General features: G+C 46.0%; 1 protein-coding gene and 1 pseudogene across 2 annotated transcripts; one reads left to right on the plus strand and one right to left on the minus strand.

Moving 5' to 3' along the window:
- Positions 1-8,127: 8,127 nt before the first annotated feature.
- LOC147708682 (solute carrier family 60 member 1-like) lies at positions 8,128-226,918 on the minus strand. Of its 2 annotated transcripts, XR_015296654.1 has the most exons (5): positions 226,401-226,831; positions 94,244-94,412; positions 46,933-47,049; positions 9,196-11,108; positions 8,128-8,655 (listed from the first exon to the last, which is right to left on the minus strand). XR_015296654.1 is itself a non-coding variant. In XM_086927336.1 (4 exons), exons 1-4 carry the CDS (start codon positions 226,614-226,616, stop codon positions 9,907-9,909), a joined length of 1,704 nt encoding a protein of 567 aa, XP_086783462.1. In that variant the 5' UTR covers positions 226,617-226,918; the 3' UTR covers positions 8,128-9,906. The 2 variants fall into 2 exon arrangements, 1 of the variants encoding a protein (XP_086783462.1); XM_086927336.1 differs by having other exon boundaries at positions 8,128-11,108; positions 226,401-226,918.
- A 52,111-nt stretch (positions 226,919-279,029) lies between these two features.
- LOC147708683 (uncharacterized) lies at positions 279,030-279,862 on the plus strand (annotated as a pseudogene).
- The last annotated feature ends 8,496 nt before the right edge of the window (positions 279,863-288,358 follow it).

Genomic DNA, 288,358 nt, shown 5'->3' on the forward strand with positions numbered 1-288,358 from the left:
ATACCTGATTGTGAAGAGCGGAAGGGGGTGGTGGGCAAGGAGTGTATTGGACTGGTAACCCGATTGAACTGTTGAATATGTTACAAACATTTATATGTTACAGAATGTGTAGTAAGAAGATGTAGCTGTATTAACGAACATTGCCTATTGTGATGCTGTATATTGAGACTGACAAATGTTTAATAAAAAGAACTTTAAAAAGAAAAAAAGCTGTGGATTCACCAGCAGCCGCAGGCTCCTACACTACTCATGTCATAGCCCAAAGGCTGACCAGGAAAGTCATGTAAGCTACAGTATGCCTCCCTACTGCCCGAGATCAAGGAGCAATAAATCATGCGAAGTACTTATAATTGTGCCACAGACCCCCTGAGCAAACGTTGCGGACTCCCAGGGATCTGCGGACCACAGGTTAAGAACCTCTGCCATAAGGCACTGACTGGGTGTTCAATGTGGTAAATGAAAGATGCAGAGTCCACCTCGTCGCCAAGTTGTGGTAAATGAAAGATGAAGAGTCCACTTAGTAAGTTAAGATCCTTTATTGCAGGTTCCTTCCAGGTTAGATAGACAGGTTAAGATTGTAAGGAAAATCCCACCAGGAGCCAGCTGTTAGCAGCTCAGCCTGAGATGACCAACTGCCACAGTCAGTAAGAGAGAGACACTGAGCTAGAGGGACACCCAGGCATTCTATGATGTCACAGATAACATAGTACAGTATAGCCAGAGAAGAACAGTGAAGAGGACATTTACTACATTCAACGCCTCCCCCCAACTTATGAAGGAGTTTGTGTGGAAGCATCCAATGGGAGTGACCAGAATGAGCTTTGACTGCTCTTTTTGTAGCTGGTCACATTGCTCTGACGAGCAGAGTTGCAGGGAGTGCATGCTGAGTTTGACATGGGCTACCATTTCCAATGCTGTCCAAGAAGCCTCTACAATCCCCACAGCTGACAAGGTCTTGTTGGTCAGGCAATGACCCACTGCAAGGATGTTGGGTATTATCCTCTCTGGACTAGGGAATGCATTTGCCAAACTGCAATGCGGTATGAGCCCTGTGATCTGAATACTTCTGCATGGGACCAGAGAGGATTTGGGGTAATTCACTATGGACGGATGCTTGCCCAAAATCTCTAGTGCCCAGGTTGATGTGGGCTCTGCATTCTCTCGATGTGACTGGAACTGAGTACCATTGGAACTTTTGCTTTCAACGGAAGGCTGGTACCAGGGCTAGCCTATTTGCCAAGACCCAAAGCACAGACACCAACTTTATGTTCAAAGCATCCTTGAAAGGAGTCAAAGAAAAGTCCAGAGGGCAGCTTGGAGGTAAATTCTGCAGCTGAATCTCCACTGAATAAACAGGCAGGGCGTGGTATCACCTGCAGCTACTTCTGGTTTGAAGGATCAGACAAATCTGATGGATCCAGCGCGGAATTAACCTCCACGTGAGGAACAGCTAAGGGAGAATCTGCTGGTAGTTGAGTCCTTCAGAGACAGACTTTCAACAGTGGGGTAGACTCCTGCTAACACCGTATTGTCCAGCATAGCTGTTGGCTAAGTCTTGTCCCTGAAGGAAGGGGCTTGGGAGCAGGCAATGAAATCGCGTGTTTCGTATGGTGCACCAGCAGTGTCGGAGTGACCTACCTAAAGGACTAGTGTAGGTGGGCTTTCATGGAAGCTTGCCAAGTAGTAACCAGTGCTCCCAGGTACTTCTGCTCCAGAGGTATGGCACCGCGGCCAGGGTGACTGACTCCGGAATCTGGGGATCACGGTTCAATCCCCAGGGCCGGGGGCAGATTAGCCCAGTACCATGTGACTCTGGGCAATAGTTTGCTTAATCTTCCCGACGGCCCCCAGCGCCTAGAGACCCTAACGGGTGATGGTTCGCGCTTTACAAATGTGGATTATTACTATTATTATGATTATTATTTTTTTTTTAACAATTTAGTAAGCGCAACATATACCCGTAGGCGTCTTGGCGCTAAAAAGATTCCCTAAATATCTTTGGCGGCTCTTAGTGATGTTAGGTACATTATTGATCAAAGAGCCAAGTCTTTAGCCCCTTACGGAACTGAAGAAGTGAGGAGGACATCTTAATGTATTGTGGCAAAGTATTTCATAGTTTGGAAGCCGCCACTATAAAGCGGCGGTCTCCCCATGAAACTGTTTTAGCTCGAGGGACCACTAGTTGGTTCCGGCTGGCCGATCGAAGCTGTCTACCTGGTTTATAAGGTATCAGCTGATGTTTGAAAAAGGCTGGGCCTTGATCATGAAGTGCTTTGTAAATTATGCAGAGCGATTTAAATTTGATCCGATTTCGGATCGTTAGCCAATGGTATCTCCTGATGATATCAGATATCAGGGAGAACTTAGGGGTTTTAGAGAGCAGGCGAGCTGCTGCATTCAGTACAGATTGAAGCTTATTCGTTGTTCTAGCTTGGGCATTTAAAAACAGACCGTTACAATAATCAAGTGATGATAGCACTAAGGAGCTTATCAGTGTTTTCGCGGCGGTTGCAGGCAAATACGGAATGATTTTTCTAATCATCCTTAGTTTGTAGTGGGCTGTTGCCGCTATCTTGTTGGCGTGTGCCACAAAGTTTAAGTCCACATCAAAAATTACTCCCAGGTTCCTTACCTTGGGAACAGGGCACGGGGGGTCTCCCATGGCGGATGGCCACCAGGTTGTTGTCCACTCTGGTCAGAGGGGTCCAAAAATAAGGACTTCCGTCTTATCGGAGTTAAGCTTAAGGCAATTAGATGCCATACACTCCCTGATTGCAATCATTCCATGCCTGAAACTATCTGCAACCTTTGGTCCATTGTTTTTAAATGGACAAAACCAGTTGAGTGTCATCAGCGTAGGAGGTTACGCTCATCCCATCTTGCCTCTAGTGCTTTGAAGGCTGGCTGGCTGGTTGGTTGGGTGGGTGGGTGGCGTAGCATGGCATGTGTGTGTGTGTAAAAACTGGGAAACTTGCCTAATGGCACTCTCCTTCTCAACTTCAACCTACAGTGCACCAGAGGCAGGCTCAAATGCAGAGGAAGAGTCAGTACAAGGTCCAATCCCATCAGGTTGGGTCTGCAACATCTAACCCTCAAAGAAAGAGCTGGGCATGTCTGCATATTACTTGTCTCCAGACAAGAGAAAGACCTGGGCCCCAAGGCAGCAGAGTGAGCGTTAGATAGACTCCACCTCTCGATGCATGAGACCTGCTGTATTGAACCCCGAAGAAGAGAATGGCCCAGTCCTCCAGTGTAACAGCAGCTTGGGGTCTATGTACCAATATGAGGGTCCTGGCAGAGCCCATTGGGGCAACAGAGCCTCTGGAGTAGGGCATCCAGTTCTTGAAGAATCTTTTGCCTTATAGGTGTTTCACCTTTCCCTTGGATCATGACAATTGGCTAGAACAAGTGGTCAGCTACTGATAGATAAAACTATCAAGCAGGTACTTTCACCTTTCCGAGTTACATCAATTGCGTAGGGCCCATGAGGGTTACCTCCCCAAGGCATGGGGCAGGCAGGAAGGGTGTTCAGTGCCACACTCAGTGGCTGAGACCCAGTACCTATCGCCGCACTCTTCCTACTGGTGATAAAATTCAATATCTCTTTGCAGATGTGTTCCTTACTCTAATCCCAGATCTTGCTCGGTTAGCAAGTTAGGTGGTGCCAGACGAACTTCATACTAACAGCAGATTGAGTGAAGTTATGCACTGGATTACTAATCCTAAACCACAAGAAGCTGAGCGGTTATGTGGGTCAGCTACTACAACAGCCAACACAACAAAATGCTACGGCAAAAATGACAATATACCCGATTTGAAAAGAGGAGGAGAAGATGCAAGGCATAAAATTAACTGAAAAAGCCTAAAAAAAAGTAGATATACTTGCTTTCTGACAAGCCTATTCTCTCGCTGAATGTCCCCTTTGTTCCGTCACTTCTAATTATTTTTGCACAAAAGGAAGGAACTGTCCAGATGCTAGTTTCACAGAGATAATACATGCAAACCAATAGTCAGTTTCTATCATAGCATGAGAATGGTTCAAGCCTAAGACACAGGCCGATCCATCAAGGTACTGTTGAAGTAACAAAAATGTTTCAGTAAAATGGACAAAGGTTTTGAGGAATCATATTGGCTCAAAAGTGAAAAAATCTCACACATTAAAGACACTGACACAAAACACAGTAATTGAAGTAGAACAAGCCTCAGCTTCAGTTCTGCTTGGAATATTGGAGGAGCTAACCCCAAGTGCTCAAGTTGTAAATAAAAAGTGGAAGTAGAAGTACTAAAGCTAAGAGGAGAAGCTTGGAGATCACTCTAAAAAGGTCTCTAAGTTCCAGAATTGGCGCTTTTTTGAATATGGAAGACCATGATGATGGTTCCAACAACCTCAGGTTTAAGTTAACACTGTTTGAATATACCAGCACATTCACCTCTCACAGTGGACGGTGCTATAAGTATCGTCATTTATAACGGCTCTAGTAATGCTTTCATTAATGCAGCTAGAGGAGCTACAAGGAGTCACTAAATTACGAAGGGATCAATTATGACTTTGGCAGCCAAAGCCCTGGTCAGACCGCCCGTCAGATTAAGAGTTTCCTCCGGTCTGGTTTTTGGCGTTCCCACAGCTGGGTCTCTAAAAATGGGCACTGCAATGGTAACACCAAAAACAGTTTCTGCATGGTCTGGACTGAAAAGTCCATGCCATGCAGGAACTGGGATTACCAAACACCAAGGGCTTTGACTCTATTCAGTGAGGCAGAGTCCAATATACTAAACAACCAAAACAAGTGCCAGCACTGAAACCTAATGACCTGAATACTTTTATGAACAGACTAGAAACTTCAATTTTTAGTCATGTGGTTAAGTTAATCCATCAACATTTGCTTTTATTTTTCAATTTTTCAACACAAGAGTATACAAAAATTATTTATAAATATGTGCAATAAACATGAAAAACCGACGTTAGTGAACAAATCAAGGTGCTCAACAACAAAATACACACGCCCTCTTTCACAGTCACTCCCTCATTCACAACTAGATTCTCTTCACACAAACTCACAGTCAAAAACAACACACTTGGTCATGCAAAGAAAAAGTTGTGATGGGACCTACGTGAATCTATTAGCACAGTAATTCAATTAAACAATCAAACCCTAAACAGAGGCAGCATGAAACATAAATCACAAATTTGATCTGCCACTGTACAATTGAATTATATTATTCCTATCACAAACATTTGAACAAATGAAGCTGGCTATTAACGTAGGTCAAACCAAAACAACGTAAGGTCGACGCGTTTCAAACCGGACGCTTTTGTCCGGTTCTCATCAGGACCAACAGATAATCTGAAAAAAGGACACAAACAACTATTTTAGCATCAGACATGATTCTTAAAATTAACTGTCTTCACTGGCTCAAGAAGTGAATCACAACCGGAGATTATGGGTCTGCCCGGAGGATTTATCTCACTTTTGTGGACCTTGGGGAGGGCATAAAAAACCGGGACACGAGGGTGTTTATTCTGAAGAAAAAGTGATTCTTTGGGTCCCAGGAAGCCTTGCTCAAAACCCTGTTGGATCAAGTTGAACAGTTGACCTTGTAATTCCACTGTGGGATCTTTTGTAATTTTCCTGTAGCATTCCGTATCGCTTAATTGTCTCATCACTTCATTTTTGTATTTGTTCATTCCCCACAAAACTACTGCACCTCCCTTGTCTGCTTGTTTTATGACTAGCGACAAGTCATTCTTTAGGGAGAAGATGGCGTCCTTTTGTTCCTTTGACAAGTTGAAATGAGTGTATTGTTTTCTTGTCTCCATCTGAGAGATGGCTGATAAGTGTTTTTTCGAAGGTGATGACCTCTTTAGGGATTTTATTTCCAGGTGGACAGAAGGTAGATTTTTTCTTCAAACCAGTCACTTCTGTATCTGTGACACTTAATTGGTCTCTAAAGAATGTTTTAAGTCTAATTTTCCGGCAAAATTCCAACGCTTCAAGTTTCATTTTGACGAAGTCAGTCCTTTTTGATGGCACAAAAGAGAGTCCCTTTTCAAGGACCTGTTTTTCGGATGGCCATCTTTTTTCAACAGCTCAGCTCCACACCTCTTTGGAGGGAAGCCCATAGGTTGAAGGAGGCTAGGTGTTATTTGTAAAAAATGAAAGGATGTAGTATATGTAGTGTCTAACCATTACGGTGTCCTTATGAATTTTTTTTTTTTTTCTAGAATTACATATCAGATACGAGTTGAATGAACCTACTGTCGAAAATAAAGGTAGGAGGCTATTGTGTATGGCGGGCTGCCATGACAGTTAATTTTAAGAATGATGTCTGATGCTAAAATAGTTGTTTGTGTCCTCTTTTCAGTTTATCTGTTGGTCCTGATGAGAACCGGACAAAAGGGTCCGGTTTGAAACGCGTCGACCTAACGTTGTTTTGGTTTGACCTACGTTAATAGCCAGCTTCATTTGTTCAAATGTTTGTGATAGGAATAATATAATTCAATTGTACAGTGGCAGATCAAATTTGTGATTTATGTTTCGTGCTGCCTCTGTTTAGGGTTTGATTGTTTAATTGAATTACTGTGCTAATAGATTCACGTAGGTCCCATCACAATTTTAAACTTTTTCTTTGCACGACCAAGTGTATGTTGTGTTTGTCTCTGTGAGTTTGTGTGAAGAGAATCTAGTTGTGAATGAGGGAGTGACTGTGAAAGAGGGCGTGTGTATTTTGTTGTTGAGCACCTTGATTTGTTCACTAACGTCGGTTTTTCATGTTTATTGCGCATATTTATAAATAATTTTTGTATACTCTTGTGTTGAAAAATTGAAAAATAAAAGCAAATGTTGATGGATTAACTCAACCACATGACTAAAAATTGAAGTTTCTAGTCTGTTGATAAAAGTATTCAGGTCATTAGGTTTCAGTGCTGGCACTTGTTTTGGTTATGCAGGAACTGGGAAGCATGCACACAGGTGGTGCACAACATGTCCCCATTTGGAGGAGGCACAGGGGTACTGCATGGTCCCTTTTGTTTCCTCTCTGCTACAGTGTTGATAGAGGAGGACCCTCCATGACATCGCCAGCGGAGAGGAAACTCTTAATATGCATGGTGGGACTGCGGCGGTCCCGCCAAGAATATTGCAGCGTCCACACCACACAATACCCAGGAGCAGCAGTTCCATGAAGGCTGCGGCGGGGCTATGGTGATGCAACCGCTCTAGTCGTAATAGAGCAGCCGGGAGACCCCCACCGCCGCACCCCCATGAGTCCATGGATCACCAGACTCGTAATTGTGGCCTAAGTTACTTCCATAAGCCTAGACACAGAAAGATACCATAAGTAAGTGCACCAGTTATATTTGCAGTCCATGAAGTGAAAAAGTCCTTGGCACACAAACCACCAAGATATCCTCCCAGAGGAGTTGTGTGCTATACAAATACAATAACGTACACATCTATTATACATATCGGCTAACTTTTTAATATGGTCCAATACTGCCATCAAGGGGCTTGGTGACATCAGGCCTCGTGGTTTCTACGTCACCAGACCCTCGATATGGCAAGATAGGACCATATTAAATAGGTTGATCGTTACTTCTTTTTAATATTACAAGTTTATATTTGATAATTTTCTTGACAATGTGTTTTTCCCACCAAATTGCATCTAACAATGTGCAATAATTGTCATTTGAATATTTAGGTTTACTTTTCCTGAGTAAGCTGTTTATAAAACAATAGACATTGAGGAAGGTCTGAGGATGTATGCCATTCTTTGGTGTAGGATTACCCACAGATTTACGAATTAACTGCATTTCAAACATTATGTCAGATAATTTGCAAACATTGTAGATGTCATGAAAATGCTTGTCAGAAATGGCTGACAATAATAGTGCCAAAGACTATGCTAGATAATCTGCATTTTTTGCGGCATAATTAAAAAAAATTATTCAACATAATTTGGTCCTTGATATTACATATCCTAGTAGCTAGGACAATGAGGACGAAGTCCCTATTGCACAGGGAATCATTAAAGGTTTTGATACCACTGCACTTTTGCAATAAAATCATCCAAACGTATTCACATATGTATACAAACCTTTTAAAAAAACACAATGAAAGCTACAAACTCTTTCTTGCCCAGTCCCTTAAAAAAACCTTTACTTTCTTTTGAACGCAGTTTTAAAAAACAGTTTTACAGCAACTTTCAGTCTTATTTTTGCCTGATTAAAGGTGGCCATGCCTAAACCCATTTTATATTTCTGTTTCGTGATGCAAAACCAGCTACATAAAATGTTAAGTTACATGTGACATTATGCCAGAGACAATACTCTCAAACAACTTAAGCACGTGGTTCCTGACCCTGAACAAACTGATCCTGAACAAACACAGCCGGAATACTTTTTTGAAAGCATGGCATGCTGGGCAGCAAAATAACAACAGGTTACTGTGCTATGTATTTATGTTCTTCCCCTTAAAAAGTGTACAGGGTGAATCCACGTCAAATAAATCACAATTTACAATGACTATATCAAATGCAATCCACATGATGCCCAAATCAAAAAACGCAACATGAAAGCCATGTAAAAATCACACAAAATCAATATCCAGATTAACCCAAAATTGTGATGTAAGCATATGTTCGGGAACCCCCCCCCCCCTCCCCAAATATATGTGTATATATTCCAGTGTAAAGGTGCAGCTTGAGGTACAAAATCCAGTCCCACATGTCCTCTTTTGTCTCCGATTGTAGAGCCTGATATTGAGGATGGGAACGGAAAGGCCCTTGGTGTGAAATCAGTGCAAGCTTCCGTTCACCGCAATGGCAATGCATTCTAAAAGTGTGATTGAAAGAAAATGCAGATTCTGGAGGCATTCAGCCTGCTCCTCTCCGCGGATTGTCATGTGCAATGACAGCAAACTCTGATAACCTGCTGGCTTGCTATGTCGGTGAAATCACAACTTGTCTCATGCAAGACAGGGTGACCAAAAACAGATATATGTCCTGTTTTTGAGATACGGTCAGGTGAGCATGCACATTTATCACTGTGCTTAGTAGGCTCACGTTCACACCGGCTCTCTCATGACACCATGGACAGAGTTTTGCTTAAAAGGCGGTCTTTTGTGCTACCTGACTTAATTCAGGCTGCACAGCAGGTTTCAATGTAGGGGGAGGGGGGGGGGGGGGGGTGAAATCAACCCTTGCCGAGCCCAGAATCTCAAAGCTCCCCTTACAACACACCGCAGCATGGCAGAGAAAGTCTTTAATTTTCAAGCTACAGAGTTGTGTGTTTCTGTAGCAAGAAAATTAAAGACTTCCTTGGCCATGCTGTGATGTGTTCCATATGGCTGTCCAGATGTTTAAGTGTGTATGTATGCATATATAGGTGTATGCATATATATGAAACGCCATTGACATCGAAACAGGAGTAAATGTTGACACTGGTCAGTGGTGTCAACGTTTAGTCCTATTTCTATGTCAATTGCTGTCCGGGTTTTTTGTTCTGAAAATCTGGTCACCCTAATGCAGTGCAAAGGCCTCGTGTCGTGATGAAGACGTAGAGCCCCATGGCCTGAGACCAGACTGAAGAGCTGATCTCGAATTGAAAGACCTCCTAAAACTCAAGCAGATTCGACACATCCCTCATGTCAACGAATCAGGGTCAGATGTAGTGCAAAGTACACATTAAGTACAATCTGTAAAGCGGGGTGCCATCAATCTAGACGGAGACCCCGCCTCAGAATAACAGTTCCACGACTCAGGAAACTGGACAGCGCTGGTGGAAATAGGAGCTGATGGTACTCCACAGCTTCCTTCATACCTTCTTGAATCTGCCACAGTGAATCATTAGCTGCTGTGATGCAGTAGGCTCATTTGAAAAATACACAGCAAAGAGCATTCATCACACATCTAGTCATTTTTCTCTCTGTTGAGGAGCTCTTTCAGGGGGGAGTTGCCAGAAATCAAGGGAGACAATTTGACAGTCGAGTTCTTCACCACAGGCTGGCTTGCTGCTTTTACCAGGGACTCCACTGGGATAACCCGAGAAGTCTCTATCACTGAATTCTTGCTTGTGTCATTCATTTCTATCACCTCAAAGTCTACTTCATTCCAGTCTCGCGCATCGTCGTCGTCTTCGTGATGCCCTGGCCCCGACAGAAGCGCTTTCCTGTCCTCGCCGTCTCCCATGTGCTTTGCAGTCCTCTCAGGTGTGGTGGTTGCTATTTTGTATGCGACTGGGAATATAATAGATGAAATCACAGCACATCCCAATATTGTGTACATGAGTATGGGAAGTTCCTCAAATTTGCCTTGTAGAAATCCCACAGTGACAGGAATGCCCATCTCTCCCATGGATGCACCGATGACGAACAGAGAGGTCGATTTCCCGCCGATAGTGGTGTATTGCTTGGCCCAAGAAATGCCACTGGGGAAGGTGGCGGCCATGGAAGCACCATAAACTGCAGTGCCCGCCCAAAGCACGAAGAGGTTCTGACTGAAAAGCACCATAAGAAGGGAGGACGCCGTGCAGCCTATCACGCTGAGGAGAATCATTGTGCCGGGATACATACAAACTGCAAAAATGATAGCGATGCCTCGGACTGCAGCAAAGGCGCCCCAAAAGAGGGAATTTAGCCCTGCTGCTTTTGACTCCTCCATGTGGACGAAGGTAGTTGCATAAGTATATACATAAGAACCGTAGGCAACCTCTGCACCAACGTAGAATAAAAAGAAGAGGAACATAAGGAATATAAGAGGGTTGTGGTGCACTGCAGTTTGCTGCTCATCCTCTGATTCGTCCATTTTCTCACGTTTCTGGATACTTCTTAAAAATAAAATAAACAAAACCAAAGAAACCAACAAAATGTAAGTGCCGATTACAATGTAGGGCAACATGGCAATTGAGATTTCGAGCCCAAACAGCTCCATGTTTCCGTTGTGAATGAATCCACCTGTATTCTTGCTTTCACTCTCTTGCAAAGGTATCAGGTCCAGAGCCATCTTGGAAAGCAATGGGGAGACAACGGCACCCAAGGCAAAACTGAAGTGAAGGGCCTGAATATGGGGCCCAGAATTCTTGCCCCAGGCGTACAATATAACGACGTTTCCACCTGCCAAGAAAAAAAAACACTTGCCATTAGTATAACCACCAAGACAGGCACAAGAAAGCGATTCAAACAAATCATCATATTTTGTACCACAAATTGGCCTATTGTTTTTGGCGGCCAAAAGACACAAACACGTATCTCTTTACCTATCCACGGAGGAAGATTTGCAAGTGTGTATTTGCCAACATACTTTTTGCTTACTATTTAATTAGTCAGTAGAATAATGTTTACTAAATAGAACATAAGTATGAACTTGAAGTTACTTGCCCAAACAGAAACCTAGCAAGATAGAGAGTTTCAGGGCAGAGAGGTTGATGGTCAAGGTCAAGAGAAGGGGGTGGACCAAGACATATAGTTATTTTTAGAGCGGAAAGCGTCATCAGAAGGCAGCCTGCAGAGCATTTAATCTATTGAGATGTATATCCTCGTGTCCTTTTTAACCAAAACCTTTTCTTTGTGATTAAAATAGCATGAATATATCTGAATAGAATTCATACTCCATTGCAATGATAAATCTGCATCACACAGAATAGTTGTGCCACTTGGGCATTTATTACAAACATGCATATTCGTATATACTATTGTATCACTAAGTTTATGGTCCTTATTGAATACATTGATGGAAATAGTCCAGAAAAGATCTTAGCAAGAAAAGGCCTAAAGAAACAAATGTGAATCACGCTACTTAATTCTTAGTGAAGGGTATGATGCTCCTGTCGGGCAATACTTATTACACAGAATATAATCATCAAGTAAGGCTTCAGGTTTTTGGGATGACAGCCTTATGTAGATACTCTCCCATCTTAGTGCTTTCATGGCCAATATCTTACTCCATAGACGTGGCATGACATTTAAGTTTTGGAGTACTCCCATTCTGACATCAACATGACGTAAAAAGTTTATATAACTCAACTCAAAACACATGCCAGCTGTAGTGGGATTTCAGATCCCGCTACGTTGATAATAGTTGAAACCATAATATATGACCGAGCTTCTTTTGCAGTTGTTATTCTAGAAGTAATAAACATAGGACTTAATTTCTAGCAAATATATTTCATAACTCGACAGTTAAATTCACGTTTTAAATCTCTTTTCCACAACCACACAAAGGACAAACATTGTTTTAGATTTGGTCTGACAAATTCCCCTAAATGAGATCAGTAGCAGGCGTCCAGTCCACAATAAAAATTGAAACCTCCACATTTTATGATCATAGATCTTTCCGATATAATCTCGAGGTGTTTGTATCTTGCAGATTCACCCTTGTAAAAGGGCAATCTTTTGTTATGTGTACTGTCTGCTGAAAAACTTGCCTGCACAATCTTTTTCGTCCGAATCAATGTTACCACATTACGAGAACTCTAGCATAAAATATCACATAAGAACAAATGTACTTGTTTAAGAGCACGCGCAAAATTATGCAGGGATCTGAAAAGGACACCAGTGTTTTGTTTTAACTTCTCCGTCACTGGGGTGGGCAATAAATCATTTGTAATTATATGGAACATTTGGAACATCAAAAACCCACAAGAAGCAGTGGCTGAAATCATAGCTAACTGTCGAATGCTCCAAATCAACTGCTTCGGTTATTACAGATTTCACAACTGAGCTAAGTATTATAAATACTCAACATTTTAATTTATTAAAAAATATATTCATTTTGTAACATCCATGTACTCGGTTGTATATTGAATGAAATCTGAGCTGTAAATCTACAGCAAATGTAGGATGTGTGTTTTACCCAAAGTTTTGGAAAATGCCAGAGAGCTCCCACCATGAGAAAACACTTTTATAATTAATTGTTCTATGTGTGGATAATTAGACATATTTTGTCGTACCTAATAAACTTAACTGTGCATAAAGGCTTTCCAAGGACTTCCCACAAGAGTAGAACAAAAAGATACATTTCAGAGTCTTCAAAAAAGTCACGATTTTACTCTTTAATGTGTTTATCTTTAGAAAATTATGATCTGAAATATGACATTAGAGCGTCAAGTCCCCACTGGAGGCAGACTGCCATGATAGTTAAAACGATCACATCGTCATTGTGTGTGAATTGGCTTGTTATCCAATATGGGAGGACATTTACTTCAATTATTTTAAAGAAGAGAGAAGTCAGAAATTCAGAGAAAGCAATAAGGGCCAAGACCCACTCTTGCTTTGACACATAGGGTGTTTCAGATTTAGCTGTTAACACTTTTTCAGTCCCCATTAACACTTTGCACCAAGCGTCTGAATGCAGAGTTATCAATAGCTTCAGGAGACTATCAGACAGATTCATCAATCTCCCGTTTTGCGAGGCCCTAATAGCGAATTATAGCGATTCGATATTAAGGACTCGCAAAACGGGATTCATGTAGGATTAGCAAAATGTATTGCGATTCCTACTGATTCCTTATTTGCGATTAGCAAATTGCTAATCGCAAATAAGGAAAAACTCCTCATTCATTCCTATGGGCCAAAAGGCCCATAGGAATGAATGGGGAGTATTCCTTATTTGCGATTAGCAATGTGCTAATCGCAAATAAGATTGCGATTTGAAGGGTGCCAGGGGTGTCCAAAGGACACCCTGTAGCACCCCTCAAATGCACATCTGAACAGGTGTTGCGCACACACATGTCCAGAGGACATGTGTGTGTGTGTAACATGCAAAAGTAAAAAATGCACAAAAGTGCTTTTTACTCATTTCTCGCAATTTACCACGAAGTCAGATTTCGTGGTAAATTGCGACCAAATATTGCGAATTCGCAATTTCAATTAGGGTGATGAATTGCATTTAAGGAATCTCTATTAGAGATTCCTTAAATCCAATTCCTCGCAAATATGCGATTTCGCAAATAGCGATTTTTGCATTTGGGATGATGAATCCCAAATGCAAAAATCGCACTCACAAACGGCCAGATTCTCAGAATCTGGCCATTTGCGAGCGCAATTCAGGTTGATGAATATGGCTGTTAGTAGTATATTCAGTGCAGCCAGCTAGAATCACTACCAAATCCAAAATCCAATGAAGTAGAGAAATCTATGAATGCAACGAAAACTTGGTAATTGTGAGAGTGAATTGAAGCACAAGTTACTTACCTTCGGTAACGATATATCTGTAAGAAACAGTAGTTAGTATTAGATTCCTTACCTTCGAATATCCCCAGGCGTTGGACTGGATCCGGAAAATTTTGCGTAGCAGTACCCCTGCGTGTCGGTAGGCGTCGTCTGCGGCTCCGCGTCAGTCGTCGGCGCCGGGATGACATCTTCAGAGTACTTAGACGCGGCCCTCACGCGCTGACTTCAGTTCTTTACACAGGTTTTCCGCGCCAGAAACGCAGAGCCATGATAAAAACTAACACTGGTTCCATGAAAACGAGGGCCTTGAAAGTGGATGACCTTAACCCTAGATATCGGTTCGCAGAACGGGGAGGATGGGTGGGGCGGTAAGGATTCTAATACTAACTACTGTTTCTAACAGATATATCGTTACCGAAGGTAAGTAACTTATGCATATGAAAGAAACAGGTTAGTATTAGATTCCTTACCTTAGAATAGATACCCCAGCAATGCCAACCCCGGTGGTGGGTCTGCGAACCAATGATCACACCAGGAAGTCCTGGAGAACGGAACTGCAGAAAAAGCCATCTCTCCGGACTTGGCTGTCCAGGCAGTAGTGTCTTGCGAATGTGTGCAGCGAGGCCCACGTAGCTGCCCGACAAATGTCCTGAGTCCGGACTCCCCGACTCAGGGCATTAGTAGTCGCCGTGGCCCGAGTGGAATGGGCACGTAGCCCCACAGGAGGCTCCTTTCGAGCCAAAGAGTAACAAGCCTTGATGCACAAGAAGACCCATTGAGAAATGGTCCGTTTGTGCACCTCCCGTCCCTTCTTAGCGCCCACGTAACCAACAAAGAGTTGGTGATCCACCCGGAACTGGCGTGTGCGGTCCAGATAGGAGTAGTTTCTTACCTGTAACTCCAGTTCTGTAGTAGGGGTATCTCTGTTATAGTCATAATCTAGTGAATAGTCCAGCCCATGTGCGTGGACCCCGGAGCAATCAAAAATAATCTCTTAAGCGGTCTTCATTGCAGTCCTGCATAGACACTTAAGAGAAAATTAAATACAATAATGAAGCCTGTACCTACAAGGCTACACTGTCCAGTACTTCAGCTAGAAATGCCAAGGATATAACACCAACAACACATTTAATACAATTTGTCAAGTTTCACTCCTAGAGACACTTTTCTCCCCTCACCAAATCCTTGGAATGATAGAGAGGAAGGGATGGACAGACCAGCCTCCATAGGCTGCCATTATGTGTCTGGAAAAGGAATACCGTGCCTTTAAGGAACTCTCTAGAGACCCTCGGTATCCCAGCAAGCACAGCCCCTTCCTTTTACTTTCAGTTCTTTTTTTCGGCTCCTGCTAGCAGGACCCTGGAGCATTGAGCTCTCCCTTTTTGGGTGTTTTGTGTAATTTTTTGACACTTTTGAAGTGTTAAGAGCGTGTTCACTCGACGTATCTTTGCTTCTTCTTCACTTTACTGGAGTTTTAGGGTGGTTTTGTCAAATATGCCTGCCTTATTTGAGAAATGCCCAGAGTGTGCCAGGAAGACGGCAAGATCTGGTCCAGACAGGGTGTGTATCCTGTGTCTCCCTTCTTCTCATGTTCCTGGGACCTGTGAGATCTGCCTGCAGTTTTCCAGTAGTACCGAGAGAAGATCAGGCTCCAAGGACTGGAGCAAAGAAAGCAGCAAGGTCAAGGTGGGTCTGGGCAGGAAGGGGCTTCTTCCTCTGCCCGTGCTGTGGCCTCTGGGGGGCTCCCCAGTATGAAGAAGGCCAGAAAATGCCACCGTTCTCCGTCGGCGTCAATAGCTTCGACGTCGGCGTCAAGAGGAATGACCACGATTATGACTATACACAGGGGTCCCCTACTACAGAATGAGAGCGCACATTTTGGGTCCAGACGGTGGAGCCTCTCTTCCTCTTTCGCGGAATGCGGAGGCGGAAAGAAGGTGGGCAAAGTGATGGACTGCCCGATTTGGAAGGCTGTGACTACCTTGGGCTGGAAAGAGGGTTGCGTCCGCAACACAACTTTGTCCAGATGGACAGAAAGGAAAGTAGGTTGAGAAGAAAGAGCCTGGAGCTCACTTACTCCCCTGGCAGAGGTGATGGCAACCAGGAATGCAGTCTTAAGAGTAAGGAAACAAAGAGGACAGTTATGAAGAGGGAACATCCTTTACAACACAACTTTTACTCCGCACTACCATTACGACACAGCTATTACAACGCAAGTGGTTACAACGACTTGCGCTGGAGGGCGCTGTAGGATAGGGAATAATTTTCTATCAAACACCTTCCCTACTATCCACGGGGACTGGAGTTGGAATAGAAAATTAAACTATTCCACTATCCAGCGCCCCCCAACGCAAGTTGTTGTAACGACTTGCGTTGTAAAAACTGCGTTGTAATGGCATGCATTGTGATGTCATACATCCGTTATGAAGTGGTTCGAAGGGAGCGCACATTAGATAAGTCAGAACAAGGTTCAAGTCCCACTGAGGCATCACAAAAGGAGCAGGAGGGAATATATGAGTTATGCCCTATTTACACCTGGGGACTTGAACAAAGAGGGTGGGTCAGGGAGCCTTAAGAAGGCAGAAATGGCAGAGAGGTAGCCCTTTAGAGTGCCCAGAGTAGAGCCCTGCTGGGCAAGAGAAAGAAGAAAGAGGAGAACCTCTGAAAGAGGGGCAGAAAGGGGATCCACAGCCTTTGCTGTGCACCATGCCACAAATTTGTTCCACCTGCAGGCGTATACAGATTTTGTTGAGGGACGCATTGGCTGCCAGAATCACATTACAGACTTCAGGAGGCAAGTCAAATGGCCTCAACTGCCGCCGCTCAATCTCCACGCATGTAAGTGGAGACTGGACAGGTTCGGGTGGAGGACCGTCCCCTGCTGCTGCGACAGAAGGTCCTCCTGAAGAGGCAGACGAATCGGGGGATCGACAGACATGCTGAGTAGCTCGGGACACCAGTAACTTCGTGCCCAGTCCGGAGCCACAAGGATGACTTGGGCCCAGTCGCGTCTGATCTTCTTCAGCAATTTGGGCAGAAGTGGTATAGGCGGAAAGGAGTACAACAGACCGCAACTCCACTTGCAACGAAAAGCGTCTCCGAGCGAGTGCCGCCTTGGAAATTCCAACGCGCAGAACCAATGACACTGCGCGTTCTCTTCTGTGACGAATATATCTAACCAAGGCTTTTCCCTCTGCTGAAAGAGGCCTTGCGCCACGTCCGAGTTCAGACGCTATTCGAGATCCATCATGCACCGACACCTGCCAGGTGTTGAACCACCAGGGTCACGCCCTGATGTTCCAGCCACTGCCAGAGGCGCAGAGCCTCCTGGCATAGGGTCCACGACCCCACCCCGCCCTGTTTGTTGCAGTACCACATGGCAGTGGTGTTGTCTGTGAACACCTGCACTACACTCCCCTCGACAGAGGGGAGGAATGCCTTCAGTGCAAGCCGGATCGCCCGCAGATCCAGAAGGTTGATATGGAGCCGGGACTCCGCCAGAGACCAGAGGCCTCTGATCTCCGCCTCTCCCATGTGGCCCCCCAGCCTGGAGGGACGCGTCTGTCACAACTACGTGCTCCGGTTGGGGTAGGGAGAGGGATCTGCCGCTGACCCAATCGCGGTCCGTGAGCCACCACTGCAACTGTCTTGCAGTGCCCTCCCAGATCAAGACATGGTCGGACAAGTTGCCCTGATGCTGGGCCCACTGAAACTTCAGGTCCCACTGTAGAGCCCACAACCACCACCGGGCGTGATGCACCAGAAGGATGCAGGAGGCCATCAGCCCCAGAAGCCGCAGCGTCAACCTGACCGAGACTCGGTATAACGGCTGGAAGATCGGAATCAGAGCCTGAATATCCCGAACCCGCTGTTCAGGAGGATAAACCCGAAACTGCGCAGAGTCTAGAACCGCTCCGATGAAGAGGAGCTTCTGAGAGGGACAAAGGTGTGACTTCGGCACATTGATGGAGAACCCCAGCATGTGCAGGAGGTCGGCTGTAGTCTGGAGGTGGCCGACGACTGTCTGGGGCAAGCCCGCCTTTAACAACCAATCATCGAGGTAGGGGAAGACTGAAACCCCTAACCTGCGCAGATGAGCTGCGACCACTGCCATCACTTTCGTTAACACACGTGGGGCCCTGGTAAGGCCGAAGGGGAGCACAGTAAACTGAAAGTGCTTGTGGCCTACCGTGAACCGCAGGTAGCGCCGGTGGGCCGGCAGGACGGGGATGTGAAAATATACGTCCTGCAAGTCCAACGCTATCATCCAGTCTCCCGGGTCCAGGGCAGCTAAGACCTGAGCCAAAGTCAGCATCTTGAACTTCTCCTTACAGAGGAAGCCGTTGACGTTCCTTAGGTCCAAGATAGGGCGTAGACCCCCTTTGCCCTTCTTGGGAACCAGAAAGTAGTGGGAGTAACAACCAAATCCTACTTCTGGCCCAGGAACGCGCTTGAAGGCCCCCTTGGCCAAGAGGGCCGATACTTCCTCTTGCAGGAGTTGCAAGTGATCCCCCGACACGCGCTGGTACTGCGGTGGCATGGGTGGAGGGGTCGCCTCGAAGGGGAGGGAGTAGCCCCTTCGGACGATTTGCAGGACCCACCTGTCCGATGTGATGGTGCGCCAGTCGAGGAGGTGATGGCGAACCCTGCCCCCACTGGCGTTAAATGGGCCTGAAAGTTCAGACTAGGAAGGCTTAGAGGCGGATGCTGCGGGGGTGGATGTGGACTGGCCGCGCCGTAGTCCCTTGTTACCGCCGCGAAGGTAACCAAGTCCGCCACAGCGCTGAATGTTAGTCTGCGGCACGTGGCTGGCAGGACGTGTGGGAGCACCCCTTCCGTGGCCACGAAAGGAGTGCTGGGCAGAAGATTGGGGACGCGGGCCGACAGGCCCAAGGACTGGCCGTAGCCCTGGAGTCCTTGAAGCGTTCCAGCGCATGATCTGCCTTGCCACCAAAGAGGTGGCTGCCATCGAACGGTATGTCCATAAGGGTGTTTTGGAGATCGGCCGAAAAGTTGGCGGACCTCAGCAAGGCATGGTGGCGAACCGCCACAGACGTGGAAATCGCTCTTCCTAGCGAGTCCGTGGTATCCAGTCCACATCGTATGGAGTACCGCGCTGCGTCTCTTCCCTCCGCGAGGGCTTGAGCACGTTTCGCCCGGGCTCCCTCCGGGCACTTAGGCAGCACGGCCGCAACCGTATCCCACAAAGAGTGGGTGTAACAGCCCAAGAGGCACGCGGTGTTGACCGACCGCAACCCCAAACTAAGGGAGGAGGACATTTTCTTTCCAAACTGTTCATACCTCTTGGATTCCTGATCTGGTGGTGCCGTCGGGAATGCGGATTGGGAAGTAGAGGCCTGGATAACCAGGCTTTCAGGGGTGGGATGGGTGGACAAGAAGCTAGGGTTGCCCAGGGCTGGGCGGTGGCGCCTAGCGACGTTCCTATTTACAGGGGGACCTGTAGTGGGCCTGGACCAAGTGCCCAACAGGACGTCTGTGAGAGCCTCATTAAACGGCAGTAGGGGCTCTGGGGAGCTTACCTGCGGTTTAAGGACCTCTGTGAGGATGTTAGACCTCACTGTTGCGACGGGGAGCTCAAGAGCCAAGGCCTTGGCTGCCTTCATCAGCACCACACTATAAGCAGCCCCCTCCTCTGTAGCCACGGTAAGAGGGGAGACAAAACCAGTGTCTGGGGAGGTATCTAGGCCACTGGCTTCCCCTAGTTCCTGTGTCCAGTCCTGATATGACTGGCACTCACGTGCCAGGGGGTCCTCAGACCCTCCCCAGTCTCCCTCGTCGTTCATGTCCTGAAATTCAGGGATAAAGGATGGACCCAGATCCTCGAAGAATTCCTCTTTGGCTGGCGCCGAATGCGGCGTCGAGCGCCGACGCCTGATCCGGACCGAGGGGTGGACCTGGGACGTCGTCGTGCAGGGACGTCGTCGTGCGGGGACGACGCCAGGGAACACCCTAGGGGCCGACACCGGCGGGGTCGTAAGGTCGACCAGCGGCGACCCGGAATCGGATCTGGTGGGCCCTGAGGCGTCAGGACCAAAGTCACCGACGGCACCGGGGCCGAAGCACCCGGCCCGCTTGGGCTCCCAGTCGGGGCCGCTTGGCCCGAAGGCACCGGGGAACCTGACGGAGGAGAGATCGACCTCATGGCCATGGGGAAGGCGTCAATCTCCTCCGGCGTCGCGTTCTGCCCAGGGACCGGCGGGTATGGAGCAGGCCGAGACGCCTGCGGTTCCGCGTGGGTGGTGTCACCAGAACCCCCGGCCGCATCGTGCAACAGTGGGGGGAGTCAGAAGAGCGATGTCGCCTCTTCAACTTCTTGTGCCTCTTACCTGAGGACTTGGAGCCCGACGAGTGGTGTCGACTCGCCGAGCTGGGATGACTCCGGTCTGCGACCGGTCCCTCGACCTCCTTCCGGACCAGGACCTCAAGCAGCGCGGGGCCGACTGCCGGAGCTCGAGGTGCTTACAAGACTGCTCCCACCTAGCCTTCGACGTCAAGGCCCGACAGTCGGGGCACGACTTGTCATCGTGGTCGGGCCCCAGGCAATGTAGGCACCGGCGATGGGATCGGTAACCGACATCAGTCGGTTGCAGCCGGCACAGGGCTTGAACCCGGTCATCCCTACCGGCACCGACGGAGTCGTAGACTCGAAACGGATCCAAAAGGATCGAAAAAGTTTAGTGTAAAAGTGACTAAAGGATACCACTTTCTCCGGACTCGCGTGGAAAAAAGAAGCGCTGACGTCAGCGCGCTAGGGCGGCGTCTAAGTACTCTAACGACGTCATCCAAGCACCAACGACGCAGACGACGGACGCGGAGCCGCAGACGCCTACCGACGCGCCGGAGTACTGCAACGCAAAATTTTCCGGATCCAGTCTGACGCCTGGTGATATTCTAAGGTAAGGAATCTAATACTAACCTGTTTCTTTCAGATCTAACATACAGCGGACAACCACTATATTTTTCAACGTTCAACAATTTATGTCCAAAAGTGGTTTGTTCGGGTGAAATGATGTTCTAGTCCTGAACCCACAGTACAAGATGTTGTAAAATACACTTACTACATATTTTTTGCCTGCGGAGTGTAGTAAAACAATCAACTGATAGAGCTGTATGGAACTTTTTTTTTTATATGAATGTACCAAAACCATTACCCTTCCACACATGAATGTGAAAACAAACCTACCACACAACAAGATTAAACATAGCGACCAGGTATCCTGGAATTCTGGGGACTGTTCTGTTTTTTCTCGTCTCTGAAAACAATTTAAGATGATACTGGGTATATGTTGCATTCAGTTACTCGCTAGTGCTTCACCGTCAGTGTTTTCTAGGTTGGTGTGTGTGCTTTGAATTGAGTCATCGGTGCCCATTGTGCACTGCAACATTGTAGTCCTACGTTCATGTTTGTGGAATGTTCCAGTTTTTTGTTTGAAAAGTCTGGTCACCGTAATAAAAAAAAGGTAAGTGCAAATCCCGTCAAAAGGCAAAATTAATGTTGTAGACTGAAACTTGAATCTTATCCAGACTTGCTGTCCTAGAATATTGTGCTGTCTTTATGTAAGAAACTAAAAGTTCAGAAGCAAAAATGAAAAATAAACTTCGTATGACCGAATGTATTCGGTGCCTCAAATTTGACAGGAACATCCTTAACGGTTATAAAGAACAAGGGAAACCCAAAAGAGCAGTTGGTCAGGGACCTTGGGTGTTTAGACTGTTTAAAAAGACAATGGTCCCTAGACAGTATAGGTAATGTTAGGTATAAATATATAGCAAGAATCGGTTCTATATTGTCTGTCCAGCCGGACAGTGTTTAACAACAAGTATATTTGTATATTCAATAATCCATATAGTTTTAAGTGGGACACGGCCTGTGTCCAACTACCACAAAAAGACAAGTGTGACATACAGACGAGGTGTCGATTTAGGCAAGAAGAAAAAGTCTGCATAAGGATCACATTGGCAGACTGATAGTTCATGAGTACATTATTGTGACTTTATATATAGTATAGTCTGGCATATAGTGCAAGGTGTCGACGGCGTTTCGATCCTTATTAAAATGGTAGGATTATCTTCAGGACATTGAAATTCATGCTTTATGTACAATTCTAACATCATATCATAAAATCAAGCCCAACAGTGTGAGGGAAAACAACAATTATTCACACACACCAGGGCATAATTTTATTCACACTGCTTAAATCAACATCTCGTCTGTATGTCACCCTTGTCTTTTTGTGGTAGTTGGACACAGGCTGTGTCCCACTTGATACTACATGGAGTATTGACTACAAAAATATACTTGTTATATAACACTGTCCGGCTGGACAGACAATATAGAGCCGATTCTTGCTCTATATTTATTACGTAAAATTACCTATACTGTCTAGGGACCATGGTCTTTTTAAACAGGAACATCCTTAAAAGCATAAAAACAAAATTAAGAATCTGATCCACTCTTTTTAAGGAATGGAGAACATAATAGTTTTCCGATATCGTTCCTTTATCTAATGCGATGAGAAGTCAAACGTTGTACTATTCCCTTCTCTAGCCAAGTTTAGTAAAGAGACCTACAGCAAATCTTTTATAATTTAATGTTTTATACAATAATGTACTAATTTTCTTTCTTTATTCATTGATTTTACCGGCTATCAATGGCAAGATGTTTCTGTTGCGCAATCACATTGTAGCTTTCTGCCCAAGTACATTTTTTGCCTTTTCTTAAATCCTCGCCTAAAGAAATGTTAACAAAGAAAACCAACTCAGAGATAGTAGATTAAAAAGTCTGTTGTACAATGAAACTCTCATTAAGTACAGATTTATTTAATACACTAGAAAACATCTCATGCAGATTCCTCTTATTTGACCCCAATGAATGCTTCTTTTTCCAATTTAAACTTAGCTCCTCACCAGATCTTCTTCCAGGTTACATTCTAAACTTGTCACATGCCTGACCTTAAGGGTGTAGCTTAACACATTATTATCACTTATATCAGTAAACAAAACCTTCATTTTCATGAGAGAAAATGGTACAACCATAATTAGAGAAATATATATATATATATATGGTGGTCCGTTATCCCGCAACAGAGCACCCGATTGCGAGTGAAAGGGAGTTTAGAAGGAAAGTGAGCACAATATACTATATATATATATATATATATATATCAGAAAAGAATCTCCAAACCTCCACGACACAGCGGCGAATGAAGAGGCAGACCCCACGCTTTCCAGGCAAGATGTTTTAATCAGTTCTTGTGCCTTCCAAAATGCAACGTTTCGACTACTGGCGTCTTGTTCACACATATATATATATATATATATATATATATATATATATATATATATATATATATATATATATATATATATATATATATATATATATATATATATATATATATATATATACCTATCCTTGTGTTCTTACAGGCAGGTTGGAGGACGATGTGGTGTGTTTTCAGAACTGGCTCACCGCACGTCTGGAAACCTTGGCACCACCCCGCCAGGTTAGATCAGAACCGGCAAGAGTGTCGGCGCCGTGGTTCTCTGCTACATTGGCTGGCAAGAGAAGGCATTGCAAGAGGCTGGAGAGAATTTGGCGGAGGCAGTATGATATATCTGCTAAGCAGTCCTATAGAGAAGCAGTGAAGGAGTATCATAAGGAAATCATTGCAGAGAGAAAATCCTTTATAGCTAAAAGGATTGAGGAAGCAGATAACTCCTGCAAAGAGATCTTTAAGATTGTTAAAGATTTTATCTCTCCCTCCTGCTGCACTCCTACGTCTGTCTTCTCGGAACCATGGATCACGGAGCTTGCAGCATTCTTCACTACTAAAATCCGCACCATTCAGTCGGCCTTGCAAGGAGCCCATAACATCTCGGTTTCGGGATCCGGGGCTGACGGCTCTCTTAATCCCAGGGTACATTCATCTGTATCGGACACGTATACCCCGGGTCCTATTCTTGACTGCTTCCCTGCTTTAGAGCTTCAGGCCTCGCTTGACCTCTTATCCAACTTGAAATCTGGCTCTCCATCTGACCCTTGCCCTGCCAAGTATCTTGCGACTCTGGCACCTGCTCTCAACCCTATCATCAACCCTATTATCAACTTTTCCCTGAGTACGGGCAAAGTCCCCTCAACTTGGAAACAGGCCCTAGTCCTTCCCCTGTTAAAAAAACCAAATGTAGATGCCAAATTGCATTCCAACTATAGGCCAATCTCGTTGCTGCCCGCTTTGGCCAAATTAGCGGAAAAGCATGTACACACCACCTTAACCAACTATCTAGAGGTTAATTCCTTATTACATCAGTCACAGTCGGGGTTCAGATCTAACCTGAGTACTGAAACTGCACTACTCGAGGTGACCGAGGCTGTGAAGGAAACTCTGGACAGGGGTGGAAAGGCCTTGCTCATCATGCTAGATCTGTCGGCGGCCTTCGACACCGTCCCCCACGACCTTCTCCTTACAAGACTCTGGGAGATTGGCCTAAGGGGAACGGTGTTCGAATGGTTTCAATCTTTCTTGGCCGACCGCAGACAAACGATCTGGGCCCCCCCTTTCTCCGCCCCTATGCCGCAGCTCGAGGTGGGGGTTCCGCAGGGCTCCATACTCAGCCCCTCCCTTTTTAACATCTTCATGACACCATTGGCGGCACGTGTGGAGGAGCTAGGGGCCCAGATCGTATCCTATGCGGATGACACACAGCTCCTGTTCACGTGTGACAGGGGCTGTGACTTCGACGGGGCGGCCATCCGGAAGTGCCTGGAGTTTGTGTTTGATTGGTTCGGGAAAAGCGGCCTCAAATGCAACTCGGACAAATCCGAGATATTGTTTTTCGGCTGTCCTGCCGACCCGAGATGGAAGCTTTGGTGGCCTTCGGCCATGTTCCCCCCGGCCAGCGATTCTGTTACAGCAAAGAATCTGGGCATGTTGGTCGATAACACCCTCTCCTTCAAAGCCCAGGTAGCTGGCCTGACAGGGAAGTGCTTTGCCATCTTAAGGATGTTGAGAAAGTTTCTGCCGTACCTATCTTTGGAACATAAGAAGATAACGGTGCAGGCCCTGATAGGCTCTCGCCTAGACTATGCCAACATCCTTTACTTGGGTCTTCCTGAATATCTGCTGACCCGTCTGCAGATAGTCCAAAATTCAGCAGCCAGGGCAATCTTTGGCCTTACCAGAAGAGCCAGGGCGAGCAATCTCCTTGCCACTCTGCACTGGCTGCCGATTCGCAAGCGCATCTCATTTAAGACCTTAACTACAGCTTTTAAGGCGCTTCACAATCTCGGCGCTGGCTATTTGCAGAGAAGGGTCAATTTCTATCTTCCATCTAGACCCTTGAGGTCTGCTGCCCAGGCCTATGCCATGGTACCGGTAGTGAGACGTGTTCGCTGTGGAGGTCGCTCTTTTAGCTACCTTGCCCCCCATCTTTGGAACACTCTGCCCCTGATGCTGAGAACGTGCCCTAATTTGTCCGCCTTTAGAAAAGGACTTAAAACGTATCTCTTTGCTCTGTAAGTTGTTCCTTGGATTTCTAGTACCGTTTGGCTGTCTTGTTGGTTGCTGGTAGTTTGTGAAGAGGATCTATAGCGCCGGGACGCTCTTTGAGCAGCTGAGCGCTCTACAAAACACCCAGTAACATAACATAATATATATATATATATATATATATATATATATATATATATACACACACACACACACATATGGCCGCCATTTGGTGAGGCTCCCGCAGCCTGGACCATATATCCTGCATTCATCCTTATTAAATACTTAGCCATCTGGATGTAATGAGGCCTGCACGTGAAATAACCTGATCCCCAGCCTCGGTGAAGATTTGGGATCGATTCGATACCTACAGCCTGAGAACTGCTACGTGATAGATTCTCCCGGGAACAGCGCTGGAGCAGCGGGGAGTGCGGTGAGCGGCGTAATGCGGTAGGAGAGTCCGCGGCTTGCCACGAGGGAGGTAGGCCCCGTTGGCTGGAAGCGGACAACAGAGACTTGGAAACCGGTGTCCCTACACCGATCAGAGCAGCCCATGGGAACATACTGAAAGCGGACCACACGTGGGGGCTCCACATATGAGCGGAATATAGTAGTGTGGCCACTGAGGCAGCAGACAGCGCCTGGAGCTCCCGGTAACGGGAAAAACGGGTGCTGATAACGCATTTTTGGGGACATATCGGAGAGCGTAATGCGGCGCCCATATAGCAAGGAGATGTGCCGAATAGTGCGGACGCCCTCGAATACAACGGATTCGCGTTCTCGCAGCAGAGGGAGAAGACCATTGTGTTTCTTCCTCCTACCCACCGCTGCTTCCATTGTGTAGTACACATCGAGCTTGCGGACATAATTTCAGGATTCACTCCGAAAATCACAAAGGGAGAAGACCATCTCCTCTGCCTCCCACTCACCGCCGCTTCTGTCATGAAGCTAGCACCACGCTCCCAGACATCGATACCGAAGGAGTAAAACTCTACCTCTCACGAAGGTAGAATTGTGAACTTACAATTCAGAATTGCGACCCGTGCAGGCATTCGCAATCTAAATAGGCATCTAAAATTTAAAAAGTCCTGAGGATGATCCCGCCTAATTAGAAGCCTTAGGGATCGAAACGTTGACGCTTTTAAACAGTGTTGCATGGAACTGATTGTATATATTAATTTGTATACACTGTATGTTGAGACTTGCGGTATTGATCATTTTATCTCGCAAGCCAATAGTGGCTCCAAAGAAATTTCTTCTTGCCTGTTATACTTTTCTCTTTACTTATTTCTTTCTCATTCTATGGTTTTTTCCATGTTCTTGGGATAGGTACAGGATTGTGCCCTATCTAAAAGCTCTAAAGTGACCCCTTCCAGGTCAATTAATTCCTTGTTATCTCTAAAAATAAAATATTCCTCGCCCGGCTGGGCTTGGAAGCTAAAATATAGTGCTGATTGTGGTCTATATTTTTATTTACTTCTATATTGCGACTCCTTAGGACCCTTGTTCCTTGTAATATACTCGAATACATTGCTGCATAGCCCACGACAGACCTGAGCTTATCACTGTGGTCCCACGGGATGAAAATGTAGGCGAATTGCGGACACTCGGGAGTGGCAAGGCTGGACTGATTGTGATCTCCCACGTACATGGTATTGCATTGACTGGAGGCTTATACTGCAAGACACGAGGTGAGAGGTGATAAGCACTGCGACGTGTTTAATATCAGATTCAGAACCAGGTCGGACAGAAGGGGACGGCTATGGCAGTGGACACGACCTCTGTTGCTCCCAAACAATCCACTAGAGTGCTGGCATATATGGTCTCCTCTGACATTTGACCCTTGCTTGTTCTTGGTAGCACAGAGTGTACAAAGCGGGAGTGGAAGGCCCTGTTATAGGCGCATGGAGGTCCAGAAAGCTTGGGAGCACTGTTTGCAAGCCTGAAGTTGCAGTGGACATCCCCAGTATATTGACACAAGGACACCCTTGCTGACCGGCCCTTGAGCGTCAGAGGTAGACCGGAGATATCTCCTAATATTAGACAATATGGGGAAACTGGACACTCGCCAGTCGAAGATCACTTTTGAGGCGCCAAAAAAGGGTCTCAAACTTGCTGAGGCAGTAGCTGAATCGCATGGCGCAGAAATGGCGAGCGGCGGAGCGCCGTCTGCAGATCTAGATATGCGCCAAATATTGCAGGAAATGAGACAAGGATTCACCACTGTGGTAGATAAGGTGGATCGGATGTCTTCCAGAATGGACGCAATAGTGCACAAAGTGGATCAGCACAAGGAACCGCTAAATGAGCTGAAAGGAGTATTTTCGATACCGATGATGCCACTGCCAGTCATACGTCGCAACTGGCGAGGATGGACAACCTACTACAGGTAATTGCGGCAAAAAATGAGGATTTAGAAGTCTGTAGTAGGCGCAATAATATCCGCGTGACCAACATTCCGGAGTCCACAAACACAGGGCGTATGGAGGACTATATCGAAAAACTTCTTCTGACCGCAATTGGAGCGGAGGCCTTCTCTACGCAATTCATCGTTGAGCGTGCACACAGGTCTCTAGGCCCTCAACCAAAACTTTGACAGCCACCAAGACCCATAATTGCAAGACAGCTAAATTATCGCGACCGCGATGTAGCCCTGTGTGCTGCGCGCACGATGCAAAATTTAAATTACAAAGGTGTATCATTCTCGATTTTCCCGGACTTCACTCGACTAGTGCAAGAAGAGCGCCGCAAGTTTCTAGAGGTGGAAAAGAAACTGCGAGCAGCGCAGATTGATTATGCGCTACTTTATCCTGCGAGACTCCGCGTGACACACCAAGGCAAACAACGTTTTTTTACCAACCCGCAACAAGTGGAGGACTATCTCCGACAATGGAAGTGGACGCAGCGGGGGGCGAATGGTCGAGACCCGGCACAGCGTGACAACATGCAAGAAGAGGATGAGGACACTTTAATTTTCACGACCACAGCTGGGATTCTCACCCATGGCCAGCACATGTGATGCTGGTGCATCCCGAAGGAGCGGAGTGGCTGGGGACACTTTATAATGCACAGGATAAAGACGATTATAGTGATCCAGTGGTAACTTATTCCAGGCCCCACCGCCCAATCTCAGATAGTGCCCAGTGGTCGTATAGATTCCAGGGCTTGGGGAGGGACGGTGGCTGTGTGACTGTCTAATGCTGTCCTCCTATGGGTATACCCCTATGTTGAACTATATCATCGGGATAGCGATGGTATTTTTGGTTGGGGGGGATGGATGGGGGAGGGCAGAATATTCTGGAAAATTGGGGTTGCTTGGGGGGATGGGCGAGGGGAAAATGGAATGCTTGTGTATATCTCCTGAAAGCGTGATGGGAGGGATTGGGTGTTTGTTGTGGGGTTGGTTGGGAGATGATGGTTTCTATTGGTCAAAGTCATTGACGGGGGGAAATGGGCAGGGGAGGAAACTGTTGGCAAGTTGAGGGAGCCTCAGAGTGGGTGGGGGACGGAGGGTGCTGTTGCAAGTTGAACTGTTGGTGCTGGATGCACGAGAAAACTTATTGGGCAGTGATGGAAGCTGGTGGATGGAGATACCATTCCGGACATTGCGGTTGTATGTTGCACACATAATATGTCATCCTGATGAGTGAACACCCCACAAACACATTTACGATACTCTCCTGGAATATCAGGGGACTTAAGGATGCTTGAAAAGGTAGACCGGTATTGGCCTACTTAGATAGACATAAGGTAAACATGGTGTTGCAGTAGACGCATATGCCCCCTCAGACTAATTCCTCTTTTGCTGGCAAATGGGCGGGAGTCAGAGTTTCTCCTAATTATTTCTCATACGCTAGGGGCACTGCCATACTGATACACTGTACGGTTCCCTTCAGACTACTGGGGCAGCAGGTAGACAAGGCTGGACGCTATGTGATATTGTGGGGGAGATTGGGAGGTGATACAGTTACCATTGTCAACTGTTATGCTCCAAATACAGACGCTCCAGAGTTTTTCACACTACTATGGGGGAAGATATTGGATGTCGGCTCTAGGCATATCATCTGGGGAGGCGACTTCAAAGTGGCGGTGAAACCCACGTTAGATAGAGCGGATGGTCAGGCACAATATCATCCCAGGATGAGAGAGGCGTTACAGGGCATTGTGGAGGAGGGTGGCCTGGTGGACAGTTGGAGGCACATGCATCCCACTCTTCGGGAGGGTACACACTTCACCTCTTATACAGGTACATGGACGCGACTCGATTACTGTTTCTTATCCTGGGACCTAGCTCTCGGTGTCACTGAGGCCAGACATCTAGCCAGAACTCAGTCAGATTATTGTCCTGTATTAATCACACTGGCTATACCCGGATATGACCGCCCTAGGTGCACCTGGCGGCTTCAACCAACTGCCCTCCTAGATACAGTATTCCGCGAGGAACTGGGGGAAGACAAAGGACTTTTTTCCTCGTAATAAAGACGAGGTAGATAGCGTTGGGATGGTGTGGGAGGCCCTTACGGTCACAGTCCGAGGGTGGTGTATTGCCAAGAGCCTTGGGGTGCTCCGAGATATTCACCGCACCCTGCACAAATTAGAGGGAGAGTTAAGGGCTCTGGAGAGACAGAGGACGGGACGGGATGGAGGGATTGCACACCAACAATTTCGAACTAAATTGTCAGAATATGAGGAGGCGCAGAATGAAACAAAATTTAGAAGTAAATACTGGGTTGCCCACAAATATATAGTGAGGGAGAACGGCCAGGGAAAGCATTGTCTGAGGTGGTGCGGACTGACAGGGGCACCAACACCATACTAGAAATTATCGATCGGGGGAGGGAGGCCTGCAGGGACAATGACCGAATTTTGAATGCCCTTCAAACACACTATGCGCGCTTATTTACTACGCAATCCACGGGGGAAATAGATTTAGACTGCTTTTTAGGTGAGGTGGCATTGTGCTGGCTGAGTGATGTGCACAGAACATTTTTAAGTGCTCCGTTACAACTGGATGAAATTAAGGAAGCCATAATGTCCCTGGGAAATGGAAAGGCACCAGGTTTAGATGGGATTCCCGCTGAATTCTACAAATGTTATATCTACATTATGGCGCCAGTACTGAAGGAGGTGTTTGAAGACTCCCTTGAGGTGGGGCTACTGCCCCGGTCTATGCGCGAAGTGGTGATCACATCCCTGCTGAAGCCAGGCAAGAACCCTACACACTGACTCTCACAGGCCATTGTCGTTGATAAATTGTGACGCAAAAATCTTGGCCAAAGTATTGGCCACACGGCTATCACTCGCCGCAGTGTTTTTAGATGCCTCTAAGGCGTTTGATTCTGTGAAGTGGCGCTATCTTTTTACTGTTTTACGCAAAATGGGCTTTCCCTTAGTTTTTCTGGCATGGGTGCAATTGTTGTACACGGAGCCTATGGCGAAAGTACTTGCAAATGGACGCCTATCGGAGTCCCTCATGATTACTAGGGGCACCCGTCAGGGATGCCCCTATCCCCCCTACTATTTGCTATAGCGATTGAACCATTAGCATGTTGTACAAGACAGTTACATCAGGACAGCGCTTTCCGTTGCTTCCAGCTCCAGATATCCATTTCAATGTACGCTGATTATGTCACTATATATCACGGACCCTCAAAATAAATTAAATGCTCTGTTGCGCAAATTTGTTGTCTTTGGTAGACTATCCGGAGTCGCCATTAACTGGGGAAAGTCACAGTTCTTTCCGCTAACTCCGGCGGTGATTGAGTTTCCATTGGTCTTACCCCTGGAATGGTGCCACTCTGATTTGCGATATTTGCGATATTTGCGATATTTGGGGATTCAGATTTCTAGAGACAGGGGAGAGACATTGCGGCTCAATTATGGAACGGCCATTACGAAATTGATAGATACTGTCACGCAATGGATTGCTCTCTCTTTGTCGTTGGCTGGCAGAGTTTCCCTTATTAAAATAGTCATACTACCACGCTTCTTATATTACTTTCTTAACATCCCTTATTACCTAGGCGCTTTCTTCTTTAAGACTTTGAAATCTGAACTGATTTGATGGGGGGGGGGGGGGGGGGGGGGGGTTAGGACGACAACCAAGACTCAAATGGGCTGTTATGACACAACCATATGACAAGGGGGGCTTTGATATACCGGACTTTGAGGCATACTACCTTAGTGCGCAGGCCCATCATTTATATCACTGGGTTAAACCCACTCGATACAAGCCCCCGATTGCTGTCGAAGACTGGATCGCACACCCCATACCCCTAAATGGAATTATCTATGGGCCCGCTAGTGCTTTGGACACTCCCCTGACCACTGTATCCTGCACGATTGATGCCTGGCAGAGAATTTTGCGTAAAGTACAATCGCCACTGCTTTATGCGCCACAAATGCCTCTCACATATCATCCCAGAGTAGAACTGCTACGAGAAGTAGGATTTCAGAAAATGTGCCGCACACTTCGCATAACTTCATGGGGGGACTTATTTACTGGACTTGAATTTCGTACTCGAGAATGTCTCTTTGGTGACCATACCCCTAACCCCCTGGAAGTTTTTTACTTTATACGACTGAAGGAAAGTATGAGGGCTCTACTCCCAGAGTACCCGAAAAAAACTATCTACGTTGGCCCCCTAAATGCTGTATTGTGCAGCACTGATGGCACACACATGGTCTCACGCATATACGATAGTCTTCACACTCACACCCCGGAAGAGAAGGGCATGGCACAGGGAAACTGGAATGAGGATCTAGGCAGGGAGATAACTGATAAGCAATGGGAATATTGCTGTTGACTTACAGGGCATATAACGTCCAGTTGTCGCTTCAAAATCATACATTATACATTTCTACATAGAATCTATTACACCCCTGCGCGCAAATACAGGTTTCACCTAGCTGACACAGACTGTTGTGAACGATGTAGACAACCCGGGGCCGGCTTCCTACACTTGGCATGGGAATGCCCTCAAGTGGGGCTATATTGGGAACATGTGCACGACGCAAAAGAACAGATGCTAGAATCTAGGGTTCCTAAAGACCCACTGATATTGTTATTAGGCTACACAGCACAGATACCGAACAGCAGCAGGAAATTCTTGGATGTATCGTTATTTTTGGCCAAACGACGGCTTGCCTGTAGATGGGGGAGAGGTCGCGCCCCTAAATTTAAGGAGTGGGTTCAGGATATGGTATATTGCCAAGACCAGAGTAGGATCCATGCAGAAACTCAACCCATGACCTCTAGGCCCAAAGATATTTGGGGGCCACTACAGTCCTACTTGCTGCAACAAGTGGCAACGCTAGATGAGGTGGAGGAGACGGTCTGCATGAACTGCATGCAGCCTGCCTTCGCCAAAGAGGATCTGGACTCAGGGGGGCCCATGGAGAGGGCACTTGCTGCACCGCTGAACACTTTAATACCGCTGGAGCAGTTGTAGTTGTATGGCTTCAGAGTCAAGATGGTATTGCTTAGCCCAACAAAGGAAAAAAAAGGGGAGACTTATTCACTGCCCTCTAATGGGCAAGCAAATCTATCATGGCCCCAAGAACTCTAAACTCATTTTCTTGCAAGGTCTTTTTTTGTTGATCATAAATTTTACTCTCTCACACATGCACCCACAAATCCAGCCTGTGGGGGCCCCGGGGGACTCGCTCCTCACAGTGCTGCAGCACTATACATATTTTGTACTAATAGCTAAGGAGTTAAAAGGGGTAACTCTTAAGTACATCCTACTACTTGGCATTTCCTGGATGCGGCCACCAGTTAATGGAGAAGAACCCCAAACATGTTACAAAGAAGAAGGTGTGTAGGAAGCTGGCTATCTATACTACAATAAAAAGAGGTATAGTGTGCAGAGGGTCCAGTCGATCCCCAGAGGCTTTACAGAGGCTAAAGTAGATCATACTAATGCTCTCTTTTGTGCTAGTGTGGGCGAGCAGTTAGGCTTATCAGAGGGCAGTGTTAAATTTTTGTTGTACACACAGTGGCAATAGATAAGACTCACTCAATGAATAAATCAGAGACCAATTTATAAAAATAATACTTGGTTAGATTTATTTTTCAGAACCACAGAACTTCGTCTTAGGTAAATACATTTTGCAATAGAAATACATTTCAATATCAAAAGTGGACACTTAGTGCAGTTGTCAGACTTTGCAATGTTCACCTAAGGAAGGAAGAAAACATTCAGCACACATATAGATAACATTGACTTGCAAGACCATTCTTCATGAGTTAAGGTCAGTATTGGGCAAGGCTCAGTTTAGCACCATTAGTACACCGCCAGAGGCACAGGGGCAGCCAGGCAAAAATACAATGTCGGGCCCAATACAACTCAATGAACAATGGGGCAATCGAGCAGCAGCTTGGGGTGCCAGTCTCCGGGGGCTGAAGCAAGAACTGGGCATTGCCCAAAGTAGCACCAACACTACACCACCAGCAGCACAGAGGTTGCTGGGTGCAGGGTGCCAAAAAAGCATTGGGTGCCCAATGAAAAGCAATGGAGAAAGGCCAAATCGGAAACAGGCTGCAGGCTCAGTTGCGATGCTCAGGAAAGTAGAGACACCATTGGTCTTCTTCACCAAGGCTAAGGGCGGACGGGTGCAGGGTTGTCGGAGTCAACCCAAAATTAACTCGCACTGGGGAACCGCACCGGGACCAGTGGGTCACTTGGACTTGGGCCAGAGACATAGGGTGCAGAGGTAGAACCGGGAACAGGGTTTCGTGTTTTTTCAGCTCCCAGAGTCTTTGCTTGAAGATGGTTGGTTTTGAACAGGTCTACTGTTCTCAAGAGATCTTGATCTTTGTCGAAGGCAGGCAGTGCGCCCAAGGTTTTGGAGGTTGCTTGGCTGCAGGACGTCTTCTCTTGCCGCAGGTTCATCGGGGGCTGCAGACAGGCCGGTAGAGCTGGGGCCCAGTCAGTAGTTCTCTGCAGTCTTCTCTGCTTGTGTAACTCTGTAGTGTCCAGCTCTTCCCGGGTCATCAGGAACTGAAGTTCAAGTCTATGGATGCCACCTAAATAATGCATTTAGGGGTGTTACCAGAAAGTGACCGGTATTGGCAAATGGGCTCATTACCTGGGGTGTCTACACCCTCTATTTTGCCCGCCTCCTGTGGGAGTGGGACATAGACCTAGCCCTGATTGGATACGTCCCACAATCTCCAAGATGGTGGAGATGAAAAGTGTACTTCACCTCGCCTTCGGCACTGGAGAGCTAGAGTTGGCCAAAAGGGGCACACCTACTACTTTAGCTGAGTTTTCCCACCTGCACTCCTGCCAAATGTGGGTGAGGATAGAAAGGGTGCCTGCTTCTTCTAACAAGAGAGGCTGAGGTTGTGTTAAAATAGCGGCAAGGCCTTTTGAGTGCCCCGCCACAAATGGGTCTTTCTGACCAGGGAGAGGTGTGAACACTTCCATCCAGGAAAGGCATTGTTCTCGACCTCTGAGCGTGCAGGCACCCCATGAAGTCAGGACACTGTCTAGCTTAGGCCAGTCGGTGTCCACACTAAGGGTGGTTATGTTTCGGGGGACTCCTTTAAGGGGTCCCCTGTGTCCAATTTTTAATTAATATGACACTGGAATCAGTGTAGGTTGATTATGACGAGATGTTTGGTATCAAACATTGCATACTTCAGTTAAGTTATGATGGAGCTGGGGAACTCGTAAAGACTAGTGTCCAGCCCATAGGCTTACCATGGCTTCCCTGATCACTTACAATATCCAGGAATCGACAAGGATACTGCAGGGGCATATCTGCTTATGCAGATATGCCCTCACAGGAGCTATAGTGTACCCTGCCTTAGGGCTAAGGCCTGCTAGAGGGATGTCCTAGCTACAGCGCATGCAGTATCTTTGGGCATGGCACACAGGGATGTGTGCCATGTCACTCCTTCAGTTTTGTCTGCATCAAGACATGCAAACTGCAGTGGCAGTGTGCATGTGCTTGGCGAGGGGTCCCTTAGAGTAGCACAATTTGTGCTGTAGGCCTGAGGGACCCGCTTTAACCACAAGGCCCTTGGTACCAGAGGTACCTTTTATTAGAGACTTATATGTGAACTACAGTTGTGCCAACTGAGGAAACAATAGGGGAAGAACACTGGCACTGGGAACCTGGTTAGCAGGGACCCAGTACACTTCAGTCAACGTTGCATCAAAAACCATTCAAAAAGTTTGGCGGGGGGGGGGCACTACAACAGAAACCCAGTTTCCTACAGGGTGTGAGAGGATTGGCCTGCCAAGTACTAGAGGTACAGGAATTCACAGATCCCTCAGCTCCTGAATAGGCCTTAAGAACTGCGATCGCCTTTGTGAAGAAAGTGGCCATTTAAGTCCAGATGGGAGGACTGCAAACTAGTAGCGTGTGGACCTGCTGTGCAAATGAAGACTGGTATTAGGAAGTACAAGTCCTGCAAGTCGAAAGGCACCATCCAGTCTACAGCTCGGAGTGCCAGAAGAACCTGAACCAGCATCTTGAACTTTTCATTTCATAGGTAACAATTCAAGAGCCTGAGATCTAGGATTATTGGAAGACAAAGAACGCTGTCCATCTTGGGAACCAGCAAGTACATAGAGTAGTACCCTTGACCAATTTCCTGCTCTAGAACGAAGGCTCCATTCCTCCTGCTGCTAAATCAGCCGATTGTCTTTTAAGTCAAGGGGTAGGGATCAAATGAGAAGGAAGCCAGTGGGAGGTAGGACATACCCTCTTTCTAAAATATGAAAGACCCATTGGTCTAATATCACAGCCCTCCAGACTGGAGGACACCAGTCCTCTCACAGAATGCTCTTCGTGTTTCAAGGGGAAACTAAAACTGCCTTCCAGGTGCAGCTAAGAGGAGGAGAAGAGTTGGTGGGTCTGACAAATCCTACCTTTTCCTCTGACTCTGTACTGCCATAGCAGTGTTTTCTGTTTCTGAGAGTGCGAGAAGCCCATGGACTCGAGCCAGACATGGTGATGTAAGAGGAGCCCATGGCTCTCGCGACTGAGACAGCTGTAAATGTGCCATGATGAGTCTTGTCTATCAAGAACCATTACAAAACACTCTTTAAGGTGATCTGGTAAAGAGGTGACAACCACTGCTGCCATATGCCAAAAAGCAAGCATAGATCTGCCAAGGAGATGGGCCATGTCCAGGGAACGGACCGCCTAGTTTCTTAACAGAAACATTTTCCTACAAATTCTAACTTTTATGACTTTTTGTCAGGAAGGTGATCCAGGAAAGCTGCTGGATTTTCTTTTATTCGGGAAGATGCCTGCACCACTAGATTTCTGGAAAGGGCTGGACTGTCAGGAATAGTGGATCACCTGGAGTTGGCCTTAATCTCCTTGCCACCTTGTGGTTCACTCTTGAGGCTGAGGTGGGCCTCTCACGCACCTCTCACTGGTTCAATAGTGCCTCATTAAAAGGCAGTAAAGGTTCTACCGAAGGGAAGGTAGGTTGAAGAACTTCTGTGGGAAGTTTGATTTGGATTCAATGGTAGGAAGAGGTAATTCCAAAATGTCATCTGCCTTCCTAAAGACAATATGAAAAGAGGTCACTTCAATAGGGGTTAATGTCCAGTGAAGTGTCTAACCCACCAGTCCTTTGGATTAGGTGGTCTACAATGACTGAAGAATGGGATGGCAGCCTCATTGCAGTCACTGTGCCATACAACATCACTTCTGGCATCTTCTTGGGATCCGAATCTGACCCAATTAGGTTGTGCATGGTCTGCCAATAGTACTGGCTGGAGGAGGCATGTTCTGGTCTGTATCTTTCTCAGTACTTACTTTGAGCTGATGGTTTCCGGTGCTCCGCAACAGCACTTAATCATGAACGTCGGCGCTTATAGCACAAACTCGACCCAAAGGTACTGAAGCACGGACACAATTTTTGGTAGGCACGAGTTCTGTTTTAGGATGCGCTTACAGAAGAAATGACCTGGTGCAAGCTGCCTCCTGACGAGAGCCCCAGCACATTTTTTGTTTACAAATTAATCACTGATCTTTCTCCTTCCAAAATTCTCTAGGCCTCTTTTCTGGACCTCAGTAGGATTTCTGCAGAGCTCAGTGCTGACTGTACCTTAGATGACAGAAGTGGCAATGGCGTTGGTACCGATACCCACATTGGAAGAGATGCCAGACCCAGCCTCGCCACCAGCAAAGTACCTACTAGAGAGGCGTTCAGCACTACAATGAATGAGGATGGAACCAAAGGTGTTTATAATAGAACAAAGGTGAGCTGGTGTCATGGGAGGACCCACAGCCAGAACCCTAAGTGGAGCATCTAATGGTCCCATGGGGCTCTTTGGCGCACCAGAAGGAGCAATCCCCAAAATATCGCCATCAATGCATGGAGGCAAAGTGAACAATCTGCCCCCAGAACTAAGGACAGCTCTGTTCTAGAGCAAAAGGAAGCAGCAATGGGACCCGCAAAGGCCCTGCAATTAGCACTGGCAGCACTGCTGGGGAGTGGTTAGTCGGAAGAGATATTCATCCTCGAAGGACTACTCTACTGGAATCACAGTGGCTGAAGGAGTTTGCACTTGGATCTCCATCAGCGTTGAAGGGACCCAGCACCAGGTCTGTTATGGAAAGAGGATGATGTGGAATGTGAATGACGTTAAGGAGGACAAACGTTGAGGCCCATAAAAAATGTGGCCTTGTGTTCCTGAAATGGCTTTGGCGTTCATACTGGGGCACTGCCCCTAAGACTTCGAGTTGTGCCTTTAACTCTAGCAACAGAGGCAAACTTTGTGGGGGCCAGTGATAAACATGTGGCCATCACAATCACAATAAGGCTTAAACCCGGACTTCCTGGGAGGGGACATCACTGAGGCACTGAACTGAAATCATTTTAGAGAGAATTCTCTGCGTAGAAACACTGAGATTTGCGAGGACAGATGCATCTGATATGCATTTAAGGGTGCCGAAAAATAGGAAATTCAACGGATTCCCCGCTGATGGGTGTGTTATTGCTCAAGTGAAGTCACAGTGCAATTGTTTTTGGTTGATGAGAAGGAAACAGCCAGCATCCCCCAACCCCCAGCCCCCCCCCCCGCTCCCCCAGCAAAAGAGTGATATCAAAAGTCTTCAGATCAAGTCTTGCACCTAGGGACATTTAATAGGTGAGAAATTTGCAAGTAGAAGTATCCATCGGGAAAAAAAACCCTGCTTAAAGCAATGTTAAACAGCACTGCTGCAGCACAAAATTAGAGCATGTACTATGCTAAGCAGTGCTTAAAATAGACCTTACACACAAACCATGGAGAGAGTAAATGTGTGTATCCATTTTAAAGCTACTTCGAAGTACTTCAAGCCAAATGCAAGCAGAGGCACTGCAAGGACACTGGGCTATTCCTTAAGCAAACGTGGCGGTTTTTAAATTTTCACAGAGGGTGTGACGTCGAGCAACCAAAAAACAGACTCATGCCATTTGGATATCCACAGTGTTTTTAGTCTATTGCAAAACAAAATAAAACTATTTGTCCCTTCTGGACACTTCAGGCAATCCCAGCCTCAACCCCAACAAGGGTACTCACCTCAACTTTCTCTGTTACTTCTCACACCTTTTACAGATTACCAGTGCTGCACCAGACTCAGTCTGACAGGCCTGTTAAATCTGCTGAGCTGTGCAGTCGCAAGCTGCACAGAGCGCCACTTTCTCCTCCAATGCAGCCCTCCTACTCTAAAGGTAAATCATATTATAACTTCACTATTTTGTAAATTTTACACGTGTTAACACTGTCTGGGCATCGGTTGCACCTCTATAGTACTAGTTTAACACCAAAATGTATCAGTAAGCAACAGAAAGTTAACCAGTCACCCTTTGCAAAGGACCCTCTCCACTGCGCAGCCACACAGTTTGCTCCGTTTTTTAGTACTTTTTGAACCATTAGAGGTAGAATCATTTGTTTTTGTTGAAATCTGTAGATTATGCAGAAGATAAGGGATTGTGTCTATGTGCCAAATGCAGCAAATCTATAATTTTACAAAAGACGCCGAAGGCGCACAATTGCAGGATTCCAGTGGCCCTGCCCATAGAATTCAGGATGTTATGACTATTGTGGCAGAGCACACATCTCATCTGGGAAAGTATCAAGGCACTACCTAAGAGGGCGACGGAGTTCACAGAGTTTTCAGTCTAGGCAAAGAGCCACATTTTCAGTTTCATGCAGGATTCAAGAACAGAAGAGGTGGCTATGATGATGTAGGAGGAGGTCTTTCCAAGCCTAGGGCGTGAGTTACAAAAAGGTGCAGCTGCCAGCCTTGGCTCTACGGATACGAGGAGTGTAGACTAGCAGGTGCTTCTTGTGGGGGTATGGATATTGATGTGGCTGTTGCTAGGTTTGTGCAAAGCTTTGTACATGTGGGTGAGGAGCAATAAGAGTGCATGTTTGTGGACAGGGAGCCAGTGGATGCCTTTGAGGCATGAAGCGATGTGTGTGCGGGGAGGGAACCCGAGTTTGAGTCTGGTCACTGTGTTTTGTATGACCTGAAGTCTTCTGGTCAGTTGGGCAAAGGTGTCGACAGAGTGTGATGCCCGAAACCCAATATGCTGGTAATGAGGGCTGGGTTTGGCAGTTTTGTGTGTGTTTATTTAGAACCATCTAAAACTTTTTTTGAGGAGTTTTAGGGTGAAGTAACAGGATGAGGTGGCGAAGTTGGCCTGGCTGGTTATCGAGAGAGGTTTGTCCACTGCTATGCACAGGTTCTTGGTTTGACTGACCAGGCATGGTGTTGGCCATGAGAAACAGCCTGTGTTGAATTTCAGACATTTGGTCTTCATCCAGCTGGCAACTTAAGAGAAGCATTAAGTGAGGTTGGGCCAGGTTGGGGGATCCAACATTCTGGCATGATTTAGATGTTGCTGATCTTGTGGCTGAAATAGTGGGAGACCTGGGTACAGAGGTCCTCAAGATGGGATGATGGCTGTTGATCTGCAGTGGGTGAGGTAAAATACTTTACGATGGCGAAGATTTCTTTGGAATAGTTTGTGCTGTTTACGATGCCTTCCGTCACTGCTGCCCACTTGGTGGATTGATTTGGTGGTGGTAGAACCCGAGGACTTACTAGTATGTGCTGATGTGTGATGTCGGGTTGGGATGACGGACCTGACTGAACATGGGGTTGTTCTGACAGGAGCAGGAGCTTCATAAACTAAAACTGTATGGGCCAATTTAGCGCAATGAGGAGGATTCATCAGGGCTCTCACTTCATCTTCGTGAGAAACCTTGGGATCAATGGAAACTGGGGAAAAGCGTAAGCATAGATTCCTGACCATCGAATCTATAACGCTTCCCTCGATGATCCCTCCTGTTGATGCCAACTTGTGAAGAATTTGTTCTCCTTTGTTGCAAACAGGTCTAAGTTTGGCTTGGCCCAAATATGGAATAGGTTGTCCAGAATGTGTTGGTTGAGCTCCCACTTGTGGCAAGTGATACAGGTCCTGCTTAATGAGTCTGCAAGGATGCAGACTACTCCTGGGACATGCACTACTTTGAGGGTTAGATGATGTTGAAGAGCCCGGTTCCAGATTTCCTGTGCTTGATGAGACTGTGCTGGTGAGCGTGTGCATCCCTGCTTGTTGATGTAAAACATGCTGGTGGTATTGTCCTTACGAAGGAGCACCGATGACTGCGCTACCTTGGGGGAGGAAAGCTCTTAACCCCAGAGCGATGGCTTTCAGCTCCTGCAGAAGCGCAATTTTGTTTCCTTTAGATCCCATTTTTCGCTGATAGTTAGGTCTTGTATGTGAGCACCCCAACTTGCATCCGTTATGACATATTAAGGAATTTGTGTTAGAAACGATAGACCCTTGGAAGATTTGATATCTGTGCCCAACATAGCATGGGTCGTGCCATTGTTGGAGTGATCTCAATGATGTTTTCAAACGTGCCTTGGGCCTGCAGCCATTACTTATCCAATTCGTCTTGGAGTGGCTCATTATGTAGGCAACAGTTAGGAATGAGATGAATGCAAGAGGAAAGCATTCAGAGGACCGTTTTGTATATCCGGACAGAAACAGCGTTTTTTGTGGCCAATCTTTTCGCTAGTTGTCTAATTTGTATTTATCTGTCTTGCGATGCCAAAGGATTGTTCTGGACCATGTCCAAAAATGCTCTTAAGTGTTAGGTTTTTGTCAGATTCAAGTGAGATTTCTGGTCGTTGACTGCGAGACCTCATCTGTGGAATAGTGTTAGACAAGTTGTTGTGGTCTTTACTATTTGCTAATGTGTGTGCTCCTTTATCAGCAAATCGTCCAGGTATAGGAAGAACTGAACTCCAACCTGTCTGAGATAGGCTGCCACTGGAGCTAAGACTTTGGTGAAAATGTGCTGTACTGATTTTAGTCCGAGTAGACACTGTGAACTGGTAGTGGGTGCCAGCTGCCTTGAATCGCAGGAACTTCCGGTGCTTCGGGTGGATTGGTACATGGAAGTATGCGTCCAGAAGATCTAAGGCAGTCATGTGATCTCCTGGATTGGTTTTTTTATTAAGGAATTTGTTTAATATGTGGAGGTCTAGTATGGGGCGGGGGAAATCTTCTGACTTCTTTCGTATAAGGAATAAACTAGAGTAAAACACCATGCATCTCTGAGCTTTAGGGACAAATTCTATTGCTCCTTTCCTTATCATGGTGGATATCTGCAGGAGGAATTGTTTCAGGTATCGATGGGGTTGTTCCTTTGGCGGGGTGTTTGGTGGTGTTTTGATGAACTCAAGGGTATGATCCCAGGAGATCACATCGAGCACCCACCTGTCGAATGTTATTAGGGACCACTGGTGGAAATGATGTGAAATTCAACACGCCAGTGGGGTGGGCGAGTTTTGTGGGTTAGCTAGCATTATGCAGTGGTCACTGTTTTCTACTGTAATCCCTGCTTCAGGAAGAGAACTTTCCTCAGGTTGAGTTTTTATATGCTGCAGTTGGTGGTTTTCTGCAATTCTGTTGCTGCTGTGAATATGTTGACGGTACAGAGTCTGACCAGGCAGTATTTATTTCTGTAGGGTTGATAACCACCTCTATAGGAATAAGCTTCTCTCCCCTAGCTTCTCGAACAAACTGCTTCTGAAATTGAAGATTTCCCAGGGACTTGGTAGTATCAATAATCTATCTTGATGGACTGGAATGCCTCTTACAAATGCTTACCAAACAGTAATTGACCGTCAAAAGTTAAGTATAGATTTCACTTTGGACTTCTAGGTGGAAAGACCTAGCTTTTAGCCATCTTTTGCTATGTAGGACAGCCGCACCAGCAAGCTGTCTGAATCCTGTCACTAAGACATCAATAGCACAGTCTATTACCTCAGCTGATATTCTTTCTCCTTCTTGCAGTATCTTACGGGTTTCTATTTTGGCATCTTCAGGCAAGAGGTCAATATGTGTGGAGATCTGACCATATTTGGCATATGTAGCAGCCTAATGTTGCAAGGGAGTTGGCCGCCCTAACTGTTGTGGCTCCCATGGAAGTCAATCTCTTTCAGATATTAGCGAGCCCGAGACCAACCCTGTCCTGGGGTGCTGACATTGGAGTGAACGGATTCTTGGAGCAACCTCGGGCCACTTGGGATACAACTGAGCCTGGTTTTGGTTGGGCAATCAAAAATGTTGGAGTAATCAGGCGCTTTGTCGTTTTTGTCAAGCCTGGGAATGACTGCAGAAACTGTAGCCAGATTTTCATGATTTAAGGCCTTCTTGCCAAATAAAGGCAATGATAGGGATAGCCCGAACAGATTTCTTTGGTGGGCTTTTTAAAATCATAAAGGAAACAATCCACTTGTTTTGGTGAGTAGTGGAAGCTTAAACCTCTTGATGCCCTTTCCATAAAATTATGGAATCCGCCAATTCCTCCAGTGGGGAATCTGTTGGTCGTGGCACTTACCGGAAAGGATGGAGTTGGGATTAGATAGTTCTCCCATTCATTAGGGATTTAGTCAGTGTCTCTCGTTTCCCCTTCCTCTCTCTGTTCGTCCATGGAAGGTGGCTCATCAGCTGAAGGGTCAACTATGGTAGAAGCCACATGTGGAAGTGGGGTGGCAGGAGTAGTAACGAGTCTTGGGGGGTCGTAAAAGAGGAGTTTGAACCAGAGGAGATGGTATTGGCATTGGGGTCTGCGTTGATCGAGCTGTGCTCGCCGGTTTAGTGAACCTGCATTAGAGGTCCTGGAGCATATTTTCTAAGTTGCTCACTGGTAGAAATGGAGGTCTCACACAGTCAATAACAGGAGGTCAAAAGCAAAAAGACAGGAAAAAAACACGCCAAAGATGCCAGGTCTAACACTCACTAAAGACATAGGCATTTGAGCTGAGGGTTATTGTTGCTCATGTTGACCATTCGAGGAGTATTTCTCCTGGTATTAATCAGATTGTTCTCCAGCAGTATAATAACATTCATCATAATATTGCCCGTCACCTTCCTAGTCTTCCTGGCTATTGAGGTGAAGGTCCATTGGGCTATGAGCCACTCCAAAGGGGCCCTCTTCTTCAGAATCATAATCATCTAAAAGATGTGCTGGTGGAAGGGGAAAAACTTTACTCAGTGAAGTCTGGGCTGGTAGAATTTCAATTGGAGACCTATTTCTTGGAGTAACTGAGGACAAATGCAAAAATTATGTCTTCGGCGACGAGGTGGATTTCAAAAGTAATGACAGTATTGACGGTTCTTTCGTCAACTGTTCCCTCGTCGTCAAGTCTCTCATAGGTGTTTTGTCAGTCATCAGTGGTAGCCATATTGATGTGTACTTTGTCGACAGGTCCCTAGTCAACGGCTCCCGCGTTGACTTGTCCCTCATCGACAGTAACTTTGTTGATGGTAAGTCTCTCATTGCTGGGATTAAGGAATGGACTGCAAGCTACAGCAATTTTGCCGACGGGAAAGTCGTTAGCATCTGCTTAAGGATTCTCGCCGTTATAATAGTTGGGGACAACAACGATGATGAAATTATCATGGGCCTGCCAGCTGTAGTGAACGTTGACGCTGTGGTGGTCATCATATATGTCGCCGGCGTCATTGTTGCAGCAAAGTGACATTTGGAGACTGACATCTTTGAGAATGATTTTGAAGTCAACAGCAATGATTGCGTGGCCTTCTTAATAGGAGTCTTGAGGGAAAGTGAGGTAGGATCTAACCAATCGTTTCTAAGGAAATATTTCCCTTTTTTGAGGATGATGGACATTCCTCATGTGCTTTTAATTGTCCAGAAGAACTATTGTGGGTTTTTTCCATAGCTTTACGAGGTGATTATGAAGATACATTTTCACCAAATCTATCTCTTCTCTTGATGCCACAGTCTTTGAAGAGTCATTGCTATCATCTTCAGATACAGGGCATTACTTAGTATTAAGCTTCTGTAGCCATCGCAAAAGTTTACCTTCACTGTCCTTTAGCGTTTTCTGGGAAAAAGTGCAGCAAATGTTGCAATCTTTCACCTTGTGCTCTGGATGGAGGCAATATATGTTATATATGCATTCTTTATTTGGGTCATCAGAATGGAGCCTCTTTTTTCCACAAGCGTCACAAGCTCTGAAAAGTCCTTTTTCATATGGCTCTGACATGTTGTCCAATCAGAGAAACTATATATGTAAAAAGAATTCTGAAGAGATGTATTCTCAAGAATTGATACGAGGATTAGAACCTGAGCATTGCTCAGTGACCTAGCCTCTCTTGGGAGTGTTCTAGAGGGTGATGTTGCTTGAGAGGCTAAAGATTCAAGTTTATAGTCTGGTCCTTTTTTTAAAAAGGTCGCCTGATTGGCTAAAGTTTATAGTTTGGCCCTTTTTTAAAATGACTTAGATAGGCTATAGAACCAATGGTTCATTGTCATTTTGGCTGATTATAGTGATACCTATCGCTTTATTATTGTACTGTGGGACTCCCACTTCAACAAAGGGGAATGATTCAAGCATGTGAATCTATGAAATCTACAATACTGGAGAAATAACAAATCCTTGTTAGATGGCCAGCATGGTATTCAATGTCCATTTTAAACGAAAGAGCACACAAATTTTATTTCATGAGGAATGGGCATTTTTACATCTGCCACATGCATTATTTAACTATTATTCTAGTTTGTAATCAAAAGTTTTCAACCAAGCATTGGTAGTTTTTTTTCATCCTGATTTAGAGCCAGCCCATCATTCGTGATCCAGCTCCCCTACATTTCAATAATCTCATTTAGTTTAAGAAGGTCTTTGCTGTTTTACAAAAGTTATAATTGGTGTGTATGTAATAGGTGGCTAATCTGAAGTAGCATGGTAAAAGGATGATGGGGTATAACCCAACCTGAACAATTGCCTGTGGTTAGACAAATGGCAAGTATTCCTCCAATAACCCTTTGTGTGTTCTTGGGAATAAGACAATATAACAAAAAAAAAAGTACCACCAGCTCTTTAGCTGTCGGTAATTAAAGATTAACTATGTGCCAAGGATTGGTAGAAACTGTGTGATAAGTTGAAACTGTTGAAGGTAAAGAAAAACTTTACATAGGGTATAATTTCCTCAAAAACACTAGTTATCAAATTGCCGTATCCCACACTCTAAAGTGGGTTAAATTTTAGCCTATTTCCTACGGTGATAACATTTTATTAGCAAGTTAACCATATCAAATTGATTTAATACGGATGCACTTTACACAGGTGGATCCACACAACTGAGTCGTTTGTCCTCTGACTCACCCCAATTCAGAGCAATACCTTCTGTGTCGGTTCGGTTGTCACAGATGTGCAGTAAATCGTCACAAATTAACTTTTTTTATTACTAACAGAATCACTTGTTGCATTACTGCTACTATGCTGCGGTTGTGGCCTGAAAAAAACGAAATTTCTGCAAGTGGTTATAACATTTGCAGTCTGAGATCTTTCTTTATCTTCCGAAAGTTTCCATACACTTTAAACCCAAATAGTGGCCTGCAGCTTAAAGGCACATTAACGACAACTTTGTAAAGCATGCATGAAACAGCAGTACTGTATCCAGAGTGATGGTGCTATATCATCTGTCAGAGACTATATGGTGGAATGCCCATCTGCATCCAAGTCAGATTCAATAAATGTGATCGATGTTATAGGGGACAGCTTAGGACTCATGGATTGTTCAGTCAGAAGATTCATCAATACAGACATCTACATCGCTCCCCAGTATGTGCCTGGACGTTTCTTTGACTGTGGCTGCAGCTGTGGCTGTACTCAACACTGAGTGATACATTAAAGAGGGAGACTGAGATGCACATAAAGGTGAAAAGGAAGAAATAAGTTTGTTTGCCAACCTGTATCCAAGAATCCCATGGTCATCCCAATAACGGACATCATAGCCGTCAGTAGTAAAGCTTTTGTACACCATGGAATAACATAAAGACCAAGCGATGTTGTCAGCATTGCCAAACCTACAAGAAAACAAAATCAGTATGTATTAACACAAAAGCAATTCTACATGTTGGCAATTCTGCATAACATTCTTTAAGTGAACATTTTTGGGGGAATGTGCGGAGTCTAAATAGTACACGCCCGACACCCAGCATGTAGTCAAAATATGAATCTTTATTGATCACACAACCTGGCATCAATCCTTCCTAAGAGCCAGGAGCCAACTGACACTCATGAAACTCACAAATAAAAACTTTGCATGAATTGGAAGAAATTGCAGTCTTAGAAAACCAAACTTAAAAAAAATCTGCATATGTAAAATAGGGATAAACAGTTGCTAAATGTAAATGCAAGTACCTACTGTTGAAAAAATCATTTTGAAAAAGCCCAAACAACTGTAAAACTAGAAGGAAACCTAGATGAGAATAAGAATTGAGCAGCATTCTGGATTTAACCTCTGCCAACGATAGCGGCCTTGGGCTCCCCAAGACTTGAGAAAATATTTTCCTTATGCTACATATGTCGTCCACAATGTGAAGATGTTTGCAACAGGCATGATGGTTGATCTGAGATTGTTGCAGGATCGGAGATTGTTGCAGGAATTCTGCTTGTAAACTGAACTATGCCTGGGATCACAGAACGTCAGTATGTAGGGACTCAGTCACCATACATCAGTACCTAAGGGTCCATATCAGACGAGCTTATAGTGCCATACCCGTCTCTTAAACCTCCCAGAGTGACAGGTAAATTGGCACCCAGAACACATCACTCTAGCTCCTCCCAGGGAGCATTGGTAACAGATCTTCACCATTCGTTCTCTCCCTCGTGCATGTTCACAAACAAAAAAGAGACACGAGAAAAGTTTACAATATTTATTGAAACTATCAAGCTCCATCATAAAGCAACTGAGCTGCAATCAGGTATCATATACAACTTAACAGTGTAATTAGCATTACTAATAAAATGTATACAATGAACAGTCCTGTCATGGCGAAAGATATATCTGCCTAAGCCTGCCCACACTATGTGAGCACAGACTTGATACATCAGCGATCTCTGGAATTAGCACCGGTCCCATACCTAGCATTTGCCGCTAGCAGGACTGCATCTCAGATTGTGCAGTACTGATGCACTCGTCTTCTCTGCAAGAAATTCTCCTCTCAGTTTTCAAAACGGCAAGTCTCGGCTTATATAATAAGTGCCATGCTAGAACGCAGCAGCTGTGTTGCTCTGTTATGTTGTATGTTAGAATGTGTTAGTGACCAACCACAGAGAAAAGTAGAGCACAATGTTGTTCGACCTTGAACGAAATGTCAAGACCGAGTCCCAGGAAGAAGTACTGAATAACAGAAACATGTGCAGCTTATTTCTAGAAAACTATAGTGGCACAAAACAAACGTGCTGTCAGTAAAGCAAAGTGGCCTACAACAAGTGCAGTAAGGCTAACATGGGGGAGAACTGCAGTGGGCCCTAAAGGGAACTGATAAGATCCATCCTATATATATATATATATATATATATATATATATATATATATATATATATATATCACATTTTTTAAATCATTCAAGCAGTACACACACTATTTAACCCCTTCCATGCTGGTGACGAACCCCAGCCGTCATGCACTACGGTGCTCGTGTGCTGATGACGGCTGGGGTTCGTCATGGCCCGCCCGTGTTCGTCCGGCGGCCGCACACGGGGAAAATCGCGGCCGCACGGAAGGGGTTAAACTACAATTAATCTGTTTACGTATTTGATGGATCATAGGATTGTTACCTTACCATCACTTTATAGCCATCAAAGGTTTGTGAACTCAAACACCTTTCATAGACCTCTAACTGCAATATAGTACCTAGGTGATACACCAAGATATCACTTGTATATACTCTCTGGGTGATTAATATGCAGAGTTCCAGCCTGTGGGTTAACTAGGTAGGCTCAATCCTTTCTATATGGGGAGAGGAAGGTGTTCTTAAGCATTTATCAGGTGTGAAGTGAAAGCCCACTTCAAGAGAATAGTCTGTTTCCTCAGATGTGGGCTAAGTGCTAAGTCCAGGGGTAGATGGTTCTACTACAACACAAAAAGGTAAGGTAACTCAATTTGAAACCGGGCTTTTTCTCCTATTAAGGGAATTCAAGTCCAAGCCCTATTTGGACATTGCAGGAATACTGGTAGGACATGTGGGAAGACCAATCTTTTGGAAGAGGAAGCCTCACACACAGTTTGTGTCATGTGTCAGCTTCTTCAACCTCTCCCCACTCTGGTAGGACAGTGCCACCAGGGCAGACTCGTAAATAAAGATCTACTAAACAACTACCTGACCGAGGAGCTGGTATCCCCTAAAAGATAAGAAATAGTCCAAAATTGAAAATAATTGTTTTACAACGTAAGTGCTCCATTTCTGTGCATGTGCGTTTGCCTACTTATCCTGTTTCTTGGAGAGGCGTGCAGTGCTGTGTCACTTGTGCTCCCACACTGAGACAACGCTGTCTACGCATGCTAGCGTCAGGAATTTTAACATTTTTTTTCTATATCATTTTTACCTCTATAGGTGTAATTCACCTATGCTGTTCTGGGTAGGATTCACCCGGGTTTTTGGATTCGCCATATGTTGCATTTGGCGATTAGGCCACTCCACTAGGGATCCTTGGACTCGAAGAATGTCCAAGACCTATATAGTCTAACTATAGGGGGCAGAAACATGTTGACTTAGGGAAATGGTTTGAGCCATTACTCTCATTTGCCCTCTTGTTCTTTTTAGATATACCGAGGTCCTCAATATTAAAAGGTGATCTACTTGGGTCCCCCAAGGTATTTTATATTTATCTGGATCCTGACATTTGTCCGGTAGATCTTTATCTAAGAACTGCCTCCTTCGTTCGAGTCCATCAGGAGGTCGAGTCCGATGGTGGAGAGACGTTGCGGATGATGAAGCATGACACAAACTGCTTGCAAGTCCAATGCTACCATCCCGTCCCTCGAGTCCAAGCAGACAGGACTTGAGCGAGAGGCTGGGAAAGTTTGCACGCCGTGGTGTCTGGGCATGTAAAGACGCGGATGGAGTGGGGTTGGCGAGGGGCCATGGAAAAGGCCAAGAACCTGGCCATAGCTCTGCTATCCATGAAGCGCTCCACCGATGAATCCGCCTTGTCTCCAAAGAGGAGAGCCATCAAAAGGCATGTCCATAAGTGGCGCTTGGACATCCCTGGAAGAGCCAGTTTGTTCTCAGGCAGGTGTGGCGCCGTAAGGAAACTGACAAATACACCACTCTGCCTAGCATGTCGGTCATGTCCAGCCCACAACGAATCATGAACTTAGCTACATCTCTCCCATCAGCCAGAGCTTGAGAGTATGGCCCAGGACTCCTTCGGAACCATAGGCAGCACCTGCCCAACTAAATCCCACAAGCAAATGAGTAACAGTCCAAAAGGCAGATTGTGTTCACAGGCCACAGTGCCAGGCTGGTGGAAGAAAACATTTTCTGTCCGAAGGTGTCCAGCGTCCTGGATTTGCTATCCATTGGTGGTGGTAGGTCATCCATCAGGATTTACACAGGGGGTGGAGGCTTGGACCACCAAGTTCTCCAGTGCATGACGAAATTGGGGTCCTCTGGGGCAGGGAAGTTAACGGGCAATTGTCCTGTTCACAGGAGCCCCTGTGCAGGTTTGGACCAAGTCCCCAGTAGGACTGTCGTGAGGGATTTATTGAAGGGGAGAAGCAGTTCTGAGGTGGCCACTCCCGGTTAAAGCACCTCCGGCAAGACGCTCGTCTTGACTGTCAATTAGAGAAGGCTAAGGTCCAGGACCTCGGCTGTCCTTTTCACCACCAAAGCAGAAGAAGTCCCCCCTCCTCCGTAGCTACAGTAGGGGGAAGAGAGCATGCCAATATCTGGGGAGGTGTCCAGTCCGCCAGCCCCCGCAAATTCCTCACACCTGTCCATGTTGGGGTTTAGGCTGGTATTTTCAGGGTCCAGCGAACTCTCCCAATCCTCCCTGAGTTCTAGCCCTAATAGGGTGTGGGCCTCGGACTGGAAAGCATAGGGCCAATCTGTGCCGGACGACACCCCTCCGACTTCATGCCAGAGTCAGGGAAAAGAATGGGCATGGCGGCGCCGGGAGCATTGGCCTGGAGTATGGCACCGCGGAAAGTTGAGGTGGTACAATTCTCGGTGGTCCTGATCCATCCATGGATCCAGGGCGCCAGACTAGAGCAGGGGCAGAGCCGCCGACAAACAACCAGTGGGGGCTCCACCCGAAACCAGAGGGACAAAAGGCGCACCAGCGGGAATGGGTGGCCCAAATATGAGATGCAAGGTCTCAGTGCTCATGGAGGTGGGCGGGGTCGCTCCAGGTCCCGGAAACTCAGGGAGGCATTGAGGCAGCCCAGGCGCAGGGTCAATCGAGGAGCCAAGCTTCGAAAGACAATGCTCCCTCATCTCGTTGATGACTTAGATGGACGGGGTGATGTGGAAGAGCTCTTTGACTTTTAACTCTTATCGCGCTTGTGGGACTTCCCCGATGACTTGGAGTCAGGCCTTGAAAAATCTACTCACCCACTCGTTATGGTGAGAGATTTTATCAGGGCAAGCTATTTTTAGGGCCTACTGGCTATGACTTGGATTTTAGATCTAGTCTATCTTATGGCCAAATATGCAATTACTTTGAGCTTGAAGGCCACACTCCCATCTCCTCCTGGCATTGTACTGCTCAGAAGTGGGCCCAGGCAGAAAACATTGCATTACACCGAGAAGAACCTCCATAAACATCCAATTGCCAGAGAGTGGGACAACATTTGGAAATGCCATGGGATGATATTCTACACCCATAAGCATGCCACCCTGTCAGCTACCACCATAAATATTTATATCAGACTACTCATAATATTCTAGCTGAACTACTGAACATACAACTGAGAGCTATTGAGATGCGATTTAGTGTCATCACCTCCCTCACATTGCCCTGCAAGTCCATTGACTACAAACCCCTCCTAATATTATGGCAAGTGTTGGTTGTCCTCTTTCCATATATGTTCATAGTCTCCCTGCAAAATAGTCTATTACAACAGTTTGCCCCACTCATGCGGGACTTCAGGTGCTAAACACGACAACCGTTCTTGTTACTCCAATCAGGTCAACCACAGTTGTCTTGTTATCTCTTTCTATACTTGGTTGGATCAGAGTAAAGGTACACAGATATATCTCCACTGCTCAGATCTTCTATAGAACACGCCAATGTCTATAGCTTTGTATTGGTCAATGTCCGCTACGTGTTGTTTAATATAGAGAAATAACACGATCTGCTTCCACTAATGATTTTACAAGCAGAATATTGTCTCATATGTACTAAAAAATTCATAATAATTAGTTACAAAAATACCAATAACATAAACATAACATGTGTATTTGTAAAGCGCACGTTCACCACTACGGGTATCTTGGCGCTGAATAACAGATGTTTGTTGTTACCCAACTCAATGGTACTCATTTTATCGACCTCAGATGGATGAAAGGCTGAGTGGACCCGCCGGGATTCGAACCTGTGACCATGAGGTCGAACACAGGCCCCTGCAGTGGACGCATTAGTCCACTGAGCCACCAGACCCGGCTATACATTATGTAACTTCAAGGTATGTTATCATCAATCAATCAATCAGCATTTGTATAACACAGCACTGTCATCCCTAGGGGTATCTGGGTGCAGAAGGTGCTGTGCCTCGGCCGAAGAGCCAGGTCTTGAGCATCTTTCTGAAGTTTGCCAGGGAGGGTGCTGTTCGGACCAGGTCTCGGCGGAGAGGTAGGAGAAGGAGCGCCCCCACTGCGCCAGCAGTGGATGCGAGGGATGTGTGTGAAGGCAAGTGAGAAGGAGCGCATGTGTCTTGAGAGTAGGTGGAAGTTTAGCAGATGGTTGATGTAGGCCGGGCCTCGATTGTGTAGAGCTTTGTAGGCGAGCGTGGGGATCTTGAACTGGCATCACTTTTGGATGGGGATCCAGTGAAGGTTTCCGAGGTGGTGGTAATGTGGGTCAGTCTAGGATTAGTCTGCTAGCGGCATTGTGTATGGTATGTAGTCTTTTGGAGCTGGGAGGAGATGCCAGGGTAGAGGGCATTGCTATAACGGAGGCAGCTGGTGACAAGGGCCTGAGTGATGGTCTTTCTGGTGTTGACTCGGATCCATTTGAAAATTCTGTGGAGCATGCGAAGGGTGTGGAAGCAAGAGTAGGCGACTAATTTAACTAGTCTTCGTGGTCAGTTCGATGTAGAGGATGGATCCTAGGTCAAATGTGTGGTCTTTTGGTGTGGGTGTTGGTACGAGTTCCCCTGGCCACCAGCTGTAGTTTCAAATAGAAGTGTTCTTACAAAAATCAGTACTTTTGTCTTGTTGGAGTGGAGTTTGAGTCTGTTGACTCTCATACATTTGGCTATGTTGGTCATGGTGTTGCTGAGGTTGGTTTTGGCAGTGGAGGGGCCCTCGTTGAGCGAGAGGATAAGTTGAGTATCGCCAGCGTAGTAGATTATGTGGAGTTTGTGGGATCTGATGACAGCTGTGAGGTGGGTCATGTAGGTGTTAAACAGGGTGTGGCTGGGGGTTGATCCTTGAGGTACGTCGCATATGATGTCTTTGGGTTCGGAAGTGATGGGATGCAGCTGGACGATTGGTGTTTAACCTGTGAGGAAAGAGGTGATCCACCGGAGTAGTTTTTTAGTATGCCGATATTCTGGAGTCTGTCGATGAGGGTGTGGTGGAAGACAGTGCTGAAAGCAGCAGAGTGGCCGAGAAGGATCAGGGCCACAGTTTCTTCATGGTCAAGGAGATAGTAGTCTATGGCGGCGATCAGCGGTCTCAGTGCTGCAGTTGGCACGGAATCCTGATTGTGAGGTGTCTAGTAGGTGGTTTTGTTCCAGGTATTCGGTCAATAATTCAATAAATCAATTAATCAATCAGGAGTTTTACAGCGTGGCTACTCACCTGTGAGGGTCCCAATGCGCTGGGGAGGCCAGGGGGCTACTGATCCGTCTGGGCGTGGAGGTTCAGTCGAAGAGCCAGGTCTTGAGATTCTTCCTGAGTTGGGTCTGTGGCAGGGTTTACCGGAGGTGGAGGTGAGGGTGTTCCAGGTCATGGAGACGAGGTAGGAGAAGGGTCTTCCTCCGGTTCTGGTCTTGTGAATCTGCTGGCCGGTGGCCAGGGCAAATTGGGCGAAGCAAAGTTGTCTGGCGGGTACGTGGAATGATAGGCTGTGGTTCAGATATGGTGGTCCTGCATTGTGGAGAGTTTGTAGGCATGTTTGAGGAGCTTGAAGGCTATTCTCTTGTTGACTGGGAGCTAGTGAAGTTGTCGGAGGTGCTATGTGATGTGGTTGAGGCAGGGATGTCGAGGACCAGTCTGGCTGCGGCGTTTTGAACGTTCTGTAGTTTCCCAAAGATGTTTCTGGATGGCGACGGCATACAGTGGGTTGCAGTAGTCAAGTCTACTGGTTATGAGGGCATGGGTGATCGTCCTTCTGGATTCTGTTAAGATCCATCTGAGTTGTTGATTGAGGGCTTTCTCAAGTACTTTGGCGAGGTAGGGGAGATTGGAGGATAATGTTCGAGATCGTTGGGGGTCGGACAGAGGGTTTCTTTAGTAGAGGTCTGACCTTTGCGTGTTTTCATCGGTCCAGGAAGAACGCTGTTGAGATGGAGGTATCAGGGATGCTGCTGACAGGGCCGGACTGGGAAACAAAACCGTCCCCGGCAAAGTGCTCGGCCGGCCCCCTCTCAAGGGGTAGGGGGTTTGAAAGTGCCGCCAAGCTCTTTTACGGGCCGGGGGATTGCCCGGTGCCCGCTATAGCCAGTCCGGGCCTGGCTGCTGAGTTCCATGCTGATTGGGTTGGTTCTAAGCTTGAAAAGATGGTGGGGCAGGGGTCCATGGGTGCCCCGCCGTGGATGGAAGACTTGATAGCCGTGGTAGTCTAAGTGGTTAGTGGAGACCACGAGGTGTTAATTCGGCAGGTGTGTGTGCTGGTTGGTTGAGGTTGGGAGCTGTAGATTGAGAGTCGAAATATTTTTAGAAGGTGGCAATCTTGCTATGGAAGTAGCCTGCAAGGGTATCACAGAGATCTTGGGAAGGGTAGATGTGTTCTTTGTGGCTGCCGGGCTGGAAAATTCCTTGACTATTTTGAAGAGTTCCTACGTGTGGTTGACCGCAGTGTCGATGCAGGCTGTGATGGCTGTTTTCTAGGATTCCTTGATGCACAAGTGGTAGTTGCCGAGGGCTTCTTTGTTGGTCTAGTGGTAGGAGTTCCTTGTGGCACGCCAACGCTTAGCGAGGTGGTAGCCATTGCGCTTGATTGATCGGAGCCCCGTGGTTTTATTGGTGCTTGCTGGTTTTAACTGGAGATTTAATTGGTGCAGTTGTTGATCCATGCGGAGAAGTTCTGAAGGCTTGGCAATGTCTGAAGAGGCTTCAGGTTGGGTGGTACTCAGGGGCTTTATGCACTGTAACCCAGTTACCTTGCTCTAGCTGTGATTATAGGGGGCTGTGATGCTTGGTGATGGCGTGCAGTGCGTCCGAGATGGTGAAGTGAACAATGTCATGGTCAGTCCAAGTGAGTTCTGAGACATGGCTGAATTTGATTCTGTCGCTGGTGGTGGAGATGGCATTGAGTGTGTGTCAAGCTTTGGGCACGGGTTCAGTGATCAGTTGGATGAGGCCAATGTTGTTCATGTTCTCTAGGAGGGTGATTGAGTTAGCGTCGTAGAGGTCGTCGACGTGGAAAATGATATCACAGAGTAGGATGTAGTGGTAGGAGTTAATGGCTAAAAAGGTGATGAGGTTAGGGATGGAGTCACAGAAGGCATCTCAGGGTGGCAGGTTATCTGTATAAGAGGCTGCCCCTTATCGTGGTCTTGGAGTCTGTCTGTAGTTGGAAGTTGAGGTGTTCTATGAAGTATGTGGGGTCATTGTTGGTGATGGTGCTTTCAATGGTTTCCTTTAAGATGATGGCAATGCCCCCGCCAAGTTAGTCTGTGCAGTTTCAGTGTGTCATCTTGTAGCCATCAGGGGTTGCGGTGGCGATGTATGGGTCCAAGGAGAGGTTGAGCCATGTTTCGGAGATGAAGGCGATGTCAGGGAAGAGGGTGGTGGTGGTGTCCCAGGTTTCTGTGGTGTGTCTACAGAGCGATACAGCGTTGAGCAGGATATAGTGGAGCGGTTCCGGGTTGTATGTGGTCCTCTGAGCAGAAGTGGCATGGGGTCTGCTGCGGGGTGGCGGTCCTGTGTTGTATGAGATGTGGCACTGGAGGCAGGTGAAGGGTCCCCATGGGTGATCGTGGGGAGGAAGTGTAGGAGCGGTTGCTCTGGTGACCGGGGCCAAGAATCGGGAACTCCGTGGCAGTGTAGTGGCAGATGGTGGCAGGGCCTGAGGTCCTGGTGCTGGGCGCGGTCCAGGCATAGACAGCTGCAGACCGGCTTGCCTTTGACATGCCTTTGGCTAGCCGGCAGTGCGCCTGCTGAGAGAATACACATCAAAGGGGAAGAGCAGGAAAAGCAGTGCAAAAATGGTAAGCTGGTACGAGCCTAGGGCACAGGAAACCTTGGGGCTAAGCATAGGGCAGTACTGGACCCAGGCAGGCTGGTCAAGGCAGGCTGTCAAGAGAGGCTGGCTACAGGCAGGAGCAGCCTGACAGTTGTGGAGTGGACAGGCAGCGGGTAGAGCTGGTGGATGATCCCATGTTAAGAATCTTAATTTTTCGCCAACTGTGATTCTTAAATTCAGATGTTCATATATTAGAGCCTAAGGGCCCTTTCACAATGCGGTCAGTAACAGTTTCGACCGTCCGTCGGAACCTTCCGACTGCATTGTAATATTCCAGTCTGATTGCTTTCCAACCGCCTCATTACGCTGGATGGGTCGGAAAGGAGTCTGATCGGGCACTTCGAATGGTTTCTGATGGGCTCAAAGAGCCCGTCCGCCAGATGGAATGCGGCCAGTAAACCCAAAAGTTGGCTAGTTCCGCCCGCGGGATTACGATGTGGGTTTCAACAGCTGTTCCGTGCCGGCCTTTCCGACACAGAAAGGCTGTTGGAACTTGAAGGGCCCCCTTGGGTGCACGGCCTCCGGTTGGAGGCCGAGGGTGCTCCAATGGTGACACCCTGTTGATCTCTGCACCCAGAGGCAGGCACCTTGAGGTGACTACCACGAGGTGCAGGAATGAAGTGCACCTCCTATTTTACAATGGGAGCATGCATTCCAGTCTGAATACATGCTCCCATTGTAAAGCATAGGAATGCGACCGAACACTGTTCGGTCGCATCCTAATTAGTCGGTCCGGAACGCCGACCTGGTGTAGGTCCGTCCCATGATCGAGACGATGTCAGGCGGAGTTTCCTCTGCCCAACATTGTAATAGGGCCCCTAAGTGTTGGCTAACCTTAACAAATGAAAGAGGTATTAGAGTTGCCTCCAGCAAATGTTGAGGTGCTGGTGGAAGGGAAGCGGAGGTGAAACTGAAGAACTCACCTAACAGCAAAACATACCCAGGCATACTACTGACAGCACATAATGAGACCCTGAGCTGCAATCAAAATCTGGAAGTCACCTGGAAAGTCACACCCAGACTACCGCAAGTGCCACAATACTGTACTAATGGTGGTCTGTACGCTGTATTGATGTGAATAATGTAAGACCCCTATTCAAAAGTGGACATTTACTAACTCAATGTGAAGAAAGAATACAGATTTGGTAGTCAGCCACTAGTATTAGATTTTGCTATAAACTTAAAAAAATCTTTAAGTAAGGAAGGAGTATTTAAACAGCAAGTGTAATCTGATTTAAGAGTGTAAAAATAAGATGAAAATAAAAGTCTAACACTATTCAGGTCAACTGCACAGAGAAGAAATATAAAATAAATGTTGTACCTGCATATATAGCAACTTACAATTAATGACAAAGCCATGAATTAATGTTAAAAATATTTTAACCACATTACAGTTTTTTAACTACTTATCCAAGCAACAGTCCCTAGGAGTATTATATGTACCCATTACGTTTGAGTGGGACTATATAATACAACGAAAGACCGATGTCAAAGGCTTTTTTCCTGTTGTCTTCTTACAGGAGTGAAGGCCCAGATTATGTCATTAACATATATTTTTATTATCTGGCTGATTAGCAACTGAAATATTTCCAAGGGAATAAGGAACCAGGAGGCCTTTTTCCCTTTTTTTTTTTTTGAATAATTTTTATTATTGCAAGATACGACCAAAACCATTACACTTCCGTGCCATAATACAGTTCATGTTTTAACAAGGTTTTACCACTAATATCATTTTGAACAGTTAACGTAAATAAAAAGTAACAGTTATATGGTAAATGTGTGGGAACAAATCGAGAAAGATAAAGAAAAAAGAAAAAAAAAAAAAAAAAGAGAAAAAAAAAAAAAAGGACAAAGAAGATAGTCATTAAAGGCCTGTCCCCCCATCTTGCCCTTCAAAAAAGTGTTTCCAGATCTTTTCTCTTCTGATAAGAGCTTTTGGGCCTCTATGTTTGGCTAAGGAAAGTTCCATAGTTCTAATTTCGTGAACTAATGCGAGCCAATCTGCTACTCTAGGGGGTTCTTTAGATATCCATCCCCTAGCTATAGTTAGTCTTGCGCAAGCTAGCAGAATCGTTATGATATCCTTATATGGGGTGTTGGTATCTTGAATATCTAATAGAACCAGTTGTCCAGTAAGCTCCGGCATAGATATCTGGTTAGCTCTACAGTGGTCGGAGATATCGTTCCAAAAGATGGAAAATGCGGGGCAGGAAAATAGCATGTGTTCAACTCCCGCCGCGACTGTGTTACATTTGACACACATAGATTTGTCTGAAATCAAGTGTCCTTGGGTCCATCTAGATATTTTTTGTGGTGTATAGTACAGCTCAGTAGTTGTTCTGTATAGTTGCATTCTGAGATTAGAGGAGTGTACTATATCAGTTAAGTGGGTTAAAGAGTTTCTAATCTGGTTCGAGTTTATGTTTAAATTTAACCTACGAGACCATTTAGCAGCAATTTGAGCTGTGTTTCCTTCCTTGTCTTTAGTTAGCCATTGGTATCCTGCTTTTATCAACGACTTTGTTTTGTCAGAGTAGATACACACAAGAATGTCTGAGTGTTTCACTTCCGTTATTTTCATTTTGTTAAGAAAAAAGTCTCTCAATTGTCTATATCTAAAATGCATATCTTCTGTGAGCCCATTGGTAATTTTTAGGTTCTCGAAATCGGTCAGTCCATTAGTGCCATAGAGGTCTCCTAGTGTGGTTATTTCATGTCTGATCCATCGGCTCGCCGAACCATCAGAGAATACGCCCGGAAGAGCGGGGTTATTCCATAATCTAAGTTCAGCGTTAAAAAATGTGCTTTTACTAATAAGTAGAATTTTATCCCAGATTTTTATAGCATGCTTAGCCGTCTTGAATTTGACCCGCTTGAAGTAGTTTGGGTCGTGAACTCGTAGCAGAAATTGGTTTGAGTCGGCTCCTAGCATGTACTGATGAAAAAATAAAGAGGGGGTGTTTTTTAACAAGCTCCTTATTCGTGAAAAAAATGTAGCTAAAAAATAAAGATTAAAGTCTGGGAAAGAAAGACCCCCTTTAGAGATAGGTAATGTCAAGAATTTAATCGCCCTTCTTGCCTTTTTATAGCCCCATAGGAAACTGCTGCATATGCCGTCTAGTTTTTTAAAAAAAAGTTTATTTGGTTGCAGCGGAATAGCTCTACACAAATACAACAACTTGGGTAATATTTTCATCTTAATCAGATTAAGTCTCCCTATCAGACTAAGAGGTATTTTATGCCATTTTTTGAGGCTATCGGATGTTTCCTTTAAAAATGAATCATAGTTTATTTTCAAAATTTCCCCCACTTTGGCAGTAATTTTAATGCCTAAATAAACGGCTTCTTTACATGTGTTATAAATTTGTGATTCCGGGGTATAATTGAGTATGATTTGAGTTTTGTTTACATTCAATTTATACCCAGAAACTCTCCCAAATTTTTGTGCTTGGTTTATAATTTCTGGCATAGCTTTATTGACATCGGGTGTATAAATTGCTATGTCGTCAGCAAAAGCTGTTAGTTTAAGAGCTATATCTCCATGAAAAGCCGGCACAATATTGGTTTGATCGTTTAAAGCATTTAAAAAAGGTTCTAAAGACAGGGCAAAAAGTAAAGGAGATAGGGGGCAACCTTGTCTTGTGCCTCTTGCTATCTTGAAATTGGCGGAGTTTTTGCCTCCATAGCTTATCATAGCCTGAGGTTCTTCATACAAAGACTTAACCCACTCTAAGTAGGAGCCTGTAATGCCCATTTTACTTAATACTGCCCAGAGAAATTCCCACCCCACTCGGTCGAATGCTTTTTCCGCGTCTAGCAATATCATGCCGAGTGGGGTGTTAGTGGTTTCCGCAACATCAAAGGCTGTGATTGAAGTATTGACATGCAAAGTAGTATCTCTGCCTACCACAAAACCATGTTGTTGGGTGTTGACAATGTCCGGCATGTAAGAAGCTAATCGATTGGCTAGAATTTTCGCGAAAATTTTAACATCAGAATTGAGTAGAGATATGGGTCGGTACGAGCCGCACTCTGTTTCGGGTTTTCCCTTTTTCAAAAAAAAGATAATTTTGGCTATTTTCCATGAAGCAGGTGCTTGTTTAGAAAGAATGATTGAATTAATCACCTCTTGTAGTAGCGGAAGCAATTCCTGAGAGCAAAGTTTGTAAAACTCCATCGGTATACTATCCTCTCCTACCGCCTTCCCTAGGGGCAGGTGATCGATTGCTAGTTTAATATCCTCGAGTGTTACATTAGAGTTTAGGTGTTGAAGCGCTTCAGCATTTAAAGCCTGCGTTGGGGTTAGGTATTGAGCAAGATAATGTGAGATCTCTGTTTTATGTGGTATGTCATCTGGTGTATAGAGTTGTTGGTAAAATTTGACAAATTGGTTTAGTATTTGCTCCTCCCGTTCATACATTATCAGATCAGGTCCTATTATTTCTTTGATTTTGGTTTTAGCTTTTTTATCCGCGGTTTTATATGCCAATATCTTCCCGATTCGGTCGCCACCTTCATATTGGTCTAGCTTATATTTTTGTAGTTTAGAAATATATCCTTCCCTCAAGGTTTTTTTTAATCCTGCCTGTAATTCCGCCAATTTAACTCTAATCGTCTCCACGTTATTTTTTGAGTAAAGCGTTGCCTCAGCCAGTTGCTTTTCCAAATCCAGTAGTTTTGATGTTAGTTTTTTATTTTTCTTGTGATTTTCAGCATTAAGTCTAAATACATATTGTTGGACGAAGCCCCTAATGCTGCACTTACAGGTGTCCCATACAGTGTTTATGCTGGCCGAATTGATATTTAGTGTGATAAACTCCTGTATATGTTTTTTGACTAGTGTAGTAAATGTAGGATCGACAAGTAAGTGTCTCGGGAAAGTGAACTTACGTGGTTCTTTCGTATTTAGATCTTTGAATACAATCTCCAATAGCAATGGGTTGTGATCAGATGTAACTTTAGGGCATATTTCAATTTCACAGTTGTCTAGCACTTGATCAGAGGCCCACATCATATCAATTCTGGAGCAAGATCTATGTGGCGCAGAGTAGTAGGTAAATCCTGCCAACATAGGGTGTTTAGATCGCCATAGATCTCTGATGTTATTCAATCTTGCAAGTTCCAGGATTGATGCTCTAACTTTATGCATTCTTTTAAAGTTCTTTGGCCCCGTAGAGTCTATTTTATAATCCATAACACAATTGAAATCTCCGGCAAAAATAGTTTCGCCTTCCCATTCGAGTAGTTCAACACTTAGCTCTTCAAATACTTTGGGGCTATCGATATTTGGTCCATATATTACACATAATACCAATTTAACATTATCGTATTGCATCTGTGCTAATGCCCACCTGCCTCGAGTGTCAGAAGCCGTTTTAATGGTTTCTATTGGAGCTCCTCTTAGTTTTAGAATAGCTACCCCCCTTATAGTCTCATTTAGAGTTGAGCATACAACCAGTTCATAATTAAATTGTGATAATAACTTTCTATCCTGATATTTTATGTGGGTCTCTGACATCAAGACTATATTAGGTTTGTATAGTTTGATCTCTTCTTGCACCAAATTTCTTTTACTCTTACTGTTTAGGCCATCAACATTCCAACATAAAATTCTTAATTTAAGCATTTAACTATTATATTTTTGCTCATATACGTATTGTTCCCCTCTACCTTAATTTGTTTCACAATCGTTGAAATTTCCTTCCAACTACTCTTAACAAAAAAAATAAAAATAAAAAAAAAGTCGAATCTTGCAATCGCAGTTTTCCCCTTTATTTCAACCCACCACCCACGACACACGTTGCCACACCCACCCCTGAGGCAACCCCACCCCCTCCCTTGCTGAAGCCCGTCCCTTGGGGGGGAGCACCCCTCTAGCATTTGCTGCCGCTGTTTGGGGCAGCGTAGTGAGGGTGCATTCATGAGAGGCTGCTCCTGCCAAACCTAAGTTTAATCTATGTTATTTCTAAATTTGCTCCTATTTTGAAAAATAGAGAGAGAGAGAGGAGAGACAAAAAGGTAAAAGAGGGGAGAGGAAAGGAGAGAGAAAAGAAAAAGAGTGTAGAAAAAGGAATGAGGGGTCGAGAGCCTATGAATGAAGTGATAAAAAGTGTATAATGCATTCAAATAGAGTCCATCTGCACGTTAGATTCCAGTTCGAGTAAGTATATTTGAAAAGGCTCGTGATTTTTCTCCTCTCTCCCTCCCCCCCCCCAACCCTCCTCTCTCCCCCCCCCACCCCGTCTCCCACATCTCCTTGGGTTAGTTATCTTTCTCTCTCTCTTTTTAACTTCGTTTTTCTTTCTCCTAAAAGAGATTTTCTTGAAATTGTTCAACAAGTGATAGATATATGAAGAAGAAAATTTGGCCGTTCCGGATAGCGTCTCCTTTCATTAGTTCTCTTTCTCTTTTTGGCTTCTTTTTTCATTTTCCCGAGAGATTTTTTCCAGAGACTGTTCGGCTGAAGCTGTATCAGTAAAGAAGAAAGTTTGACCATTTCGGATAACCTTGAGGCGAGCAGGTTCCTGGAGATAGGCCTTTTTCCCAACGCATAGATGTAGCAAAATGTCTGATTCTACCTTTCCTAAGATGCACTAGAACATGGACTGCTAACACTCAAGAATAAGGCAACAGTGGTAAGCCATTGGAGGGTCTTTCATGAGACAGGCCCATTCTCTATGGTATCAAGGGACCAGAATGAGAATTTTACGAGCATGCAGAGCTTGTTGCGTAAAAGGAGTCTTGGTCTCAACTCTACATGGTTTGTTTTCACATCCACAGGTGAAACGTGTAAACTTAGTTCAATGCACCAGCACTGAATGTAAAAAAAACAGGTTATTGTTGCCCTGCAGAACCACAACCAGTTAATAAATGAGTGGTGGCAAGTCTTGTGGATTAGGGAGCAGTGGTAATCAAAGTGTTTGTTCATTAATGATTTACACATTCAAGATCACAAAAAATTGAATATATTTCTACATATTTATTTTTCAATAGTTATTTTAAAATGCTGGGATCTAGTGCACATAATATTGGTAACATCACAGAAGATAACAAAAAGCGGCTAAGCTTTTCAATAACAATGAAAACAGGAAATATAGTAACATCTGAATTTATAGCCCTTACACCCTCAAAGTGCTATCTCTAAGCACTATGCTAGCTCTAGCAAATGAATAAATAATAAGCCTTAGTTTCGGAGGTGGTATGTATACCTGGACAACATGTTTTGTTGTCTGTTTGGAATAGCTCGTTCGCTATTTCAAGCTAGGAGATTTTGACTATGCGAGAACACAATCCTGCACCTTGTGAAGGCAGAATGGAGTGCTTCACAGAGCCTCACAAAGTCTTTACGGAGGTTTCTAAGTTGAGATGGAATCTGGTGCTGTGCTCATCTGGATCGGTCTGTGACCAGGGTATATCTTGTACCTTATCTAAGACAGAATTTGCAATGTCATCTTCTGATTATTCATGAGGTAAGCATGGTCTCAAACTTAATGCTGCTTTTGTGCATTTAAGAATGCAGCAAATTCTTAAAACAGAGTATGATGTCTTATTTGGAGGAAAATATGTGATAGTTTTTGGAGTGATGTAAATAATTAATTTACTCTCTTAATTTCTATGCAGGTAAGTACTTAATCAATAATAACTCAATCGGAAAGAAGGAAAACAGAGTCCGTGGTGTAAGAGTTTCTAAGGGTTTTATTCCTCATAAAGGAATCAGGATATCATGTTCTGACCACCACACAGGATGTCAGAAGGGATAGATGAGCGCGCCGTCGTTTATTGACAATACATAGCTTATATACTTGATTTACATCATAATGTTCAATGTAAGAGGCGTAACATCTGAGAGAAGACAAGATAACAGTATACACGTGGTGCTAGTACATCATCAAGAGGCGTAAACTAGGCGTAACTAGGCGTGTGTGCTAGAAACGTCACTGATAGGTGACGCAAGTGGGTGGCACCAAGGGGTGGTGCTAACAGAATGTTGCAATGTCAGTGGAAACCGGAAAGCTTGGATGCGCGCGCAGCTGCATGACGTGTGATAGACGGGGTGCAGGGGACTTGACATTTACACTGGCGGAAAGAGACAGAAGTCTGGCATGTCAGATCAACTTGTGCTTCTATCATATCTGATATCTGATGTTTAGGAACTAAGCTATCTGGGCAGAAAGGTCTCTAGAGCAGAAGCTGTTCTATACTTGCTGTGAGTGCGTGTATAAGCGCCTGAGTGTCTGCATGAGAAGCGTGGGGGCATGGGGCCTTCCATGGAAGCATGGCAACAGAGGCTATGAATTACTTGCATAAAGACAGGTCGGCCCTTTAGCCCTGTAGCTGAGGAAGGATGTTTACTGAAGCTAACAGGCTGGAATGTATCTTCGGGGAGGAAAACAGATAACTCGAAGGTTATAGTCAATCTTGGCAGGCAGCAGGCTGAGCTGAGCACGGAGGGCCGCGCTAGAAGTAAGTCAGAGTTCACGGGTACGGGGGCTGCTTGGGCAGAGGCCCTCGCAGTCAGAAGCCAGAAAAGAGGCTCGGTGGCAGAGATTCAGGGCCTACTTTCAGCCAGGCTGAAAAACGTAGGAGTACACTTCAAAAAGACGTTGGCATAGCATACTTAGGAACGGACCATCAAACCCATTCATGGTGGGTCTGAAAGAGGACAAGTTAACGTTGGACGCAAATGTATTTGCGTCTTCATAGCTGGTACAGGAGGGAAGTTACATGCACTTTTAACTCGTACATGGAGTCGGTGGGGTACTCGCTAGGGAACACAACATGACCATAGAATTTATATTACCTCATTCCCTCCTTGTTCCCTACGGACCCTTCATGATATGTCGATCCTCATAAATCGATCGGTTTGTTCTTGTAACATTATATGTTCGTCGTTCTTTCTTTGACTGTTCGAGAGGCAACTGGAATGCTCAATGCAGGATGTGGCACACAGTCCACATATCGCTGGCCCACACTGCAGGCATAGGCAACAACTGAATACTATAACAAGGCCAATGCCTAGGAATGATAAGATCTTCCATCCCCAAGCTGTCAACGTAGTCCAGAACCAACCGGACCAAGTCCAGGTGCCTGGATTCTGATGTATCTGATTTGCAATTTTATGTAAACGGGTGATAGCTTGATAGACAGATGGTGCGTTTTGTGGAATGAAAACACAGCAACTTGACCCGATGACCTTACAAGCTCCACCTCTATCTGCCAAGATGACGTCAATCACAAGACGATTTTGAAGGACAACAGTCCGTATAGCAGACTGCTCCTCTGTTAAGTTACCTAGAGCGGAGGCAGTTTCGTTCACTACTGCTTCAAGTGTTCTCGTTAATCTGCGTATTAGTTTACTGTTTTGGACAGGTCCTAGGAAGAAAAAGAATCCTTTATTGAAATCAGTGTACTGTTCCCATGCCGTTTCTGTGTAGTCGACAAGGGGAATATCTCTTTTGGGTCTATTCGGTGCTAGATTCGTATTTCTATGGTAATCAGGAGGAGCTAGGAAAACAGGTGGCAGAAGGAAGGCAATGTAACAGGTACCATCCCAATCTGGAGGCAAACGTATGTATGCGGTATGACCACAAACAAAGTAGGAATGACTGATAGCTTTAAAGGACGATTTACCATGGTCACTGAACTCGACCACAGTAGTGCATTTACTATGACCTACGTGTACTGAACCTTTCTTGCTAACACATAATTCACCTGTGACTGGTAACACTAACATATGGGGCAGAACTGGAGCAGTTTCAGATTCAACAGTGAGGATCATAAGGCTAATTGTGTAATTACCTAATCCATATACTTCATTTTCTAGATCAGTTCCTATTCGAGTGGGAAGTCCCTCTTTATCCGGATAACAGACGTTGAGCAGGACTAAGTTCAAGTTTCCCCAAACCCAGCCCCCATCGAAAACAGCAATATCAGGATCTAAAGAATTTATTATTTTAAACCATGCTCCACAGGAGCCATTGTGAGTGAATGGGTACGGAAAGAGGGGCAGAGCTCCCTTGTAATTCTGGTAGGGAGGGAGTCGGCCACATATCCAACAGTCTGTAGCATTACTTGTCTGATGGGAATGGTGTAACATACTAATGAATGTATTGTTGCGCAGCGCAAGTCTGTAAGAGAGTTCATGTGCAGGAAGTTCACTAAAAGTGTGTTCAGCAGAGACATTGTAAGCAGATTGTTCACGCCTGAAAATAGGCCAGTACATAGGAAGCAGAATGCTGGCAATAATAATTAGAATACTCAGAATAAACATGATTATTAGTGTCACTATGCAGTGACTACGAAGTGATTTGCAATATGTTCTTCTCTTTTCCTCTCTCTCTCTAACTCGATCTAGGGGATACATGTCAGAAACTATTTAACCGATTCACCTAAGGGAGGACTTAAACAATTAAACTGTCTGACTTGCTAGATCGGAGCTTCATTCGGTAAAGTTCTTGAGGAGTCTTTTCTCTTTTAGGCACAGTAACGTCTTGTGCTTCGACACAGTCTTTGGTGGGGGTGGACGAGTCAGAGTCCTGTTTCAGTCCGTTTTTTAGTTCATTGCATAGTTTGATGTGACTCGTGTGGACCCACCCCTTTCTCCCCTCGATTTTCACGGCGGTCCTGGTGGTAAGCAGAACGGTCTTTGGAGACTTCCAGCGGGGCTCCAGCGGACTTTTCCGGTCGAAATTCCGGACGACTACCAGGTCACCTGGGCGGACCTCATGCGCCTTTACATCGGTGTTGTCAGGGAAGGCTGCGGCAACCTGTGAACGACATGATTGGAGTGCAGACATCAAGGAGGCAAGGTAATCTGTCAACATGTTACAATCAATATCAGTAATCTTTTTCGGAACGGGCGTCCCCCACATATTCGGTGGTCTGCCAAAGACCACTTCGTACGGAGATAGCCCTGATCTCGAGTGGGCGACCATCCTCATGTAGAATAGTGCCACGGGCAGGGCGACTATCCAGTCGACCCCTTTTTCCTGACAGATCTTGGCAAGACGGATTTTTAGTGTCTGATTATGCCTTTCTACAAGGCCAGCTGCTTCGGGATGTCGGACACAGTGGAACCTCCACTGATATCCTAGCAAGAGGGAAACTTGTCTCATCAGCTCGGACGAGAACGGCTGTCCGTTATCTGAATACACGACACGGGGCAAACCGTACCGTGGGAAGAATTCACGAACCAACTGTCTGGCAGTGGTCGGAGCAGTGTAGTCTGGGACTGGGTATGCTTCGGTCCAGCGGGACAGAGCACAAACAATTACAAGGACATACTTAAATCCTCTACAGCTATTCATCTGGATATAATCCATCTGGAGGACTTCAAAAGGGTGATCGGGAGGATGAAATCCACCTTGCTCAACAGGGACACTTTTACCTGGATTGAACTGACAACAGATCATGCAAGTACGCACTTTCTGTTTTGCTGCTGCTCGTAAGTGTTTGTTGTACCAGAGATTCTGTAAACTGTCTAACATGGCTTTCTCTCCAAGATGGGCAGGACTATGTGCTGTATTTATCATGACTTGAACCATTGAGTCGGGGAGAAACCATATAGATTTTCCCTTCGTCACCCAACCTTGATCTGTCTGAATCCCTCCTAGTTCGGTCCATTTCTTTATCTCCTCTGGAGTAGCATGTGTCTGGATATCAATTACATCTAGGGTGGGATCTCTAACTGCCATACACTGGGTCTGGACTATTGTCTTTGTCACATCAGTAGTCTGGGTGTAAGTCAATGCTGTATGTTTTGCTGTCTGGTCTGCCAGGTCGTTACCCTGAGAAACGGAATCTGTGACTTTAGTATGTGCCTTACACTTCATGACTGATATGCCCGAGGGCAAATGTATTGCTTCTAACAGTGCTTGAATAAGGGGGCCATGTTGTATCTTGGCCCCATGGGAAGTCAGAAAACCTCGTTCTTGCCAGAGGACTCCGAAGTCGTGTACAACTCCGAAGGCATAGCGGGAATCTGTGTATATGTTAACATTTCTGTTCTTGGCTAGAATACAAGCTCGGGTCAGAGCGATGAGCTCTGCTGCTTGAGCAGACAGGGTGTCAATACGATGTGTTTCTTTAATTTCAGTTTCAGTGGTCACGGCGTACGCGGCCACTAATTCTCCTGTACTTGTTCTCATGCATGAACCGTCCACATAAAGTGTCAGGTCTGGATTTGTCAATGGGACATCTGTTAAGTCTCGTCTAGGCTTAGTTACTGCATTAATTATTTCTATACAATCATGCGGAGCTGGATCTGTCATAACTGTAGGTAACAGTGTTGCGGGGTTCAGGATGCTGCAACGTCTGATTTCTATGTGTGGCTGGAATAGTGTTAATTCATAACCTGTCAGTCGTGCTATAGTTAAGTGTTGAGTCTGGGTTCTGTTTAACAAAACCTCTACAGAATGTGGTACTTGAACTGTTAACTGATGACCTAAAACAATTGAATCACTTTGTCTTATTGCTAACGCTGTTGCTGCTACTGACTTTAAGCACGCAGGGAGTGCTTGAGCTACTGAATCCAATGTACTAGAAAAATAAGCACAAGGCTTATGTGAACCTGCTTGGTCTTGAGTGAGGACAGACAACGCTGTGCCATCACGTTCTGTAACAAAAAGTGTAAACGGTTTGCTGTAACATGGTGTCGCTAAAACTGGTGCTTGGCATAAAACTTTCTTTAATTCTTCAAAAGCTTGTGTGTGTTCCTGAGTCCAAGGGAGGACAGTCGAAGTCGCTGCCTCCTGTGTCGTTAACTGGATGAGTGGTTTAGCTAGAAATGCATACTGGGGAATCCATTGTCTGCAGTACGAGGTGAGGCCTATGAAGGCCCGCACTTCCTTTTGTGTCTTGGGTTGCGGCATGTTCACAATTAACTGAATGCGATCGGGAGTGAGCTGTCTCCCCACTTTGGACAGCAAGTGACCCAAGTACACAACTTGCTGAACACAGAATTGTAGCTTCGAAGGAGACACCTTGTGTCCCTTGTCAGCCAGGAAATGTAAAACTGTCAGTGATGCTTTTTCACATTCGGGCTCACTTCGTGCGGTGATCAGCAGATCATCGACGTATTGTAGTAAAGCGGTGTTAACTGGCATTTGAATACAATCTAGTTGTCTTTTCAGTGCTTGACTATAGATGCTGGGGCTTTCTGTGAATCCTTGAGGTGCGCGCGAAAATTTGAAACTGCGTCCATTTAAACAGAATCCGAAGAGATATTGGCTCTCTGGATCAATAGGCACGCTGAAGAAGGCGTTCTTGAGATCAATTACAGTAAAGAACGTTGCTTCTGAATCAATAGCAGTCAAGAGAGATGATATATCGGGGACCACAGGATACTGTGGGACAATACATTTATTCAATTCTCGAAGATCAATCACCAGCCGATATACTGGCGGTGCATTGGGATCAGTACGTTTAAGAATCGGAATGATGGGTGAATTACAGATATTGGAGTCGGTCTCGACGACCACTCCTTGGGCAATGAGCTCTTCAATGATTTTCAGTAAAGCCGCTACAGCATCGGGTGGTAACTTATATTGTCTGATTCTGGGTAATACAACACCTGCCTTGAGGGTAACGCGGTATGGTGTAATGTGCATACATCCTACATCAGTTGGGCTTTTTGCCCACAAGTAATCAGGTACATTTTTCAATCTGACGTCAAACTCACGAAGGACGTAATGACCCTTGAAATCCCGCAGAAATAGTCTAACCCCCTCCGGGGAGCAGCATATTATAGCTCCTAGAGCTTTCAGTGTTTTAATTCCTAACAGATTTTCCGGACATGATTTTGTTAGTAACAGGTCTGTAACGCGTGATAATGGACCCACAGCCAGGGGAACTGGTTCTGAGACTTCATTTACAATCGGTTGTCCTGAAAAACCAAGGGAAACATTTTGTGAGCCTGAGAGGGGTGCCCCTGGAACTTCGTCATGACTTATTGTAGTGCGACTTGCCCCTGTGTCAATTAAAAACTTTCTATCTTTCCCCAATACTTGACTGTGTACATAAGGACCTTCTTGATCTACAGGAATCTCGATAAGAGGCAAGCCACCTTCCCTCTCTAGGCTGTTTCATGTATATCGGGAATATTCGGGGTAAGCTGACTGGGCATACTGGTACATCTGTTGCGAGACTTGCTGAGTTGCAGCAATGGGCTGTGGCTGTGGTACTGCTACGGTCTGTGCTGTCTGTGCAGATGCATGCATGGGCTGTGTATTCTGTGTAGACTGATGCTGGTTATGATCTTGTCTAGGCGGATGCGGTCTCTCTTTAGTTTTACCTGTCGCTATGTTATGTTTCAGAACTGCACATTCGTGTACGTAGTGACCTGGCTGCTTGCAATAATTGCATGTCCCTTTAACAGGAGCTGCAGCGTGACTTGTCTGGGTCGTACCTTTCCTGTGACTGTCGGATGGGACCGTCTGGGCTACTAACATTTTCATTTTCGTGTCTTTCATACGTTTCTGTTCCTGATCTTGTTCTTCCCTAATTCTATTCTGGTGATATTGTAACATTTGTAACATCTGGGATGGCGTATTTGCTTGCCATGTACTCTCGACTTTATACACTCTATTTTTAACTAACGGTAGGGAATTCTCGACTAACTTTGATACAAAAAGATGTGGGTACGACTCGCTACTTGGCTGGAGGCCACTATTGATAATAAAACATTTCTCGAATCTTGAATAAAAGTCGCTAGTATCTTCATCATGTTTCTGTTTACAGGACGAGATTGCATCCCAATCCTCCTTTCTAGTCGTCAATAATCTGGGCAGGACCTGTACTATTAAACCTGGTAATGCTTTAGTTTTGTCCCCAAGGCCTAACCCTGGAACCCGTTTCTTTTCTTCATCCTCTATTTCTGCCCAGGCAATCTTTGCGTCTCCCACCTCCCAGTCCTTTTCCTTTAATTTCTCGAATATACCCGTAGGCAATAATACTTTCAACATTTTCATGATATCATCATATGTGTAGTCCCCCATCAGTAACATGTCTTTGAGCTCTCTATGAAAACCTGCAGGGTCTTTATCATGGCACGGTACTAATTTCTTCATTTCTAACAGTTCTAATTTAGTTAGAGGCGTGTGTACATACACGCGTTTCAAAATTTTATCCTCACCCATAACAGGGTGCACTTCCCGTAAGGGGTTCTGACTTTCAATACCACCCCCGCACTGCATATGGTACATTTTCCTTTCTGGAGGTGGGGCGGGGACATATTCAGGACTTACAAAGGTGTCATATCTGCGTCGTTGTTCTAGAATTATTTGAACTAATTTAGTGCTTAAGCCTCTCCATCTATCCATCAGTAGTGCTTCTAGTGTCTCATGTAAGGGACCTGGATCGGAATAATGTTTTCTGTACTTAATGAGAAGGTGCTGAATCATATATATACCTGCTAATTTCTGTTCGTCGGGGGAGAGGTTCAGAAATGTCTGTGCTACGGTGTCATCATTATATATGTCTGCATTTTCGGCCCATGATACCGCTGATCGGGCTAATTCTTGTTCATCCATAGAATTGAGTACATGGTACCCAACTCGATCTCGAAGCCGTTTATCAGTTTCCTGGAACTGATGTTCAGCAGAATTCGGATTCGTTAAGGCAGAGAAGAAAACTCTCTTGCTTTCCGGACGGATACCCTTCCTAAGATAAGTTCCCTTACCTACATATGCTATAGTGCTTGTAGTCGGTTCTAGTTCTTCAGATTCTTCTTCCTCCTCGGAGGGAGCCTTTTCTTTCTCTTTCTCGTGTACTGCTATCACTGCTTTCTTAATCTTTTTATACATGGCCTCTATGCAATTTTGTCTGTCATGTTTTCCATCGGCTATATTTTGACCCCACTTGTTCAATGCATCTAATTCACTCTGCTCTGTTCCGGGCCTGTCTCGTTCTCTTATTAGACAATTTATGAAAAATCGTAGTATCAGTGCTTGCATGGTAACTTTCTGTTTCTCCAGGGCATCCTTAATACTGTCGGGGTCCTTTCCCGTTTGAACGAACTCATATATTCTATCTAGGTGCTCCTTCATTCCTGCATAACATAACAAACTATCAGTAGCAGATCTTAACCGTAAAGACGCTAATACCATTAAGTCGTCCTGTCCAGGTTCTGGATCATATCTACAAACTGACATATTTTCTTTTAGTGCATCAAGACGGGACGAATTAGAAGAACGGGGGGATCTGTACGTAAGAGGACTCTGCAGACCTCTGAGATTTAATCTGTGAGTCGGTGGCGGGGTCTGGAGACCCGCGGTCGCACCTTCTGAAGCGGAAGCTTGGGCATTATCTCTGTGTGTAGTCAGTATCTGAATTTGTCTTTTAGTGGGATCTGATTGAAGTGGTTTCGGTAGATCAGTTTTAGGTGAGGGAAGTGGCGGAGCTGGCGGAACGGAACTAGTCTTTTTCGGTGTCGGCTGAGAGTGATCTTGGGGGGCAGTACCACCCCCGGCCCTGTCAGTAGGCAGGGCACGAACAGGCAGATTGGTGTAAGCTGGCGCTACATCTTCGAGATATGAATTTAGGAATATGTCTTTAGTAGTCTTATGCATTACTTTAGTTGGAACTAATGGTGACGGCAAATTTTTCGGTATTTCTGAAATGGCGTCAGGGGTACCATCGGCCAAAAGATACATGTTGTTCACTTTGCCATTTAGGATACGATCTATTTGTTCTACTTTTACTCGAATTCCCTCAGTAACTAATTCGTTTTCTTGGGCCTTTTCTGATTCTTTAAGCCTGTCTTCTCTACGGAGTGCTCTATCAGCACGCTTACGTGATTCCTTACGCCAAAATTCTATGGCGTCTTTCTGAGATTGTCTAGCTTTCTTTTTCCGTAATATTTCTTCTACCTTTATGATGCACTCGGCATCCCATGTTCCGTTAACTGGCCATCGGTATCTTTCCTCTAGGTGCTTGGTATAATCTGTCCATAACTCTAGATACAAGATGGCGTCTATGCCATGCTTATTATACATGAAATTACCTGGAGTGTCCCTAGGGGGGATTGGAATCTCTTCCTCTAACATCCCTTTCCTAGTTCCTATCTGCTTTAATTTGTTAAAAAACGGCATTGTGCCTACTTGATACTGGAATGCTTGACCCTTAATACTTAATTAGCATGTAACTATTTAAACAAGAAAACACAATAATGCACAAAAACAATCACATTCATACCACGACATTAATCACATGAAACATTTAAAGACATAGCTAACTTCCCCCTACTCTGAATGTACCGCTCAACGATACAGATACACTGCTGTAACAGTGCAGAAATTCGGAATACTTTATATACTGCTAAACAGTACAGATACACTGCCTAAAAACAGTGCAGACCGGACTTGCGTACCCAAACCCGTCTAGATACGACCCAGCAATGGTACTCACCGGGAAGCACGGAAAACAGAAGGCCTCGGAAAACTCGACTGGACTCGACTCGGAACTTCGGAAAACTTCGGAAAACTTCGGAAAACTTCGGAAAACTGGTGGGCCTCTTCACACCTCGGACCTTGCTTCCTTCGGCTGGGCTCTGGTCGGGATCCTCCGCACTCCTCACCGCCTCGTCTGGGCACTGATCGCAGTCTTCGTCACCTCCGTGTGTCAGAGGGGGATGCAGGAAATCCTGCCAGTACACGTGTTGTCCGTCTAACTGATGGCAGGGGACACGGATTGCAACGCACCTTCCGGCGCGTGAGGTGGGGGAGGGGTCCCTGTTCGGGCGCCAAAATGATGTAAATAATTAATTTACTCTCTTAATTTCTATGCAGGTAAGTACTTAATCAATAATAACTCAATCGGAAAGAAGGAAAACAGAGTCCGTGGTGTAAGAGTTTCTAAGGGTTTTATTCCTCATAAAGGAATCAGGATATCATGTTCTGACCACCACACAGGATGTCAGAAGGGATAGATGAGCGCGCCGTCGTTTATTGACAATACATAGCTTATATACTTGATTTACATCATAATGTTCAATGTAAGAGGCGTAACATCTGAGAGAAGACAAGATAACAGTATACACGTGGTGCTAGTACATCATCAAGAGGCGTAAACTAGGCGTAACTAGGCGTGTGTGCTAGAAACGTCACTGATAGGTGACGCAAGTGGGTGGCACCAAGGGGTGGTGCTAACAGAATGTTGCAATGTCAGTGGAAACCGGAAAGCTTGGATGCGCGCGCAGCTGCATGACGTGTGATAGACGGGGTGCAGGGGACTTGACATTTACACTGGCGGAAAGAGACAGAAGTCTGGCATGTCAGATCAACTTGTGCTTCTATCATATCTGATATCTGATGTTTAGGAACTAAGCTATCTGGGCAGAAAGGTCTCTAGAGCAGAAGCTGTTCTATACTTGCTGTGAGTGCGTGTATAAGCGCCTGAGTGTCTGCATGAGAAGCGTGGGGGCATGGGGCCTTCCATGGAAGCATGGCAACAGAGGCTATGAATTACTTGCATAAAGACAGGTCGGCCCTTTAGCCCTGTAGCTGAGGAAGGATGTTTACTGAAGCTAACAGGCTGGAATGTATCTTCGGGGAGGAAAACAGATAACTCGAAGGTTATAGTCAATCTTGGCAGGCAGCAGGCTGAGCTGAGCACGGAGGGCCGCGCTAGAAGTAAGTCAGAGTTCACGGGTACGGGGGCTGCTTGGGCAGAGGCCCTCGCAGTCAGAAGCCAGAAAAGAGGCTCGGTGGCAGAGATTCAGGGCCTACTTTCAGCCAGGCTGAAAAACGTAGGAGTACACTTCAAAAAGACGTTGGCATAGCATACTTAGGAACGGACCATCAAACCCATTCATGGTGGGTCTGAAAGAGGACAAGTTAACGTTGGACGCAAATGTATTTGCGTCTTCATAGCTGGTACAGGAGGGAAGTTACATGCACTTTTAACTCGTACATGGAGTCGGTGGGGTACTCGCTAGGGAACACAACATGACCATAGAATTTATATTACCTCAGGAGATCTACTGTCAATTACTCCCGTAAAAGGACAACCAGTATTTAAAACACTTGTGCACGAAGACACCAGAAAGTCTTTGGGAGGTGTTGGAAATGTGAACATTTGGTCATATTTTGAATACAAAGAGCTCGTTACAAATATGCGACAGGCAAATGATGTTGATTATGGAACTATTCTTCAAGATATAAGAATTTGAGTACTGACAGAACACAGCAAACAAGCTTTGCAAAGTCGACTACTAACAAATTTGTTTCCAAATGAAAATATAGTTCCTGAAAAAATATATATGAAAATTGCAGAAAATAAATCTATAATTTGCTTAATGCCAACAGTGCGCAAGTGTTCTATATTCAATGAACAACTTTTGAAGCTAGAAAATAAACAAATAATAAAAACTGAAGCTATTGATAAAATAGAGCATGAAGAAATCACTATTATTTTAACGGAAAAATTGATACATTTGGATCCTTTAGAAAAATCTATATCTAAAACTGCTAGTTTAGAAAATAATTTATATGTATGTGTAAACTGTCAGGTAATTTTACGGTGTAATTTGGATGTGTAAAAAGGTTTAGAAAATGGAGCAATGGGTAAAGTTGATGATTTTGTTAATTATCAAAATAGAGATGGAATTGAATTTTTGAAAATCAAATTTGATCAGATTGAAGAAGTAAAACAAATTGGTTGTTCAGTTCGTTTTTTGCTAGTTAAAGATGTATATGTTTGCAGAAAACAGTTTCCTCTTTCTCTGGCATATGCAGCGACTATTCATAAATCTCAAGGTTAAAGTGTAGATAATGCTTTGGTAAACATTGGAAATACCGTGTTTAAAGAAGGTATGGCATATGTTGCTTTGTCCCGAGGCACAACTTTATCTGTATTTGATTGATTTTGATGAGAGAAAGATTAGTGCAGATGCAAACTGTGTAAAAGAGTATAATCGTTTAAGAAGATGAATAGCCTGTATTTGAAAAGCGTGTATTAGGTCGAAAAAGAAAATATGAGAATATCTGTAGTGAAGTTATAGAGAAGGAAAATAATAAAGATAATGTTGAGATTGCAAGCAAAATGAAAAAGGACACTATTGAAGAGATTGTTGGGTATCAGTTAGAAAATAGTTTAGGTATCAACTGCTATGCTAATGTAGTGGTCAATGTTATTTTGCTAGAAAGTTTGCAACGGCAAATTATGGAGAATCGTAATCTTTTAGATATATGTTGTGGTTCTACACAATTTATGCATAATATTCAACAAGATGCTCATGAACCTCTAATGTATATGCTTGCAGTATTGGAAAATGAAGGAATAGAACTTGAAAATCTTTTTGGCCTTCATTATAAATGGGAACATGAATGTGAAAATTGTATGTTTACATGTAGCACTAACATAGATACTGAAAGATTTATATATTTGACATTACCAGACTGTAAAACAGTGTCTTTCAATAAACTAGTTAAAGCAGCAAAACAAAACATGGAGTGTAGTCAATGCAAATCAGAAATGCTATCAACATTATTTATACAAAGATTTAGGCAATATATCATTTTAATGATACAACGCTGTACAGCTGATGGAAGAAAATTGGAAACTTTAATTAAACATTTTGTAGCAAGTCAACTATAAATATCCGGAAGAAATTTTGTAGCAGTAGCAATTACTTTCCATGATGGTCCTTCTACAACATCTGGACATTACACTGTCTATTTAAAATGCAATAAAGTATGGACATATTGTAATGATGCTCAATTGGTTTTTAAAAGTTTGCCTAACAAATTACCAAATTCCTACCGAATATTTTTTAAAATCAAAGTTTTAAGAACATAATTTGGCCTATTAGGAATATGTTAAAATGTATTAATATGATTACTATTGGACAATTTCAGTATAAAGGATTTCAGGAACACCATTTGGCCTAGAGGAAAGGTATGAATTTGAATTAAGGACTTTTTCTTGGACATTCTCACAGCATATATTTTTAAAGAACATCATTTAAAGTATTAGGAAATTAAAAAGAATTGTTCATTGAATTATTATTTCAGTTCTTTCATATTGTAGTAAGAAAATTCTCTTAGAAAGAAGCATTTTATATATATGTGTGATTTGTATTATATGGTATTGAGGATGTTGTTTTTATGGAATGTTGAGAAATAGTGGAGTATATTGAAATTGTTTTTCACACAGATTTTTTTTTAAACAATCTTATTGATTGTTTTTTATTTTTGCCTGCTGTTATGTGATGAGTAACATTAAAATCACTGTTTGTAGTGAAATTCAATATATTCTGAGAACAGCAAAAAAGGCAAACAAATTAATTTATATAATGTTAAAATTATGTTGTGTTATAAAGAGTATAATATATATTATAACTATATTTTTCTTCTCTTTCACAGATTAATTGTAAAGTACAAACTGTTCAGAAATTTGAATTATAAAAAACAAGCAAAAAATTAAGCATTTTTTGAAATATACTACTATCAAAGTAAGGTTAAGTAATGCAAACACGATCAATGCACTACTATGCAATCTAGGAATCCTCGTGTCTATCCCATGCACTTCTTCAATTACCCAACCAGCACTCTCTATGTATGGTATCAGTCTGCCAAAACCTAAGCACTTATAAATTCAACATGTATTCTCTTTACAACAGTGAAATTATTCTAGTAACTAGTCAAGTACCTAATGAATGATCTAATAAAAAAAACTAGTAAAGCTACAATATTCTGTGCGCTATGTAGACAGACCACTAATCAGCTACAAAGTATTGATACAGTCTTTTAAATACTCAGTTAGTTCCTATGCAGTCTAGGAAACCTTCTGTGTCTCCCATGCACGTCTCCATTCACCCATCCAGCACTGTGTATGTATCCTATCACTTTGCCAAAACCTAAGCACTTTTAAATTTAGTTTGCACTCCCTTTGCAGTACTTACATTACTCTAGTTATTAGTCATATACTTAGGGATTGGCCAAGCCAGTAACCCAAGTACAGGTGAATTTCTTTATATACTACTCATGTAGACCTTTCACATGCTACATACTATTAATACACTGTTCTAAATATTCAGTTAATACCTATGCAATGTTTGAATCTCCCATCCAGCACTATCTATGTATCATATATATTTACCAATACCTAAGCACTTCTACATTAAACATATACGGTCTTTGCAGGTCTGAAATTATTGTAGGAGTGTGTAGAAGAGTCTTGCCGGTGGCAGTGGCAGGCTCTATCCGCTCGCGCTGATTACTTAAACAGGGTCACACTACTGAAGCGCTGATCTATAGCGTTTTTTAACTTTAGCAAACAAGGCTAATTTTAATGGGTTTGTGTGCAATGTAAATTCTGTTTTTCACTCACTTTCCTGCCGACTCCCGCCCCGGTCCGCCGCGTCCATTTCTGGGCGTTTGTTTGCGGAGGGTGAGGAGGAGCCTAGCACTTCCGGGCTCGGGCGGATGGTCAGCGTTCTAGTTGCGCTGTAGGCGGACTGTACTTAACCTGCTGCCTCTTTCAGTCGCGCTGTGGAGAAGAGTCTTGCCGGTGGCAGTGGCAGGCTCTATCCGCTCGCGCTGATTACTTAAACAGGGTCACACTACTGAAGCGCTGATCTATAGCGTTTAACTTTAGCAAACAAGGCTAATTTTAATGTGTTTGTGTGCAATGTAAATTCTGTTTTTCACTCACTTTCCTGCCGACTCCCGCCCCGGTCCGCCGCGTCCATTTCTGGGCGTTTGTTTGCGGAGGGTGAGGAGGAGCCTAGCACTTCCGGGCTCGGGCGGATGGTCAGCGTTCTAGTTGCGCTGTAGGCGGACTGTACTTAACCTGCTGCCTCTTTCAGTCGCGCTGTGGAGAAGAGTCTTGCCGGTGGCAGTGGCAGGCTCTATCCGCTCGCGCTGATTACTTAAACAGGGTCACACTACTGAAGCGCTGATCTATAGCGTTTTTTAACTTTAGCAAACAAGGCTAATTTTAATGTGTTTGTGTGCAATGTAAATTCTGTTTTTCACTCACTTTCCTGCCGACTCCCGCCCCGGTCCGCCGCGTCCATTTCTGGGCGTTTGTTTGCGGAGGGTGAGGAGGAGCCTAGCACTTCCGGGCTCGGGCGGATGGTCAGCGTTCTAGTTGCGCTGTAGGCGGACTGTACTTAACCTGCTGCCTCTTTCAGTCGCGCTGTGGAGAAGAGTCTTGCCGGTGGCAGTGGCAGGCTCTATCCGCTCGCGCTGATTACTTAAACAGGGTCACACTACTGAAGCGCTGATTTATAGCGTTTTTTAACTTTAGCAAACAAGGCTAATTTTAATGTGTTTGTGTGCAATGTAAATTCTGTTTTTCACTCACTTTCCTGCCGACTCCCGCCCCGGTCCGCCGCGTCCATTTCTGGGCGTTTGTTTGCGGAGGGTGAGGAGGAGCCTAGCACTTCCGGGCTCGGGCGGATGGTCAGCGTTCTAGCTGCCCCTACAGCCTATAAATGTGCCTTGGGCAGCGACCGCGCAGCGGACGCGTGCAGCGGGCGCGCCGGAAGCGCGCCGAAGTCGAGCCAAAGTCAAGCCCGTCTGCGCCCGTCCGCGGCCGGACGGGGTGCGGGGCCACAAACCCTGGTCATCCACAGCCCCCTCTTTTACGGTATGATAAACAAACTCTGCTTAATCTCCGTCCTGCCCTCACCTCACCCTGCCTACACTCTATGAAGGCGCTATCTCTACAGAATTGCTCTATGTGCTATTTCACGCCTAGTACTAGCTCTTCCGAAATCCCCCACAAAAACGTGTTAAAAGCTGCACTTCTCAACTGCCGATCTCTCAGCAAACACTGCATCCAAATATATCATCTACTTGAGGACGAAGCACTTGAGATCTTACTACTAACTGAGACCTGGCTTGGTGAACACTCTGACCCTGACATCATCGAGGCGTTACCTCCAGGTTACTCCCTCGCCAGGCTCGATAGGCAGGATGGTAGGGGCGGAGGAATAGCCATTGCTGTTAGAGCCCCATTGGAATGCTCCCTATCTCCCCTGACTATTGATCACTGCGAAGCAGCTTCTTTCACTATCGCACTGGGTCCTAAACACTCCCTATCTGGCATTCTCTTATATAGACCCCCGGGCAGACTGTTTGACTTTACTGCTAGCCTAATAGAAACTACTGCACATCTCGCCTTAAGGAAATCTAGACTCCTGGTACTTGGCGACATGAATATACATTTCGACGACGTCGGGGACAAAGACGCCGCCTGCATAAAAGCAGAGCTACTCTCCTTGCAGTTAGTTCTTAAAAACCATGACCCTACCCACAGACAAGGTCACTTGCTAGACCCCGTATTTAGCAACTGGAATGGAGTAGAAGTGCTTCCTCCAATTCCCGTTCCCTGGTCTGACCATTATGTTATTCCTCTACATATATCAGTGCCTGAGACTGAAACTAAGAACGATAACATGCAGACCTACCAAAGTCGCAAGTGGAAAAACTTTAACCTAGACACTTTTATTGACAAGCTTGAAACGGCTGGACCTCCTAGAGGCTCTGACTGTGAGACCGCCTATACTTGCCTAAAAAATTGTGTCCTAACTGCCCTTGACGAGACCGCTCCTATTCGTAGGTCAGTGGCTAATAAGAAATTGAGGAAACCATCCCCATGGTTTACATCTGAACTGCAAGATGCTAAATCTGCCTGTAAAAGATTGGAACGCGAATGGCGTGTCAAATTCTGCCCCACAGCTAAAGACCACTATAAGAAAGAGCAAGCGAAATACTACAAACTTATCTGCTCTGCTAAAGCACTACATTACAAGACCCGTATTGATGAAGCAGAAAACTCCTCTAAGGAACTTTTTAAAATTTTTAAAGAAATCTCAGTGGTTAATAATGGGAGTAATGCCCACAATGATTCTGTTGAAACATGTAATTATATTGCCAAATACTTTGCCAGCAAAATCACTACAATCTATTCTAACTTCTCCACTGAGCTGCCATCGGGCTCTGACTTCACTGAGAATTTGGAGCTCATTCATGATAAGAATTGCCTTACCAGCTTTTCTGTTCCCCATACCACAATCTTAACTAGCATCTGCAAAAACATTAAATCAGGCTCGCCCCGCGACCCTGCCCCCCCCAAGATACTAGCAGCCAGCCTAAAGGTCCTAGAACGTCACTTCAGACACATCCTCCAACTCTCCTTCTCCACAGCTACCCTCCCTATGGAATGGAAGAAAGCCATTGTATTACCTATAAAGAAAAAACCTAACATCAGCCAAGACATCCTGGAGAACCTACGGCCCATATCGTTACTACCTTATCTGGCGAAGGTGGCCGAGAAAATAGCTAACAGCCAACTCATGGCACATCTTGAGTCTAACAATGCCTTCCACAACTCCCAATCAGGGTTTAGGTCAGGCTACTCCACCGAAACCGCCCTTCTGAGAGCGACCGAAACCCTGCGGGCAGGTGCAGATGAAGGACAGACAATGGCATTAATCATGCTGGACCTCAGTGCGGCGTTCGACACTGTGGCACATTCCATCTTGCTACAGTGTCTGAACAAAGCCGGGGTCACCCAGGAAGCATTGGGCTGGTTGAAAGCCTTCCTCACTAACCGCTGCTTCCAGGTTCAGAGAGGCACTTATCTCTCTGAAAGCATTTCTTTAGAACAGGGGGTTCCTCAGGGCTCGGCCCTGAGCCCTACCCTGTTCAACTTGTACATGGCCCCCTTGGCGGAAGTGGTTCAATCGTTCGGCATTGAATTAGTTTCATATGCCGACGATACCCAACTTCTCATCTCTCTATCCCAAGCTCATTCCATTTCTGCTAACAACTTTAAATCCTGCATGCAGGCGCTGGCAAGTTGGATGACCCAGCATTGCCTGAAGCTCAACGTCTCAAAAACAGAGGTTCTGGTAATTGGAGGTAGGGATACGAGCTGGACTAAGGAGTGGTGGCCGTCATGTTTGGGGCCGTTACCTACCCCCTGTAAAGCGGCCAAAAATCTGGGGATGTGGGTTGATCCCAAACTCTCCTATGACTGCCACGTGAACAAAGTGGTCGGAAAATGTTTTGGGGTCATGAAGACCCTAAACCGCACCCTTGATATCCTTCCTCTGGAAGCCAGGCGCACTATGACACAAGCTCTAGTGACCTCGAGAATAGACTACGGCAATGTGCTTCTGCTCGGAACTACGCAAAACAACATCAGGAGACTTAAAGTACTCCAAAATACAGCGGCACGCCTAGTCCTCAGACTCCCCAAGAGGGCACCATCCAAACCTGCTCTGGACACCCTTCACTGGCTACCTATAAAAAAGAGAGTTCTCTTTAAAGCACTCCTAATGTGCTATAGGATCATCTCCCAAAAAGCTCCCCCCTACATGAATGACCTGGCTATTCCCTATGAGCCCAACAGAACTCTTCGCTCTGGGGGAACGGGCCTGCTCAAAATTCCCCGTATCAGGAAAGCCAGAATGGGTGGCCGCTCCTTCCGGGTAATGGCCGCCAGGGAATGGAACGCACTCCGTATGGGTATCAGACTTGCGGACTCTGAGACCACTTTCAGGAAAAGCTTAAAAACCTATCTGTTTTCCCTGTAATACCCTCTATTGGCACTGACTTTTTCTCCACAGCGCGGGGACACGCCGTGATGGCATCACCATGCGCTTTACAAGCCCCTTTATTATTATTATTATTTGTTACTAGTCAAGTATCTACGGAATAGCATAATCAGAATAACTGGTACAGATTCAATATTCTGTGCACTATGTATGCAGAACTGCAATCAGCTACATAGCATTGATACAGACTTTTAAATGTTCAGTTAGTACCTATACAGTCTAGAACAGTAGTTCCCAAACTTGACTCCTGAGGACCCCCAGTAAGTCACTCCTGGAAGCCAGGGACCTCCCAGACATGTGTACTATTTAAATTTCAAAAATTAAAACATTAATTCGTGAAAATACACAAACAAGTGCACACCAAATAAATACTCCTAACAGCTAAAGATTTTATTATTTTATATTGAAAACAATTCTAAAATCTAAAGATTAATGGGTAGGTTGGTGCTGCACCTCGGCGACTAACATTTCAATGTTTGCTTTTATTTCGTGGTAGAAGACCCACTGAGCTAAACACATAAAATCGTTTTTTAAATGCATGGTACATTGCAGCAGGCATATTAAACCTCTACACTTCCTTAGAGGAGTCAAAGCTGCCACTAGAAAAACTATCACCTCTCTCCAGCAGATACATTAATCACTGGAGTTATCTTGACACTTTTATTGTTGCTTTGAAAACTGTTGATTAAACAAGGAACTTTGTAGTGCTTTTAAAACTGCTGCCTGGGGACCCCCTGGGAATGTGTCACAGCCCCCTAGGGGTCCATGGACCCCAGTTTGGGAACCACTGGTCTAGAAATCCTTCTTTTTATTCTACTCTGACTAACCAGGCCTAGAGCCAGTGGTATGCTAAAATACACTTAGAATACAGTAAACACACCTACATACACTAGGGAACACAATGCATTGGGGTACCCCTGTAATTAGCAGGACTTCCTCAGTAAGCCCCTTGTACATAATAGAGCAGGATGATTAAAACTAACAATTAAAACACAATGGGCTGCATTTGCGCACTGGTGAAGAAAGGGGGGAGCTTGCAGTGTTACGCTGCAGCACTTCCTTATAGTTCTGCACTTATACATTAACCATACACTAATAATACATTCTTTCAGTCAATTATGCTCTACAAATATATTCAACCAAACGTTCACACATTATCATACAAATATAGTTCTTTCTTTAACCAGAGAAGTTAGTTCTGAGAAGAACTTTTTTTTCTGTACAATTTTGTATTTTTTTGGGTGTTTTAAAAAAAAATGAAAAAAAACAGTAAACTTCAGGAATTATGTTGCATTCCCAAAAAACAAAGCAAACAAAAAACTAGCAACAATGGTTCCATTGCGCAGCACAAACTGCTTAGACAGGCTGTTCCCCAAAACAAATAAGTTTCTTGCACTTGACGCAGTGCTGTTCAAGAAAACCAAACTCAGGGCGTATGTCGGGTGGAGATGCAGCAGTTGATGTTCCTGAAGTACTAGGAACTGCAGGTGGAGGGTTCCTTTCCGCTCTTCTACACTCCTCACGAGCCAGACTTGCCGGATGAATAGTCTTCGGATGCTTATACATTGAAGCAGTGCCACATGGATACTTTTTTTCAGCACTACCTCTAGATAAGAATCGCTCACAAATCCAGCAGGTGACCTCTGTAGCATTTACTTTCTTCTGTCCTTCTGGAAAAGTGAAGAATTTCCATACAACTGTCTTTAGAAGACGTGGAGCTGTCCTGAAACTATGTTCTTTTTTTTGGGGGGGGGGGGGGGGGGGGGGGGGGGGGGACACCCCAAAAAATTGAGAAATTAGGGTTCTTCAAAGCACAGAGATGACTCTCCAAAGATGCTCAAAGAAAAATGATTGAAATGTGTGGGGTCCTTCAATAGTTACAATGGGAAATGTTATAAACCAATCAAATCTTTTTTTTCCAGGTCACATGGGATCCACGGACCGTGTGCACACACAGCACGCACCCTACACGGCTTCGCAAAATTGCATTTAAAAGTAATAGAAGCTTATTACAAGTAAAAATATATTAATTTTATGAATACCTTAGATGTCTTGCCCTAATATGTATATTAAAGACATATATACAGCATTTTAGACATTAAAAAAAAATTTGCTGGAGTCAGGCACCCACCGCGCCCAACACGTATATGACGTTACGCGGAACCCATAACCGCGCAAGCGTCGTGTACAGAAATGCGCATGTGTCGCGAATACCCGGTCGCATAGCAACTGCGCACATCTCTGAAAATACGCACCCATTGCACACCGTACGAGGATCCTTCACAACATTTCTAAAATGACAGCTAGAATCTGTGCACCGATCGTAAAGTGTGAGCAACTCTAAAAAAAAATAAAGAAAATTATATGAATATATTAAAATAAAAAAATACAACAAAAAAAATTTCTGTTTCAATATTTAAAAATGTTTATATTAAAAAAATAAAATGTTATTTAATAAATAAAATGTTTAAAAAACAATTAAAAAAGTGAAACAAATCATTATTAAAAAAATATAACTTATTACATTTAAAAATTATCATTTAAAAAACCTTAGAAATTTACTGAAAGAAACCATAGGTTTCAGGCCTGTTCTAGTTAGCTGGACATTTCACTCGTACAAAACCATCGAAATTTCTCCATTATAGTTAGTTCTGCTAAGTATAACTTGCACGCCCGCATTGCACTGCTGATGATGTCACATATTACATCATTCATGACATGTGAAATAAATAAAAAGTATATATATATATATATATATATATATATATATATATATATATATATATATATATATATATATATATATATATATATATATATATGATCAAGGCTCACCTAGAGCCGAAACGCGTCAGTCCGTCTCTAAGCGTGCAAAGCTGTGGAAGGACAGAATCTTTGGAGATATATATATATATATATATATATATATAAAAACACACACAAGATTGTTTGTTTGAAGATAAAGGGTTGCGACCTTGCTGGCAGCCCTCCACCGCTACGAGAAAGAGAGCTAGCGCGAACATAGTTGTGAATATATATATATATATATATATATATATATATATATATATATATAGTCCTAGCAGCATTAACACAACAAGGCTGCAATTGCCGATCCATGGCTATATTATTAAAACGATATGAATTGTATTGTTTGTAACCACACTGTTTTTATTAATTTTTTAAAAACATGTCGAAAACTTTGTCGTTAGGCCAGCATGTTAAACCGACTCTCGACAAAGGATATGCTTAGAAACAAAGTATTTACTGTTTAAAGATGGCGCCCATTTAAATGAAGGGTAGACATAGTCCGTTGTTGATTACCTTTGTGTGACATGGTTTTCCTTAAAAAATGGCCGCCAGTAACAAACATTTGTAAGCACGACACTGACGAAGGATGTAATCCGAAACGCGTTTGTCTAAATAAACTGCTGCTGAGCCAACGAAACCTCGTGAGTGCCATTCTTTTCCTTTGTAGAGAAGGGAATTTCGAGCCAAATATTTACCGCGGAACGCCACCGCGTATCGGCACCCGACCACGAAGTGCCCCGCTAATGGCGAAAGAAGGAGCAGGACATATATATATACATATATATATATATATATATATATATATATATATATATATATATATATACATACATACATATACACACATATATACACACATATATATATACATATATATATATATATATATATATATATATATATATATATATATTTTGCATCAGCTTCTCCTACGAGTACCGTAGATAAAGACACGGCACAGCAACAGATAGCTTTCTCCACTGTTTTATTTACAAACCATGTGCAAAGAAAAGTGCATCAAATGGACGGTCTACGCGTTTCGGCTTCCTGCCTTCAACTGTACCATAAAATCCCTTGGTCTAGACCTTATTGAAATACAGTGCTTTGTATAAGTACCCTCTACCATTTCCATGGTCATCTAGACCTTCAACCCTGCACAGTCTGTTCTCGGCTAGTACATACTCGTGGCCATTTTGTGAGTATTTACAATTATCGTGAAGTACGTTTGTAAACCATTTACCATAATCAAAATTAAGTATTTACAATCTCACAATTATCAACTTATTCTAATTGTGTTCTACATATAGTGAACTAATAACAATTTTCGTTCATTTCAGTAAAGTAATCATTTTATACTGTATAAAGGGGAGGTAACTTCCAATTTCATTGTTGTAATGAGTTTTTCCATTTTTCAACCAAAATGCAAACAAGAGTAAAAGTGAAAATAAAGGGGTTTCCTAAATGCATGTATAGCATTCCAAATTATGATCAATATTCCAATCTACTATTTACAATTATATACATTTTTAGGTCATTTTCCACCCTTAACTCATCTTGTTTGATTCTTAGGATGTATGAGAACATAATATCTGTGAAGTACTTCATCAAAAACCGTTCTCTATCCCTTTAGGTATCAATTGGTTGTTGATTCTTACTTCCCCCAATTATTTCTTATATTTAGAATGAGATTTTTCAAGATTAGATAAACTCATGGTGGTTTCAAGTATGTACTCTGTCCAACATCTCACATTTCATTATATACAAAACTCTATATTATATATATATATATATATATTCACAACTTTCTTCGCGCTAGCTCTCTTTCTCGTAGCGGTGGAGGGCTGCCGGCAAGGTCGCAACCCTTTATCTTCAAACAAACAATCTTGTAGTAGCAAAGATTGCGCTGAGCCCCAATTTCTTTATATAGCGTGCTTTATTCCATTTTCAGAGCTTTTGGCAAACAATGCCCGACGCGTTTCGGAACAGACAACAAGCAAACCGATGATAAACAAAGGGCAGACCACAGGCCACTGTTAACTGACAGATCAAGCTGTCTGTAGGTGAGGCCTAAACAGTTCATTGTAAATATTTAAGCTTTTACTGAGTAATTCTTTAGTGTTTTTAGCGATGGTGAATCAATTTTAGATTTTAAAACAATGGGGTGAATTCCATTGAGGTGCAAAAATAAGAAAAGTTCCACCTCGACAGGGGCATTTAAGCAAGACAACAGAACATCGATGTCCAAACTCTGGAGCTTGCACATAAATACACTTCAATCTATTTGGTCTCCACTTTTGACACTCTATTTAATAGAACTCAGAAGAATAACACATATATATTCACCATCCAACCCTTTTATCCAGGTAAAATATTCCTTAGGCACATAAGGGTGGGTCCCAAATTGATTTTCTTGTGACATTGACAAATGCTCCAAACATGGGAGGGTTAGGAGTACCTTGTTTTGCCCATTTTATCATAGGGAGGCTTGAAGTTGCCATCCTAGCCATCACTCTTTTCAATACTTACATAGAGCTGCTATTTTGAGCTTTTGATCAAGTTGGGATTTGGCTATCACCAATATGTGGATGATACAGAGCCATGTTTATAAATATCCACGAAATTGGGCATCCTTCAACTCTACTAAGGCCTTACACAGACACAAATATGAAAGTCTTAGAACTGCATGGGTCTACAGCATTGGAAATTAGAGTACCTGCGTATCCCTGCAACATGGGGTCTACACTCCAATCCCACCTCAGCTCTCTCTGGGCTCGAAACTGTCATCACCATCGCTGTGAGTGTTATATCCTTTGATTTCATGCTAGATGATTAACTTCATCTTCGAAATCATGGGGAAAAGGCAGTACAATTGATACATTCTAACTGGCAGTCTAAGCACTGGTCTCGTCCAGGTGAGACTAAGTGAATCTACTCATTCTAGCATTTCTAAACCTTGAATAGCTCACCTCAAGGCAACCATCCTTGATCAGTTCTCAGTGCTTTGATCACATTACTTTAGCCGGGTATCCCCTGCACGAATTTCCCATCAAGACTAGATGAATCTTAGCATTTGTGTGTACGTTACACACTATTCTATATAGTGGCTTGCAGCATTAGCTAGCTAAGAAGCTGATGGTCTCAGGCAGTCAATGTTGCCTCTCTAATACGACATTAATGTCATTGGAATCACAGGAACTTAACACACAAGACCTTGTCCCAATTCGTTTGTGGATGAGTTCTCAAAACGTGGAACTTTCTCCCACTGAGCTCCTTCTGATTTTATTTCAAATGCCTTTTAAAAAGGTCCTGAAATATCTTCCGTTCAATCGTAACTTCTCTACATTAGTGACCTTAACACCTGTACCAACACCACCTTTTATTTAATTACACAAAGGAGCTGGAGGAATTCCAGTGGATTGGCTCCCTGCTCTGAAATTACTCTTTTCAAGAGTTTGATCCAGTTCTCTTCCCTCCATGCTGCCTAATTCACTTAGAAGTGTGACTCAATGGTTAGATCGGCAGACCCTGATGCAGAGGTCTGGCCCAGGACCAGGGTTCAATTTCCGCCTCGGCGGGTCTTGGTCTCAATTTCCTCGGACCTGATAATTCTCGCTTCGGTGCCTAATCTAATCATGGGTACCACGCTACAACTCTTGGCAATAGCTTGCTTAATCTCCACAACGGCCCCAACAGCGCTGGGATGCTTGGCTTTGCCTCGGGGGTGCCCAGGAGTGGATATCTCACAGGGAAAAGCCAAGAAGGGTTCCACAGCGGTATGTGTACAGCGCCAGGACACCACAGCTGGGGTAGCAGTGCGCTATACAAGTACGATATTTCATTTCATTAGAATTTTTCTTATTTTAACGGTCAAATAATATTGACTCAAATTATATGCTCACCAATTGTTTATTTTGACATTTTTCATGTTTCACTTGGTCTGCATAATTGTACAATTGTCTATGTACAATTTATCCTCTGTACAATAAACTGAAGACGTATTCACACTTAACAAAATCTTTAAAAGAAATACATACATCTCCAGCAAATACAGAAAATCGATTTGAACCTCTTGAAAAACATATTTAACTTTTCTGATGCTGGCTATGAAAGCTAGTGACCAGCACACTGGATAGTTATGTGCTCCAACCCTAGATCTTTTGGACAAGTGTATAAAGTTCCTCGGAAAACACATTAACCAACCGTAGGAATTTACTGACGATTCTTCAATTAGTTCGAATCATACCTCTAAAAAGGTATCCAGACCAGTGTTATTTTCTTTTTTGCCTTCTTCTGTTCTGTAAAAGTGCACATCATTCCACACCACCGGCCTCCCAGACAATAACTTGAAACAGAGTGGCGTGAGCACCTGCATCAACATGGGCCTTTTGAATACTGCTATCTGCAGAGAACATTGTGACCCGACTCTTTCCGACTTCCATCTGCTCTTCCGTGACATGAAATCCTAACATATCATCTCCTTTTTCACATGTTGGGCTGTGTGGATACAAGCATCTGTACTTTGACATATCCAGTGCTGCCACATTACTTCAGAACTGTGTTTGGGAGGTGTTAATCGCCATTCTCGGACTGAAAAGTATTAGCAATGACAACCTGTGTTATGTCACCATTACCACTGAGCACAACACAAAGCTATAGGTCAATCTAAATGCTCATTGTAAATCGTCTGAAACTCAACTGAAATAAATGAGAGTTCCTTAAATCCAGCATAAACTTCTTTTGGGACGAATTCTATCCTTGGCAATTTGCACCTGAACACATGCACGTTGAAAATGTGTAGGCTGATAACCTTTCTTCCCCTGAAATATAAGTGTGAAGTATCCTAGGCATATTAGCCTACTGTGGGAGACTCCTCCATAGCATGATAACTCACAGGTCTCCTGCGTCTCATCCTTAAGTTGTCATCAGCATGGAGTTGGCAAGAGGAGCATGAGCAGGCCGGAGCAACAAAGATGTCCTCTCAGCAAACACCACTCTTGAATATAAAATCTAAACTAAAGAGAGCGAATTGGCTGTAGATGCCAGCACCACAGGTCATGGAGTGATCCTACAACAAACAAGGAAGGAAGCAGCTGCCATTTCATGGAAGTGTTGCTACTTCCATATGTATAAATAAACCATAAGGGCAGATCCTCCTCCTGGTTCACCTCTCACTTGCTGAACCTAAGAAAAGAGTGTAAAAGGCTAGGAAGAAAATGGTGCAAGTCACACGATGAGCAGGGTAAAAAGAACTAACTGCCTGGCCATTAGAAACTTTCATCTAGAAATTAAATCTGCCCAAGCATCTTACTTTAAATCCAAGATTAACAGGGCATCTAATTTGCCTCGGGAACTATTCTGAATTGTTAAATGTGTTATTATATTGAAATCAGATAGGTCTACTTCCAGAGCCCATGGTACCCCGCTGCAATGACCTGCACTGTTCTTTCAAAAGAAAATTAGCAATATCCATTCTGCTTTACATAGTACGAAAAGTACATCTGACCCTATCCCAGCGGGGATGAGGGTGGGCACCTCAATGACATGCCTAACAACCTTCCCGGTCATCATCTTTGAGCTACTCCCAAAGCTCTTTAATAAAGTGTAGTCCAGGTCTCCCCTTGACCCTGCAACCCCTCCCGCATATCCTCCTGCAAGGAGCAGAATGTATTTTTCCAGCTATGCTGGATCTTCTCAGCCTCTAACTAGCCAGTGGTTTCTCTTGTTCACACGCTGTGGAACTCTATGCCCATTAGCCTATGAATGATGGAAAATAAACTCAAGTTTAGGAAGCATTTAAAAGCAGGGTTCTACTTAGCTGAGTCCTTATCTTGAGAGGGGCCACTGAGAAGCAAAGGTGCCAATAAGGTTGTGGATGCTAGCACTAGAAAGCCTTCTGGTAGCCATGTGCTCTATACATCCTTATAGAATGGAAAAGAATAGTATCTGCACAGACATCTATTTCAACTCACCACTGGCTACCAGCCACTTTTCCATGTTTCAGTGGTCATCGATGAAACCACAGAAGGATAGAGAAATTAATGTAAGAGTTGCTGAATAACTCCTATCACGATATACAAGGTTGGCTCCCACTCACTAGTCTGCTGCCACGGCAGGAACTGCTGTCATAGCAGTTCCTATCAATGCAAGGGATGCCCACTGGACTGTCAGACATCTTGCAAATCAGAGGGTTGGTACTCCCTCGGGGAGTTGTAATCCTTTACCCTGGAAGCCCGACAGAGAAAATCTTGTTTGCGTAAGTATATAGCAGACCGTAAATATTTAAAGTAGGTTTTTCCCCGGTCAGAAGGGTTATTTTGAAATGTGTGCCTACATGTTTAAAAGCTGCAGCGGGCAGGCTACTTATGACAGCCTGAAGTCATGATCTCCTCGTTTGCTAATGGATGGCACAATATGTGCTGCTGTCCAAAGGTGAGAAAGCAAAAGACACACAGTTGATTGACGGAATGCAGAACAAATCAAAACATTCACCCCAGTCAAGAAATCTGGGTTAAATCCATCATTCTTTTCCTCACCATGCCACCCCTGCTTAGACCTGGCCATATGAAAATCTCGACCCTGTGCCTCATTGGAACAGTCCAGCCCGAACTGCCAAGCCAGGTCCTCCCTAGACTGGAAACAAGTATCCTAGGACCGGTTTCGGGGTTTCACCTCTCATCAGAAAGGATATGTTGAATCCAGTGACACAGTGAGCCAGGGACCCACGCCTGGGCATACCCAGCGCACTTAGGGCGAGAAAGCAAAAGACACACAGTTGATGGACAGAATGCAAAACAAATGAAAACATTCACCCCCAGTCAGGAGATCTGGGTCAAAACCATCATTCTTTTACTCACTATGCCACCCCAGTTTAGACCTGGCCAAATGCAAATCAGTCTTGACCCTGTGCCTCATTGGAATAGTCCAGTCCGAACTGCCAAACCAGGTACTCCCTCGACCGGAAACAATCATCCTAGGACCGGTTTCGGGATTTCACCCCTCATCTGCCAGGATAGCTTGAATCCAGTGGCACAGTGAGCCTGGGACAAACGTCTGGCATACCTGGCGCACTTGGGGCGGGAAAGCACAGGTGACATTTAATTGTTCATGTCATTGGTGTATTTCCTGCGCCACGTACTATGGCTCTACTGGAAAGTTAAATATGCTAGCTGGGGATTAGCCAAATCCCCATGTTTTAGGGATCAGAGCAGATACAGTGGAGACTGGACAGCAGTACTACCGAGTTAAAACATCTGCAGTATCAGTCCACAAAAAATAGGGGGGACCACACAAAAACAGGCATTTTCTCACATTTGTTTAAGCAGCCGTTGCAACTCTGCCCCATAATCTGCCTGTCTGCTGGCTATAGCGAAAGGCACCATGACGTCACAATTCAACTCTAAGTTGTTACCGTTGAGCAGCTACAGATGACCAATCATTTTACAACTAGACAGTAATAAGAAAGTTAGAGACGGGTTTTATGCATGTATTACAAGTTTCCAAGTATTATTTAGTTATTATTATTAAGAATCTGAATTTCTTCTCAGCATGCACAGCGCCCCCAACATTCCATTTTTGGGAAGATAACTAAAACTAACTTATTACGAGCCTTGCTTTCTCCCCCCACCTCTTTAATCCCCTTCTCTCTATGAAAGTACACCATCGTACACTTGCAGCATCCTATTATGACGCGCCTTTTCAATAGGTGTTTAGTGTTGACATTGCATTCATTCATTCATCATTTCCATACTTCACTTGCACTGGAAGTAGGGGCAAACACTGTATAGGCTATTTCCTTGTCGCATTTATGAGTGGCAAGATGCAATTAAGTTCTACAGTAGGTAGCATAAAAAAGAAATAAGCAAAGAAATCCTTGATAGACGTTCTTGTTTCTCTCAAACCCATTTCTCAAAACATAATCAGACAAACTCCTTTATAAAGTTTCAAAAGCGAACGTCAAGCTTGTGGGAGGGTATGATTAGATTTCAGGAATGGGATAGAGGGGCAATTATATTTTTTGGTTTGAATTTCAGAAGCATCAAGCAAATTTGGCCACTCAATGTATAAATATACCTGCACTCCAACATCGATAAGTAGTGGAAGTCTTTACCATCATTTCTAGCACAGCCATCATCATGCTAAAGACTAGAAAGATAACTGGCAATATACAATCCAAGCATAGGTGTGGATTATTTTGCACATGGATGCACAAGCAATAAATTACCACCCACAACATAACATATACAGTTTGTGGTAGCATTTACCTAGCAGAAGTTGCTGATTCATGCAATCAAAAAGAATCCCTCCAATCACCGAGCCGCCAAGATACCCCAATGACCGGCCAACGATAATGTAGGATATATTGGCCACATTGGAATTCACATTCTCAGACAATTGTTTAAAAGTGGGGCCCAATACAGCAATGGCCATTCCCTAGAAGAGAAAAAAAGCAGAACATTTTAAACAAAACAATTTAAAATCCTAGATCAATTACATTAAGCAGTATGTAATTCTATGTTAATACTGAAAACGTGTAAGGGAGAAATCGCATACACCTCTAAAAGCTGCTCAATACATTCTTAAGTAATGCAAGCATAAAATTGCCCTCTGCGGTAATTTACATGGAACAAATTGTGCATTCTATCTTGTAGCTGTTAAAATCTAACAGCCAGTAGCTTTTACTGGAAACTGTTAAACTTGAAATAGTGAGGCCAATACACACTTTTAGGTCTCACTTCTACACAGCGACCTCATGTTACCAGTGCACTACTACATGCAACATACACTTACAATACAACAAGAGTTGGCTTTTGGTCAGATGCATCCATCGTTTGCTGGCATTTTATAAGAGTATTTATAGAAACGATGATTCGTGCACAGCCTCGTATTTCAATTGAAATACCTGGAACAGTATTGTTTAAGGTAATTGTATTTACGGGTGCTACAAAGGTAACGCCTCATGTCCAGGGGGTTGTTCATCAAATGTTAACACGTGATTCCAGCAGAACAGTTGGTCCCATCCCCTAGTGGAGAAGTGTGGCTCAATGATTAGAGCGGCAGACCTGATGCAGAGGTCTAGCCCGGGACCAGGGTTCAATTCCCCGCCTCGGCGGGTCTTGGGCTAAAAATTCCAAGGACCTGATAATTCTCGCCTCGGTGCCTATTCCAATCATAGAGTCCCACTCTGCAACTCTGTGCAATAGCTTGCTTAATCTTCACAACGGCCCCCACAACGCTAAGGATGCCTGGCCTCTACCTTGGGGGTGCCCAGGAGTGGACGCCTCACAGGGAAAGACAGGATGGGTTCCACAGCGGTATTCGTACAAGCGCCTTGAGACTCTTGCGGGTGAGTAGTGCGCTATACAAGTATCAATTTACTTACTTACTTAGTGCACACCTTGTTCTTGGGTGTGATTCCAAGAGCTCCACAATAAATGTTATTCAAAACACTTTCAAGAAATTTTCGAATAAAGTTTTTATTGTTTCTGTCTTTTTCTTCTTTTGTCAAAATAAACTTCTATCATTGTGTTGTTTTCAAATAGTTGCAACATTTAGAATGCATCTGGCTTCAACTCCTCCTATGCATTTCGGGCATAGAGCCCTTCTTCAGGGAGCATCACTAAAGAAAAATGTATATATATGTATATAAGAATCAACAGTAAGACTATGTAACTCTAGTTCACTCTAATAGTGCATAACATAGTGATTCACTCGCGGTACATATTCACAGCAAACTTGTTACCTAAATAGTGCCCACAATTGTGATAGGTGAAGTGTGTTACATGCTTGTGCCAGCGCGAGCTCAAAATGAATAAAAATAAAAATCAGGGTGTTGAACTTACATGCCAGACTCGTGATTCTTAGGCATTCATGAGATATAATGAAACTGTGAACAAGTAAAGAACATGTTAGGCGGTTCTAGTTATTAATAACTATGCAACAAAGCTGCTCTGAATCTAGTATGCGTCCGGTGTAAGTACTTACATCTTAAGACACAGGGGTCTCTTAATTCTTCAGGTTTCAGAATCTGAGTAACTTTCCGGTTCGCCGCGTCTGCAAAGATTGATGTAAGGCTATCCTGTATAGATGTAATAACGGTCCTGATAGGACATCAGGCTCCTATCACGTGATGCTAAAACTAAACAACGGACTAGGATACTAACTGAGTGATTTCCTAGCGCAAAGTATAACAATAGACAAAAGACTTAGCACGCTCACGAAAGGGAAAAAATTAAAAAGAAATAATATGAATTAAAAGTAAGGAATAATATGAACAAGATGTATAAATGTACGGGCACAAGTAGTAAAGTAGTGTAAAGTATAAAGAGCATGTATGTTGACCTCATCTGCTATCAAACCAATCAGTTAAAACATAAGATGTTTGTAATTAAATACAGATTATACATTTATGAAAATGCCAAGTTACAGATAACATGCAAATTAAATTGGGTCGTTAAGCCTATGGGGCTTCCTAGAGTTCATTTTGAATATCCAAAAGTTCTCTCTTTGGAGCAAATATTTATTCATATCTGTCCCCTCTCGGTTTGTTGCGGTTTCCAATATGGTAAATTTCAATTGTGACACATTGTGGTGTTCTTCTGCGAAGTGTACTACCACCGTAGATTTCTGGTTAAGGGTCCGTATATTGGATTTATGTTCATTTATACGTATTTTAATTTTCCTTTCAGTTTTACCAATATATACTTTACCGCACGGACATTTCAAAAGGTATATAACATGGGTAGAGTCACATGTGGCATTTACTCTCAACTTAATGTTCTGACCTTTCATTGGGTGTGTTATGGTAGTGCCCTTTATGATATTATTGCAATTTCCACAATGCATACATGGACGAGTGCCTTTGTACGTTATGGATTCATCTGTCTTAGTTTTTAATATTTCACCCACATTTTTTGCTCTAGTGTAGGCAAACAGTTGAGGTCTATCAAACGATGTACTGAAATCAGACTCAAGTTCCAAGATCGACCAGTGTTTTTGAATAATCCGTTTTAACTGTTTACTTGAAGTAGAAAATTTAGATACTAGAACCATCCTGGTGTCATCCTTTTTCTTAGATTTGTTTGAGATCTGTTCTTTTCATCTTGTTAACTGATTATTTTGCCTTATTCGTTATACTTTGAGGATATTCTCTCTCCATAAACCTTTTAGCCATCTCTTCTATTCTTGATGTGGATTTCTCTGGGTTTGAGGTAATTCTCTTTACTCGCATCGTTTGAGAGGTTGGCAGATGTTGCTTAAGGGCCAGCTGGTGAAAACTGTTGTAGTGCAGTGTATTATTTTTGTCAGTGCTTTTCCTGTATATATCGGTCTATAGACCCTTGTCTGTTCATGTGATTTCCACGTCAAGAAAAGTAATCTTTAGATCAGAAGTCTCCCATGTCAGTTGGATGCGTTCATCTATACTGTTCAGATCCATTAATGCCTCTTCAAGTTTCTCTTTGGTGTTACTCCATATAATAAATATATCGTCAATGTATCTCACTATCATTTTAGTGTTCAGTTGCCAGTTGGGTTTGTTCAAAATGTTCTCCTCCTCATATGCCTTCATAAAGATATTCGCATATATGGGTACTGCTGAATTGCCCATGGAGGTACCTACGAGTTGCTGGTACCACTCCTGTTTATATTTGAAATAGCTCTGATATAGTGTAAATATCATAAGTTCCATCAAAAATATTTGCATCGGAGGATCCAGGTTAGTCGCAAGTATAGCTTGTTCCATTCCTTCAATGCCGGAGGCGTGTGGAATTGATGTGTATAACAACTTCACATCAGCCGTGCATAACACTAGGTGTTCTTCTGGCTTCACTGTTATAGTTTGAAGTTTGTTCAGAAAGTCTGTGGTATCCTTGATGTAGGTGTGCATTTCCTTCACTGTCGGTTGTATATATTTATCCAAAAATTGGCCTATTGGCTCATGAAGACTCCCTTTCGTTGAGACAATGGGTCTCAATGGTGGATCTCTCAAGTTTTTATGCACTTTGGGTGTCATATAGAAGTTTGGACTTCTAGGATGGTTTTTAAACAAGAACTGTTTGGTCTTTTCGTTAATAACGCCATTCTCATAAGCGGTCTGAACGATCTTTGAGAATTTTCATGTAGTCATTGGTAGGATTTTTGCCAAGTTTGAGGTAGGTACTGGAATCAAATATATGTTCTTCCACCTTGTCTTCATACATGCTCAAATTCATAATAACTAGTCCTCCTCCTTTGTCTGCTTTGACACAGATTATTTGGTCATTGTTCCCCAATTTTTTTTTAAATTCCTCGCTCTCTCTGTGATATTTTTCTTGCATTTCTTGTTGCAATTCCTTTTATGCAAATCCTGTTTCACCAACTTTTCAAATAAGTCTAGTGTTTTGTGACTTACAGGGGCTTGGTACGTACTTTTAAGTCTTAGTCCCATGAGTTCATCTTCTTCTTGTATTTCTTGTCTAGGTATCACATTGTCAAAAAAATGCCTCAATCGTAATTTTCTCATAAATTAAAAAAAACTAATCTCCAATTCTAGTATGTTGGTGTGTGTAGTAGGGACAAAAGATGTCCCTTTTTGTAATAGAACCAGTTCTTGATTAGACAAATTATAGTCAGAGATATTAATCACTAATTGATTAGTGTTTTCTTTTTCAATTTCCCCGCAATACTCCTTGTGTCGGTCCTTATTTTTCTTTTTCCCCTCCTGGGTCTCCTGTCGGTTGGTCTCCTAATTCTAAAAAAGGCATAATAGTTGGGATTGTTGCAATAGAGGTTGATGGTTGATCTTTATCAAGTGTTGCTGGGGCTCTGAGCTGTGGTAAGGTTTTCCCAGTATGTTGTCTGCTTGAAAGATCACTACCAGATGATGACGTATCTGTATGACTAGTATAACCGTGATTCCTTCGTCTTTGGGCATACATGTCAACCCATGTATAAACCTCTCCCAGCTTGTAGTCCAGGGTATCCCTTGAACTTCCTGATCTTTCTTACAATTGAAATACGAGGCTGTGCACGAATCATCGTTTCTATAAATACTACTTACATCCGTCCAAGAATTCAGTAGAACGCCATTTTTAAATTTGATAATCCAGATACATAAACATGCAATACGAAGAGACCAGAAAGTTACTCAGATTTCGAAAACTGAAGATTTAGGAGACCCCAGTGTCTTAAGATGTAAGTACTTACACCGGACGCATACTAGATTCAGAGCAGCTTCGTTGCGTAGTTATTAATAACTAGAACCGCCTACCATGTTCTTCACTCTTTTTTGTTCAGTTTCATTATATCTCATGAATGCCTAAGAATCACGAGTCTGGCATGTAAGTTCAACACCCCGATTTTTATTTTTATTCATTATGAGTTCGCGCTGGCACAAGCATGTAACACACTTCACCTATCACAATTGTGGGCACTATTTAGGTTACAAGTTTGCTGTGAATATGTACCACGAGTGAATCACTACATTATGCACTATTAGTGTGAACTAGAGTTACATAGTCTTACTGTTGATTCTTATATACATTTTTCTTTAGTGATGCTCCCTGAAGAAGGGCTCTATGCCCGAAATGCATAGGAGGAGTTGAAGCCAGATGCATTCTAAATGTTGCAACTATGTGAAAACAACACAATGATAGAAGTTTATTTTGACAAAAGAAGAAAAAGACAAACAATAAAAACTTTATTTGAACATTTCTTGAATGTGTTTTGAATAACATTTATTGTGGAACTCTTGGAATTACACCCAAGAACAAGAAGGTGTGCACAAAGGGATGGGACCAACTGTTCTGTTGGAATCACGTGTTAACATTTTATAAGAGTAGACATTAGTTGGTTGGGTTTTAAGTAGTACCCGGTTATGACCTCTACACTGGATTCCAACAACCACTCTCTGTGTATGTACACCCCTGCGGTATGTAACCCTGCTGCTCTCCTACTTTTGGCTTCGCCAGTGCTTGGTGATTTTCACCACAAGCATTAGCAAAGTCAATAATGTCATTTCGCCATCAAGACTGGGGGAAAAAATTTTGAAGGTGGCCACCGAACATGTATATACTGCAACCTTCTTGTAACTTGAAAAAAACCAATAAAAACCTTTACAGGACTGTTGTCCTGTATGCCTGCATGTAGTCGGTGGCCCCATGCAGGAAAAAAAGAGCACATTATACTAAAGGCAAGACGAGACTTGTTGACTTTACAAACGCTTGGTGATCTTCTGCCGCACAGTATGTCTTGACCACTGTGCCTCTTCCCTACATTAGATTCAATAAGTAGACTATCTCAATCTCATTATACCGGTCAATGTGAGTAGAGAGTGCTTAGCACTGTAGGCAAGTTACCTTTGGCAGCGCTCTTTCTAGTGGCTACTCTAACTGCAGATTCCTCACCTCTGGAATTTCCCACAGGAGACATATTTAATACGGACATTCCTGAAAGCAAATGCTCCTACACTCCAATAGGTAGCTCCATGGCGACCTCACGTTGTACCAGGGAATGACGAAAACAGAGCTGTATTAAGAAGAAACCCAGTCTATTGAAGTCAGTTTTCCTTCAATCTCTTCTGCAACCTCAGGTGTGGATAGACCATGACAGCCTTAGGGGTGATAGTGCGCAATATCCACCATAGGACCTTTTTAGAATCTTCACAGAATGAGGGCAGGCAAGTGGTGAGGAATCTGCGGGTCGATAAAGTATTCACCACCAGAAAGGGCACTATGAATGGTAAGAACCTTGTTCTTTTGACGGATACTTATAACCACAGATTCCTCACCTCTTTCTTTTATTCAGTTTTTTCGTTTTCCCCATGAAACACAGATGACCAGTTCACTGCATAATGTGCATGAAAGTCTCACTTTAACACAGGATTACAATCACAATACACCGTTATATAGTGTGTCCCGGTTCGGCAAGTGCAGATGAGGCCTAGTGTCCGACTCATGGGAGTCACTCCAGGAGGAGGGATGATCTTGTGTGCCTTGAAGCAGTTCAAGTCATTTGGAAGCAATCCCACCATTTCCCCATCAGTGTTTAGTTGCAGCCTCTGTTATTGTAAACTAACTTCTCTGCCACCGTGCAGTGATCCATCCCCGAATCCATTCCAATATGGGAGGGGCGATTTGGGACAACCGGTGATGAGCCACGTCTCATTTGCCCACTAAGTGACCAGGACAATCTGTATCTGGTCTCCCTTGCTACCATCACATTCTTTGGCGTTTCATCCACTGAAACACCCCCAATTTCACTAAGGAGCTTGTTAAGTTGTGTCCAGCATGTGTGCAAGATGAGGCCTGCATTTACGTGTGAAAGGAATCTCCAGTCACTAAGGCTTGCGCTCGCTGTAGTTGAAACAGTTTCAACTACAGCGAGTGCAAGCCTTAGTGACTGGAGATTCCTTTCACACGTATATGCTGATTTATACAGGCACCGCCAGACACGCACGGTGTGACAGGCTTTTGCGCCACAACCAGAATTTTTTTTGAGTTGGATTATCCTTTAACCTATAATAAATTGCGAGTGCACAGGGATACAAAAACATTGTTGAAATCAAGATGAGGCATGCCCATATTATGTGTATGAATGAGATAGGTGTCTGGCCGCATCGTGTGCAATCAGGGTATTGGGATCTTTCCATGTGGTATAATCTGAGAGTAATATACTCTGTGAAAGAATTTGAATTGTACACGCCCCAGTCAGGCAGCGATTGCTAATTCCTGTACAGCCCTCTTTGCATCTTGCCAGTCGTCAACAGTTAGTTCTCCAATGCCAATTATCCATTTGGACTGGAGCCTTTGGACCTGTCCACTTGGATCGTTGTTGATTAGCTATCAGTATACACTGGAAATGCCCTTGTTTTCAATCATTGTCATGGTCAATATGGCTTTAAGGGGGTGGAAGTCTAGCAGGGGAGTCAGTCTGAGCTCGTAGGTGTCTAAGGTGCGTCACAGCCACAAAAATTGGAAACATTGGGATTCGTGCAGGTCATATTGAGTGGTTAAGTCTATGACCCAGTGTTGGAAGCCCTTGAGCCCGCTAACATCTGGGATCCAGGTGCCAGCCCATGGGCAGGCTCTCAAATTAATTTTTGATTCAACGGTATTGCCCACAGGACCCTGTACCAACTGGTTTGCGTAATTTTGGTGGGGTGAGGGAGGGGGGGGGGGGGAGGGGGGGAGGTCAGTTGGGCCCTTGCTGTATTGATGGGCCAGGACTCCTAGACCCTCCAGTGCACTCAGCTCGAGCTATAAGGCCAGATTGTTTCGAAGTGAGTCTTTGGTGGGAAGCAGCAGGGCTGCCCAATCGAGTTGTAGTTCAGGAATGCCTAGCCCTCCTTCACATGCTGATTGTACACATTTTATTAACGGCTATCGTGGAAGAGTGAACGCGGGGGGCATTCCATAAATAAGAAGAAAGGGTGTGTAGTCAGTAAGGATTGTGTTGTAATATATATAGTATTTGGGGAAAGGAGATCTTTTTGAAGGGACACCTCTGCTCAATATGGAAAGCGGCAGTTTGCCCCAGGCCTCGGTGCGGGCTTTTAGTTTAGCCAATAGGGGTGTTATGTTCAGATTCCAGCTTTCTTCGGGGTTTTGGGAGATGTAAATTCTCAGATACTTAAAATGGCCCCGGCTTCAGCTGTAAAGCAGCTGGGATTAAGGGTGGGAAGCAAGCTGCATCAGTGAGGGGAACGATTCTTGATTTGTCCCAATTTACCCTCAGACTTGAAGCTGCACCATAGATCTGCATTAGTCGTGAGATAGAGCTTTGCGGTTTCTGTACGTACAGTAGGCGTCAGCACAGAGCATGATTCTATCCTCCACCCCCGCACCCCAGTTGCTACCACGTAGCTGCACATCTAACCGTAGCCATTGGGGCAGCGGCTCTACCATGAGGGTGAAGAGCAGGGGTGAGAGGGGGCATCCCTCTCAAGTACCCTGTTAACCCAGACCCTGGCAAGGGCTTTTAAGTATAGATGCAAGTATGCCCGAAATGGCCGTCTGAAATTCATACGTTTGATCACTTGTAGAAGGAAGACCAGACTTCTAAGCCAAAGGCCTTTTCAAAGTCCACTACAATCAGGGCTGATGGTTCTGTTAATTTGTCAATGTTAGCAAGGGCTACGTTAAATCGCCTAATGCAGTGTCTGGTTCCTCCATGTGGGAGGAATCTGACCTGGTCCCCAACTAAATGTACTTAGACCATGCCAAATACTCTGAATGCCAGCACTCCAGTCAGTATTTTGACTTCGGTGTCAGTGAAATGGGTCTGTATAATACCCATTCTGTGGTGGGTTTCTCTGATTTTAGAATAACCACTATGGTGGTGATGGAGCAAGGTTTCATACGTAATGAAACTTGCTTGGACTCAGTCTGCTCGATATAACATGTAACAAATTAACCAACATGTCTTGTAAATACTAATAATTGCACCACATGACCTTTATTTTATGTAGAGGAAGCTTGCATATGTGTTTTACTAATCAGAAACCAGAGTGTATTAAAATCGCTGCCGAAAACGCGGGAACCCTTTTGCGCACGAGTCTACTGCATCTACGTAGTAGGACGTCTTTCGCTTTTGGTGGGAAATATTTCCAGCTGCGCTTCAGAGCTTAATATGGCCGTTTCAAAACTCAAATGCTAATGCACATGCTTTCGCTTAAGCTAAAACCTTGTGCGTTTCGATAATTTCCTAATGCTACAGTTGAAATAAAGTAATGGGGCTAGAGTAGAAATAAGTGGTATACAGTGCAATCGTTTACTTTTGTATTCTAATGTCGCTTTCTCTCTCTCTCTATTTGACTTTATTGATAGGTCCTATTTGGGCCTAAAGGGTGACTTGAACCGCCATTTTGAAATCCCTCTGCGCATGTGCTGGGAGCACTGAAGGACCTCGAACGTTGGCATTGAACTACTGCCACGTCCCGTTTTACCCACGATGCGCCTGAGAAACTGACCCCTTGACCTGGAGAGGGGAAGACTTGACCTGGAGAGGGGAAGACTAACTGCAAATTTGTTAAACATTGTATATTAAATAAAATAAATGTTGCTGGGTGGAATAAAAGACATGGGAAAATAAAATGATGGGTGGGAATCTAGCTTAATTAAAATAAGGAAATATTACTTCATAGTATGGTGTGATGACCTCTCCCCGTCTTTCTAACCAATCAAATAAAAGGAATACACAAATTTGCAACATTGGGGGTGGTACATGCCCTGGAAATGGTATAACTAAGGTAGGCTTGGTCAGTTAGATTGTCCGACTTGTCACAGACCTGTCACTGACCCAACGTATGCTGAAGAAAAATCGTGGATGCCGCAGACCTCAGGGGGATGGTCGAGCACTCTGAAAGAAGAATCAGGAGTTTTGCTGAAGGAGAAGACTCTGTCCTAGAGAAGGGGAATGAGAGTAGCTGCAGAGAGGGGTGTGACGCTGGTGTTGCACTTAGCGGAGGTTACCTGTCCTGTCCTGCGCCTGTCCTGAACAGTTGGCTCCTGCCTAGTCGGGAGCCCTTTCTTTCCAGCCCTTGGCCAGGGGTTGGTCCTAGCACCATTCTAGGTAAATATAAATCTGTGTGGTATGTCCTTTTTCCGTTTCCCTTACTCACCCTTCCCAGGTACCAATGTCTAGAAATGTACGAAGGGTGGTGGCCGATATGCCCAAGATGTCACTTTATGGGTGCATTACAGTGTTTAATTCCCCACCAACCACCAGTCTTTCCATGGGTAGATCAAGGAATAAGTCTAACAGAGCCCCTAGGGGATTTACCGCCAGAATTGGGGGAACGTATATACTTGTAAAAAACAATGAGAGAGCAAAGGAAAGGAAGGGGTGCGTCTGTATCCCCAATGTAATATATGTTAAACAACGATGGACGAACCTATTATGCGTGTGGTACAGTCACTAGTTGGGCAGTGTTTTGGACCCACTGGGTTTGTTTAAAAGACCCCTCACACACCAACCTAGTTGGTGTCATGCTTCATCATTGGGGTCCCATCAGGGTGGGCGAATGCCCCCCGGTTGTGCTACGACACCTGATCACAGCGGAGCTGATGTGGTGCAGGTGTGTGGTGTGATGTGAATTAAAAATACCTCTGAGAATCTTTGCCTGTGAACTTTTATTAGTGGCGGCTCAGGATATGATTAAAAATTATGTGTGGTGCAACTAAAAAATAAATTATTATCTATTAGTTGTGATAGGTCTACATGTTTCAGCCCGCAGGGAAAATGTTAAAGGGGCTTTCTTCAGGACCATGAAAGTGGTGAGTGGCAAAGTGTGTAGTGCCATGTGGAAAGTGAAAAAAAGTACCTACACACGCGCTAAGGTGTGTTGACTAAATGTCTACGTACTTACGGACACTTGATAAAAGGACCCAGTGGGTCCAAAACACTGCCCAACTATTGACTGAACATATACTGTGAGAAGTTGGCCTGATATATGATGTCTCCAATTCTGGGGGCACCTTGTATCAGTCCAAACAATCCCTTATGGTGATGGTTGCAAGTCAATCTTATAGACAAGCTATCCTAATGGTAGCATGGACTAAGCAGCCTTAAAGGCTTAACTCAAGAGGGCATATGAAGCCAGCTGTTTTACCAATCACAATCCTGTAATATCCAATGAAAGGACACCACACAAGTTATATATTATAACAATATATGTATTTATTCTCAGAATAATCCGCTATACTCTTTAGGAGTCTAGAAGCACAAGCGTTTAAACAAAAGCACAGTAAAACATATGAAAGTTGCACAATTATGGATGAGGCCCAGGGGCCACTCAAGCCATATACTGAGATAGTGGTATAATTATCACTATTTGAACAGTGGTAAGGCCTGAGGCCTTGGGAATCGCTGGGGCTATTCGGGACTAGCAGTGGTGAAGTCGGGAAAAGCCCGCGGGACTGGGGTGCACCGCTTAAAGCACACGCATGCACCAATGCAAAGTCAATGGTGCGTAAAAGTTACAAAGTTACTGTTAAAGGAGTCTTCCGACTGGACTAGAATTACCAAACTTTAGACTTAGACATTAGAGGTGTATACCAATGCAGGAGCACCGGCGTTCACGAGTTACCTCACCCACAGGAAGCGGGTGCATAGGTGTCAAAGTGTGTCGGGTTTCGTCACGCAGTCTGATGGTGCCTGGAGATGAAGATGCTGCAGGCGTCCAGAAGAGAAGTGTCCGGTTTGATCCAAGGGTGGATCGAAGCTGTAGAGAACCTGAAAGCAGAGGGGACAGAGTCTGGGTCACTCAGCAGTGACCAGGGTGGAACCAGGAAGGAACAAGGCAATGTCGGGCCCAATCAGGTGGTTGTCGTGAAGCTAGTCTCCGCTGCCACGTGGACTCTGGGGCACCGAGGATGTCCAGGAGTGGATCACGAGCTGTCCCACAAAGGCTCTCGCTGTCGGCGGTGTCGGTTTCCGGATTGGAGCAAACAAACCTTGGCAAGCGCAACCCACGCAGGATTCGAAGATCGCTTCTTACTCGGACCAGGAAGGTCAGAGCGGGTGCTCCTTTTCAGGAGAGCGAGGGCCAGTCCAGAGAAACCGGACTAGCAGAGCAAATTCAAAGGTTTGTCGGTACTGGGGCCACTAGCCAATGGGCAAGCGACCGGACCAACGCGTCGAGCAGCAAAATGCAGAAGGGCCCCACACAGCGCTCGGAGAGTGTGGAGGGGGTAGCTTTGGTGCAAAAGCTGCTCGGGGCTGGGGCTTCTCAAACCCCAATGCACAGCGTCGAGGGAGCCTCAGGAGCTGCACGGTCAGCACTTCGTGGTTTTTCCAAGATGGCCGGCCCCACGCCTCAGGTCGCCTCCACGGGTCTCAGATTCGCTGGGACTGTGGATCGGGCTGTTGGAAGGCAGGATAGCTGGATCTTGTCGCTTGAGTTCCGGCGGGAACTGCAACAAAGCAAACGGTGAGGCGCTGGAAGGTGCCTGTTTGCACAGGGTGGTCACTCCTTGACCACAAGGGAGATTCTTCAGTCTTCTACGTCGAGTAGGATGTCGAAGGGTCCAGAGTTTCGTTTCAGTCAGGATAATTGGATGTGCGCTGGCACTGCTCCCACTCTTATACCAAATCTGTGGGTTGGATTACCTGCTAGGTCCCTCCAATGGGTGGGACCAAGGAAGGGGGTGGTTACACCCCTTTCCCTATGTCCAGCTTCGCGCCAGGACTGGGGCTGGTGAGCCCCAGAACCGGTTTGACTGGATTATGCAAGGGAAATCCTTGTGCTCCCCATGCAGTGTCTAGTTTCTTTCAGCCCTCCCTGCCCCAATCCACTATCTCCTGTCTGGGGAGGTGTAGCACCTCCCTGCGACAGGAAACCCTTTGTCCAGGCCTCCTCTGCCAAGTTTCGGTCTTAGCACCTCCCTGCGACAGGAAACCCTCTGTCCAGGCCTCCTCTGCCAAGTTTCGGTCAGCAGAAGGAGGTCAGACTTGTGTCGGTGGCAGCAGCATCCATTTTGTGATGCTGAGGCTCTGGTTAGGATTAACCGCGTTTCAGTAAAGTAACATGTCTTCTCCCTCTAAAAGGGTGGAATGCAACCCCTGTCGCCAGGACTGGCGAGGGGGTAGTATTCCAAATCGTATGACACCTTACACGACATGTTTTGATAAAGCCAAACCAAAGTTAGCACATAACCGCGAGGATTATAATGCACTTAAGAGTATATGGTATGGCAATATCCCGGAACAGCTAAGGGAGTTGGTCCCGACAGCTGCAGACAGGCTCAGCTCATGCTAGAGCACCATCTCACATAAAACCAAGCACTCTGCCTCCAGGATTGTTAAGGCCTGCCATAGGAGTGACTTATAGGTATATATGTGTCCAGATATAGGTTTAGATATAGGTATACTATATCTAAGCAAGGGGTGATTACACCACCTTGCCCCAGCTGAGTGATCAGCCAGTTGTGTCAATTTAAGGACCAGCCAGGAGTGGCAAAAGATGTGCTGCAGCCCCTGGTAGGCCTTGGATGCACCTATGCCCTGGGCACCTATAGTGCACTGTAAAGGGGCTGATAAGGTGTCCAGTACCAGATTGGGGATGCACCTAGGGTGCATGGAGTCCATTTTACAGAGAGAGCAGATAGCCTGGGGCCCTGACTAGCAGGGTCCCAGGCCAACTAAGTCGAAAACCAGCTAAACACTAGGCAAAAAATCTGGGGTAACCATAGTCAGGCATCCACCCTCCTACATATACACTTACCAGGGACCTAAGACCTCTCTCCAACACACTTAGTACTGCAGCATACATGCCCAGGGGGTCGAGTCGCACCTCAGTAACGGTCATAGAAAAGACGTTGTGCACGAGAGTGGCCACATCCCAGGAGCCCATTGTGAAGCCTGTATGGTAAAATCTGGTGGGCCCGTAGATGCCCAGAAAGCAGCACTGGGCACCCAGCAAGTGGGTCTCTAAGAGGAGGACCTGGGAGTATCTTTCTTGGCATATTGGAGGATCGCCCCTCTTTTACCCGGAACATTAAGGCCATCGACAGTCCAGGACATCACTTTGATATTAGCACTAGGCTGTGTAGTGATCATCTTTAGTGTGTAGATTAGTGGACATTGGTGCATTCGCAGATACACTCATGCAGGTAAAAAAGCAAAAAGTAATATAAACCCCCCCCCCACTACCCACCAACCCATACTTCCCAACTTGAACCATCTGTCGCCCTGAACTAGAAACATTAATCCATTCCATGCTCACGACGGAACGGTTCCGTTATGTGCGATGGTGGGCGTGTGCTAATGATGGAACCGCTACATCATGGCACCCACCCATGGGGGAAGGACATTGTCTAGGCTCATGGTGGCCCTGGGCAGGGAGCGTAGGTAGGGGGCCCGGATGAGGGGTTCCGGGCGGGGCGGAGCGCGCAGGCCAGTAAAGAGGGGAGGGGGTCAGGGAGTTTAGAAGTGGAACAGAGCTGAGGCCGCCATATCACTGCCAGGGGCCACCACGCAAATATGTATCCATCCTCAGAGGATTAATATATTATGGATATGAACAATTGTTACTTACCTGTAAACAGGTGGTTCTCCAGTATTGGTGTCTTTCATAGATTCACATGCTTGAATATTCCCCGTCGTCGGAGTGGGAGTCCCACGGTAAATAAAATAGCAATAAATGCTAAATATATAATAATATACAATAAATATATATATACATAATAAGGAAAAACCCAAAAAATGCATACAATAACCATCTGGTACCTAACCAAGAGTTTCCACATAGGAATGCATGGGGAAAAAGAAGTTCCAATGCAGCCTATCCTTGTCATTATGTTAGTCCAAACTGCAGCCAATCAGGCGCCAGCAGCCCTCTAGAACCTTCTCCCCAGAGCTCAAGCCCTCAGATTTTCGTAGCACAAGAGTGACCACAGAGTCTATGAGGAGAAGCGAGCCTCTGAGGGGAGGATGGGAGGGTCGCATGTGAATCTATGAAAGACACCAATACTGGAGAACCACCTGTTTACAGGTAAGTAACAATTGTTCTTCTCCAGTATTGGGGTGTCTTTCATAGATTCACATGCTTGAATATAGAATAGTAAGCAGTCCGTATCCGAACATAAAGTTTCCAGGATGCAATGTATACACAAAAGGTTGGGATCAACAGGTGTAAACCCATGTCATAGAAGTTATAAAACTATATGTATACATAGAGAAGACATGCATAAGACTGGAACCACAGGAGGAGGGTAGAACAGAGGCTCACCTTATTGAAAAAGATTACGGAGCACAGCTTGTCCCACTGCGGTATCCCCTTCGGCCATGGCACCCAGATTGTAGTGCTTCGTGAACGTGTGCCTGCTGGACCACGTGGCAGCTCTGCAAATCTGATGCAATGGAACTCCGGCAAAGAGTGCAGTCGAAGAGGCCACAGACCTGGTAGAGCGGGCTCTCACTGTAGACTGTAAAGGCTTTCCCGCTTTCTGATGGCAGAAAGCAATCGCCGAAGCCACCCAGCGGGCTACTGTAGGTTTGGTGACTGGTCGCCCTTTTTGAAAACGGCCATAGGCCACGAAGAGCTGATCTGATTTTCGGAACTGGGCCGTTCTGCTGATGTAGAACTTTAAACATCTTTTAATGTCCAAAGAGTGCAGGAGTTGTTCCGCAGGTGATTGCGGATTGGCAAAGAAAGACTTCAGTATAACAGGTTCATTAATATGGAAGTCTGACGGCACTTTTGGAAGGAAAGTAGGGTTAGTGCGTAAAAGCACAGAATCCGGTTTGAACTGTAGAAATGGTTGTTTTATCGTGAAAGCATGCATATCACTCACTCGACGTGAGGACGTCAGTGCAAGTAAAAGCGCAACCTTCCAGGTGACATACTTGAGATCTGCGCTATGGATTGGTTCAAACGGAGCAGTCATTAATTGTGACAGGACAATGTTGAGGCGCCACTCTGGAGGAGGACGCCGAACTGGAGGAAAAGTCCGAAGAAGTCCTTTGAAGAATTGACGGATCAATCTGGATGAGCATAAGGAGGCGGAGCCATCATGGCGGAAGCGTGAGATTGCCGCCAGAAAAACTCTTAAAGTTGCATGTGACAAACCCGACTGAGCCAGATGGAGAAAGAAAGGGAGGAGCTCAGCGGGCGTGGCACGCAAAGGATGTACTCCGGCGTCTGCACACCAGTGGCAAAAGCGTTTCCACTTCAACTTATAGGTTTTTATAGTTGATGGAGCCCTGGCCTGAGCGAGGATGTTACGACACTCCTGAGGGATGCTTAGATGTGCAAATTCACAGTGCTCAGGTTCCAGGCTGACAAGCTCAGGGAAGAGGGGTCCGGATGGTAGATTTGACCCCTGTTCATGGAGAGAAGATCCATTCGAGGATGAAGAAGAATGGGTTTGCATTGAGACAGGAGTAGCAGCTCTGAGAACCACGCCTGTCGTGGCCACCTGGGAGCAATCAGAAGGATGCGGCAAGGCTCTCTCCGCATCTTCCAAAGTACGCGAGGCACTAGAGGGATCGGAGGAAAAGCGTAGGCGAAGAGATTCGACCAATCCATCAGAAGGGCATTGCCTTGGGACCCTTTGTGGAGATGCCAGCTTGCGTAAGCGGGGCATTTGCGGTTCTCTGGAGTCGCAAAGAGGTCGATTGCAGGGAATCCCCAACGGTGAAAGACCATATCGAGAGTTGGCTGGTGGAGTTCCCACTCGTGGTTGGATGATCGGGATCTGCTTAGGGAATCCGCCAGGAGGTTGGACAACCCCGGAAGATGTACTGCAGTGATTTGGATTTGATGATTGATGGACCAGTCCCAAATCGCCTCTGCCAGGCGGGATAACACCGGAGACTTCGTTCCGCCCTGCTTGTTTATATAATGCATGCAGGTCGTGTTGTCCGTTTGTATGAGAACTGACTCTCCCTGCAGCACTGGTTGAAATGATTTCAGGGCCAGAAAGATAGCCATCAGCTCCAACTTGTCGATGTGCCAGGTCTTTTGATGGAAAGTCCATTTCCCTTTCACGGACAGGTCTTGGAGGTGAGCTCCCCAGCCCTCCAGGGAGGCATCCGTCGTCAGTGTTAGATCTGGGGTGTTGGACAGAAAAGACGTGCCTGCTGCTAGCTGGTGTGGTTGTGCCCACCATCTGAGCGCCTTCTTCATGGGAATGGTGATGGAGACCTGATCGTTGAAGGAACCGGTGACCTGACGCCACTGCTTGTCCAGAGCCTGTTGGATAGGTCGTGCTCGTAGTCGGCAATGAGGGACAAGAGCGATGCATGACGAAGCCATCCCCAAAAAAGACTTCAACAAGCGGACTGAAACGCACTTCTTTGCGAGAAGTAGCAAAACTAGCCGGAGGATCCTCTGTTGACATTCCCGGGAGACAAATGCTTTGGCTAGGTTGGTGTCCAACGTTGCTCCTAGGAAATCTTTGCAAGTTGTTGGCTGCAATTGAGATTTCTCCAGATTGATGGACAGACCCAAGGAACGGAATACTGTCTGGCAGATTGCAGTATGATGTAGAAGTTGTGCGCGGGATTGTGATTTCAGAAGGCAGTCGTCGAGATATGGGAATATCTGGATGCCTTGAAGACGAAGAAAAGCCATGACCGGAGCCAACATTTTTGTAAAGACTCTGGGGGCTGAACGGAGGCCAAATGGAAGGACCCTGAATTGGAAATGAAGGTGCCCCACCTTGAAGCGCAGGAACTTGCGATGAGCCGCTAGAATCGGGACATGGAAGTAGGCGTCCCGGAGATCGATGGTAGTCATGAAATCTCCGACTGAGAGCAAACGCAAGATCTCTGTCAGCGTGAGCATACGGAAGGTCTGGTCCTTGAGATAATGATTGAGTGCTCTCAAGTCCAGTATTGGTCTCCATTCTCCGTTCTTTTTGATGACGAGGAAAAAACGGGAATAAAACCCCTTCCCTCTCTGCGACTTTGGCACAACTTCCACCGCACCCTTTTGAAGGAGAAGGCGAACCTGATGAAATAGTTCTTTGAGGTGCGGAGGTGGTGGTCCGGAAGGTGGCGTTGGAGGAGGTACCTCGACAAATTCCAATGCATGGCCTCTCTTCACAATGTCGAGTGCCCAACGGTCCGTAGTAATGGAGGACCATTGAGAACCAAACAGAGAGATTTGACCTCCAATTCTCCGTTCGACAGAGGAGTCATTGACGTTTGTTGGATTGACCTCTGAAATTAGACTTTCCTCTGTAAGTTCTGGCAGGCTGCTGACGGGAAGACTGCTGGCGGTTACCGGTGTAACGCTGGTTACCTTGGTTGAAGGACCGGTATTGACTGCTTCCTCCACGAAAAGTGGACGTAGTGCCACGTCCTCGAGCACCCCGAAAGGGCTGCTTCTTAAACTGAAGGGTACCCAAAGCACGTGCAGTGTCCGTGTCCTTTTTAATGGATTGTAGCGCTTCATCAATATGCGCTCCAAAAAATGACTCGCCGTCATATGGCATATCTAGGATACGTGCCTGAACTTCCTGCCGAAACGAAGTCGAGCGTAACCAACCCTGGCGACGCAGAACGGCCGCTCCAGCGAGCTGGCGAAAACCGGTGCAGGCTACATCCACTGCACAATCTATAAGTTCTTCTGCCGTCCTCTCTCCTTCTTGCAGAATTTTCTGTGCTTCTGCCTTGGAAGCATCCGGGAGTAACGCTATGTAGGCGGCCATGTCAGCCCAAGCCTGACGATCATAACGGCCTAAAATGGCCATTAGCTACTCGAACTGTTGTAGAGGACATGGAGGAAAATTTTCGCCCAATAGCATCCAGGCGACGGCCCTCACGGTCCGGAGGAGCAGTGATTGTAGACGCCGGATTCTTTGAACCCCGTTGAGCTGCCTGCGTGACGACAGAGTCGGGCTTAGGTTGACCTGTAAGGCATGCTGGAGATCCTATAGGAGCTTTGTATTTCTTTTCTAACCTTGGCAGCTGTGCTGGTAAAGAGTTTGGCGTCTTCATTATTTTCTCCCCTTCAGACCAGATGAAATCTATAATCGGGACTGTGTGGATCTGTTTCAAGGGCTGTTTTTTGAAATCGTATAGGAAACAATCTTCCTCTCGGTGTGCACGTGGCAATTTGAATCGCTGTGCTGCCCTATCCATTAACTGGTGGAAGCCCGCGATGTCTACTGGAGGAGAATCCGCTGCAGGCACCTGAGAAGGAGATGGTGTTTGAGCACGATAGTCATCCCACTCCGCCAAATGTTCCTCACCATCCTCATCTACTTCAGAAACTTCACCATCTTCACGCTCTGGAGGATTCTCGTCATCATCATCCTCTGGATAGATGGTAGTGTGAACACGAACTGATGTAGTTCGGTGAACAGTTACAGGCGACGCTGGTTGAGGAGGAGCCAGAACCGGGTTAGAAACTGGATTTATTACTGATGGGACCGTTGTAACCTGTGGCGTTGGTGGGAAACGCCGATTGTAGTCTTCCAACATACTTTGGAGGTTTGATATCATGGAGATAGGCAACATAGCAGTTGGAATCTGAGTGTGAGTTGTTTGATGTTGGCCATAAACATCTTCCTCGTCGTTACTGAAGTCTTGGCACTTAATATTTAGATCCGAAAGACTGTGAGCTTGGCCATCAGACTCTTGATCAGAATCAGTCGCAAACAGCGGAGATGGAGGATTAATCATCTCCTGCTCTGTAAGAGTCTCGAACTGTGGTTTGCTGGACTGCAAGGGCAAAAGAGGCATTGTAGCAAAAGAAGAGGCCGGCGTCGAAATAGTGTCCTGCGTACGCGTCGACGGCATGACATCAATTGACTTCTGCAATGGGATCGACTTGGATGCCATCGTTGACGAGGAGACCGTCGACGGAGCAGTCTTCAACGGTATCGATGGAGTCATCGTCGACGGAACCTTCACTTTCACTTTCAATGTCTTCGTCGACGGAGTCATCGTCGACGGAGCGGTCGTCGACGGAACGGTCGTCGACGGAGCGGTCGTCGACGGAACGGTCGTCAACGGAGCAGATGGAACAGGTCCCCTCGTCGACGGGATAGCCGTCGACGGTGCGCTCGTCGACAAGAGCGTAGACGGAGTCAAAGCCTTCACACCTCTAGTCGACGACGACCGGGTCGTCGACGAGTGAGCTTTTTTCGTCGATGAAGATGAAATAGGAATCACTGAAGACACAGTCTTAGAGCTGAGAACCACTCTCATCGACGATGAAGACGTCGACGCTAAAGCCGACGACGATCCAGAGGCCATAGTCGTTGTGACTGTCGTCGTCGATCTGGAACCAGAGACAGCCATTCTCGTCGACGGAGTAGAAACTCCCGTTGTCGACGGCAAATCCGTTTTCCTCACAGAAAAACTGGACTTTGAAGCAGAAGGAGCCTGAGAGCTTTGTCTCGTGGGCCCAGACGTGGTAGGCAAAGGTGAAGACACCGCAGGGGTCATTGTGAGGGAAACTTTCCTCTTTTTAAGAAATGGTGAAGGCACCTCCTGCACACTACCACGTTTAGAAGCTGCTTGAGAATGGCCTGACCCAAGACTTTCAGCGTCAGAAATTACATTATCTTTGTCTTTAAGCCTCTGAAGCCAGACAAGTAAACGGCCTTCTCTGTCCTTTTGAGTTTTCTCTGAGAATTTTCTACAGAGTTTACAGGTACCCACTTCATGGTCCGGGTAAAGGCAGTAAATACACTTACTGTGTGGGTCATCATGAAATAATCTCAGCTTTCCACAAGAGGAACAAGCTCTGAAGAGAGACTTCTTACTTGAAGACATTATGGAAGAAACTGGAACACTTGAAGAAGAAACTGAGCAGAGCTCAGGGAGACTCCCTTACACACGACGTGCGGTAGAAAATCTGAGGGCTTGAGCTCTGGGGAGAAGGTTCTAGAGGGCTGCTGGCGCCTGATTGGCTGCAGTTTGGACTAACATAATGACAAGGATAGGCTGCATTGGAACTTCTTTTTCCCCATGCATTCCTATGTGGAAACTCTTGGTTAGGTACCAGATGGTTATTGTATGCATTTTTTGGGTTTTTCCTTATTATGTATATATATATTTATTGTATATTATTATATATTTAGCATTTATTGCTATTTTATTTACCGTGGGACTCCCACTCCGACGACGGGGAATATTCAAGCATGTGAATCTATGAAAGACACCCCAATACTGGAGAAATATTGGCGTGGTGGCCCCTGGGGTTTGGTGGCCCTGTGCAGGTGCACAGCTTGCACATGCCTAGAGCCGGCCCTGGGCTAAACTCTATATTTTGTTTCCATTTCAGAAATACATAGGTATCTTTCATACCGATGTTTCACTATTTATATTTTATATTTTCCCAAACGAATTCACATATAATCGGTACACAATAAAAAACCATTGCGAGACGCTGCTCAGCTATTGGCTCTGGGTTCCTTGGGTTCTTGGTGAACCTACATGTCCTATATATCCCCACAACCAGAAGAGTCCAGCGGATGTAGATATATTGCTTTCAAAAATCTGTCATACTTTGAAGAAGTTACAGGTGAAAACGTTGGCACAAACGGCTGTTTTTTAGACTCATTTTCAATTTTTCCCATTTTCAACTGTTAGTTTTTATAAGAGAACCTTAACTTAAAGGATCTACACAAATGACCCTTGGCTGAATTCAGGACTTTGTCTACTTTTCAGAAATGTATAGCTTCCCAGGATCCATTATTGCTTTCATACCCATTTTTACTATTAACTGGAAGGAGGTTGAAAGCACCAAGAATAGAAAAAATAGGCTTTGTCCCAGTAAAATGCCAAAACAGAGTAAAAAAATGTTGGTTTTCTCACAAACGTCTGTCAGTCCCTTAAAGCTGGGAAGATGGAGATTTCAGCGCCACAAGCCCTTTGTTGACACCATTTACATGGAAAAAAACAGACGCTTTCAGCTGCAGCACTTTTTTCCCATTTTTCAAAAATTTGTGGGTCCCCTCCAGGGAAATCAACAAATTCTGGGTACCTTTAAAATGCCCATGATGTTGGAAGAAAAGGACGCAAATTTGGTTTGGATATCTTATGTGGTCAAAGTTACAATGGCCTAAGCGCGAACTACCCCAAATAGTAAAAAAAGGCTTAGCATCCGGTGAGGGGGGGGGGGGGTGGGGGGGGGGGGGGGGGGGGGAGTCTTAGCAGTGGAGGGGTAGAGACTTGATGTTGGACTGCAGCATTCAAACCCAGAGTCCGACATGACCATGGTGGTGTGTGTTCAAGCTATATGTAGGGAAGTTGATTAATTATCCCACCACTTGCACGGATTGCAGATGGGGTGCCACCTTTAATAAGTGCTTTTGCCAGTGAGAGTCAGACTTTGGACCCAGGAGCACGCAGGTTGTCAAGGCATGGGCCTGGCCTTTTTTTTTTGCTCAACTCAACGGAGGCCGGGGAGACACTCAATTGCTCCCTTCATGTGCGAGTTTTGGCAAGTGTCTCTTGCTCCGGGTGTTGGTGGTTTTGAGCAGAAGTATATTTTTATTGACCCCATAGGTGCATCTAGGCAATGTGGCGGGGGCCCGAGGTCCACCTATTTCCAGGACTGTTCCAGGGACTTGAAAAATAATGATTTTTCTTGAAGAAGTAGTTTCATCCTAATTTTAGTTGCATAGCTTGGAGTTTTTTATTGACTCCGTGGAAGGAGTTCCTAGATTGTTGCACTTTCGTGGTGCAGTCTGGGAATAGTGATACTTTAAAGAATTTGCAACGTAGTCCCCCTAATGTCTTGGCCGTGCGAAGGATCAAATCCCAGTCTGCTTAGTTCAGTATTTTCATTATCAGTTGGGGAGGGGCCTCAGGAGGAGCCCTTATGGCCGAATGGTTTGTGCACTCGTTCTAGGAGGAAGCTGAATGACAGCTGCTCCTCTGGCACCCTCGCTCTGAACCATGTCTGTAAAAAGAGCACCAAGTTGCACCTTTCTGCCGCTTTAGGGAGACCAACCAGGCACACATTGTTACAACGGGCCATCCCATCTGCCTCTTCAACATTTCAAGTAATGTTGATGTCTCCGTACGTTTTTTGGCAGCCCTGTACATTGAGTTGAGTTCATCCTCGGCTGTGGAGACACAGGATTAGGAGTCGGTTGTCAATTCAGCTACATTTCTTATGTCCTGACAGAGCAGGGATAGTTCAACTCCATTGCCCCCAATCTTCTCCTCCAGTATTTTTGGGGAGGTCTGAACGGCCGGTAGGAGAATTTTCGGGGAGACCTATGTCTGTAATGAGATCACAGGGGCTGTGACAGGGCCCAGCCCATCCGCCTGTGATGTATACATTTATCTAACTTCCCCTGATTCTCCGGGCAGGGGTCCTGTCTTTGCCCATATTTTCTGTCCGATTTCCAAGGTCTCATTGGTGGACTGTGGCAAAAACCCCAGCCAGTCCTCTGAAGCGTGGGACCCCACGACTGATGCCAGTCGGCCTGGACAGAGGGGAAAACGATCAAGTAGAGGTCCCCCCTGCAGGAATTTCTTCTGGGAAACCCTGGTCCCGGTGTGCGCCAGTACCAGCCCCCAAGTGGCACCAGTTGTGGGTCGTTTGTCGTGGATCTTGGCAGGCCCCTCTAACCCAGTGTATTCTTCAGATGAGAGGATGAAAGGGAGCCCGACACGTCTCGGCGTCGATTCGTACAGAGCCGTATCCTCGGCGGTCAACCTCTAGCAGCTCCCGGTCAGTCCCACAGGCAGTACTGTCCCACCAGATGGAGGCACGATTCACGGTGAGCAGAAGGTTTAAAGCAGGCAGGATACTTGTGGACAGGTGTGGGTGGGTCGGGAGGCGATTTAGCTTGCAGCTGCCATCTTGCGCCACCGACCCAGAAGTCCCAGATTTCTCACCACTTGAACAGAAAACATAAAAGTGCCTGCCAAAATGGGGAAAGTCTTGGGAGTGAACTTATACCAGGGAGTCCTGCAGAACCAAGCAGGTGAAAAGGCAGTCTCCGCAGACTTGGATGTCGAGACAGTATGTTCATGTGGAAGCCTGGCAGATATCCAATACGGGTCAAGAAATAAATTCCCTTTGGGCGAATTAACATCAATACAAAGGTACTTACAAACAATAGACTCACTAATTCATAAGCGTAACAAAAGAAGCAATGATAAAAATGAAAAATTCAAAACACGTGAAAACACTATAGTAAAATTAAATCTCAGTACAATTTATTAACATACATTATATTGATTAAAAATTGGGAAACATACACAGGACGGGACAATAATAAATAAAACACATTCCAGTAAAAAAGGAGCTACAGGAAAAAGGACTAAATTCAAATGACACAATTATTTTGAATTTTCCTTGATTTCTTAATCCACAATCACTCCTTGGGCATCGACGCGTTTCGGCGGTATGAACAAATTATGACCGCCTTCATCAGGGTATATGTATACCTGTTTCCCAATATTTCTCGGGCATAAAACAAATATTTCAGTGCGTCATAAGGGGTATACTTCCTCCTTATCCTTTGCTTGAGATATTCGGCCAGCGAAATATCCTCTTAGTATGTATAGTATTCTAATTTAAGAAGTTGCTGAAGCATAGTCAAGATATCATATTCAATAGCATGTCCAGCACTCTAGCTGAAGGATAACATTTTCAATAATATGGACTCGGTACGCGGTACAGCAGTAATGCGCTTAAAATTCCATTTAGGGTAGGTGCAAGCCGTAACTCCTTATATAGTTCTGGTAAATGGGTAAGAGCCAAAAACCCGTGATATATTTTCTCTTAACCTTGCCTGTCCTCCTTTACTGGATCATTAAGCGTACTGCGTCCACACTCTCGTCTTTACGGTGGACGGGGGACGGCTTGCACCTACCCTAAATGGAATTTTAAGCGCATTACTGCTGTACCGCGTACCATTTCCAGGATGACTCTAATAAAAGGGTCCTCCGCACAGGGTGAACATCGTACTTGGGCTCACTGATGGAAAGCCCATGGGATGACAGAAAGGTGTTGCAGACACAGCCCGTGACTATCTGTGGCAAGCCAGCCATCAAGGTGTCATAGGCATGCCAGATGGAGCAGCATCATGCTAAAACAACGCAACATGTCTTCTATTAAGGCCTCTATCTTCTGCTGGGTCGACAACAGACCAGGGAACTCTGGGAGCACCTGTATACCAGCTATTGGATTGTTTCAGAATCAAACTACGGAACCAGAGCAAGTCCTCTGAAAATGTGACTTCTCCTTGGGGCAGATGACAGGATGGTCACAGGTCCCTTTTCGATCTCTTGCATTTGTGGAGAGACTAGTCTCTCTATTTAATCTTTGATTCACTCATTGGGACCTAGAGCCGTAGCAACCCTGCAATTTGGAGTCCTCGGAGTGCAATTGCCCAGTTTCTTGCATTTAAAAACCAAGCTTCAGCTCCAGCCCCCTGAGGCCCTTCATGTGCATCAGAGAGCATCTGATCCTAAGACTTGGGGTCATACTTAAACCCTAGCAACCACAGGTTGGCATAACGTGGATCCGAGACCGAAATCTACTTTCTGCAGTCCTTGTACAATTCGCTTCCTCTGGTTCTTCCCTGAAGATATTTTCTGTAGCACAGTATTTTGGAAAAATGTTTTGGGAGTCTGTAAACACCGACAAAAAGTTGGGAGAGGAGCTTGGGTTCCACATCGAAGGGCATAGAAAGAAAGGAACGGACGTCCGCATGCAGGGGTAGCACTTTTATACTGCTCCGTGTCATCAATTCTTGGGGCAGCGCAAAGTCGCAGCGGACCCAATGGCACCACTCAGCGGCATGCAGGAACAATTGCCTTGAAAAGTTCCAGATTCAGTCAGGCACATAGGTAACATTCGAATGATGAGGAATCTACAGTTAGAACTATCTATCAGAAAGTGCAGAACGCGCTACAAAGGTGGAGTAACTTAACCATTCAGCTGTGTTCAGAAAAGTAGGTTTTGTAGTGCTACCTGCAGGAGAAACAAGTGTACAATGTCGAGCCTGCAGAAAGCCTGGTAGCTAGCAAAGATGTTGGCTGACCTGCAGAACAACTCAAGGGAGCTAGGTTTCAGCAAAGAAATGGAAAACTGAATTCCTTTCGTGAAAACCATTGGGACAATAAATCGGACTTCAATCTTCTTGCTGACCTAACTCCGATTTTCAACCTGCATCTGATCAGTGGAACCTTGCACAGATAACCTTCCTGGTGTATTTTCCTCTGCTACATTTGACGTTAATGTTAGGCCCCATATAATAAGACTGACCAAAGTGATTAATGTGAAATATCACCATGTCTGGAAAAAACAAAGACAAAAAGAAAAACAAAATCTCTTCCTCAATAAATACCCCGCAGCAAAAGCACTGATTTTGGTGAGTATGTTAGAGTATGTTACACAGTAGAAGAACAAATTTTGATTTGTGTAATCAACAGATGGTCACATTTAGGGCATTCACATTGTATTTCCTAACAGTAACGACCCGTATTATGAGCAGAAGAAACTAGAACTTTTCTTTAACAAATATTTTTCTGTGACTTGTTTTTTGGAGAATCTACTACATCGATCTTCGAAGACATCAACCCCTGCAGCAAACCAGCCTCCACCAGTGCACAGCAGGTTGTCCCAACAGTCAGCATGCAATACTACACAGGCCTAAACCAGCTGCATGGTCTCCAGTATGCTTCGTGCTTGGGTTTGCCATGCATATTTCACAAGAACATTTCTGTTGCTTTATATTTTTATTTTTTTTAATTATTTAAATTAAAAAAATTTACAAAAAAATGCAGACCTAAATTTGGATCCACAAATCCTATGAAGGCTGCAGCATGTTTTCATCTTTAACTTCTGGTGCTAGTATTTCCCCAACACAGGATTCACAAATTAATCGGCAAGATATCTCTACAATTAACACTTTGAAGTGCACCTGACACTTTATCACAACGCTATTTTCTAGTGAATTAGAGCAGATTTACGCCAAAATTGCATAAAAAGTACCCGCAGAGTTATGCTCTAAATTCAAGCCAAGTTTGGTGTAATTGCGTACAGTGGTTTTCGGTTACAGATGCGGGCCGATGAAATTAACAATGGCAACATAACATTTTAGACTTGTGTCCCCATATCTTGACGAATCATCAGGTAACTTGGCATGCTGAAAATCTGTTCATTATTTAAAAATATTTGGGAAAGTCATGCAGATTTGAGAAACAATTCTAAGGTTATAAACAAACCAACAGTGGAGAGAAACAAAATGAATGTATACATGAATATATATACATGAATATATATATATATATATATATATATATATATATATATATATATATATATATATATATATATATATATATATATATATATATATATATAAATACATTTTATTTTTTTCTCTCGGTAAGCACAGGGAAAAAGTACCACTGCGCTTTTCTTTATGGTGCAAAGCAAATGCAAAGAAAATCAAAACAGTGTAAAACTCCTCCAAATTTCTCAACAATAAACTGAAAACAGGTAATCTTAAAAACAACCAATGTCTAAGGGGGGAATAAAGGGAAGTTATGCTGTTGTCCGATCATTTTCAAGAAATACCCTGCAGGAAACTCCTAGATTAATTAATTCTACTGGTAATGTCTCAGTTTCAATTAAGAGTATTTAGAGAGCCTCAATGTGGCAGCCTCTCATTTAATGAAGCATTCAGTTGGCCCAAAAGAAGATATGACAAATTTTCAAATAAGTACCAGCTTTTCATCTATGGGAAAAAATAAAAGTGTTGCACTGTCACACCACTAAGCAACTGCACAGAAAGGTACCTGTTGGTTGAAGACTAACCAGAATTCAAATCAACGTACAGTAGCAAAACTGCCACCATTCAATTTCTAAGTAACTCACTGATCATTTTGAATACAGGCGAGGTCGCCCACTAGTCTTTCTTAGTGTTGGTTAAGGTTTTTTACAGGATAGACTACAAGACATTCCTAGCCGAAATAAAACACAGTGCATCAGCCTAGATAACAAAGTTCTTAAACTGTCCATCTCCTTCATGCGAATGTCGAAAGAAATCGTAAGATTGAACACTTCAAATCAAATACATGAGAACCCTCCCGAGTCCCTCAAAGCTCAATACACTACCTTCCATATTAAACATCTTTATGAAGGCAGTGGGAGACCTAGATCATGGCCTCAAGCGAACCAAGTCAAGAGACACTCTTTCTACATCTTCTCACACCCAAGTTCCCCCAGAGGTTCCAGGCTAACATCACCCTAGTCATATCAAGCCTTGACTAGGCAACCTGGGCTTACCTAGGAGCATCGATTTATCTACTCAGAACACTTCCATGAAAGAGATCATACAATATGCTGTGGTCTGGCATATAAGTCTAGCTTTTGTGGTAAAACCTGATCCTTCTCAGGTGGTTTTAGACAAATGCTTAAACTATGACAATCTGGTGGTGAATGGAGAAACAAGAGTCACACTGAACTATATAAAATATGTATGCACCCACACAATCTCAATGAGGCCAGCTACATTACTATCAGAGTCCACACACAATTGTTTGCTTGTATTTGTTTTTCAGTAACATGTAAGATGCCAGCAATGCGGTTTAGAGATGGAAGACTGGAACTCTTTTAAATGAGATTGCCTGACTATCAAGGAGTACACCTACCTCACGATGAAGATGTTTTAAGCTGTTCAAGCTCCTTGGAAGCTGCACTGGTTTGGGGGTGTGAGAGTAATAAAAAGTGCACCTGAGACGTGACAGGATCAGGTGTTCCTTCGTAGGAAAAATCTTGTTATCAAGATTACAGGTGCTGAAATAGTTGGCAGCGTATAGAGAATATTCATATCAGACTTCTTTTCATAACTGCTCAAGGTGCTGAAATCACAATTGAAGAATGACAGCACTCCACTATAGGTTCACCATTTCTCTGTAGCGTTCTGCTTTTCTCTTTCACTACCTGTCTGTTTTTCTTCTTTCTTGCATTTCCATTTGCCCTTTTCTCTACTTCCTCCTTCTCAATCTCTCTCTTATTGCATGTTCCACATAACTTCTTTATGTTCTCACCTCTTATTGCATCATCTAGAACAGACAGGTGAATAAAGAACAGAGTACTAAATAAAAATATGTAAGTGCACAGTACAGCTTATCAGTAGAATTTGACAATTTTTAAGCAGTTACTGGGACGACAGTCAACAGCAAATGATACAAAAAGTAGAGAAATTGATTTGAAATATTAAGAGAGGGAAGATTGGTCAGTGCCCATATTAACAAACACATAAGGTAGGAGCAACATAAGAAAACACAAACATACAAATGCTATCTGACATCCAGGTAATTAATACACAGTAGGTATATTATACACCAAGGTATTATTCTCCTCCACATTTATCTCCACAACGGTATGTGTAGGAATTCAAAAACAAAACCGTTAAGACATGCATCTAAAAAAATTCCATGTCTCAGGTTTCAGTCTAGGAAATACAAGGAGCATGTCAAGATATATTGTTTGAACACCACTGGTGGTCTAAAGAAAAAAGCCTTCTCCATTGTTAAGTTGTTCAAATTTGCATCATTTGATAAGCGAATACTTAGCTTGAGAACTCTTCACTACCAACACTTTGGCCTCAAAGAGATATAATCTGCTGAGATGAAAATAAAAAACACAGTCAGGGAAGTTGTTAAAAATGCTACATCCGTTCATACCGGTATGAACTAGTGAAAAATATTATCAATAAAATCCCTGGAATCAGACATTGACCTTCTAGAGTCATAAATGGCAATATTCACTTGAGACCATTGTAATACCTACTTAAATACCTGCTGCTGATGAAAACAGTACTCTATTCCTAAAGACTTGTGGCTGAAGAGAAACAAGCTCTGAGAAAACAACCCTTTATTGCAACACCTGGTGAAGAATGTAGACTCCAATGGACACCTGTGCTTGGGTGGCCACTATGACCCCAGCGAAATGGGAGATTCCTTCACTCAAAAGGTCCCCAATTACAGTCCGCTGTACCCCCCTGCCCATTTCTTTTTTGCTCTCAATGACTTGGTGTCTTTGAACTCACTGGGGTTGCAAGAGATACTGGTCTAAACAGTTGTTGTTGCACTTATGTGGTATGCCCATAATGTACCCCCTCTTCTACCACCCTTCCTCTGACAGTCAAGGAGGGTGTCACCAGTAGAAGGGAGTCTGTACGTGGAAGTAACTGACAGTCATAGGTACAGGTCTATCCATTTGCACCTACAGGCACTCTTAGTACAATCTTTTCAATACCACATAACAGGAGCAATTTAGGAGACGGAGAGATAGCGAGTAAAAAGAGAGAGAGAAAGATACATAGAAGTTGGTTAAAAAAAATGGTTCCCAACACAAGTCTCAGTTTGGCAAATTTTATCCTTGGGAGGCAGCACATCTTGGTAGAGGTTTTGCAATAACAGGACTTGTGATATCCAAAGCTTAAGATGAGATAGCCTGTGAAGAAGTGTACACTGTTCTGGTTTACTAAAGGGATCTAATTTAAACATGACAAGACAAAGTACTGGTCCTCTGGGGCCAATGTCCTGTAAACTTCTGGGTGTCAAGTTGAGCTGCACAGGACAGTTGGGAGAGGGTGCTGACAAAACCTGGACTCTGTTGCCAATCTCCAGAGGCTGGGACCAAGCTTGACTGACTGTATGCATGTCTGAGCTGCTATGATCTAATGAGATAAAAGGAAAAGGCATACAGCAACTGAAGTTTCCCTAAACCTCCAAATGTGCTTTATATGACCCAGCTTACAGTTGGTAACTAATACAACTAGGGGCCCCCTGATTCAGATGCAGGGCAGACAAGCAGGGGAGGAAAAACCATAAATCAAAAGGAGTTATGTCTGCCCTATATATTCAATTTGGAGGCTCAAAAAGAGTCCAGACACATTTATTAGGTCAACAGCTCAGAGCTCACTGTCAATTCATACAGCTAACTGTGACTCAAACAACAGAGTGAAAAAATATATCATTTTATTTTTGGTAGTTATTTTTCGCAAGGTATACACAAAAAATAATATCAAACATGTATATAAATAACAATACTTCAATCACATAAACTTTAAATAAGACGCCCAAGTTTCCCATTCATCATCACAGGCACTCTACTCTTCTCTCATCACACATTCCTACATTCAAATTCCTTTCTTACACTTCAGTACACATCGTACACAGATACACTAAAGTTGTCCTGTGGTGTTCTCTCAGCAGCTTGCTGGGGAGACAAGATGGCACTAACAGGACAAAGTGTAACCACGCCAACGCGCGTTTCAGTGCAAGGCCCGATCTACGGCCGCACCTTCTTCAGGGCAAGTATACGATGGGAAACAAATCTGGGCAACGTAACATCAAACGGATGATCACTCTTATATGTAGACACAAATCGCACAGGAGATTCGAGCAGGCTCAGAAGTGCGGGATAAAAGACATCATCTCTTCTTAATGAGAGAAACTCCTCTAAACTGATTTAATCGAAGATGTACTCCAGAGCAAAGAAGTTCAGTTTAGAAATAAGGCCGATATGGGGAAACCGCTTCCTAGACGAATAAAAGTGTTATAATGTGCTTTCAGCAGGATAGCCCTTAAGTAACCGTATGCAGGCCGAGGATCCTGCTCTGGGGAAGGCTTTTCACAGTTTTTCGAAATATCGGGGAAAACGGCGGCTCATGGAACAAACCGTCCAAAATTACGATGTAAACAGGCTCTGAGGAGAGCCGATTCGAATCTCGCCGTGATAACAGTCCATCCGGGCGTGGACGTGGATTCAGCTGTACCAGCTTACAGTTGGATCAGGTCCTTTCTTAGCGACCGCACTCAAGCAGTCCGGCCTGGCTCCTTTCACTGCTCCTAAACTTCGTACATCCTGTGGGGTCCCTCAGGGTTCCTCACTGTCCCCCCTACTGTTTATTTTGTATTTGTTTCCTTTGATCCAAGACCGAATTAGTCCTGAACGGCAACAGTCAAATGTTCTAGGGCCCACATTACTGGCCTCCAGAACTTGGCCCTCCACCTACTCCCTCCCCCTCGGTAAAGAGCTTGGGGGTGATCATCGATAAGGACCTTTCCTTAAAAACTCAAGTCGGCACGGTGGTGTCCTCCTGTTTCTTCCAACTTCGCAGGATCAGGAAGATCAGTGGGATGCTGACTCAGTCGGCTCTGATCCATGTGGTGATAGCTTTAGCACTATCACACTTGGATTATGCCAATTCCATCTATTTAGGCCTTCCCCTCTTCCTCAGCAAACGTCTCCAATTGGTTCAAAATCAAGCCGCTAGATTGATACATCAACAGCCATGTTGGCAATCAGCCAGACCCCTGTTAAAAAAACTTCACTGGCTTCCTATCCCCCCAACGAGTCGCATTTGAAACGGCCTGCATTATTTTCAAGTCCCTTCATGCCCGCAGTCCCCAATTCATCAACAACCTTCTGCCTAGGTACGTCCCCCCTCGCAACCTCTGGTCAGCCAATCTTCATCTACTGGCCACTCCGCCCTGGCGTTGAAGTTTCAAAGAAGGACGCAGGTTTGCGACTTTAGCTTCCAGATTCTGGAACTCACTCCCTTTGGAAATCTGTTCCTGCAATAATCTCCTAACTTTTAGGAGACTGCTTAAAACCTGGTTATTCACTCAGGCCCACGACTATCTCCTGATGGCCTTGGCATCTGCTAGTTAGCGCCATGAACCTCTGGGTCTACGTGCGCTCTATAAAAGATTGGTAACATAACATAACATAACATATTAATTGAACACAAAGTATCCTCCAAGTGGATCGAACACAAGAAGCCACAAGGACCTCTGGGCCCACCTGACATGAACCAAAGATCTCCAAATTAATAGACTGCATCAGGAGTGGTCCAAAGAGAAGCATAGGAGATGCCTGGTGAGTCTGTCCATCTCTATCATTTCTTGGAATGACCTTCCCAGGATTGCCTTATCCGAGAAGGATTATAACAGCTGGCCTGTCACGCAGAGTGGACCGACAGCATAACCAATAGGACACTAAATCGACTTCACAATTCTAATATGTCCTTCAAAGCATCTATAGGCTACTCCTCTTAGTTCAGGAGGACAGCCAGGAGCCTTCCATTTCCAGTATGCAGGGCTGTTGGTATGGCATTAACTGGGAAACTCTGGTAGAGCAACATTCTCTCTAAAAAGTATTTTTATTTTCTATTTCTTATTTTTAAGGGGTTACCTATAAACCTTTTGTCGAATGCCTATAGTAGAAAACAGCAATACTTAAAGTGGGGTTTGAAACAGCACATTGCGTATTCTCCGTTTGTTTTCTTGTCAACGTTTGCTTGCTTCTTATTTTATGGCTTTCCTTTGTGTATTTGTCCCTCTATTGGAGCACAGCTTCTTTACCATAATTTTGACTTGATTACTTGTGTCCTTCTGTAGTTTACATCGCGGGAACTACCTATTTTTCTGTGACCACTCCATGGGGGCGCATGTGTTTTCTTGTTCTTTCCCATTAAAGCTGCATCCCCTTCTCAAATTCCCACCCTTTCCAGCTAATCCATAAAAGTACAGCACCAAAAGATATTTTTCCCGGGGTTTGACTACACAGCATAAATGAGCAGATTGATTTGCTTTATATCTTGCATTCCACATGCTGCAAGAAAGCCTAGATCTTGGTACACAAAGGCAGCGTTTTTAGAGGTGGGCTGCTACAAATCTGCACCCCAGGCTATTGCAAAGCACCAAATGACTGGAGCATTTGTTTAAGTACTGAGACATGTGGAAAGTAAATTTGGTCTCGGCAGGTTAACCTATAAATTGGGACTCCTATTATGTTTAAATAGAGCTGCTCCTGAAAAGGATGTGGCCTAGAGAGAGAGCCAGTGCAGTTCCATCAGAGTCAGGGTAATGTGGACAAGTTTCTGTAGGCCCATGGTGAGACTGGCTGCTTTGTGCAGAATGCCTTTCATAGATACCCATGTGGAGTCATGGGAGCTGTTGGAGAGGTTGGTCTTTGTACAGGTGGAAGCGGAGCAGTGTTTCCACTGAAAATCTGAAGCCTGCTTCAGCTTCAAAGAGTAAGAGTCTTACCTTAATCAGGAGGGTGAGTTGGTACCAAGTAATAGGGAGTCTTGTATAGTGAGAGAATCAAGGTGATTTTGCATGGTTCATCAGGTTGCAATGAAGCCGCTGATGCTCCAATCTGCTCACAGAGAATGGATACGATCTATCAGTGTTTAGATAAAATAGTGAATAAATATCATGTCAAAAATATCGGGATGTCAGAAGGATGTTAAAGTGCACAGAAGACATACTGTATGTGATGACAAATAGTTGGATGTTCTTTTCTTGTTTTAAAAAAAAAAAAATTGCGCATTATTGAACATGATTTGAGGGCTAGAGGGGGATACCTTATATAATATGAGACAGATCAACTACGGTGCTAAAGACAATTAATGTTGCACATCCGTGTAACTGTTGGGACTACATTTAACAGATGTTAAAATACGCACTACCATACTGTACTTCCGGACTATTACTGCACAGAACAAAGATGAATCCTATCTGCAATATTGTGCATGTCACTAATGCCTTCATGTCAATAAAGATTTTTTTTTTTAAATATCGGGATGTCAAAAATACGGTTGACATGAATATCGAAGGCAAGAACATCGTTTTGAGTGTTTTTGATATTGTAGTAAAAGAAATATCGAATAAAAAATATCGCTGTATATATTATTGTTTGTGTCATTTTGTAAGTAAGTATCTAACGTTGGTGTGTTTGATTTTATGTGTTTAATATTTTGTGTGTTTAGTAAGAAGTTATTAATCATGACGTTTGTGAAATTTTTATCTTTAGTTCTGTTAACATATAAAAATAATGTACAAAAAATGTTGTTTTGTATGTAGTGAGATAGTGGGTTTTTAGGCCAAAAGGTTAAAGGGGTTTTTAAATGAGATTATTTTAATTTTAGGTTAATTATTTTACTGGTATGTAAATTAATATTGTAAAATGTATAGATTTATTTTGCTTAGTAATTTTCCAAAATAATAGTGTACAATTAATTTGAATGTATATAATATATTAAATGTAAAAAAAGTTTTAAGTAGCAAAAAGATTTTAATCCAAAGTTTTGTAACATTTAAAATACATAAAAAATAAAAAAACGTCAGAATTTAAACAAATTCACATTTTTTAAATAAAATTTTTAATATTTATTAAATTGTAAAGAAATTATAGTTTTTTTATAAAGATTAATTGTGCATGTTGAAAATAAGGTCAGTAAATACATTGTTTACAGTTTTTAAAGTGTCTAAATTATGAAAATAGAATATGTATTATTTACAATGAATAAAATTCTGTGTATATTTATATGTTATACGTTTTTTTTATAATCAATTTAATTGGTTTTTGAGAACAGCACGATAAAACAGTACACTGTGACATGTAAAACAATCTCAATCTTTCTCGGTCTGTTGTCCTGTGTTTACACACCCCACCTCTTAAGTCCTGAGGGTTACCTAAGCTCGGCTGGAATCTCCTTAGTTCACCAGTCCCAGCCATTTGCCCGATCGTATTTGGCTGAATATCCTCTAGCCTCATACACTGGTTTTTCTTGCATGGCACACCAATCCAGTCCTTTGCACCATTGAGAGATAGGAATGGGGGGCAGAGTCTTTCCAGGTGGCTTCTATGTCCCTTTTGGCCATCATGGTGGCGGTCACTAAGAATGTTTTGTCGGAACGAGAACCGTCCAATTCCTCCATGACTCCCAGGATAAGGGCTAAGGGCTAAGGGATTTAGTGGACCTCCCAGCCCAGTGCGACGCTTAGCTCTGTCGCAATTGCTGTCCAGTACTGGATGAGAGTAGTACAGGACCAGCTCTACCACACATCGTGGAAATGTGGGGGGCAGGGAAAAAACCAGCACAGTGCAGGCGGACAAGAGAGGTAGACGGAGTGGAAGCAATATATTTTGATTAGGTGGAGCCTGGCTGATAGGGTAATTACTCGGGCCACAAGGGGGTCTCGACAGTCCTCTTCCTCCAGAGGGCCCAGTCATTGCTCCCATCGGTTTCTCAGATATTCTAAGGTGGATGGGGAGTTGTTAACCAGTGAGCGATAGATCAGAGATACTCCTCCCTTCCCTAAATTTCCCATGAGGACTTTGGGTTCTAACGGGCTGAATTCTGGAAATGTAGTGTCCGCGGGAACCTGGAGGGTGATGGCGTGCTGGAGCTGTAGATATTTATAGAATTGATTGGAGTGTAGAGAGTAAGTATTTTGCAAGTCTTGGAAGGTGTTTAAGTGTCCCCCCCCCCACGACCATACATCTCCAAGGTGTGTGATCCTAATCAGGTCCCACTTCCGAAACTCTTCCAGTGCCTCTACCTCCCAAGCCAGGTGCCATGCCACAGGGGAGTCTGAAGTGTGAATTTAGCATCCCATTGAGTGTACCGCAGCGCAAAGTGCCATGGGAATAGTGCTGCACCAGTCCCAGCTGGGAGAGTGTGAGGGGTTGGGGCGGCAGAGAGCATTGTTTGGTTCCGGGAGAATCCCAGGTTCTCCAGTTCCAGTTGGTAGGCTGGGTAGGGCCATCGTCCGAAGAACTAATCATGTATCACTAGGAGGCAGGTGGCCATAAACTACAGGAAAAGGTTTGTCATCCCCATTCCCCGTCATACGGGGCCCACTGGTAGTGGGTAAGGGCCATGTGTGGCCTAGTGTTTCCCCAGAGAAATGCTGTGATCATTCTATCTAAATTGTTGAACCATCTGCAAGGGAGGTGAAGCAGGAGGTTCATGATTATGTAAAGAAACCGAGGAAGCACCATCATTTTGAAAAGGGCGATCTTAGGCTGGGGGTTAAGGCGAAGGGATTGCCATCTGCAGAGGTCCTCTTTTGTTTTCTTAGTTAGGGGGTTGATTTTGATTAACCAGGTAAGTTCCGGAAGGAGCATGACCCAAATTCCCAGATATTTAATGGTGAGGCGTTGTATGGGAATATTGGTTTGCCATTCCCCACATTCTCGGGACAGGTGGAGAGGCACCAGAGTTGATTTGGCTGGATTCAGGTGCAAGCCGGACGCTGCCCCGAACAGGGGGAAGATATGGAGGCATCAGGGACCAGAGTTTGCCGGGTCCGCAATGAAGAGTAGAAGGTAGTCTGCATATAGGGTGATGCGATCTTCAGGAGATCCCTGCCATCACCATCCTTGTATATGTGAATCTGTGTGGATAAGACGGGAGAGTGGCTCTACTGCTAGAGCATAGAGGAGGGGAGATAGAGGGCAGCCCGGTCTCATTGCCCGGCGGTTAGGAAAGACGTTGGCGAGAGCCCCATTTAGGTGGACCCTAGCTGATGGATTGGAATAGAGTACTCGTATCAGCTTCCACAAGTGTGGGCTAAATCCTGCGTTCTTTAGCACACTCTCCAAATACCGCCAATCGACTTTTTCGAAGTCAATCAATAATAAAGCCTGATATGGGGAATGAAGTTGGCGATTAGCCAGTGCCAAATGTAGGTGTCACAGGCAATGCTTTGTGTTGTGCTGTGGATAGCCGGGATTCGGTTTCCTTTTATATGGGCAGTGGCGTTGAGGAGGTCTTGCCACATAAGGGCCATGTCCACATGCACCTCCCCTATTTTGGTTTCAACAGAATCTTTAAAGGATCTTAAGGCCTGTAGAATCAGGGCGAGGTCTCCGTCCAGGAGGGGGTGCCCTGGTAGGAGCGAATTCTCTGCCACTAGTCCCGCCTGTAGTGTATTGTTCCATGCGGGTTTGGGACGGCGGTGGTTTCACCCCTTTATCTTTCCCCATGATGGGATTGCAATGGAGGGAGTGGTGCGCCGGAGTTGTAGTATTGGTTGCTGTCAAAGGCTCGATGTGCCTTGGTCGTCCCTACAGTTCACACTTGGCCTGCTGAAGCCGTCCCACTCCTAGTCTCATGCTTGTAGCCACATTCCGGCTCAGGTCCTCAGATTGCTCAGGTAGCACTGAAGTGCCTCAAAGATGCCAACACACCCCTGGATCGCCGGAGTGGGGGGCCGGCCCAGGCTTGATGAGTTCATGTAGCCCTTGGGGTCACGTCTCATCTGTATCCCATGTGCCATTGGCACTCGCTTGGACCGGGTCCGCCACAGTCAGGAGCGGGAGGCCTATGGGGATGAGATTGTCCGAGGTCCCCAGTTCAGGTGTCCCAGTCAGGTGTCGGAAGGGACGTATTGATCATACTTTAGGCGGTCCCTATGGCACCACCTCAGCCCCGTCGGGATGCTCTCCGAGGCACAAGGTCAATTCCATCTGCTGCTCACTGGCTGGATAAGACAGGCACAGACATCCGCCCCAGTCCCCGATGGAGGGAAGCAGCATCTATCAGAGAGGCAGAGGCGAAGCCATCAGGGTCGCGACCGTTCCGGAGCCTTCAGCCAACCCTCCCGACTGCTTGCTGCTCAGTCACAGAAGGCAGTAGTCTCGCCACAGCCATCCCGGTGTTACATGGCAAGGTTCCGGCGGCCCTCCCCTCTCAGTATCCAGGAGCACCCAGGGGAACGGCGGCCCCAGCCGGCTCCCCCCCTTTGCTTGGTGGAATCTGGTGAAGCTTCCCAGGGGAATCTTCGGGCCGTCAATCCGCCAGCCAGTGGCTTGGCCCCCTTATGACTGCAGCCTGGGTGTTGAAGTGGTCCAGGGCGGGATGGTAGTAAATCATGGCTTTCAGTCCAGCTGGACCAGGCCTTCAGATCTGAACTCATTTCTGACAGGAGCCAGGGGCATTGTGTTGTAGCACAGGAGGCCCCCAGGGATCGCGTGCATCCCAATGCGTCCCGGAGGTCCCAAAGTCTCAAGACAGGCTCCTCCTCACGTATGGGTGAGTGCCCCCGCTGTGCTGGCAAAGATTAGGCCTTCAAGGTGTCCGGGAGAGAGGTTCAGCCTTGCTGTGGGAATGTGACAGCAATCTCCTTCACTGCCCCAGACCCGCCGACTGCACAGTAATCTCCTTAGGCTGCTGCCCCCCCTACCCCTGCCGGGACACAGTCAGAAAAAAGATCCTGTTGGGCACTGCCCTTGCCACATCGGAGCTCCCGCAGGTTGTTTGGAAGGGCCCAGGGGGCTCTGTGGCAGCTACTCTGCTAACTTGCAGGCTGAGTGCAGGTTACTCCCCTGCGCCACAGCGAGCAATACAGAACATGGCATCACTAACCTTGTTGTGTCAGGTCGGAATGGAAGGTCACCGAATTCCCGGTATGTCTCTACCGCCTCTAGGGGGCCCCAGCTTGCGTCAGGCGAACCCCTACGGGGCTCTGCTAGGATGCTGCTATCTTGACTCCTCACGTTCAGGGCTGGCTTCAGCAGCCGTCTCAGCCGTGTATTGGAGTGCGTTTTGGCCTCAGGTGATATCTCAACAGGTCGCCTTTCACTCGTGAACTCCTTGCAACGTTTCTTGCTTCTGGAGGATTAATGAGATGCGAGTGGATGACGGAGGGGGTCCCGATCACTCCTGGAGTGCGACCGCCATCTTGATGCTCGTAGCCACGCCCGTTATATATTAATGTAAAAATGTTTAAACAAAGCTTCAATAATAACATTTTTAATATGTTTAATATTGGAATAAGGTCTGGTATTGGATATCGATTTTCTAAAATGCCTAGATGGCCTCTGAGCCTGGGACCAAAACCGCAGGTGCCTCCCTTGCAAAAACAGATTGTTTTGTCATAGATAGGAGGCCCCTGCGTTTCTGGTCCGGTGTTTAGTGGCCATCTAGGGAAACCTACCAAACTCAGACATTTCTGAAAACTAGACACCCAGGGGAGTCCAGGGATGTGTGGATTGCCCAACGTTTTATTATCCAGAATCCCCTGAAAACCTCAAATTTAGTTAAAAAGTAATATTTTCCTCACATTTCTGTGTGGGAAGGTTGTGAGATCACCGAAGCGTCACAGATTTCCCACCACCCAGCGTTCCCCCTCACTCTCCCAATAAAAATGATATCTCACTTGCGTGGGTGCCCAAAGCAGTATCAGCCTAAAAACATATGAAAAAAAATCATGCCCTTTTGGACCCTCTTTGATTCCCCTTCAGTTTTTCATTTGATAGGTTTTTAGATTCTCTACTTTGGGCACCCACACAGGGATCCTTGGGTGGGCTGACCAGTCAAAATAGAGAGTAAAGGGAGGCAAAACTGTAGGGTCTTCAGCATCAAAAGCACAGGTGCAACAAACATGCTTGCAGAACCTGGCTTCCAAAAGAACTGTGTGCCAGAATATGACACTAACAAGAACATGTCCTTCAAACCAACATCAGGCCAGAAAAGAACCCCAGGTGCACGGATGATACTGCACTAACCGCCACACCAGTTGTGTACGATCATCAAGTCCGAGAAGATTACAGATCACAAAGAAAATGTGCTGTCTAGCATGTGAACCTCACATGACACTAGACCGCAATTACTGTAAATGTATAGGCATTTATATAGCGCACTACTTACCCGTAGGGTCCCAAGGCGCTTCGACCGCTGCGAAACCCTTCCTGGCTTCCCTGAGAGATGGTCCCTTAATGGGTATCTCCAGGGTGAGACCAGGCATCCCGGCGGTCTGGTGGGGCCGTTAGTGAAGATGAGGCAAGCTAATGCCCAGAGTTGCAGAGTGTGATCGCTGATCAGAGTGGGCACCGAGGCGAGAGAATTATCGAGTCAGCTGACCCTGGTTCAGAAACCTGCCGCGCCGGGAATCGAACCCTGGTCCCGGGCCGTCCTCTGCTCTCGGGTCTGCCGCCTCTAACCAGTGAGCCACACTACTTCATTACTGGATTCTCTGTGCAGCAAAAGAAATCTCTCATACAGTGCTGACCCACTCACAGCAGAGATTCATTTAGAACAAGCAACGGACTATAGGCTCCTGGATTCGGCAGGCTTCGACTCTCTGACCTCTTCACACCAAGTTTCTCTTATGCTGGATCTTAGGCTATGGGCTGAACAGGGCAGGTCTCACACTCCCGTGCAGACATCCTTGTCTCTTCCGGCAGCAAAGTTCCTCAGTTCTGGGGATATAGCCCTTACCCATTAAAAGAAGGCAGTCAAATATGATGCATCTGGTCCTCAGCCTTTTTAGGTCTCGTGCCTAGCGTAGCAGTGTGCAGCACTGCTCGCGCAGCGCGAGACTTCTTGTAAGGGGCTTCAGTAAGCTACCCACACGCTTGTGCGTGTGGGTTTGCATTCCCCGTCTTCCATTGACTTTCGCGTGCTTTTAAAAAAAAAAAACTGCACGCGATTGGGCAAAGGCGGGCGAATGTCCAGCCTTTGCAACGCCCATTCCCGACAGTGACTAGCACGCGCATCAGCTCGCGTTCGCCTCGCTGCCACGCTTCGTCCCCGTGCTCCTCTGGGGTGCGCGCGCACCACGTGACACATTCAGAGTGACGCGGAGCCTCATTTGCTACAGGCAAATACCCACCCTTTGACTCTTATACAGTTGCATTTTCTAACCCGGTTTGTGGAGGTAGAAGGGCAGTACAGGCAGAAATCGGAGTCAAGCAAACCCCTCAGGCCTCAGACCAGCTCCAGCTCCAGCTCAACAGAAAGGTATGCAAGCAGTTACAATATAACTTTCCAGTTGTGAGATTTTTCCACGCATCTCTCACTGGCCCGTCCCGCCTCGTTAAAGGCCCTAGATAACCGATCAGAGTTGGGTAAAGCTGTGAAGTTTACTGGGTTTGTGCCTAAGTTACTCATACAGTCTAGAATTATCGTTTGCATGCTGGTACTTTTAGTCTTAGTTTTAGAATGGGAGTAACAGGGCCATGAGTCCCAAAATGAAAAGCAAAATCCTGGACTGGTAGAGCGACTCTCGAAACCTCCGCTCCGTTTGTGAAGGGTGCAGGATCGCCCAACATGTCTCCACTTACCTCGGTCCCACAACGTTCTTCTAGTCTAGTTTGCTTTTGAAGTTCGTGGTCTTCAGATTTGTTACTCCACTTGGTTTAGTGACATGGGAGGAGACAACCCCTGTTAATATTAGATTGTTTGCCGACTTCATGCAGGAGTAAGCACTTGAAGAGGACTTGTTGAATTTTCATGGAATTGACCAGGGTTTTAAGTGGGATAAAAAAACTGGGGGGGGGGTCTCTCAAAGGGGGGTGGCCAATGTAATTAACAGCGTTTTAAAAAACGTAAGCTAAAAATCTGTGCTTAGCGTAGTGTGACGTCCGACTTGTATTTTGCGGTTTCTGTCATTGCATCCAGATATATGATACATCAAGTAACATCATAACGACAACAATTCAGGGCACTTGGCTTTGTCAGTGGTTGTTAGTTGCACAAGATAAGTAGTAACTATGGCTTATTAATATTGAGGAGAACTGTTAGCCAAATGTTCAATGCTTTCAGACCTTGTGAGCGGACTGTATCACAACCGGAGGAGGGCGACAGCCAATAGGGAGGGCTGTCAGTGGTACGTGCATTCTACCTGCCAACAAGGAGACAAGGGCTCATGAGTGTCTGTGGGCAGCAACAAATGACAGGAATTTATGGCCCATCTATCAGCATGTTTGCTTTTCAGCTTTAGAAGGGAGTGCGCCCAACACTGTTCAGCTAGTCGCACGTTGGTTACTTTGTCCTTAAATTGGTACATTCACTTCTTACTCTATTAATTTAAGCAATAACTCATTCGTCCAGCATCCTTTTACTTTTCAATCCATCAGCGTAACCAGTTCAAACGAATTTGTAAAGCACACTACTCACCCGTAATGTCTCAAGGCGCTGGGAGGGGCGGGGGGAGCAGCTACTGCTCGAAGAGCCAGGTCTTGAGCAGTTTCCTGAAGGAGAGATGGTCCTGGGTCTGCTGTAGGTGGGTGGGGAGGGAGTTCCATGTTTTGGCCGCCAGGTAGGAGAAGGATCTTCCTCCGGTGGTGGTTCTGCAAATGCGTGGGAAGGTGGCGAGGGCGAGGCTGGCGGAGCGGAGCTGGCGGGTGGGTGCGTAGAATGTGAGGCCGTTGTTGAGGTATTTGGGGCCCATGTCGTGGAGAGCCTTGTGTGCGTGGGTGAGGAGTCTAAACGTGATCCTCTTGCTGACGGGGAGCCAGTGCAGGTCTCTCAGATGGGGAGAGATGTGGCGGTGGCGGGGGATGTCCAGGATGAGTCGTGCCGAGGCGTTCTGTATGCGCTGGAGTCTTTTCTGGAGTTTGGCTGTGGCTCCAGCGTAGAGGGTGTTCCCGTAGTCCAGTCGGCTGGTGACTAGGGCCTGGGTGACAGTCTTCCTGGTGCCGGTGGGGATCCATCAGAAGATCATTCGGAGCATGCGCAGGATGTTGAAACAGGATGACGAGACGGCGTTGACTTGCTTGGTCATCGTGAGGGAGGAGTCCATGATGAAGCCCAGGTTGCGTGCATGGTCTGTTGGCTTGGGGGCGGTGCCCAGGGCGGAGGGGGATGGTCCAAGAATGAGGACTTCCGTCTTGTGTTTCAGACGGATGAGCTTCATCCATTCCACGACGTCTTGCATTCCTTCCTGGAGGCTGGATCTGGCGGTGGCGGGGTCGCTGGTGAGGGAGAGGATCAGCTGGGTGTCGTCGGCATAGGAGATGATGTTAAGGTTGTGTTGGCGTGCGATGGCTGCGAGGGGGCTCATGTAGATGTTGAAGAGGGTGGGGCTGAGGAAGGATCCTTGTGGGACGCCGCAGATGACTTTAGTGGCCGCGGACCGGAACGGGGGGACGCGGACTCTGAGTTCTTCCGGTGAGGAACGAGATGATCCACTCCAAGGCCTTTCCTTGGATTCCGGTGTTGCTGAGGTGCTGAATTAGGGTGCAGTGGCATACGGTGTTGAAGGCTACTGAGAGGTCCAGGAGGAGGAGGGCAGTAGTTTCCACGTTGTCGAGCATGGACCTGATGTCGTCGGTAGCTCCGATGAAGGCGGTCTCTGTGCTGTGGTTTGCTCGGAAACCGGACTGCGATGGGTCGAGGGATCCGTTTGTCTCGAGGAAGGGGGAGAGTTGTTTGTAGACAGTCTTCTCAGTGACTTTGGCCGGTAAAGGGAGGAGCGAGATGGGGCAGAAGTTCTTGAGGTCCGTGGGGTCCGCAGTGGGTTTCCTCAGGAGGGCGCTGATCTCTGCGTGTTTCCAGCTCTCCGGGAAGGTGGCGGATGCGAAGGAGCTGTTGATGATGTCCCGGAGTTGGGGTGCGATGATGGAGTCGGCTATGTTGAAGATGTGGTGTGGGCAGCGGTCGGTTGGGGAGCCGGAGTGGATGGTGTTCATCTTGCGGGTGGCGTCTTCGGTCGTAACTGAGGTCCAGGTCCAGAGGGTGGTGGTGGGGGGTGTTGGTTCGGTTGTTGGGTGCGTGGTCTGGGCGCTGAAGCTGTTGTGTATGTCGGTGATCTTGCGGTGGAAGAACGAAGAGAGGGAGTCGCAGAGGTCTTGCGAGGGTGTGATGTGGTTGTTGCAGGCGCTGTTTATTGTCCGGTCTTTTGATGCCTCATCTATTCATCAGTGTTGCCCATACCCAGTAGTTTATCTCTGCGTCCGCCAGAGCCCCCTCCCAATTGTTAATCCTCTCGCCTACAAGAAAATCTTTCACCTCCTTTCTTGCCAAGAACACGTAGGTTCATTATGTGCTTACACAACCATCAGTTTACCCACCTGTCCTTACGTCCTTCATTCCCTCTTCTCATAAATGTACCTATCAAACTTTCGAACTATAAAATACCTGTTGGAAGTTTTAACTATTGCCGTTGCATTATTATTTGCAATCACAATAGCTCAAACTTTCAATGATACGAGACCTATTGCATTGCAAATGCTTGTTCTATGTAGGACTGAGCTCCTCCAGTAAAAGGAGAACACTCTAAATGCCACAGGGGTCCGCTTTTATCCATTCTTGTGGTAGTTGGTCTGAATGCCAACTGTCCATTTGGATTCAAAGTGAGTCCCAAATGTCTGGGGGGGACCCAATCCTGACAAAGCACATTTTCTTTTCAGTTGCACCATAGCTCCATGGCTACCAGCCAAGACTGAGTGAAGTGGTCACTCGTTTGTGTAACAGTTGCCACACTAGTCACTGACCAATCAAATTAGTTTTATGGGGTCTTCTCTCACCAGCAGGACCGAAAACAGGATGGGAGGTCAGTAAGCAGTCCAACTCTTTTGTATAATCATGTCCTGCCACGAGCTGACCAATTGGACATGGTTTGATCCTGGTACAATAAACAATACAAAACCTTTCCTGCCAAATTCAAATAACACATCATAAATAAGCACAATCAAAACTATAGCTGCCCAGTGGTGTCTGCCACTCATGGGGGTTGTAAATAAGAACACAGCGCGCAGCTGAGCAAGAGTGGTGAAACAATGCAGGAGCTGCTGGTGGGTTAAAACTAAAGGGAAACAAAATACGGAATTGAATAGCTACGGGGTAGCAACAAGGAGAACAGGGAGAGCGGACAGGGAAACTGGGTTGGGGGAGCAACAAAAACAGGGGTAAGAGCAGGAACACACCTGCACTCCAGTCAAGTGCGATAAAAGCAGTGAAAGAACACAATAAGTCCATTCAAATACAGTAAAGAAGAGAAGCTTCAGATGTAGGGCAAATAAAGAATAGGGCGGAAAGTCATTGAATAGCTAGCAGACAAATTAGATGTAGAATAAAGTCATCCAATCAAGAATAAGGGGCTGGTACAAAGCTCACTATGTGTACTTATTTTAATGCACAAGAGACAAAAGGTCTTTGACAACAGACAGCTTAAGCAGTTATTAGTTAAAACATAAAAAAGGAGTCATTTGAAGTCTTGCAGACCTAGTACCGGAGTGCGCATGCGATCCTCGCTCTGCGAGGCTTATTTTAGTCGAGAAGATTTCAGAAGGGGACTTGAAGCCCCACCCATCATTCCCATTGGCTGGCGTCATCATTTATGGTAAACGCTGGCCCTCTGATTGAAAACGAGGGTTTTTTGTTACCGCCCTGTCTCCTTCTCGGCCAGCCCATCTGGACTGGATCTTTTGCGTGCGGCTTTACACTGTAAGCACTTTCATTTTACCTCTTCCTGATGGACGGACGGGGTCTCAGACTCTCTGCTGAGATCTATGAGCTCCAGTCGGGGCTGGGGCGTGGCCCGCTCCCTCCCTCCCATCCCACAGACAATGACTTTTACAAGGCCCTGGCAGGGCTGGCGTTGTCGGAGCTCCGAGGAGCCTCTGCACGTTAATGACAGGGGTGACTGTAGCCAGCTGCTCCCTGCATGCTGGGAGTGTTACCGGAAGTTGCTGGAAGGAATTTTCCCTGAATTTGCACAATCCATTAATGCCGAGAACGGCAGTGGAGAGATTTTTAAAAGAAACAATTTAAAGATGGTCTGGATTGTAGTCTTTTTCAGTTGTGCCTTCTATGTCTGCGTCCCTGGCTCGTCTCCAGTGCTCCGCTTTCAATGCACGTAGCACATGTTTTTTAGGAACACCCATGTGTGTACAAGTTGGGAGGGCTTGCAATTGACCTGCAGTTTAAGGAAAGCTTTACCTCAGAGTCTCTGATCTGTAACTCATCGGCTTTCAGCCTTATTTTATTTATTTTTGTGTTTTATAGAGCTTGAACTTGAACAGTGAGGGTATCAGAGCGCTTTACATGGTTTACAGAGGTGAAACAAACAAAAATTCTAAGGTACAGAAATATTCAAAAAGGCTGGCAAGGGCAGAGGTGTAGGGAACATAGGGGAAAAAAGGGGACACAAGTGTATGGTTACAATTATAGTTCGAAACCGTAAAAACAAAAGCCCCACATTTCTCGGCGAGGTGAATTGGTGATCTGAGGAAGAAGCGATAATCTTAGATTAGTCAGGCACACTGTGGAGGTTGAAGGCAGGGCTCAGACAAGGAATTTACCCATGAGGAAAGTTTTGGCCTCCTTCTTGAAGCATACTAGAGAAGGGATTTTTCTGATGGCGGGTAGGAAAGAGTTCCAAATTCTTGGTGCTACCCCGGAGAACGCCCTATTGTATGATCTTTTTTTCTGAAAACGGGCAGGTTGGAGCAAGAGGTTTCTGGCAGACCGGGAGTTCCTGCTTCCTCCAGATACCATTAGTTCCTGTGCTAGATAAGCAGGGGAGTTTGGGTATAGAGCCTTGTGTGCAATGCATGCCAGGTTAAGCTGTATTCTGGCCCCTAGAGGGAGCCAGTTCAGTGCTTTCATGTGTGGAGAGATGTGGTTGAATTTCCTAGTGCCGGTGAGTAGTCTGGCGGTCGCGTTGAGGTAAGCTTTTGAAGGAGCCAAGGAGATCTAGGGTAAACCCGTGAGGGTGGAACATCCATATTCCAGTCTAGAGATTCCACTCCGAGTCTCTGCTCGGAAACTCATCGGCTATCAGGCACATTGTATCGTTATAAGGGCATAAGGCAGTGCGGCCCACTAAATAACTTGTGAATGTTTTGCATGTTACGTGGCATTGGCGTTTGTTGAAGAAACTTCCCTTATGGAGTTGATTTCGCATGGTGTAGAACATTCCTTTCGGATCACTGCTTTTGCCCTAAGCAGTCAGGGACTGGAGTCACCCAACGGCACTACAGCCAAAGAGTAGGGGAGTGAGGCAGAGAGGGAACCTCTCTCAATTAGCCCCCAACAGTTACCACCCCAGCGCATGGCCTGCGCTGCGCCTACTGTGACTGGGCCATGCGAGGACATCGAGACAGAATTATTAATTTATTTTACAACGGGAACTGCAGGATACCCCTCTCTCCGCTGAGCCCATTGGTTTGGCCCGAGTCCCTGGCTCATTGTGCTGTAGCCTCACGCTGGTTCCAAGATGGCATCGGGGAGCCGCCAAGTGGGAGGCGGTTAGGGGGTGGGGGAGGGCAGCGAGTAGGAGAAGTGTGTAGTAGGTAAGTCTCCCCGCCTCGTAGGAGAGCACGCAGGCCGCCCCTCCCCCCATGAATTAGTGAGTGTGATCCTGGGTCCTCCCTAGTGTCTGTCTGAGCTTGGCCCCCCTTCCGGTGTGTGAACCACCCCTCCTCTTTGTGTGAGCACGCAGGCCGCCCCTTACACCGCCCCCCTTCCATGTGTGTGTGTGAGCGCACGGGCCGCCCCTTCCCTTTGGAGCTTCAGTATTATGGTGGTAGCGCGATGGGCTGAAAGCTGGAACTGAAGCTCAAGTCCCCAGTGGGAGCCGAGCCTTCCATTTACCCCTGGCCGCTGCCAGTTTGAGTACCAGCAGTAGCCGGGCAGGACTGCTGAGAGTTTGAGGGTGCAGCCCAGTAGCGTAACGAAAGTTGAGGGGGCCCCCTTGCAAGATACACTGAGGGCCCCCGCTCCGGATTTAATCCAGAGCTCTCAAGCCTCAGTACTGTGCTGAGGGGGGCCTACTGCAGCTAGAGGACCCCCTGCACAGCGGGGGACAGTGTTATGCTCCTGGCACTGGAAACACCATGATCAACACCTGGGGGAAAAGCATATTACACCTTTTTCCTAGGAGTAAGTGGCTGAGGGTAACCACGTTTCCTGGACTTGGGTTTACTGGTGCCTAAACGCTTAATCACGAGGTGGTGGAAGTCTGCTAAACCCCCTCCTTCATTAGAGTGGAGATGCTCAGCCTGGTGTGGACTAAGGCAGAAAGTATTACCCTACTTAGAGCGGAAACTCCCTGCCTCTGCAAAATCCCTATTGCAGCTAACTGGGACACTATAATGCATGACTTCCAGAGTGAGTTCCCAAGAGAGTTGGGTCCTGTGGGAGGTGAGGTACTGGAAGCAGGGGAGATTAGGAGACCCACTAGAGCCCCCCGCATGACATGTGAGCTGGGTTACATTCAGAACCAGGTGCAGACCTTATGCATTCCACAGGGCAAAGGATACAAATGGCTTCCAGTGGGCATGAGGCATGACACCTTTACATCTACGACTGTGTGGGCAGGTGCCGGTATGGTTGGGCTATGTTATTTCTGTTATTATTAATTTGCCCCATTATTAACTTAACCCTTTGCATATCTGGAGGCGGGAGGGTAACTAGGAATGACAAGTTACTGTTAATACAAATGGCCAGCCGTTGGCAACTTACCAACAAGAGGCTTCTCCTCACTGTCCACCACCATGCTCTACAACAGTCAATCTTCCATACACTACCCCTTGCTTGTTAATCACCACTAAAGCAGTTAAATGTATAAAATGTTTGAAAAGTTCTTCAGTGGTTATGTGGATGCATGAAAAGTGGGAGCATGTCCAGCAAAAAGCAACATATTTGACTTTGTAACGTCGTCTCTTACACCAGTTAATGGTTGCATTTGTAAAAATTAAACACGAGACCAATATAAACAGGTTTAAACAAAAAACAATGAATTACATCACACGCCAAGCTAGTCATTCCCTTCCTGGGCAGTAGCTTTTTTACTCTAAGTGCCTCCAAAGCTTTGAAGATGCTGGCACAATACTGGTTCAATGAGTAAGGGACATTTTCACTGCAGTTATTCTGAGTCTGATCGTTCAGTGCTGCCAGGAAAATAGGTGGAGGGAAGGCACTACCAAGGCACAGTGGGGATTTCATGATTGGCAGTTAATGGGGGCTGAGGGGGCGTGACTACCAGACCATTGCAGATGGGGTCACATTTGAGAATGGGAGAGAGAGATTCAGGATAGGGAAGTTTATAAGGCATTTTGGGGCTTAGATGGCATTGGTGAGCGAGCACTTTGATTTGAGGAGGACTACTGTCAGGATGGCTGCATGTTGTTTTCAGTCGGGATTTTGTTCTTGATGGGTGCTTTGCCATTTTGCCCCCAGTCAATCTCCCCCCCGAGTGTCAACCATATGTTGTTGTCCTTATCAAGGTTCCACCTTTGAAGGACACCCAGCAGGAAACCCATCAGGCACTGAAGAACAAGGTTATCCACTGGTTGCAAGCCAACAGACCCCTCCCATTGGGTGTGGACGGCTCGATCCTTGGTGTACGCAGGGTGGGCTGGATTGGCCAGGGGAAAAAAATCATTCGAGGGGGACTGTGTGGTGGTGAATTTCCAAGACATGAGAGCTGCCCACTCAATATGTAGCTTAGGGCAGGCCACGGCTGGTCCCGGAGTGGAAGCTTTTGATCTTACATTCTTCTACCCGCGGACGGTCACAAACCCCCCAGTTATCCACCCTGTGTTCCAAACCCAAAATAGCTCTTACGGGCAATGGCACCCAGTAACAACCATAGCGGAGTTGCATGCAGCCATGCCATTGCCGAGCTGGGGCACCGGGGGTTATTGACTTTCCGACACCCGTGAGGAGGTTCGGGTGGACCGGTGTCCCGATGCCCAGTCCCCTCTAATTGCTAAATCCAAAGATCCCTCAAACCTACCAAACGAACAGGCTGTACCTGAGAACACAGGGGAATTAAGGGAAGGGATGGTGCCACTTGAGCCTGCCACTGTCTGCCCTACTATGGGAGAGGTAGACTTATCTGGCCCCGTCAGGCCTGGTAGCATTGCGGCTGTGGCGGACCCACCTATTAGGGTTCTCAGCTGAATGTGGCCGGTCTGGACAGGAAGCTGGCCCTGCCCGACTGGAACTCACTGGTGGAGCAATACTCCATATGTCTGTTCCAGGAAACCTGGAGTAAGGAGCCTGTACACAAGGCAGGATATTCTACCCACCACTTACCAGCTGTTCATTCAGAGACTGGTAGAGGTCGCCCTTCGGGTGGCCTCCTCATCTGGGTAGCGTCCGCTCTAAATTGTAGGGTGGAGGAGCACGACACTAAATGCCCTGACCTCCTTAACATCACACTGAAAAACCCTAAGGGAAATGTTGTTTTAAACATTTTTAACATCTATGCCCGAGGTATGAAGGGGGGTAGAGAATCCCCAACCATAGCCCGTCTGGAGGATTTGCTTCGAACCTCTCCACATAAGCACCGCACCTTGGTTGCGGGTGACTTCAATTGTACCTTTGAGCCCCTCAGCCTTGAAGCCACACAAGATCAAGAGGCCGATGACAACAGGTGGGGGATACCAGCTTTAGAGCTCAGCCCAATTAAAAAATGGACGGAAGTGGTGCTCCAGGTCAATTCCCTTTTAACGGAATTTGACCTGAGGGCCCTTAATGGCAGGACCAGTTCCGACAAAAATGGAGCACATACTTACAATAGGCCCGCACACACGTCAAGAATTGATTATTTTCTTCTTGACGTTCACCTATGGAGCATGGTAAAAGATATGGTGATTATACCCTCTGTTGAGAGTGACCACAACCTCCTCTCGCTTACCCTGACCCATAGGTGGCTAGATGCCACTGGGAGCAGAACCGCTTGTACCCCCGCCCCGGATATGTCTTCAGTTGCTAACTGCGGTCGACGGCTAAAGTGGGCCAAGCTGTCGCTTTCAGTGGAGAAAATATACTCCATAACGCAGCTTTTAGCTGCAGCCTTAGAAAACCTCGAGCCTCCTGTGGGTGGGCTGATGGAGATTCTGGTCAGGTTCTGTAGCCTAACCCAGGCCCTTAGTGACCTTTTTTCTGTCCCAGTTAGTGCCAATAGGAAGAATCAACGTCCCCGGGCCAGACAAGGCTGGTTTAATCACAAATGCAGGGAGGCGAAGACACTGCTTATACAAGCAGTTAAATCGAAATCACTAATTAGGACTAGGGAGGCCAGAAGGCTATACTCTCTCTGTCAAAAAAACGCTAAGAAGGAGTGGGAGGATAACTACTGGCAGGTCCTCTTGGCTGCTAGCCGTGGGAGAGATGCCAAGGGGTTCTGGGACTTGGTGGGCAGTAGGAACCGCCCTGATGATACCTTAAGGCCCTGCACTATTACTGCCCAGGCGTGGTTCAATCAATTTAAGACACTTTATTCCGCAGTTGAAGGTACACTTAACGACCCCTTCATTCTTCCCCCTACATTTTAGATAGAGATACGGACCTTTTTTCCGCACGGGAGGTCATGAACCTGATTAAAACCCTTACACCACAAAAAGCAGCTGGCCCGGATGGGTTGCCAGGGGACCTTCTCCGATCATTTCCAAGGGAATGGGGGGGTACTGATCTCGGCCCTACTTAATGCTATTATTGAGGGAGGATCTGTGCCTGAGTCCTGGAAAGGGGCAGAGGTAGTCCCAATTTTTAAGAAGGGTTGTCGGGATCTACCAGGGAACTATAGGCCAATAAGCCTTATAGGCTCAACCCAGAAGGTGGCGGGAAAAGCTATTCTGGGGAGGATCTTGCAATGGGTGGATGATAACCACATATTGTCTGATATGCAAGCCGGGTTTCGTTCAGGCACGGGAACCATCGAACAAGTTTGTAGGCTCCTACTACTTTACTGGAAGGTGGTGGAACTGGGCAGGGGCAGTCTTTATTTAGCCTTTATAGACTTGAAGACTGCCTTCGACCTGGTTCCTAGGAAGGAACTGTGGAGGGTGTTGATTGGACTTGGGATGCCCCCTTACATCTTAAACCTCCTTATTAAATTGCATAATTCCAACTATGCCCAGGTTAGATGGGGGTTGAATGGGGAAAAGACTGATAAGATCCAGGTTGTGAGGGGTGTCCGGCAGGGCTGTGTTTTAGCTCCCACTCTATTCTCCCTCTATGTGAATGGGGTGGTAGAGCACCTTCTTGGCGAGCCAGCAGACGCCCCCACAGTGGGAGGCGTAAAGATCCCAACTTTGTTGTTTGCCGACGACACCCTCCTTATCTCGAAGACCCCCCAAGGGCTTCAGAAGCTCCTGAACCGCTTCCAGGATTTTTGTACAAACAGAGGACTTGTCATTAATGTGGACAAAACGAAGTACCTAATCATGCACCCCCCCCCCCGTAAACTCGGCCACCTCCCGACCCTGAACTCCATCCCCCTTGAAAGAGTGGCAGAATTTGACTATCTGGGAATCCGTTTGAGTGATGACATGAGCTGGACCTCCCACATCAACAAGATGACCGTAGGCCACAAAAGGGTGGGGGAGCCCTGCTAAAGGAGTACAACAACTCTTCAAAACACTGTGTAGCTCCGATATTAGACATCTATAAAGCCCGAGCTGTATCCGCATCACTCTACGGAGCTGAGCTCTGGGGCCTAGGCAACATGGAGCCTCTGACTAAGGCAGAGAATAAATTCATCAAGGACCTCCTGGCTATCCCGATGAGCACCCCGACAGTTCCGGTGCTATTGGACGCGGGATGTAAATCAATCAAGGATCAGGCCCGCCTTCGTCCTCTCCTGCTTTGGGCTCGCCTGTGGAGGGTCCCGGAACTAAAATCTTACGCAGACGGGCTGGCAGAGGTGATGTGTTCGGATGGTTGGCAGAAGATCAAATGGCTTAGGGACATTAAACTTCTGTTGGGGGATTTGGGGTTGGGGTCTTGTTGGTCCACACACTCAGCTCCCCCAAAGGATACCCTAAAAAACTATATTGGGAATGGGTTTCTGCCAAGCTCATAAGCAACCAGCGTCACTGTAATTCCACCGCAGCATTCCTGAAAATCAAAGACACCGTTGCTTTTGAGCCCTATCTGGACATTATTACCATCGCCATGGACCGGGCTCTTTATATCAAATTCAGACTAGGGTCTCTACCGCTGGCTGACCTTCTTTCCAGATGGAATATGTCTAAGCAGGCATCATGCCATTGCGCCCGATGTACTGATAGACCCGAAACTGTGGCACATTTTCTCTTTGAATGCCCGTATTAAGTGCGCCCTAGATCACATTGGCTCAAACCTCTGTAGAGAATTGGGTACCCGTCAGTATTTGGAGGCTCTAAGGATTCTATTAACAGACACAGCCCCTCCCATTGTTTGTGCCGTATCCAAATTTTTAAAATGGGCCTGGTTGATCCGCCTAAAAAGACTGTCTATATCAATTTAATACTTTTTTTAACTAATTTATTGTGATCAATTGCTACTTTTATCTGTTTTATTCCAATGTACAGTCTTTTTTACGATGTGCTGTTTTATATTTCTCATTTGTAATGCTTTTATGATATATGCATATCGAAATAAAGCAATCAACCAACCATTTATGATTTCCAAGCAGCGAGATGGCCACGTCTTCTGCAGTATTTGTGTTGTGTTTTAGTCATGTTTGGTCAAATATGTGCCCTATAGAAGAGTTACAGTTATTATGTAGGCTGTTCATTGAAGATTCATTTCTGTACGGCAGGAGTCACCTTTTGTCTATAACGCAATGTGCATTATTGGCTATTTTTGAATTCTGTCTTAAAATCACTCGCAGGTTCTTCAGTCAATATTTAGGTTCCAAAAAGCTTTAGTGAAGCCTTAAGGTGCCTTTCCGGTATTTTCCCAAGGAAATGAAAATTAAAAAATATTTAGATCTTCAGGCTCTGCCTCTAGGTTTTTTATGCAAAAGACCCTGGATTCATGCTGGGTTGCTGCAAATGACGGAACTCTGTGATAAATGCCTAAAAGGAATATATATAACTCCTTCGACGCTCATGACGAGCTCAGCTCGTCATGAGGTATACCTCCATACACTCATGACGAGCTGAGCTCGTCATGAACAATGGGGTTCATAGATCCTCAGCGTACAGGGGGAATTGCTATAGCAGCGATTGTGTTAAAATACAGTGGACATTAATTTATTAAAGTGCTCTCAGAGTCCTCAGACTCATAGTGCTTGAGGTATGTGATGGGTGATTTATACCCTCTGGTCTAAAACAATAAATACCCTTTGCAGCCATACATAGGACAGAATCACCTAACCAGTTCTGTAACCTACATTACAACTTTGGAACGTTGAGAGCGCCGCAGAAGACATTAGAGCCTCTTAGGGCCAATAAGGTCTGGTGCAGGTCTTCTGCTTCAACATTCCATAGTTTGTCTTTCTGTTTCTCCCTTTTTTCACTTAAAACATTCTGCCCTCAGTCAGTGGAAGGTTCCGATAGTCTGATAGCTCTTCTGCATCTGGCTATACCAGTCATTAAAGGCCCCTGCCTACAGCTAAGACCTATAGTTCGGGTTTAAGGACATTAACAAACAGTTGCCAGGGCCACAGGAATTATGTGAATGTGTGGCAGCAGATTTTTTGCATATATTTGTCGCATTTGCCACATAATCCATCATCTGCCACATAATCTGCGGATTTTAACTAACAAAAAGGTGGTCCTAGTTCACAGTTCAAAAGTTACTAAAACACAGCAACACACGTTGCAACGCATTGGAAGGCCCTTTGCAAAGGTTGACTGATCACCTTTCTGTTGCTAATTGCTATGTTGATGTGTTTTACTAATACTAATGATGTACAACCAATGCCCAGACAGTGTTCACAAGTTTAAAAAAGTAAAAAATATCAGTAATACTATCACAAAATGGGCCACAATCAATCATTTAAAACTCTTTATTCGGATACGATATGTCCCTAAAAGCACAGGTAAAATCAAACAAAATCATAAACGTACATGATCAATAAGAGGTAGTGCAATATCTTAAAAGAGACATTTTCTAATAAAGGCCATGAGTTGTTTGGGGTATCTACATAAAAAGTATCAATAATTATAACGAGTAAGCAAAAATACAAATGTTAATAAGCAGTTAGCATGATGCGGTTAATATACAATTCAGTCAGCCGTCATAGAGTACACATAGATCTGTATGTGCACACTGCTGCTTTCAAAAATGAGTCGACACGGAAAATTAATCTTTTTCCAGTCCTAGGATTTCCTTGTAGGCGACTTTGTAATCAGTAATAGCATGTTTCCTAAAAAATGGCTTCAAGAATCCTTTTGTGAATTTAGAATAATAACTACAAACGAATAAAAAGTGTAACAATGTTTGTTTACTTAGTTTGTCACACGGGCGGTGCAACTCATCGAGGTTAGCATTATATCCTAGCGGGAATCATATTAGGAATTTCAGAGTGCATGCCCTCAGGCGGAAGAACAGTCCTCTCTTCCAACGACCTATGGGTTTTAAAAGGTATCGGGCTGGCAAATAGGAGGTGTCCTCAATAGACATGTACCCGACAACTGAGATTTTGTGAGCCTCTTTCCCAGGTCTGGCATCGCTGAAGTGTTCGTGCAAAACTTGTAACGCTTTTTTGTTTATAGCCTCAGAATCAGATGGTTTTAGGAAAATGTGCAGAAGTTTCATACTTTTTGAGCTCTCTCTTACGACTGCAAGCCAAGGTATAAGCCCGCCCTTCTCGCATTAAAGACAGTCAATTATTAGATCTCTAGTGAGAGTTGCTGCAGAATTTATCCAAATTGCAAGCCAGAATAGGGCCGGGCGTGACCTAATGTAATCTTCAACATAGGGCAATTTCAATTCTTTGTGACAAACATACACAGAGGACACTATTACATTTTGTAAAGCCCCAAACTTCAGCACCATATGTTGCAGTACGAAGGCACTGTAATTTAAAAATGTTCTTTAAAGTTAAAACCACTTCTGTCCTTTTAGGCTGTGGTAAACCAAGGATTGTGTTAATACTTTTAGGGAACTTACTTCTATTATGTGCCACATGCTCAGTCGAGGAGCCATTTGCTGCATATACCAGTCCAAGGTAAGGGAAAGTGCAAGTACTATGTAAACATTCAGAATTCAAAATAATTATATTAATAAGATGTTTTTTCGGGCCACAGGACATTAAAAACGATTTTTTTAAATTAGTCCTTAAATCTAAAACAGCCATAAAATCTACAAAACCTTGTACTTAAGTGCGTAGTGCATTGGGTGTGCGGGCTATTAAAACTGCATCATCTGCATACAGAAGGGCGGGGAGTAGGGTACCAATTATTCTGGGGACTTCAGTAAGTTTTGATAGTGAGATGTGCAAGTCATTAATGTAAAGAATAAAGAGAAAGGGTGTGAGAACGCACCCCTGTCTAACACCTCTGTCAATTTTGATGTCTCTTGATACCTCCCCGTCCTTACTGATCCTCACCCGGGCATGCAAATAGGCTAGGAAATTAACTAAAACCTCATCCAGGCCATATCTTAAAAGAATAGACCATAAACATGACCTGTTGACATAGTCGAAGGCAGAGGTTAGGTCCATAAAAGCAACATAAATGGGAGATTTTTGAGCTACAGTGTACTTGCCAAGGATCAAATTTAGGTTCAGACACTGTTAAACTGTGTCCACTTCGCTTCTGAACCCTAATTGGCAAGACTGTAAAACTTGGTCTTCCTCGGTCCATGACCTTATCTTATAAAGAATCCTCCCTAAAATGTTCATTGTGTTATCAATCAGGGAGATTGCTCTATAGCAGCTGGGGTTAGATTGGTCGCCTTTTTAAAAATAGGCACAATGATACTAGTGGACCATGTTCCCGGGATCGTGGCACTGGTTAAATTATTAAAAATATTTAAAAGAAGAGGCACCCAAAAGTCAGGTTTATTTTTAATGAGATCAATGTGCAATCCATCGGGACCAGGAGCTTTATAACCCAAGCTCTGTTGAATAGCTGCCTCCACTTCTGACCGGGTTATTTCAATCCTGGTAGGGGCATGATGTTCATAGGAATCCACATTTTCAGTTGGGGCTGAATAGATTTCTGAAACATGTGCCTCCCAGGAGTCGCTAGTTATATTGCAACTTATGGGGGTCAATGGATGTCCAAATGACCGGATATTTTTTACTGCAGCCCAGAAGCTTTTCCTATTTTTTAGAGCAGCGGCACATGCAAGGTTATCCCAGTGCTCTTTTAACATTTCGTCCTGTCTTAGTCTAATAACTGACTTATAATGGCGCCTCAAAGACTTGATAAGTACCAAATCTCTGGGGTTCATTGAAAGTGCCTTGCGAAGCTCTCTATTGGCCAAGGAACAATTTCTGTTGAACCATCTAGGTCCAGATTGAACTTCCATTATGGGCTTAGATAGCAGGTGTTTGATACCCTCACACAATTAAACAAAGGCACCAATTACCTCAGGATTATGTTTTAGTGACAGACGGGTATCAATAAGTGACTAGTATTCACTTACCATTTTACAAAACAAATTGTTATCAATACCCCACCAAACTAAGCTTAGATTATCAGTAGAGGGTGATAAATTCCTAGCACCACACTCCTTAGTGCAAATGAGCTTGGGGCGATTCTCAGTGTTATTTTGATAGGATAGTGGTCACAGTCGGTATGACCTCTGCTTTTATCAAACAATCTTCCAAAGTAGAAGAGATAAAACCAATCGATGGTGGAGGCGCAGCCCCTGCCTCTATGTTGGCTCAATGCAATTATCCTCATTGAGTGCTGCAGTGATTACCATAGCATTAACTAGGTTGTGGTTACATACATGGTCCAACAATTCTGTCCCTCTGCTGCATCTGGGCGCATTAGTGAGCGGATACATCGTTGGTTTATTCCCCCCAGAAATCCTGGCATTAAAAAATCCCCCCAAACAAATACCAACTACATTAGCAAAAGCCTTGAAATTTTGTAGAGTTGAGATAAAATTAAACCAATTAATAAAATTCATATTAGGAACGGTGTGAAAGTCATTGTTATTAAAATTAATTAAACAAATGGAGACACCCCTTGTATAAATCAGAGCCTGAAACTTTTCATTTTTTGTATCCAGAGGCTTTACTGTACCCAGTCAAGATGTTCACCCAAATTGAGAGCCCTCCAGATGGGCGACCTGCCTTAGGGACAGGGACAACAATATTAAAACATTGAAACCCTTCCAAATAAAAGTCCCGCGTAGCCCAGGTTTCTTGCATCATCAGGATGTCCTGGTTTTGGACTATTTCAATCGAGTCAGACATTTATTTCAGATGTAAGACCAGCGACATTCCAGCTTAGTAGGTTTAGATTTCGTTCGTTATCAGTCCTGGTTGGGGTATGCAGCCCAGAAGACGGATTCTCCTTAGGTACAGGAATACTCTCGTTAACTGTCTGAGCGGGCGGGTGGGAGTCAATCTTGTATGTCTAGGGAGGAAAATCGTAAAAACGTATTGTGCATCATTAAAGGCGGTACATCATTTCTTTTTAAACCCACAATTAGGTTGTAGAAATACCCCAGTGGCAGTGACCAAATATTACTTGAGCCAGTGGGTATTTCTTCCTGTACCGCTAATAAGAATCTTACCATTGCGGGGTTTCAAAAGTTAATGACAATGCAATCCCCCTCAATAGTTTTTGTGGACGACCCTACCCAGCTTACCCTGCGGACAATATTGATATTGTTTGCATCAGCCACCCTAAACCCCATGTATTTTAACAACCAATCAGCGCTTTTATTGCGCAATTGGTGCCATGTCTCAGTTTGTTTTTTCCTAAAGGGAGGAACCCCTGCAAAGACTAAGACATAGGGGCAAGATGCCGGTGGTAGGCTCAGTATATCTTTACTAGCATGAAGGGTTTCAGTTCTCTCATGATCTGCTATCTTCGCATATGTTTTACCTCCACCCGGGTTTCATCTGTCAGGGTTATCATGTCATTCTGCAGGTATTTGACGCATACCTGGGGCTGTAACAGGCAAGCCAGTATTACCAACATTATATGGATTTCCCTGAGTATTAGTGGCCTTTGATGAAAAACACATTAACACAGGTAGTACAGGGCGAGTGGTGTTGGAGCAGAAATATGTGGGAGGCAAGAAGTGCCATCAATTACCAAATTTGGATCGGACCCCTCTAGAGTAGCAGGCTTGGCACTTTTGAGTTGTAAACTTAGTCTATTTGACAAAGTGGCCAATCTGTCTGCCCGTTTCCACAAAGCAGAAAAGTTCATATCAATTAAATCTTTGATGCAAAGAAAAACAGTGTCCACAGGGTATCAATGAAAGTTTCACCCAGGGTACTACACGGAACGAAAGGGAGTGTAGCGCCAGTCTGAGAGCCAACAGACCTCCTTGAATCCCCATAGGAAACAGATTCTGTGGGCTCAGGGGTCTGAGTGTTTGAGGGCGCCTGTAACCAAGAGCTCATACCAGTGCGAGATGAGCTAGTGCGGGCGGTTGTTTCCTCTTTGTTGGGATGGCTTTAGTCGTCTTCCTTTTGCACTTAGCCCCTAAAGCGACAGGAGTTGAAGAGAAGCCCTCATTTGGAACAGAGAGTGTGGCAAAGTCAACATTACACATCTCAATAACAAGGCCCTCATTACTGACAGTAGATTCTGGGCACAGGGACGCTGTGTTGGGTGTGGGGTGAGAAGGGAGCAGCTGTGTCCACTTGGGCCGCCCCTCACAAGAGGCCACCATGTGATGCTTCAATCCCGAGGGACAGCCCCCTTTCAGTTAGTTCAACTTCATTAGCGACTAGATTTACTGCCCTTTCCAGCATGCAGTCTATACTTGTAATGACTGGTCAAGGTGGTAGTGTCCCAATTTGTTTCCCCATATCAGGTGCTTGACGCAAGGATGACTTTTATGGGTGATAACACTCACCTCGGTCAACATCCTGGTTGGCAAGCCAGAGATAAGAGGGGTGGTCCGGCCCGGCCCGGCCTCTGTCGGTCGCTGACGGGCCCGCCCTTGGCCCGGGCTTCGCCCGCGCACGTCCCGAGCTGCGGGAGCTGCGTTGTGCTTTTAAAGCGCCTCCGGCGCCGGTAGGTCGCTCCAGGCGCCCTTGCAGGCTGGAGATTGCAGTTCCCCACTGGAGCTGGCAAGTGCGGTAGAATTGCGGCATCCTGTCCTGCGGGAGCTGCGTTGTGCTTTTTAAGCACCTCCGGCAAGGGAAGATAGTTGGCGCCTCGAGGCGCGCGTTACAGGCTGGAGATTGCAGTCCTCCACTGGAGCAGGCAAGTGCGGTAGAATTGGGCCACAATATACTGCATAATTACCTTAAGATCAACACGGATAAGACGGAGGTCATGGAGTTTGGTGGCGGGCCGTCCCTGTGGGATCATATCTGGTGGCCGGTCGAAGTGGGTACCTGCCCAACACCTTCAATAAAAGTAAAAAACCTGGGGATCATCTTCGATGATAAACTGGGCTTTTCAGCACAGACTAACCATGTAACTTCCACCTGCTTCTACATCTTGAAGTTATTGCGGAAGGTGTTTCCTTTTATTTCACAGGAGTTAGGAAAAACTGTGGTGGTAGCCTTAGTCCTATCCCGATTAGACTATTGTTATTCTCTTCTCGTGGGTAGCGATAAGGCACAGAAGACCAAACAGCAGTCTATACAAATCACGGCCGCTCGAATACTCCTAAATATTCCAAAGGGACACCCCACCTCTGCGGCCATTAAGTCATTACATTGGCTTCCCATACAGAAACGCATGGAATTTATGGTCCTCTGCCTTGAGCACAGGACTTTACATGGTGAAGCAGAGACCGATCTGCAAAGAATCTTTCAGTGGTCGTTCCTACTAGATGTTTAAGGTCTGCAAATTCCGGCCTCATGTGTACTACGAAAGTTCGCAGAGTCAGGTGGGGCGGGAAAAGTGGATCACTGTGTGCAGCTAGGTTGTGGAACCAACTGCCTTTGACACTCAGACTTCAACCCAGCTTGACAGTTTTTAGGAAGCATATAAAACATGGTTATTTTCGGCGTCTTAACGATTTTAGTATAATACACCTATAGCTCTTTCCTCACCTTAGCACCAAGACGCATTCGAGCGCTATATAAACTTAAATCCTATCCTATCCTATCCTATAATAACAGTAGCCCTGATTATAGCCCTTGGCAGAAGGCTATGATGCTATAAGATGAGGGCGCTGGCAGGAATGTTTGTCTCAGGAGAACGAGGGCTCAATGGAAAGTTTAAGACTCATAAAAACAATGAAAGTAGTAGTATAGAAAAACAACACAACGTAACATGTTATTACTATAATTAAATCACAATTTACGAAGAGGAGAAACAAAAAGTAAAGGTGAGCGGAGATTCATGTTCAGGAACAAGCATTTACAATGCAATGGTTTTGCCTTTGTTAAAGTTTGAGCTATTGGCAATGCTCTTGTCATTATTTTTATATATGTTTTTTTTTTAACATAAATAAATGGCATTGTCATTTGCAATGCCACTAGCTTTATCTCTCGCAAATGCCACACACAAACACACAGACCCACAGAGTCTATACTCTATACAGTTATGTCAACATAACCTGTGTATGCAATCTATTGAAGATGAAGGTACTTAGGGCAATATTTAATCTAATGCTCAGTAAAATAAACATAGTAATGTAGTTAAGTGTAAACATGAAGTAATCATCCATGTAATAAAACACAATAGGAAAATCTTAATTTATATTACGAAGGAAAAGGTGACCAGTGCCATCTCATTGTAGGTCTAATGCAGATCACAGTAATTACATTGTGTAATGTAAGGCAATGCAAAGAAATCTAAATATCAGTCAACGCAATAAATAGTAGAACAATCAGAGTAATCACTTCTGTAACCTGATGCAATTTGCATGGTTACTGCCCAGATGGCAACTGTTCTTTATCCGTCCTGCAGGACAACTTCACATGCAGCAGTTTACTCTGTGTGAGAGTAGCTTCAATTTCTGCTGTACATCGGTTGTGCAAAGGTACCTTGCCCGGTCTGCTCTACTGTACATACTCTGAATGCGAAAGAAACCTGTAAACTTAATACGAGCTGTGTGGAGACTGCCCAGCAGCTTATACAGTACAAGCCCTGTGCGCCTTGGACGAGATAAGATACAAATTCACAAATATATATTTGGCACTGTCCATGGTTTTCTTTGGTGGTGGTTCGGTCATCATCCAAACGCTAGCACCAGATGTTTCAAATACATTAAAGTGTACATTTTTTTGTTCTGGAGTACAATAACACCATTTCGCACAACATGAAACTAGCCGGGCACATTCCATGATTTAATAAATGTTTTCAGAGCTTGCATAAATGAACACGTCAGTTTCACTCGCTAGCAACAATAGTAATTACTGGAACAGTTTAAGAACTTGTGGGCACACTGAATTATTATTACAAGTAAAACACTTAAAGTTGGATACGCATTGCTATGCCAATAAATTAAACAAAAGCGGGGAGTTGGATTTAAAATATAATTTATACCTGTGGAAATGTGTTTTCAAACCAAACTAAAAGAAGACATAAGTACAGTTAGTTCTATAACAAGAAAAAAAAACTCCAAGCTGTTCAGCTATAAACGACCTGTGGAATAGTGTGACAACTTACAAAAAATATAGCAAAGATCTCGTGAAATACGTTAATAACAATCGGGGTACATGCTGGGCGTGACAGACGGGTCTCCGGAAGTTGGAAAATATTATCGCTTACATTTGGTCCAATACTGTAGTTGGGAACTGCAGTTTTATTAGAAAACAAATTGTCAATACAAGCAGCTGTGACTATTCAATATTTTTCAATGCACAGAAAAAGTGTATGTATGGAGTAACACCGGAGGAGTTTCGGAATGGGCTGGCGCAGGGGTTGAGGCGTTCCTTAAGAAAGGAGGCTGCTGAAGGATGGGTGGGGTTTTGAGTGCTGAAACGGGTCGAGAGCATTTGGAAAGGGAAGACCACTCGGTCCCCCCGAACGTATGGATGGGTGCCCCGATCCCCCCGGGAAACCATTTTGGGCGGGGGGCGTGGTTCGGCTGGTATGCTCAAAGTGGCGTAGCCGGAGCACGCCCTTTCCCGTCCAGGAGGGGTTGTCCTAGACACCCGCCCGGAAGACCGCGCCCAGTGGGCATACCTGAGGAGGGTCCCCGCCCTCCCGCAGACGGATAAATAGAACGGGAATCCAAAGAAGCGTCCTCTTGTTCCAGTGCTCTGAAGGCTGCACCACTCGTTGCTCGTGAGCCCTCGACGGAACAAGCGGCAATTTTGAGAACTTGTAATCTTGTTGTTTTTCTTTCAGTACCAGGAGTGCGAAGGATCTGGGACCTCGTCGATCGACTAGAGCGGATTACTCGAAGCTATGGCCGGCAAAAAAGCAGGAAAGAGCTCCGAGCTGGAGAAGGTTCTGCGCACCTTGTCGAACCGAATGGCGATCATGGACCGCAAATTGGGTAAGGTGGATTCAATCGGTCGAGGTTTGGCCGAGGTCAAGAAGCAGTTAGCGGCACAGAACAATCCCTCGGGCCGTCCGAAGAAGGTGATAGGCCCGGCCTTGCCGGGAGTCGGCCCTGAGGGTAGGGGGAAACGTAGCAAGAGGAGGGCGGTTCCCGGGGATGATCAGGTCCCGGAGGTGCCCCCAGCTGCCCTCATCACGTCGGCGGACAGCCCGGTACCGAGTCCGGATATAGGCTTGCCAATCCCTGTTGTAATTACCCCGGTTAGTGATGATCAAATGCCCCCAGAACTGGCCATCCAGTTAGCGGCAGTGTTGCCCTGGCTCAAGAAGAAAGCAGGGGGGGCAGTGGCTGCGGGGGATCCGGCCGAGGAAGCTAGACTAATAATCGAGCAGTTACGGCAGTCGAGAGAAGCCGGGACAGCGAATGTTCCTTCTGTTCCCCCACAGGTGGCGCCAGGAGTACCTACGGTTGGCCGGGAAAAGACAGCAGACACGACGGTTGAACCCGGTAAGCACCCATTGCCAATGGTAGGGGAAGGTTCAGTGCCTTCAAGGCGCGAAAGGGTGGCCCAGCACATCCCAGCGGCCACAAAGGAAATTATATGGGGGGACAAGTATGTGAATATGTTTTCATTGTTGACCGACCATCGTGAGATGGAATATGCAAAGACCCAGAAAGATTTATGGCACCCCGGCGTATGGCGGGCCAAGATGGCGGAATTTAGGGTTGACGAGACCGTAGCAAACTGGGTGAAGGCCTTCTCGATATTTACGGCAGTAATGGGGGAACGGAAGCCTGAAGTGATGACGGAGTTATCCTGTTACCAGAATAGGATTATGGATTTTTATACCATGTATGGGGGGGACGAGTGGAAAGGCTATGACATGCAATTCCGAAAAGCTAAGGAGTTTGATGCAACTTTGACCTGGGACTGCCTCGACACGGTTTCGTGGCACAAGCAGCTCTTGCCTGGTTCGGCGGGTACGTCCTCGCCGGGCGGGAGCGGGCCTGGGACAGTTCGCCAAAAGCCTGTGCAGCCCTTTCGAGCAGGCGCCGGTTGGGAATTACAGCCCAAGACCGGCGGAAATGGTGGCAAGTGGGGGGTTTGTTGGGGCTTCAACAGAGGAAACTGTAACAGGCCCCAGGGAACATGTAGGTTCAGGCATGCGTGTGCGGGCTGTGGGAACTCCTCACACCCGGAGAGTAGCTGTAGATCAAAGAACGGCGGATCGGGAGGAAAGGGGGGGTCCAAGCAAGAGTGAGGTGATGCGTAGGAAACGATTGCCTTCACCTGTCGACATCATGGCTTTGACTCCCTGGTTGAACAAATACCCTGATCATGTATCCGCCGGGGTTTTGAGGAACGGATTCCTATGTGGCTTCAACATCCCGGCGGGGGAATTTTCGGGGGGACTCCTTTCGTAAAAATCAGTTATCTGTCCAACACAACCCAGCCGTAGCAGCAAAGAAAATTTCTAAAGAAGTCAGCTTGGGGCGGGTGGCGGGGCCTTTTCCATGCCCGCCGGTGGCGGATTTTGTGTGTTCACCGCTAGGAGTGGTTCCAAAGAAAGACCCAGGGGAGTTTAGACTCATTCACAACCTGTCGGCCCCGAGGGGCTCCTCGGTGAATTAAGCCATTGATCCGGATGTCTGATCGGTTCGGTACGCATCGTTTGACGATGCCGTTGCCCTATTGAATCACCTGGGCCCCGGAGCGCTGATGGCGAAATCGGACATCGAATCGGCATTCAGGTTGCTCCCGGTACACCCGCGGGACCAGCGCTTGCTAGGTTTTACGTTCCAAGGGAGTTATTACATGGATAAATGCATGCCTATGGGTTGCTCCATTTCTTGTGCTTATTTTGAGATCTTCAGCTGTTTTTTAGAGTGGGCATTCATCGAGGCCACAGGGCATAGGCAAGTAATGTACTATCTAGATGACTTCCTGTTCTTAGGACCGGCCGGCAATACGAAATGTGCACAGGCGCTGCAGAACTTCTGCATCCTCATGCGGGAGTTTGGAGTCCCATTGACACCAGGTAAGACGGTGGGGCCATCTACTTTACTGGAGTTTCTGGGAATTGAGCTCGATTCAGTGGAAGGATGTTTCCGTTTGCCAATGGAAAAGGTGGCCAAGTTCAGGGCTTCCTTAACGCAATGCCTGGGCAAGGAGAAAGTGACCCTGCACCAGTTACACCAAACAGTGGGTCAGCTTAACTTTGCCTTGAGAATGATACCGATGGCCCGCCCCTTCTCACGCTCTATTGCACAAGCTATGGTCGGCCTCAAGGAGGGACACCACCGTACGAGACTGTCGGCAGAGGTTCGCCAGGATATGCGCATTTGGTTGGCATTTCTGGCGGACTTCAACGGTCGAGTAGTGTGGAACAAACCACCAGCATCGTCGGGCGAACTGGGTTTGTGGACCGATTCAGCTGGGAGCGTGGGATTTGGCGCCATCTTTGGTAACCGATTGTCAGCGCAAGTATGGCCAACGTGGTGGCACTCCAGCGGCCTGACAGGTAACATTGGGTTCTTGGAGCTGTTTCCCATTTGGGTTGCTCTGTTGGCATGGCCAGACGACTTTAGGGACCGCTCAGTAGTGTTTTGGTCCGACAATATGACTGTGGTTGAGTGCATTAATCAGCAGGCAGCCCGCTGCAAGTATATCTTGAGACTGTTAAAAGAAATTGTTTTACGTTGCATGAGATTGAATGTACAGTTCAGGGCAAAACATGTGCTGGGTGTACTGAATAATGCAGCTGATGCACTCTCTCGTTCACACATGCAGGCTTTCAGGGGCTATCTACCCACAGCGGACCTAGTGGCGGCACCGTTCCCCGAAGCGCTATGGCTAATCGGTGCCCCGGATTACAAGACCTCGTGGCAGCCAGCTTAGCTCCCAGGACAAGGAAGGCTTACGAAGGAGCATTTCGTTCCTACTGCACATTTTTAGGCCCGACAGGGAGACAGAGCTGGGGACAGGAGGAATCCTTCCTGGGTTTCTTGGTAGCGCTGCATAGACAAGGCCGATCAGCGGCAACAGACATAGGGCGGCCATTTCATTCATGGCACAACTCCACGGCATAAGGGACCCGACGGGTTCCTTTTTAGTCAGGAAGGCGCTCCGCGGCTGGAAACGCCTGGAGGGTCGCAGACTAGATGCGAGGTGCCTGATTGGTCTAGAGAGATTGTCTCTGCTCTTAGCGAAGCTGGATGAGACGTGCTCCTCCCCTTTCGAAGCAGTTCTGTTCCGGGCTGCTTTCACCTTGGCATTCCATGGTGCTATGCGGGTAAGCGAACTCGTGGCAAGGAACAAGAGAGATACGGAGGGAGGCCTACGCAGGGATCACGTACAAATAAGGGGTGATTCGATGCTAATCTCGATAGCCAGGTCCAAGACAGACCAGGGAGCTATGGGGGATAGTGTTGTGGTGCAGCGCGCTCGAGGGTCCCCCACTTGCCCGATAAAGTGTTTAGAGGAATATTTGGCACAGAGGTCGGCTACATGGGGAGGGAGCCTGCTTAGGCACAAGGATGGCACCCCTCTGACGAGATTTCAGTTTCAGAGGGTGCACTTACAATCGCTGCCGCGGGCATGGACCCGTGCGATTTTGGGACCCACTCATTTAGGATAGGGGCTGCTACTGAGGCTACGGCCCGGGGTCAGGGTGCGGAAGAAGTGAAACAGCTAGGCCGTTGGTCCTCGAACTGCTTCAAAAGGTATGTGCGATTGCACATGTTGTAAAAGACTGTTGAAATACACTCACGCTTCTTGTCTTTTCTTTGAATTACAGTTTCGCAAGCCTGTGACGCGGGGCGGAATCTGGAGTCAACCCAGCACCAGGGGACCAGCGGTCGAGGATCACCGACTGGAGAGCAAGTGGTATGGGTCGTGGGCCACTCATATGTGAGGCGCGCCGGGGACGTATTCATGGCAGGTGACGCGATTCACGCATCTGGGGAATACGGGTACAGAGTGACCTTCCATGGGAAGGGTGGCCTCTGTTTTGACCAATTTCAATCATTTGTGGAGGGTCTTTTAGGGCGGCAAAGGTCACCGCCATCTATAGTCATAGTACACCTGGGGGGCAATGACTTAGTGAAATTGGGAAGACGAGTGTTATTAGAACAGATTCTGTTGGCAGTTAGCTGGTTGGCTAAGAGGCTCCCGGGGTGCACAATCGCCTGGTCCCACATAATCCCTAGGAAGGTCTGGCGGGGGGGTCTCTCTGTGTCAGCGTTGAACCACTCGGTAAAGAGGGTCAACAATAAGATTGGGAAATTGTTCCGCTCCGCGCAGTTGCATAACATTCCTCATGGGTGTATTCGGGGTGATCACTTTTTTCTGAATGATGGGGTTCACCTGTCCAGGGCGGGGAATGATTTACTCATAGGAGACTTCACAGCATGGCTAAGGGGTTTGAGGAAGCATGACCTTTAGGAGGTGTGGGGGGGCGGATAGTAGGTCAACTATCCGGCCTGTGGCGGTAAGGTCATGATCGGTGAGCAGTAATTTCAAGGTCCCTGGAGGGGGCGCCACCCAGAATGGATGGGAGCGCCCGGGGGGAGGCGGCCATTGGCCCCTTCCACGGGGAGGCGGCACCCACTAAGGATGGGTCGCCTAGGGGGAGACGGCCATAGGCCCCTCCCAGGGGGGAGACGGCTAGATGCCCCTCCTACGAATTTCCCGGGGGCCGGATATCCGCTCCGGCGGAAGAGAGTGTGGGGAGGGGGTCCACGCTGTCCTTCCTACAGGTACCTCACACGGGAACTCGGACGACCTTTAAGATGGCGTCGAGTGATGAAAGGGGGCCCCCACGACAAGGGAAGTTACAGTTGGCAATGAGGGTAAAGTCCTCTGCGCATGCGCCACTCACACCGTGAGGGCGGAATTTTGGTAGTAGGGATCTGACACCGGTTAAGACCTTGCCGTTGGCCCTTAATGCTAGGATGTACAATTTTAATTTAGAATGTATGCATTTTCAGGATGCTAGACTCGGCTAGGAAACCTTTGTATTAGAGATCTGTTAAGGTTAGCCAAAGAACATGTCTTCATCAAAATGTAATGAAAGTAAAATTGTACATAATTCATGAAACGTTTTAATTTAATGTTTTAAAGTATCCGTCTCTTCACTGCAAGTTAAATGGAAAAGAAAACTCATGCACTTCCTGCCGTAAGATATCTTTTCTGTGGGACTGAAGCCGTAGTATATTTTTGGGGGTTGAGGGGTGGAATATTCATCGTTTTGAAGCGGAAGCGGGGGGGGGGCAGGAAAGACACGGACAGCCGGGGGGGTGGGGGATTGGGACAGGAAAGACACGGACAGCGGGAGGGGTTAATAACAATCGGGGTACGTGCTGGGCGTGACAGACGGGTCTGCGGGGCACTGGGTGTAGTCCCGGCTTCCAAAGCAGGTTTGACCGGCACTCTTCATAAAGGGGGCCAGGCTCTACAGAGCGGCGCCTAGGGGTTGCCCCACATGTATGCAAGTTCGGTGCGCCCCTAGCATAAGTGTGTGTTTATAATGTTACTCTGCGGGGTTGTGGGAGTCAGGGGTGATTCGACCTGGGTGGCAGTCATGTGGCACGTGCACTCCTTGCTCCACAAACCTCCAGCAACGTTTTGGAAGATCGTTCCCTGAATGTGCCTAAGAGTTTTGCTTGAGAATCCATTAAGTGTTTCTTCGGGACCACAGTAACCTTTAGTCTCAGTTTATGGTAATTAAGGGAAACAATTCTTCACATGTGGTTGCAAATTAAAATCGGATTACTGAAGTCATCCCGGGGAGCGGGCTTCGGCGGGAGGTGGTGCCCTTTGGACTAAGCGCTCAGACAATATGAACCACCTGAAAAAAAACATTTCAAGATCTTACATTTCTTTTCACTACTGTGACATTCTGTTGTCATTTGGCTTAATGAACATGGGGCGGGAGGAATGAATCGCCCCCATGCTCCTCTCTACGAGTCTGAGAAAGCCGAACTGGAGATTTAGGGTCTCTGAATTAATATCTCCTGTAATGCACGATCGCTTCCACTATCACTACGCCGCCCGGTACGAGAACGGTAATGCGAGACTTGATCGCTAACATTACTTTTTGTGACTGGGGATTTTGTTTCTTCTCATTCCAGTCGTAGAAATGAAACAATTTCAATTTTGTGGGGGGGGCAGCTAGGCAGGGTCGCTCACGGAGAGCGGGAGGGGGGGGCGGGAACGGACACACGGAGAGGGGGGGGGTGTGGGGGCGGGAACGGACACACGGGTAGCGGGAGGGAGCCTCCCCTAGCCCCAGCACGGAGGGTAAACAAAGCACTCACCTGGACTTCGTTCCGGGGCCGAGGCGGGACTTGCTCTTTCCCCGGGGCTCCTCCTTCGCTCGGGAGCCTCAGGACAGACGACGCATGCTGCTTCCTGCTCTCAACTCCTCCTCCTCCCGATGATACGGCGGATGCTCGTCCGGCTGGGCCAATCCCAGCGCGGCCCTGGCTGTATGACGGACGGCTGCTTCCCTTCGGCAGGAAGGCGGGTGTCGGCTCAATGCAGACCCAGATTCGGGGGCATTCCCGAGAACAGGCTTTCGGCTGACGTAGCCAAAAGCCAAAAATTCTCGGGAACGCCCCTGAATCTGGTCCGAGATTGACGGACAGAGCCTTCTCCCAATGGCTAGCCTCCATTTATGGAGCTAGCCAATGCGAGAGTGGGGACGGTCCAGTCCCCACACACAGATATCATTAAGTTTTTCCTAGCGCATGCGTACTTTGTACGCATTGGCTAGGCAAAACCTAAAAATGAACAGATATACTCTGGCGTATGGAACTATCCGTAGAGCTGTAAACCTGCAAATCACTCAAGCACTATCGCCAGTATGGGTGAGGGAACGTTATTAAGAGACATAAGCTGCCTCACACAAAATCGTCATTGTGGTGGTAAATATGAAGCAGACGCCCTCATTTTATAGCCAAGGGCAACACTGGTTGTTAAGAGCCCTGAACTTGTGTAATACACTCACGTCGAAGGCAAAGGCTTTTAACAACTGGTATAGACAAAGACAAAAGGCAATTAGACTGTTAGATGGGAGTGATACTCTATTATTTTTCGGCTAGTATGCAATAACCACCCAAACGTTGGATGTATTATTAAAAAAGATTTGTCCGGTGATTTAAAAAATGATAAGTAAAAAAAGGGGGACAGACACTAAGATCACAAATCGAATCTGTGGTGTGGCTCTTTCAGTAACTTGACTGATCATCAGACACACAACGGGCATTAGTGGCGTGGGGGGTGACAAAGTGGGTGAGGTTCACCCAGCAGGTCCTAGTCTGGTCCTTTACAGCAACGTGGGTGAGAAAAGACCTCAAAATAGTGTACAGAGAGGACTATCCTTACCCCCATTTACATCTTGAGCTTGTAATCCCACCAGAACGACTCGAAAGATAGCAGCCAATGGAAGGTAAGCGTTCATTAGGTGGGTAGTGAGTCCGACTCCCCCAAATATATCCCAATTCAAAACTGAGACGTTCTGCTGCCCCCTTCCAGAGGTAGGGAGCGCGTGTATTATCATGTGAGGAAATGTTCTGCACCTTGAGTTGCACGGAATTAAATTTCATGACTCAAGAGGGTAAGTTACTGAGCTTGAAGAGATACACACGCGTCATGGAGGGTTTGGCTGCATTGCAGGGAGTCTGTTGCCGGCCACCCGGTGGTTCCGGCCATCTCGACACACACACCATCTCCCCACGTATTGTAACAGCTACAATTACACCAGAGGCCCTGCCGGCCGTGGCCGCAAGGCCCGGGCCTGTGCACCAATGATTAAGAGGCCGGGGCCCGGTCGTGTGCAGTGCACCTTAATTAATGAAGAAGATGCCGTGCCTGCACCATTTAATTAATGAGGAGGCCGAGTGCGCACCATTTAGGCTTGCAGGCTCCGATTAGAGTGAGTGGGCCCCCCGCAACGCGGGGGCCTGTGTTTCGCCCCTGGTGCAGCCTTTGGAGGAAGGGAGCCACAGGAAGTATGGGGCGAGCACCCTGGATCAGCAAGTCCAGGGTTGTAGGTTGAAAACGGGAGAAAGTGTGCTGTTTTGGGCAAGTGGTATTTTTGGGTGCTTTTGAAAGGGAGACCGGACTCCAGTTTCCTAGAGTACTGGAGTTTGAGGGGTGCAATTTACAGGGAGACGATTCTTCATTAAAAGTGCTTTGTTCATGGTGGAAGGAAGAGACTGGGGAGGGGGTCATAGGTGGCATTTTTGGGAATATTTATATGGTAGATGTGTTGCTGAGATGGAAGGACTGTATTTTCGTTGCAAAGTGGGTGTAATATGAAAATCCTGCCCTTTGGGTTCAATTATTTTCTCCCCAGTTGTATTCTGTGCTGGTCGGTGTTTGACAGATAGACATGTAGTTGTGTATTGCCTAGTTAGGGACCAAAGGCAATGTTGTATGTTGGGAACATTATTTTAAGGACTAAATGGTGCCTTATTGGGTTAAGAAACGTTCCCGATTCCCGTTTACAGTGCACCTGTGAGTAACTTTATAAATTTGCATTTAGACTTATTTAAAAAAAGTTTTATTGCATTGAAAAAAAAACACAATCGTACACAGTTACACGCCTACAACCCTGGGGCCGGCGGTTCAGCAGCAATAGATACCTTACACAGCTTTAAAGCCAACATCCCAAAGCGGGCAGGCAGCATTGCAGGTCTTGCACGCATCTTAAGCTTCATGTGAGTCGCAGCTTAATACACCAAGAGGCAAACACCCCCAATGACTGCATGATATACTTCAGTCAGGAATCGATCAACATATGTTAAAACCCAGCAAGTGTATTAGCAGTCTGTGACCAATCTACACTGTCTCATCTACCCCTGTCCTGCATCCTCACAGAGCTCCCAGCCTAGTCCGCTGCGCCAACCGTAAAAAGGGGGTGTCCCTCTAAGTTCACAATGCATAGGGCCCACTAACCGACATTCTACGAACCGCAGGTAGGCTAACGAAGGATTGAAGCATCCTCTCTAGGTTCCGCCGTCTCCGCCTTTCCTAGCTCCCTGGCCCCATTAAGCTGATATGCCATGTATAACCCCCAAAAGTTCTTAGTTCGGCTCCGAGGTGGGAGCAGTTCACTGTAATTCTCCGATTGTGAGCAGCAATATAGCATATCATGAGACCATTGCTTAATTGTAGGAACTGGGCCTTTCATCCAGCACATAGCTACCCTACGCTTCGCGATAAGCAGACCCATATCTACTAACCTACGTGTTGCCTTAGGTAGTTTTTTTGGAATAGCCCAAGAGCGCCACTGTAGGGTCAGGTGTCAGCTCTATCTCCACCACTCTGCCCAACTCTCAGAAAATGTCTTCCCAGTATGAAAATATTCCCGGGCATGGCCACGCTAAATTTAGGAAGCCCGCTGCCGGGGCATGGCACCTGTCGCCTCCTCACGGAGTCCGTACCTGCATAGTCTCTCTGGAGTGTAGTAGGCTCTGTTGATGTATTTAAAGTGAATGGGTCTATGCCTGCCGTGTAGTGAGATTCGCCTAATGTTCGTGCAGCAGTAGCTCCACATAGAATCATCTATCGTTAACTATAGATCTCTCTGCTAGGCAAGCCTGGCCGCAGTGTATCGGTTAGTCCTGTGTGACATAGCCAATTTATATATTGTGGTGACCATCTTACAAGGAGATTTAGTTTTAATAACATAGGACAGTTCCATCACATCTGGGGTTCACATAGGTCATCACCCAACAATTCACGCATAGCCATACACACACGCTGTGGAACTGAAAGCGTTGAAACATGCTGCCTGCGCCTGCCGCCCCCCACTTGATCCCAAGTCTTAAAAAACCCAGTCCTGAAATAGGTCTCCCGTCACAGCGATGTTCAATGTGTTTAGAGCAAATGTAAACTCCCCCGTCCCTGCAGAGGGCTAGCAAAAGAGTCCATTCAATCGGCATAGCAGGTGAGTACAGCAGGGCTCCAGCGTGCTGTTGTAGTAGGCTATGCCAGGCGTGACGTGCCAAGTTGATAAGAGTCTACTATACCGGTTCTACGGTCTATAGGTCCGAATATCGTGTCCGGTAGTGGATGTGGGTCCGCAAATAGTTTTTCCATACGGAGGAACGGGATGTCCGGCTCGCCCTGTATCCAAGTATGTACTTGAGCTCCCTGTGCTGCCCTATAATATAACTCAAAATCTGGCACGCCCAGTTCTCCCATACCATACGGCTATGTGAGAACCCACCACTGCACCCGGGCCTGTTTACCCGCCCATGCCAATTTTATCATTGATTGAGTCTGTGGAAGAAGGTGCGCGGCAAAACTATTGGTATGCTCATGAAAAGGAACAAAAGCCTTGGCAAAACCACCATTTTCATGATGGAGACTCGGCCTATTAGTGACAGCGGAAGGCGGGACCAGGACTCAACCTCGTCCTCCAACGTATCTATTGCAGTGTCATAATTCTCCCAAAAACACAATCTCTGAGTCAGTGTGCAACCGGATACCTAGGTACCGAACAGAATCAGTGGACCATTGTTGCGGATACTCCATCTCAAATTCCGCTGTGACTGGGGTGAGCGGAAATACAATGGATTTAGCACAGTTAACTCTCAAACCAGATTGTGCCCCGAAATGTACGACCTCCCCGAGGACTGGTTATTCTCAGGATCCGGTACATACAAAAGGGTGTCACCTGCATAGGTACACACCACTATCCTATAGGTCAGGAATCTAATGCCTTTATGTCCGTGATAATCTTTGAGCGCACACGCAAGCGGCTCAGAAACCAAGGCGTACAGCGTGGGAGACAGTGGGCAACCCTGCCTAGTCTCCGTTTAAATGAGACACTCTTAGTTTTCATTCCCGCCGGTGCCTCTATGATTTCATCCTTTTCAATCGGGAGCACTAGGAATTCTCTGTGCGTGTTGGTGAGGAATGGCAATTTAATATGGTCTAAATAATCAAGTATCTCCTTGTACGCGCCTACTGCTCGGGAAGTGTATAAGTCTGAATAGAATTGTTGAAACCTTTCTGCAATGTCTGTTTCTTCAGTCAGGAGGACACCCACGCTTGGCCTTCAGAATCTGTCGAGCACCAAGCCGGGCCTGTCTCCCTTGTCGTATGTGCGGGCTGTGGCATATTTGCCCATATGTTTTACTTCGCTATCTGCAGCCTCATGATATTCGCCTACGTTACTCTAGCTCGCTTTCGAGCTCCTCACCCCCCTCGGTCACCTGACGAGATTCCAAGTCTCTCTTTTTTTTCTCCAGTTCCACTAACCTTTGCCGTATAGCCTTGTGTACACTGGTGTGTAGCACTCGTGGGCGGCGGTCGCTCGGTGTACAGGAGCTGTTAAACAGCAGCGATCTCTCTACTGCCCTGCCCCACAAACGTCGTCCTAAACAATTTACAGCATTCTTCACAAAACAGTCCCTATCTGCTAGTGCTTGTGCCAATTAGCCTATGTTGTCATTGTCCTACAGCCCCAACCTGAGCCCAGCACCCTAAGGTACTTCCGCTGTGGTAGGCCAGCATGCTGAGTCAGAAGTCTCTTAGCATGTAAAGTCCTGCTCTGCCCATGCGGCTTAAATGGTACCGTAGTGTCTGCAGCTATATACCAACAATGTCTGACAGCCGCCACATAGCTATGAAACCAACAATATATGGCTGAACTCCCCACTACCACCCGCGTTCCCAACACTCCAATCTCCCCGGTTATACCCCTCATGTAGCGAGTGCCCATCCGCATCAGTCCTGTTCCTCCAATGAGCCTCCAGTTGCTGCGTCCAGTAGCTGTAGTTCCGGGCTCCTGCGCGGTTCTATAGACCAGCCCTTTAGTGCCTGCTGTAGGGCCTTCAGGTCGGTGAAGATATCAGATCGTCCTTGCTTATTAACCCGTAGTTTTGCCGGACACAGCATAGCATAATCTATACCCAGATCGTGAAGCTGTTTTTTCAAGGGAACAAAGTGTCTGCTGGCTTCCTGAACTCGAATAGTGAAGTCTGGGTACAGCGATATATCAGAGCCTTCGTACCGCAGGGCTTGTTTCTCACGTGCAAGCTGAAGTGCCATATCCCTGTCACGGTAGTTGAGTAATTTCACGATTATTGGTCGCGGTGGGGCACCCGGGGGTGGTCGGGGGCCCAAGCAGCCATGCGCCCGTTCCACCACGAACATTGTAGAGAAGACTCCTTCCCCCAACAGAGTAACCAACAGCTTTTTGACAAATTGCTCCATATTCCCAGTGGAAGTCGTCTCCAGTAGGCCAGTAATTCTTAAATTACAGTGACGCGAACAGGCCTCCAAATCCTTCGTTTTGTATTGCAGGACATGTAGAACCTTCCTGCGCTGCTTGTGATCAGAGTCCAATGTGGTGTGCGCCTCTTCTACCTCAGTGAGTCTCCTCTCAGACATATCCAGATGTTCCGCCTGCTTGTCTAGATGTTCTACCATTCTATCCATTCTATAGGAGAGAGCGTCCTTTTTTGTGCCCAGTGAGGTGATACTGCTTTGCAGGCTCTTTTCCATGGACAGGAGCAGGCTTCGGATGTCTGTGCAAGGGTCGTCGCCCATGGGAGCGTGCATCAGTGAGTTCTCGTCTGAGGCGGCGTCATGTGATTTGGAGCGCTTCTGTTCGAAGGATAGTTTAGCTTGCGTTTTATCCCCTCTGCCCAACTTTCAGTCGGCCAGGGTCGTTAACGAGGGGTCTCAAACTCCCTGCTTCCGATCTCTGTCTGCACCGCTGTCCAGGCACCTACTATGCACGTCCGAAGGCTGCTGAATTCGTGCTCCAACCAACTTCGCGGAGGTCCCTCTTGGATCAAGTCCGTCTTTATGGGATCACTCCCGCTGCCGGCCCCAGCCTCTTTAATTGCAGGGCTGTATGGTAGCGTGTGGGGCCCCAAGTTACCCCTCCTTACTAAGGTTCAGGTGCCTGCGGGGGAGTACGGTGTGCCGCCAAGGTGCGTTCCCTGCCCAAATATCTCTGTGGTGAACTGTCGACATCACATGCCAACTCTGAACCTTGCTCTCGGCTAGGTCACACCTCCCGCTTCTCCAGGCGCAGCTTCGGCCTGTTGCGCTATGGGCTCAGGAAGGGCACTGCCAGCCCGGCGCACCCCGTACACTGGCACAGCTCCTCAGCACTCTCACATTCCAATGCACACACCACAGCTTTAGAGGCAGGCCACACAGCGCGCCTTGGTCCCCTGTGCCACTAGGGGGGATATCTTGGCAGAGGTCTTCTCATGAGGCCCGTTTGGCCTGCTCACCAGTCTCCAGGCTATTGCTAGGCCCATCTCTGTTTGTCCACATTCAAATAAGGCTCCTCGTTGCAGGAGTCACCCTTCCGCAGTATCGCGGGGCAAGATCCAGGGGCTCACTCTTGTCCGCTGCAACGCTTTTTATTCTAATCAAGAGCTCCACTCTCCCAACACCACAGCGTTAACTTTGCAGCTCCTCTTTAGTAAGTTCGCAACAGTTATCCTTCGCATTCTGCCACCAAGTGGGAAGTTGGAGGTAGACTCACTTGGGGCTTGGTGTTGCCGGCGGCGCGGCCTCAGCAAAGTCAGTGCGCTCCACCGTGTCAGAATCCTGGTGTGTTTTCCGCCTGGTCGGAGGCATCCGAAGTGCCCGGACTCCCTGGCCGCCGCCTCTCCATCAGAAGCATCTTGCTATTAAACTGAACAAGGTCATCTCCAGGGATTTGGTTTAGAGGTAGGCATAAGTAAGACTGTGTAATGACCCCTATCCTAGAGAAGCACAGTCCTCCCAATTGCACTTAAGAACCATTGGCTCTCTGGCTCTTCAAATGTCGGGGAGACCACGTACACCAAAGGCTGTCAAGGACCGTCAGCAAAAGGACTTGGACTTCTCAGTTACCTTGCTCTCTTTCAAGCCAAAAAGGAGGCCTGTTAGTACTACACAGGCAGGATATACAGGGCAGCACTCAGCAAAGATGTTTGGTTGGATAAGGCAAAACCAAGCCGGTTACCTAATCAATGTCTCAAAATGTACTAAAAATCCTAGACAACTTTACATTTATAAATTGTCAGATCCAGCATAACAGTGCTTGGGACATGTAATGCAATGACCATAGAGACAAAAAATGTCAAGTTAAGTATATGTATTATTTAGAAAACATTTACGCTGTTCCATATATATGAGAAAAGTAATTTATACATCATTAAAAAAAAACACCTCTGTGGTATTTCATTTCATTGTTGTTTCAACCATATACTCACTCACACCCTCTCATTCGTGCACAACATTCATGCAATCACAAATATAAGAATGTTCCTCAATGATATTTTCACTACTTTGCAAAAATAATCATGAATAGAATATAACATTGGTTCCTCTACGGTACATTTTTTATACACTAGGATTCTGAAACATTCGCCATTTTGTATTGCAAGTGTATTCTACCTAATCAGTGTCTACCATTAACATGGGCATGTTAATAGGTACCACTTATAGCAAACTGCAGCAGAGTGCATTTTCGAGAAAAGTATGTTTCACAAGGTACGTTACATTTGGAATAAAACAGTTTTAGGACTGTATACAGTGCATACCGAACATATAATTACCTAGAAGCACCGTTCACAGATGTTACTATCAGCAAGACAATCATGGGTTCTTTACAGAACTCTTAAACTTGAACAGCAGAGTTAGGGACCCCCATAACTCAGGCCTATGAGAACTTCTGAATGCACAAATCTCTACTACAAGTACATTAAAAGGTGAACAATCTCACTATCCAGCAGTATGTTCTCAAGAATGACTCCTAACTAGAATCCGTGTTCCTGGACACAAATCTGATAGAGTGCTAGCAAAAGAGAGGGGTAACCAAAGGAAGTGGGAAGGAAAAAAGGAAAATCAAGGCAGATAGAAAATAAAGGACAAGAATATAGGAAGAAAGGGAAGATGACTGGGACCAGCAACCCACAAATTAGTAGATCCATGTTGAAGAGTTAGGTACTTATCTAGCCACCTTCTTCTGTCTCAGTCTGAATTACCTGCCTCGGTCGGGCATTTCTTTCCAATTCCCCCAGCTTGGCTTTTCCACTGTTCTTTCTCCTGGCAGTACAGTGTGCCGTGCCCCATCAACATGTTAATCAAATATGGTCGCAACAAGCGATCAGCAGGTGGTTAAAAAAAAAAGTATTGCTGCCTAGGATTGTCATCTCTGCTTTTTTGACCCTTGCCTCGGAGGGACACAGCAGTCAGCTTTGCGCTACCATTAGCGTACACCCATCAAACTAATCCACCACCAAAAAGTAATGGCAGGAGTTTCCAGTGGAAACCTTTAATAAATTACAGCTTAGTAGCGTGGAATTCCTTTCTTTTGCTATCACTAATATTCCACGGTGAGGTGTGGAAATCAGAAATAATTTCTGTTAGCATAAGCTGAAGCCATTTTGGTTGTGGCATCCATTTTGTTAGCTATGTAATTCTTCCGTCTTCACAATTGCTAGTCCTTGTATTCTGCTTGAGTCATCAGCTTTAGTTAACTCCTTCTGTACTGGGCCAAAGCAATGTATGTGCTGAGCAAAGGCCTGTAGCTGCTGAAATGCACCTGGTTTAAGATGTAACTGTCAACTATTTTCTGCTGTTGTAAACAGTTCTGTTCCCCCTCCCAATTTGCTGACTAAGTGATCTCCCATTTGCCCATGTTTGTCGGTAACTATTCCTGTGAAGGCCTGTACCTTCTATTTGTATCTACATGCTTACTCTGCAACAAAGCGTGTATATAAGCACCATGGTCTGTGTATTCAATGTACTACCTCCTGGAACACTTGAGGGTGTTGTATGGACATGGTCCCACACATGACTGATTAATAAACTTGTTATTTGAATTCCAGCTTCAGTGCCAATCTCTATTTTGTTTGTCTCCGGATCCGTGGACAGAGAAAGGTGACCCCTGCACCGGTGTGCCCATTAAAAGGCACATTTACACAGAGGGAGCAATTCTACAGTACATTCACACATTCCCTGGATGATGTCATCAGTGATGTCATTTGAGATATCATCAGTGATGTCACTGACCAGGTCATGAGTAATGTAATATGTAACGACATCAGCAGAGCATTGCGGGCGCGCAAGTTATAGTTAGCTGAACTAACTATAACGTGGAAATTTCTATGGTTTTGTACGAGTGAAATGTCCAACTAACTAGAACACCCCTGAAACCTATGTTTTTTTCAGTGAATTTCAAAGGCTTTTTGAAACTCTATTTTCTAACTATAACGTGCCTGAAACCTATGTTTTTTTCAGTGATTTTCAAAGGTTTTTTAAAAACGAATTTCTAACTATGCCTACAGAGATTGGACATGAGAAGAAAGAAGAAAAACCACACAGAAAGAAGCAAAAGAAATGCAGAAAGAGGCAACAGAAGTCCACAAAGACGAAGAAAAGTGCAGGAAGAAGCAAGACGTGCAAAAAGAACTAAGAGAGAAGCAGAAAAGGGCCTTGTTGCAAAATCATCCTGAACCCTCAATTTTTTCCAGACGGGTACTGGCGGTAACTGACTGATCAACCAGGCCTAGAGCCAGTACTATGCTAAAAGGCACTTAGAATACAGTGAAAACACCTACATACACTAGGTAACACTATGCGTTGGGGTACCCCTGTGATTAGCATGACCTCCTCTGTAAGGCCCTAGTACATAATAGGGCAGGAGGATTAAATCTACCTCTTAAAACGCGCCACGGGCGCGTTTGCCCAGTAGTAAAGGAGGGAGCCTGAGGTGACACGTTTGCAAACAAGCCCTGTGGGCGTTTTAAATTGGGAGATTAAGTCCCCTTGAATCATGCACCACAGGTTGCGTTTGCACACTTGTAACATCAGGCCACGCCCCTCCCTGCACCACTGCGCAAATGCACCCCCTGGTGCGTTTTAAGTTGGGGAATTAATTCCACTTCAATCCTAAGGGTCCCTGGGGGCCAACTAGCCCAGCACTTACCTCCAGTAAGCGCCACAGAACTGTGTTGCAGAGAGATGTAAAAAGGGGTGTGGCCTGGACCATTTCTCTGCAATGCAGCCCTGTGGTGCTTACTCGAGGTACCTGGTGGGCTAGTTGGCCCCCAGGGACCACCAGTATTCAAGGGGAATTAATTCCCTATAGAAAAACGCACCACAGGGCGCGTTTGCAGACTGTTGCTATGAGGGGGCGGGGCCTCCGGCACGATCCCAGATTTTGTTTTATTTTATTGTTTTAGAAGGGGGCTGTGTGGCCACCCTTCTTTTGACTTTTCTGGGCCCTGGGGACCCCATCCCCCAGGGCCTTACCCATGTTTAAAAAATTTGACTAGGAAGGGGGCCGTATGGACCCCGCTCCCGTGGCCAATTCCATCCCCGGGGACCCCATCCCCGGGGCATGGCCACTTGATTTAAATTTTTTTGTTACGGGAGGGGATGCATGGCCCCCCTCCTAAGGCCTCTATTGGCCCTGGGGACCCTATCCCTCAGGGTCGGCCTTTATTTTATTTTTATTTTTTTGAGGAGGGGGCTGTGTGGCCACCTCTCCCGGGCCACTTCTAGCCCCGGGGATCCCATTCCCCCAGGGCTGGCCCTCTCCATTGGGAAACGTGGGGGGAGCCCCAATGCCCCCACAATCCCCGACGACTCCCCGTGTCCTGCGCGAGCCGGCATTGCTTTTCCACACTGGGAGCTGCTGACATGCAGCTCCCCGTGTGGAAAAGTAATCTGGTTTGCATTTTGGAAGAGAGAGCAGGTTTCCAGCTCTCTTCCAAAATCCAAACCAAGTTTGCTATGGCAGGGGGGAGCCGCGAGGCTCCCGCCCTGCCATAGCAAACAGCAGTGTCCCGGGGATAGGCACCCCAGGATACTGCAGGAGCCGGCTCATTGCACCATCAGGATTCAAGCAAGCCGGGCCGAAGATGGCTGTAATGCCAGAAACCGGTCCCCGGAAGCTTGTTTCCGTCCAGTGAAAGAATTGGCTTGGTAGTTTGGTCTGCCCTGTTCCCATGATGCACTGGGCCAGGGACAGACTAGTTTGCATATAGCCAGGTTCTGAGCTGGGATGGTGCAGTGAGCTAAAAAACGGTGTTGGATCAAGCCCTGATCTCTTGACTGGGTGAGAGTATTCTGCTGAATTCAGAAACTCTGTCCATCACCACCCCCTTTTGCCTAATTGTTTTGGCCCTGGGGGGGGTGGCAGTCCCCAGGGGCATCGAAGGCTCCAGGAGGGCGGTCCGCAGCCCCCCTCCCAACAATTGCAAAGCCCCGGGGAGGTGGCTCGAGCCGCAACCCCCCCGCCCCCCACCACACACACAGGTAGTTTTTTTTGTTTGTTTTGTAAAACATGCCCCAGGGGGTGGCGGGCCCCGGGCCTGTGGGAGGAGGCATGTGCCTCTGCAAATATTTTAGAAAAACTCCAGGGTTGGCGGTCTCCAGGGCTTGGGGGTTTTGGTGGCCCCCCACCCATTTAAAACAAAAACCACAGGGGGTGGCGGTCCCCGGGGCTGCGAGGGGGCCATGAGCCCCCCGCAAATATGTAATCAAAGCCCCAGGGTGGCGGTCTACGGAGCTGGGTACAATAAAAACATTGCCCCCGGGACTTGGCCCACCCGGGCACAAAATAATCCCGAAGCGTGGGAGCCCGCGCTTTGTTTTTATTATTTTTGCGGCTGAATTCGCATACCAAGCGCACATCTCACCGTTTTATAACAAAAAATGCTTTTTTTGGCCCTGGGGTCCTTGTGGGACCCCCCTAAGCAGGCCTAGGGGGTCAGGGTGTTTCTACCCTGCCCCCTTCTCTTGTTTTGCGCAAATGTTTTTCTCTTTACTTGTGCCTCGGTTCTACCCAGGCACAAGACGCCTGCCAACACTTCCTGCTTTGAAGTGTTGACAGCCAATTAGAATGCAGCTAGTGATCGGCAGGGTGTGCGGATCCTCCGTGCCTCTATATATCGTAACTTTTATTTTCTCAGCAACTACTGAACGGATTTACACCATTTAGGAAAAAGAGTTCTTTCTGAGGCAACGGCTACCTTCATGCTAAATTTGATGTAATTCTGTTTGGCAGTTCGAGCTGTAGCCGTGTCTAAAGTTTAACTTTTTTTTTTTTTTTTCTCAGAAACTACTGAACGGATTTACACCATTTAACAAAAAGAGTTCTTTCTGAACCAAGGGCTACCTTTTTTCCACAGTTGGTGTAATTCCGTTCAGCGGTTCGGGCTGTAGCCATGTCTAAAGTTTCCTATGGGAATTAACATGGAGAAAACACGTTTTGGGACCCCCCTTTTTTCTCGGCCCTCGTTTGCGAATCACTTTGAAACTTTCGAGATAGGAGCGGACCAGAGCGCCCCACTAGTTTTGAAATTTTGCGAAGATTCGTCAACCGGCGCCAAAGTTATTGGGAAAAGAAAAAACGCTTTTCCTATGGCTAATAGGTCCGAACTATAACTAATATACTAAATTATATACAAGAGGTCTTGAATGCTCGACCCAAAAATGAAGCGCGAGAACAACCAACAAATGCAAGTAATATATATATATATATATATATATATATAGCACTGAACTGATAGAAACTTGGACTATGATCAAGAGGAAAGTAATGGAGATGGACGTTTAATTTCTTCACAAGCACATTTAATATCCTTTTTTTCATGTTTAGGACGTACTCACCGCAAATCAAGTTACCCCCAAGCAGCATGTTCATCAAACACAATATACTTCAGATAAATCCGACATAGGAGATACACATGAAGAGAGCCACCAGAGTATCACTTGCAGAAAAGAAAGGTTTTTGCTGCTTTTCAGAAAGGAAGGAGTGTGTGCATTCCTCAAATGTCTGTTGGAAAAGAGACTTCTGTAACTTGGGACTATGTGACGAAAAGGGCTGGTCATCTTTGTGGTCGCAAAGGGGCATAGGGGCCTGGGGGAAACAGAAGCTGCTAAATATCTAATGATGGGGGTGTAAGCATGAAGCTTTTTCCAGAAGTACAGCATACATGCATAAGAATGTCAGTCAGAGCAGCTTGAAGTTCTCATGATACGTAGGGTAGTTGAAAAGGTTGGTAATTACGCAGGGAGGCGCTACCATATTTGTTACTTTTACACATTTTAATTTTCTCTCATTATAAAGTGTTGCATTTACAAACAACAAGCTTCTTGCTCCCAGTTGTCAGTAGACACAGTGCCATATTTATAACTGAAAAATACAGTCATTTTTTTTAAAGGGAGAAATTTAAAGTGAAGAGAAAAGTTTCAATGATCGATTGAGTCAATGTATTTCTCTACTTTCAATTAAGCCAATTATGCCTTAGGGATTCGTTACGAGGTGTCCGACCGAATATATATTGGCATTTCCACCTGCCCGATTACACTGCGACGGGCATGCAGGCTATCGGAAAACTGCTTTTTTCCATTGCGGCTTGTGCTGCAGCCCTAGAAAAGGGCCGCAGCAAAAGCCACAGTGAAAAAGGGCAGTTTTCAAAACATCAATGTACCGTGTGCCAAGCACCATTGGTGCCTGGTGCACGGTGCATGTGTAGCGATCTCCTATTCAGGAGTTAGATCCATGTCACCATGCCAAACCTTATTTTCAATGCATTCCTACTTAACAAAACGGAAGGGCCCTAGAAACTACAACAACCAGAAGGCTAAAGGGCAGAAATGGGGCGGTCTGTATTTAAGCACCTCCTCCCAGTGAAACGATGCTTGACAAACTTCCTTGTGCGAGGAATGGCGGATGGTGTTCCCCGCCGGATCCCAGCGAGAAGGAGCCGTGATTCCGGAGTGGTGTTCTGTGTTTGATTTCACCACGTTGTTTTTGCCGAGACTTTCCTTGCCATTGGAGCGTGTTCAGCCTGACAGGTATTAGGTCGGAGTACGGGACCGTCTCCACCACGCTATATTTAAATACATTATTTTCTCCTGCGCTTTAGATTGAGCCGCGGTAAACTTGAAACGCACGGTGCGCGTTTACATGTTTACGCGACTCTGCAGGCAGGAAACATTTGGCGGTTTGCGTCTGCTCTTCCAAGACGCATTCAGCGCTGATCTTGTTACCATTTAGTTTCATTTACGAGATATTTTCCTTCGTGTTTGGGGCCAGGAACTTATCGGCAGTACATTATTGACTGGATTCAGCCTAGTCCCGTGACGGTAATTTCTGAGTCATAATAAGTGCACGATTTAAATTTTCTATTGGAAAATCATTATCACAGTCTTACACCCAGGGGGTGTAATTATAACATTGCAAGTGTTTGTTCATGTGGCTGCTTCTAGGGTGCATACAAACTGTTTTGCTCTTTGCGATACTGGTCATTGCAGTGGCCACCGTATTGGAAAGACCGGCGTATGCTCCATGTTACTGTTATAGCTGTCTATTATTCTGGTGAGTTCTAGGAAGCTTGTTATTGATTGCATAACACTATACCCTGGCATCTACTACAGTCGGTTGTCTTGTCTTCCATTCTGCAGTGTGAGATTATTCTTCCTGAGGCTGTGCAGAGTATTAGACCAGAACACAAAGAGAACACAGAGAAGATAGTGGTTTATTATTTTATCCACTTCCCTTTTCCCCTCGGGCACAGTTTCACGCAGATTGGTAGTCTTCCTCTGTAGGGGATTGTGTTCAGGGGAATTGGGGGGGGGGGGGGGGGGGGAATTCTCATCAGGCATCGTCTCTGCTGGTCACCAGTGAAAAAGGTAAGTGGCGAATTTACGTATTCTTGCGCTGCTGACGATACTCGACAGAATGGATGTTTAGGAGGCAACACATGTGTCTCCCTGGGCCTATAGCGAAGGCCCACAGGGGAAGACGGCCCTGCTAGTGGCCCCCAAAGTCCCATTACATCTGCCTTTACATGGTGGTCGGTCTGCTATGTAAAGGCAAATTGAAAAGGGACATTGTAATCTCTACGCCGGTGCCTCTGCAGGCACCACTCCCAGTTTAGGCATTACCCTCCAACGGGTTCCTTGACCCCGTCAGAGATATCCATCGATCCCTCCACCCGCTGCACTCTGATCATCATTAAACAGCGGTCATATCGCAGCCTCAGATGTCAGACAGACTGTCACCGATTGCCAGTCAGTGGGGATCCGCCCAACATCATTTTATGAAGCACGCTTTTTCGCATTAAATTCTTCCCATGTAAACAACTGGCTGTATTTTTCTGTTATAAATATGACACAGTCTACAAACCACTGGGAGCAAGATGCATGTGGTTTGTAAATGCAACACTTGGAAATGGGGGGGAAATGTGTATGATGAGTTTCATGGAATCCATGTAAACAAAGTTATCTCTTCAGTTTAATTTCAAAGTGTCACCTTTACACACAGCAGGCATCTTTCTCCCAGTGATTGGTAGGCACAGTGCCATATTTATAACATACAGCCATTATTTTAAGTGAGAAATTTAAAGTGCAGAAAAATGTTCCATGTTATGAACATTTTTGCAGAACATTTTCTGCAATCTAAATTTCTCCCATTTAAAAAATGGTTGTATCTGTGTGTTCTACATGTAACGGCGCACATATGGAGGAAAGATATGTCCTGTGTCACAAGTACATGACACAGGCTCTCTGTCACCCATACACATATTTCCCATCCGTACGCACACATGTTCATACATCCCAAAGACCATGCTCTCACTGACACATGGCAGACCTGTCTTGGTGCCTCTAGTAGTCAAAGTATTTTGTTCAAACCATAGTATCTGGCTCTATGGACACTGGGCTTAAAGTCAATGAAGCTAGGTGTGGGGGTGTTGGTAGCAATTAGGTTGCTTAGCCTTCGGTAGCTCACAATGATTTTCACTGATCAGAAGTAACTCACTACAGAAAAGGTTGGAGCCCCTACACTAGAGCCACTGACAGCCAAGTAAAAAATCAAGGTTGACCCTTATCAACATACCCACCACGTTTGTATGGTGATCGTCAATTTTGAAAATAGTTCATTTTACAGCAGATAAAGACAGTGGATTTTGGCCCGAACCTCAGACCCTACAGGGGCATTACAGCTTTTTTGGATGAACTCAGTAACAATAAGGTTGCACACATTTGTGGTAAATGAAGTACGGAATCCAATGAAGATGGGGAAAGATTTTTGCCCACTGAGTTTAACTAACCAGATCCTCAATACTGCCTCAGAAGTAGGGCCATACAATAGGAGACCAAAGTAACTCAAAGCAGCTACCTCCTTCAACCCCTCTATCAAAGGGAAGGTAGTGTGTAGATCACAAGCACGCCTCTGATAAATATGTATGAAGTCGGTATATTAAACGGTTTGATCAGGATGGAGCAGGTTTAATAAACTATTGTTGACAATTAAATTTATTTCCATACAAATCACAAGCCAACGAAGGTCAGACAGACAATACTAATGAGAATTACAAAGGAAAAAGCAATAACTGCCTTGAGGCGGATTGTCTTGCAAATGTACTGTTCCTTTAGTGTAAAAATTGGATGAAACTACGATCAAAATATGTGTCAGCAAATTTCAATTGAGTTGAAGAAATTGCAAGATAATTTAACATTCTTTAAAAGGCAAGCATTAACAGTCCTACAAGAAGGCAGAGCGATAATTAGAAAGCTTATGAATAAAAAGAGTCATTACGACTTATACAAATAATGTAAGCAAAACGTACATAACTACTAGAATTAGTAATGCTAACAAAGGGCAAATTTATTGTGGCAAGTATGGTTTTCTCTTAAGGAGTTCTAATTTAGGAACCCCTGAAATTCTAAATAATTAGATACTTAAAAGTTCTAAAGGGAATTTTGTTACCACCCTACCTTAGTTTATCAGGGAACTGAAAGGTACACTAGCCTAAAGGGTCCAGACTGAGAGGCACACAGCTGGCTGGTTAATTTACATGTGGTATATCTGTATACCAGCATAATGCATAAACCAAGCTTGGACACCCACATATTGTGTTTTACAGTCTAAGACTGTGTATTACCATAATTTATCAAAAGCTTGCCTTTAGTTCCTTATTTACACAACATAGGACACAACCATAAAGGTCTGAATAGTAATTCAGGAATATACTGGGTCACTCAAATGGAATACCATTATATTTCTGGAACGACTCATTCTGCAGTGTTTGTAATGTGAGGGATATTTGACCCAAGCTTTTAAATTTGTATTTGCACACTAGAGGCTGTAAACAAATCTATTTGCATGGTAAAATTGGTGAAATGCGGTTAATTCTCAAAATTACCCATTTACCTTAAAAATCACGTCCTTGATTGAAGACTTATAGAATAAGCTTTTCCTCACTGAGCAATGCTAGTAATGTAGTTACCAAATTTCACAAAAGTATAAAGTTCGTAAATGATTAATTGTCGAAACAAAGTCAATTCAAATTCTCATCTCTCCTTCCTCTCCTGGTCCTTGTCCTGCAATAGCTCGTTGTCGTGTACCTGCTTCTCGATTCCCTATCCGTATTCTCCGAACCTCCTCTAAAAAAACTTACATGTTCTGATGTAGTAGGAACTTGTGCATGACCAGACTCTTCATTCTCACTGCTAGAAATATTACTAGATGAGGAATGCATCTCACTAGCACTCGATACTTGCCTTTCGTAATCAAATGTTTATCTTTAATCAAGTAATCAAACTGGCGAGCGAAAGTAAAGATTCGTCCGGTCTTATAGTCCTTTTCATCACGCTTAAGTTTTTTAGCTTTTCTCCTTTTGATATCTGCTTGTAAGTTAGTTAAAATCTCATCTAGTATAGTGTAGTTTTTAGGTCGAGCCTAGACGAAAGCAAAAGCGAAGCTTTTGCTGTCTAGGGCGAGACAACTTATGTTATCACTTTTGGGGGAATGTGGACAGCACACTCACTCAGGGAGGAAAAGCTTATTCTATTTGTTTATATTCCCGTCATGGGGATTTTGGGGTAGCCTGGTAGCCTCTCCTTTTTCCACCCTTAGTAGCATTTTTTGAAATTGTTTGCCTATTGACTTCCCTTATTAATTTGGTTGAGCGCCCTGTCTATCCCTGGCTGCCAGTTGTTTTTCTATTTCTAGTTAAGCAGATTGGGGCAGCCACCAGGGTTATTATGAATAGGGACAAAGAAGCCCAGGAACTGTTTAGTAACCTGAGTGCAGGTTCTTCTATTGGTACAGCTGTTGGTACCAGTAGCAATGTGAAACAAGAAGGTTTGAGACTGAAATATATGACATTGGAACGTTTAAAAAAGCTGAACTCAATAAATGGTGGGATGCAGCAACTTTGAAACAATATATAGCCCTGAATCGTATACCTAGGGGACTGAGATAACAAATAGTGCCAACTTACGAGGATCTAGAGCCAGACTTATTGGATATTTGGGAAAAAGAATTAACGAATAGCTCCAAAAACCTGATTAATATATTAATTGAGAATGCGGAAAAGAAGATTAAAAAATTACTGATTGAAATTCAAACTTGTGAGGATGAGATTAAGGAATTTAATTTACCGGAAGCTACAGTAAAAAAGCATTTGCAATGCAATAGGTCTCCCATTAGGAAAGTTTGAGCTATTGATATTGTAAATGACAAATTTGTTATTTATGTGTTAGTTTTGAAAATAGCGAAATTAATAGCTTTGTTATTTACAATGCCAATGGTTATAACTTTCGCAAATGTGACACATAGCATTTGTAATGCAATATGTGTTGTATTTATGTGACTTAGATGTATTGATATTACAAATAACAATGGCTTTTAATTTTTTTAAATAATTAATACTTTAATAAAAGTTATTGTAATTTATAATGGCAATAGCTTAAACTTTTGTAAATGGTGGTGTCTGTGTGTGCATGGGAGTGGTGGTATCCGTGTGTGTATGGCAGTGGTGGTATCCGTGTGTGTATGGCAGTGGTGGTATCCGTGTGTGTATGGCAGTGGTGGTATCCGTGTGTGCATGGCAGTGGTGGTATCCGTGTGTGCATGGCAGTGGTGGTGATCAGCGTGCAAAGAACAGCGTTTCCTGGCAAACTTTCGTGCGCGGAGATGTAGGGACGCACGGCGGTGTCTGTCTGGAAGGGCCAACGCCGTCCTGTTTCCAGGAAGTGCATCACTGAAGACATGTTGTGTGATGCTTATTAAAGATCAGAACATTTAAATGAAGGCTTAGGAAGACATGTTATACTCTGTACCAAGCTCATTAACACTACCATTATCATTCGGTCACTTATTGGAAGAGAAATTAACATAATTCCGTTTTTTAACAGTCAAAATAGAAGATATTTTTCCAATGCTATCATTCTTGAGCTTGAACCGAGCACCGGTTGTCGTGTAAGATGAACTGCAGCTGTGCTCTGCATAACAGTTACGGTGCCTACAGGTAATAGCACACAAACTTTTCAAAACAATTAGCCTAGATATTTACTCTTCACTACCACAAGGCAACCTCTCTTCTAAAAGACTGACTTTCAATGCTGAAGAAATTTGGATAAACTGACTCACGCATTACTCCACTTCTGACCTTCCCTCGTGCCCAAAGATTCAAGGCTAAGGAATGCAAGCACATTCCCTGGCGGCAGTTTTTAGCCTTCTGCGACTCACTCACACTGGGTGCAGCCTTCTGGGTGTGCACGGGTGGATGCAGGAAAAGAGAAACTCAGCACGCAATTCAAACATTGGATAAGCATAACATATGTCACAGTGTAAACTGGGATTCAACAAAACACGCTTTCATAACTTTTCTGTGTCAATTTAGCCTGAATTCTACAAGATGAATCCAAATAAAAGTCTATTCTCAGTTCATCCAACGGCTTTAAAGTACGATCCATCAAAGTGAAAACAAAAAAACGAGTTGCGCTTAAGTTTATTGCGATTTTGATTTTTTTTTAGACAGACATCTTGTTGCTTTAGTTTAGGAATTCAAATACAGCCCATTCTACGGTACTGCAAGCAAGACGGCTGTAGATCAGTATTCAAACCCCACTAAGGGCACCCCAGCTCTCTATCCCTTTCTAGGTCGATTAAACAAATTGGGCACTAGTTACATCACTTCGAAACGGAAGCTGCAATTAATTAAGAACTACACTGATCAAACCATTACTTGGAACTGTGCAGTCTGGGGGTCCCGGGCAGCTCCTGTCCGCACACGAGTCCCTCATCGTTCCTACGGCCCGCCCATTACTTGGGCTCAACTAAAGGGGTTGCCAAGTTCCATGATGCTGGTCAGCACAGGCCGAGCGGCCACTCCATGCTCCCCTCTCACTGCCTGCAGCCCACGCACAGACTCCGGTAGGGAAGCCGCGCGCTTGGGCTGGGACGGAGGCGAGGGGCATGCGGGAAGCTCCAGCCGGTACAGGGCTGGCGAAGAGGAGGCGGCGCGAGCTGTCCACAAGTTTCAGACTGCAGCCCGCCAAAGTGAGAAGAGCGCTCTACGAGGCGGCCTCAAGTCCTTGTTACTTTCAGAGGCTCCCGGTTCTCCTCAGTGAACTTCCCCCGCTCGGTCGGCGCAGCCCCGGTGCCTCTGCGAGTGGCGCACACTTCTCCCGCAGCCAAGCTAGCGCACGCCGCAGCACTTGGGGCCAAGAGCACTGTCAATGGGCAAGAGGGAGCCAGGGCTGCACGCGCTCGGCAGGACGAGAGGAGACATAGAAGAGGGACGACACAAGCTGTGACTACAGAGACCGGAGGACGCTGGCCTATAGCCATTGACATAAACATACTAGGCCGCGCCCGTGCACGCGCACTGGGCGTACTGACTTCAGCGCCGTAGTAGACCAGAAGAAGAAACAAGCATGAGGGAAGCCCCGCGTATGGTGATGCACCGAAGAAAACACCAGAGGAGTGCGGAGCCTGGAGAGCACAGCGAGGCGACGTGACAAGAGCACGGTGAGTGGAGGGGGGGGATATGTGTGTGTGTCTGTGTGCATGTGCATGTGTGCGCAAGAGCCCGTGAGGGGAGGGGGGGTGTACGCGCGTGTATCTGTGTGTGTTCGAGTGTGTCTGTGTGCGCGGGGGTCTGTTTAAGGGGGGGGGTGTGTATGCAGTGTGTGTGTGCCTGTGTATGCGTGTGGCTGTGTATGCGAGTGTGGCTGTGTGAGTGTGTTTGGCACGGGAATATGAGGCACGAGAGGGGCACGGCGAAACTGACACGCGTACGTTACACATGAATGAAAGCCCAACAAGCAGCCAAGGCGCCAAAGCGCGCCCACGAGGTCAAATCTCCGGCAGGAGAAGCGCGTGACAGTCTGCTGTCCACATTCCCCCAAAAGTGATAACATAAGTTGTCTCACTATACTAGATGAGATTTTAACTAACTTACAAGCAGATATCAAAAGGAGAAAAGCTAAAAAACTTAAGCGTGATGAAAAGGACTATAAGACCGGACGAATCTTTACTCTCGCTCGCCAGTTTGATTACTTGATTAAAGATAAACATTTGATTACGAAAGGCAAGTATCGAGTGCTAGTGAGATGCATTCCTCATCTAGTAATATTTCTAGCAGTGAGAATGAAGAGTCTGGTGATGCACAAGTTCCTACTACATCAGAACATGTAAGTTTTTTTAGAGGAGGTTTGGAGAATACGGATAGGGAATCGGGAAGCAGGTACACGACAACGAGCTATCGCAGGACAAGGACCAGGAGAGGAAGGAGAGATGAGAATTTGAATGGACTTTGTTTTAACAATTAATCATTTACGAACTTTATACTTTTGTGAAATTTGGTAACTACATTACCAGCATTGCTCAGGGAGGAAAAGCTTATTCTATTTGTTTATATTCCAGTCATGGGGATTTTGGGGTAGCCTGGCAGCCTCTCCTTTTTCCACCCGTAGTAGCACTTTTTGAAATTGTTTGCCTATTGACTTACCTTATTATTTAGGTTGAGCCGGTCAACCAGCTCTGGCTACCAGTTGTTTTTATATTGATTGAAGACTTGTTCAAACGCCCACCAAAACTTTGGAAGTCCTGACTAGCACACTTAATAAGTGTCTCCAAACAATATGCTTAGCGTTCTACGAGAGCTTGTCACTCACTTCCAGACCTTCACGTTATACCTGTCAGGCTACACTATCTTCCCATACATCCTGTTCTGTAAAATACATAGAGCATTAATGTAAAAAAATAATAATAATAATCTTAAGCAAAATAGATATCCAAACTGGCAAAGCATGGCATAAAATGCTGAGAAAATCAACAGTATAAAACATGGCCACACTTTAAAGAAGCATTTCTTTTCTTTTCTTCCATTTGAGCTATTGCTGCTTTTAGCTTGTCTATCCACCGTAATTTTAAATGCTGACATTGCATCCAATGTTGTTCAAGTAGTGGTTTTTTTTTATATGTTGTACAACTGTTCAAGTACTGGTTTTTTTTTATATGCTTGATTATTGAAGCCATGTATTTTTAAAAGAGTCCATTCTGTTTACGATGCTGCATATTTTAACGGATAAGTACGTGTAAACACAACTAAGACAGAAACTTCCTGAAACAGAGATACTAAATAGATTTACAAAACAATCGTATCAATAAAATCCGAGGACACACAACGACATCCCTAAGCACTCAGGCCAACTGGGAAATAATGTAGCAAACGTAATGTTGAAAATCCAGCATTTGTAACAAGTAAAATCGTGACTTCCCGGCACAATAGGGTGGTAGAGAAATACAAATTAAAGCTGTATATGGAGCGGAACCCATCTCATGCCACATAAGTTAATCGTGGGACTCTATAAAGAAAAGGAGTCTTAAGTCTGGATCAGCTGTGCCTTGATAATTGTATAATTTACTTCAGGATATATATTTCATAACCACTGCTCCATTTAACTTTTTTCGTGTTGTGCCGTTAATTCACACATCAATACACACTAAGCTGGCGATACAGGAACTTGGTGGAATGGAGGACAAATGGTTACGGGTGCATGGTCTGCGTGAAATTCACTCACACATACTAATAGGCTGCGCAGCAAATTAAGAACAGTGCAGAAATTCTTGACAAAAACATTCCTAAATTGTAAAGAGGCTTGACAGCTTCATAACTGCAATACATATTCAAAGAAAAAAAAAAAAGAAAAACTATTTGGGGGGGTTTACCGAAATGAGGGGTGGGACAAAACAGTTTTGCCTAAATTTCTATAAGGCAATTGGAGGATTCATAAATCTCTTTAAGAGGTGGCAGAATGTTTTACACAGTGACAATGAAACCTCTGAAATTGAAACTATTACCCAGAACAAAGGTTTAAAAAAAGACTGTTTAATGCCCTCTATTACTCTGCAACTTTCTTTAAAGTAAACTCTATTGAAGAAACAAAGTGAACACAGGTCAAACTGATCAGTTTGTGCATGATATTTCACTGGCTTGACACAGAAAAGAGTATATGCTACTATCGCCCTTTGTTGTGCCCCATTGACAGGTAAGAGGTCATGTAGGTTTCAGAGAGCACCATCACAACTTACACAATTGCTCTGTAAATCGAAAATAGACTCATACATTCGAATTGATAACATAATGTGCTTTGAGTGCGCCAGAATCTATTGCAATCTTTGCACCAGACTGATGTGTCTAGCTAAAACTTAGTTAACAGCAAATATATTTATAAGGGAGGCAGCTTTTTCCAAACCACAAAGACCATCCGCAAAGCTGTGAAAATGTACTGACGCAGCCCGCATGTTGAAGCTGCTTGTAAAACGTGGGCAATGCCACTGGATTCCTTTTTTTTTTTTTTTATAACAGTCATGTTTATCAGTTAATCCATTCCTTAAGACAATGTTTTTTGAGCTGTATTGCAAGTCTTTAAACTCGGTCACAGACGGAACTTCATTTAGTTTGCCACCAGGAATGCACTCGGCGGACCAGCAGTACCCCCTCCGACCTCCACCAAGAGGTCTCTTGTCTTGAGCATTCGGCGGGACAGAAACTTCTAGTCATCTTCTCCAAGCAGAAGGCCTCAGACAATCACCCTATCCGCATGCCAAGACTTACAACTATTGCGGCCCTTCCTCTCCCAAAACAATTTCCAGGAAGACACCACAAACTAATGTCACCAGTGGTAGCCTGACCTGCCACAGGAGTACAGTGTACTACCATAGATTTGAAGGCCTGACGCACCTCTGCAAGATCTTACCTCAAAGAACCATTCTATGTGCTGCACACCCTTGACTCCTTAATACCACTCAACCTTCGGCAGAACTTTCTCTACTGCCAATATGGTTCACAAAATATATGACTGCACTTTAATCAAGTACAGTATTCTAAAAGTGTGAACTAAAGAACAGCACTTTAGAAAAATGTTTTTTTTTTAGACAGACAACTGACACGAGACAGAACCTCCATCAAGAACACAAAAAAGAAACCCTTTGTCACGGAGTTAAATATAATTTTAGAGAAAATCAACCCAAACTAAACTGGTTATCATTATTAATTGTCAGCACCGGCACTTATGATAGTCTTCAAATGGTGGCACTGTCAGTCGAATTTAGAGGTAAGTACAACAGCTGTTTATTAATTCAATTAATAATACAAAAAGTGGTTTGCCTTCCTCCAGGAACTCGACAAGGCCCTGAACATCACGCCCCTGGTCACCAGAGCCAAGGCGGACTTCAGGAAATGGCAATCTCTCCCTCTCAATCCCCTTGGCAGGAGTGCCCTTTTTAAAATGATGGTCCTCCCCCGCTTCCTATGCATCTTACAAAATATTACCACTCATATCCCAGGCAGTTGCTTTCGGTAACTGGATGGTGTCCTCACCAGTTTTTTGTGGGGAGGAGGGAGGCCGCGAATGTCCCTAGCACATTCCCGCATACCCCCCTACGGCGGGGGCATGGGGGTGACCAATCTTCACCTCTACTACCTGGCCAGGAGGCTCATCGTGATCCACGACTGGTTTGCAGGAGGCTGGTCCGACCCGGCGTCCCGGGTGGAAATCCGGTCAATGGACTTTGCACAGATCCAAGCCTACCTGTATGGGAGCCCCATGCTACAGGCCCTTCCCCCCCCCCTTCACCAGAGCCATGCTTATGGCATTGCAAGCTGCCTTACGCCACGTAAAGTGGGACCGGAAACTCTCCAGACAGACGCCTCTGTGGAGTGGGGCTTGGTTGGAGGAGGTCTCGGCTCTCCAAGGCATCCGTCAACGGGACCACATCGGGATCTCGCTATTGGGAAATGTCTGGGTGGGGGACCATGTCAGATCGTTTGCAGACTTACAACACCGTTACTCCCTCCACTCCTCCCAATTTGACAAATACTTACAGCTAAGGCATGCCATCCAAGCCTACATTCCGTCCCCCACCTCCTTCCCGGAATTTAGCCCCCTGGAGGCCAAAGTGACGATGGAGAACCTGAGCAGAGTGGGGGGTGGGGATGTCACAGATTTATCGTTCCTAGGTGAAAAATGGCCCCGCATCCCTAGACCGGCTTCGTGCCCGCTGGGAGGGGTGGCTGGGTCCCCTGGAGGACGCGGATTGGAGGGACGCCATTATGGCCCCCATGACCTTGACAACCTCTTCCAAGTTGTGTCTAGTCCAACTCTATTATCTCCACACGGCATACTTCACCCCAGCACGCTTGTACAGCGCCCGCATGCGGCCCGCCCCACCCTGCATGCACTGTAGCCCCGCTCCAGCGGATTTTTACCACTTGGTGTGGCAGTGTCCCATCCTTGCGCCATTCTGGGCGGGGGTGGAACTCAAGCTTACACAAACCCTAGGGTGGGAGGTCCCCGACGACCCGTTGCCCCTGATCCTGGGGGTGTTTGACGGCCTTGATGGATCCCCGGCCGATAGACACTTCACGGGAACGGCAGTAGCGGTGGCGAAGCGCGATATTGCGGTGCTCGGTCGAAAGCCAAGCCACCTACTATGTAAAAATGGAGAAGGGGAGTGGATTGTGTGGCACTCAGGAGGAGCCCGTTTGAGGCCCAGGGTGCCCCAAACTTTTTGGCAAAATATGGGGCAAATGGTTCAACTTACTGCCCATCTGAGGGGCTCGAGTGTGTCAGGTACGTGAAAATTTACAAGCAAGTGTTGTACTCATTCCACAAGAGCCTTATGAGTCTCTGTTGCCTTCTTTTGTTAGTACTGCATCTGAATAATGTGTCTACTTTGCTACCAATGTATTTTTGTTCCTTAAAAATCCAATGAGCTGGATTATAAAAAAAAATTAAAAAATAAAAATTACTAATACTTACCACCTAGGCCGTTTTTATAGCTTTAGGTGCCTGGAATTGTCACAGCTTTAAGAGTGATGTTTAGTAGTATGTTGGTGCTGTCATTGGTGCCTCTGGCACAGGCAACCGGTCGTGCACGCTGCAGTGACCACCTGACGAGGGACCTGGAACTTATTTTTACAAAATAAGTACTGCTGACTGCAATGATACCTCCATCTCAGCATCGTCTATAACTTCTTCACCGAATCAGCTAACTGTACTTGGGCTGAGGGTACCACTTGTGAAGCACACAAAGCGATGCCCCAACGCCAGAGGATCCCTCGCAGCATTGCGGACCAGTAACCAACGTGGGTGACTGCCCAACGCTGCACTGTCGTAAGGAACCGATGCACCGCCACTGATGCAGCGCCACCTCCCCTAGTAAAAAACGGACATCTCGCCTACCCTGCAACAGTAAGGAACCGATGCCTCACCTCCCCTGTGACAGTGTGGAACTGATGCTTCACCTCCCCTGTGGCAGTAAAGAAGGGGCGCTGCCCGACACAGGCACTGCATCACCTCCCCAACGCCATGCAACGCCACTGTATCATCACAAAATGTACAGTTTCCCTGGGGTCAGTGTGACTCCGTGGCCAGCCCATGCTGCTCTCCGTCAGCACAGTACTTTGGATTTGTACCTGTCACGATGTCGAGATAGCCCCAGTTGGAGCTATTGTTTTCTGGGAACTGTATTTTTGCAACAATCTTGCTAAAAGTGATATTCTTAATATATGTAGGTTTGATTTTTGTAGTTTTGGTCTTGTTTGGATTCGATAAATATTGGCTATTTATCTAAAGTGATCTGATGTCTATTTTGTAGTGTTTTCACTGTGTTACTGTGCGTTTATGTGCCAATACTTTACACATTGCCTCGGAGATAAGCCTGACTGCTCATGCCAAGCTAGCAAGGGAGTTAGCAGGGGTTTTCTTAGCTGTGTAATCCCCGTACCCTTACTAGAAGGGAGAGTTCCTACTTAAAACAGGGTGCTTACCACTGCCAACTAGAGACCCCCATTTCTAACAGATGCACACTTCACTCACATTACATTTACCATGAACGCATATGCATTCACATGCAGAAGGTTTCATTTACGAAGCATTGTTGGGAATGCAATAAAGAATGTGTAATGATTTGAGTGTTTTTCCTGTCTTAAATCTGTAACTTGCAAGTCACTTATTTACTGTATGCTGTAATCCATGGCACGATCATGCATGAAAAGCACTGCTTGAGAGTAGCAATTTGAGAGAAAGACCAAGGAAGACTGAAGTGCAGTCTGTCTTATGTGTGTTGAAGTTCTTTCCTCCCTGTTGCAACAGTAAAAGTGGTCTTTGCATTGCCAAGAGGAGTCTGCGTCTTCCTTTATTTGTGAAGGTTTGTGTAACCTCGAAACAGGCCCTCATTTGATTTCGGAGTTCTTGTCCTCACACTACCTCCCTGAGAAGCCTTTGACTGTTTGTGTTCGCTACCATGAGAGTAAAGTTTGGAAAGGGCTTTACTTAGCCCAGTTTGCTGAGTCATAGTAGGATGACTACAGGAACACTTTTGCAAATTACCTCAACCACCACAGTACAGATCCAGTAGCTACAGTCTGCACTGTGCCACCCCCATCCCCCATCCCTGCTGAACAGGGTCTGTCACAAACTGAAATCAAATTGTGCAAAAAGCTTGGTAACCACTTTGACAAGATTGTCCATCATGATTTTCACAATGCCAAAGACACTGGCAAGACTGGACGATAACAAACAACATTTCTGGCATCCTTCATGGTTTCAGCCTTCACCCTATTTAGTTAATTTTCCCAGCAAACAAATTATCTCCTGCCTAATACTTGCTAACTCTAGTTGCAAATCAGGATCCCCCAACTAACCTATCTAATAGCCATTTTCAAGTAGCTTTTCTCACTTCACTTTCCCATTGCCTCAGCAGCACAAACCATTGTCAATGAAGCTTTCCTTGAAGGAACATAACAGAAGAGTTGGAGGCCTTCTGCCTCGACCCACTTTGGAAAGAAAGGCTCACACTTGATCCAAACCACCAGGGCAACTATAGACATATTGCCGATGGACAATTCCAGAGTAAACCAATTGAAAGAAAGAACCGAATACATCCAATTCAACAACTGCATTGAGGATCAGCAACTCCTGGCCGATTTGTTTTCCATTCATGCTTTGGTAGAGTATCCTTAGTCCGTGCAAAATGGAGTCCAAACAGACAACGGCGCAGGTGCCCTTATTGTTCAGGATCCAACTCCAGCATTTGACAGTTCATAACTCCACGCTACTTGAACATCTCCATAACAGTTCGTCTCAACCACTGAATTATTTTGTTTATCCATATACACCTATGCAGAGTACTCAGATCATGTTGAAATAAAATGAATTTATCTACAGGCGGCCTGCCACTCGGGTCCATCAGCTTTGACTGGATAACCATAAACCATCTGAGGTCGGACACCCGAATGATTAAATTCCCCCACCTTTCACTTCAGCGACTCAAATGATGCCCACAGTTATGAGACCGATGGAACTCACCAAAACCACTCTCTCAAGCACCCAATGAAAAGTCTTGAAGTGAACATGGGCTCCAAGCTCACCCTCAGACACCAAAGGTATCTAATTTTCGAAAATTAAAACTTTCTTTCTTCAAATAAGAACCTCAAGGAAAAGCCTAAATCCTAAGCTTTCCTCACTAGGGCCACGTGATTGATGCCCTTGTGCTCCTCCAGCTGGAATAAGCAAATCTTCTGTACCGTGATGGGCCCCAAATAATTCTTCATATGATGCAACAGATCAAAAACAATAGAGCTTGATACTCTCCTCCTTGAGGTCACACCATACACCAGCCTTCATCTGCAGGAGTCTGCTTTTAGACCCCCTCTATGACCCATCTTGACCTAGAGAAACAGTACCCTTGTTTCTCATAAGCTAAATATGCCCTAGATGAAGTTTCAAGTGTAAAATGCACCCTGGAATTTAAATCCCAATGTACAACACATCTCAAATTGGAGGTGCTCAACATTTTCAGCAACAAATGATTAACTTTGGAACACGCTATCTACTCGGAAAAGAAATCTTCACAAACACTCAGCTTTTCACTGAAGACATGACTGTTTTTTTTCGTTCACTTACAATGCAACTGCATAACTGGAGCACATCTTTGATCCACTCGCTTGTCACAGATACACCAATTGCAGACATCGCTGCACTTGCAAACATATTTCAAACAGCAAAGCAGAAATTAAACCTACATCTCTGAGAAATCCCCATCATCAAGAGTTTTCACTGGTAAACATTCTTGGCAGCTTGCTTTTTTTTGTGCAAGACATTATCTTTCATTGAGGTCACCTTATGTACAGTCTTTCCAAAAGCATCAGGTCTCCTTTTCTCTCTTCTCCTCCTATAAATTGCTGACTTTTTGGTTAGCACTGACAAAAAATAAAAAAGCGTTGGGTGGATTATTTGGATAAGTCCTAGCCACTGGTAACTATTCTGTACGCCAAAGGTGACCGGCACCTATAGATGTGGCTCTGGATAGCGAGATAAACACATGCCAGCCTGCCTTAAACTGTACAGGGTACAACAGCAACAGATTCTCCCATCTACATGGATTCATGCCCAAGACGAAGGAGGAAATTCAATTTTGGGATTTTTAATAATATCAAGCGCCCTAAGAGTGCAAAACGTCGAAACAGACACCTTTTGTGCCCCCAGGGCACTTACTATAATATGGCTTCAGGTTCTGGATGACCATCAGTCAGGTTTCTGCCATTAGCACAGGATGGAGATAGCTTTAGGATGAAATGAGCATCATGCAGATAATAGACATGAGATACATGATACTTCTAAACATGTTGAACTGGTCTGTCATGCTTGATGCTGGTACACCATCCTTTCATGCTAGACACATTGGTATCAGCTACGTGGTTCAGTACAGATGCCCTAAAATGGTACCAATCCAATTTTTTTCTTAAAAATCCCAGTACCTCATTTAAGTTTCTCTTCTACAACTTCAACTCTTAACTGTAGTTTCTTTTGAGGATTTACACCTTTGCCATTGCTTTATTGAAGGTAAGTATAAGTCCACAGCCTGTGTTATCAGAATTACATGTATGACACTCAGAATCTATAGATTTCCATGGGTCAGAGTAACAATTTGCTACATAACGAGCCTATCAAGTGGACATTAGAAACTGCAAGTGGAGCAACTGCCTTCATATACTACTAACATCCCAGAAACAGCTAAAGCAACATATTCTACTGACCTACTTTCCACTTTTGATGCATCTTTCCTTTCAAACATCAAGTATTTATTTATTTGAAAAGTTTTATATAGCGCTGGCTAGACCCGGAGGTATCAGAGCGCTTTACATGAGATAGGACATTGTTTCTGAACATGGTTACATAGTTACATCAGTTACATTTCCAGTTACCAGTAGATGCTTGGGAGAAAAACGTGAGCTTATACAGGAATATAAGATATTAGCACATAGCATATCCAAGACACACGTCTTATGGGGAATGGAAGGTAGAGGGAAAGGTAAACAGGAGAGGGGAGAGCAGACAGAGACAGGTAGACCTGAAGAGGGAAATTACTCCAGGGGAACAAAGTAGTCAAAGCAGTCGATTAGAGACAGATAAAATGGTGAAGAGCCGTTAAAAACAATGTCCGGCTGGGTATGCGATGGCCGAGGGGTTGTCCCTGAGCCAGACTCCTCAACAGCTGCATAGGACAGCTCCACCAGGCATCGGCCAAGGATACTCAGGCTCCACGTTAAGTAAAAGTAGTTATCATTTCTTCCCGTGGGGCATTGTCATATTTCCAAAGAAGGCATCAGTCCCGGTGTTGCTGGGAGGCACCGTCCGCCTCGTCCTCCAGCTCGCCTCCAGGTCGGAGGGCGTAGGGAGAGATCACTGGTGACGTCAAAGGGAAAAAGGTTCCCTAGCGGTGAAAGTAGTGGAAACGTCTTGCTCAGGGGGTGATTTGTAGGTAGAGGAACGGTGCTAACATAATGCATCAAATGCTATAGGAAAGACTGCCGAATGTAACCTGTGGTCTCAACATGTGTGTGTTGGGCGCCGTCTTGACTGCTGAGCACTAGTATTACTCACTTGGGTGTTGTGATTAGGCCGGGTTAGCCTACCTAATTATCTCCTTGGTTGTGCGTGAAGAAAGCTGCTTCCGTTACTACTGCTGCTGCACCCTTTCCCCAGCACCAGTGGCTCATCTAGAAAGGCAGCTAGTTTAGGCTTCTGCCATTTTGAGGTCAGGCAGGCCACATGGTATCTTCCTGGAGAATCTCGACCTGCGCGAGGGGCGCTTGCTGGTCTCCTGTGAATAACCTGAAAATAGCCCCCACGCCCCCGGTTGCTGCAGCTACACCATTGTCCTCCCACTCTGTAGCTCTTGTGGTTAAGGCTGCTTAGTAAGAAATCTCCAGCCATCATTTTAGGGTCAGGCAGGCCGTGTAGTTGATCCCCGGTGAGTCTCTGATGGACTTAGCAGGTCCCAGCTTGTCCTCCAGCCTTTATCTGCCACCCCCTTTGAGTCTGGCCCTTTGGTGCTTATTCCGGGCTCATCAGGTCTGGAAAATGTTCTTCATGGTATCAGCTGAATTTCTTCAGTGACTGATTGTTGTTGGATGCCACCATCAGCGTTTGTATGGACTTAGATATTTCTTCATAGACAGTATTGTTTCAGGAGTGATTTTATTGATCTCAAGTTATGCAATTGTCTGTGGCGTGACAACCTCCAAATCCTTTTAAAGACTTTAAACCATGTACTTGATTTGGCTGAACATATTGTAAACTGAATTAAAATATATTGAAGTTTGTTAGGGATTATGTCCTGCATGCATATATCATCAGACTGCCAAACAGTTCATCTTTTGACTAACATTTCATATTATATGTTGCAGGCGACCCATTTAGATAGTTTAGGAAACTATATAGTACAGTGAAGACTTTGGAGTCAATTCTAGGTGGTATTAACCTTCCAATGCCCTCCATGTCATTCCTTCAAGGGGTGTTGAAGGCCACGTACCCAATTGGTCCCTGACTAACTTCTGTTAGGGTGAGACTGTTTTAATCATTTCATTGTTGTAATTTTGTGAGTAACCAGCACAATAAGCAAGCACCATGGGTGTGTTCATTACATGCAGAACAGGTGAACAAAGAACTCTTTGGATCACTATGACCACTATCACAACAAAGCAGACCAAGTTATCCGTATGCTACTGTGAGATTTACTTTATTAGTAGCTATGTTTTAGCTAGGCTACACATATCTGAAAGTTTACAAGGGAGTTTCAATTTGGACTTGTACATCATAAGATCTTTGGTTTACATGGACACCTCAGCATGATAGGAACTTGCACTATATTTTCCATTACATTACAAGTCCGCCTCAGCTTAGATTAGGGGACATAAAACTGGTCCCGATGAATAGCACAGACCCTATGGGGCCAACCCAAGCAACTTTCTTTTAACAATTCACTGGAGAATTAGGTCCTCGTGAGTGCTCTACTGCTTTTAACCATATCATTGATTCCAACAATAAAATCATTAAGATCTCAGCCTAGGATATCTATAGATAATTTTAAAATGTATTTCTCACATCCAGACCTTATTTAGCATGCCCACAGAAAATTGAGTATTCAAAAGGGAAGCTCGGCACATCCCTCTGGCTAATGAACACATGATAAAAGATCCCACAAAGTACTCTGAAAGGTGCCTGTTGAGCATTGCACCCTCAAGAACAAGCCTACTACTATGACTTCTCTGACAAAATTTGGCGCTTTTGGAACACCATACTTCATTTGGTTGATTATTCTAGATGCACAAAAACTCAGTATCTAAATATCTAAATGTAGCAGTGCAAGGTCATAGCCCCTCCACGCACCCCCGACCCCCCTATCTCCCCCCCGCCCCTCCCCTCCATCCTGGCAAAAATCTGAAATTTGTCTGATTTTTAAAAAAGGAATCAAGCGGATCCAGCCAGCTACTGGCCCATTTCTTTAGTAGATGCTGAAGTGAAAATTAAGGGTGGTGCTGAATCGGCTACCAGAATGGGAGGAGAATGAGAGGATCTGGTCAGTTATCCAATATGGTTTTAGACCGGGACGAGGTTTTTAATCTTTTTATTATTAAACAAAAGTAAGGAAACAAGCATCAGGTGACTGTATACTTTGGTACAAAAATAACTTATGCATTACCAACCAACACATTGCGGATTTTCAAAGTGATCACGGAGATTCCAACACTACAGCTTTGGTTTGCACAGTAGGAGGGGCACAAATATCTCCTCTATAGCTATTCCATGCACCCCAGATCGTCCCCCACTTCTTAGGACGACCCCTAGCCACGTACACAGACCTCTCTGATCATATTCCAGTCAAGGTCTTCCATCCATTTCCCCACTTGAGGCGCCTGAGTAGCACCCCATAATTGCGCAATGTTACGTTTAGCAATCATACATGCCAGTGTCACCCATTGTTTACCGTGTGTTGTGAGGTCTGAGGGCTCCCAGACATTCAAAAGACACGCAAACAGATTTTTAATCTTTATTTACTGATCACTAAGTATACCATAGCTAGGAAGGAGTCCAGCCCCTTGGCTTCATGGGCCTCAGCACAGCCATTGATACAGTGGGTTGATCAAAATTATGGGCTGTGCTAGGGGCCATGGGTGGTAGGAGGATGTTGAAGGTGCCACTGTAACTTTATTGCATGATTTACATGCTAGATTGGAGGCCTCAGTAAAATATAGCCCCTATAGGGAATGCACAATGCACTTTGGCCTGTGTAGGGGAGTACACCGTGGATACATTTTAGCCCCTTTGCTTTTTCTACTATATATGTTTTACAGTTATAGAGATTTTTAGAGGCCAAGTGCAAGGATGTCCAAATGGTTGGAACTTGTCCGGTTCCAGCACTACCATATGCAGACGATATTATATTCATTGCACGCACAGCTAATGGCCTGCAGCTCCTATTAGATGGCTTTTCTGAATTTATGGATAACCTGGATCTAAAAACAAATTTTTTATAGTCATATGCTATAGTGTTAGGCCCACAAAATGTTAAAACTAAAACATTCACGGTCAATGGACACTCCATCGGTAAAACTAACACATTTTACTATCTTGGCATTTGGCTGGACAGTAAAATGAATAGGGATCCTTTGCTTAGTACCATGTCCAGTCCTTCAACAGGGTTGGCCAAAGTATTGATACTTTTTCCAGGTGTCTCGGCCACTCATGTTAAAATCTATATTGGATCTTTACAGAGCAAAGTGTGTCCCGACACGATCATTTGGTGTGGAGATCTTGGGGGTGGGAATATGGTACAAGCCTTATCATCCTATTCAAGTTGCGGAAAATAAATTATTTGGGAGGATTCTGGGGATACCACAGAGTGGACCAATGGAGACTTTGCACGAAGAATTGGGTGAAGGATATATTTCTGATTATATACAAATTCACCCCATATTACTGCGTTTCCTGTTTGGCTGAAAAATTACCTGGAATTTAATAGAAAGATTCTAAAAAAAAGACTGTCCACTGGATTTTAGTCACCATATCTATTGGCTGCAATATGTCAAAAGTATTTTGTGTGATCTTGGTAGACCTACACTTTTTTCTGACCCTGAGCAAAATTACTAAATCAATTATCTGTGGGCCAAGGCAACATTATGTGCTAATCTGAATGAAAAAAAGGGCTGAATGTATGTTGTCCAAAAAATCTTGAACCCATTATGCTATTGTAAAATCAATTAACAAAATAGAGTTGTTTTTGACACTGGAGATGTGAGTCTTGCGCAGACGACTACTGTCTAATTTTTGTTTGACTTTGTTCCCTCTGCTTTTAGAAGCGCGTCCTAGACCCTCGGGTCCACCAATTTGCACATTTGGAATAGCTGTTGCACTGGACACTTTACTTAAAATTTTTATTTGCCTTATATTTGCTCATTTACGTAACAAGTGGAGGAGTACTCTTCTCTAAAAAGTTTGCATAAGTACGGGCTACCTTATATCTTCAATGTTTATCTAATCATATTGTTTGCTTTTATGACCCATTGTTTTTATCTGGGGTGTTTCACTCTGCTTTGTGACATGTGAAGTACTGTTTTAACCTCTTCCGTGCTCGTGAAGGAACCACTCCGTCACGAGCCACGGAGTGCTGTTGACGGAGTGGTTCTACCACGGTGCCGCCGCCCCGCCCACGCTGCAGGAATTCCGCACCTGCGCGGGCGTTCTATTGAGCGGGCGGGGCCGTGACGGAACCACTCCGTCACAAGCACAGCGCGCCCGTGGCTCGTGCGGAGTGGTTCGGTCACAAGCATGGCGGAGCCGCGCGGACACCCCTCCCCCCCAGCGCCGTGGCGGAATTACCGCCGTGGCCAAGGGGTTAAGGTGATTTTACTGATCTGTTGTATTTGATGACTTCTATAATTTACTGCGTTAAATCAAATAAATTATTTGATGATTAATATCTGCCGAAACCCAATTTCCACGCATTATCATTTGTACGCTATATATTTTTATCAGTTAAACTGCGCGTCTCTAGGAAATTTGTCACTATTTCAAGTGAAAATGTGTTGACTGTAAATGACAATGAACTAACCTTAAAATGCGTTAGTAATATATTTGTTAAAAGTAAGAGTTTTTACACATGAACGGAGAAAGATTCCTGCCCGCCCTGATGGCAATGCCATTAGTGATCCAAGAGGCAAGTCAGAGGTCACGTGTGCCCTATATGATGGCTATGTTCATTTTATACCTGGAACAAATGTTTAGTCTGTTAAATCAAACAGAATTGTTTATTTTGTACAGAAGACCTGCTCAACTCACATATTTAAAGGGGTTCTCTAATGGGCAAATGAAAAAAAATAATGCAGCCCCATTAAATAAAATATTTACTTAGGATTACAAAATGTAAAGGATCAAGAGCAGGGCCAGACGTTAGACTCCACTACAACAACATAACTTTATAGATTGATGATTAATAAAAATCATTACAATATAAAATGTCATTAAAAAAAAAAAAAAGAGACGAGCTTTAACATGTGCAACTGATATTTTGTCATCTACTAAAATAAAACACCCACTATATGGGAAACAAAGGTGCAAGTGCATTGTGATTCACCGATTATCTATCCAGTATCTACATAAATTACTTGGGTCCATGGCCCCTGGTGTGATGAAGTGCGAAGCTTTTTATTTACCAGGAAAAGGAATTTAGCTCCCTGGCACACCAGGAGAGTTGCCTTTAATCGTTACCAGTTGGATGCAAAACGTAAGAGCAAACTTACTTTTAAATAAAGTTATCCCACAGTATTTAATGATTTCATAAATTGTTTCAGTATATAATTTCATCCTCATTAGTCGCAACTTTCTAGTTTCACAATAGTCTCAATCTAGAACTTGCACCTGAGAAACGTAATACTAAGCAATGAACAAAGTGCCCATTTCTCAAAACACACTAATGATCAGCCTCAAAACAACCTGCTGTAGCAAGTACAATATTATAGAGAAGCACTGCTCCTGCCACAACTGTGTGACAAACAAGTACAGTAACGTGCAACAATAACATGACTCATTTGAATCCTCATTTAACACCACATGGAAGGTATATTCAAGCTTATTTAAATTGCAGCGGGGAGCTTATGGTTATAGTATGAATAATCAACTATTAACCATTATTACGTTTTTGAGAAGGAAAATCGTTCTGTTGTGCCTGTTGAAAACAAAAGTCTCCACTGGGAGACTGGTCATTGCTTTAGGTTACTCATGTTTTCATACTCCTAAAAACAGAAAAGAATACTGATATTTGCTGCTTTCAAATTAACATTTACCTAATAACAAAAATACCATAATTTTGGTGCAAGATAATGTTCGCTGTTTTGAACACAAATTAGAACCCATACATCAATATTATTATTTTTTTAAACCTACCCTATAATCCCTCTAAAAACAACGTAACTAAGAATAAATTGTAGTTACATTACAGTTCTAACATGGCACGGTTTTGAGCACAGCCTGGCAACATTAGGAACAGAAATCACTGTGAGAGACATTCCAAAAACCTCGGAGCAGCAGGGGGTGGAGGGTGAGTGGGGCACTAGTAGGATACGTCCTCAACCTTAGTACAATGTGTGTCCGAGCTGTCTGAAGATGCTTCACCTCATCCTCCTTTATATTTCGGAAATTTCCTTACATCACCACAAATACCCGAAATTTGACACTCAAGATGTGGTCAATCTTGCAGTGTTATGCCTGTCCTGTCTTGGTTATTTCTCTAGCTTTGAGGGACATGCAAGTCAGTGTGGCTGCTTCTTGAGGCCATTGCTGATGTGTCTGGTCTCCAGTGCTGACAGAGAGAGTGTCATGTGGAAACTCTTATTAGCGTTTAGTGAGCTTATAGATGCTCTATAAACGGCCTGGATTGTCTTCCTTGAATCCTCTTTGCAGGAACCGATTGGTTAAATCAGAGCCAAGGCCAACCCCATTTGCACTACAGAGCCCAGGGTGTCCTTGTATAAAGTTAGAGCGGTTTTGTGAGGGGAAAAATACAGAGCAGGTGTTATGCGGCCCTGGTGTGAGGAACATGAGCCACCTATGGGACAGAGAAAGGACTCCTGTGCAATTATCAGTCCCAGTTACTTCAGCACATCATAAACAGTAATAGTAATAAATACTGCCACTCTATCCGGCACAGTCAGGACAATGATAGCAAGCAGTTACTTTGATGCTGGTTATGGGATCAGAGATCTATTAAAAGGGGATCTGGTGCACACAATCCCAGTCCAATACTACAGTGTGCTGTGTCATAAGTACCACTTAGCGCTGTGTCATACCTTTGTACAGTAATAATGAGAAACAGGCCAAGAGAGCATGAAGATCTGTTTGAACTTGTCCTTTCCTTCGCTGCATACTGCCTGCAGCTTCACATACCCATGGCAGTGCTGTGCACCCAATGTAGCAATGTGTCACCATCAACTAGAGATAGTGCCATAGTGTGAAGTGCACTGATAGGGATGTGGTGAATTCAAGTGCAAAGACGAGCGCTTGCTTCTGCCATGTGTGAAAGTCGCTATTTTCGTTCTCGGAGGAGATCCTGCCCTACCAGAAAAGATGGGTCTTTGCACATGTGTGGCCTGGGCCTGTTGAAACTGACTGTGTGGTATATTGCAAGGATGGCTCACGGCAGGCACCATATCTGTACCTCCCAATTTACACATTTCGAGTGACGATACACTACAAGCCGCTGATTCCCTTATTTCAGGGCACTACACCATATCTTCCAACGTTACTGAGAACTGGACACTTCAGCTACAAAACACAAATGCTCAACCACATACAGATCTGCCTCTGACAACATAGCAGGCTACTTATTACAGCACACAGTGGTTGTGAGTGACATTGCAAACTGTCAGACCTGTGACACCTTACAACAGGTCAGGTTTCTCACTCAAGAATCTTCCTGGAAGCAGTGCACACGATTTTTCTGGTGACCACTTCGGACAATGAATTTACATAAGACAGCCAGAGACAGGGAAAGGAACCAGTGGAACTTCCAGTTGATCAATCAGGCCCCTATGTCACAGCTTCAGGGGTTGGAACTCAGGGAAAATTCTTGGTCGACACAGGGGCCTTTAGAAGTGCCCTCTAACATAAACTGATTCCTAGGGCGCCCCTGTCTGGCTTATCGGCCACATCTGTAGGATTTGCCGGCACGTCCTCCATCAACCCCCTTTCTACTGAGGTGCCCCTGGACATACAGGGGAACGCAGTGATGGCCTTTTTTCTGCTCTCCCCAAACTGCCCAGACAATCTGATAGGCATTGATCTCTTGAAACATTTCAGAGCTGCCATTCGCTGTTCTCCTCAGAATGTCAGAGTCATACTGTTTGATAATGGTTGCCCCCTTGGTTATGAATCCCGCCTTTATTGTCTCCCAGATTCAGAAAAGCAGGATTTGTCCCAGCTACCCGACACCCTGTGGGCCATCACGGACACCGTTGTGGGGGAAATTGTGATGGATCCCGTCCACATAACAGTGAAACAGAATGCACCCCTTCCTCGCCTCTCTCAGTATAAAATGTCTGCAGACGGCGAAAAGGCTCTCATGACTATAGTACAGGATATGCAGCTGGGGTAGTTGAGGAAGTTCAGTCTAACATTTGCAAAAGCCCCATCCTTCCAGTTTTGAAACGTACGTCCACTTCTGAGAAAATATACCGTTTTGTCATTGACCTCCGCACAATTAACAAAATAGTGGTCCCACAATATCCTGTGGTCTCGGACATAACAACTACATTGACAATGATCCCCTCAACTGCTACCACCTTCACAGTAATAGATCTCAAAAATGCCTTCTTCTCCATACCAATACATCCTGATTCACGCTATCTTTTTGGTTTCACCAAAAAAAAAAAAAACAATCGTGCAGATTCTGTCGGGCTCCTCAAGGTTATACTGAAAGCCCTAGTATCTACAGTCAGGCCCTTAAACAAAAGCTCGACCAGATACAGTTACCACCCGGCGCTGTTCTCATCCAATATGTCAATGACATTCTGTTGGCTGCAGACACTCCGGCCCTGGCTCGCACTGCCTCTCTTACTACACTACGCTTTTTGGCATCACAGGAGCCATAAGGTATCAAAGAATTAGCTACAGTATTGTAGACAGCAGGTGACCTACCTCAGCCATCTGCTGTCAAAGGAGGGACGTACTCTCACACCTGACCGCATCCAAACAATACTACACCTTTCCTCTCCCACCACCCAAAGAGATGTTCGTGCACTAATTGGTCTCACTTCCTTTTGTCGCCAATGGATACCGAATTTTTCCCTCATAGTTAAGCCACTTCTTACTTTGCTTACAAAAGATACACCCACACCTCTTCCTTGGACACATGAACACGACCAAGTCTTTCAAGACTTACGCCACGCTCTTTGCTCTGCACCAGTATTGGGCACACCTGACTACTCTAAACCCTTCTGCCTCTACACCCATGAGCGCTCAGGATGTGCTCTCTCGGTCCTGACCCAAATTCACGGCACCAACAACGCCCATGCGCTTACTTTTCAGCCACCCTAGACCCTGTGGCCAGAGGTCTGCCCTCTTGCCTTAGAGCTGTTGCAGCAGCGGCAATCTCTATCCGACAAAGTGAAGGGATTGTGTTGGGATCTAGACTGACGGTATTAGTTCCACACGCAGTTGACATATTACTGAATCAGACGAAGACACAACACCTCACTAGTGCACGACTAACAGAATACGAACTTACGCGGTTAGCACCCCATATCACGCTAAAGAGATGTGCGACCCTGAATCCTGCCACACTCCTTCCCACACCTGATTCGGACATCCCAGACATTCCACATGACTGACTCTTTCGAACAGAAGAACAGACTAAGGGACGGGTAGACTTAAAAGACACCACTCTCACAGAACAGGATGGGCAATTGTGGGTAGACGGGTCTTGATTTAAACTATCAAACAGTACCACATCTGCTGCCTATGCCGTCACCACTACCAAGACCATTGTTGAGACTGCACGCATACCTCAGAAATCGGCCCAGGCCGCAGAACGTATAGCTCTCACCCGCGCTTGAACCCTTAGCCAGGATCTCGCTGTCACCATCTATACCGACAGCCAGTACGCCTTTGGAGTAGCCCACAGTTTTGGTATCCTTTGGAAAGAGAGAGGGTACTTAACGTCACATGGTACGCCCATTCAGCATGGTGACTTAGTCACTGCATTGCTCCAAGTCTTGACACTACCCAGAACATTAGCATTTGTTAAATGCAACACACACACAGGAAGGTCACAGATGAAATAGGATTAGGAAATGCTTTTGCTGAGGAGACAGCCCGGGCTACTGCACAGGAAAGAATACATACTCCTATGTACATAGTAAAATCCTAAGCAGAGAAATAGCATGATGTTAGACAACAGATCCGGGACATCCAGTCCACTGCCACCTCTGGAGAACTTCAAAATTGGGAGAAGGAGGGCATGCTTGATGAAGAAAATTATTGGTGATCCAAATATGCAAAACTTTGGAAATTACCAAATGCTCATCTCCTCCCATTGTTGAACAAGACTCATTTGCCAGCACACTCCAATGCTGCCACCATGACCAAAATATTACAAGTAGTATGGGATAACAACCAACTCCGATCTACTGCCTCCAGGCTGGTCCAACAGTGTTTGGTTTGTCTCCTCTACGATGTAGGTAAAGGGACTCTGGTACCACAAGCAGGATATGCCATCCCTACATCACCTTTCGAAGTCCTACAGATGGATTATATCCAAATGGAACGATGCAACAACCTTAAATATGTTTTGGTGGTTGTTTGCGCATTCAGCAAATGGGTGGAGGCTTACCCGGTCAGAGACAACACTGCCCTAACCACCGCCAAGATATTGCTGAAGGAATTCTTTCCCCGCTACGGCCTTTGCAAGGTCCTATAGAATGACATTGGGAGTCACTTCGTTGGAGAAATAGTCAAGCATATACTATCAGAATTAGGGGTTCAACAAAAATGTCATGCCGTCTTCCACCCCCAATCAGCAGGCCTAGTGAAAAGATACAATGCCACCATCAAATCTAAACTAGCCAAAATAGTGGAAACTACAGGACTAAAATGGCCAGATGCGCTACCACTGGCCCTTCTATCAATAAGATCTGTCCCCCATTCCCGCACCTCATTGACTCCATATGAGGTGGTCTTTGGACGCTCAATGAACATCTGGGGCGCACCCCCGCTACCAAATTGTCTGATTCCCCATGTGAATTATTGAGTCAATATTTGTCCGTACTTACACAAACTTTGTCTTCCATTCATCAGCAGGTCCAGGAAGCATTGCCTGATCGATCCACCGGGCCGGGACACGCCATCCTACCCGGGGACTACGTGCTGTTAAAGAACTTTGCCAGCAAAAAGACGGTGGAAAGGACCCCTGCTAGTCCTGCTGACCACCAGAACGGCCCTGCGAGTGGAAGGCAAGAAATCCTGGATCCATGCCGTACATTGTCGGAGGGTCCCTAGTCCTGGGGCTCCAGCGACCGGACAGGGGAGGTGAGCCAAAAGTCGCAGGGAGGTAGTATTTTCTGTAAGGGTGGATTGGTACTCCAGGGTAGCGGGGTACTGAGAAGCCTAGCCAGGAGAAACAACTACCAGCTACCGGCGGCGCGTAGGGCTCACCTTTTCTCTCCAACAGCTGTAGAGCCCAAAAGAAGACTAATTATGCCCGACAATGAAACAATGAAACTTTCCAATAAGAAGATAGCACTATGTAACAAACTGCATAATAACAGGTCAATAGCTTTGACGACAGTTCTCCTCCTCACTATTATCTTCGCCATCCTCTTCTGGATCAAAGAGGAAGGGGCACTAGCCAAGGATACCATATTGCCCACAGATGTCACGCCTCCTGAACACTCCCATGTCTCCTTCTCCCCTTATCTCAAAAATAGGCGACAAGAGTTTTGAAACAACACATTCATCCAAATGTTGAATCAACATAATGAGGTATTGAATAAAACGAACTGTTGGGTCTGTGGTCTCCTGCCTCACTCCACGGAGAATAACATACCCTTCCTACCTTACTCTTACTCTATACATGCCAGGCTCTTGTGCTGCCTGGATGTCGCTCAACATGGGCGCCCATCGGTCCAGCGGCCTTGCCGACATCACTCTCCAACAATTGCAAGATGAGTTCTGGCAGGACAAAACGGGCAATGCTGTTTGCCCAAAGAACAGTTCTACAAGCATGTCTAAGGACGAGAAGGAGGAAATGCTGGTATTAGACTACCAGTAGAATGCGCTTCTCCAGCTTCAATGAGAGGACACCTGCCAAGCGGACCCCACCGCTAGCTGTTGTTCGCATTTCTGGACTAATGTGTATCAGAGGCTTAGGTATGGAGTGCGTTGGGGACAGCTCTTGTGCCATGACAATAACCCTGAATACGACATCTCCAGAGCCCCTTGTTTACTCCCCAAACACCTACTTCGTGTGTGGAACAAAGGCGTATACTTGGCTTCACGAGAACTGGGGAGGCACATGTTACATAGCTTTCCTCCTCCCCCTGTCTACATTGCTTCTCCTCTTCATCATCGCGCCCGCCACAGCAACGATGTGGCCGAACAAACAGACACACTCACCAGAGTCATGGAAGCCACCGTCAACATCACAGCTGGTATTCTGGCCAACAATACCGCGGAGCTCCAAGCGGTACGCCTTGTCACTCTTCAAAATCGCATGGTCCTTGATGTCATCCTAGCTGACTGCGGAGGAGTATGTTGCATCATTGGCACCAGCTTTTGCGTGTATGTTCCGGATCATTCATCATCTGTCGACAAGGCTATTTCCACACTCCATCGAATAGCCTCCAACCTCCATCAAGATACAGGCTCATGGTTCCTTGGTCCTTGGGTATGGCAACTCCTACTGACATGGGGATGGAAGGTCCTAAGGATTATCCTAATACCTCTTGCATTGATCTTCTTTTGCTGTCTTTGCCTTCAATGTGGCCCCCCACTCTGCGGCCTATGTGCAAATACTATCAAACCAGTCCACATAAATACATGTGTCGAGAACGACAAAATTATGACTGAACGTGAGACACCGCTATTGATGAACATTGTAATGGACTAAAAATGGTTTTGCCTATCGCAAAAGGAGGGACTGTGGAAAAGTAGGTCTGTTATCTTGCCATTCACGTCAGCATTTTGTGCTATACCCTTCATGACGGACCTCTCTCTGTATCACGAACACTCTGGAGCTCCACTTTTGACCTGCCACATTCCTGCATGGACACTCACACCCTGTACGTGCTTTGGCCTGCTACAAACTGACCAACCCATGCTCAACCAGTCGGACAGATGTTTATCGTCTTCACCCTGCACACTACGCCCTGCAGGCGTCCATCAACAGGCCTATCCCTGCTTGCTGTGTAATCATACCTCTCGCCTGTGCCCTGCAGGGGTCCAAACTACTAACATTTGTGGACTTATTTGAATAAACATTCTTTTCTCCTACACCCTGCAGGGCCCTCACCGCTACCACCTATGCTTATCAGATTGACCTCTGTGTACTATGTAATTATAATGTTTTGCCCATGTCCTGCGAAAAACCCCAAAGGCTACTCACCTGCTGTTCCACCAGATTGACCATTGTTTACGAATGCAATAAAGTATTATTGGTACAACTCCCTTACATGCCTAGGGCAAGATAGAGGGTATATAAGATGTAAAGTAAGAACATTCTGCAGACTGTCTCCTCAGACAGCTATGGGTGTCTGTTGCTCTCTCCATCTCATGAGATTGTAATACATTTCCTTTCTCTCTGGCTCCAGCGTTGGTCTCAGTTTGTATTCCAGACCCGTGGACTATAGGGTGATCCCTGCACCTTTTGGGTGGTCCCCCAAAAGACCCCCAAAATCCACACATTTTCAGTTCATAAAGCAAGTTTGATGTAGTATCCCCTGAAGAATATAAAGCAATCATAAAACATGAGGTTACAGCAAATATATATCCATCTATCTATCAAGAGTGAGAAAGAGAGAGGAGAGAGAACGAGAGAAAGACGAAAACACCGTATAACAACTAAAAGCAATTATCAAACACTTAGCACTAGTACAAAATAATCTGAAACCATTAAGAATCTAGCCAATGAATATGCTAAGTCAATACATTGCATAAGAAAAAGAAAATTTCTAGCCGCCAATCTTGTTTTTATATTTTACTTTAAAAAATATTTTTTAAATGTACGGTTCACATTTAAAAGTAAAGGCAATCTAATACAGTATGAACATTAGCTGTTTTAATTTTCAGCCCACAACCACATAGCCCTTCTAAATTCTTAAAGGATGCTATCCAAGAAGGGCGGGATTGGAGAGGGTGGAGACCAATCTTACACCTTAAGATTATGTTGCGCTTTGCACGACTAGGTAAACCATGAATATACTGAAAGGCAGAACTGGATTCCCACGATTCACACAGATCAATTACCAAAGGCTTTTGTCTCAAATACCCCAAGTTTATTTTCCTCCCAACTACTCCTCCCGCCTCTTCAGTTGTTTTCTTGAGAGATCTGTGAGAAGGGCAAGATTATAATTATTTATTTCAAGGATTTTTGTCATATCTCACAGTAACCTATTAAATTCTTTTGCCCATCCAAATTCAATTTTAATTATTTCATCTAAAAAAATGCCGCTAGGTTGGCTGCTCAGGCAGAGTCAATTTGTCCCAAAATCTCATATATCGAACAAGAGCAGTAGATGACCAAGAATGCAAATCAGGTTCCATTCTGATTGCTTTGGCCATAACACATTTCAGGAGAGACTTAAGATTCCTTAAACAAAGTCCCTCTTTTACCCAACTTCGGTGACCACTCAGACCCAGGACCTCGACTACATACAATAATTGCAGTGAAACTAACTAAGGAGCAAGAACTGGATGGAGTGAAGGGCCATCATAATCATTTTTAAATATTTTCAAGTCTTTGATGGTTGAAAGTGATTTGTATTTTAGAGCATCACTGTGCAAATTCCAAGAAGGAAATCTATTGAAGGGCATTCCTAAATATTATGTTCAGTTACTTTCTCAACCAGAGTATTTCCTATGGACCATCTGTACCCAACCTGCTTTCTATCAAATGCCATAATTTAGATCTTATCAAAGTTGCTTTCTAGATCATTCATTTGACAATACTCTAAATTATCAGAATAGAGACGGCACGCGATGTGGAAGCCCCTCCATTTTAAGTCAAAATGTATGTGTAGCCCTTAATGTTTATGGTAGGTCAGCTAAATATCATGCACATAGGGTTGGGCCAACACACACCCCTCCAGCAAACCATTCTCCATGCCCATCTTTTTTTTATAGGCTCCCTTTGATCCACAATTACTCTGGCTCAATTATTGATGTAGAGTTCTTTCAAAATCCATCCGATACCACCCGGGATATTCATGATGATTTGTAATTTTGACCACAGGATTCTACAGTTTACCAGATCAATCGCGGATCGAAAAATCAACAAAGTATAAAGCGTCCCCACACCATTAATTTAGGTACTACTGCTCAAAGGCAAAAACAATGGGCTTTAGTCAAGTGCCCATCTTTAAAACCACTGTGTTCTACTGGGATCAAACTCTTTAAAGCAATATTTTTGCATTTACCTTGGCCCCCCCACATCAATTAGGCTAATAAGATGATAATATTTAAGGTCCATCAGGACACGCTTTTCAGGTGTGGGTTTAATGATGACACCTTTTCAATCAGAAGGGTATGTACCTAATAATGTAAATTATTTGTATGCCCCTGAAAAGAATTTTGCCAATCAGTACATATTGGATTTTATTATAGTTACGGGAAGATTATCAGGCAATGATGCTTTAGTAAGCCTAATTTTGGTGATTGTATGTTTTACTGATGCTACTGAAAAGAGTGCTCGGACCTCATTTTTTATAGGACTGATGACCTGGAGGGAAATGTCTCCCTTTCCGTTATAAAGGGATGCTATATAATCCACACATAATTTCTCAGTGACCATTCAGTCCTCCTTTCTATCATAGAGATGGGAGCCAGATCCTACCAAGATCCTTATAATGCCTTAATAAATATTAAATTCTAGCCTTAGAATCTTTAAGCAATTCACAATAAACAGCCCTTTCATTGGTGTGCCTCTTATATCACTGTACCATCCATAAATTTGTTTATCAGCTTCTGACGTTCCATGTCAAAACCCATTTTATCGTTTCTCGACCTTTAAAACAGGAGGCCTTAACTTCTACAGATTTCTTCCGCCAATTATTAGTCAAGCATTTGACAAAATGTTTTTATAGTATTCACTTATTTACCGGGTCCCCACCTGGCGACTGCAAAGAATTTGGTTCAGTATTTTTTTTTCTAAATCCCCCAGTAGCTGTATAAACTGTGAACTTATTTGAGTGGTAAAATGTCTTGGTAAATCAATTTCCAAAGGCATAACTACATCCTTTTGTGACATTTTTGTTATAATTGATCCTCCTAATGGGAAGCAGTCACTAGTTTGATGCATGAGAACTTCAAAAATCCTCATACAAAGGGAATGCCAGGCTAGGGTGAAGATGTAATCTATAGGCCCAATCAGATTACGAAGACTGAAGGTCCGGTTAGGAGATTTATTAGAACTGAAATGCCTATATAGGCAAACAAAACTCAAACTCTAATAATGTTTGCATTTTCACAGATAATTTGGACATTCGACACAGGGAAAAAATAGCAGACAATATCTTAAATTCTTTCAGAAAAATCAGCCAATAAGCTTCTTTTTGATACGGTTTTAGTCACATATGAAAATCTCCCAGGATTAATAGCATTGTTCTCAAGGGGTATAATAAGATGTGGCCCAGGTTTCCTTTCAGTAAAGAATATTGCTCAAGATTATACATGTTATCCCTTTACAAAATATTACACTTGGAGGCAGGGCAGCTGCCAGTGCTGCTCAAGATCGGTACTTGCCTGTCTTGTCGCACTGTCACTTATAGCGCTCTGACCCGTGGGCAAGATCGGGGGAGGTGTCGCTATGATTGTTCGTTCCACTATTCAATTCCAGCTTCTCTCCCAATCATCTATAGCTGGGGTGGACTTTCTGGTCGCCCGCTCCTCTAATCTTTCCGCACCTCTCACTGTCGTCCTTGTCTATTGCCCTCCCCTGAGTATGCCCCTGTTTGTGGCCTCCCTGCAGGAACTCCTCGCTACGCTTGTAGTCAACAACTCCTCTGTCCTCCTGCTAGGGGACTTTAATTACTGGCCTGGCGACCCCAGGGAGGACTCAGCGTCCAAGGACTTCACGGCCACTCTTTTATGCCTCAACCTTAAATCCCATGTACTGGTCCCGACCCACAATCTTGGACACATTCTGGACCAAGTCTGGTCATCCCAGGACATAGTTTCCCCCCCCAGCATCCTCCCTTGTACCTGGTCCGATCATTCTCTCATTTCCTTTACCATCAACATTGGTTCCCCTTACAAACCCCCACGTCCCAAGAATGTTTTCTCTCGTAGCTGGAATCGTGCTGACTTGTCTTCTCTCTCTCATTCCCTTGCTTCTTCTCTTCCTGACCTTACTGGCATTTCCCTTGACTCACAGGCCGCTGCAGTTGGCAACTGGCTATCTTCCGCATGCGATTTAGTAGCCCCCCTTAAGTTAGTCAAGTCCATTCGCCCTCATGAGGCCCACCGTTGGTTTAACTCGGAACTCAAGATCCTCAAATTGGAACTTAGACGCTCGGAGCGCCTTTGGCGCCGTAGCTACTGCCCCGACCTCAAGGCCAAATACAAATCTCTTCTTAAAGAGTACAAGAAGGCCATTCTGGCCACAAAGACCAAGTATTTCTCCGAACAAGTAACTCTTTCGGCCAACAAATCCAAAGAAATCTTCTCCTTGGTCAACAATTTAGCCACCTCTGATCGTGCTTGCCCTCACTTCACTCCCTCCCAGGCCCTCTGCTCTTCGTTAAACAACTTCTTTATCGAGAAGATTGTTAAAATCAAATCTAACATCTCTGTTATTCCTTTTACTCCTATTCACTCTGTTCCCTCTGCGCCTAAATCTTCCTTTTCCTCTTTCCCGCCTCTCTCCTTGGACTCTTTCTTAGCTCTGCTCACCAAAACCAAGTCTGGCTCTCCCACAGATTGTGCCCCTGCCCGTATTCTTAAAACTCTCTTCTCTTCTTGTCCTGCTACCCCTCTTTCCCTCCTCAACGCCTCTCTTTCCACCGGATTGGCCCCTTCATTTAAATCTGCTATTGTTTCCCCCATTCTTAAAAAACCTGGTCTTCATTCTTCTCTCCCTTCCAACTTCAGACCTATCTCTCTCCTTCCTTATCTTGCTAAAATTCTGGAATCTTACGTCACCTCTTGCCTCTCTGCTTATGTCGAACAGAACCAACTCCTTGCTTCTCACCAAGCAGGTTTTCGCTCGGGTCATTCGACCGAAACCGTGGTGCTAGCCGTCCTTGACGAGCTTAAAGCCAAGGCCGACGTCAACTCTCCCCAAGCTTTGATTCTCCTTGACCTGTCCGCTTCGTTTGACACGGTCGACCATAACATTCTTTTGGACCGTGTCAGCGCAGCGGGCATACAAGGCCTTGCCCTTTCTTGGATCACGTCCTTTTTGACAGGACGTTCTCAAGCTGTTCACCTCCCCGGCTTTTCTGCTCCCCCCCTCCCGGTGCCCTGTGGGGTTCCCCAAGGTTCCTCCCTTTCTCCCCTTCTTTTCAATCTTTACATCCATCCACTTATCTCTTCCCTCCTTCAGCTGGGGGTCTCTGTTTTTAACTACGCAGATGACCTCCAGCTCGTCTTTGATCTTTCTTCTTCTTCTCACTCCCTTTCTTTCTTTCATTCCACTATGGTCTTTATTTCCGGGTGGATGAGCGCCAACCACCTCAAGCTCAATCCAGATAAGACTGAGCTTGTCTTGACTGGCAGCTCATCCAGCCCTTGGTCCCCTGCCTTCTGGCCCCCTATTCTTGGCCCCCCTCCCACCCCGGTTCCCTCCGTCAAAACATTGGGCATCAAGGTCAGTCAGGACCTGTCCATGCACGGCCAAGTCAGTGCCGTGGTGTCCTCTTGCTTCCTCTCCCTCCGGATGATCCGGAAAATCTCCCGCTTCTTTTCTCTTGACTCTCTCAAAATCATTATTTATGCCCTCATCACTTCCCGCCTCGATTATGGCAATAGCTTGTTCTCAGGCATTCCTGCCTATGAAACCCGCCGCCTTCAAGCTATCCAAAATCAGGCTGCCCGTCTCATCTTTCACTTACCCAAAACCCATCACATCACTCCTGTCCTCAAATCCCTCCACTGGTTACCCATCCTGCAGAGATCTTTGTTCAAGCTAGGGTGCCTTGTTTATCGGGCCCTTGATCACTCTGCACCGGCTTTCATCAATTCTCTGATTTCCCGTCACACCCCTGCCCGCACTCTCCGTTCTTCCTCTTCTGCCCTCCTCACTGTTCCCCGTTTCCACAAATCTCGCACTGGTGGAACTAGATTTTCTGTTCTTGCTCCCCGGTTCTGGAACTCCCTTCCTCTCTCTTTGCGTTCTATCCCCATTTTTTCACATTTCCGTAAAGCGCTTAAAACTTTTCTGTTTGCCCTGGCCTACCCCCGCTAAACCTCCTGGCCCTGTCTGTTCTGTTCTTTAGAGCTCTCAGCGCCAGGAAGCCGTTTTGGCCATTGTGCGCTCTACAAATATTTTCATTCATTCATTCTGTGGAACAGATGCAGCAAGCTGCACTGGTTGGTGGTGCGCCTTGCGATACAGCGGTCCAGGGCAGATGGTGGATTATCATGCTCAGCCAGGAAAGTAAGATTTGTTTTCATGTTGGAAAAATACTTTATACAGAAAATGTTTAAATGCGTTCTCCACGGGATGGAGACTACAGCATAAATATCAGTGCAACTTTTAGTTTACTAATAGCTTTTCAACTTGGATTAGAGTGGTTTAGGGCGATACACGAAACACTCCACTGTGCCACTGCAGGCAGAGAGCACACTGCAAATAACGCAACAAGCCAGCTTTGGGCAGCCACACAGTGTCATGGCAGCCCAGGGAGCAGAATGGAGAAATTGAGTGAGAACGTGAAAGGGGAGAAATATGAGGTAAAGAAGAGAGGAATGATTTGGAGGAGAAATTAAACGAAAGTTGGGGAAGTAGATGGCTGAAGGAGGGGGGGGGAGAAAGGGAAGGGCAACATGGAGAGAGGAGACAAAAACAAGAGACTAGAAGAATGAGAGTAAAATTATGGAGGGTAGGCAGTGAAAGGGAAGGGTAGAATGACAGCAAAGAGAGAGGCATGACTGGCAAAGTAATGGCTTGAGAGGGTGCCTGGATTTTCTCCGAGCTGTAAGAAGAGAATAATGCGAAGTGCCGCACACGCACTATCATAGTTCTCTTTAAGGACAGCCCTGTAGCCATGCTTTAGAGACGTGTAGTAATATAGAATTCTCAGATCTCATTCACCATAAAGGGGGGGGGGGGGGGGGGGAAATAGTACAGTGAAAGGATTTTCACAAGTAAATTCTCTTTCAGTTTTAGCACTTCCACAGAAATGCCACCAAATTCTAAATCGGTATGCAGGCACGCTCAATTCAAGAGGAAAAATAAAGCCTGTCTACTTGCCTGGCCACGTGTGGAACTTGCGGCGAACACATGACCACAACCGACCACTAAGTCTCTAGCGAATGCTTCACAATTGTAAATTTCAGAGTCCAATATAGCAGGAAGTCACTGTTTGCTACTATATTTGTTTTGGAATGGTAGTGACTGTCTTTCCTCATCTATCCCTATCCAAACCCATCCACTAGCACGGAGCCCGAGGTTCACAATGGAAAGAAAATGTAAATATCATTGCTTCTTCTAGTGAGGCCGCGTCATGTCAGAAAAGCTAATTGCCAATCATAAGCATTTCAGGAGAGTATCTGCCGTTTTAGATAATTACGTACCACAAACTGGGAGGCTTCTGACATCTACCTCATTACGTGAACAAACATGGTTCGTTCTAATCGCTATTAAGTGTTACTCGCTGCCCATATATCAAGCACTAAAATGCCACACATAAGACATGCTAAAAACAGATTTACCACGAATAAGCAAATTGAGAACATGGCAGCTATTTCGCTATTTTTATGATAAAGGGAGTCAATTCTTACAGTTACATAATACACACTAGTATTTAACCATTTTGGACTTAACTTACAGCTGTCGTATAAACAGTTTCCAAGAAGCATATCCACCGAGAGCTTTGAGTCTAATTAGCTCAACCTATCTACTGAGACATCCCCCACTGCCACTGGATGAATATTTTCAGGTGTGAAACACTCTAAAACTCTATGGGCTGGATTCAAATGACACCCACAAATGAAATTAGTTAGATGTCCTATACCTAATTTCCACTCCTAGCTTTAATAATGTACTCGTGAATAAAGTGCCATTCCATAGGTACTATATGGGGATATATTAGTCTGTGCTTCCAGTAAGTGTTATTGAGATGCAACTATAAGCCACACAAAGAACAAATAATGTAAATAGGAAACTATTGTACGGCATATTTACTTTTTATTAAAACCATAAAAGTAAGACATTCGAGAAGATAGCGTGCACTCTGCATATCACATGCATAAACTAGCCTGTTTTATGTATGACAAACCTATGGTTTAAGACCAGCATAGGCGTGCACCTGCAGAATTCTCCTGGGGGACTTTGTGATTTACAAGGAAGTCCATAGACCAGCGTTCTCTCACATCGCTCCTATAGCGTGAAACAACCTCACTCCCCATATCAGAACCTCCTCCTCTCTTCCTGAATTCCTCAAGAAGATGAAAACCTGGCTATTCAATTAACAACTGTTGGACCCGGCCCATTAGGCAGGTTCACCCCTAGACTTTTTGCGTTTTCCTAGCCTATTTATGGAACCTGGTATTGGTGATTTTAGGCCTCTGCGCACTTTTTCACTGTGGTACAGTGTAAAGTGCTTGAGCTCTCTGTGGATGAATGGTGAGTGACCTGCCCTCCCATAGGAATGAATGGGGAATCTGTATGCCCATGGTAGTTCCTGATGCGTGGGGAGTGCAGGGGCGAGTTTGGTATGAGAGAACTCGTGAGAATGAATGCTGCAAAATGATGTATGCAGCATGGCTGTGTCTAGTCTAGAAGTCCTACTTTTGGAAGTTGGCATATTTGTGCACGTTGGTGCTAGCGTGTGATTGGCTGGTGAGCCTGGCCCAGAGTGCATGAGCCTGCTTGTGGATTGACTGTCTGGTTTGAGGATGACAGGGGCTGGAGAGCCCAGGAGGTTGTCTGAGTCAGCCCATGGATGAAAGGCAGCATCTGCTGCCAGGGAAGTGGGAGGAGATGGCACCTGATAGTGAAGGGCTGTTCCTGTGTAACTACAAAGCTGGCTCCACCTCCCGCTGGGCGACTGACACCTCTGTCCCTGATACTGAAGGGGACTTCCCTCTAAACCAGTCCAGCTGGTTCTCACACTGCCTGCTTCAAAGGACTTCAAAGAACTTCAAAGGTTTTGCACTGTATAAAAAGGGGTTGTATCCCCTTCCAAATTGTTCTTGTTTTCTAACTCGAATCTGCCAGGGGCATGCTGCTGCTGGGGCTCAGGGGGATCCCTGGGCCCTGCCCAGCTCCTGGACTTCTGATGGACTGCTGGGGGACTCTTCCTGGCTGTCCCCCTGCCTGGCTGCACCTTTGAGGACTTTTTGCTGGACTTTGTTTTGGCCCTGGAAGCCTTAACCTGTAATGCCCTGCAGCTGCTGGGACCCTCCTTGCTGTGGGGGTTCTTTCTGGGGCGTTTTGGTGCTTTCTGGGCTCCCCAGCGCCTCGTGGGCGCTTTCTTAACCTGATTGCTGGCAGAGCGCTGTGGTTATCCCGTGGGGGAAAGCGCTCCTGCCCTGTGACTGCCCGAGTGCTTCGTGTGCACTCTTATCGGATTTGCGGGTGCCACCCCGACTATGGCGCCCTTTGCGAGTGCCTACCTCGCCTATCTATTTTATTCTAGTCTCGAGGGTGTCCACCCCTCGGTTTGCCCTTGTTAATCACCGCCGCGGCCCCTTCGCGCCGCCATCAGGAGGCCAGGCATCGTTCTGCCTGACACGGGGCGGGACTTCCGGTTTTCGGAGGAAGTCCCGCCCGCCGCCGCGCACCGATTGGCTGCCGGATCCCGTGGTGTATGGAGGAGCCCCGGGTCCCAGGAGGGGGCCCGGGTGAAGCACCGCAGCGGTGAAGGACCCGAGGCGGCCCCCGCTGCTGGCGAGAGAGGAGACGGAATGCCTTGGAGCCACGAAGGCTCCACGTAGAGTCCCGGTCCCGAGATGGGGGACCGGGTGAAGGGCGAAGCAGAGACCGGCAGTGAGTGCTTCCCCGCCCCCGCAGCAGCCGCCGACAGCCGGTGAGTGACTTGAGGGAGAGGGGGCATCGGGGCATATTGCCGGTGCCCGCCCCTCTCCTTCAGCACCGGTGCCTGGGTGTTGGGAGGCCGGGGAGGGCCTCCCTTGATACCGAGTCCCCCGGGAAGACTCCAACGACAGGGGCAGTCTTTCTTTGAGCCCTGAGGCTCGTAGGGGCATATTGAACTATGGCGCATTTAGGGCGGCCCCGGATGGCAGTGGGTCGCCCCAACATTGGCTAGAGCCCACAAGGCTCCCCAGGGGCAATTGTTTCCTAAGAGCCTGAGAGGCTGCAACGTGGGGGCATCATGGTTTTTAGAGCCTGTGTGGCTCAGGTGGCGCAGATTTGTTCTGGGGGCTACTGAGAGCCCTGCCACAACTTTTTGATCCCAGCTGTCCAGCACTTTGTGGGCAGCTGCCACGTTTAGGCTTTGTTGTACTTTGGACTGGCGCTGCATGGCAGCGTGCCCTGACATTGGACTCAGGGCATCTTTGCCCCATCAAGGCCAGTTGGCCTAGGGACTGCCACAGGTAGTGGCTTATGTAGTGTAGGCGCAATGTGATTTCTATGCTTTTAAATAGTAATTGCCTACTGTGTGTTTTTGCGCTATTGATTTATTAGGCACCTCTGAATGTTTATGCATTATGTGTCTTCCTTTCCATGCGCTGCACCTCTGAATGTTTAGTCATCATGTGTCTTCTTGCGCTGCACCCCTGAATGTATTTTATTGCATCATGTGCCCTATTCTTAACACCTCTGAATGTTTATGCATTATGTGTCTTCCTTTCCATGCGCTGCACCTCTGAATGTTTAGTCATCATGTGTCTTCTTGCGCTGCACCCCTGAATGTAGTTTATTGCATCATGTGCTCTATTCTTACTCCTCTGAATGTAGGTTATTGCATCATGGGTAATGTGTCCTTTCCCTAGACCCCTAAATGCTGAGTGATACTTAGGTGGTTGTCTGTTCTACTCCTCTGAATGTAGGTTTATTGCATCATGAGTAATGTATTCTTTCTTAGACCCCTAATGCTGTGTGATACTTAAGTGGTTCTTCTTTCTTAGTACAGGTGGTCCTAGTAAGGTCCTGGTTCCTGTTACCAGTGGTTACTGGTTGTTATCTTTGTGATTACCATTTTATGTTTTATTATTTCTTATTCTAGAAGTGCTATATCTGACTATGACAGTGGCCCTTGTGGCCCTGTCTTGTGTACATAATCCCTGTGAATATTGCCCGTGCCAGTTGGCACCATGTATATGTGTGATTAACCTACAAAAGGCGTGACTAGAGAACCCGCCCCTCTTCGGCACCAGTGTGGCCCCTGGGTGTAACATCTGTATGCAAGTCCACCCTCTGGGTTCCTTGGCCTAGTTGTGCAGTCCAGAACCAGGGTGGTCGTGGATTCGAGGATTTGGGCACAGGTGAGGGACTATTATGGCAGTTGGTCTTGTGAGGTGGCAGTTGGGGACACAACATGTCACGCTGCGGTCCTGATAGCCAGGGAAACTTTTTGAGAGTACAATAGGGGAAGGCCTGTTGTAAAAAAATATATTTTTTTTGCTAAGGCCTTAGGTGGTAAATAGAGCTATGTCAAGAGAGGAAAAGGCAGTCCGTGAGGAGTTTAAATGCTTATGCAGGCTAGGAGAAGGGATTTCATTCACCCTGGCGTCCTGTCCCAAGAGTTTGTGAGCCTCATCAGGCCTAGATAGGAAGCAGCAAGAGGAGTGGCAGCCATATTATTGGGCTGCTCACACCCTAATAGTAGGACTTGAGGAAAGCTAAGTCCACACAGAAGCATGTGGACTTGACACTATTAAAATGGAGGCTGGATTACCGGAGAACAAGATCAAAGAGTTGTTCAATTTTTGGATAAAGCTATTGAGGCACCTAAATTACAGCTTGGGCAAATACAGAAGTTACTAGGTAATCCTAACTTCCCTTGTGGGGTAGTCAGAGCTGGCAGGTCATTCTGTAGGAGTATTGGTTTTGTTATGGCAGGGGCTATATTACCTCAGCACAGAATCTCAGCTTTAATATGGGCAAATTTGTAAGTCTGGAGAATGTTTCACAGAGGCTTCAATGGAGTAACCAAGTGGTTAGCAGATGAGGATTTTCACTGGCAGATGAAGACTTTTTCTGATGTGACAGGTGCGGATGGTTATGGCCTTTTTGGGAAGGCAAGAAGTGCTCAGACCAATTTTTTTCTACTATTAGTTGCCCTGGCTCTGTGAAGAAAGGATCTGACTCATATACAGCAAAAAGAGAGTACAGTATCCCTAGCCGTAATGCCAGAAGTCTACAGTTTAAGGAAACTTAAATGGAGAGGAGCCATAATCAAAGAGATAATGGACACAGTGTATAAGCACGTAGAAAATACTGGGGCCTTGGAGGCACATTTATTGGCAAAAGATTGGGAGAATTTGCATACATCTTTGCTAGATAAATTTCCAGCTAAACCAGTAGGCAAATGTACGTATGGACCAAACAAGGAGCCATGGTATACTATATAGCTAAGAGACAAAAAAAGAAACATTGCAAAGGAGGTAAGACGAAATGCTGTAGCAAATAGAATGGGAAAGGAAACAAATAACAGCAAGATTCAAAAAGTGAGAAAAGAATACAAGGAAGAATGTAGAGATGCAAAAAGGAAATACAGAGATAAACTATGGGAAGAATTGCTATGAGCAAGCAAATTACCAAACAGCAGTGAATTTTGGGGCATAGTAAATAAACTATCAAAGTGAACAGGAACCCAGCAGAATGCAGGAATAAGCAAAACAACTTGGCTACAACACATTGCGAACTTGTACAACACCACCCCAATGAATCAAAATACCTGTGAAGAAGCAAGTATAGATATAGTGAAAGGAAAAGAACTAGAAAGTGAGGAAACCACTCTCAAATTTAATGAACGGAAAGAAGACTTATTCAGTTGGGAACCTGAAGGTCTATTTCCATTAACATCAGTAAAATATACAAAATTTTTGATTAAAAAAATTGAAAGCCAAAAAGGTGCCGCAGGACCAAATGGGCTGCCAAACGCCCTTTTAAAAAAAGACCCCGATTTCTGGGCTAATTATCTCACACCTCTTTTTAACCAATTGTTTTGTGATAACAACATGTCATGGTCTTGGAGTGGAAATCTCTTCCATCCTATCTATAAAAACTGTAGTAGAACAGAACCTGGGAATTATAGGCTGATAGCCCTAATTGACGTAGAGGCAAAACTTTTTGCCTCCTGCATTTTACGTCACTTACAGGAATGGACAAATGAAAATAAAATAATTCCAAGATTTCAAACAGGCTTCAGGCTAGGTATGGGTACCATCACAAACCTCTCAGCACTGACGATGTTAATAGAGATAGCAGAAAAGAGGAAGGCAGGATTACTGGCATGTTATATCGATCTGAAATCAGCTTTCAATAGAGTGCCAGGCGACCGCCTGTGGAAAACATTGGAAGCATGGGGCCTCCCCCAGATATTAATAGATACAATAATATCTTTATATAATGACACATGGGCCACAGTAAAACTCGGAGATGGGAGAGGAATATTGTCACAAACAAATATAACCAACGGATTAAAACAAGGCTGTGTGCTCTCACCATGCTTATTCAATGTATATTTAGCAGACCTAAACAATTACCTGCTACAAGTAAATGGTCGTCCACCAAAATTGGCAAATGAGCCAATCCAGTTCCTGCAATACGTGGACGACATTGTGGTAGTGAGCCAAACTCCTATAGGCCTGGAAAGGGTCATAAATAAACTAATTGACTACTTCGACCAATTAGGCCTGGAATTAAACAAAACAAAAACCAAGGTGGTGAGACTAGCGGGCCCCAGGCGAGGAAAATACAAATGGTACGCAAAGAACACACAAATTGAGGAAAAAAACTCATATAAATATTTGGGTATCAAAGTGGGCAGAAATATGTCCTTGGTGGATCAAAAAAGGGACATCACAGCTAAAGCCCAATATTTAATCTTCGCCTATAAACAGCTTTATAGGAAACTGCAATGCCCCTCGCAGGGACACCTCCTAAAAATAATGGCAGCACAATTGCTTCCAACTTTGTCTTACGGATTGGAAATATGGCACGGATAAGAAACCAATATCTTAAACAAATTACAGATTAAAGTTTATTAAGCAGTCTTCAATCTTTTTAAAGGCTCATCTCCAGCACAAATACGCTTAGAATTTGGCCTACAAAACCAAGAATACCAAAGGAAAGCAAATTTTCCAAAATTGTGCTGGAAACTTAGAGCATCAGAAATAGGAACATTGAACAACTTATGCTGGACGGAAATAAAGACACAATATGACCAAAAAAACACAAACACTTGGGGTGCCTATTTGCAAATTGCCCTGGAGACATTAAAGATCAAGGAAGTTTGGAACAGCAATTTGGAACGAACAACATTCAATAAAGCGTGCAACACCAGGGCTAAGTCACTATCTTTTGTGGAAGATAAAAGGAGATTGGCCAAACGCAGTCATGCGTGGGTTGTAATAAATTCGTACAAAAGATTAAAACCACAACCCTACTTAGCAGCCCACTTCAGTTTATCACTGAAAAGGAAGTTTATGGCATATAGACTAGGTGATTTAAGATTACAGTTATTTATATTTTTAATCATATATTGCCCATGCTCATATTGTTTGATATATTGTACTGTATACTGTGTCATTATTTGCCATTTGAAATGAATTGTTTGTAATGTTTTTAATTGTGTGCTTATAAATTGTACTTTTATGATTGTAAAACCTACAATCGAATAAAGATTTTGAACTGAACTGGACTAGGTGATTACTACTCAAAGGTTCTGGTCCCCACTTGGAAAAGCAAACAGCAAGCAAAGATATGCCGCCTATGTGGGTACCATACAGAAACTTTATGCCATCTAATGTACACGTGTGAGTCCGTAAAAGAAGAAAAAGAGTGAAATTGCTGAAATCAGTCTTAAATGACTTAAATATTCGTTCTTGCCGACAGGTGGTAATAAGTTGGATGGGTACTACTCAAAGGATCTGGTCCCCACTTGGAAAAGCAAACAGCAAGCAAAGATATGCCGCCTATGTGGGTACCATACAGAAACTTTATGCCATCTAATGTACACGTGTGAGTCCGTAAAAGAAGAAAAAGAGTGAAATTGCTGAAATCAGTCTTAAATGACTTAAATATTCGTTCTTGCCGACAGGTGGTAATAAGTTGGATGGGTGCTACATCGAACATTTTAATATGCCGCGGGGTAAAGCTTATGACACAAGTAGACAACTTACTTGCGAAAGCAGAATAAGATCAAGGTCTGGGGCTGGAAAGGGAACTTTTTAGAAACTGAATATTTTAAAGCATGATTAGGAATATGCATTTTAGACTTAACTGTTAATCTTTTTCTATATGTATACTTTATGGTTGTGACAAACCAAATAAAGTTATTTTTGACTACCTGACTGACTCACAAGACAGTGACATTTACGTTGATAGCACCACAATAGTAGCCCCGGTGAACGGGCAAAAAGCAAAAGAAAACTTTTTTGCTGAAGCTGCTGCAATCTTTCATGCTCTGTGTTCTAATGTTCAATATTGTATTTACAGACAAACATTTGCCAAGTGTGAATAATACAGGCACAAAAAAATTGTCTCCTTCACAGCATCGGAGACTCCATGGTTTGGTGCCCGGAGCATATTTGAGGAAGACAGAGGTGTCAAACTAGATACTAGGACACCTTATAGGCAGGTATAGGAGGAATTTCCAAGCAGGGGGGCAGTTAGAAGAGGTCAGAGCACTAATGTGTTAACAGAAAGAAGAAAGGATGTAGTAAAGTTCATAATGCTCAAAAGCAATATAGACGTGTAATAGACAACAATTGCAGAAAAACAGGCAGGGATCAGTTTTTATGGTAAATTCTCCTGGGGTTACAGGCAATCAGCAGGTAAAATAGGACGGAGTATCCTTAAAGGATGGGTAAAAGAAAGAAAGAGGATTGTAATATGTTTTCTTTGTTTGGAGGTTGTGTAGCAGGACCCTTAGTGAGGAGAGCAGTAAAATGGACTGCAGTCAAAAGTGCCAGAAGGAAAGTTAAATTGAGAAATGAGGCGTTTTTCCAAAGGTAAGGGCATCGGCGTGGTAGAACATGTAGATATCAAAAGTGAGGATTTTATGCTTTATAGAGAATATAGGGAGCACATGCCATTCATGGGAAATGAGCTGTACTTGTTGGGTCTGAGAGAAAGTTTGGCAACAATATTGACGATTTCACGTTTAATAATTGTATTTAAGAAATTGGGTCAACAGCCTACTGTCCCTCAGGTTTATTTGAAGCTGTTAGAGGGGCAGACTAAACAGTTTTTTCATTAATAACCTCGTGGTGAGCCCCAAGGAGTACAAGAAATATGTCTTTGCATGTTTTTTTCCTGGATAGCAGGGAAGCATAAGGATCATGAAACGGTCCGGAAGAGTTGGGGCATGGCACGGCAGACCTTTGCAGAGGGCGCACAGGAGAGATGGTTGGGGCAGCTCTGAGTGTATGGTGAAATAAGTGATAAGGGTATGGAGAGTATGGTTTGTTTGGAGTTGGTTCACATTGTAGGGCTTCAGGGTGTGGAGAGATAGTTGAACTCTGTATAAGTGAGACTGGGATGTTTACATATGTGTTTTGTATTTAAGTTTAGACTGTTCACCTGCCCTAATAAAGCGCCCTTTTGTTCTTTAATCTGACATACCTGCCCGAGATACTTTAGCGGGTGACAGTGCGCTTTATAAATACACATGGCATGACATGACAACATTGTTGCACTTAGATGCCATGTCACAAAGTGCACCTGGCACAACACTGCACCGCGCAGTGCACCTCTGGGAGTATTCCGCCGCTGCGAATACTTCCTATTTCCCCACCACGTCTAACCCTGCCCGACCTGTCAGAGCCCGTGGGCCTTCCCTACTAAGCCACAATGCATGTAACTACCTTCTTCAAGAGGCATGCCCCTGTCTCTTCAAGGCAGCCTTCTACATCACAGCACAGATGGTGCACCTCCATTATTCTCATCTGCCTCCCACCCAATAACCCTCCATTCGGCCCCAACGGCTCACACGCCTATCTTACCAGTCCCAAGAAGGCTGCACATATGACTGCGGTCAGACACCATCGCTCAGCATTGCGCCGTCTCCGGGTTCGGCTGACCAGCCTCCCCCTGTCCGCCGTCGCCTTGTCGAATACAGTGTCCTCGTCCAGGTCGGGCAGGAGAGTTTCTGCGTCGCCATCCTCACCGTGCGTCTCTTCCGTAGCGAAGCGTACCTGCTTTTTGCTTCCCGCCGGCATGACACCCCCAAGAGGAGCCACTCCAACCGCGGGGGCGCCAACCCCGGTGAGGCGAGCGGAAACCCCTCTGCAAGTCGCTCAACAGTCAAATCTAGCCTGGCTGGACCGAACCAACTGTGCGCCACCCCCTCAGCGCTACCACTGATCTGTGCCGTGCGCGAGCTGTTCCGATGCTCCAGCTCCAGAGCTGTCACTGGGTGCCTGTCATTAGAATCAGAAGTTACAGCCACGCCCACAGGGGAAGGGCCACTTGTGGCTCGAGTCGTCCAGCCTATCACGCTATTGCACATTGTTTCTAAAACGCTGTAAACACAGAAGAAATACAATTCACGACACCAAGTTTGCCAGGACCCGCCCCCCTCGGACACGCTGACAAGACGGCCATGTTGCAGTGGTACCGTGTGCAAATATCTATGACAGGTTAACTTGATAGAGTTAGTAACTATTTGTTGTCCTTCTTCTGTTTTGATGCTATATTCTATCTTTGTAACTCTGTCATAGTGTTCTCTCTTAGTATTCTTAAAAGTGTCAAGGTATACTTTCTGAAGCTGTGAAGCGATCTGCTTAATTACCCAGCCTTTGTATTGAACTATCAATACATATTTCTAGAGATACCTGCATGCGACCCATCTGCATATTTTACTTTATTTATTTATTTACTTATTTATTCATGTATTTATTTAAGTTAGAGCGTTTTACGATAGAACCAGGAATATTACTTCAGCTTTGAAAATGTTAATAATAGAATTGCATTTCCATAGAGCTTACTGCCCTGGTGAGGCGTTGACGTATTTTATGCTTGACAACACTCTGCTCCGTAACCTAAGGTTAGTGGTTAGTCCAGTGATAATCTCCCAAGAAAAAATTATTACAAACTCCAAATGCTTATATGAAAAAATTATCTTCTTTTATTTTGTATTTGTGGGATGATGCTTCATTCGATTGTATTAAAAACACAGTACAATATCATATCCATCATAGACTATGATGACTATGATTTTGTACTGTGTTTTTGTGCTGCCCCTTTGGTAGCCGTCTATTGTTCTGTCCCCTCTGGACAGGTCCCCGGAAGCACCACCACACAATGTAACACTCTCTGGCCAGGCGTGGCCAGAGAGCATAAATATATGTGCCGGGGTCGCTCATGACTTCCGGTCCGGTTCCGGTCTGTGATTTATGGGTGTGTGTGTCTCCTATCATGCACCAATACATGTGAGGTCCCCCTGCACCCTGACACTGGCGACAAGGATGGGATCCAGCGGATCGCGTCACAGAGAGGCCCCGCACTCCGTGAAAGAAGGGAGAAAACGTGCTGTACCGACTGACTGCAGCGGCGATATGCGCCAAGAGTAACCAAGCCCAGCAGCGGACACCCGGTAAGCAGCGCGCAATGTGACCCAGCACAGAATACCTGCTTTGAACTTGAAGTGCCTGCACACGCTGGCGAAAGACTCTGCGACGCATTCACGGGCATCCTGCACTGCCGGAACAGGTGCGCGCATGCGCAGAAGCACCAGAGGCCCAGCAGATCCTCATTAAGCACGAAGGGAGCGTACGAAGACACAGAGCAGCTTGCAGGCTGCCACGCAGCCAGGGGGAAAAGAACAGCGAACAGCACACAAATCACCCCACGCTCACCTGAAAACATCAGCTGAAATCACAGGAACCCTATGCCAACAAGCATTGGCAAGTGCAATAGACTCAGTGCCTGAGCAGACAAAAAGCATTGGGAAGACCAACAAACAAGCATTGGCAAAGGCAACATGACGTCAGCACATGATCAAAAGAGCAGGAACACCAACGAGAAGGCTATCCCCACAAGATAAATACACTATGTCAAACCCAGCAGCCCCAGCCGTTCAACAGCCTGCAGCACTGCCTGCACCGCCACCTCCAGTACACTCCCAGATTCACGCACTTCCTCTGTTCAGCGAACTAATTGACCCAGCTACTGCGTCACCAAGATGGACAGTGTGGGTTGGACGCCTCGACAATTACTCCATAGCAACAAGAGAAACAGACGGAGCCGTTAAGAGATCACTACTTTTACACTTCGCCGGAGACGAAATATACAAACTATTTGCACATTTCCTGAACACTGGCGCGCCCACCGACTACGACTCCACGGTCAGAGCTTTAAATGCCCATTTTGACCCCCAGCTTAACCCTCATTACGAGTGCTTCAAACTCAGACAAGCCAGGCAAAGAGAGGGAGAGTCAATGGACGCTTATCATGCACGCCTCAGAGAGCTAGCAAGCACTTGTACGGAAGACGATCAGACCAAAGAGGTGACGGCACAACTTATCCAAGGCTGCCGCAACAAGACACTGCGGACACTCATACTTCGACAACCGCGCATCTCCCTAGAAGATATTCTGATCCTCGCTCGCACGAATTATCGGACATCCGAGCAACTGCAATGGAAACCGCGCTCAACCAACAAACTGATCAAACAGTTAGCGTCAAGACAGAGCGAGTTGACGCCATCCGCACACCATCTCGTGGTGGGCGAGGAAGGTGGCCCACCAAGACAACACGACAAACACAGTGTGGATATTGCAGGAGAGAAGAGCATCATCCAGATAGTTGCCAGGCAAGAGGAAAGACGTGCACTAAGTGTGGCATCCCCAACCACTTTGCGAGCGTGTGTCGAGGAGGCTCACGAGGTAGAGGTAACTCAGGGAGGAGGACACCGACAGGAGCTGTAAGGCATCTTTTGCTTGAAGAACCACAACATCGCATTCAGCAAGGACCTCCCCTCGCCACTACCAGCGCCTGGATGACTCCTCCACAGAAGAAGACGAAGAATGCTACTTCGTATCGTTTGCAGTTGACCTAAAAAAGAGACGACAACCGCAACCTAAGTGCAACATTGAGATTGATGGATCCCCAGTAACCAGCCTGATTGACACAGGAGCTACAGTTAACGTAATGGGGTTGCAACATTACAAAAGACTGAACCCGAGACCGCCACTCACCCCGTCCAAGAACAGGATTCTAACATACGGAAGCCAGAAGCCGCTTCCCCTGAAAGAAAAAAATTATAGTACAGGTGAAATCGGAGACCCAAGAAGTAACAACAACGTTCCATGTTGTTGATAGAGAAGCAGACATATTAGTCAGGAGTCATACCGCCGAAGACCTTAACTTGATTGCATTTGCAAACGCAGTGAAACTCCTCCAAACCGACAACGCTCTGGAGTTATTACTACAATTATTTAAAGGATTAGGGAATATAAGGAGACCACCAGTGAAATTGCACATTGATAAGGCAGTACAACCTGTAGCACTAAGACACAGACGAATCCCTTTTCATCTCCAGCCACTAGTAGAGCAAGAACTCCTAAAGCTAGAACAACAAGGGGTGATTGAAAAAGTAACAGGTCCCACTCCGTGGGTATCCCCCATGGTAATAGCTGAAAAGCCAAAGCAGCCAGGGAAGATTCGAATCTGCATCGATATGAGAATTCCCAATCAAGCCATAAAACGAGAGAGACACTTAACATCAACGGTTGATGACATTCTAGCCGACCTCAACGGCTCACAATGGTTCTCAAAGTTAGACCTAAATGCTGGCTATCACCAGTTGAAACTAGCAGAGGAGAGCAGATACATTACGATGTTTTCAACCCACCTTGGGCTCCGTCGATGCAAAAGACTGAACTTTGGAATATCTTCAGCAGCGGAGATATTCCAGAACGCTGTGAGAGAGATTGTATCTGGCCTCCAAGGCATCCTTAACGTAAGCGATGATATTCTCATTCACTCTGAAACAATTGAAGACCACCACCGACGGCTCCAAGCCACTCTCCAGCGGCTGGCAGAACATGGCATGACCCTTCATAAGGAAAAGTGCCAATTCTTCTGCAAAACAATTGATTTCTTCGGGTACGTGTTTAGCTCGGAAGGTGTCAAAGTAGACCCCAGAAAATCCCCAGCGATTCAACTTACTTCTGCTCCAACCAGTGCGTCTGAAGTAAGAAGCTTTCTAGGGATGGCAACGTACTGCGGACACTTTATCCCAAACCTGGCCACAATTGCAGAGCCTTTGCAAAACCTCACAAAGAAGGAAACCCCCTGGAAGTTGACACCCGTAGAAGACAAAGCCTTCATGTGGAATTTTAGTTTACGAGCTGAACATCATCTGCGCCAGCTTGTCACCCACGTACAACGCGCACGATAGCCATTTTTATGTATCATGGTCTCCCTGCCCACGATCGATCGCCAGCGCGCTCCTCTGACCCTACAAGCACCCTCCGCGCACCCTGGCTCCCCCTCCCTCCCTCACATGAGCCTAACCCTTCTCCTCCTGAATGACCCTGTCCTTGGGAGTCACGCCCGCGCCTGACCAGCACCTCCTCTCCTTCCATGAATACCCCTCTGTTGATAAACCATCCCTCCGCTCTTGATTGTCCACGCGGCATGAATACCACTCCTTTGATGACCCCTTCCCCCGAGTCCGACTGTCCACACAGGTCCGAGGCCATCGCCTAAGCCGGGAGATACCGTTTACTGCCCCTTATTGTATGGAGTCGCTCCTCTTCAAAGGATCCACTATTGATCATGGCCTCCCCACCCCATGGGATACGATCAGGCGCACACATCCTAAGAATCGGCGGAACACTCAGCCGCGTGATAGCCCCCTCCTGTTATCAGCAGGGTGAGGACCTCTATTGTGGATGTATGTAGGGGTGGGTTTGACACGAGGATTATGAGGACGTCATTTCCTAAGTTTAAAGAGTCTTTTATGCAATAAAGAATGTTCACATGTCATAAACCAGGGTATAAGAGGCCAGGCCTCAGAGAGGCTGTTAGAGCACCTCGAGACGATACCTTGTTGTCTGATCTGATGTGTTCTGCTCCGTCGGAATAAAATTCTGTTTCCTGCCTTCTGGTCTCCGGCGCCTGCCTCATTGCTTGGTAATTTGAATGGTACAAAGGCGGTTAGCGCCGGGCAAATCTTGAAAAAGGTCATAGCCTTACCCTTTTTCTACAATTGGCGTCCCAAAGCGTGGGGCCCATCAGCGACACGTGGATCCAGTGGGAGAGGTCCCGACGACAGAGTGAACGACTGCAACGATCGGGAGAGCTCATGTCCGATAGACCCTCGTCTGACAGCCGATCATCCGACCTTCACTAGTTCCGAACAGACCTCTCTCGAGTGATCTACGGTCCTGACTGGGAACCATCAGGAGTGCCACGAACATCACGAAGAAGAGTGGACGATCGGGCGCTGGATTCGGAAGACAGGAAACCGTCCATGCGGTCCGGGTAAGGTCGTGTAAACACGACAAATTGAGAAATGATTGTTTGATTTGGATAATACTAGTATTACGCTTTGTTGATCCCTATGGAGATTCACCGTCTGCAAACGGAGAAAACAACAGGCTCTCTCTTTGCAAACAGTGAAGGATAGGTAACGCAGACTTTTGTCCCCATTGTAATCCGTCGTGCCTATCTTCCTCCCCCACTGTTTTCCCGAACTATCGTTCGTGGATTGTTGTCTGGAGATTCTCTGTCTGCAAACAGGGAAGAACAAGGTCTCTCTTTGCAGGTAGAGAAAGAGTGGGTAACGCAAAACTTTAATACGTCGTACCCACTTATTCTCCCCATTGATTGTTTGATTGACTGTACATTAAGTGTTCGGTATTGGTTCTTTTGAGGTATTCACGGCCTACAAACAACGTAGAATAGAAATATTCTGTCTAGTCTTTGTCCGCCGTGATAAGATAGGTAGTGCAGACCTTTGTCCCCGTTGTAACCCGTCATGCCTATCTTCTCCCCACTGATTGGTAGCCTGTACAGCCCGGACCGCTTATTAGAGATGAACCATCCAGCTCCACTGGAGGGCACCCCTAATAAGGACATGTTCACTAAGCATGGACTAGTCGCTATAGCTTATACTAAGCTATGGCATAAATATACGAAGAAGAACCCTGAAAGTCAGTGGCCACTGATAGGTTCCTTTGATGAAAATAAAATAAAAACATTGGAAATAGCGCTCCAGAAAAATAAGACCACGCCCACTATGCTCGATAGTATTGGCATGTGGCGCAAAGAAACGGAACAACGAAAGAAAAGAGAAGAAGCAAAAATAGGGAAAGAATTACGAAAGGCAGCCCACCTAGCCGCTAAGCAACTAGAAGAAGAAATAAAAGAAAGAAAAGAAGCTGCACAAAACCAAGAATCAGGGTCGACAGGTCAATGCCCTATTAGGACCCACTCTGCGCTCTACCCTGAATTGCCCTCCAAACAACGGACGAACGATGAGTTACTGCTAGGTCCCCCAATCATCTACATGCCCCCTCCATATGCCCCCTGCCAACAAAGCTTGCAAGCCCCGAGTGCGAGCGAAAGTGACCTCAGCGCTAGTGCACCAGCCCTCACGGCCTCCGCACCAGCCACATTAACAACATCGCCAGATGACCCCGAGGCTAGCAAGCAACCACCAGCCAGGCCAAATAGGTTGAGCAAAGATGAACGGGATGGGATTGACAAAATAGCAAAGACATTAGTAGAACGAAGGGAGAGCGAAGAATACACAATGAACATGTATAATTCGCATGCCGACAGCCACAGACGGCATTTCATTCTGCGATTCAGCTACCACACCCTGAACGCATATGAGGATAGGTATCAAAGTAAGGGCCCCGCTAAACTGACAACGCTGTATAGGAAGATTGATGTTGGAGATGGGACTGAACGTGAGGCGACGGAGCTCTTCATGCAGACGCTTGAGGTCTTCCGCCACCTCACGGAACAAAAACCAGAAGCCAAGGTTACAGTCCCCGAAACGACCCCAGTAGAAGTAGCCAACACTATGATGCCCATCAGAGAGGCGGCCCCTTACTGGATCCCGCCACGTGGCCAGGGAACAAGCGATGATATTAATCACACAGATGCAAAAGGGAGGGTTGTATACAATTGGGTTTACCAACCATGGGACCGACAAGATATCCTAACCTTTAAACAAACCCTGCCCGATTTAAGAAAGAACCCGACAGCATTCTATACCGAATTAGGCACAGCCTTGGGTTCGACGATAATGACTTTAGCGGACATTGACTTGTTTTTCGGGTTATGCCTGCCAGCTGACGTGTGGAAGCAAATCCGGAAGGCTGACCACACAGATCTGTTTGGACATACCTGGAACCAACTCAGTGAACTAGATAGACAGCGAGAGCCTGGAAGGAAACCAGTAAAGGACATATTAGAACTCCCAGACAAATTAGTTCAGAAGTTAAATACACTGATCCCAGAGAAAAAGGTAGATTGGTCGATAGTCACGGCCTGTCGACAGAAACCCCAGGAAGATGTGTCAGAATACTTCTCCCGATTCGAGACAGTGTTCTCCGACTACAGTGGCCAAGACATGACCACCGCAACCGGACAACACCTGTTTGTACAAAATTATGTGAAGGGCCTATCACAAGAGGTCTCCCAAAAACTGCAGACGAGTGAGAGTAGTTGGGGGGCCTCCAAACCCGCAGCTATCCTTCAGATGGCTCAGTATTACGAGCACCAAAAGAATGAGAATGATAGGGCGTCCGAGAAAAAGAAGAAAGATTTAAAAGAAAGGGTAATGATAGCCCAGATACAAGGTATAGCGGTAGGACGGGAACACCAAAGGGGGAACTACCAATCGACCACCCCCAGAAATCCACCTCCTAAAGATCACACCCCAACACCCCACACTGGACGTAGAGACATTAGCGATGACCAATGCGCCTTCTGCAAAGGATTCGGCCATTGGAAATCCCAGTGTCCGGATCTGCTAGAGATGAACAGAAATAGGGACCCCAGGGATGTGGCGGGTGGTCCGAGAAATAGAGGACAAGGACGAGGGCACACAAACGACACCAACAATGACAGATCAGGGAGGTTGAACACATTTGACCGCCCCCGACAGAACCAATATCAACTATCCGACGGTGAGAATGCCCCCGATTTTGCATAGGACTTCCAGGGGCAAGGGAGGGATCCAGTCGAGCTCTGTGTTGACCAGCAAGGTCCTTATGTCACCGCTAAGGTCCTGGGTACAGAGTCTCCATTTTTGGTAGACACTGGGGCGACACGTAGTGTGTTATCGAAACGACTGATTCCAAGGGCACCCTTGTCTGGCTCACACATTACATCGATAGGTTTCGATGGGACGCCCTCCACTAACCCCCTGTCCGTACCTATCACCTTTGACCTAGAAAACAACACCACTGACACAACATTTCTGCTCTCCTCCAACTCCCCTGACGCCATTATGGGCATTGACTTACTGAAACATTTTCGAGCTACCATTAGGTGTTCTCCAGATGGAATCCGAGTCATCCTGTACGACAACCCAGACATACCCAAATCTTGCCCTGCACGACACATGTGCTCCATAACTGATGCTGACCTGTCCATGCTTGATACCCTGCCTCCGTACCTATGGGCCAAAAATGACTCTGATGTGGGACGAATGATGATTGACCCCATTCATATAACAGTAAGACAGGACGCTATGCTCCCGAAACTCCCACAATATCGGATATCCCCCGAGGGCGAGAAGGCACTGGTAGCGATCATTCAGTCTCTGATAGATGCAGGAGTGGTTGAAGAGGTGGTTAGCAACGTCTGCAACAGCCCAATCCTACCTATTGTTAAGAAGCAAGGCGAAGGAGATGAGAAAGCATACCGCTTCATCATCGACCTGCGAGAAATTAACAAAGTGGTTGTACCCCAATACCCCGTAGTCTCAGATATCACCACCATTCTGACCCTCATCCCGTCCACTGCCACCACCTTCACTGTTATCGACCTTAAGAATGCGTTTTTCTCTATCCCCATCCATCCAGACAGCCGTTATCTCTTCGGCTTCACTTTAAAATCCCGCTCGTACCGATTTTGTAGAGCTCCCCAGGGGTACGCTGAAAGCCCCAGCATTTACAGCCAGGCCCTCAAAAGACAGCTGGATGCCTTCCAGCTACCAGATGGAGTGGTGTTGATCCAATATGTCGACGATATCCTTTTGGCGGCCGACACCACCCCACTTGCAATCACAGCCTCTGTCCAACTCCTACACTTTCTTGCAGAAAATGGCCATAAAGTTTCCAAAAAGAAATTACAGTTCTGCCAGCCACAAGTGACATACCGAGGCCATCTCCTGTCCAAGGAAGGGAGGAAACTCACACCCGACCGAATCCAAACCATCCTAGACACCCCCGTCCCAAAAACACAAAAGCAAGTCCGCTCTTTGGTTGGCCTAACCTCTTTTTGCAGACAGTGGTTACCTAATTTCAGCCTCATAGTAAAACCCCTACTTGCCCTATTAACCAAAGATGCCCCCTTCCCGCTCCCTTGGACCCCTGAGTGTCAAGCATCCTTTAAGGAATTGCGAGATGCCCTCTGTTCAGCGCCCGTCCTGGGAACCCCGGATTACTCCAAACCCTTCTCCCTCTTCACCCACGAAAGGGAGGGGTGTGCATTGTCTGTCCTAACTCAATCAATTGGTCCTAAGCAGCGCCCTTGTGCCTACTTCTCCGCCACTCTTGATCCTGTAGCCAGAGCTTTGCCTGCCTGCCTTCGAGCAGTGGGAAGGGGGTCCCCATAGGAAGGAGGTGTGTATTGTATATAACAAACACAGCAAATTACACAAAATATCACACAAAAATTGTATAGACACAATTCAAAATGGCATATATTATTTAATGACCACTGTTTTATGATTAGTATCTACAATCAAAATATCAAATTGGATTAACGGCCCCAAAGAGGGGAGAGGGGAGAAAGGGAGGGGTAGTGCTCAAGGAAGTGTCGAGAGGTCATAGCATAGTATAAGAAAGTAACAATACAAATTAGCAAAGTTTATCCAAAGATAATCTGAATACACACGTCCCAAATCAGGACTACAAATTCAAGAACAAATATGAACATAGCTTTTCGCGGTCACAACTAATTATTAGTGGATTCAAAAGTGTGCCGGAAAGACAAATTATAGAAGGAACTGTCGACGTTTCGACCCCTATCTATAGGCCGAATGGAGTCCTCTTACGGGGTCTTCATCAGGACATCAAAGTGGGGAAGAAAGGTGGGGCCATTCTGTATAAAAAATGAATGAACACGTATTTGACAACAGTCCATACGGGGGATGAAGAACATCATCCTATCTAAAAATTAGATACAAAACATTAAATCTGATTTACCATGGTTGTGTTCCCACAGAGAGGGTAGGTTTCGATATGCGTGCGGAGGATACCCGCTGAACGTCAAAGTAGGGATGGCGGTAATACCACTCAACGCACCAGTGATCTATGAAAAATGAAGAGATCTTACTCAGATATCCTCAATTATGGAAAGAAAACTCATGACAGGTGGCCTGATTATGCGCAATATCAACGCTTCTAAGACAGGACCTGGAGATTAGTCTGATGGGAAATGACTACGAATACTGAACTACTTATAGGTCGAGTGATTGAGACCTCCCCAGCGCTGAAAGTCGAGTATTATGCTTAATCAAAGGGGGAAAGGGATCAATAACATAGGTGATGGGCATCACGTATGAGTGGTGGCAGTAACATGAATACTCACGAATTCGAAGTGCTTGATTGGACCGTTCACAATTCAGATGAGGCTATGCATAGTATAGTTTCAAAGGACAGTCAATTCGGAAAGTAGTTAACCCTAGTAGTAAGAGGGATATTGTTAAAAGGACAGGAATTCTGATATATTCGTCGATCTTGGTGAAGAGGAAAGGAAAAAGTCTTACTTGCAAATGTACATGGTCTTGCAAGTTCAAAAAACCGGCAGTTTGCAATGTGGCGTCTGTCCGTAGAAACTGGACATTGTTGTACAGCGTTAAACACCAGTCACATTAGTCTGCGAGAAAAAATATGGCTCATTCATTAAAACGGGACTTGGAGGTTGATGATATCAGGGCAGTAATCGCATTAGAAATTACTTACTGGCTCTGGCATCAAAGATGCCTGCTACTTGGGCTACGAACGTCAATTTCGTTCGGGTGAGTGGGTCCGGTTTTTTATCTAGAAAAATTCAAAAGACTGTGCTTTAATATCGGGACTCGTAGGTTGCCAAAGTGAGTAAGGCAGTCACAAATTGCCTAAAGAGAGCACTTACTTGCTAAACTACGGCGAAGTATCTGCCTGCTGCTGAACACGAGCGCCGGCTCCGCAGTCTGAGCTACGCGGAGTTTGGGGCGGAGCTAGGGTTCGTGCCTGACTCGGGAAATGGAAGAGTTACTTCACTTAGTGTTTATTGTGAAGTTGGATACGATAATCGTATGAAACTCCGGATTTTTAGAGGAAGAATGAACACTTAAATGGACACATAACAATACATTTGAAATGAAATAGTGCAGCTCTCATGCAAGAGGCTGAAGACTATTTCCTTGAATGCTGCAGCAAATGTTAAATGGATAATGTGCTTGTGTTGCACGATGTCGTAAAAGGTGACAATTTGCAAAGGTAAACAGGAACCGCAAGAATAAACATTCTATCACTTTTATCCACGTGCATATTATGTACATATTTTTTAAAAAAAGGGATAAGAAACCAAACAAACGACATTGGCACCTTTTATGTAGTGCAAAGGTGAATGGGAACCAAAAGATTACACATTACATCACTTCAAACCAAGCACATATTTTAAATCAGGCTTCATTAACACCCTTTGTATTGTCAAAGCTCATGAGATTATGAGGTAAAAATAGTGATAGGTTAAGCAAAAGACTACTTGACAAGGATTGGTATATATTAACCCAATGCTGCCAATTGGGATAGACTACTGTCTTGTTCATTCAGCCCATTATCAATGGAGTCCAAGACGGTCATCCATTTTGATTCTCGGGTGTTAAGTACTGTGGGTAGGTTGCCCCCTCTTCTACCTAGAACTGCTTTTTCAATAACAAACCAAACGTAAGTCTGAAACGATGTGTCCTGCTGCCCCCCAGTGTTCCACGAGGGGCGCCCCTGCCACTTTACATCTCAATCTACTGGAATGTGAGGATATTCGGGCTTTGATTTTCTGCTGAGTTTGCCCTACGTATAATTGGTTGCAGGGACACTGGATGATGTAGATTACTCCCATGGAGTTGCAATTCGTAAAATGTTTTAGTTTGTAAGTCCTGCCTCCGTGGATGAATGATTTTGTCTGGATAGTGGTGTCACATGCCGTGCATGCACCACATCTGTAGTGGCCGATCACCGGAGGTAAGTTCCAAAGGGTTGGTAAAGTGGGTTGGCTTGCTGACTCTAAATAAGAATGGACCACCAAGTCCCTTATGTTTTTAGCTCGCTTGAACGAGTGTAGAGGTAAATCCTTTTGGGCGATCACGTCTTCCCTGATTATCTTGTTTGTAATAATCCGGTTGTAAGTACGGATAGACCAATTTCTTGTCAAATAAACGGAGGTCTCTTGCTAATTTTTCCAATTTTTTTGTTTGAGCTGTAGTGTCGAACTCTTTGATAGTGGCTTCCAAATTCTCAACCGCCTCCTTGGCTTTGGTTAGAGTGTTATCTCCCAAGATCTCCGCCTTCAAATCAGCGATTTCTTTGCTAATGGAAACTACTTGTTCAGCCGCTGTCTCTACTCCCAGCACCATCCAGTGCCGGGAGCAGTTGTTGGCCACGTATGAGAAACCCTCTTTGAACTTGGGTACATCCACGAATATAATGTACCCAAGTTCAAAGAGGGTTTCTCATACGTGGCCAACAACTGCTCCCGGCACTGGATGGTGCTGGGAGTAGAGACAGCGGCTGAACAAGTAGTTTCCATTAGCAAAGAAATCGCTGATAATATGCACGTGGATAAAAGTGATAGAATGTTTATTCTTGCGGTTCCTGTTTACCTTTGCAAATTGTCACCTTTTACGACATCGTGCAACACAAGCACATTATCCATTTAACATTTGCTGCAGCATTCAAGGAAATAGTCTTCAGCCTCTTGCATGAGAGCTGCACTATTTCATTTCAAATGTATTGTTATGTGTCCATTTAAGTGTTCATTCTTCCTCTAAAAATCCGGAGTTTCATACGATTATCGTATCCAACTTCACAATAAACACTAAGTGAAGTAACTCTTCCATTTCCCGAGTCAGGCACGAACCCTAGCTCCGCCCCAAACTCCGCGTAGCTCAGACTGCGGAGCCGGCGCTCGTGTTCAGCAGCAGGCAGATACTTCGCCGTAGTTTAGCAAGTAAGTGCTCTCTTTAGGCAATTTGTGACTGCCTTACTCACTTTGGCAACCTACGAGTCCCGATATTAAAGCACAGTCTTTTGAATTTTTCTAGATAAAAAACCGGACCCACTCATCCGAACGAAATTGACGTTCGTAGCCCAAGTAGCAGGCATCTTTGATGCCAGAGCCAGTAAGTAATTTCTAATGCGATTACTGCCCTGATATCATCAACCTCCAAGTCCCGTTTTAATGAATGAGCCATATTTTTTCTCGCAGACTAATGTGACTGGTGTTTAACGCTGTACAACAATGTCCAGTTTCTACGGACAGACGCCACATTGCAAACTGCCGGTTTTTTGAACTTGCAAGACCATGTACATTTGCAAGTAAGACTTTTTCCTTTCCTCTTCACCAAGATCGACGAATATATCAGAATTCCTGTCCTTTTAACAATATCCCTCTTACTACTAGGGTTAACTACTTTCCGAATTGACTGTCCTTTGAAACTATACTATGCATAGCCTCATCTGAATTGTGAACGGTCCAATCAAGCACTTCTAATTCGTGAGTATTCATGTTACTGCCACCACTCATACGTGATGCCCATCACCTATGTTATTGATCCCTTTCCCCCTTTGATTAAGCATAATACTCGACTTTCAGCGCTGGGGAGGTCTCAATCACTCGACCTATAAGTAGTTCAGTATTCGTAGTCATTTCCCATCAGACTAATCTCCAGGTCCTGTCTTAGAAGCGTTGATATTGCGCATAATCAGGCCACCTGTCATGAGTTTTCTTTCCATAATTGAGGATATCTGAGTAAGATCTCTTCATTTTTCATAGATCACTGGTGCGTTGAGTGGTATTACCGCCATCCCTACTTTGACGTTCAGCGGGTATCCTCCGCACGCATATCGAAACCTACCCTCTCTGTGGGAACACAACCATGGTAAATCAGATTTAATGTTTTGTATCTAATTTTTAGATAGGATGATGTTCTTCATCCCCCGTATGGACTGTTGTCAAATACGTGTTCATTCATTTTTTATACAGAATGGCCCCACCTTTCTTCCCCACTTTGATGTCCTGATGAAGACCCCGTAAGAGGACTCCATTCGGCCTATAGATAGGGGTCGAAACGTCGACAGTTCCTTCTATAATTTGTCTTTCCGGCACACTTTTGAATCCACTAATAATTAGTTGTGACCGCGAAAAGCTATGTTCATATTTGTTCTTGAATTTGTAGTCCTGATTTGGGACGTGTGTATTCAGATTATCTTTGGATAAACTTTGCTAATTTGTATTGTTACTTTCTTATACTATGCTATGACCTCTCGACACTTCCTTGAGCACTACCCCTCCCTTTCTCCCCTCTCCCCTCTTTGGGGCCGTTAATCCAATTTGATATTTTGATTGTAGATACTAATCATAAAACAGTGGTCATTAAATAATACATGCCATTTTGAATTGTGTCTATACAATTTTTGTGTGATATTTTGTGTAATTTGCTGTGTTTGTTATATACAATACACACCTCCTTCCTATGGGGACCCCCTTCCTACATGTATCTTATAGCGCCCAGGTCCCCTAGACTGCATGGGTTAACCCCTCTTTTTGTAATGCCTTCGAGCAGTAGCTGCCGCTGCTGTCTCTATCCGTCAGAGCGAGGGAATCGTACTTTCAAACTCCCTCACTGTGTTAGTCCCCCATGCAGTCGACACCCTTCTGAACCAAACCAAGACTCAACATTTGACTAGTGCACGACTGACAGGGTACGAACTGACGCTACTTGCACCCCACATCACACTAAAGAGATGCACGACTTTGAATCCTGCCACATTGTTGCCCCTGCCTGAAAATGACCCCTACGTGCCTCCCATACACGACTGTGTGACCCTCACGGACGAACAAACTAGGAGTAGAGTTGACCTCCGAGACACTGCTTTCACTGACCCCGATGGAGAGCTATGGGTAGACGGCTCATGCATCAAACTCCCAGATGGCACCACTTCAGCTGCCTATGCATTAACGACAGCCCGAACAGTAGTTGAGACAGCCTGCATCACACAACGATCTGCCCAGGCAGCAGAGCTGATAGCCCTCACACGAGCATGCATCATAGCCACAGGGACCACCGCGAACGTATATACAGACAGCCAGTATGCCTTGGGGGTGGTTCACCATTTTGGGCTCCTGTGGAGGGAGAGGGGATTCCTGACGTCCCACGGCACCCCTATCCTTCACGGAGATCTGGTTTCTGCCCTGATTGAAGCGGTTCTCCTCCCCAAACGACTAGCAGTGATCAAATGCCAGGCACACAAGAAGGTGACAGACTTAGTCGGATAAGGGAATGCACTGGCCGACATCACTGCACGAACCACAGCTGAGAATAGGACGGTGACACGCATGTATGTGACCAGGTCACAAGCAGAGAAATGGACTGACGCAAGGGAAATGATTAGAGACATCCAGTCGGCCAGCACCCCTCACGAACTGACTAAGTGGGCCGGGGTGGGTTTGAAGGATGATGAGGGCTGCTGGCGAACAAAAGATGCAAACAAATGGTTGCTACCTGACTCATACCTGATCCCCATACTGACAATGGCTCATTCCCCCGCACACATAGGATCTGCACCCATGATCGAACTCATTTCCAAAGTCTGGCACAACGACAAAATCCCCGACTCAGCCAGATGCCTAGTCCAGCAGTGCCTTATCTGTCTGCAACACAACCCCGGGAAAGGAACTGTGGTACCCCGGGGAGGATTTGGGACCCCCAATCACCCCTTTGAGGTTCTTCAGATGGACTACATCCAACTAGAGAGATGCCAAAGCTTGAAATATGTACTAGTCGTCGTATGTGCCTTTAGCAAATGGGTAGAGGCCTATCCAACCCGTGACAACACTGCCATGACTACTGCCAAAGTACTACTGAAAGAATTCTTTCCTCGCTATGGCCTTTGTCGAATTTTATGGAGCGACAATGGCCCCCACTTCATAGCTGAGGTTATCCAACTAATTCTAAAGGGACTGGGGGTGAAACAGAGATTTCACGCAGTCTTCCACCCCTAATCCGCCGGCCTGGTGGAACGCCATAATGCCACACTGAAGCTGAAATTGTCAAAAATAGTGGCAACCACCGGACTTAAATGGCCAGACGCTCTCCCTTTGGCCTTGCTATCGATGCGCTCTACTCCCACCAAACGCCATTTGACCCCCTACGAGGTTGTATTCGGGCGACCGATGAACCTTTGGACTGCTCCCAAACCAACCTCCATTCATGACGTCCCGGACGTCCTACTGTCTGATTATTTGTGCAAGTTAACTAAAACGTTGTCTGTCATTCATCAACAGGTGCAGCAGGCCATCCCCGATGTTTCCAGGGGCCCAGGCCACGACATCCAACCGGGGGATTTCGTTCTAGTCCGCAACTTCCAACGGACCAAGAGCCTAGAACCCCGGTGGACGGGCCCCTGGCAAGTGCTGATTACCACACGGACGGCGCTTCGAGTGGAGGGGAAAAGGCACTGGCTGCACGCACATCACTGCCGGAAGGTCTCTGTGAACCTGGCCACGACAGAAAACGTCAACACCCAAGAAGAGCTCCTGATCAAAGACCGACCAACATTGAACTGTTATCCCGATACTGGGGCACTTGAACTTGCAAAATTCTCTGACCCCACTGTGCCGACCAGAGAAGGGTATTTCCTGCGTCGAAAGGAGGGAGCTTCGGCTAAGTAGGCCACGGACTAAGTTGAATCTCAGAACGGTGACCTAAACACAACCAAGGGTTACCGGGAGAGAAGTTAAACGAAGCCTGTGGTTCTGCCCGCTACCGAGCCCCTTGAAGATGATGGAAGCGCCAGATAAGAAGATGATGGAAGCGCCAGATAAGAAGATGATGGAAGCAACAGGAAATACCCACTATAGAAACCCAAAGACTGACAATTTGCACAAATCAAAAACAATCGCCCTCTTTATTGTCTTCCTCTTCTGCCTCCTCCTCATGACCTCCTTCTGGATTCTGGAGGAAAGCACACCGGCTCATGAGGCATTGCTGCCCACTGCACAACCAACCCCCATGAAAGAGCATCACCTAATCTCCCTGTCGCCTCAGCTCCGAGAAAGGCGCAGGGAATTTTGGAACAATTCCTTCGTGCAACTGTTGCACCAACACAACCTTGCTGCAAATGCTACGAACTGCTGGATCTGCGGGTTGCTCCCGCATGCCACTGGACACTCCATCCCCTTCATCCCTTCTCCTTTCTCAAGTTCACGGCTCCTGCCTCGCCTGGTTGATCCTCATGCAAGAGAGCCACAAGGACAACGCCACTTCCGGCCAGACAGTGTCGCACTTCTACTCTGGGTTCTGGCTGAACAAAACCGGAAAGACCTCTGCTCCCCTGTGTCCTGCGCTCACAGGCGCCACCTTCCTTAAAGACATTCCAGCCAAAGAACGAGTCGAAGTACAGGTACTCCACAATCCAGCTAGATCCACCTTCTCTCATCTGCGAAAACAAACTACCGCCACTCTGACTGTGGCTCTTTCTGTTATCAATGTCACAGGTCTTGTGTGTCTCGAAGGCCAGGGAACACAGCTGGTGGGTCACAGTTCCTGCCGAATCACCAGAACATTGAACTCAGTTGATCCCCCCTCCTTTGTTGCTTCTCCAAATATGTACTTTGTGTGTGGCACCAAAGCTTACACCTGGCTCCCGAAAGGTTGGAAGGGTATCTGTTACATTGCCTTCGTTCTTCCCCCCACGTATGTAGCCCCTGCCAACCATCACCGGCAGAGGCGTGCAGATGACATTGGACAAGCCGACTCCACTGGAGCACAGTTCCTAGATGCAGCAAAGGGATTTGTTCCTCTGTGGGGCCCAATGGCAAACAGCCGCGCTATCCGACACCTGACCCAGGCAGTAGAAACAACGATCAACATCACGGCTGGCATCCTCGCTAACAACACGGCGGAGCTTCAGGCGGTCCGCCTTGTGACCCTTCAAAACCGCCTTGTTCTAGATGTGGTCCTAGCCAATCGAGGAGGAGCATGCCGCATCATCGGATCTAGCTGCTGCACCTACGTGCCAGATAACTCGCCTTCAGTCTACAAAGCAATTGAGCACCTCCACAGACTTTCCTCGGAGGTTCACCAAGAACAAGAAGGATGGTCGCTTGGGAGCTGGTTTTGGGACACTTTGAAGGACTGGGGTTGGAGGTTGTTTTCCTTCGTACTGATACCTGTGGTGATATTATGTGGGTGTTGTTTAGGTATCCAATGTCTGCCATCTTTGTGCAGTTTTGTTTCTAACTGTATGTGCCCAAAGACTTTGGACTTCCGAAATGAGCACATGAGTCCCCTTTATGAAGTAGAAATACGTGGCCTTATGGGGATAAATCCAAACTGACAAGTTGGCGAGACATGTTAAAAGGGAGGACTGTGGAATTTTAGTTTACGAGCTGAACATCATCTGCGCCAGCTTGTCACCCACGTACAACGCGCACGATAGCCATTTTTAGGTATCATGGTCTCCCTGCCCACGATCGATCGCCAGCGCGCTCCTCTTACCCTGCAAGCACCCTCCGCGCACCCTGGCTCCCCCTCCCTCCCTCACATGAGCCTAACCCTTCTCCTCCTGAATGACCCTGTCCTTGGGAGTCACGCCCGCGCCTGACCAGCACCTCCTCTCCTTCCATGAATACCCCTCTGTTGATAAACCATCCCTCCGCTCTTGATTGTCCACGCGGCATGAATACCACTCCTTTGATGACCCCTTCCCCCGAGTCCGACTGTCCACACAGGTCCGAGGCCATCGCCTAAGCCGGGAGATACCGTTTACTGCCCCTTATTGTATGGAGTCGCTCCTCTTCAAAGGATCCACTATTGATCATGGCCTCCCCACCCCATGGGATACGATCAGGCGCACACATCCTAAGAATCGGTGGAACACTCAGCCGCGTGATAGCCCCCTCCTGTTATCAGCAGGGTGAGGACCTCTATTGTGGATGTATGTAGGGGTGGGTTTGACACGAGGATTATGAGGACGTCATTTCATAAGTTTAAAGAGTCTTTTATGCAATAAAGAATGCTCACATGTCATAAACCAGGGTATAAGAGGCCAGGCCTCAGAGAGGCTGTTAGAGCACCTCGAGACGATACCTTGTTGTCTGATCTGATGTGTTCTGCTCCGTCGGAAAAAAATTCTGTTTCCTGCCTTCTGGTCTCCGGCGCCTGCCTCATTGCTTGGTAATTTGAATGGTACAAAGGCGGTTAGCGCCGGGCAAATCTTGAAAAAGGTCATAGCCTTACCCTTTTTCTACAATCAAGCAAGTAAAATCAGCCCTATTAGAAACCACAGCCATGGCACATTTTAACACCACTCGCCCCACAGAGTTTCTAGTAGATGCCAGCCCTGTGGGCCTGGGAGCTTTACTCACCCTAGAGACTGAACCAGGGACCTGGGTCCTGTTAGCCTTTGCAAGCAAAGCACTCACAACAACAGAAGCCCGGTACTCACAAATAGAGCGAGAAGCACTGGCCATCAAATGGGCATGCAACCATTTTCATTTATATATGAGCGGTCACCCATTCTGAGTAGTAACAGACCACCAACCTCTTCTGCCGTTGTTCAAAGGAACGGCACCTCACCCACCCCCCAGGATCGAAAGGTGGGCCATCCAATTGCAAGATTATCAGATGGAACTGATATATCGACCTGGTGCAAAGAATCCCGCTGACTTCCTGTCTCTCCACCCGGCGCTCACAGCCGAAGCAGATATTGATCAAGAGACAAGGATCGAAGAATTTGTCAACATGATCGCTGTTGGACAGGCCACCTGAAGGGCCCGCTCCCTCCCCGCACGACAGGGCCCGGGCACCGGCTCTCTAGGTGCTACCCACAGAAGCGACTCGCAAACCGTCCCCTACGGGACCCCTGCTCCCGGACATCTCTGTATTACCGGCCCGGGCCACCGCCAGCACCATTGCCCGGCCCGGCCGCCATCTTAGACACTGCACCACGGGGCCACGTGGCCTCAGATCGACCCCAACCCTGGGCCTGGCCAGGCCCCGACAGCCCGGCACCACCATCCACCGAGGAGGTGAACGGACCACTTGGCAGGTCAATGGGAGAAAGAAGTGTCGATGGCTCTCCCCCGCCAGGTGCCGATCGCCCCCAGCCTCCCCGGGCGCTGGCTCCACCCCCCTGCTGGGTGTCTGGACTCCCTCATCCCGGACCTCCCGACCTCCAAGTGCGAGGGTCCGGACATCAAAGGGCGCCAGACCTATAACTGGGGCAGCTCCAGAGCAGGAAGGCAGTTGTATCCTGGAGTCGAGAGACACCGAGAAGAACTCATCCTTGACGGACTACTGGCGCTGCCGTAGCCTTGCCTTGTGAACTATTGTCCTGCCTGCCGGCGCTGCCGCAACCTTCCGCATCCTTCATCCTCGTCGGGACCTGCTGGCGCTGCCGCGGACCATTGTCCTTACCACCTTCCCCGGGACCTGCTGGCGCCGCCGCGGACCGTCGCTACCTACGACCATCTCGGGACCTGCTGGCGCTGCCGCGGCCCGTCCATTTAGAACGCCGAGCTCGAGGATTGTGAGCTATTCATCATATCATCGCATCTACCAGATTGGTAACCAGACTGTCCCGCTACCCCCTGTCCCATCCAAGAGACTAGAACCGAGGGGACCCCTGAGTCCAGACCTCCTTGTACCATCTTCTCGTACCTAAAGATTACTTATAAAGAACATTAAACCTTATCTTTGTGTGGTGTATGTCTGTGGGGGGGAAGTTACTCGTCTGTACGATCACTGGAGACGGCTCTCCCCAGAGACCTCTCCCCTAGTCCTCGGCCGACCCTCCTGGTCCGTCTAACAATCGCCCAGTGGTCATGCCTGCGAGCTCTGTCGATAGACGAAATAAAAACACACATGGACACGGATGTGATCCTTAAGCGAGTAGCCGAAGCTCTAAATATCAGATCTTGGGAGGGTTTTCTCAAAAATATCCAAGGATGGAATGAGCCCGACAGGACCCACCCGGGGAAGTTCTGGAGAATTCGAGATGAACTCAGTGCTGCGGAGAATGGAGTCATCCTGAGAGGCTCACGGATTGTGATACCACAAAGCCTACAAGAACAAGATACAATCCTCGCACATGAAGGTCATCGAGTCACTGGGAGGATGAAGTCAAGGATGAGGGAAAAAGTATGGTTCCCGGAGCTGGAAGACAGCGTAGACACCGTCGTGCGCAACTGCTGAGCCTGCCAACTCACTGGCAACTCCAAAGCCCCAGCACCAGTGATCACGGAAGATCCGGTACTGTCGCCATGGTCATGGGTAAGCCTTGATTTCAGAAACTTCCCCGACGGGAGAGTAACAGCGCTCCTTATCGACAGCTACACCAAATATCCCATAGAAGAAGTATTGCCGTCTACAGCATTTACAAACATACAACCTGTTCTGAAAAATCGTTTGCCCTATTTGGCCTGCCTCATGTCCTCAAGACAGACAATGGACCTCCGTTCCAAGGCAGTGAGTTCAAAGACTTTCTGAAAAGACTGGGCATAAAGCATCACCGGATTACTCCGCAGTGGCCACAAGCCAATGGAGAGGTCGAGCGATTTATGCGCACCACTAACAAGATACTGCGCATAGCAACAGCTGAGGAAAAGGATCCGGAAGTAGGTCTCCAACAATTCCTAAGAGAACACAGAAGCACGCCGCACTGTAGGACGCAACGATCTCCCTGGTCGCTCATGCTGACAGGACCTCGGAGTGACATGCTACCCATGGCTGACAACTCGACTCCTGAGCCTTACGACCCGGCAGGCACACAAGCCTGGAGACAGATAACCAACGACAAGGCAAGTTGTTTACGAAGGGCACGAAACTGCGTGGTGATTCCAGGTTGCTCCGTGCTAATACGGAATCGGCGGAGTGGCGGAAAGTTCCGCACCCCCTATGAGCCAGGGCTGTGGACCGTGAGGTCAACCAAAGAGATGGCCTTCACCGTGGAATGAGATGGGGAAGTGATAACAAGAAACATATCCTGCTTTAAGAAAGTCCGACCACCGATCAGGACACCGCGAGCCACGGAACAAGCGCTGAGTGTCGAACCACAGCCAGACGTCACAGAAGACAACCCTGGCGAAAACTCAGCGGTACGTCCCAGGAGACCAGCGCCATCCAGAACTCTCAGCCCCGAGTGTGTCATGAATGGCAGAGGATCGGTGAGTCCTAGACAAGAACGGGAAGGCCGCCAGCATCCATATAATCTTATGCCGAATCCCAGGCCCAGCCAGAGACTTGCAGACTTTGCATGCTAAGAACTTTTAATGTTCGCTGAAAAGACTAACTTGGGATGGGATGTAGTGGTCTAGTGTTCTGTCCTCTCTGGACAGGGCCCCGGAAACACCACCACACAATGTAACACTCCCTGGCCAGGCGTGGCCAAAGAGCATAAATAAATGGGCCGGGGTGGCTTGTGACTTCCGGTCCGCACGAGTGAGCCAACGTGTGGTTGTCTGTGATTTACAGGTGCGTTTGTCTCCTATCGTGCACCGATACATGTGAGCCCTCCAGCACCCTGACAGGTAGGTATGATGGTATGGGTAAGATGCAAGCTCAAATTCTGTTGTGAAAGACGAAGGAGACGTTTCAGGGTGGTCCAGTCTTTTGTCTTCCTTGATCATATTTTCAGTTGGGCTGATGTCAGCCAGTGCAAAACTTCACACCTCTTTGCATTTTTTTGTGGGTGCTCCAGGTTGTGGACTAGCCTGCAGTGAGGGGCATCACTACACAAAGGCTTGAAAAGGTTACTTGAAAAACAGCCATGGAGACTGGAATATGGAAGCATTAACGATACAAAATGTACTCTTATGGAAACAAGTAAATGCTCATCTAGGCACCGTCTGTAAAAAGGGAAGGTATTCAACAGAGACTGTCACAGTTTCATCGTGCATGATAGGAACAGGGGGCAGTGCAATGTGAACGAAGATAAGAACACTACTTCATGAAGGACACATAAACACACTTGAAAACCCCAACAACAGCATTACAATTTGGGCTGGATTTGCTTGTTTGTATCTGTATGGTAGTCAAGAAAGAAGCTGAATTTCTGACGCAGTCACCAGGTCTCCGTCCCAGGTTTCTTATTCTGCTTACAATCATAACTGCTCCGCAGTTCTTTTCTCTGTTTTTCTGGTGCCTTGAAGCTGATGGTGCATCTTACTAAATATTTCTATCTTGAGTTGTGCCATTATACACAATAACTTAGAGTGTAGCACTTACTGAATAGCTGTTTAAAAATGACTTTTCCATATACCTCACATGCACAGCCTCATTTGTGTCTGCTCCCTTCATCTTAGGTACAGCATTGTGAGCCTACTCCCTTCAACATACATGCAAAGCCTCGTGCATGCTTGCTCCTTGCACTTCACATGCAGTGTGAACAGTTTTTTCCCTGTACCTTACATGCACAGCTCGTTGCCTGTTTGTTCTCTGCGCCTCACATTCACAGTTGTATCTGTTTGTTCTCTGCACCTCAAAAGCACAGTGTCATGCCAGTTTGTTCTTGTACCTCACATGCAGAGCATCATATATGCCTGCTAACTGTTCTTTTCTCTGTTTTTCTGGTGCCTTGAAGCTGATGGTGCATCTTACTAAATATTTCTATCTTGAGTTGTGCCATTATACACAATAGCTTGGAGTGTAGCACTTACTGAATAGCTGTTTAAAAATGACTTTTCCATATACCTCACATGCACAGCCTCATTTGTGTCTGCTCCCTTTATCTTAGGTACAGCATTGTGTGCCTACTCCCTTCAACATACATGCAAAGCCTCGTGCATGCTTGCTCCTTGCACTTGACATGCAGTGTGAACAGTTTTTTCCCTGTACCTTACATGCACAGCTCGTTGCCTGTTTGTTCTCTGCGCCTCACATTCACAGTTGTATCTGTTTGTTCTCTGCACCTCAAAAGCACAGTGTCATGCCAGTTTGTTCTTGTACCTCACATGCAGAGCATCATATATGCCTGCTAACTGCATCTTGCATGCAAGAAGGCCCCCTGGTTCACCGACGAACTCAAGGACTCTAAGAAGACCTGCCGCACCCTCGAGAAAGCCTGGCTCCTCGACCGGACCACTGACAACATGACCGCCCTCAAACATGCGACCGGCAAGCACCACCAGCTCATCCCCACCACCAAGAAGAAATCACTGAAGGGTCGACTGGACAACAACGCCCACGCCAGCAAGGAACTCTTCAGCATCGTCAAGGAGTTCTCCAACCCTAGCACCGGCAACAACGACATCACCCTTTCACAAGATCTCTGCGACTCCCTCGCCTCGTTCTTCCACCGCAAGATTGCCGACATCCACAACAGCTTCGGCGCACCATCCACGCACCCAACCGTCGAACCAACGCACCCCACCGCCACCCTCCGCACCTGGACCACTGTGACCACCGAAGACACAGCCCGCGCGATGAACACCATCCACTCCGGATCTCCGACTGACCCCTGCCCCCACCACGTCTTCAACAAGGCCGACTTCACCATCGCACCCCAACTCCGAGACGTCATCAACACCTCCTTCGACACCGCCACCTTCCCGGAGAGCTGGAAGCGCACCGAGCTCAGCGCCCTACTGAAGAAAACAACAGCGGACCCCACCGACCTCAAAAACTTCCGCCCCATCTCGCTCCTCCCTTTTCCTACCAAAGTCATCGAGAAGATCGCCAACAGACATCTTGCCACCTTCCTCGAGACGAATGGATCCCTCGACCCCTCGCAGTCCGGTTTCAGAGCCAACCACAGCACCGAGACCTCCCTCATCGCAGCCACCAACGACATCCGAGCCCTTCTCGACAACGGGGAAACAGCGGCACTCATCCTCCTGGACCTCTCCGCAGCGTTCAACACTGTCTGCCACCGCACCCTAGTCCAACGCCTCAGCAACACCGGCATCCAAGAGAAGGCACTGAAGTGGATCATCTCGTTCCTCGCCGGAAGAACACAGAGAGTCCGCCTCCCCCCGTTTCGATCCGAGGCCACCGAAGTCATCTGCGGCGTCCCGCAAGGATCATCACTCAGCCCCACCCTCTTCAACGTCTACATGAGACCTCTCGCCACCATCGCACGCCAACACAACCTCAATATCATCTCCTACGCCGACGACACCCAGCTGATCCTCTCCCTCACCAGAGACCCCGACACCGCCAGAACCAGCCTCCACGAAGGGATGAAAGACGTCGCCGAGTGGATGGTGAACAGCCGCCTGAAACTGAACTCAGACAAGACGGGAGTCCTCATCCTGGGACCTTAACCCTCCGCCTGGGACGACTCCTGGTGGCCCCCAGCCCTGGGCACCGCCCTCAAGCCTACAGTCCACGCACGCAACCTGGGCTTCATCCTGGACTCCTCCCTGTAGGAGAGTAGGGTCTGCTATCCTATGGTCACCCCAAATTTTTGCTTTGTGCTTCACTGGTTTATGACTTAATGTGGCGGTGGGCCTGCTAATCAGACCCACAGCCTGCTGTTCTCTCTCTAAATTACTGCCAATGCACTTTAGGTGCATTACGAATTGGAATTGGTTCACCTTATTGGCCCCTGTAACAGTGTACCCTTGGTACCCAGGGCATAGGTGTTTCCAAGGCCTACCAGGGGCTGCAGCATGTATTGTGCCACCCCTGGCCTGGCCTCCATATTTGACACAACTGGCTGATCACTCAGCTGGGGTAAGTTGGTGTAATCACCTCTTACTTAGATATAGTATCCCTATATCTAACCTTAAACTGGACACCTATGTTCCTATCAGCCACTCCTATGGAAGGCCTCATCAATCCTGGAGGCAGAGTGCTTGGAAATATGTGAGATGGTGCTCTAGCATGAGCTGAGCCTGTCTGCAGCTGTCGGGAACCACTCCCTAAGCTGTTCCGGGGTATTGCCATACCATATACTCTTAAGTGCATTATAATCCTCGCGGTTAAATGCTATCTTTGGTTTGGCTTTATCAAAACATGTCGAGTAAGGTGTCATACGAATTGGAATACTATCCCCTCGACAGTTCTGTCGACGGGGATAGCATTCCACCCTTCTAGAGGGACAAGACATGTGTGTAGCCTTAACCCAGGTTAAAGTTAACCAGAGCCTCAGCATCACAAAATGGATGCTGCCACCACAGACACGAGTCTGGCCTCCTGCTGCTGACTGAAACTCGGCAGATGGTGGCCTGGACAAAGGGTTTCCTGCCTTGGGAGGTGCGAGCACCACCCCAGACAGGGTTTTGTGTATTGGGTAGGACAGGGCTGAATAGAATCAGACATGCCCGGGGCACACAAGGTGTCCCCGTGCATAAGACAGTCCAAACCGGTCCTGGGACTTTCCAGACCCAGGCCTGGCGAGGAGCTGGACAAAGGAAAGGGGGTGTAACCGCCCCTTCCTGGTTCCTCCCAGAGGAGGGACCTAGTAGGTGATCCACCCCTCAGATTGGGAATAAGAGTGGGAGCAGTGCCATTGCACAGCAGATCATCCTGAAATTAACTTTAAACAAGAAGAAGACTGGACTTCGACATTCTGCTGCTCAGAAGACTGAAGAGAATCTCCCTTGTGGCCTAGGAGTGGCCACCCTGTGAATACAGGCACCAACCAGCAACTCGACGTCTGCTTTGCCGCCGCCTCCCACCGGAGCCCGAGCCCAGAGCCCGACAAGAACCAGACTCCCAGACCTCTCACAGCCCGATCCACAGTCCCTGCAAAGAAGGGAACCGTGGAGGCACCGAGTGACGTGGGACCGGACCTCTTGGAAGACACTCGAAAAGCTGACTGCGCAGCATCTGAGGCATCCTCGATGTTGTGCTTTGGGGACTGAGAACCCCCACCACCGAGCAGCCCTTGCACCGAAGAAGAGCCCTCCAGCATCTCCACGGTCTGCGTGGGGCCCTTTTGCGTTGTGCCACTCGACGCGCCATCCCGGCCACTAGCCACGTGGTCAGCGGCCACCTTGGCGACGAAACCGACAAACTACACAGCGGGTCTGGTTGCTCCAGACTTGCCCGAGCTCCTGTGAAAAGGAGCACTCGCTCTGACCTTGCTGGTCCGAGTGTTAAGCATCTTTTGATTCCTGCGTGGCTTGCATTAGCCAAGGCCTGTTTGCTCTGATCAGGTCGCCGACACCGCCAACAGCGAGAAGCCTGCGTGGGACAGCTCGTGACCGACTCCTGGACGTCCTCGACCCCCGGTGTCCACATGGCTGCAGAGAGAAGCTACACCTCAACGCCTGTTTGCACCCGACATCGCCTGGTTCCAATCTGGTTCCACGGTAGTCACTGGCTAGTGACTTTGAACATTCTCCCCTCTGCTTTCAGGTCTTCACATCTTCAGATCCACCCTTGGATCCACCAGAACTCTTCACATCGAGCCGCCTGCAGCATCTTCAGCTCCAAGCACCATCGACCAGCGTGACGAAACCTGACACTACTTCGACCCTGTGCACCCGCTTCCTGTGGGTGAGGTAACTCAGCTCCGCAGGTGTTCCTACACTGGTACACATCTCAAGGGCCTGTGTCTTAAGTTTCAGCGTTCTAGGTCACTCGGAAGGTTCCGAACTATCTAACTTTGTACTTTTTACGCACCATAGACTTTACATTGGAAAGTGCGTGCACTTTAGACACTGCACCCGAGTCCCGCGGGCCTTTCCCGACTTAATCATTGCTAGTCTCGAATAGCTCCAGCGATTCCCAAGGCCCTAGGCCTGTTCCCTTTCCATTTGGTATCTCTTATACCACTTTCTTAGTATATGGTTTAGGTGGCTCCTAGGGCTCATCCATATTGTGCAACTTTTGTGTATTTTAAACTGTCTTCTGATTTAACGCTTGTGCTTCTGTGCTCATAAAGAGTCCAGGGGATTTTATAGTTAATAAATCAATATATATTTTCAATATATATCTGTGTGGTGTCCTTTCATTTGGTATTCAAGGGGGTTGTGTATGGTAATACAGCTGGCTTCACATGCCTTTCAGAGTTTAGCCTAAGACTGCTTTGTCCACGTTACCACTAGGATAACTGGTCTACAAGGTTGAATTACAACCAATCATCATAAGGGTTGCTTGGCATGGTACAAAGTGATCACTAGAATTGGTGAGCATTATATACCAGGCCAACTTCTCACATTGATGAGCAGCGGATTGGGATCTGAGCTTGCTGTTGTTTTACCATTACAATCTTTGAGATTATCATTTGAAAGATCATACAGGTACCTGCTAGGTACATATAAAACAAGACTAGTATACTTAAGTTCTACTGAACTTAGTTGTTGTAGAGCAAAGGGAGTAGCACACCCTGACTACAACTACTAGATAGGTTTAGTAGGTAAACACCAGTGTAGGTAGATTGCAACACATCCACCCACACTAGAGCAATGTCTGGAGCAGAGGGTTCCACTGGAAACATCCCTGTTGAGAGTGACCCTCCAAGGGCACCATCCAAATTTGCTATTTTTTCCTTTAAGGAACTAAGACAGCTTTGTGTCTTAAGGGGTCTGAAGACAGGGCCTTCCCCTACTACAGACCACCTAAGAGAGCTCTTAGACCAGTCTGAGACTCTAAAGCCCTCTAAGGCAAACCCCACAGGGGATGCTGAAGGAGGCCATCCTTCTGAGGATGACACTGTAGACACCCCTGTCCCTATCATCCTGGTAGATGAGGAAGCCCCCATCACTGGAGCTCCTCAGGTAGATGAGGAGGAAGAGGAAGAGGAAGAAGAGACAGAAGGGGGAGCAGTGAGTCAGATGATGACAGAAATAGTCAGGTGCTGGTCAGTAGACTGAACCAGGCTAACTTAAGCCTATTTGGGACTGAATCTGGTAACAACCCATTCAGACCCCCAGGTGGACTTAACCAGAAGCCTAGGAGGAGAAGGACTCACTCAGGTGACTCTAACAACTCCCATGCTTCTAGAGGCTCTCATGGTCACTCCAGAAAGGAGATGACTAGCCCTCAGAGAAGGGAACATGAGGCCAAGATGAGAGAGGCTGAGCTTAGGATCCAGAGGCAAGAGTTAGAGGTTGCCCTGGCCAAGGAGAAACTTGCTAGAGCAAGACAGCCTAGAGAGAGTGGGGTAATAGAACCCACTGGTGGCAGCAATATCCACAAGGATAAAGACAGGTCTTTTGATAACAGAAACCTGAGTAAGATTGTGCCCCCCTACAAACCTGGGGATGATATCCATAAATGGATCACTGCAATGGAGAGAGCCTGCAGAGTACAGCAGATCCCTCAGGAGCAGTGGGCAGCAATCTTGTGGCTCTCCTTTGAAGGTAGAGGCCGAGACAGACTCCTCACAGTTAGTGATGGGGATTCTAGAAACTACCTGGTCCTGAAGAGTGCTCTGATTGATGGGTTAGGCTTAACCACTGAACAGTACAGGTTAATGTTCAGAGATACCCAGAAGACACAGACTCAGGACTGGTCTGAATTTGTTGAGTGTGCCACTAAGGCTCTGGAGGGATGGTTGCTGGGAAGCAAGGTTACAGACTATGAAGGATTGCATAATTTGCTGATGAGAGAACAAATTTTAAATAATTGTCAGAACCAGCAGTTGCATCAACATTTGGTTGACTCAGATTTGACCTCTCCCCAAGAATTGGGAAAGAGGGCAGATAAATGGGTAAGAACCAGAGTTAAGCAAAAGAACCAGAACCAGAACCAGGGTGGTGACCAGAAGAAAACAGACCAGAAGGGTGGGGAGCAGAAAGCTAAAGACCAGAAGTCTTCAACAGGGCCCCAAAATGATACATAGGGTGGGTCCCAAACTTCCAAGAAGAAGAAGAAAGAAGGTCAGAAGAAACCCTGGTGTAAAACTTGTAAGAACACCTCTCACTGGACAAGTGAGTGCAAAAAGGGTGGAGCCCCCAGCACTGCAGCCCCTAAGGCAACTGCACCCACTAGTACAGCTAGCAGTGCTGGTCCACAAACCAAGGGGGTAGTGGGTATAACCTTGGGAACTGAAGGAGATTCTGACCTAGTCAGAACCCTTACACAGGCTGTTCTGATTTGTGAAGGGGACATAGATTTGACCCCTGACATAAGTCCCAGTAACCTGGGCAAATACAGACAGACACCTTTGATTAATAACAAAGTGGCTCAAGCTTACAGGGACACATGTGCCAGTGTCACTATGGTGACACCTAACTTTGTGGACCCTGGACAATACATGCCAGGTGATAATTACCTGGTGACCAATGCCAGCAATGTCACTACTACACATAGTGTGGCACTTGTTAACTTCTCCTGGGGAGGGGTAACTGGCCTAAAAAGAGTTGTGGTTAGTGCTGATCTCCCAGTTGAATGTTTGTTGGGCAATGACCTGGAGAACTCTCTATGGTCAGAAGTTGAGTACAGGACTCATGCAGAGATGTTAGGGATATCATCACATGTCCTTGCTGTGACCAGGTCACAGGCCAAAAAGTGCCTCTCTGAACCTCAGGTCTTGGATCCTGGAACAATGGACCAAGCACCTTCCAAGAAGAAGAACAGGAGGGTTAAGGCTGTGCCTTCCCAACTGCCTGCAAGTGAGGATCAAGCTTCACAGGAAGCTGGTCTTGAGACCCCTGAAGGAACTGTCTCTGAAGAACTTGAACCTGATCAGGTTGAGTTTCTGGCGACAGGGGGACCTTCTAGGGCAGACTTGGGGCAGGCTCAGTTAACCTGTCCTTCTCTTGAACCCCTCAGACAGCAGGCTGCTGCTGAGGCTGCTGGGAATGCTCAAGGTGCCCATAAAGCTTATTGGGATGAAGGACTCCTTTACACAGAGGGCAGAGACCCCAAGCCTGGTGCAACCAGGAGGTTGGTTATACCTCTGCAATTTATGGGTTTCCTTCTCACCTTAGCCCATGATATTCCCGTAGCAGGACACTTAGGCCAGAACAAGACCTGGGACAGGCTTGTCCCTCACTTTCACTGGCCTCACATGTCGGAAGACACCAAGGAGTTTTGTCGCTCCTGTGAAACCTGCCAAGCCAGTGGTAAAGCAGGTGGAACAACAAAGGCCCCCCTGATACCACTACCTGTGGTGGGGGTCCCCTTTGAAAGAGTGGGGATTGATATTGTAGGTCCAATGGATCCCCCTACAGCATCTGGGCACAGATTCATACTGGTGGTGGTGGACCATGCCACCAGGTACCCAGAGGCAATTCCACTTAGGACCACAGCAGCTCCTGTTGTGGCCAGGGCCTTACTTGGAGTTTTCTCCAGAGTGGGGTTTCCTAAGGAGGTAATATCTGATAGAGATGCCAACTTCATGTCAGGATATTTGACAGCTATGTGGAAGGAATGTGGTGTTAACTACAAGTTCACCACTCCTTATCATCCACAATGTAATGGGCTTGTTGAGAGATTTAACAAGACCCTAAAGGGCATGATCAAAGGATTACCTGAAAAGCTCAGGCGAAGATGGGACATCCTACTGCCCTGCCTTTTGTTTGCTTACAGAGAGGTCCCTCAAAAGCGGGTTGGCTTCAGCCCCTTTGAATTGTTGTTTGGGCACCCTGTAAGAGGACCCCTGTGTCTGGTGAAGGAAGGATGGGAGTTACCTCTCAAAAAGCCTAAGCAAGACATAGTGGACTATGTACTTGGTCTCCGCTCCAGGATGGCAGAGTACATGGAAAAGGCATCCAAAAACCTTGAGGCTAGCCAAGAATTACAGAAAGCTTGGCATGACCAAAAGGCTGTCCTTGTTGAGTTTCAGCCTGGACAGAAGGTATGGGTGTTAGAGCCAGTGGCCCCAGCAGCACTCCAAGACAAATGGTCTGGACCCCATACCATTCTGGAAAAGAAGGGAGAGGTTACCTACTTGGTGGACCTAGGAACTCCCAGGAGCCCCCACAGGGTGCTCCATGTTAACAGACTAGAGGCATATGTCAACAGGGAAGACATGGGCTTGCTCATGGCTACAGATGAGGGACAGGAGGAAGAGAGTGACCCTCTCCCAGACCTGCTCACTCAGAACCCCGAGGATGGCTCAGTTGATGGTGTGGCCTTAGGTGGCAGCCTCACTGAACATCAGCAACATGACTGCAGACAAGTTCTACAGGCATACAGGCATATGTTCTCATTGACACCCAGTCAGACTAACTGGTGTACCCATGTGGTGGACACTGGTGACAGTCTTCCTGTAAAGAGCAAGATTTACAGGCAACCTGACCACGTCAGGGACTGTATAAAGACTGAGGTGCAAAAGATGCTGGAATTAGGTGTCATTGAGCCTTCAGAGAGCCCCTGGGCTAGCCCAGTGGTTCTGGTCCCCAAACCTCACACCAAAGATGGCAAGAGAGAGATGAGGTTCTGTGTGGATTACAGAGGACTCAATGCTGTCACCAGGACAGATGCACACCCTATTCCAAGGGCAGATGAGCTCATTGACAAGTTGGCTTCTGCCAAATATTTGAGCACATTTGACTTAACAGCTGGCTACTGGCAAATCAGGTTAGCTGAGGGGTCTAAAGCCAAGACAGCATTTTCTACCCCTAGTGGGTATTATCAATTTGTGGTAATGCTCTTTGGTTTGGAAAATGCACCTGCCATCTTCCAAAGGTTGGTGAATCAAGTCCTCACTGGGTTGGATGACTTTTGTGCAGCTTATCTAGATGATATTGCTGTCTTTAGCTCCACCTGGGAGGATCACCTGGTCCACCTGAAGGAAGTGCTTGAGGCTCTGCAGAAGGCAGGCCTCACTATTAAGGCAACAAAGTGCCAGATAGGGCAGAGCAAGGTTGTATACCTGGGCCACCTTGTAGGTGGAGGCCAAGTTCAACCACTGGAGAGTAAGATCCAGACCATAAAGGACTGGTCCCCTCCAACTACCCAGACTCAGGTCAGAGCATTCTTGGGCCTGACTGGGTACTACAGGAAGTTTGTTAAGAACTATGGGTCCATTGTGACTCCTCTTAATGATCTGGCATCCAAGAAGATGCCCAAAAAGGTTCAGTGGACAGAAATCTGTCAAAAGGCATTTGATGACCTGAAGAAGGCCATGTGCTCTGCACCTATCCTGAAGAGTCCTGACTACTCAAGAGAGTTCATTGTCCAAACAGATGCTTCTGAGTTGGGAGTGGGAGCAGTGCTTTCACAGCTTAATGTAGATGGCCAGGACCAGCCCATTGCTTTTATTAGCAGAAGGCTGACCCCCAGAGAGAAACGTTGGTCAGCTATAGAGAGGGAGGCCTTTGCTGTGGTGTGGGCCCTGAAGAAGTTGAGACCATACTTATTTGGCACTCACTTCAAGATTCAGACCGACCATAAGCCCCTCTTATGGCTTAATCAGATGAAGGGTGAAAACCCCAAACTACTCAGGTGGTCCATTTCCCTACAGGGGATGGACTTTACAGTGGAGCACCGCCCAGGGACTGACCATGGCAACGCAGATGGTCTCTCCAGGTACTTCCACTTAGAACATGAAGACACAACTGGTCAAGGTTAGTCTAATGTCCCTGCGTTTGGTGGGGGGGGGGTTATGTAGGAGAGTAGGGTCTGCTATCCTATGGTCAACCCAAATTTTTGCTTTTTGCTTCACTGGTTTATGACTTAATGTGGCTGTGGGCCTGCTAATCAGACCCACAGCCTGCTGTTCTCTCTCTAAATTACTGCCAATGCACTTTAGGTGCATTACGAATTGGAATTGGTTCACCTTATTGGCCCCTGTAACAGTGTACCCTAGGTACCCAGGGTATAGGTGTTTCCAAGGCCTACCAGGGGCTGCAGCATGTATTGTGCCACCCCTGGCCTGGCCTCCATATTTGACACAACTGGCTGATCACTCAGCTGGGGTAAGTTGGTGTAATCACCTCTTACTTAGATATAGTATCCCTATATCTAACCTTAAACTGGACACCTATGTTCCTATCAGCCACTCCTATGGAAGGCCTCATCAATCCTGGAGGCAGAGTGCTTGGAAATATGTGAGATGGTGCTCTAGCATGAGCTGAGCCTGTCTGCAGCTGTCGGGAACCACTCCCTAAGCTGTTCCGGGATATTGCCCTACCATATACTCTTAAGTGCATTATAATCCTCGCGGTTAAATGCTATCTTTGGTTTGGCTTTATCAAAACATGTCGAGTAAGGTGTCATACAAATTGGAATACTATCCCCTCCACAGTTCTGTCGACGGGGATAGCATTCCACCCTTCTAGAGGGACACGACATGTGTGTAGCCTTAACCCCGGTTAAAGTTAACCAGAGCCTCAGCATCACAAAATGGATGCTGCCACCACAGACACGAGTCTGGCCTTCTGCTGCTGACCGAAACTCGGCAGATGGTGGCCTGGACAAAGGGTTTCCTGCCTTGGGAGGTGCGAGCACCACCCCAGACAGGGTTTTGTGTATTGGGTAGGACAGGGCTGAATAGAATCAGACATGCCCGGGGCACACAAGGTGTCCCCGTGCATAAGCCAGTCCAAACCGGTCCTGGGACTTTCCAGACCCAGGCCTGGCGAGGAGCTGGACAAAGGAAAAGGGGTGTAACCGCCCCCCTTCCTGGTTCCTCCCAGAGGAGGGACCTAGTAGGTGATCCACCCCTCAGATTGGGAATAAGAGTGGGAGCAGTGCCATTGCACAGCAGATCATCCTGAAATCAACTTTAAACAAGAAGAAGACTGGACTTCGACATTCTGCTGCTCAGAAGACTGAAGAGAATCTCCCTTGTGGCCTAGGAGTGGCCACCCTGTGAATACAGGCACCAACCAGCAACTCGACGTCTGCTTTGCCGCCGCCTCCCGCCGGAGCCCGAGCCCAGAGCCCGACAAGAACCAGACTCCCAGACCTCTCACAGCCCGATCCACAGTCCCTGCAAAGAAGGGACCCGTGGAGGCACCGAGTGATGTGGGACCGGACCTCTTGGAAGACACTCGAAAAGCTGACTGCGCAGCATCTGAGGCATCCTCGACGTTGTGCTTTGGGGACTGAGAACCCCCACCACCGAGCAGCCCTTGCACCGAAGAAGAGCCCTCCAGCATCTCCACGATCTGCGTGGGGCCCTTTTGCATTGTGCCACTTGACGCGCCATCCCGGCCACTAGCCACGTGGTCAGCGGCCACCTTGGCGACGAAACCGACAAACTACACAGCGGGTCTGGTTGCTCCAGACTTGCCCGAGCTCCTGTGAAAAGGAGCACTCGCTCTGACCTTGCTGGTCCGAGTGTTAAGCATCTTTTGATTCCTGCGTAGCTTGCATTAGCCAAGGCCTGTTTGCTCCGATCAGGTCACCGACACCGCCAACAGCGAGAAGCCTGCGTGGGACAGCTAGTGACCGACTCCTGGACGTCCTCGACCCCCGGTGTCCACGTGGCTGCAGAGAGAAGCTACACCACAATGCCTGTTTGCACTCGACATCGCCTGGTTCCAATCTGGTTCCACGGTAGTCACTGGCTAGTGACTTTGAACATTGTCCCCTCTGCTTTCAGGTCTTCACATCTTCAGATCCACCCTTGGATCCACCGGAACTCTTCACATCGAGCCGCCTGCAGCATCTTCAGCTCCAACCACCATCGACCAGCGTGACGAAACCCGACACTACTTCGACCCTGTGCACCCGCTTCCTGTGGGTGAGGTAACTCAGCTCCGCCGGTGTTCCTACACTGGTACACATCTCAAGGGCCTGTGTCTTAAGTTTCAGCGTTCTAGGTCACTCGGAAGGTTCCGAACTATCTAACTTTGTACTTTTTACGCACCATAGACTTTACATTGGAAAGTGCGTGCACTTTAGACACTGCACCCGAGTCCCGCGGGCCTTTCCCGACTTAATCATTGCTAGTCTCGAATAGCTCCAGCGATTCCCAAGGCCCTAGGCCTGTTCCCTTTCCATTTGGTATCTCTTATACCACTTTCTTAGTATATGGTTTAGGTGGCCCCTAGGGCTCATCCATATTGTGCAACTTTTGTGTATTTTAAACTGTCTTGTGATTTAACGCTTGTGCTTCTGTGCTCATAAAGAGTCCAGGGGATTTTATAGTTAATAAATCAATATATATTTTCAATATTTATCTGTGTGGTGTCCTTTCATTTGGTATTCAAGGGGGTTGTGTATGGTAATACAGCTGGCTTCACATGCCTTTCAGAGTTTAGCCTAAGACTGCTTTGTCCACGTTACCACTAGGATAACTGGTCTACAAGGTTGAATTACAACCAATCATCATAAGGGTTGCTTGGCATGGTACAAAGTGATCACTAGAATTAGTGAGCATTATATACCAGGCCAACTTCTCACACTCCCTCTCGATAACCAGACAAGTAAACGCCGTCTCCTCTTCATGCTTTTCACACCCTCCGCATGCTCCGCAAGATCTTCCGATGGATCCCGACCAAAACCAGGAAGACGGTCACCCAGGCCCTCGTCACCAGCCGACTGGACTACGGAAGCACCCTCTACGCCGGAACCACAGCCAAGCTACAGAAAAGACTCCAACGCATCCAGAACGCCTCCGCCCGACTCATCCTGGACATCCCCCGACGCAGCCACATCTCCAGCCACCTGAGGGACCTGCACTGGCTCCCCGTCAACAAGAGAATCACGTTCAGGCTCCTCACCCACGCACACAAGTCTCTCCACGACCTGGGCCCCAAGTACCTCAACGACCGCCTGACCTTCCACACGCCCGCCCGCCATCTACGGTCTGCCAGCCTCGCCCTCGCCGCCGTACCACGCATCCGAAGAGCCACCGCCGGAGGCAGATCCTTTTCCTACCTGGCGGCCAAGACATGGAACTCTCTTCCCATCCACCATCGGCTGACCCAGGACCACCTCCCCTTCAGGAGACAACTCAAAACCTGGCTGTTCGAGCAGTAGCGAACCCCTTCCCCAAGCGCCTTGAGACCCTTCCGGGTGAGTAGCGCTCTATACAAGTGTCATGATTGATTGATTGATTGATTGATCATATGTGCCTTCTCCCTGCATTGCACATGTACAGCCTGAACACTTGCATCTCACATTTATTGTCATGTGAGTTTGTTCCTTGCTTTCAACAACTCAAGGATAAAGGAAAATACCTTACTATAATGACTATATTGATGCGCTGAAGGACAAATAGCAAGAAATATACAGATAGGTAAATGCTCCACTTTTGCTGTTTGCTATTTGGTGTTCCATAGAAGAGAAGGAGTCTGCGCTTAGAAGAGGACCAGGCTGACCAAGGTGCAGTGTAAGGGTGGCATGGCAAGTTTTAGCCATGTGAAAAGTGGATCACAGTCAGGCTGTGTGAAACTAAGAAGAGATAAACTCCAGTGGATGCTCCATGTGCTCTTGGTTTCATGTACTGTATGCATGCCAACATTTGGATGCTGGAAGGAGAATGATTTTGAAAAATTAATTGGTAATGTATCTGCTCTGTTAACTTGCATTGAAGTGGAGGCAATTTTAGGTGGAGGAAAAGCTAAAGTAAGCCCATTTCTGACGTTAAAATTCAGGAATATCTTGCGTGTATTGGGGGTGGTACTGTAATATGCGGCAGTATAGAGGAAATGAAAAATGATACAGGAATATCCACCTGAACCACAGCAGGATTGTGCTTTGCTGCAGTCTTCAAAAACATTTTGCAGTAATTACTGGTAACTACTGGACGTTCCACTTAACTACCTGTCTCAGCCCTGCTATCAGTCTGAAAGGAGCAGCTACGAGCAGTTTATTTGCAGCCCTGCCAAGTGGCAGGCATCACAAGTCAGACTTACCGAAATTGTTAATCATTTCCGAATTCCTCATTCAATACGTTTTGTCATGCAATTTTGAGAGCTTCTCTGAGCTCAGCAGCAGTCGTTCTTTGCCTGCCACCCAGTGTCAACAATGATTTCTCAGCGCGCTGAGAAACACTCCGACTTTCAGCATTTAGTTGTTACAAAAGTCTGCATCCCAGACAGATAAAAGCTTTAGGAAAAGCTAAATTGTTGTTATGGTAACAGTGTGCACTGTTTTAGCAGGCTGATGGTAAGTGGTCCCTGCTCCTTGCAGATGCAGGTAGCTTTCAATTCAATGACAGCCTGCTACCAGTGAGCCTGCCACTTATCGCAAGTAAGTAACTTTGAACAAAATAATAGTAGCACGTATGACTAGAGTTTCAATGTTGCACAAAAGGGGGAACATTCTGATATTTATCCTATTACAGAGAATTTTCTGTTTGGTTGTAATCACAATTACGATTTCCTTTAAGTATCCCACACAATAAATGGGAACCATACTAATGTCACGCATAAGCAATCTAAAAACTCAGAAGTTTTGTATTTTACTAAAATGATGATACAACAAAGGGGCATATTATCGAGGGGGTTTATCTCCGCTTTTTTGGCTTTAAAAGCCAAGAAAGCGGAGATAAAATTATCTCCCTATTACCTAGCTGTCGCTAACACCAGTTAGCGACAGCTAGTAGGAGATAGCGACCATCTTGGGCCCCGCTCTGCATGTCAGTGAAATTTATCACTAATGACATGCAAAGTGGGCGTGCCAAGATGTTAGCGACTGGAAACAGTCGCTAACATTGATATCTCCTATTACCAACTTTTGGAGATATTCGCGCTAAGCGCGATTATCTCCAAAAGCTAACACCTGCCCCATAGCAGTTCTTAGCCATGTTATCCAATGGTAGGTGGATAACATAGCTAAGAGCATTAGCTCGGTAATGCATGAATATCGCGGACTTTTCAGCGATATTCATGCATTGCGGACGATTTTTATCACATTTGCGATAAACCTTGGTAATACCAAGGTTTATCTGCGATAAAAATCGCCGCAGGTCGGCGATACATTTTTGTCTCTAACCAAGCAATAGCGATAATTATCGCTATTGCTTGGTAATATGCCCCACAGTAATGATGGTTTGAGCCTCTTTGTCTTGCACAAGGTGTGATCTTCTGCATCTGTGAGCAGTGTTATCCTTGATACTTGTTAATATGTAAATTGATTAAAAAAAGACATACATTTTGGCCATACATTCATGTTTGGTATAGCAAATGTGAAATTGTATACAGATCTACGATGGTTTTAGTAAACTATTTTTATTATCATCAAATTTGGGTATCTGTGTGGTGTATTTCTAAAATGTAAAACCTTCACACATTGCACTGCACATTTACATATAGCACAACACTGCTTGTTTTGTTTGTAGGGCACTACACGTGGGAGGGGAAGCAGCAGACTTCATAACAATATTTGTGTGAAGATCAGCTTGTGGTCTCCAAAGAGTATATCTGGGCATTAGGATACACGCATAGGCTCTTCATTGCATAACATTGCTACTTTTCATATTGTTAGACTTGGATTGTGGTTCCTGCTAGAGTAGGGTTTCAACCCTCTCAACCAGTAAACCAATTTCTTACATTGGTGGCAGCGGTGGCATTACGGCATGTGTTTGTGCAGTGCCATGAAGTGATTGTGTGTTAAACTGAAAATCCCAGATAAATAATCTGAGACCAGTTCGAGCTTTAAATTCTCTTTGTTTGCCGTTTTTGCTTTTTCCAAATTCCCTCTCATTCTCCTGACTGGTGTGTCGGCAATCACACCTGCGAGGCTTGAAAGAAGTGACCCGATTAGGGTCACTCAGGTCACTCACGACCACCTCTCAGCCTTCCATACAAATGGAGAGTCGGTCAGACAGTAGAGAATACAAACCAAAGGTATTTATTAAAGGTGCACTCCAGTGGAGTCCAGTCTGACCAGCCTCCTTGGATTGCTGCAGAGGGACAGATTTCAGCAAGCATAACAACACATACAGTTCATAACCGATAATGACACGCTCTCACTGGAAATTTCCAGATGGTAGCTGTTGAACAAAGGAGGCACAGAAGGATGAGTCTAGGTCCTGAGACCAGGTACATGCTATCTTAACGCCTAAGTCACTCTGCCTGTGCCCGCCGCTCTAAGGGTGGGAGCAGGCCTATCTACAGGGAAAGGTATGCACTAGCAAAGACAGTGTATTCATAAGCACAGAGAAGCTCATCCTTGTAGAAAAAAATAAACTATTGCAGCTGCTTTCAGCTGATGCAGATAGAAAGTGAGACAGAAGTTAGTTTCGATCATGGCTCGAAATGGCGGCTGAATACAAAATTGTGCAGAGAATGCTAACTTAAGTCATACACTGCATAGAGAATTCAGCTAAACACATTTATATTCCAACAGGATGGAGTTTGAGCTTGGCAAAATATATGCCTACACTGCAGGTAAGTTAATTTTTTTTTTTTTTACAGTTTTATATAGCGCGAAGTTTGCCCGAAGGTATTGGTATCAAAGAGCTTTACACGAGCACCAGTTGCTTTACATGAGGACATATTCATTTTTGATAGGCACGGGGAGATGAAGTGATTTCCCCAGAATCACAGGATGTTGCGCGTCCTTGCCGAGACTCAAACCTGGTTCACCACATTTGAGGTCGACTGCCTTAGCCATTAGGCCAACTCCTCTCCCCAATGAGTTCAAGGAGATCTGCAAGGAGAGGAGACTTCCAGCCAAGAGCAACACCAGAATACTGAAACTCTAAAAGCGCTGGGGCCTGGGCGGAGGTCCACCAGCAACTGGTTACAGCAACTGACGGGCTTGATGATGTGGAAAGGCAAGGAAAGGATCGCGATACCAGTCGTGACATACAGCATTTAGCTGAGGGGGATGTTTTTTCTCCTGAGTTGGAACTTCTTGCCAGAGCGGAGAGCACTGTGTCTTCACAAGGCCTGTCCCCAGAGGAACTGGTGGACAGGAATGCAGAAAGGGAATTCAGGCTGACAACGGCCAAACTTAAGGGGGGGCCAGAGCAGAAGCCAGAGAGGGCTTTAGCAAGGGCAAATTTGACCATTGGACGAAAAGACACTAGCGATGAAAGAGACAAGAATGACTCATTAGCTAAGTCTCAGAAAGCTTGAAACAAGAGTTAAACAAGTGGTTTCAAGAAGTATTGCGGCAGCTTACACGCAGTTCCTTCTGGGAACAAGAGCGTCCACATTCCTAAAGGTCTGATGCCTGGCTTTGTTGTGAGGGTTGACATTGACAAATGGTTTGAAGCTTAAGAGGTAGGTTTTCAGATACATAGGATCCATGAGGAGGATTGGGGTGTCTAGTCTCTGTAAACATATTCCTAATGAGGGGGGAATGCCCCACTAGCCCTAGAGACGGAATGAGGTATTGCCTCATGAAGGAAACCCTTGTCAGGAAATATGGTCTCACCCCTAAAACTATATAAGCAAAATTTTAGGAACACACAGAAGCTGGCCCATCATGCTGTGTACATTGTGTAGATTCATTTGCAAGGCACTAGATGGTTGGGTGAAGGGCATTGGATTAAAGGTTTATTAGGGACTGTAAAACCTGATTGCAAAATAGCACATGTTCAGTCTTTCGTTTGCAGATCTGCACCAACACCTGATTGACAGTAAGCTCACTGGTCCCAGGCAGCTTGTTAAGGAGATGGACCACTGGTTCAGCACCAGGCTCCACAAGAAGGTACCTGGGAGTGACCCCAAGAATGGTGGCTTTGTTGTGAGGGTTGACATTGACAAATGGTTTGAAGCTTAAGAGGTAGGTTTTCAGATACATAGGATCCATGAGGAGGATTGGGGTGTCTAGTCTCTGTAAACATATTCCTAATGAGGGGGGAATGCCCCACTAGCCCTAGAGAAGGGAGACGGAATGAGGTATTGCCTCATGAAGGAAACCCTTGTCAGGAAATATGGTCTCACCCCTGAAACTATATAAGCAAAATTTTAGGAACACACAGAAGCTGGCCCATCATGCTGTGTACATTGTGTAGATTCATTTGCAAGGCACTAGATGGTTGGGTGAAGGGCATTGGATTAAAGGTTTATTAGGGACTGTAAAACCTGATTGCAAAATAGCACATGTTCAGTCTTTCGTTTGCAGATCTGCACCAACACCTGATTGACAGTAAGCTCACTGGTCCCAGGCAGCTTGTTAAGGAGATGGACCACTGGTTCAGCACCAGGCTCCACAAGAAGGTACCTGGGAGTGACCCCAAGAATGGTGGAGCAGGTTCCCCCAAGCAGAGGGATGGGGAGGTTAAAAGTGACACAGGCAAGTCTGAGAACAAGGGAGGAGGAAAGGGTTCCCATGTCCTTTGTGTGAAACAGGGAGGAGGTTCTGGTGGGCAGTGGTCCAGGGCACCCCATTCCCCAGCCCACTGCTTTGAGTGTTTCCAGCGAGGCTACAAGCAGAGGGGCTCTGTCTGCCCTAAGAAATCACCCCTTGCAGGACATTTCCAGGGGTGGCCAATGTGGCTTTAGGTGGCTTGGTTGTCCTCAGGGGCAGGTAATAGACTAAGCCATGATCTCCGTTACCTGGGATGTAGACTCAGAGAGTGGGTTTGAAATTAATTGTATCCCTCTCACTGCTCTGAGGGACACCACGGCTAGCCAGACCCTGGTAGTGGAAAGGCTGGTTTCTCCAGAGCTGTACACTGGTCAGGTGTGTAGGGTAATTCAGGTCCAGGGGCAGGATGTTTCCCATCCCATTGCCCTGGTATCCCTGGAGTAGGGTGGAGAGGTGACCTAGAAAGGTTCTTAGTTAGTCCCCAGATGACCATAGACTACATTCTGTGGAATGAATTGCCCCCGGTGTCAGAAGAGCTGGCAGGGAAGGCCTCCCAGGGACCCGTACAGTTCAGTTTTCTGGGAGTTCTACTCCCTAAGGAAGGATACAAAAGCCCAAATGGAGGGACAGGAGGTTGAAACAATCCACAGTGGGAGGATCTGTGGATCAGAGGTTGCCAATTTAGGGAACAGAGCGCCACATGACTCACCCTGCGGAAGCCACTTCTGACCTGGGGTTGCTCCCTTTGCTGTCACAGAGACAGAGATCTAGAGACTTGAACCATGCTGACACAGACAGAGTGTGTCAACATTGAGAGGGGTGGTGGCTCCCCCCTGAAAGCCCTGGGGAGCCAGGGCACATGCTGAGCCTCAGGGTGCAGACCCTGGGCTCCGTGGCTAGTTTCAAGCTTCCACCCCTGGACTGGTGGGAAGGAGAATGGAAGAAGGGTGCCTAACACCCGAGTTTGTTGCCCCCTCGATGGTCTTGGGCCTGGCTCTTGACACTTACTGCTGTCAGTGGGCTATGTTAGTTACTGTCCTTATGGGCAGAACTTTCCTTGCGTTTGGGACTGAAGTCTGTTGGCCATGGTGAGACTTTCTGCCTATTGGGATGCATATCTAAGCACGTTAAGGGTGGGTACTTCACAGATGGGGCACACACATGAGGAGTAGGGGTCCCCATGATTCAGTTCAGTGGCTCAGCAGAGTGTAGACAGAGGGATCCAACTGATTTCAAAGTGGCATACAAGTGATAAATATCCCTGCATAACAGTGCCTTGTATGCGTTCTATTGCCTAAGCAAGGAAGACCATCAAGATATTGATTAGTCTCCTCTGCCTTTTGGCTGGAGGGGAGTTATGTTGGACTTGGCCTTTCTGCAGGGTCATCACCAAACATTTTGCCTTCACCCTCCTGTTTTGTGAATCCATTTTTGTTGGCTTCTAGGACTCTGCGCACTTTACCACTGCAATCAGTGCTAAAGTGCTTGTGCTCTCTCCTTCAAATGTGGTAGGATTGGTGTATACCCATTGGCATATTTAATTTACTTGTAATGTAATAGCATAATTGTACTATATGTACAGAGGATCTGTAAATTAAGGGAAACAACACTTACAATGCAACTTTTACAACGCACTACCTTTACAACAAAACTTTTACAACGCAACATCCATTACAACGCATGCCATTAGAACGCAACCATTACAACGAATGTCACTACAACACATACCACTACAACGCATGTCATTACAACGCAGTCATTATAACGCATACCATTACAACGCATACCTACACTATCCAACACTTACCCTACTGTTGCACCCCCTGGAGTAAGAATAGTATTTTTCCCCCTACACTATCCAACACTTACGCTACTGTTGCACCCCCTGGAGTTAGAATAGTAATTTTTACCCCTACACTATCCAATACTTACCATACATGCAATGTAATGGTATGCGTTGCAATGGTATGCGTTGTAAATGTAGTATGCGTAGTGGAATGCGTTGTAAAGGTAGTTTCAAAGAATTCGTTGTAATGGCATGTTTTGTATTGAAATGCGTTGTAATGGATGTTGCGGTGTAAAAAATGCGTTGTAAAGGTATGCGTTGTAAAAGTATGCGTTGTAACGACATATATCCGTAAATTAATTGCTACTAGTGTGCTTGCACCACTTATTGTGCCACCCATTTAAGTATCCTTTTAAAAAATATCTCAGGCCTGCATTTGCAGCATTTGTGTGCAGTTTTTAAATTGCCATTTCAAACCGGCAAAATAAACATTTTGCCAGGTCCATACCTTCCTTTTTTAACACATATGTCACCCCTAGGGTAGGCCCTGAACAGACAGCCTGGAGGGCAGGGTGCAGTTTATTTAAAAAAGGTGGACATGAACATTTAAGTTTTACATGTCCGGGTTGTGAAAAACTTCTAAATTCGTTTTTTATTACTGCAAGGTCTAAATCTTCCATAGGATAATATTGGGTTGCTGTATTAAATTGAATAAGTGCTAACTTTCAATTGGGAATAGAAATACAGTTCAGGTTTGGCGTCTAAAGAATTGTAATTAAAAATCCTCGTTAATGGTAATGTCAGATTTTTATTCACAATTTTGAAAATTCCACTCAGCGGGGTGAGCAAATAAACAATGGATTTAACGCAGATCTGTGAATGAGGGAATATGTTTGATTTGTTCACCATTCCGTCCATCAACTGTTCTTCTGCACTTTTAGAAAGCTGGCATTTTCTTTTCCTAACCATTCGGTGCCTGTTACCAGATCCTGGGTCACATGACTTTGTTTAGCTGGCAGTTGGTCTTTGTATATTGCTCCCAGACAATGAGACAATGATAAGATAGGTGTTGGCAGAATGGGCCACTCTGAGTTAACAAGGGTGGGAGCTGCCACCTACCAGACTTGCACATCACAAAGGTTTTGCCTAAACGCTTTCACAAAAGGTTTGGCACTGGTCTTGTGTGAACCCAGACAAGCTGGGACCAGGACGGGGAGGAAGGGGATGCCTGACACCTCAGGAAGCAGAATCCTTTAGAAGCTTCCTCCACTTCAAAGTGGGCACCAGGCATAATTTTTGGACCGCAGACGCCAACTCTTCAGTGCACTTCTGGACCAGTGGACTCTGCCAGGAAGAAGGACTGCTGTGCTTCTGAAAGTACTTCCACTCTGCTGGATTGCTGCTCTGAAGGCCTGGTGCTCCGCTGTACTGACCTCCTGCCCTTCTGACCTACTTGCCTGTGTGAGAAGAACCAGACCTGCATCTTTAAAATCAGGACCCCAGAGTGACTCCAAGGGCTAGTTGGCTGGTCTTGTGATCAGAAGCCTCAGCGACATAAAAGGCTTCCAACAATCTTGATCCCAGCATCTGGACTCTGCCATCTGTCAGTGCTTCCCTCCCAAGTTTATTTATTTATTTGAAGAGTTTTATATAGCGCTGGCTAGACCCAGAGGTATAAGAGCGCTTTACATAAGGATTAGCGTATTACATGATTTACTGAGGGGTAGCATTACATAGGATAAAAATAATGTTTCACAGTTACATGACAAGACTGGTGGGGCATAGAAGGTAGTGGTGGAAAGTAAAAGGGTTGGAATGAGGATTGGAACAGGAGGAATAGGCGAACGGACGCATCTCCTTCATGGCACATCTTCTGCAGAATTGGTTCATTGCCTTTGCTGCTAGATGCATCACCCTTTGGAACCGATGTATCCCCTCTGCTGTGCGGACTTCCCTTGCACAAGGACTTTGCATAGCCCATCAGAGCCGACGCATCTTTACACAAGGACAGTGCATTGTCCCATGCAGCCCATTAGAGCCGCTGTTGTGCAATGCCTCTCCATGTAAGGACATCGCCTCACACTTTGCAGCTCCCTGGAACCGGCACTGTATGATGCATCTCCACACCCGGACCTCTCAATAGCTCTGCTGTGCAACACATTCTCGACACGGAACTCCGCATCTCTACGCAATTTGGATTAAGGTACTGTGTTCAGCGGGCCTAAGTGGGTCCCTCTAGCCGGCCCGTGCTCCATCGTGGTCTGACTTGACCTTGTGACTTTGTCCCGGTCTGGCATGATCAGATAACCACAGTTGACGCTTTGTGCTTTTCGGTGCTCTTCTCTCTTTGAACTTGCATATCTTTGATTCTACAAATTAGATTTTGTAGTTTTAATCTAGATTTATTTATTTAATCTTCTCTATTTTTCTGAATAGGTGTGTGATTGTTCTTGTCTTGAATTTTCACTTTATTATTGTTTGAAGTGCTGAATAAATACCTTACACAACATTGTGTGAGGTTTTGGATGTAATAATTGGTATGGTTGTGTGACCTTACCATGTAATACACTCGCAAAAACTGTCTTGGGTCCAGTAAGGCTCATTTGCAAAACCTTTAGCTCAAACCCGGGTAGTTGTGGCTTGAAGCAAGTTTAAACAAAGGAACTAGTTAAAAGCATTTAGGAGCACCAAACAACGAAATAAGAAAGTCACACAACACAAAAGAAATCCAATACCAATTTATAAAAATAGATTCTATTTTTATTTGTCTTCGGAGGTCAAGATGAGCATAATCCCTTGCAGGGTTCCGGAGATATAGGTTTTTGAAGAAAATGTAAATCTCTGTTTAACCACAAACAAGCATTGGGAACTTTTGAAAAAAATTGAAAGAGCTGTGCTTGGCTACTCCGGCCCTAATGGAGCAATCAAATCTGGCAGAGAGAAGGTCTGTGGGCCCCTAAAGAGTATTTGGACAGTTACCTAGCCACCAAAGTGTTCTCCAGTCTGGTTTGGAACTTTACTGCATGACTGCCATAGACTTCAATGGAGTGGTCCTGATGCTGAGGATACAGGTACAGTAGAAGGTCAGCTGCTTCTTGGCTACCAATCCAAGGTCACAGCGGTATCTTTGGTGGAGGCTAATGTCCCTCTTCGGTGACCAATCTGGACTCAGATGAAACTCTGGTTCAACTTTTGTCTGTCGAGGATCGGTCTCTTGGGGTTCCCAACGGCAGTCAGCATCGATTCTCCAGAAGCTGCTACTAACTTGCAGAGTTGGGCTACTTCTGCTTTTATAGCTCTGGATTTATGAATTCCTTGGAGGCGTGGTCTGCCGTCAATCAGCAAGCAGCAGGAGGGGAGGGGAGAGTAGGGAGGTCCATGAGTCGGGAGCCAGCGTATCCCGAGTGAATCGACCTGAGTCATCCGTCACGAACAGCAAGCAGCCGAAGCAACAAAGGGCATAGCGGGGGGCATGAGTCAGGAGCCAAGAGCACGCCGTGGCCTATTCGGAGTGAACCGACTCACCGGTCCCTCTACCACCGTTCCTGCTGTGGTAGCCGCCACTCTACTGCTGCCAACAGCTACCATTGTCGGTGGCCTGAGGAAATGGTTGGCGGCCGCAACGGGCCAGGCTCCTGGGGTCTTCATTCCGCTGCTGACCAAAGTGGCCAGCATTAGGCCGGTGCGGCTTGTCAGCAGTCGGGCGACCCCCATGACTGCCAGCCTCTCATTCCTGCACAACTACCTGCCACACCATCATGCAGTGACGCACCATGCTGCACTGCAATGCGAACAGAGGTGAGGGTGAGTTACTTACCGTGACCAGACACCAGGCTCCCACGCCGCAGCGGAAAAGCGGTAAGCAGAGAGAGGCCACATTACTGAGCAGCACTAAGGCAGCACTCTAGCCTCACTGCCCCCAACCTGCAGCTAGTTCCATCACGTAGCCAGGCACTTGCCCCTGCCTGTCCCTGAGGATCAGGTGGCTCTGCTGATCATGTCGTTTGCGTCACTGCCATCAAAGGCCCATCAGAGGCCCATACCAGAAGTGGGTGGTCGTGGTGTCCAGGGGGCCAGGGGGAAAAGGTGGATGTGAGCCCAGGTCTGTAAACTACGGCTGCAGCACTTAGGAGTCAGGAGCCAGGAACCAGGAGCCTGCAGTGTTCCTCCCCATCTCTTATCACCTCACCACCTCCCTTGGCTCAATCCAGGAGGAGGTCCCATCAGGAGCAGTAGCGCGAGTGTGGCAGCTGTAGTCAGCTGCTACAGAGAGCGTGCACCTATCAAGCTGTGAAGGCAGCCCGGGCAGCACTGGGCGAGGCCTGCAGCTCGGCCAGGAGAGCCCCATTCACAACAGTTACAGACACAGACACAGACATTGCTTCAGTCCCAGCCACAGCCATAGGCAAGACAAGATCTCTCTGGACTGTGAAATCCTGCCTACAGTTCTTCAACAAAGGCTCCATAGGCTTCCAGAGGATTTACGAAAATAGTAAGGGGAAAGGAAAAGAAACAAGGAAGGGAGCTAATGAGCCTTTCCTCTTGTGAGAAGTTGGCCTGGCATATGCTGCCCACTATTCTAGTGGACACCTTGCACCAGTCCAAACAACCTTTATTGATGGTAGGTTTGAAGACAACCTAAATAGAAAGCTATCCTAGTGGTAGCTGTGGTGAGCAGCCTTCAGGCTAAGTCTTGAAGGAATGTAAAGTAGCTTGTTTTACCAGTCTATAATCTCATAAATGATCAAATGAAAGGAGAACCATATCAGGTATATATATATATATATAAAATATATGTATTTATTCTAAACCCATCCCTCTAGTCTCTTTATGAGGCTAGAGGCAAAAGTACATTCAGTAAACTTATTTAGCACACAGTAAATTAGCACAACATACGTAGAGCCCTAGGGGCGTACCAAACCATATATTAAGAAAGTGGAATAAAAACCACGACTGACATAGATACAGGGCCTAGAGCCTTTAGAACCGCTGGGGCCACCAGGAACCACCCAAGGTAGTGACACAGGGGACCCAAGGGAGACACGTGCAGTGTCTAAACACAACCGCAAATCACCATTAACTTCTATGGGGATATTCGCGGTTGGAAAATTACAGATTAAGGACACTTAGAAGAGGACTTGGAGCAAACCCCTTTAGAACTAGGAGGTTCTAGAGTCAACACCCACGGGAGCACCGGAGTACTCGAGTTACCTCACCCAGGGAAGACGGGTGCATAGGTGTCTTTTCGTATCGGGTTTCGTCGTCGATTTCAATGGAGAGCTGCTGCAAAGTGCTGCTGGCGTCCAAGTGGAAAGTGTCCGGATGGATACAAGGGTGGATCAGAGATGTGAAGAACCTGAAAGCAGAGGGGACAGACTCTGGGTCACTTGCCAGTGACCAGGAAGGTAATGAGAAGATGCCCACCAATGTCGGGTGATTTCAGGTGAAAAGGTGAAGCTTGACTCTACAGCCACGAGGACCAGGAGGCATTGAGGACAACCAGGAGCTGGATTCGAGCTGTCCCACAAAGGATGTCGAGTGCTGCGGTGTCGGTTTCCGGATTTGGCCAACAGCAACCCATGCAGGAAACAAAGATTGGCTTTGGTGCAGACCAGTAAGGTCTGAGGGACTCACCCTTTGCAGGGGAGTCAGGGCACATTTGAAGCAACCAGTCAAGCCCAAAGGTAAGAAGAGTTACCTTTGTGGGGACCCACCAGTCGATGGACCAGGGAACGTGAAGGGGCCTCGAGCAGAAACGCTAGAAGCGGCCCACGGAACATTCGTGAAATGTAGGCCCACAATCCTCGGTGCAGATGGTGCTCAGGGCTTGGACTACAAGTAGCCCAATGCACAACTTTGGGAAAGCTCGGGAAGTGGATGCACTAGCAAATGTGCATGTGTCCAGGAGTTCTGGTCCCACGTCACTCGTGAGGGCTGCGGGTCTCAGCTTCGCTCGGATCTCGTGTCGGCCTCTGAGAAGTCTGAAAGTCCATGTCCTGAGTCACAAATCCATCGGGATCCGACGGTAGTCTTGGAAATGCAGACCGGCAATATGCTTCTTTGATGCCTGTTTGAACAAGGGACTCACTCCTTGACCACAAGGGAGATTGTTTCGTCTTCTAGTCAATGTAGAATGTTGAAGTTCCAGGATATATGTTGCAGAGTTTTGTCCAGGTGTAATCTGCAGTCCTACGGACTGGGTTCCTATACTTGTACTAAGTTAGGGGGTTGGACATACTCTGGGGACCCACCTATGAGAGGATCAGGGAGCGGGTGGTTAAACTCCTTTCCCTTTGTCAAGTTTCATGCCAGAGCAGGGGCTGAGTGCCCCTGCAACCGGTTTGAACTGGAATATGCACAGGGACACCAAGTATGCCCCCAGCACTTTATGGAAACGCATTCTCTGAAAGCACCCACCCAGCCCCAATACACTAAAGCCTGTCTGGGAGGTGGTTACACCTCCCTGTGATAGGAAACCTATTGTCCAGGCCTCCCCTGCTGTAGTTTCGTTCAGCAGCAGGAGGTCAGACCTGTGTCAGTGGCATCCATTTTGTGATGCCAGGGCTCTTTTAAACTATTACCGGTTAGACCAGTGTGTACATGTCTCTCCCTCTAGAAGGGTGGAATTCTACCCCCGCCGCCAAGACTGGCGGGAGGGTAGGATTCCAAAGTGTTTGACACCAAACACAACATGTTTCCATGTAGCCATTCTAAAGTTAGCATTAACCGCGAGGTTATAATGCACTTAAGTGGTCTGGCTGCATCACAGAACAGCCTCAGAAAATAGATTCCGAAAGCTGCAGAGGGGTCCTGCTCATGCATGGGCACCCTCTCACACAAAACCAAGCAATCTGCCTTCAGGATTGATAAGGCCTGCCATAGGAGTGACTTATAGGGTTATATGTGTCAGTGATTAAAGGTAGATATAGGTAACCTATATCTCAGTAAGTCAGTAAGGGGTGCATGCACCACCTTACCCAGGCTGCAGTAGCAGACCTGTGGTGCCATTTTGGAAGGCTTCCCAGGGGTAGCATAATACATACTTCAGCCCTTGGTAGGCCTCTGGGGTACCATATACTAGGGACTCACAAGGGTAACCCAGTAACCAATCTGGAGTGTACCTAATGTACATGCAATCGATTTAGAGAGGAAAGCAAATAGGCTGGAGCCCTGAATAGCTGAATAGCAGGATCCCATCCAAACTAAGTAAAAAACACCAGAAGAAAAGTGGGGGCAACCATGTAGTCAGATTCCACCTTCCTACACCTCCCTCCTCACACAAGCCAAAACATAAAACTGAAAACATCATCCTTGGTCACCTGACTCCCTTGCGAGGACATAAGTCTGTGACCGAAGCAATGGGAGGTCCCGGGACTGCCGTCATCCAACCGGGATTTTAGCACCATCATCACTGTTAGAGTTTCGGCAAACCGACCCAACCCAAGATGGCCGCTGGACAGGTCTACACCGGAAGCGAGGTTGGCGTACCAGGTGCACAAGCAACAACAACCACGACTCCATCCGGGCCGGGGATTCAAATGGCCGGCTATGCGGGGATGGGAGAGGGTATGCCGGAGCCGAAGTCCCGTGGCGAAGACTCGGAAGCCGAGAATGAGGACGGAGAGGAGGACGTGGAAGAGACCGCAAATTGCCCGCAGGAGGAGGACAGCGCCCAAGAGAATCCCGACAACGCGAGCGAGACCGGCCCCCTGAGGGAACCAGAGGAGGCGGGATCTCACCGGCGGGATCTCACCGAGCCACGGTCACCAGGGACCGTGGCAACAGGCAAGTGACGGGGAGACTGGGTTTTCCATCAAGAGGTGGGGAGAAAGCCGCCTGAGCACTTCACCACGTTAATAGCACTTTGCCCCCCCCCTCACTTAGGCACCTCACGGTTAGGGACTGGTGTGGGAAGGTCACGTCTACCCTATCCTCCAAAACTATTGTACAGAAGCCCTGACACTTGTTTTTTGTGTGTTTTCCTTTTTCCTTCTGCCCTACTGGAGGCCGGTTAAAGACCACGCCGACATGAAGTAACGCGGGACTAGAAGACTCCAGGAGGAAGCCAGATGGGGCCACCCTGAATGCTACTACTTACTAAACTATTCCCTAGAGAGACATTATCCCTGATCCCTCTTTAAGTTTGTGTTACTATTTCCAACCATTATCCTGACATCCTAAGACTCAAACCTTCCGGTCTGTAACTGGGATGCTGCACAGTAAATGGATAAAACCGAGCATTTAACCCCAAAGAGAGTGAATAAAGCAGTCAAACCATACCCTACGACTCGCTCTTACCTTCATACCACCAGGGAGCGGGGCAGAGTTCCCCACAGTGGTGTCAGAAATGGGATTTCGACCGCTGTTTTGCAGTTGGACCCCACCAACATGGAGAACATCATCACCCAATTAGCGGAGGGACAGCAACATTTACAACTGATGGTAGAGGAGCAAGGGAAGCAAGCCCGGAAAGATAGAGAGGAGCTACACACAGCTCTCCGGGATCAGGCGGCTCTTCTGGTCAATAACCAACAGGTGCAAGACACAGCCATATTGAGACTGTCTGCTGTCGAAGCCAACACTAGGGTTCATCCCAACGTGCCCAGTGCCGTATTACAGAAATACCAAACAGGCGATGACCCTGACTTTTTTTTGTGAACTTTGAGAGAGTGGCCACCACCGCCGCATTGCCTCCCAAGCATTGGGGTCAATATGTAGCCCCCTTATTATCAGGAGAGCTACAGGCAGCCTACCAGGCCGCTAATCCTGATGGACATACCCCCTATACAGACATAAAGAGAACGGTCCTGGAGAGACTAGGATATGACACAGATTATTATAGAACACGCTTCCGAAAAGAAAGATGGTTGGCAGGCGACAACCCTAGGACTCTATATTATCGGGTTCGGGACCTAGGGTGACGTTGGCTCCAACCCACCACCACGTCAGTAGACGAGTTGACCGAGAAAGTGGTCCTGGTACAATACCTAGAAGCACTGCCAGGAAACACCCGGAGCTGGATACGCCAACATCCTAACGTGTCAGCCACTTTAGCGGTTGATCTAGCCTGTGCCTTCCATCGCTCTCCCGATTTTCGCCACTTAGCACATCGCCCCAACACAACCCCTGTCCCTCTTCCTCTACGACCACCACCCCGCAACTGGATCACCAAAATACCCCTTCCTCAGTCAAAACACCCCAGAGGTTCCAGCCGGCCGTGACACCATATCAGGGTCCCCAGTGTTTTCACTGCGCAGAGTGGGGCCATATTGCACGTAACTGTCCAGCCAGGTCCCCTGCCCCCGAACCCATGGATGTAGGCTATACAAAGGGGAGGATCTATAGCACAGGAAATACAACCAGCCCTTATAACCTAAAAATTCATGTAAACGGGAAACCAGTAGAGGCAGTGCTTGACACAGGCTGCCAACAAACCGTGGTGGCTGCTGACCTAGTCCCAAAGGCCCTTTTAATTCCAGACACACAGGTTCAGGTGACCTGTGTTCATGGAGAACACAAACTTTATCCAGTGGCAGAAGTAACCCTAGAAATATTAAAGGAAATACAACTAAGCAATCTAGGGGTTATACCAGGACTACCCGAGCGGGTCCTGCTCGGGACTGATCTCCCACGTTTTCCTGAGTTCTTACAGTCATTAACCGGGTCTAAAACATCCTCCGAGTGGTTGACTGACGCCCCCTTTGCACAAATCCCCATAGAGCAACCACCAGAGCGAAAGATAAAAAGTAGAAAAGAAAAGAGACAGGAAAGGGTTCTCTTCTCCACACAGAGTAAATCCCCCTCAGTGAATGTTCTTTTCTCCCCAGAACCACCGTCGGGTGCCAGTCGTAGCTTCAGAGCAGACCAACGGGAAGACAACTCCCTACAGAACGCGTGGACACAAGCCGAGGAAGAGCAAGAAGGTAAGGTAGGTCCCTATTTCGTGGTAAAAAGGGTTTTGTTGTATCGCCTTACTCAGACCGCTAGAGGGAAAAGGGAACAGCTACTAGTACCAGGCCCATTCCATTACCAGGTCCTTCTCCTGGCCCATAGCCAAGCTGGAGGCGGCCATTGCGGAAAAGAAAAAACCCTAGACTACTTATTGGAACGGTTCTATTGGCCAGGGGTGTATCACGAGGTCGCCAGGTTTTGTGCTGCTTGTGTCTGTTGTCAGATTGTCAATAACCCTACCCTGCCTAGGGCTCCCCTTCAACCCTTACCCATTATAGACATTCCCTTTAGTCGGGTGGGGATGGACCTAGTGGGACCTCTAATTCCCTCTGCCCGGGGTCACTGCTTCATTTTGGTTATCGTGGATTACACCACTCGATATCCAGAGGCTTTTCCCCTAACCACAGCGAACTCCAAAGCAGTTGCTCAAGCCATGGTAACCCTATTTTCAAGAGTGGGTTTCCCCAAGGAAATCCTTAGCGACCAAGGGACTCCCTTCATGTCACGACTTATGAAGCAAGTTTGTGACATTCTCCAGATTAAGCAGATAAGGACATCGGTGTACCATCCCCAGACCGATGGTCTGGTGGAACGGTACAATAAGACCATAAAAACCCTTTTGAGGAAACACATTGATAGCACAGGCAGGGATTGGGATCAGCAGCTACCCCTGGTCCTTTACGCAATTTGCACCCATGAACAGATGTCTATGGGGTTCTCGCCATTCGAACTTGTGTTTGGGCAGAGACCCCGTACTTTGCTAGACATGGCAGTGGGTGGAAACTGAAGAGGAAGGAAAGCCTCTACTTCAGTACAGCAAAAACCTTAGAGACACCTTGGCGTCGGTTTGGGAAGAAGCACACAGGCAGTTAGAGAACGCCCAAACACAACAAAAACGCCTCTATGATCGACAAACCCGGTTAAGAGAGTTAGATGTAGGGGACAAGGTCCTTATCCTTTTGCCTTCTTCTGACAAGAAGCTGTTAGCGACCTGGCAGGGACCCTTTTCTGTATTAGCCAAAGTTACCCCTGTCACTTATCAGGTGGCCGTTCCCCATCACAATAAAGCATCACAGATATACCACATAAACCTCCTGAAAGCCTGGGAAGAACCTATAACAGTACCCTCCTGCTCCAAGCCCAACAGCCTGTTGGTTGTTACCACCAAACCCCTAGAGGTGGCCCATTACACCCAAGAGGACACAGAAAACCCAACCTGGGGCTCCCAGACCACCGAAGAACAACAGAAACAATTAGAAACCCTCTGTGCTTCCTTTCCCACAGTTGTATCTGGTAAACCCGGAAAAACAACCCTAGTGGAACACACAATCACCACTGACAATACACCACCCATTAAACAAGCACCCTACCGTATCCCTGCAGCCAGGCGAACAGCAATAGAAGGGGAAATTGAAATGATGTTGGAGGCAGGGATTATTGAACCCTCCAAAAGTCCCTGGTCCTCTCCCATCGTGTTAGTGCCGAAGCCGGACGGAAGCATTCGCTTCTGTAAAAGATTCAGAAAACTGAACGCAGTGTCACACTTTGATGCCTACCCTATGCCTAGGGTAGACTAACTAATAGAAACCCTAGGTCAAGCAAAAGTCATGTCCAGTATAGATCTAACTAAAGGATACTGGCAGATTCAGTTACAGCAGGAGAGTAGAGACAAGACAGCCTTTACAACACACATGGGTCTCTTCCAGTTTAGGGTGATGCCCTTCGGTCTCCATGGAGCCCCAGCGACGTTTCAGCGTCTCATGGATGTAGTCCTGGGGCCCCATAGAGAATACGCAAGGGCATATCTGGATGACATAGTGGTGTTTAGCCCGGATTGGGAAACCCACTTGTTGAATTTACATCAAATCTTCAGAACCCTACAGGAGGCAGGTTTAACCATCAATCCCAGGAAGACCACCTTAGGAGCTGACCACATAGACTACCTGGGCTATGATATCCGGGAGGGGCAAATCCGTCCCCAAGTGAACAAAATAAAGGCCATCTCCCACATTCCACGCCCCACTACCAGAAAGGAGGTACGATCCTTTTTGGGTTTGGTGGGATACTATTGGCGGTTTGTTCCACACTTTTCTTCCTTGGCCAGCCCTCTAACAGACCTACTCACCAAACCTTTAAAAAGAGACACTATGCCATGGACCTCTTCCCAGGAACAAAGCTTTAATACCCTGAAAACAGCCCTTTGCACCAACCCGGTTCTAAACTGTCCCGATTTCCAGAAGACCTTTGTTTTACAGACCGATGCCTCGGACGGGGGCGTAGGACCCATACTATCACAACTAGATGGACAAGGAGTGCTATACCCGGTGCTATACATAAGCCGAAAACTCTTCCCTAGAGTGACAGCCTATGCAACTATAGAAAAGGAATGCTTGGCCATTAAGTGGCCAGTGGAGGCGTTGCAGTATTACCTTTTGGGCAGACATTTTATTCTCTTAACTGATCATGCGCCCTTGACGTGGTTGGCCCTACATAAAGACACTAACCCTAAAGTTCTGCGGTGGTTTCTTGCCCTGCAGACCTTCTCCTACTGCACGTTCCACATGCCCGGGACCATGCAGATCAATGTGGATTACCTGTCAAGATGTCCTGCAGCCGAATGGCCCGACTGTCCATTCTCGGAGGGAAGGCAGTGTGAGAGTTTCGGCGACCCGGCCCAACCCAAGATGGCCGCTGGACGGGTCTACACCGGAAGCGAGGTTGGCGTACCAGGTGCACAAGCACAACAACCACGACTCCATCCAGCCCGGGGATTCAAATGGCCGGCTACGCGGGGAAGGGAGAGGGTATGCCGGAGCCGAAGTCCCGTGATGAAGATCCGGAAGCCGAGAACGAGGACGGAGAGGAGGACGTGGAAGAGACCGCGAATTGCCCGGAGGAGGAGGACAGCGCCCAAGAAAATCCCGACAACGCGAGCTAGACCGGCCCCCTGAGGGAACCAGAGGAGGCGGGATCTCACAGAGCCACGGTCACCAGGGACCGTGGCAACAGGCAAGTGACGGGGGTGACTGGGTTTTCCATCAAGAGGTGGTGGGCAACCCGCCTGAGCACTTCACCACGTTAATAGCACTTTGCTCCCCCCCCTCACTTAGGCACCTCACCGTTAGGGACTGGTGTGGGAAGGGCACGTCTACCCTATCCTCCAAAACTATTGTACAGAAGCCCTGACACTTGTTTTTTGTGTGTTTTCCTTTTTCCTTCTGCCCTACTGGAGGCCAGTTAAAGACCATGCCGACGTGAAGTAACGTGGTACTAGAAGACTCCAGGAGGAAGCCAGATGGGGCCACCCTGAATGCTACTACTTACTGAACTATTCCCTAGAGAGACATTATCTCTGATCCCCCTTTAAGTTTGTGTTATTATTTCCAACCATTATCCTGGCATCCTAAGACTCAAACCTTCCGGTCTGTAACTGGGATGCTGCCCAGTATACGGATAAAACCGAGCATTTAACCCCAAAGAGAGTGAATAAAGCAGTCAAACCATACCCTACGACTCGCTCTTACCTTCATACCACCAGGGAGCGGGGCAGAGTTCCCCACAATCACCATCACCTCTCACAGACCCTCCAGTTCCACAATAGACTGGTTGCAAGTGCAAGCCACAGGCCTGGACAGGAGTGACGGAAGCGACAGCAGTGACATAGTGAGAACAAACCAAGGAGAAGGCAAAACAAAGGAAGGGTCCTCACCCAGACCACCAGCCACCGCGCTAAACCAAAGGGAGATTATCGGTCACACAACGAGATCAGGGCAAACTAGGGAGGCTGCCCCACCTAGGCCAGCTTGGAAAAAAGGAAAGCAGCGCAAGCCATGCCCCACCACTGCCCAACACAGCGTCGGAACCTCCTTAATTACAATAGAGCAAGACACCAATGGTCAGTGCGTCACCAAGAGGAGGGGGAGAGATGCCAAAACCCACAGCTCCTTCAACTCAATCGAAAATATACACGAAATGTAATTTCTTAAAATATGTAGGCACCCCTCTTTACTCAAGCAATGCTGCATTTAAAGTACTACAGTCCCCCCTGCAACCCATACAACCACCACAGCCGCTTGAGCAGACCATGGCTCTACTCCATATTCAAGCCCCGCGAGGAGGTGATATCACTCATGGACTACTAGATCTGGTAACCCTAACACAGCTATCCAATGGTAAATCCCCTCGATTCAACCCCTTCGACAATGGCTCAACCTTCTACTTCCTTTTGCCACTTCAGTCAATCTTTGGCAACATATACCATGCTGAATACAACAAATCAAACCCTGCCCTCAAACAGATGACTAGGACCCCAGAAACCGGCCAAACAACATGAGGCTCAAGCCTCAGAAAACTCAGCATTTGCATCGGCATCTTCCTCATCCATAGCAGTGGGGCTCGAAAAGCCACACGCAGGTTGAATCTGCCACAATGGAAAGAGGCCGATGGGCGCACATGCAAGAGTGCACCTACAAAAATCAATCTCCTACAGGACCTCCAGCTACTGAGAGGAGCAGGCAGAACCATCAGCCAGAACCCAGTCCAGAAGCTATTTGCAACCAGTCACCAGTGGTGTTAGTGGGCAAAAGGGGCGTTGCCCTGCTATTCTGAGGGGAGAGGCACAAAAATTATTTTAAAAGCCAAGCAGCTGAAAAGACATTACTAGTAGTAATACTTTATTCGATATTGACATATCATAAAAGTACATACATTCATATAAAAACAATTTGGTTAAAAATATAGATTTTCATATAGTAAAAGAATAAAACAGTATTTACAATAAAAAGCCATTTGAAGGCAGAATTTAAACTGCAGTGATAATGAGAAACATATATAAATTACTAGCAATATATATAAAGGCTACACTTTATTAGCATTTAAAAACCTAATTCGAATGAGCCAAGCACTTGACAAATATTTTGCCACTCCGCAGACAATAAGGGAGGATGTTGTATCTGTTGTAAACATACAAAGGGCAACCCGGAAATCTCTAATCCCCAGCTCCATACAGACTGGTTTCAACCACCTCAGTCTTGCCCTTTTATAAGCTTTACAACCAAACAGAAAGTGTGGTAAAGATTCTGATTTACAGGGGCAGCATGGGCATGTACCGTTTAGGACCCTTGAACCTTTCCAGCATTCCGTGAATTTATCAAGGGGTAAAGTCCCATACCTCATCTTTAAGAAAAGGGATCTATCTCTTGATATTCTGATGAGGTCTAGAAACGGTTCCAACTTCCTGGTTGGCTTATGTTCCAGGAACTGCGTGGTTAGGGGGACCCAATTCGGATTCCTCCGTTCTTCTGCGTCTACCCATTCCCAGTAACTTTTCTTGACTACTTGCTTTGGGGGAGGGGACTGAGTAGTCCAGAATTCTGTCAAACCCAACTTCGTAACCAGTTGCCTTAGTTTATTTACCCACTGTATTTTACTCGCACTGTTCAAGGTGATTAGGTCATCCAACACTAAAGCATAGTTTGCTAGCTCCGGGGTCCTCAGGCGCACCCAAAACAACAAGGGGCGAAGATGAACTATATCTAAAATAGAGCGTTTGCCCATGTCCAGGAAAAAGGGGTTTCAGCGGAGTTGAGGTAGGGAGGGATACTAGATCTCTTATAAATTTGTTCTCCGGTCCGACTAAATCTTGAACATTTTCACCCCCCCAAAGTTCGGCACCATATGTTGCAGAGGGCAGCGCTCTTCTCTCATACACAGTAAGAGCCGGGGCAATAGGCCTGCTGACTGACAGTCGCTGGCTCCTTAAGATAGCACCTGAGACTCTCTTGAGATTTAAAAGCATCTTGGCCACGTGGGAGTCCCATCTCATTTTGCTGTTTATTCCTATTCCCAGGTAGTCAAACTCCTCTACCACCTCAAGAGATGACCCATTAAGGAAGATATTAATTTTCTTTGCCTTCTTGGAGGGGGGTAACACCATCAACTTTGTTTTATTAGTATTGATAGTCAATCCACATTTGTGACAGAACAGACTGAATCTGTTCAATAATTTTTGCAAACCAGATGGGGTTTTGGCCAACAGGAGGGTGTCGTCTGCGAAGAGGAGTGTTTGTGTTTTCTCCCCTGCCAGGACTGGGGCATCAGCACTGTCCTCCCTCAAATGGTCCACCACCCCATTGACAAAGAGGGAGAACAGTGTTGGGCCATCACACAGCCCTGGCGCACCCCCCTGTTCACAGACACCCTCCCTGTTACATGGCCCTGGGTCCCCCATCTAATCCTGGAGTAGCTATCCTCATGGAGTTTAACTATCAATTCCAGAAGATAGCGTGGGAACCCCATATCCTGAAGCACCCTCCAAAGTTTAGCTCGGGGTACTAGATCAAAGGCACTTTTAAGGTCTATAAAGGCCAGGTAAAGATTCCCCTTCATAACAGTTACTGTCTTCCAGTAGATTGCCCAAAACCTAAATACCTGATCCATAGTGCCCACGTTTTTGCGAAAGCCTACTTGGAAGTGGGAAAGTATATTCTCCTCCTCCAACCATCTCTCCATCCGATTTACAATGACCCTGCCAACTACTTTCTGCATGGCATTGATTAAACTAATCAGTCTGTAGTTGGCAGGGTCCTCTCTGTCACCTTTTTTAAATATGGTAACCACTTCTGCACCTTTCCACGAGTCGGGCACAGGGTGGCCACCAAGGGTCAAATTCATGAGGGGAGTGATGAAAACCGACCACACCTTGGGATCGTATAAATATAGATCAACCCGGTAGCCCATCCGGGCCTGCTGCTTTTGAGGGAATTATATTCTTAATGGCAGCAAGAACTTCCTGGGGTGTGAAGAGCTCAATAGCTATGGATCCCTCGCTACCCGGGTCATTTTGCCCCCCCCCTGCAAAATGAGGCTACCTCATCTTCATCACAGTATAATTTTGAAAAATGTGAATGCCATTGCTGTTCGGTTATGTGGTTGGCGAGGGGCTCTACTCCACTTCTATCTAGAGTATTTATCAGGTTCCAGAATGGGTTAAGGTTCTTAGCACTGGCAGCCAACTTTAGTTCCTGTCAGAATTCCCCTTCCCAGTCCCTCTTAGCATTTATAAAGCAAGTCTTATAAACCCTTCTAGCTAACCGCAATGCAGTTGTATCCTTCCTTCTAATAGCATCTGCTATGGCCCTTCTCCTCTGCCTGCACTGTGCTGAATACCATGGAGTGCTAGCTTTTACAGGGTTCTTCCTTTTTGAACCCCCACTATCTTTTATCATGAAGAAGGAACCAATTTTCTTTATTAGGGTGTTATAAGAATCTACAAGGCTGAAGTTTTGGTCACTGTAGGGATCCATGGATTTAGAAGCAAATACCCTTGCTTCCAATTCCACCCGACCTTTAATACAAAGTAGACTATCTTCTTGGCACAGCACCCTGTTCCATTTAAGTCTACGGTTGCCATCAGACGGGACTACTTCTTTTGTGGTCATTAAAGGAGCCTCAGGTGAGTCCCTCGCCCTCCCCCATTTTATTTCCATACAGAGCGGATTATGGTCACTGTCCTGTGACTGTGTGACTTCCATATCCACTAATCTACTCCATTAGCTAGTATCGAGCAGGATGTAATCAATACGGGACGGGCAGCTAAGTTTATTATAGGTCATAGTGCCATTTGGGTCCGAAATTGTCCTGCCGTTTAAGGCACGTAAATTATATTCTGCAGTTAGGGCGTTTAATTGGATCGCTCTTGGGGTCCACTTTTTAATAGCGGCGAGAGTCAGGGCCGGGATTGACTTTTTACAGTCATCTTCGTTTAT

Source organism: Lissotriton vulgaris, chromosome 6 (assembly GCF_964263255.1).
Source record: "Lissotriton vulgaris chromosome 6, aLisVul1.2, whole genome shotgun sequence".
Classification (NCBI taxonomy): Eukaryota; Metazoa; Chordata; class Amphibia; order Caudata; family Salamandridae; genus Lissotriton; species Lissotriton vulgaris.

Coding starts and splice junctions, on each gene's coding strand:
- LOC147708682 (XM_086927336.1), bottom strand. CDS start 226,616: ATGCCGGCGGGAAGCAAAAAGCAGGTACGCTTCGCTACGGAAGAGACG. Junction 94,413..226,400: donor GTGCAGCCTTCTTGGGACTG/GTAAGATAGGCG, acceptor TTTCTCTTCTAG/GGAATGGCCATTGCTGTATT. Junction 47,050..94,243: donor GAATCAGCAACTTCTGCTAG/GTAAATGCTACC, acceptor GTTTTCTTGTAG/GTTTGGCAATGCTGACAACA.